At 38.1% G+C, this 288358-nt stretch overlaps 1 protein-coding gene across 1 annotated transcript; it reads right to left on the bottom strand.

Moving 5' to 3' along the window:
* Nucleotides 1-89371: 89371 nt before the first annotated feature.
* On the bottom strand, nucleotides 89372-267729 carry LOC145981070 (neuroglobin-like). Its single transcript, XM_083114187.1, has 3 exons — nucleotides 266923-267729; nucleotides 136673-136904; nucleotides 89372-92438 (listed from the first exon to the last, which is right to left on the bottom strand). The coding sequence occupies exons 1-3, from the start codon at nucleotides 267135-267137 to the stop codon at nucleotides 92265-92267; spliced, it is 621 nt and encodes a 206-aa protein (XP_082970313.1). The 5' UTR covers nucleotides 267138-267729; the 3' UTR covers nucleotides 89372-92264.
* Between the last annotated feature and the right edge of the window lie 20629 nt (nucleotides 267730-288358).

The raw sequence follows: 288358 nt of genomic DNA, 5'->3' as shown, positions 1-288358 counted from the left end.
GCGTCAATGTGGTTCCTCCTTGGCCTGATAACGATTGGTCATCACCATTTCCATGTTGCGCGCTGCAGTGGCCTTGTACCGGGGGTGTTAAGTGACTTTTTGAGCCACCCTGTATAATCATTGCAGCCCCAATAGTTCCCAAGAAAATGTAGCAAAAACCCGCGAGGGAAAACACAAACTTCAACAAAATGTATTCGGCAGAACCACAGTTCTCTATGCGGTCCGCGCTCATTATATACAGAAGTCGCAGAAAAAGAGAGCATTGATTAAAGCCATTTTATCAGCACCTTTTTTTTCTTTTGCACCATTTTGAAAACATTTTTAGAACTTTTCTTTCCCCTTTCCCAGCCATAATTTTTCACTTAAAATCCTTTCCCTAGAAAAAAAATCATTCTTGACCAGGGTATGTTCAAGTGAGTTAACCATTGGCGGATTCCGCGGGAAGGGCACTAGGGCACATGCCCCTCCCAAAAGAGATAACTAGGTATTTATAGCCTAAAAAGTGTTGTTACAGTAGTATTACATCACAACGAACAAAAACGTTCAAGCATTTTTTTCCAGGTATTAAAAAATAAATAAAACAAAACTTAGAACAAACACAATAATTGGGACTATAGGTCATCTCTACTCTTACGGCGGGCACTCTATACGCCGCCAAGGGAAGTGGGGAGCGGGGAAGCGACCGATCCAGAATGATAAGAAACGTTGCAGCCTGTAGAGCGAGGTGCACCTAGTACATCCTACTGCCGCGTCGTAACTCTCGGCGCCACCGCTGTTGTCTGATTGGTACCCACTTCCCTTGCCAGCATGAGGACCGGCTGCCGTAACAGTAGAAAAGACCTATAGATAAATAAGTCGACGCTGGAAATCGAATCCGTGTCTTGTTTGTTACAAGGCAACAGTGTCAACTAATGGACACAAAAGTGAGAGAATTCTAGGTAAATATTTCCCATGTTACAATTTCGACTGAGGAAAGCTTATCCATTTACGTAATCTCTAATTACGTAGAGGTACTTATATTTCACACAAAACTCTTATCACATTTAAATCAAAGGGTCCTGGGTTCGTGTTCAGGTGGAGGTACATTCCACAGTGGTTCGGTTCTTACTTTGAAGGTTCAGTTTCAATGACTTTATCTGACCACAAACTGGACCTAAACCGAATCCTTATAATTGTCTTGATGTGAATAATATAGATAGACCCTATATGGGTGTCTGTGCTATTTCTAACGTGTCGAAAATTCTGCACATTATATTTCCTGCGTTTCATCGTATCATATCTTGGAACAGTATATTGTGTGTCATTTCCAGAAAATTTGAACTTAACCAGTTCAAAAATAATGAATTTCACAAAAGGCAACATTAGAGGTATAATGGTACAAATCATTATCCATATTTACCAGAAAATAGTATAGTAGACTCAAAAGCCTTAGCATATGCTATGATACTTTTAAAATCAGCTTGCTTCGAGTCACTGTTTCTTTTGAAATAATTAATTTGAAATGAAGGGTGTAACGAGAGGGCCGTCGACCTGGTTGGAAATTTGCATCGTCCTTTTCAAGTCAGAAAGCTTGATATTCTTATTGTTAATAACATAAATATATTAGTACAATTGGTAGTCAAACAGAACAACGAATAAACAGTGCCTTAAGTTGACAAATTGAGTGTAAAATACTAAAAAGAGTTTGTATTGTCATATTCTACCATTCAAACCAAAGAATCAACGGTTTCACAGTTTTCAAAATTGCAAATATTAGTTTTATTCGAGGGGTCGCACAACATAAATTCCATGACTCAAGTTTTCCCCAAACCTTTAAAGCTTTTTGAACAACGAGGTGTGTAAACGTTAATAACAAAATTGAATAGCTATGTATTTCAGTACACTTACTGCACGAAATGTAAAAAAAATGAAGAACAGTTGTGTTGTATATTCATTCATCTAGTGGATGGAGTAGAAACGTCTCCCCAAGGGTAGAATAATAATACTAATAATTATCTGAATATAATTATTTATAATAATTTGGAATATGATTGGTTCATTTGCATGAGTTTATAATAGTTATTCTTTTGTAATAATAACCATAAGCAGGATAATAATTACAGTAAAGTAGGGGAAATGAATGATTGATTTGCTTTATTTTACTTCGCTTTTGTGCCACTTTTGGCTAATTTGCGAAGATGAGGATGAGTAATGATATGATGAAATTGATGAATGGACACTCACAAACATCCATTCCCAAGCCAGGATTCGAACCCGGGACCCCTGGCGTCGTACCGCGATGTGCTAACCACTCTGCCACGGTGGGCCAGCTGGTAACGAATGGAAGTGGAACGCTAACTGAAAAAAAGGTTCTGTGAAAATCAACCCCTGATACTAAAACTTTGAAGTTTCAAGATTAATAACGTTACCGTTGTCAAAAGGAAGTGATAATTAATAAAAGAACGGAATGAATTCAAAATAAATACTGATTTGAAATATCCATCGTTATTTCGCGCATATTTCCACCTACTTCCCCTCTCTCATTTGGATTCATCCACTGAAGCTAGGCATTTCTTCAGCGTTCGAACAAAATATTTATATGTGTATGTTGGCCGATACAGATAGGGTACCGATAGATCTATCTTATTTCCCCCTCTCTCTTACTATTTTTCTATCCCTTTCAATTTATCTGGTTTTCTCATTCTAACTCCTAAGTTTTCCTCTTATAATTTCCCCTCTAAGAATAAAGATAATAATATGAATCGTCAGTGCCATCTATTTGGAGTTTATATAACTAACAAATTCAACAGTGTTTTCCTGATCCCTTAGAAGGTTCCAGCATCGTAAACACTTCATTAATATTACTTACGAAGGAATTTCCTGAGTGACCATGATCTGGAACCTTGCCACCAGTTTTTGAAAAGCACAGCCCTTCTTCATCTTTTCAATTTTCATTAGTGACAGGCTTAAGGAGGCCATATTTCTTCCTGGGGTAAAAAGTTTGGTCACAACCGTCCCTTATGATAGATGTTCCTTATGCTCCAGCGAATTTCTTATTCAGGGGCTGTAACGACCAGCTTTTCTCTCGTTGTATCGCGTATTCAAGTCAGCAACTGCCTGCGACAACCGAATTGGAAAGGAAGAGAATTTATATATCGATTTCCCCGCAGGCCACAAAATCATAAACGAAATTTCTGCTTCGACTCTCAGCATATTTACACCGCATCGACTTGTGAGGTGTAACTATAAATTGGGAATGATTTGCAGTCGTGTTCATTATATTTCATCGCCTGGAGTACACTTCTCGAACAATTAAAGTTTTATCCTTCGATATAGGCAATCATACGGTATGCTTCAATCGGTAGGGTTGCATAAACTCTCAGGATACGGAAATAAACTTGCAACCGTGGGTTGCAATTAAATCTTTAGATCACATCTTCGTTCACGGCAGTGTAATTAGGTTCGTTTAAACGCTGTTAAGTTAGGAATGAATACTGTAAAAGCTTATTTCAAGAGCATGACATTAGGTTGTACATCAATCAATCAATTAATAAAAATGTGCCTATGCTCGAAAGTCAGAGGTATATATTCAAGATGTGAGCATGTACAATCACGGACACTTCTGGGGTTATAACAGTCCCATTGGCAGCTAATGGTAGTGTTAAAACCCAGAAGTTTAGTGTCTGTGACTGTATCCCATTTCCCTATGATAAAGTTATTTGTTGCTCTTCTTGGCGATTCTACATAGATATGTGAACATTTTATTAACTGCCTCGCGCTTTTAAGTGTGTGTGTGTGTGTGTGTGTGTTTTGGATGAGTGGGTGTTAGTGTGTGCGCGCATGTGGCCCATAGTAACACTTTGTCACAAAATTCTGGAGTAGTGACTCAGGTACAAGGAAAATAGCATTTTTAGATGGGGGGACAGTAACCTTTTATTATTTCTTCCAAACTGTAGCACTTGCGCTATTCAAGAAAATTCAGTAACGCAAGAATCTGGCGTCGAAGGAATAACATTTTAAAGTTTTTGCCGTAAAATAGATATAAAGCTTGGTTTTAAGGGAAGAGGTACAATTTTGAACAAGGTGTGCGAAATTTCAGTTCCTTCAAAATGTTCGGCAGGAAGAGAGGAAAAGGAACAGTAAGTTTTAATTTATCGATTCCACCCTCACGTTACAGTTGTAACAATACTAACTTCAAATATTTTTTCGGGAAGGTGTGGGGCGAGGGGGAGTGGCATAGCCCGTATTTTACATGACTAAACGCACCGCCATGAAAGTAGGAGACTCGGCAGAATTGCGCTGGTGCCACATATGGAAAAAGCAAAGCGAGAGCCGGACAAAAGTCGCTGGTTCCCTCGCACTGTGTGGCAACGTCGACCGGGCTGCGTTGCCTACTTCGAGCGTCAGACCGACCTCTCTCCGCGCACTTTTGTGTCATACCTGACCTTTCGAGCAAATACTGTCACTTTGTATCATATGAATTACAAAGACCAACTCCACAAAGAGAATTTTCTTTCTCTTAAACCTTGGAACACGGGGTTGTACTCTAACGTGGCAACAGCGCAAATTCCTGCCACCCGTCTAATTTCATGGCTGTGCGTTTACATCTTTGTGTGAGTGTGTATTAACTACTTGAGCCTCTTTAAGCTTTCCCATAGAACAATTTTTTTGGAATTTTGAAAACTGTGGAATCATTTATCTTTTTAATTAAATGATACAACATTTAAGAAAGAAAACTATTTTACACTGAAATTTTTCGATCTAACATAATTCTTGCTTTCGTTATTCTCTTCCAATACTAACGAATTGAACTTTACTTCTGGTTATTAACAATAAACATGCCTTCTTTTTTAATTAACTTGCAATAAACTGTGTCATTTTACAGCGCGGGGATCGAGAGAGGTGGGGCTCGGGACCTTTATTACAAGAGGCTACATATCATTATTGCAATACATGATACTCCACTCGTCTATTAACAGGACAACTTCCCAGGTGGAAAAACAACTTGGATCGTGTTCCAGTATAGCAAGTAGGCTACTAAAAAATAAAAAGTGATGTCATACATTTTGTGAAGGAAGGAATAGGGAATCTTGTTGACTACAGTCAATATCATATTATTATTCAATATTAATGATATGAATGGTATGACATTCTTCCATCCCTCTCCACTTAACGGATATTAATTAGATAGATAGAAGTTGTTTAAAAAGTGATGGCCTTATGTAATACAAGGTATTTAAGGCATTCTGATACACTCTGTCGCAAAATTGCTCAATATGTATGTGTACCAAAACATAATCATACCTGTAATGAATAAATAAAAGATTCCTGGAAAATGAATATAGCCCCAGGCCTGCCCAATGGGGTAGTAAAAACGGTGTAGCCTTGTCATGAAGAAGATACCGGGTTCGATGTCTGGTGGAGGCAAATAGTAGTTCGGCATCCATTTTAAACTATAATTACGATATCAGTACATAAAATGAACGTGCAAAACTTTGACTATATTATTATATTCAAATAACTAAATAGGCTATATTTACATATCAAACATTTTTTGGTACATGTAAATCCATCCGCTGGTGATTATTCTCATGCTTGGAGAAGTACTTCCCCGATGGCGTAGTAGTAAGGGGTCCTGTGTTCGATACCCGGCGAAGGCACATTGTGGTTCGGATCCCACTTTAAACTGTAGCCTATGTATAATCTCGATTAACCTATCTGTGCGTAACTGAACTTTTAAAAAACTCATACTTCGATCGAAAGTATAGATATATTCTTATGCGGGATTCGTTTTTAAAAAAAGGTAATTCTAAAGTATTGAGCAATGATGTTTTCTAAATTATCGGGTGGTGTAAATCTACAGTCTTTTGTTTATTTTTGCACACAATACCCGCTTTATCTACACAATTTTCCCACCATTCTTGAAGTTTTCATGTACACCTGCGGAATATCTCTATTGCAGCCTGCCGACGCCACTGGCGCAATGCTTTCTGAATTTACTCCATTTTCTCATATCGTTGCCCTCATATCTGGCCATTTGCAGAGATAAACAGATGGTAACCTGAAGGTGCCAGATCAGGGGTGTAGGACGGGTGTGGAAGAATTTTCTTCACGTGTAAATCGTGAAAATCACGATCGTTTGAAGTACTTGGAGAGGCACAGTATTGAATATACGTGTGTGTGTGTGTGTGTGAGTGAGCACGCTCACGTGTGTACTTATATATAATATATACGAGAGTACATACTCGTACATATAAAAGTTCAAATAGTACTGGAAAGTTGCTTTATTGCAAGCAAAACCAAAGGGAAAGTTAAACCAAAATCGGATAACATTTTCAGTTTGGGGATGAACGGTGTGTAAGGGGTGACTCTTTCACGTAGTACACACAAATGTCAGCCTCACTTCCACGAAATATAGCTACACCTGGGACTGTATTTTTCAGACTAACGAGGCTCTGGTGTATGGGGTCACTGGCAGTATAATACTCCGTGGAGCACGTGTTGTGTCGTCCCTATGTGTTCGTGATTGTCCCTTCATTATCTTATCTCATCACTATTTATCCTCATCTTCTCGATTAGCCAAATGTGTCAGAAAAGGGAAGTTATATAAACAACAACAAAATCAAACCAAATGAAGGTCATGAAGGTTACAATTTTAAGAAAATTGTCACAAATATTCAAGTTTTCAATTTCCCATGTGCATAATTACTTAATTGAATTAACTTTTTCTATCTCAAATAATTTATTTGACTTTATAATATACAAATATTAACAAAACTGCAAATGAAATAAGTACTTATCATATTTAATTCTTAAATTACAAAAATTGGGTAACAATAAATGAGCATTTTCAAGGCCGTTACGCGATGGTAAAACGTTTTGCAGACAAAGAAACTTCTTTCATTGATTTTACGAGAGGTGACTGAAAGGTTTTGAAGCTCAAGAAACCTAAGAACATCTAGATTTGAAAATACTTTTATTTTTCAACGTAATACCCCTCAAGGGCTACACACTTGCTATAGTGGTGTTGAAGACTGAGCCTCTCTATGCCATTGGAGAAGAACTCCTCATGCTGTGACCAGGAGAACACCTTCACTGTTCAAATGACGGCACCGTAGTTAGCCAACTAAACTTGAACCTGCAGTCATGGGTTGTTGCCATGGCAATCGCTGGGTATGCGCGGAAGCATTGTCCTGGTGGAAGAAGACTCTTCTGGACCTCTTTCCTTTGCTTTGCACTCTGAGACGTTTCAATGAGTCAGATCATTCTCCAGTGACGTTGTGACTCCTTCCAAGGTAGTCAATCAGCGCAACACCTCGGGAATCCCAAGAAACTGAAAGTGATGCACCATCCCTGCTGACGGCCTGACCTTGGGTTTGTGAGATGATGCATGCTTCCATCGCATTGTTCTTTTCGTTCCAGCTGATAGTGGTGGATCCAGCAGTCATCCATAGTAATGAATCTAGCAAGAAAATTGTCCACATCTGCTTCAGACAGTTCCAAATTGTCCCTTGACATCTTGTGCCGAGGGCGCTTCTGCTCAGGAGTCAGAAGACGTGCGACCCATTGAGCAGAAACTTCTGAGAAGCCAAGCTTTTCTTCAAAATGAAAACTACTCTCTTCTGTGAGATACCCAATCTGTCTGCTACCTGACATGCTGACAATTGGTGATCTTTATGATCATGTCCAGAACAAGGTCAATGTTTTCTTTGATGGCGGAGGTTGCTGGTCTCCTGGACCTCCACCCTTCTTCAACTTCTTCCTTGTAACTCTTGAGTATAGTTGTACCAGCGTTTGACTGTGGCATATGAAGGGCCTACGTCGTGTAAAGTATTGAGCATATCTTGGTGGATTTCTGATGGTGACATTCCTTTGAGATGAAGGTATTTGATCACGATACTCCAAATTTATATATTTTCAACAAATCACTGAACGTAATCAAGACCCTGAAACGGAAGAATGAGAAACGTTAGAGACATGAACATGGGACATGATACTAATGAAGAGTGGGTACATTATGATAAATATAATTTGGTTTGACTAGATACCCATATTCTGTGTTAGGCTCAAAACTTTTCAGTCCGCCCTCGTATTGTGTATTTTTTTTTATGTACATGCTAAGAAATACCCTTCCGAACCATTCAACATTTGAGAGCGTATCTTCATTTGCTTCTTTTCCGTTGAAGGCATACATTTGAAATCATTTTTCTTAATAAATGTTGGCATTACAAAAGGGGACAATAGTATTGTGTAATAATTTTCACATTATCTTTCTACTGACTGTGTTACATGGAAAGCTTATATAGGCAAATTCAGGAAAAGCTGTACTATCTAAGAATGACAAGATACTTTCCGTTATCACATGATCCATCACTGGGTTGAAGAGAGTTTGTAAGTTGATCAAACAATTAATTAGCTATGTAAAGCCAGAAGCTTCCAATTTAAGATCAAGGAGTGGAAAGTTCCACACAGTTCTAGCTTTTTAAGGTTGGTTCCTGCATTGTAACACACTTCTGGTATGCGAAGAAAGGATTACTCTGAATAACAGGATCATGTATTTCTAACATATTGTGTTGTTTGAAACAAATGTTTTACAACGTTCTTTACAGAATGCTTTTTTAATATAGGAAATGAAGGAAGGTTTACCAAACAAACTGAAGAATTTGGGTTCATAAATTTCCCAGATGTCCTCAGTCAGTTTTAAATATGAGTTATTAAACAACACATGTTACATGAGGAAAATAGGACCGTGATATCTACGTGTCAATCTGACAGATGTAGCTTTATGTTCCATCTTATAGTACATAAATAACAGAACGTTAAATATCGAAAGTAGAAGTTATTCTTAATATTTTCAATGCATGTACAAATATCGGCTTATCAGTTGTTAGGTCCAAAATAAAAGAATAATGAGCCCAAGTTCCTTTTGTTTTATTGCGATTTCATCATGTCACGTGTGCATTTTTACAAGGTTCGATTTCGGTCTATTTCTGTTAAGACATACTCTAGAGCTTTAGCGATTACTTACTGCGTAATTCCTTGACACTGGATTTTCACTTCTATATAATTCTTGCCTCCAAAATATTCGAAGACTTTATTCAATGCATGCTTTCGTAGTTAAGTTAGGGGGTAGTGGGTGTAATGCGTCAAGTGTGTAAAGTGGGGAGTTTTTGCGCAAGGTACCTCTAACATCTTATTTTACCCAAATTGGACTTTTTAGAAACGAAAACCGTGCTGAATAGTTTCAAGAAGGTTCCAAATTACTTCTACATTTATTCCCACCAGTCTACGATACTTGCTGTCCCTTCTATCAGTGGAGAATGCTTTGTCCATGGAGAGCACGCATGCTTGCGTAAGGTAACTTTTAAGTTCTTTTCTCAATACAAATAACTTTTTTCTAAATGCAAACCGTGCTCATTACTTTACGAAAGGTTCAAATTTCGTGTGAAAATGATTGCCAAAAATCTACGATAATTGCTAGGATAATTTGAAAAGATCACAAAACAATCTGAACTGTTACCAAATAATGACTTGTATACAACTGTACCTGCGGTTTGATGATTCGAATGACTTTGGCATATATATATTAAGCCGAAACTTTAGTGGGAAATATAAGTAGAAATTAATACACTTAATAATTTAGGTACATAGTTTTGTAGGGTACGATGCCTTCATCTAACTTGCATTTGTAATCAAAACCTTTGGTATTCCTAGCCAATGACATCGAACTCTGTGCCCATTATACAGAACCACATACTACTTAGATAATACCCATATACGGAGACTGTGACAAACAGATTTGGATTTGGTGACTATAATATTGTAAAATGGAATTTTCTTATCGGTGATTCAATTGCACAAACTACAAAATATATTGTTAAACTAAATACTATTGTTACTCTATAAAATAACTGAAACCTGTCTGTGTGGAATTCTCAACCAACATTAATATCAATAAAACTACTTCTGTTTATACATTCGAACTACATACATATTTTATAGTCTTCTACAAAATGTAACGAAACTCACTTTTACTTGCTGCATTCCTTCATCTGGGAGCCTTCATGGTTGCATAATTTGACGCAGATTCCTGCCCTTTAGCTTCTGTTAATAAATTGTTTTCCCTTTGCCATGTCGCCGCGGACTGGAGTTCCACTCTCGGATATGTTCCTCAGCCTTAGATGTTTTGGTGAGTCAATCGCTCACCCATCCCCACTCCCTCCCTAAAACCCTTGAGGACCCCCTGGCCCCCTTTTAGAAACCCTCAGTTCCCTCTGGGGGGAAAACCAACACCGAGGAGGAGGTCCTGGCCAATGAGAGACTTCCAGGTCAGAGGGGACGTGGGGAAACTCCGTCTTCCACCCTGCTTCCCTCCAGATCCCTCCCGCCACTTGGGGATGGATCTCCCGGGTTCCCAGAAGCTGTATCGGATGCTGCAGTGGAGGTGCGCCCAGAGGAGGACCCGCCGTAGCGAGCGCCGTAAGGGGCGAGAGAGGCCCACACCAAACAAAGATATGGAAGGCTACAGTACTAATAGATCAAAGGAAGGAAAGTAGCTACTAATAGAATAAAGGACGGAAAGTACTAATAGAATGAAGGACGAAAAGTACCAATAGAATATAAGAAGGAAAATAGCTACTAATAGTACTAATAGATAATAGGAAGGAAAGTTCTAGAGCAGAGAACTAAGTGAAGAATTGAGGGATCTACTGTGACTCCAGCCACCTCCTAGCAGCCGAAGAACACCCTAATGACAAAACATTCCGCTTCACAGGAATGTTACATCAGAAATAATGGTAACGCCGAAACTCCCTCGCAAACTCCAACAGCAAATGTAGACCTAACTCTCCGTAATCCTTCCTCGCCTCTAGTTACCATTGACCATCCCTAACCAGGAATAGTACTGGAAAGTATCAAGGCAGAAAGTCATAGAAGCCTACAGGAGGACAATAACTAGGTTAACATCGAACTGACAATAGCATTTTAATGTGTCCTGTACACATGGTATTTGACTGTGACCCAGAGTGTTTTGGCAAATGTAGCTGACGATGTAGGGTATTTATGTAATAATCGTGGAAATTTATTATCTCGTCACAATTAAACATGGGTTCGTGCGAGGATAAGAAATGTTTGATGGAAAATATGGGCAGATGAGACGACTGTTCACAGGGAAAAAAGAGGCAAGGATGAGGACCACAAAAGTAAAAACTGATGCGGCAATATCTGTTGGTTTCCATATACGTTTACAAGGGATATCGACTAGGAAGAAGTGGACGACCATCGAAGTTAAAATTGAAACAATAGAAAAGATCAGAAAAGACCATGCGTCGTCTAATGAGTGACTGGTGACATGTCCTTCCCGGACGTATGAACAGTCTGCTGAAGTACATCATCCCGCCTGATAGATATGAATCTTGGAATAGAAGTTACGAGATTAATGGAAGTTCATGTGATAATTTTTGTGCTGCTGTTACTATGATTTTTAGTGCATTTCGTTATGATGTAAAAAAAGTGTTCTTAAATTGCATAATCAAGATAAATATATTCTGAACCTAGATGTTAACACGTAAGTCCTGAGTTTGTTAATTTACTGCAAATCTTAATGTTTTCCCGTGCCCTGGGAGGTATCACGTGTATACCGATATACAGTCTCATGTTACTCATTCTCAATTGGTATTGAGATAAATCTATTCTTATGGATATTAATATGCTATAGTTGAACCTGGCACGACCGTGTCAATAATTTGGCGGACAGAACGTGGGGCCACGAACACATTGTGCATTAGCTACGTTAATCTTTGGTAACCTGTTTTAGATTTGCAGTTGACTCAGAACTTTTGATGCGCAACAATGGAAAAGAAAATATTAAGAAGTGGAACCAAAGCTTCATGTGTTGATGAAAGCACAGTTCATGTGTTTTGCTGTGAAACTACATCAAGGCTTGATGATACGTTTGTTTGCACTGAGTGTCACAATACTTTTCATTTGAATTGTGCAAAGTTAAAGTCACCAAAGGAAAATTATTCTCCTGGTGAATTAGCATGTCTCGCATGCAAAGAAAAACTTGCAGTTCCTGTTGTTCCTGTTACTGCTGATTTGCTTGCGTCATTGCAGCGAATGCTGGAGGCAAATTCCAGCAACCTGGAAACTAGAATCGAGAAAAAAATGGTCGAAAATTCTAGTAATCTAGAACTTAGAATCCAGGAAAGGATTACCGAAAATTCTAGTAATCTAGAACTTAGAATCCAGGAAAGGATTACCGAAAATTCTAGTAATCTAGAACTTAGAATCCAGGAAAGGATTACGGAAAATGCTAATAATCTAGAATCTAGAATGCGGGAACATTCTGATAGCTTGGAGGCTAAGTTACACGAGAACTCTAGGAGGTTAGAGGATAAACTCCAGGAAAATATGAATATATTGGAGCACAGTTTACAACTAAAACTAGAAGAAAGTAGTAGAACTCTTGAGTGCCGGCTAGAAGCAAGGATGGAGGAGAAACTGTCCCATAGTTGTTCACAACTCGCTGCGTCCAATTCAGAGATGGGACGGAGGATCGAACAACTGACTCTGCAAATGTCTGAGGGACAGCAGAAATTGAACGAAAACATTGAAATTGAGATGATGAGCTTACGTCAAGCGTGTCAGTCAAATTCTCAGCAGCTGGAATCTAAACTCCATGAAACAGTTGTTCTGTTGAGGGAAGAAGCTGAGCAGACCAAGGAGGACTTCCGAAAGGAAATCACTGAAACACAGAGCGGTTTCAGGGAAGAAATGTCCAGAGAGTTGGATAACCAGGTGACCAGTATGGCATATCAGCTGAGAGAGAACTTGAATTTGCGAGTTGTAGAGACGGTGGCAGAAAACCTTAAAAGCAGCACGGAGGGTCCTAGAGAGAATGCTGAAGAGTGGAAAAATGATATGGAATCCAAACAAGGGAAGCTTTCTTTAGACATGCGTAATCTTTGTGACGAAGTGGCTCAAATTTCAACCACTTTAAGCAAGTTGCCACTCTCCGGTGAACCAGAGTTACCGCGGATGGACCAGCTGGGCCCGCCTTTTCGAAGGTTGCTGTCTCCTAGTCGTTCTGAGGTCTCTTCGGGGCAACGAAACCGTACACATGTAAAGAAAAGACGCCACAGAGAGATCGTTTCCAGTTCTTCAGGCAGCGAGTCGATTTTATCGGAAAAGAGAAAAGAAAGAAAATCTCGAATCAATGCTACGAGTGGTGGGATGACTCCCCGGATGGCTGACCTGAATTCCATGCGGAAATTCGACGGAAATATTATAGCCACTTCGGCTGAGATTTATCTCAAAGAATTAGATACCAACCTTGAGATCCTTCAGATCCCGCATAGATACAGGCTGGAGATTATTCCTCGTTTGCTAACGGGCATGGCTTATCATTGGTTCTACTCTCATAAGAATGATTTCCACACATATTCAGATTTCCGTAGTGCGTTTAAGAGGCGTTTTGCGTCTTCAGAGGCAAAAGAAAGGGAGTTGGCATCTGTTAGGGTCAAACGGTACAATAAAAACAATGACAATAGTTTGGAAGAATATGTTTGGTCTGTATACTCTGCTTACAGAAACCTGAGTAGCCACTACACAGAGCAGGAGGTGGTAAACCTCATAATCGGCCAATTGCCTTATAGAGTGAAGCAATTGTGTATGGCCCACGCTCCCGTAACTGTTGATTTGCTTGCAGATTTTGTTAAGAGATACGAGCAAGCGGAAGAGCAGGATGCTTGGCGAACTGCGTGGAGGAAGGAGAATCCTACTCACCAGAACAACAGAGATATTCCAGGCATCTCGGCAAACAGAAACCCGAGGGTTCGTATGGTCCAGAGGCAGAATAATTACCGTGAAAATCGCCCTGCAGGTCCATATAGAAACGGCAATCGTTATCGTCAACAAAGCAAAAATAGGCAGAGACGTGAGTATGCTGCTCCCAGATACGAACCTTGTGAGAGACCACGAAATGAGAACCGTGTATCTTCACCGGAGCACAGTGAACCTTTGAGGGAAGGTCGTAGCTCTCCACGATTCCAAGCGGCGAGCAGTGGCTTACAAACAGATGCTGCAGTGTCGTACCCTAGTAACGAGCAGCAACAGAGCGTTGAGCTGACCAGAAATTTTTGCTGGGAGAATGGAGCAAATCTCGACCAGGTGCGGGATTTTACCCCACGCCTGGCATAGAAACGTCCCCTTCTGATGTCGGGCGGTCTCGGATAGAACTGGGGCTGCAGAAAATAATTCCCAGTCTGTAAGTAATGATCTGAAGCTGGTGTTTGTTATTAATCATGAAGAGAGTGAGTTTCTTTACAATTTGTGTCAGGCTAGTCAGTCTAAAAACTTTGGAAGAGCGCCTGAGTTCAAGGCACGTGTAGCAAATGTTGATATCACTTGTATAGTGGACACTGCAGCTGAAATATCTGTTCTGAGTCTCGAGATTTGGAAGAAAATAAAGCAAAATTTGCCAGGGGCCATGTTACAAGCTACTCCAGAGGTACGACTTATTGATTTCGCTGGAAAAAGTCGAAGTCGAGTTGTGGGAAAGCGCAGAATCGTGCTGGAAATTGCTGAGAGCACCATACCTTTAGAAATTTTTGTTGTGAAGGATTTGGCTTCAGACTTATTATTGGGTTATTCGTTCCTGCAAAAATATGAAGCAGAGATCAATCTCAAGCATAAGAAGTTGTATCTAATGGTGGATGGAGAGCCAATTGAGCAAAAGCTAGATGATGATGATTCCGTTGATAAGCAAATGAGCGTCCGGAGGATTGAAGCTAGCTACGATAAATGGGCTACACCGCTAGAGGATATAAGGGAGAAGATTGACTCCAGTGAATTATTGGCTAAGGAACAAAGAGCCGAATTGTTCGAGATATTTATTGCACATAGTAAGGTGTTTTCAGAGAGGTCTGGCACTGCCAAGAACTTAGTTTGTGACATTCATCTGTCCAGTGACTTTCCAGTGAGTCAAGGACTTTATCTAGTTGAGTTGCAGAAATTCTTACGTTTTCTTCACGTGTATTGCCAGTGTGTCTACCTGATATTGTTCAAAATGCTTTTCAACATTGCCTCATTGGTTGATAACAATTACAAATTGTTTTTGTACGTGGAGTTCTATCCAAGATTGTACTAAATTTCTAGCCCGAATCCGAAGAAGGTGAGAAAGACTGGCAGAGTAAGGTTGTTCAAGTGCAGTTAAGGGAACGATATTCTGTGCAGAGGCGGAAACTGAAGCAGAAGTGCCATGCTTTGCAGTTGAAGGAGGATGACCTGGTGCTGCTAAGAAGTCATCGTCCAAGTTCAGCTGTTAACCGAACCATTTCCAAGTTGTTTTATTTGTGGACAGGACCGTTCATAGCTACCCAAGTGAAATTCAACACGGCAGTGTTATTGGACACAAAAACTCGTAAGGAAGTGTGCAAGGTAAATTTCGACAATCTGAAGATTTTTAATTGTTCTCCAGACATGAGGAAAATACTTTTAGAAGGTTGAATCCAAAATCTCCTAGACTGTGAGTGCTTCCACGAGTCGTCGTCGATTTTGTTTCTCAATGGAGGGGGCGATTGACATGTCCTTCCCGGACGTATGAACAGTCTGCTGAAGTACATCATCCCGCCTGATAGATATGAATCTTGGAATAGAAGTTACGAGATTAATGGAAGTTCATGTGATAATTTTTGTGCTGCTGTTACTATGATTTTTAGTGCATTTCGTTATGATGTAAAAAAGTGTTCTTAAATTGCATAATCAAGATAAATATATTCTGAACCTAGATGTTAACACGTAAGTCCTGAGTTTGTTAATTTACTGCAAATCTTAATGTTTTCCCGTGCCCTGGGAGGTATCACGTGTATACCGATATACAGTCTCATGTTACTCATTCTCAATTGGTATTGAGATAAATCTATTCTTATGGATATTAATATGCTATAGTTGAACCTGGCACGACCGTGTCACTGGTGTGCTGTAGTAGGAAGCCAAAGCGAGAATAAATGTTGGAAATACACGTGGTCATGAGACTAAAAGCTTTAGAAAGTGGTTATGAAGAAGAATGGAGCACTCGAAACCGAGAAATAGTTTGTGAAAAAAACGATACTGGAAGTGATCAGGAGAAGAAAATTTAGCTTAAGGGAATAGTTAAGGGGAAAAGTCTACGGAAGAAGGAGAGATGGTAGGAGATGGTAATATATGGTTTACCTCTAAGATGGAGATATTTTATACTAGAAGGACTATTAATAGAGTTTTACTTTAGAAGGTTAGACAAGTGTTGATAGAAATAGTGTTTGTTTCGAAGTAATCACAGAAGAATGCTTTACTATAAAATCTATTGTGTCAACGATAAAAGCTACATCTCTCTGTAGCCTCTACAGAATTTTACAGACTTAAGAGGCCACTGATTGAATTACCGCATTCAATTGTCTGTGTATCAGTGACTCCGGCGGTCGAGTGGTTAGCGTAACGATCTACGAAGCCAAAGATACTAGTTCGAATCTTGGTAAGGACAGTATACCTGATTCTGTTAACATTATCACCTGTCTTGTTATTGAAAGTATAAGAATCGAGAAAAGTTGCCCGAGAATGTTACGTACTTTCAATTGACAGTTAGGATAGTGGCACCGTGAGTCACTGGGGGAATAGCTGGAACTGCTACGAAAATGCAAAGGAGATGGAACTGCCGGGATGCAACAGAACACAGTTTACTTGCAACCCTTCCCCTACGGCGCAGAAGCGGAACGTTTCCTACCACAACTAAGAAGAGAAGAGGGTGGAGAACGATTAAAGCAGCGGCTGGTGGGTCCGAATTAGGTGAAGAGTTGGTAGGAAAATAATGGAGAGAAAATTGTACCAATAGTTACACATACTTATTGGAAATCCCATTTTCTAATAAGTACCTATAACTTTGGTTTAATTTTCTCTCAGGGGTAATAGAGAAAACTAGATCAATGGTTACACATATTTATGAGAAAGCCCATTTTCTAATAAATATGTATAACTTTGATCTAATTTAAAATTTATATTACCCCATTTTTCCTACTAGCTCCTCACCTATAAGGATCAGTCAGTGGAAAACAGGCCACCTCGTAGACGTGTAGACGCCGAGGCTCCACGAAACTCTTACTGCCACTGGAAGAGGGTTCCGTTGTCACCCGATAGATGGCAGTCGCATTGCTCGCTCGTGTGAAGCAGTGCGAGTGTGAGCCTTGTGAAGTGCAGGCGTGCAGGGTCTTGCCGTCCGGCATATCGTGGAGGCCGGTAAGAAAGAGCAGCGAGCAGTCGTGCGTTTCCTGGTGGCGGAAGGCGCTAGTACGCTAGGCATTCGTTGTCGCATGACAGCAGTGTATGGAAAACACTGTTCATCTCTGTCGCGGATGAAGGAGTGAAGTCTGAGGTTCCTTCACGAAGGAAGAACGTCACTGCAGCAAGATCAATTACCTGGGCCACACGGCCAATGTCGTCCGGAACCTGCTACATGGATTTAGTTGGGAGACACTCCAGCAGCCACCTTACATCCCGGACAAGTCCACGTGCGATCATGCCATCTTTAGTGAGCTGAAACGGGCAATGCGTGGTCGCCGGTTCAACTTGGACGCTGAGGTGAATAATGCAGTGACTGATTGGTTGTTGCAACCACGCAACCACCGCCCACCTTCTACAGGGCTGCCAATGACCTACTGGCATGACGGTAGGACAAATAACCTCAACGTCTACGGGGATTACTTTCTAGATGAGCACATAGTGCCATAGTTATACATGGTGTCCTGTTTTCCACTAACCCTCATACATTATAAATACATGTTCCTTAAATTGAGAATTTCATAATGTACATTTATTTATTTATTTATTTTATTACGTTCTGTTTATCATGACGAAGTTAAGGTCTTGTAGCCTGTTCTATAACTTAACCATGTTTACTTCGAAATTGTAGTGTATGAAAATTAGAAAACAATATTTAGACCATTACATAAAAAGGGAAATATTGAAAACACAAAGAGAAAAATATAATATTACAGAAAAAGAAAATGAAGAGAATATATACGGGAATGAAAGATTAGCCCATACACAGGGCAAACAACAAACACACACACACACACACACACACACATGCGTACATTCACTCACCTATTCATGAAAGTACTTAGGAATTTGAAATATTAAGAGGTTTCAGTGTTTTTTGGTACTTAACTGTATTCAATTTGTCACTAACGTAACCATTTGTGCCCAAAAAGAAATGTTATAATTGTGTCTTAAAGACATATGCGGGGGTGTAAAGGGTGCTCCTTCCACGTAGTGCACCCAATAGTCAACCTCACTTCCAAGTACTACACCCTGGAATGCAGACTAACGAGGTTCTTGCGACTGGTCCCTTGGCCAGTATAATTTTGTTTGTGTTGTCCTGTGTTTTGTCCTTATTTGTGCTGAGTGCTCCTTTACAGCCTCAGCTTTTAACGAAAGTCTGAATATTTTATGATTTTAGTTATGCAACGTTAGAGTTGTTCTTGGTAACGGTAAGGGGCTGGACCCCGTATAATGTGACGGGTGCAAAATAGCCTTATTGCTGATGCACCCAAAATTTTAAATTCAAATTCAAAGACATATGCTCAAGATGAGCTACGGATTTCAAGGGGCAGTGAGTTCCTAAGACGAGAAGTGGAGACGCTGAAAGATTTTGAATGAAAATTTGAGTTAGCTAAGTTCTCCCGTGCGATCTTGTGTCAAGGCTGTGTGATTCAGGAAGCACCGAGAATCTACTCGATAGATATGCCGGTTCTTTTGAACTGAATACCCGAAAGAGATGGGTGAGTGAGGTTGTCTCCCTTTCGCCGATCAATTAATTTAGGCAATTTACTTTTGTATAGAAAACGGACAAATGATCCCTATATTTCAGATCGAAAATAAAGGGGGACACATGTGCTTTGAACTCGTTGAAGACGTACGTAAACTTCAAAGACTAGGAACTGTGATGCAAAGATTGAAATGATGCTGATGCTTTCATATTTAACACTACCACTACACTAGTACGATTACTTCTATACCTAATTCAGAATATGTAAAGATTTTCTAGTGTAAAAGCTGAAATCTTCAGTTTTCATTTCAATCTTTACATCACGTTTTCTAGTATTTGCAGTTTACGTATGAACAAATAAAAACAATGAGGTCATAACTAATAATACACAACATTGTTACATTGGTGACTAATGTTGTGTGTTCTCTCCTTTACAGAGCTTCAGCATGTGTATGATGGAAGAAGCTGGAGTCGTATGTATCTTTCATTCTAAATCTTGCCATTCTAGCACTGAGTTTCATGTTTAACTTTTAAAGTATCAACAGATAATTTTACCGTAGTAAACGTACATTATGATTGGTCTCTAAGCCTCTAAAATTTTCAGTTTAAGGAACATGTGCACTTAAGTGTTTATTAATAATTAGGGACGTGAAGTTTTCATTTTAATGGTAGCACCGAAAAGTTAAGGAAAGCAAAATGTTCTGCCAGTAGGTCATTAGCAGCCCTGTAGTAGGTGGGCATTTGCTACAACAACCAATCACTTATTGCATTTTCACCTTAGCTTCCGAGTTGAACCCGCAACCTCGCAGTGCCCGTTTTAGTTCACCAAAGATGGCATGATCGAACGGGAACATGTCTGGGTTGTAAGGTGAGTGCTGGAGTGTTCACTACGGAAATCTGTGTAACAGGTCCCGGACGACGTTGGCCATGTGGTCCAGGTCGTGGATCGTCCTGCAGTGACGTTCTTTCTTCGCGAAGGAACCTCCGACACTACTCCTTCACTCGCGAGAGACATACAATGTTCCGCATACACTGCCGTCATTCGACACTGAATGTCGCGCATACTAGCGTTTTCCGCCACCAGGAAACGCCGACCGCTTGCTGCTCTTCCTTAAAGATCTCCACGATATGCCGGACGGCAAGTCCCTGCACGTCTGCACTTCACACGGCTCACACTCGCACTGCTTCACACGAGCCTGCGACGTGACTACCATCTACCAGGCGACGACGGAACCCCCTTCCAGTGGCAGCAGGAGTTTCGTGGAGCCGCGGCATCTACATGTCGAGATACGAGGTGGCCTGCTTCCCAATGACTGACCCTTATAATTCGGACCACCAGCCGCCGCTGCCTCCCCCGCCCCTCACGGCACCCACAGCGACGAGTTCTCCCCCGGGGACACCATCACTACACCACCCGACACGGCGTCTAGGTTCCCAGAGGACCACCCCCCGTGGCACATGAGGGTGGAAGTGTGGAGTTTTCACCAACGAGTGCTTTTCAGCAGCCGCTGGCGCCTACGTCCCCACCGACTTGGGTTACGTATCCCACTGGCCATTCACCCCTCCGCAGTGCTGGTTCTCCCCCATGTAGGCCTGGATTCCATGAAGCCCGTTTTGGCCTGTGGGCCGTGTCCGAATCCGCAGATGCAACCCTCGCTCGAAGTGGGAATTCCTATACTCTGTCCCGGGAATCTGTGGATAATGATAAATAACTCACTTCGCAAGAAGTATCTCGAGAGGATTCGACGAATGTACACATAAGTGAAGCTACCAGGAGTTTGCAAGAGCGTGGAGTGCTTGGCTCCGCCCTCTCGCTTTCTCCCCTTCTCTACTGTTATGCGCAGCTTAGTGTTGGGACAGAGTATAGTTGGGGATGCTTGACTGAGTTTAGAGATGTTCGAATGGATCAACTTGGAGACAATGAAGCAGGTAGGGGAATGTTTGAACAAATTATCTTAGCTGAGTGGATGCTTCACCAAGTTTTTCTTAACTGCGGGAAGAGCATCCCCCGTGTTCCTCTCACTTCGAGCACTGGGTGCAACCCTCCAAAGCACCTTACTACCCGTCGAATCCCCATACCGTTCTTCTCTGAATCTGCGTCAAGGTTTAAGAGCAGAGGAAGAAGGTGCGACAAGTGAACCCTTAATAAACCTTTTTCTGCTCCAACAGAAACACAGGCGATATTTAGCCTGGATAGTCCAAAGAACTAACCAATTCTGTAACTGTGCCTACGATAGCGAATTGCTATCGACAAGTACACCCTGAGTGCGCGCTGACAATTAAACTGCCACCTGACGGGAGAAAGACGTAACAGGACGCATTGAACGGTAGGGGAGATCGACGGGGAACAAAACAGATTCGAACACTGCCTAAAGCCCAAGCAATCAAAACCAACTTCAACAAACCCAGTCTTTTCGTCTCCAAATGTGGGAGTTTCTTGGTGCAAAGGCGGTGTTGCCAAACGCATGATTTTTGCTCAGTCGCAAATGACACCTTCTGTTGTCAAGATGCATCCTTCGCTCGCTGTTCAGGGGGAGAGAGAGAATCGGAGACTCATTTATTGGCGACCGTTAGGTTTAGCCGCCCCTTAGCATTGTTGGGGATGCCTCTGCCCCTGTCTTGCTGTCAGGTATAATTTTGGCAAAGCAGAATACCACAATGAATTCCCCTCACCATGGCGACTGGACCCAGGGATCATATCACCCTCCCTGCCTTTAGACGAAAAGACCAAAATAGAATTTCAAGTTGGTTCTTCGATCACTCAGGCTCGGCCAAGGGTCTAGCCAAGCCTTAAGCCAAAATAAGCTCCATGGAACCCAGGGCCTTTTGGAAACTGAGGGCCTCACCCTCCCCTGCCCTTCCCCTTCCCCCTAAGGCTGAGGTGACCTTTAGAAAATGGAACTCCAATTTTTTTCCCGTGGCCAAACAGGCCATTGGTCGAGGGAGGGTTTTTGTTTTTACTTAGGAGCAGGGATTTGATTTTTTTTTCTTCATCAAATCAATTCAACCTGAAAGAGAAGGTGTTAACTTTAGCCTCGTCTAGATTTCGCATGAAACTTGCACTACTGACAAAATAGTTTTAGCACATTTTGGAGGCTACTAATGTCTCACTATTTGCCCCGAGAATTTACCACTGGAATTATGTTCGAGTAGCGACACAATTCTTTATGCCCTACGCAAAGTCCTGGCATCATATTCATAATGCGAGGATACGAGAGGAATTCAATAAAGATTTTTTTTAAAAAATCCATTCCAGTGGCCTGTGGGAATTAAAGTGCACATGGGTAAACATGCATCTTTACACGTGATATATTACAATTTGTAGATATGAAGTAATAACTGTTGTTGTTTGAAGGTTGTAAAGTGTGAGGATGTAGTTAGTGGAGTACAGAGCAGATATCAGGTTGTTCTTCCAGAAAGGCAACACATCTCACAAAGGGAGATGACGATGTTCACCCAGTTGCCTCATCATGGCATAGGCAATTGTAACGTGGTGGAGTATCGGTGGAAACGGTTCCTATTCACGATCGAACTCATTCGGCTATTGTCAACAAAGTTGAGGCTGCAATCACAGAAGATCGCCGCATAAGCATTCGGGAAGTAGCTATCAGAGTCAAGATCAGTTTTGCCATCTGTTGATTAACTCACCAAGGAGAATCTTCAAATGCAGAAGGGTTCAGCTCGTGGTGTTCCCGGCTTCTCCCACCTTTCCAGAATAACTAAACAGTCAGGTGCTCCCTCGAATTTTCAGCCATGTACCAAGGAACCAAAGACGACGTTTTGGCCAGGATGTGACGTGGATTTATCTCTATGGCTTAGAGATGCTAAAGCACTACGACTCACTACCACCCAAAAAAGGCACGTGTCCAACCCTCCACTGGCAAGTTGACGCTCACAGTGTTTTGGAACCAGAAGGGAGCAGTGCTGCCAGATTTCCTGCCGAAAGGGACCACAACAACAGCTCCTATTATGCCTCTTTGGTGGGTAAATTAAGGAACACCGTAATAAAAAAAAGACAGTCGAGGTATGCTCTCTAAAGGCGTCCGTCTCTTGCTACACAATGCGAATGTCGCCAAAGAGAAGTACTCTCCGGTGACTACGAAATACCACCCTATCCCCCGTATTCACCTGACCTTGCAGCTTATGATCTCCACCTATTTCCGTCCAGAAAGTTGTTTTAGGAAGGCAAGCATTTCTAAGATAATGGAACACTGTTTAACAAGATTCTGTCCTGGCTTCAGTCCCAACCTGCTAAGTTCTATATGAAGGGTCTGCGCAGCTGCATACAATGACGTAGGAAGTGTGTGTCCCTGGGTGTCAGCTATGTATAGGAGGACTAATAAGTGTGCTCACTTGAGTGTGTCAGTGGTAAGTGGTAAGAGGGTCAGGGGAAATCTTTATTAAACGGCCCTCGTACTATACAGTTTTCCTCTCTCATTGGGGGTGTAATACAGCCAATTGTTAACCTCACTTACACGTAGTGCATACCAAGATCCGTCGACCGCGGACATGGTTAATTTTTCAGCCCCCCATGTTTAGAACCCCGGCAGGATTTCTGTGACGCCATCAGGATGAAACTTCTCCGAGTGTAGAGCACGCAACGCTCTTGCTTTTAAAGGGAAAACGCATATTGAGCATGGCAACACAACTTACATAGAATACATGAATGTAATTATGCATAGAAAAAATATAAGTAAGCAAGACCATGTTTTTCGACGGTTAATGCCTGTAAAACAGCAAAGAGAGCAGCTCTGGAGCCAATGTGTTTGCTTCATGGTATTTCTTCTTTTCATTTTTTGTATCCTGCCGTTCATTTATCGAATTCGGAAAAAAAAAATATTCTTGCTCTACTAAAAGTAGCGGCGATTTGGAGATGTGGGGAGGAGCTCCCCCAATTTTTACTATACTCTTGCGCCTGCAGAACGTCATCGCTTTGTAATCAAGGTGTCCCGGGTTCGATACCCGGTGGCGACACAAGTTGTTCGAATTACACTTTAAACTGTAGGTCCACACCCGATTAGCCATCCTGTGCATAAAGTGGGCTTAAAACCAAAACAAACTCGATGCCATCTTAATGCATTGTCTAACAAGAAACAATTGTCTAACAATTGCCTTTGGCTCCCAGTTTTGGCACCCAATTGCCGATAGTTTTAGTTTACAAAACAGGAAGTACTTCCTGTTGTTTTGTGTTTACGATTGTTTCATTTTCTGAACAAACAAATGATAAGAATGATCAAGATTTTTGTTCTCGAGGTTACAGACACACTTGCTCAGGGCAGACAGAATCTTCTTCCTAACACATCTTGCTTTCACACTACGGATAGCCAAAAATAGGATCCAAGAAAATTTAAAATTTCAATTCGGAAATTTTACTACCGGATTTCTGAGGCAATCCGAATTTTGGAGAGTTTTGTCTTCCTCATTTCACGATCATATACTCCGTAGTAAGAAATCTGTATTTGGCCATCCCTACTTCACACGTCTTGCAAGAACGCTGTTATCATCACTGACCTGTTCATGTGTACGTGCAATTATCAATGTAAGAACGGCGCCTCTCTTCAGCCTCCTTGGTGGAAGTCCTAGTAATTCGGACGTTCCTAACATTCCAGTAAGAAAAATATTAGCAACCTGAAATGTCTTTTCGATACCCTTTGCTCTGTCAATTTTTCGGAAATTTTCATCGGAAGGAAATATACGGTAAAAAATATGATGTTTTTCGTTTCCTTGAGATACTGCGGACATGCGCTTACAGCAAAATGAGACATTATCATCATTAGGACACTAGAATATGAATCGTATAAAAATATAACTGGGAATAGAAGAGCAAGGAAAGAACACAGAGACACGTTTCCCTTGCTAAAACTAGCTAAGACTAAACTTCCCCCAGCGATCTTACATCCCTATGACGTCACAGCTTTACAACAGCCTCGACATGCCAAAAAGGTACCTTCTGAGCCAGGCGACAAACATCGTTGACGGACCTTGGTACATACTGAGCTGCATATTGCAGACAAACGAGGCTCTGGCGTCTGAACCTGCGACCAGGATAATCCTCGTAAGACTGTGCGTGTGTCGTCATTTGTCTTGTCTTTGCGTGTGCCGAGAGCCCCTTCACAGCCTCAGCTTTTAACTGAAGCCAGAATATTTTAGTCCGGCATCACAGTTATGTTAAATTAGTCATATTTTGGTTATGGTAAGGGGCTGAACCCCGCATAATGTGATGGGTGTAAACTAGCCTAAGTGCTGATGCACCCAAACTTACAAATTCACTCAATCAATCAACCCCTGTCTCATTGGCAGCAACAGAATAGAAAGGCGACAAAACAAGAATATTGAAATGTAGAAAAATGTACTTACCAACCCATTTGACATTGTTCCGTTTAACAGCATTTGGTTCAGTTGCTGAGTCACTTTGTCACCTCTGAAAGGTACAAGGAAAGACCCAAATTAACCCAATGCTTGAATCTTAGTTATTTACAAGTAGAGCGAAATGCAACTGGGAGCTTAATATCGGTGGCGTATTCTCCATATTATCGTATTTACTGCCGGAAAAGCAACTTTTTGTTTAGTATTGTGTACACTGAGCTTTAATATATAGGTAACTGCTCATTATATATTATGGAAAGTAATAAGCTTGCAAACCAGTGTTTAAGTAAATTATTTCAAAAATTTAAAGACTATTTTGCGTACGCCACTGAACGCCTTGTAATCAAGGGGACCCGAGTTCGATTCTCGGTGGAGGCACAAGTTGTTCGGATCACACTTTAAAACTCTAGGTCCAGTCCCGTTTAGCCTTCCTGTGCATAAAGTGGACTTAATATCAAAACTCAAACTCAAAAACGTACGCCACTGATCGCTTTCCATCGCACCCTTCTGACGATCTGAAAACTGCTTGTTCTTTTCTATTTGTGTGCTGCGCTTGGCAGAGGCAGTGTTGCTACATGAAAGAACATTTTCCTTGGTGAAGGTAATTCATACTCGAATTTTCGATGAAAGGGAAATTCCATGAAAACTATAGAGATTGCCGGAAAATTTGAAGCTGACTAACTCATTTTGTTTTATTTGCATGCCTTCAATGGCGTTTTATTAATATTATATCCAATTCATGGATAATAGATATATTATAAATGTATACAATACATAAGAATTCTTGCGGTAAACGAGTCAATTTTTCAGTATAATTACGCCAGTACAATATCAAACAAAACGAGAATACAGACACACCCAGTTTATTTTTTAAACTGCTACGAACGAAGCATACGGTTATAAATTGAATAACATGGGCAAACCTACTATTTGGAAACATCTACGGTGTAAGCGTATTTACCATAGTTTTGTTAGATCAGGTCGGACATCCAGAAACTTACAATCCATTTAGAGATAGCTCATTGCTGAAATTTGAAATGGAAATCTGGAAATATAGCAGAAACTTTAGTCACTCAATTTAAACAATTTTGATCGTGCACAACAAGTTATTTTCTTCACTTGTTCTCGATTTTCTGTTACGAGGCGCATCCAGAAAGTAAGTTTCCCTATTTTTTTAAAAGAAACAACAACACAGTTTCAGGAAACCATTTATTGGCAACAGGTACAGCAAAGGTTCAGCTATTTTCAACATAGCAACCACCAGAATTGAGACACTTGTCGTATCGTGGTATCAACTTTTGGATCCCACTGTCGTAGAACTCTGCCGCCTGTGAATGGAACCAGCGTGTGACAGACGTCTTCAGCTCTTCGTCGTTGCCAAAGCGCTCACCGGAGGACAGGAATTTCTTGAGGTGCATGAAAACGTGAAAATCGCTGGGAGCCAGATCAGGACTGTAAGGTGGATGATCAAACAACTCCCAGCCAAATTCCGTCAAAACAGCTGCTGTGCGCCGAGCCGTATGTGGATGAGCATTGTCATGGAGGAGCACAACACCTGCAGTAAGCATGCCACGCCTCTTGTTTTGAATGGTACGTCGCAATTTCCTTCGTGTTTCACAGTAATGGTCAGCGTTCACCGTTTCACCTCTGAGGAGGAAGTCAATGAGCAAAATGCCCTTCCTGTCCCAAAACACGGTGCACATCACTTTCTGTACCGACAGCGTCTGTTTGAATTTCTTCTTGACCGGAGATCCACTATGCCGCCAATCCATTGACTGCTGCTTGGTTTCCGGGGTGAAGTGCGAAATCCACGTCTCATCGCCCGTGACGATCCTGTCGAGGAAATCATCGCCGTCATCATGGTACCGTTGCAGGAATGTCAGTGCTGCTCCTGAACGTTTCATTTTGTGTTCGGGTGTCAGGTTTTTCGGCACCCACCTGGCACACAATTTTTTGAACAGCAGGCGCTACGTGACAATGTCATGCAACACGGATCGCGATATCTGCGGAAAAAGGCTACTCAACTCCGTAATCGTGAAGCGACGGTTCTCTACGATGCGCTGCCGCACCAGCTCAACCAGATCATCAGTGATGAGGGACGGACGCCCACTGCACTCTTCATCATCGACACTTTGACGACCTTCCGAAAACTGCCGACACCAGCGACGCACCATCTGCTTACTCATAATGTTCGGCCCATAGACCTCACAGAGCTGACGATGAATGTCAATTGGCGCAATGCTTTGTGCATTCAGGAACTTTTATCACCGACTGAACCTCGCATGCGGCGAGAGAAGGAATACGAGCTTCCATTTTGGACCACTGCTGCCTCGCTACTGCCATGCGGCGGGAGAAGGAAGACGAGCTTCCACTTCGGACCACTGCTGCCTCGCTACTGGCGCCGGGCGGGATCTGTCCGCCTGGCATATGATTGATACGTCTTAGCTCTGCTGCGCATGCGCAATTTACACGGCTCATTATGTTTACTTTCACGGGAAAAAAATAGGGAAACTTACTTTCTGGATGCGCCTCGTATTTCTCTTCCTCGTCTCTCTTTCCACGATATTTATTTTCTCACTTCTTCCCCATTTTGTTATTTCTCTTCCTCCTCTCTCTTTCCATGTTACTTATTTCCTCAGTTCTTCTCATTTTTCTGTTATTTCTCTTCCTCCTCTCTGTTTCCACGTTATTTATTTTCTCACTTCTTCCCCATTTTCTTTTTTTCTCTTCCTCCTTTCTCTTTCCAGGTTATTTATTTTCTCAGTTCTTCTCATTTTTCTGTTATTTCTCTTCCTCCTCTCTCTTTTCATGTTACTTATTTGCTCAGTTCTTCTCATTTTTCTGTTATTTCTCTTCCTCCTCTCTTTTTCCACGTTATTTATTTCCTCACTTCTTCTCCATTTTCTGTTATTGTTCTTCCTCCTCTCTCTTTCTCTGTCGCTTCTCTAATTTCTTTGTCTCCTACATTTCTTCATTTATCTTTCTTTTTATCCGTTTATCTCCACCATTCTCCTGTCCCTTATTTATTCCTGTTCGCTTTCTATATGTCTATGTACTACAGTTTAATTTCTCTAATTTTTCTGCCTTTCAGTTTATTTCTTTCGCTCCCTGTCTATCGCTTCTTTGTTTCCATTCCTCTCTCTCTCTCTATCTATCTCTATCTCAATCTTTCTCTCTCTCTCTATCTCTCTCTATATCTCTATCTCTCTCTATCTATCTATCTCTCTATCTCTCTCTATCTCTCTCTCTCTCTATCTCTCTATATATCTCTATCTCTATCTCTCTCTCTCTCTCTCTCTCTCTCTATCTATCTCGCTATTCTTGCGTACATCGTCTACACTCTGTCCCGGGCATCTCTGGAGCAAACTAATGAAAACAAGTATCTGCGCAAGTAGTGAATGAACACGTGAGAGGGAACGTGAACGCGTGGAGGAGGTGAAGCGACTTCAGTTACCAGCGTTCGCAGCAGCGTGTACTGCTTCGCTCTGCGATTTCCCCCTCCCCTTCTCTACCGCTATGCGCGGCCTTGCTCCAGATGCCCGGGACCGAGTACAGCTGATGGAACGTAATATCCTGACACCACCTGCGGTACACCTGGTGTCAAAGAGTGTAGCGAACGATACGGGCCTTTTATTTCTCGCACTCCTCCAACCACAAGTGACCCCTTCTCCATACCTTTCAGTTGGGTGTTGGCTACACGCTGTCAAGGCCACCAGATCTCGCCTTCGTTTCTTCAAATCTCATTGAATTCTATTTTCGGCGAGCTGTCTGACAGACGTACCATAATACGTGTGTCTTTTTATTACGTTGTGTTTCATAACTCATTTTCAATTTCAGCAAAATATTAAATATTACTTTGAACTACCTCTGCCCTGTCAACGAAATGTAGAAATTTTGAGACCATTTGTTGCAATTTTTGTCTGATTTTCTTCCTCTTCCTGGTACGTTACGTTTCTTAACTTGAAAACTGCTTTACATTATTCGTCTTAACAATGCCAACTAATGCGAATCACGTCAGGAATTGAAGATAGTGTGACAGCTACTTCACAGTTCAATATTAAAACATCCGTCTGGCAGACATCTCCATAGTACTAGTGTGATTTATCAACGTCCATAGAAGTTAAGGATTAAGAGCATAACGTTTTAATTTTAAGCCTCACCACCTCTAAAGAGGTTTCGTTCTCGTCCCAACTTTAAAACTACCCCTACGTTATTTTGCAACATTGACGAGGAATTGTATCTTTCTCTTTATAGCCACTTTTGTTTAAAAACACTAAGTTGCTGACGAAGGCAGTTTATTAAGATAAAAAACACTTAAGAGGTAACGTTTCAACCCTGTATCAGAGTCCTCCTCAGACGAAGAACTAAACTAAAATGATTAAATGTAATACACACAGAAAGATACATACACATAGCAGGGTCACTAGCCACACAACAACAAATCAAGTTGACAGTCCTTATCTAGGAAGATTTCTACAAAGGAATTAAACATATCACCTCTTGACAGTTGACTAATGGGTCTACTACACTGAGAGGTGATTGACAGGTCAAGATTAGCAAGAGTGTGGAACAACCTGCTTACCACTCCCCCACCCCTCCTGCCTTTTTGGTTATGGATGAATACCTCCTCCTCTGGTCTTCTTCTTTTCTCTTCTTTCTTCCTTGTTCATACTTCTTTTTCCCTCATTCCTTTTCTTCATCCTTTCAACTTTCTCTAACACACTCTTCCATTCCCTGTTTATCTTGAGTCCCCCATTCCAATTCATGATGTCTTTCTTTTCTATTTCTTTGGCCTCCTTCCATTTTCTCACTAGTTCTCTCCTCTCTTTTCCTATTCGCCTAGCCGAATCCCATTCAACTTCATGTCCTGTTTCTCTAGTGTGTTTGAATATGGCATTCCTGTCTCTCTTCAATCTCACATCATCCATGTGTTGCTTTAACCTGTCTTTAAGTCTCTTCTTCGTTTCCCCTATATATACACTTTCACATCCTCTGCACTTCACCTCGTAGATAACCCCATCCTCTTCTTCCTATCTCTTTTCTTCCTTCTTCTTGCTGGCTATACTTAAAACAGTGCGTCCTCCCTTCCTGTAAGTTCTTATACCCACTTTCCTCAGCACTTTGCATATCTTCTCTGTGGCATCTCCCATACTTCTTATACCAAACCATCTCTCTTTTTCTTTTTCTTCCTTCTCTTCCAGTCCTGTCCCTTTTATCTCTTTCCTTCTTCTGTTGATGTTGGGTCTGTCTTTCTTTTCATAGAAATTCTCTTCCAGTTGTTCCCACAGGCTATTAATCTTGGTTTCTTCTTCCCCTTTCTCTGTGCATATCTTCTTTATTCGGTCTTCCATGTTCCTTATAAAATTACGTTTAGTTGTATCACTCACATTACTTCTTTTGTGGCAGAACACTCCTGCCGAACACTTATTTTGATACCATGTAGCCACAATCCGCATTCCTCTCTTCTTTTTCATCTCAATATCCAAGAAATGTAATGTTGCTTCTTCTTCCGTTTCGAGCTCAAGGAGTATTCCTGCTTTCTTCTATATCTTTAACAAGCTTCATTCATCCATATCCAAAAAGGCAGGAGGGCTGGGTGAGTGGTAAACAGGTTGTTCCAGACTCTTGCTAATTTTGACCTGTCAAACACCTGTCAGTGTAGTAGACCCATTAGTCAACTGTCAAGAGGTGATATGTTTAATTCCTTTGTAGAAATCTTCCTAGATAAGGACTGTCAACTTGATTTGTTGTTGTGTGGCTAGTGACCCTGCTATGTGTATGTATCTTTCTGTGTGTATTAGATTTAATCATTTTAGTTTAGTTCTTCTTCTGAGGAAGACGCTGAAACAAGGTTGAAACGTTACCTGTTAAGTGTTTTTTATCTTAATAAACTGCCTTGGTCAGCAACTTAGTGTTTTTAATATGGAAACAAGGCTTAATTATATTACCACTTTTGTTTTCTCGACAGTGCTACATCTTCTGTGCGTCTAAAAGGGTACGTGTATACTCATGTTGGATTTCAAAATACACGTTATCTTTTGACTTGCACATTAAATAATTAATGAAATTATATAAATTAAAGAATCTCTCACCTACTGCTCGTACAGTCCTCCTCTAGCTAGCTCGTGCTTCTGTTATCCTATTTGGTTGGCTTCTGAGGAGGCATCGAAGTGATGAAGTTCAACTTCGATCTGTCATCCATCAGGAAGTGTTGGGTTTGTGGCTTATTTTTTCCACTTGCCGTAGCATTCAACGTGTTCAGGCATTATCTGAAAAAGAAAGAAAATATTAGTTTTACTATTTCATTCGTACCGCAAGTTTCCATGTAATAACATACGAAATTATGCAAATTAATGGATGATTATATCAATAATTAATGATTTAATACTAATCTTTTGTAATCTAATACAAATTTGTTTGAATTTTATTTCCGTACTAAAATTTGATATTGTCATAAAAATGAAAATCTGGAGAGATAGAATTATTTACTGATGAATTCAGTCAATTGTTGTGTAGGGTCACGTCACAAAATTAAAATTAAGTATGAAGGGCTATTTATAAATATTGTTTCGGAAAAAAGCGCTTCAGAATAACACCAGATTCTTATTATCTAATACTACCTTATTATTTTCTGTAATTTAAGATTGGACAATGTCCTCTACATCGATGCATAAACGACAGAGATGTAATTTGAAATGCATGTGACTAGGAATTATAAGAAAAAAAATTTAAAATGCCATTAATATTGGTATTAAAATAAAACTACAAGAAATTTGAAAACGAGTGTTTCAAATTGAAGTTTTGTTCAACCATATTAATAAGAACGAGCATTTATAACGAAATCTATCTTGTGCAGACCTTGAAGATTAAATTAGGAAGTAAATTCTAATTGGTATTACATATTTGAACACGCCTAAATCGTTTTTGTGCGTTGCAAAAAAAAAGAGAAACGCTAGTGTGTTTCTTGTAGCAATATTCAAATCTGACTTCATTAAAACAGTGAAATGCCAGTTAGGCAAATATTACCTTTATGAGTGAGCTTTGTTACTACAGTCCCTACCAAAAGTTTAAGACCACCAACTATTTTCATATAAATGAATCCTGACCGAAAGTTTTTGGTACAAATATGGAGTGAAATTGTGTGGAAGTAATATAGTGTGAGGCATATATTGCTGAAAAACTATTGGTATACGTCTTGTAGTTCTTGAGATACGAAAGTGGAAAATCAAATTTCTGAAGTACAGATGAATGTGTATACACGTAACCGACGTCGTTATGACAGTACTGAATTTTTTCCAATATTGTGGAACTTGAACGAAGGTTTTGGCGCAAAAAAGAGAAATCCAAAACAAATTCCTGGTGTTTTATTTTTTTTCTCTAAAATTCGCAAAATAAAAAAATACAGCGAAAACTGAGAGGTCTTCAGATAACAATATCTTCCTTAGCGACTGCGCTGGAGTGAACAAATTTTATCAGTCATTAGTTGAAATGTGTGTCAATAGATGTCGCAGAAAGACATATCTCGAGTAGAAGCATTGTGCAAGTCTAAACCTGTTTTCGTTACACTTGATAATAAATAGGCTGTTTGAATCGCAAGCTACGTGATAATGGGGAAAAAATCTGTGCCCGTGGCCGTGAAATGGCAAATAATTGGTATGTACAGATGAAATAGGTCTCATAGAGAAATTACAGTCGCATTGAATGTGAGTAAAACCTGCGTGGCGAACACAATAAACAAATTCAAGCAGCAAGATACAGTGGTTGTTAAACCAATCTGCGGCCGCCCCAGGGTAACGTCTGTACGCGAGGACCGGAATATCGCGATAATGAGGGAATTTGAAGATTCCACTAATAAAAGGGTCTCAAAGATGACCATTTCGCGTCGTCTGGGGAATGTGGACTTGGGTCTTACGCTCCTCTCAAAAAGCCATTGCTCAACAATGTACATAAGAGAAATCGTGTGAAGTGGTGCAAAAATGAAAGAAACTGGTCCATGGAACATTGGGGTAAGGTCCTTTTCAATGATGATTCGTGCTGTACAGCTCCCGAAAAGTGAGAGTTCGGAGGACAGCAACCGATAAATTTTTCCCCGAATGTCTCGTGCAAGCTGTTCAGGGTGGGGGTCAATCAGTCATGATCTGGGGATGCATGTCTGCTGCAGGGACCAGGATTTTGAGATTCATTCCTGGCTTCACGTGTTCACGAGAATACATCGAAACAATGAAAGATAACATGCTTCCGTCCACCCAGAAGCTCCACAATTGGTACTTCTTCTTCCAGCGGGACAACGCGACTTGTCACAGGTCAGCAGAAACAATGGCTTGGATTCAAGCGAGGGAAATCCCATTGTTGCCTTGGCCAGCACGAAGTCCGGGCCTGAATCCTATAGAAAGCCTATGGAATACCATTGGTCTTCGTGTAGCCAGACGCCAGCCAAGGAATATCCAGGAACTTCGTGAATAGATCTCCAAAGTATGGCATGAGATTACGCCCCAAGAATGCCATAAATTGGTCCGCAGCCTGAGAAAACGTGTGCAAATGTGCTTCAAACTTAAAGGTGGACCTATTGACTATTAAAATTTCACACTTCATTCATCTAATTTCAGGAGAAATGTTTGTTTCCAAGTATATTTTCAAAGTTCAGATTTAATGATTTTACAAATTGTACCTTTAGTTGCATGTATTAGTTAAAAGTGCATTAATATGCCCTTACACTTTCTTGATCTTGATGTCTTTCAATAACATTACATAATAATTCCAATTTTGTATTAAAGTGTTTATTTCATGGAAAGCACTCGCATATGTACTTTTTCTGTTTCTTTGAAAAACACATGACAAGGTGCTCTTAAACTTTTGGTAGGGACTGTATAATATTTTCAAACCAAAATGAAGTTATCGGACTGCAAAAACACAGGGAGTGATAATTTAGACGAATGCACTGTCTTTTTTTCTACACAAACACACACTCATACTTGTAATGATAACCCTATTATGTATAATTTGAAACAGCGAAATTTTGGTCCTTGTGTGATTTTCGTTCGTTATTTTGTGGACAAATTTATAACGCACCTTCTTATTAAAAAAAAGTATCGATCGCTAATAACCTGTTTCCAGTGGAATTGCTATTTGTAAAAGTTTGGATGAGAGTACTGTAATCATTTAGTTATTATTATAGCTAAACATACTTACTTTGCTTTCCTTGTTGATTGAATTTGGCTTCAACTTCTGTCTGACTGTGAAAAGTCAATAATTTGGTCTTCAGTCACAGATAATTTTTATTTTTCATTCATGGCTATTATGGCAAGATAAACTCTAGGGAAACGCTTCACAAGTCGTCATTGTTGTACTGGCATTTTGTTGCAAGACAACACTGTAACTGCCAAGGCTTCGTGAATAATGGATGACGATGAAGTTCAAAATTGTTTGAAATCAAAGAATCGACAAAAAATATCGTTCGTTTGAGGTTCGTAGCGAGAGTTAGGCTAGAGCAGCTGGAGCCTAGGGCGCCACGCCAGGGGCAGTGGCGTATACGCGGTTAAGAACCTGGGCTATTGCACGTTTTAATAGTGTTCGAATAGACAAAAATTTGCTGGTGGGGGTGTTTTAGTTTTTTTTAACTCATTTGGGGTGGCGGGTTGAAGTGATGTGACTCTGTGATTAAAAATATATACCTCATAAATAAAACATGGAAATGTAAGGAAAGGATTTCAAGAATTTCATTCTTATTTGCATAAATAAGAAGCCCGTATTGTGAAATATTATGTAGGCCTATATACGAGAATAAAAATAAAATTTCAACCTACCTATTTTCACGATTTTAAGTTCGGGTACTCCTTGTTTAGGGTGACCAGACATACTCTTTTTAAGAGTATTATACTCTTTTAGAGGTTCATATACTCTATACTCTTTTCAATTTGCAAATATCCCCAAATATACTCTTTTCCTTGCTATTTAATTTCATTCATTATTTTACGCGTGAAAATGCCTTAAAATCCACAGAACGGAAAACGTCAAGATGTCAACAAACTGAAGTATTTACTCCTTGACTCAAAAATTTCCTATGAACAATTTCAAGAGTCATTTTCATATTCCATCAAGAAGCAAAACATATTTCAAATTCATTGGAATTTAATGATAATGATTGGGCCTGAGCCGATACTACTTTGAACCGATGCCGATACTCTTACCGATTCCCACCGATACGGATACTTGAAAATTGCAATAATTAAAATTTGTTCAAAATATTGATCAATATTGGTGTGTAAATATTCTCCTCTAATTATATGCATCAACATACCAAGAAATTTGCTTTAGAATATTCAAGAATTGCATCAGAATATTAAAATAGATATTATGTAGTCACAAAATATAGTTTTCCGTTCAAAATTAGTGTAAAATAAAAAGGAAGTTTTAATTTTGCATAATTTCTAGGATAATCAGACTGTCAAGAAGTTGCGCGGGATTTTTGCGGACCCCGTGAAAGACCGAAAAGAATCAATGATGGGTAAGTGGAGGACAGTGTGCAAAGATTTAGTACAGGCTGCGTCACATTTAAAAGTGATTGTGCCACTTGTAAAATTCTTGTTTACTCTGCCTGGTACAAATGTTGGCTCTTCAGTGTTATTAAAACTTATTGGCGAGAGGAAAAAAGTACACTCATGGTGTCAACACTCGAACAAGTAATGAAAGTGAAATTCAATGTGGACATGACCTGTGAATAGTTTGGACTGGCAATAAAGTACGATTTAAACATACTCAAGAAAGCAAAATCATCCCAGAAGTAAGAACGATGGTGCCATTGGTGAGTAAGTATTTGTAATTATGTAATTACATTAGACCCATAAGTAATTTGAATCTGTAGAGTGTAGGCCTAATTTATAGGGGCTATAATAGAAGCAATAACAAATAGCCACCCTTATTTTCGTTTTCTTTTTATATTTTTTGCGCATGCGCACCTTCAACCTATAGACTATACTCTTTTTGGTCAACAAATATCTGGTCACCCTATCCTTGTTGGCGCAGTGGTAACGTCGTTGCCTTGAAACTAAAGGGTCCCGGGTTCGATACATGATGGTTTAGATACCACTTTAACTGTAGGTCCGATCCCCATTAGCTTATCTGTTCATAAAGTGGACATACAAGAAAAATCCACAACGATTTGGAGCTTATCGTCATTCGTAAGCCGAATAGACAGCTTGTTAATTATGTCCCAAATTTCAGTTCACTACACAACACAGCACATATCATTCACAACAATACAATCCACTCACTACTGTATTCACGCTGATTCTAAATAAATTCCACACACCAAGACCACTCGGCGCGATATAGACTAGAACTGTTCCTTGTCATTTCGGTAATTTTTAGATGCACTCTTGTCCCTGCCATATGACACACTTTCCCCTTGCCTGCGATAATTTTGCTTCAAAATTTCCCATTCCTGGGAAAATTACATGTTGGGAAAAATTGGTTTGCAACATTGACCCAGACTGTTGAGGAAGTTCAGAGGGTTTTCCCCCCGCCATATGCAACCCTATTCTCTCTCCTGTAACAGTTTGGCTCCACAATTCGCCGATCCTGTGGAAATTACATGCTGGGGAAAAACTATTAAATTAGGCACACACAGGAGATGTACTACGTAGAACCTTAAGCGAAAAATGCAGGCTCGACCAGGACTCGAACCCGGGTTTCTGGCATTCAGTGGCATTCCGTGCCATTACTCTAACACTGAGCCTGATTTTTCGCTGGCGCTGTTTTACCTGTGTGGAATTGTCTCTGGCAGTGCTACCGCAACGGGATCTGTTGCCTTTGAAACACAGTAGACGTTGACGTTGCCTCTTTCCTCCCAGCGTAGAGATATTACTTCATTAAAAAATCAGGCGAAGCCAGGCCGGCTCGGTAGCTCAGTGGTAGAGCAATGGCACGGAATGCCAGAAACCCGGGTTCGAGTTCTGGTCGAGCCTGTATTTTTCGCTTAAGGTTCTACGGGAAAAAATAGGTTTGCAACATTGATCGGGTGATTCTTAAGGTAGTCCTGTCAAGCTTGCCCGTGACCCCCGTGAGTTGCCCGCCGGCGCTGGGCCAGCCGTCTCGCGAATTCAAAGAAAGCGCGCAATGTTTCCAACTCCTAAGAAATCAGGTTCATCTTCTCATTGAATTTTATTCACATTTTCTGATAGGTATTTCTTTCTGTATTTTATTCACTGAGTCTGGGCTTCACAGATAGCCTTCATAGCCCCGAATATACGCCTCTGGTAAGGGGAAAAGGAAAACACGCACACACATATATATATTTGTGTGTGTGTGTGTGTGTAGCATTTAAGAAATTTTCAGGTAGGGGAAAATTCTATTTACTGTCTATACCCTGTCCCAGCTAACTGTGGAGCAAGCCCGTTCATAACGTCAGAGAAGCTAGGGAAATCGAGTGGCCATCACTACTTGCGCAGAAACATATTTTCGTTCGCCTGCTCAAGAGTTAGCTCGGACAGAGTATAGAGACAGTATAAGATAATGACTATGTTACATATCCGTTTCTTTCTCTCTCTTTCACACACGCACACACATACATACATATGTGCACATAATTACATGTGCTGATGCGCCAACTAGAGGAATTGCAAGCTGTTCCCTCGACATTTTTAAATGCGAAATGAGGTCAGACCATACCATCTGAACAGCTAATATGGACTAGGTCTGCAGTTTATCAAGTGTGTTGATTGAATTATTGATTGATTGAATTGTTGTTTTAAGTCCATTTTTTGCACAGATAGGTTAATCGGGACTGGATCTACAGTTTCAAGTGGAATCCGAACCAATGTGCGTCGGCTACTAATGAGGCTCATACCAGTGCACACCCTGAATGGTGCATGCTACGTTGAAAATTCAAGCACTTTAGATTGAAACTCACATACTTCCAACAACTTTCCCTTCTTTCCATTGTGCTCTAATAACGGATTTGCCTATGGGACCAAACTTTTGAATCACCCTGTATTTCTAATTGCGAATTTAAACATCAGATTCATGTACATTAATTCAAACAATATTGTATTTCATTTCTGCTATACTTTTACTTTGAATTGTAGGAATGTGTTTATCAAAATATGTTATCATGCATCACCTACCTACCCTACACAACGTTTACTTCACCTAAATCTAACATAACTCCGGATTCCATTGGCGTACTATTTTAAAACTTTGTGCAGTTGTTGAGTAATAGTGTATGCATGTCACATATTTTTTTGAAAAATATTAAGAGACCCATTTTTTAGAAAATGGCTACCGAAGTTTTCTTTACAACTCCTTCAATTGTTTTGCTACATCTTATGTGAAAGAGCCCTTGAATACCTTTCCAAAACCGTCTAAATCACTTCCACAGGTGCACTGATTGCCGAAATATAGAATTTGAAAGTTAAGAAGATGTTGAAAAAAATGGTCGAAATCGCATAGTTTGCACCACTGTAATTTCGAAAATTGGATGATATGGATCTATAACTTTGCATATTTTCCTACCTCAGGTGGCTCTTCCAGTATGGCAAACTTCAAATGAATCAAAATATGTAAGGTTGAAAAGTGCCTCATCATTTGTTGATTTCACATGTGAATTTGAGTCACCCTGTAAACATCAGCTTCAAGTAAGTTAACTCATACAATATTGTACTTCATTTCTTTTAGACTTTTACTTTGAATTGTAAACCCTATAGGTTAGTGAATTTTTCGATGGTGAGCGTCCTTCTCTGTAAGTGGTAACATTAAAGACAACGATGAGAAGAACGAAAAGAAGAGGAGAAGAGTGCAGTGGAGTCGGAAATTAAGACAGGAGAGGAGATAAGAGGAGTGGAGAAGAATGGGTTTGAGACAAGAGGCGAGAACAGGAGGGAAGACGATATGACATAAGCAGAGGAGAAGAAGGGGAGAGAAGAAGGAGAAGGAGAGAAGAGAAAGGAGACGAGAGGAGAGAAGAGGTATTTGCAGAAAATATCGTCCCGGAGTCAAGAATTGATGCATTGATCAAATTATCGATATTCAATAATATTTTAAAATGTAAATTCCAGATGGAGAAAAATGTAGCCACTTTACACTGCTATTACAATTTACTAAATCTAAAATTACTAAAAATAAATTAAACAAATAAATGAATTGACACATGTTCAAAGCGATATTTTCACGTATAAGATCGTGAATTATGATACTCTAACGATAATTGTGTACTGCTTCAAAGACATTGACAAATATTAATGAATAAACTATTTATATTTGTGGCAGTTCAGGACTACTTATTTTACCCCATTTCCCACTCCAGTTCAAAGCAAGGATATCTCCGCAAATATCGAATAAAAAGTTTTCATCATGTGCAATTCTCCATTAAATGTTTTCGCCGATTCGTACTACCTTCGTTTTCTTTGCACATTACATCTGGGAGGAGAGTTGCATCTACATTTCACACTGGTCAGCTCCTCCTAGCGTTTCTTAAGAACGAAAGTTTGTAGGGTAGTGGTTACCGTTGTAGATTGTCAATCTGATGGTCGTGGTTCAAACCCCTCCGGTAGCAGAACATTTTCGTAAGTTTTAGACATATTCCATTGCGTTCATTGCCCACGCAATGTGAAACGCAATGATTCTGTTTGGAGTTAACGATGGGGGAGAAGGAATGTTAAATAACAAAAACCTTCATTTCAACGAACTGAGAAGTGGAGAAAAATTGTATAATTCTTATAAATATGAAAATTACATTCATGTTTTTAGTGGTATTATCGCAGGTAAAATCAAAGATCTTACGTGGAAGATTTTATCTCGCTCTGAACTCAGCTAAAAGGCATTTTGCACCGAACTAATACATTCTCCAATACATTTTAAAATATTATTGAATATCGATAATTTGATCAATGCATCAATTCTTGACTCCGAGACGATATTTTCTGCAAATACCTCTTCTCTCCTCTCGTCTCCATTCTCTTCTCTCCTTCTCCTTCTTCTCTCCCCTTCTTCTCCTCTGTTTATGTCATATCGCCTTCCCTCCTGTTCTCGCCTCTTTTCTCAAACCCATTCCTCTCTACTCCTCTTATCTCCTCTCCTGTCTTATTTCCGACTCCACTGCACTCTTCTCCCCTTCTTTTCGTTCTTCTCTTTTTCTCTCATTTACTCTACTCTCAACTCCCCTCTTCTCGTCTCCTCCTCTTCTCTCACACCTCCTCTTCTTCTATCCTCTCATCTCGTTTCCCTCATATCTTCTCCTCTTTACTCCATTTTCCTCATCTCCCCTCGCAACTTTTCGCTCTCATTACTTCTCCTATCCAAATCTGTCCTATCTTTTCTTCCCTGCTTTACTTTCATCTTCTCCTTACGCTCGCTCTTTTCTCCTCTCCTCTCCTCTCCTCATTTGTTGTCCCCTTTCGTTTCCTATCTCCCCTTTTCTTTTGTGTAGACTCATTAGCGATGAAATACTAGAAAATCGATTTTCTTTCTTTCAGAAAGTATTTCTTATTTGCGACAAACGTAATACTGATATTTATTTAGAGTTTTATACAATAATACTTCATTTTCTTCCTTTGGCGTATTTCATAAATATCTATTGTGCATGTGGCAACCCTGAAATTGAGCCTAACTCTACACGCAACCCAGCAGCACCTTGCGTAATTTGGTTTGCCTAGTTTCAAATGTCGTTGTCCTAAAACGTTTGAGAGACGCTGTACTTACCCATAGTTCGCATGTGCAAGAGTTGGGCCATCCACACTTTAATGTTATTTTGAATGTTCGGCACATTCTTACGAAAAGCGCTGTTTTCAATGTCCACAATCATTTTTTTCTTGTTTCCTACATCTTATCGTCCATGTTGGGAGTACATGTCAATATTTAACCAATTATATTAGGTTTCTGAGAAGAACGGATCTTTTACACTGTCTCTAGGTAATATTTTAGTGTCTCCTTATCTTTTGTATCACAATATTTTCATGCTCTCTTTGTAACTTTCATAGACATAGGTGTAGCTTGGGACCTAACTTTGGGGAGCAGAATCTAACTTGGAGCTTAATTTGGTGGGGGGAGAGGGTTGTCAGAATTTTTTAAAAAAATGAAATTGCAAGGCAACCCCTATCTGTGAACTATTTCGATTATTATTTACTCATTCTGTCATTAGTTCCCAGGGTCAACTGACTTATGTATCACCCTGTACTTCTACAATTCGGACTTTACACTCTATTATACCTTCATACATTGAAATGTAACACATTCCAGCTACTGATATAATCCATGAATGAGAAACAACCTTTTGATAAAGCTTTGTGTTCTTCATAGAGTAAGACGGGGCAAGAATGCGCAGTTTTTCTTCATCATGTTTTATTGAAGTTATGAATCTATAGTAACATACGGAAAAAGTAACACAGAATGCACTATCCTTTGCCAACATACATTAAATTTCCGAAAGCTCAGTAAACAATATTTCAGCAGAAAACAAACGAAAAGGATGACTATGCAAACGCGCAGTCTTACCCGCAACGCGGGGTAAGACTGCGATCACGTTTGGGTAAGAATGCACATCGTACTATCACTTTCTAAACAGAGTCACATTCGTATGAAGGTTGTATAAAATAGAACACAAATTACTAAGCGTTACGTGTTACCTTTGTAGCAAGAAGTAAGTCGTTACATTAGTACTAAAGTATTCGTGTAGTCGAAAAAATAAAGGTAAAAACATAGTAACAGCTGTGAGTCTACATTAAATTTAGGTTTGTAAATTAATATTGTGGGAAAATATACAATTATTTACATTAGTATCGTTTCTTTTCCAAGCGTGTGTAACTTATATAGTCATTGTTCATTTCATACATTAGTGTCTTTATTATTTCAATGACATGAAATATATATTACATGTAGGTGAAATGGATATGAACTTCTTTGCCTTTCAAACTATAGTGGCGTGCTAAGGAGGATTTGGCTGGACTGAAACCTTCCCCAACTAGAAAGAATTTCATACATGCAAAGATGGTGAGACACAGTACAGATTTGTTAAATATAGAGAGTAAACACATTACCGCTACATTACGAATACCCTTGGCAACTTCGAAAGGATGTGAGCTCATAGGCGCCGATTTCTTCTGATATTTGTAGGGGGGGGCAAAGCTAAGAAAGGCATAAATGCCGACGTTTTCCGTTTTCGGAGGGTGGGGGGGGTAAGTTTGTTTTCAGTAGTAGGGACACGCTTGAGAAAACCTTTCAAAAATTGAGGCGCTCAGATCCCAACCGACCTCGAATTTTGAGATACAAGTATGGCGGTATACTGCTGCCACCTACCTTTCATATGCTGAAGTATCAAATGAAATGGTATATGCCAAAACTCTCATATTTCACCTTTAAAATTCGTCCGTAAGGAAAATGAAAATATTGTCAGTGCAAAAATGACACATCCCAACTGTGTGTGCTCTTGTTTATGTCCGCTACGAGTTCGGTGGCGTTGTAGACAATATGGCAGCGTCCATGACTGACTATATTGTTATGCCAGAATCTTCGAAAATAGGTAAAAAAACGAGTGAAAAACTCAACTGCATGGGTAATAAACAAACGGAAGTTATGCAGAAACAGTGGCAAGTCATATGTAACAAGAACTTCAACTGTGGTTCCAGAAAAAAGACGTCAACCATTAGAGAAGTGCTGTAACTTTCCTGATTCAACTTGCGTGTTTCAACGTTTGCCTGGCGATGTGAAGGACACATTGTTTTTAGAGTTTCATGGCCTTGGCGATTAGTAAAGATGAAGGTTTTCGATTCAATAACACATAGATTTTTCGTACCAGGACACTCATACATGGCTTTGGATAGGGATTTTGCACCTATTGAGAAGAAGAAAAGGAAGAAGATGCAGTGTGTGTATTGCCCCAACCAATGGTGTGATGTCATTGAAGCAGCAAGAGTAAAAACCATTTCACTATTAATAAAATGAACAGGGAAGATCTTGTTGATATTCAAAATGGTATTAGTTCAAACTTTGTCATCAGAAAACAAGATGTTGATGGTGCTCCTCTGCTTTTACGTAAGGTTACTTCCATTATTGTGGAACATGATAATCCTGATATTGTAAAATTTACCTAGTTTATCTTATTCTGACATTGACGTGGAATTTTAGGAAGAGAGGTATAACTTTAGATGTTTCATTGTTTAAGTTACAGCAGAAATACAGTGAACAGAGAAAAATTAAGAAAGCTAAATACAATGACCTGATGCAACTATTGAAATATATATATATATATATATAAATCTTGTTCATGATGGTGTTGATGTTGAAGAAGAATGTGAAAATCTGGGAATGGAGCTGGATTAATACATGTTAAATAAACGTAAACTCAATCAATAAGTTTTACCCCATTTTTTCACTTGTGTATATTTTTTCTAGTAAACAGCACAAAATCTGTGAAACTATTAAGCACAATGGTTCAAGAATTTGCAGATAAACTTGAAAAATCATATTTAAAAGAACCTAAAAGAATACGTCATAATGTTAAAAAATCTCCTGTGTTTTGAAATTAAACAGATAATGTTATTTTTCTCAAAATGAACTTTGGTTTGGACCTGCCGTTATTATTCTGAGCGCCTCAATTGTAATTGTAATTAACTAGCTCCGAAAACACAAACATATACCAGGGTACATCAAACTTTATTATCTGAAAGAAATGAAGTATATTTTGATTTCATATATATCATACGTTTGTTTCTAAATACAATGTGTGCTCGAAAGAAGAAGTGGGGTGTTCGCACAGGCATGCTGAATTGTTTAGCCTGAACAGACTCCCCATTTTTTATGTGCCCATTTCAGAAGAGAATCATGCGTTATCTCGTGCTTCTTTGCATGGAAAAGTTTTATAATCATAAATAGAATAAATAATTCGAATAACGAAATAACGAGCTAAAATGTTGTCACGCAGAATCCTCACTTAATTTATGGAATTTTCATCACATAAATAATATTGTGACTGTCATCTTTTTATAACATTCACAATTAAGTTGAATTAATGATAGAAATCTTTGATAAGAAGAAAGATATTTCATTGTCACTGTTACCGTTCTAATTATGTATTATGGGATATAGTGTAATATACCAATTCGTAAGTAGATTTCTGTATTTTCTTTCTTAAAACAAGTAATATATTTGTACTAGTTGCTAATTTAAAAATAACAGCAACAATATGTTGTTCCAAAATGTTAAAATTTATACATTGGGCCCCAAAGGGAACCCAAGTGAAGTTTGGGGGCTGCTGCCCCCTCGTTTCGGCGCCCCTGTGTGAGTTCCTTCTTTCAGGGGTGCCCATTTCCCAAAGCCAATGGCGCAATGCCCCCCAAAATCATGTCATGCGTCCCTCCCAAATATATTATTCGCGCACTCAAAACATATAGTAATCCCCACAAAGTAAAGCTCAGGGCGATAATATAATACGTTTCCTCTTTCAATGAACTCACCCCCCCCCCCCTCCGTTTTCTTTGGGTAAATATAATTATTTTAGTAACCCATGACAATAATTACGTGGATTATATCTTCCGTGCAAATTTAACTTTTTAAAGTAAAATTCTTCTGTGACGTGAAGATAGAAATGCGGATTCGATATATTTTTGTTCCAAATGATGGACCTGCTTTAAATTAAGCAGTATACCAACACTAAGCATCAAACTAAGCTTTATCAAAAGCTTCCTATCTCCCCTTTAAATTAATACTCAATCCTACCACCATAATTTCCAATTTTAGACTTACTGTTGATACTGAATAGTGTATATTGTTTCCTCAAAGAAATTAATTCTGGGTCTCCACACAAGAATTTCGCAACGGTCTAAAACAATAGTAATACCCAAGAATTGGATACCCCCTCAATTTAATGCTCAATCCCCTCTAACTAAAATACCCGCCATAATGTAGGACCTAGAGTTGGGTACTGCCCCCCCACCCCAACGTTTTGTTCAGTATCCCCCAGAACCCACGTGTAAAATAAGGCCTAATATTTTGGAGGTGGATATTTCTCCCACCCCCCTCCCTTCGATAACACCCTTAGACACTTTCTTTTCTTCATCTAATGGATTAAATATGGTGCATATAAGGTGTAAAATTATTGCATATATTTTGGAAAAATATATTTAAATGTTGAATTTTATATTATTTGGAGGGAAAAAATCCCTCCCAAAAAATTTCGATGGCACAACCTGCGCCATAATCCCCCCTGTGAGCACCCCTGCCTTCTATGCTAGTTGATCTGTCCATCACGGACTACACCTATATTGGTAGAGATTCATAGTGAGACGTGTGTTGTTGATATTTGTGTCTGGGTTCAAACAAAAGAGAAAGCAATAGTCGAATCTTGACGTAAAATATTGTGAAATCAGGAGAAATTTACATCCGTTAACTCTCAATTTATTTCACCAACAAAAACAGCTTTAGTGCAAGAAAGAATAGGGAATTGACACAAATATCAATTGACAAACAAAAGCCTAGTGTTTTACCTTAGAAGTCACTCCCATGTACGTCGATATCAAAGAAACTTTAGTGGTTTGAATTAAAAATAAATTAATATGAATACCTTGTATGAAAGTAGAACCGAAATACTGCATGGTGTTCATTCAATCGAAATTTCTGTGTAGTTGAGTATCTACAGTTTTTGATTGTTGAACGTTCAACGCAAGCATTGTTATGCTCTAACAGTACTTTCATTATTGGTATCTGCAGTTGTTATCAATTGTTAAATTACCAATATTTTTTTATCTCAAGTTAGGCCTGAATCGGGGAGTAAATTTAAAAAATCGAATTGAATATGAGACTACATTCACTTGTTACAGATGTTCTCATCGTTGTTCTAAGGATACGTAGTATGCTCAAGTAAAATTGGCCATTCATTAAATAACAATGAACGTTGTGAATTTGTTGTCTATCAAGAAAAGTTGATCATGTTTCAGAGTTTTTGAACCTATTGTCAGGAACAGAAGCTTTTCGATCAAAGCATTGTTTTGTCTAAGTAAAGTGAATTCATTAAATTAAATGTACCACATGCCTCATAGCTCTTACATAAATTAAAAATTTGAGACCCATATTCTCGTGACTGGTTGAAAGGTACACTACCCAATTGGAAGTTTCATATAAGTGGGAAACAGGAATTTTGTAATAAAAAAAAATGTTACAAATTTAATCTCCTTAAAAGTACTATCCATTTGATGCAATGCGCCGGTCAAAATGTGTTTTCAACTTTTCGAAGCACTGAAACTCTTGTAAAGTGACTCGTCCGCAAGACGTTTTCCTTTGAGGACTTCTTTCATTCGGAGGAATAAAAAGAAGTCGAACGAAGCCAGATTGGGCGGATAAGCTGGGTCATGCTGTTTTTGGTTATAATTGTTTCACACTCAACGCTTTGTGTGCTGGAGCGTTGCAGTGATCAAGCCACACCTCCCCACTTTGCTACAACTCAGGGCGTTTTCATCTCATTGCGTCATGCAAACGTTTCAATACTTGTAGGTGAAACGCCTGGTTTGCAGTTTGACCGTTAGGAACAAGTTCTGCGTGAAAAATGTCGTTTGCATTTGAAAAAGGAATCAGCATTGACTTGACATGTCGCCCTGAGCGAGGTTGGTTTGCAAGTGACAATTCACCATTCCTGAAGCGAAAACACCACTCGTAAAGTTGTCTTCCTCAGAGCAGCAAGCTGTTTCAAGCATTACAATACAACTGTTTCCCCTGCCGTTTTCCCAAACAGATACAGAATTTTACAGGCGCGCGCTGTTCCAACTTTTCAGACGTCACAAAAATCGACAAGCGAGAGGTTCTTAAGAAGAAAATTTACTATATGCAACTACGACTTCACTCGACGACGCCGGTCGCCAGACTCGGGCAGACCATAGACATACTACTACAAGATGTTACAGCTGCGGGTTAAAAATGGTTGACAGTATGGCGGCACTGGAAGGTCGTTTCCTCGCGACCACCGACGGCAGCACCGTCGGGAAAAAAAAACAGAAGACGAACGCTATGCGCAAGGACTCGCGGATTGCTCGAAACGACAAAACACTATCGTGTTCCGTACCATTCGCGTTCCGATACTTTCTAACCGCGTTCAGCCGATTTGCGCGTATAATAAATTATACGCGCAAATTGACTAAACGTAGTTAGAAGTGGCGGAAATTAATTATATGCAATGCTTTCGTTTAAGTACAAACTTTTCGCATTAAAATTGATTTCTATCACAAAAATAAAAGTATACGAAAATTATATGGAAAACGTTCTATTATCAAAACTTCCTGAAATTGCACTCTTACTTTAAGCGGAAATATATAATTTCCTCTAAAGGCATTTTTAAAAACATTCTTCATCATACGAAAATGACAGTCTTAAAATAGGTGACTTTTTTTTCTTGTGTGGAGAAATGGAATGAAATAAGGATACAATAATTCAGAACGATTTATGTCATGCTAATCCATATTTGCAAAAAAAAAAAAAAAAAAAAAAAAAGGCTGATCCTTCCGCTATACAGGATTGTATTGCAAGATATTACACCGATCAATAAAACATTTTGTTTACCACATATTAAAACGAAAAATAATAACTGCCTACAGCAACTACGCTCCATTCGATAATAAAAATTTCAATACTGTCAGGGATCAGTTCACATACCTTATGGCCATGGACGTCCAAAAGGGGGGAGGGGCACGCCCTTCCCCTGGATAATGAATGTCTGACAAAAGGTATATATTTCACACATAATTTCATTTCAGTCAGTAATTTATGTTAATTATTATAAGGGCGTTGAAGAACATGATAATTTCAGACTGAAGCAGTGTTTTTTGAAGGGACATCACTATTATGAGGGAAAATATGACTCCTTTGCCCCCTGGAAAAAAAAATTGCCTTACTTGCCCCTCCCTGGAAAAAATCCTGTGGACGCCCATGCTTATGGCACTGATTAGAAATAGGTTAGTCTGCACAGAAACAATATAATAATTACCAAGAGAATGCTCGGAAGTTTTCTCAAAAATCAAATAAATAAAAAGTACTAGGTTGAATGCTACGAAAAGGTTCAGCCTTTTAACACATGTCATGACACTGACCATTAAGTTGAAGTGAAATTTCATACCTTATTGTAGCAAGTGCAGCAGCACCTACTATACATATATGCTTTTTACACTGAAAGAAAAGTATGAAAATATACTTTGGAAAATTAATAGTTGTTCCTTGAAGACTTCTTTCAGCATTTAACGCAATTGAAAGAATGAAAACCCCTAATATTGAAAATTAATATTTCTACTTTAAAAAAACAGAAAATATTAACAAAAATAATATCTACACACACACATATATATATATAAAATGATATCTACAATATCTCTCACATAAAACAGCTTATTTAAAAACCAAATACTCATCATTTACTAAATAGCTGAACATGAATGAAGAAATGTTGATTTATTTCCCTCCACGATGAACTTTGTGCTAGCTGATACGAGACTTAAACAGAGAAGTGCCATATTTATTACACTTCCCACGTCCAAGTCCCATACCGGACTTTGCATTTGTATCTCTTCTATCTTGATGTGTGCATAAAACACGCACACAGGTGGATAATTCCTAGAAATTAAATAAATGCTCTACAGTGCCATACAGTAGGATTCATTTTCTTGCATTTTCATCTTCAAAGACTATGTACTGGGAATTGCCCAATGGGTAACATAGTTTCCCTGGTGACACTAACATTTCAGTAGCCAACATGCTAGAATGCTCACCACATAAATGAGAGTACACTTTGAAAAAATAAAGTTGACCGACGCTATGGCAAACAAACAAAAATAATGTACTTAATGTACTCACTTTAAGAAATGCATGACTTAATTATCAACTTTGGCTGCTTTTTCCTAAGGACATACGAGCACCATTACAAGAATGAAAAATTCATATTGGACCTTGCTACTCCATACCTCCTTTCTGTAGTTATTACGAATAGTTTTATAACATGAGCAACTAGTATTTAATGAAGTACAGCATAAACAGTGTGCAGCAGAGACTACTTACTTTCATACATCTCACTGGACTTGATTATCTGTTATATCAGTAACTACTGTACTGCGTGTATCATGATACATGCATGTTACTGAACACAAAAATGTTCATCAAAATAGATAAATTGTGGAAATGATCACACTCTGAAGTGTTGTTTTTTTCCCACAGAAAGGTTTCTCCGAACTGCAAAGTTATTCACACAGTTGTTTGCAGTACTGAAAGCACCTTTTCATTCTCTTGTATAGCTTCTAAAAAATAAAAAAAATGGGAACCATGATTTTCAGTAATTATTCTCAAAATAAAAAAAAAAAATGTGCAACTACATTCATGAGGTGTTGAGACTAGCAGAACAAGTTATTTTCACCATTTTTTTTTTATTATGGTAACAGTTTCATACATCGGAGACACATTTCTTCATTTTTACAGAAGAAACTACTTATTGAAATGAGTTTCTCTAAGGTTTCCAACGTTAGTAGAGGTATTTTCTTTCATCGTGGTATCTATTTGACCGGGAAATCATGTCAGTGTTTCCAACCCACCCTTTTTTTAACTATTCTTGCCTAACCTAACCAAACCTAACCTTATCGGAATGGTTCGTGGGTCTGTCCGTCAGCTACCAGTGCATAATGTACAATTTGCACACGTGACGAACACAATAGTAGGTATTTTTCGGTGAAGGTTGGAAAACACTGATATTCGAAAACAAAAGAAGCGATATCATTCAGAAAGTAAGCGATATAGCACCGTTACGTGCGTTCAGTAGCACTTAGATAAATTAGTAGAAAAAGTGTTTGTTTTCGTGTAAAAAGCATATTGGCACCTTGAACTATGTTCCACAATACACAATTGGTAAGTACGAACCATGCAAAACACAAAATATCTGATTTTAATGTGTCTCGGATCTATGAAACTGGTACCTTTATTATTAAGTACAGATGCTATTATATTTCACACATTGTCAATTTTTGCAAGTTAAATCACTCAACTAACCACAGAGCTTAACACAAATTAAAAATGATGATTATTGATTATTATTACCACTTTTTAGAGAGAGCAGTGATATCACATGGTATAGATGATTATTTTTTGAGACATAGAACCTAACAAGCAATGCAAAACAAAATCTTACAAGAGAACGTGACTGTTTTATAAAATAATTCCCACATTGTGAGGAATCATGAGTTTAGGTGAAAATTGCACAAAAACGAGGTTGACCACTTGGTGAAAATAGTAACTGAAAATATGTTGCTTTCAATACAAAGTTGCATTTACCTCAAATGATCCTTAAGCATTAGCTACATACAAATAGAAAAGGCTGCGACTATTTTCAAATAATTACCAGAATCATAACATAAGTAGGATAGGATCATTAGGTTTAATTATCTGATTATTTCCGCGCGTGTGTATAATTATAAAAGTAAGAGAACCAAACCTGGTCCACCTAAACCATTCAAGCAAGAAAATACGAGAGGAATTAAAAAATAAGTTATTGTAGAAGCATAACATCACAGAATAAGTTATACACGTGGAACTTGGCCCTTACAGAACAGTATATAATATTATTACCATTTCATTAAAATTCCTGAGTTTTTATTTTAAACAACAAATTATACACAATTACAATCAGAAAGTTCGATTTCGATACTGAATGCAAGCCTGTACCACAGAGATGAAATGAACGGAATTTGATTCGCGTTTGGCGATACTTCTTTATCACTTTTTGAAAAAAGCTTTGATACGTATTACGCAGTGATTTCATACAATGTTAAATTACGATTTCATTAACTACATTAGGCAACACTTATCGCATCCCCAAAATAATATTCTAATGACAAGAATCAGACGACACAATTTCAAAATGTAAACAAACTGGTCGGCCGGATGAAGCTACTTATCCAAATTAGAAACTAAATATTGTGTAAATGAAAGAGTTGTAGAATACGTACATTCCTGGTACTATTTGTAAATATTACATGTATTCTACTCTCATTCTCGCAATAAAATTTAGTAGAAGAAAAGATTCGTGAATATGGACACGAATTTGACTTCAGCCGGTTCGCGAGGAACAGTAGAAACACAGAATACTAACTACGGTCAACCAATCTCCCATAAGACTGAAACAGCCCTGGGGCAGACTGATGCAGAAGGGTTCCCGCAAAAGGCATCTAGCGGCGGAAGCATGTACTACAACGGCCCTGCCCAGGGGGTGCTCGTCCGGCGGCGCAGATCGTATGCGCAGTTGTAGGTGGATGCATGACGTCATCGTCGAAACGGAAAAGGCTGGTTCCTTATGCAAATATTGAGATATTTGACAACGAACATCTTCTAAAATATAGTAGCAGGGAAAAAGTTACAACTTTTACAGTTAAGATTCATCCTTTCTAATCAATTTATCGCAAAGTTGATGCAAATGTGTAAAATGGTTTTCAAGAAATCGTGTTACGAAGGAACCCCTGTTTTGTTCTCTCCAGGCTTCCAATGTAAGGGAGTTTTAACTTAAGAGCCCGTATCAGCGTCACTCGAAAAAAGCACCGGACAGATGTCAAATTTTCTTCCTAGTCTTACCAATATTGATTCCATTTCCCCCTTCGAACGCAAATCCATTGCATGGTAGACCGTTTGAGACTTTACTGGTGGGAGGGTTGCTCTGTCGAAAGAAACAGAAGACAAGGTTCCCTGTCCGCTACTCACCCCGCCCCCCACCCCTCCTGGAAGGTCAGGCTCTGACCATTAACAGACCTTTCTTTTCAGCCCGCACGTTTATAACTTCGAGCCGAGAGGGTTTCTGTGACAGGACAACACTTTTTCCGAGTGTCTGAAAGAAGAAAAAAACACATTGACGAACATCGCAATACAACTTACATGTAATAGAGCCAAGGACTATTTAGGGGAAGCGGGGTGTCCAGGGAGTCCGAATCTTACATGAGAGACTTACGAAGTACTAAAATTAAATTATGTAAATATGCTTGTTTTGTTTAGCATCTGTCGTATAATCGAGAGAGGTGTATTTCCGTCAAACTTATTGTAAGGGAAGGATTACATTGGGGTCATACAACTTTGGATGACTGTATCAAAGAAGATTTATACACATCACTACCTAAGTAATATGCTTAAATATTAAATTAAGAGCTTTACTTTTCGTCAAATGGATCTAACATCCTTTTTCGTTATTCAATAAATATTCAATTCCTTATCTGTTTCACAATCACCTTGCCAGGTCAATTGTTTTTATACAAATTGAAGCGATCTTAACTATTCATGAGCTAGATAATGAATACGTGCTGTTATATTCCTATTCTTATGCCATCTTTTCCCATTCATGTGATAACAATATTAATTAATATTTTAATATTATTAATTTAATATTACTGTTATTTTAACTTGTTTTTATTATTAGAAGAAGGTACCAACATCATAGGCGTGCGCAGACCCTCTGTAAAAGGGGGGGGGGGCAAAAACCTTGAAAATTAAGTCAGATCGGCAAAGAAAAACCTCATTTTATCTCACTGTTTTAGTTTTTTGCATTGATGTGTGTGTGTTCGCGCGCGCGAGTGTGTATATTATATATATATATATATATATATATATATATATATATACACCTAGGTATTAACATATTATTTAAATACATTACGTAATCTATTCATCGTTTTCCTCCAAACCAAACTGTTATAGCAGAAACTGTCTGAATTACTTATTCGTTCTTACTTTCTTTCTGGTAATTTACAATGTATTGGAGAAAAGAAACTGCGAGCAAGAAAATTTTTCGATCCAAATTTTTGAAAGTTGAAAACAGGATTGATTTAATAGGGCGCAAAAAATTTCATGGGACGGCATGGCATTCTCTTTTACAATTTTTCTCAATCAGATTGTTCGGCGCCCAGGGCCAACTCCCGCTACTTCCTAGCTACGGCTCGGAAGTTGACAAGACTGCAAGAAAAGCAGGTACCCCGAGCGAAGCGAGAAAGAAAATTTTACGAAATGTATTTTTATTTGTATAAAATTTAAAGTCGAGGGGACAATTGTCCCTCTGTAACCCCCTGCGAGTGATCCTGACCGTCTAGAAGAAATAATGCAAGATGGACGTGAAAACTAATTCCGTCTTGAGTATCCTTTTGTCCTGCTACTAGTAGATTCTGCTAGTCTTGCTTTCTTTTACTTCAATGATTTCCGTCCAAGGTTGGAAAAAGGCATAAGCAATGCCCCCCTGTCCCATTGTGGTTGCGCCATTTCCTTTTAGAGTATAATATTGTTTAATAACAGCGACAATATTGCTCTCCACTAAATTTCTAGGTGAAAGTATAATAATATAGGGGCATGGAACGTCTGGAAGGGGGGCAAGGATGACCACACCTTGAAAACGAAGGTCAACCTAAAAGTATATATTTCACAAGTATAATTAGATTTCAGTCATAGTAATTTACATTAATTATTATGTAATGGGGACGCAGGAATGCAATAATTTCAAATTCAAGTGGTGTTTTTTGAGGGGACAGCACTAGTATCGGGGTAATATGCCCCATGAAAAAAATACCTTTCTTGTCCCTTTGTGGAAAAATCTGCGAACGTCCGTGATTAGGGGGCAATCCCCCCCGCCCGTGCGCACGCCTCTGACCAACATATATGGAATAGTTTATAACATCGAGTAGCAGGATATCTCTCCTGTATGGTGCTGTAAACTAGGGAAATAATGACGATGTTTTGTAGTAGTGCATAGCTATTCACCCTGTTGCGACACATGTGCAGAACAGGTGGAAGACATTCTTTTGTGTTTTCTGCAGTTGGTGGATTATCCTAAGTGAGATGATTTTGATGTTCTTTCTTTTCTTAACGTAATAAAAACGTGTCTTACAACCTAAGGCGTCATGCTTTGTGCTCCGCCTGAGGATGAATTGTATGATGAAACTGATGAACGGACACTCACAAAGAGCATCATTAGAACTCCCGGATGTGCTAACCACTTCATCACGGAGGCCAGTGCTAATGCACATGAATATCAATCCATGTTAGCCATTTGGAATCATTGGGAAAGTCGTGTAGTTAGTAAAATGTGTACTTTTAGCAATTTTGATACAATTAAAACTATTTACAGACAATTCATATTACTCATATTGAACCGGAACGACGAATTTGTGAATTTACTACAGGACTTTTCAAACATCCCCAGATAAGGCTAATACAGTTTCTTGTTCATATCTATCATAGTTATCCTGAAATACACGTATGTCAGTTTTCACGCAGCTTACTAGTTTCCAGATATGCTTGATTCTGTTAACTGTACACTCCTCTTATTCATAGTTGCGAACTATCTCTCCGGATCCGAGCATGCATGTGAAAAAGAACTGAATCACTCCGCCACGGGGGGCAACTTTTCTGATTGTAGTTTGTCATTCGAGTATTTGCAATGAACATAATTGTCAGCGATGTTTTCTCAATCCTTTCATCGTTACATCGTTATTGAAAACATCCGAGAGGCAAAAATACGACATTAAGGAATTAAAAGACTAAAGAAACTAACTAACTCTTAAATGTTAATAATTAGAAAGATTATAAGTGAACCTTCCAGCCTCGGTTAGCGGTAATAATTATGCTTTGTAATCGACGGGTCACGAGTTCGATCCACGGTTAGGGACATTTAATTAAGTGGCTCGGATTCCACTATAGGCTGTAGGTTTTGTCCCGATTTGCCTTTGTGCAACTAAACATTGCAATTTAGTGCAAAAATCAGCAAGCTTGGGCAGTTTTATTCCTTGTAAGCCTAGGTCTTCATGTTAATAAATTATTATTTATGACGTTGGAAAATAATTTATGCCGAGTGGCCAATTTCTATTCCATGGAGAAGAATCAGATGTGAAACATATATAAAACTATTGGTAGTTATTTTCACTACTAATCACATCTGCCCATTGCGAGAGCTGCAACTGTATCCATTGATTTATGTCAATGATATTGATAGTCAATGCTTTTGTCTCCTAGTGTAGGTGAATTTGCACTGAAAATATGTTTGTTCTCTCAGTGTTACCTTCACAATACAATTGGTAACATCCTCCAACTTATAAAAATTAATTTTTAACACTCGTTCCAAAAATAGTGACATGATTTACATAGGATAATAATTGTTATCATTTAACTTCGTAGGCATCGTATTATCATCGTTTGACCCTCCAACAACCAAACAGCAATCCCACAGCCACTGAACACATCCACCTACCAGATAGGCAGCAGAGAATCTGTAAATTTTTTTTTGGCAAGTTTGGAGACTTGTGATTTAACAATTACTTAGTACGTATTAAATAATCAATGTCCGTTGTTGATCCATGCAGATCTGCAGCTGCCACCTCCAACCACGATTTTACGTACAACACGTTGTAATAATCTTGCGATCTTATAAAAGCAGGAAATGTACTTGAACATTGCAATGGCTTTGCCCTAAGGGAAGTTTTATAATGGAAAATATTACGTAAGATAGCTTCTACTTCTTTAATTTTCGATCGAAAGGCGTCTACCGTACTATAAAAATCTGGGGGCTACAGGGAGCTTAGATATGTTGTTGGGGTTTCATCCCCCCTAACCTCCTTGTAGCTCCGTCCCTGGCTGTATGTATTTCGTCCAATGAGTACAAGCTAGCAAAACTGTGAATTTCAACAAGTTTGTAGATAATTCTGAAGCTGTTCATAAAAACAGACGTATTTTATTAGTTTCTTGCTGTGGTTCATTTTCCCATTTCAGCAAAAAAGTATTCACACTCTTTGCATACGGTGAGTAAATGGGAGGGAAGGGAGAAGTTGCCCCTTAATAGCCTCACTTAGAAATTTAGTGCAGAAGAATCTAATAACAGTTCTTAAACAACATTATGCTTTTATAGAAATAAAAGTAAATACTATTTTCAAACCTACGAAAGTTCCAAGTAACTAAGTAAGGAAAGGGTAGTGTATTACTTCCTATGTAATTGGACTCTCCCACTAGCAAATTTCTTATTAACACCTCCACATATTTTATTCTTTAGTTGTATTATCTGTATGTGTCTGCAGAATAAATTGCCCATATATTGCACATGAATAAATTATGTGTAGTTCTTTTGAATTTGCGGTACTAAACCACGTTTATACGTACAATAGTCTTTGAACGGCAGAGATGGAAAATAAAGCGCCAGCAGAGAACAATGGTGCCACTGAAGTTGAAATTCATCTAATAAAGTGATTTTAGGTGCGTCGGGACACACACGACCCTGTTTTGTTCCCATCAATGTAATGAAAACAGTGAGATGGAATGAAGGCTTTATTTCGTCAGCTGAACTCTTATCAAGGCCCTTGCTCCCCATAATCGGAGAATCTGAGCACGCCTAAAATTCCTTATACAGAAATAGTGTTATTTGTCGTATATCCAGAAAGTTGATTGATTTGCTTTATTTTACTTCGCTTTTTGTGCCACTTTTGGCCAATTTGCGAAGAAGGGAATAAGTGATGATATGATGAAATTGATGAATGGACACTCACAAACATCCGCGGCCAAGCCGGAATTCGAACCCGGGACCCCTGGCGTCGTAGCGCGATGTGCTAACCACTCCCCCACGGTGGCCGGCCCCAGAAAGTTGAAAGTGAATGAAATTTTTATGGTGTGTTTTGTATGGTCATTATCAATAGTAAGTCTGTCATATTATTCAACTAAATAATGTCTTTGGAAAAGAAAAAACAACATATAATTAATGTATTTTATTTTACATAAGACCTATGCCTAAAAGTATTTTTGTATATGATGACACAGAACTATCTTATGTTGTGACTTGTTTGGGTCTGACTGTAATATATATAACTAACTAACTAACTAACTCCCTAGCCTTCTTAAACCCGAAGGTTCATGGCTGCAGCAACACAGGTCTTCCATCTTTCCCTATCTTGAGCAAGTTCTATATACTCTTTTCCATCCGTACCGATTTCCCTTAGGTCCATCTCAACGTTGTCCCTCCATCTTCGCCTTGGCCTTCCTACAGGTCTCTTACCATCAGGTTTCCCAACAAGAATCCTGTAAACTCCTCTTTCCTCTCCCATTCGTGCCACATGGCCTGCCCATCTCAGTCTTCTTGATTTAATTATTCTAATAATATCTGGACATGAATACAAATTATGTACTTCTAAATTATGTAACCTTCTCCACTCACCTGTCTCCTCATCCCTTTTAGGTCCAAAGATTTTCCTAAGGATCTTATTTTCAAATACTCTCAATTTATGTTCCTCTTTCAATGTAAGGGACCAAGTTTCACATCCATATAATACTACAGGCAAAATTACGGTTTTGTAAATTTTAACTCTTAGTTTCTTAGATATTAAACGAGAAGACAAACGTTTATGAAGAGAGAAGTAACATGCATTTCCTGAATTAAGCCTACTTTTTATTTCCTCTTTAATATAATTTTCATTTGTTAATATTACTCCTAATTATTTGAATTTGGAAACTGGTTCAAACGAGTTGTTATCAATAATTAGATTTTGATTATTACCTAACACTTGGTTTCGGCCTGTAAGCATATATTTAGTTTTCTCTTTGTTAACTTCCAAACCTATCTCTTTAGCAGTTTTGAAAAATATTTTAGCATTATTCTTCATTGTATTCACATCATCCCCAGTAAGTCTACATCATCTGCATATGCTAACAACTGAGTCACACCATTTAATTTTAGCCCTTCGTTAGTTTCTTTTACCTTCCTAACAGCATATTCTAAGGCAAAATTAAAGAGCAATGGAGATAATGCATCTCCTTGTTTTAACCCATCATGAATTGTAAATTTGTCAGACATATTAATACCCACACGAATTTTACTTTCTGTTTCACTGGTGCATATTTTTATCATTCTAACAAGCTTCTTAGGTATTTCAAACTCTACTAATATATTATATAATTTATCTCTTTTGACCGAATCATATGCTTTTTTGAAATCAATGAATAGCTGATGGACTTTTTGATTATATTCCCACTTTTTTTCAAGTGTCTGTCGGATGTGAAAAATTTGATCTGTAGTTGATCTGTTACGTTTAAATCCACGTTGATAATCACCTATAATTTCATTAGCATATGGGGTTAGTCTTGTTAAAAGAATGTTAGATAATGTTTTATATGTTGTTGAGAGTAGAGAAATTCCACGGTAATTATTGCAGTTCATTTTATCACCTTTTTTAAACACAGGAACATTGATGGATTCTTTCCACTGTTGAGGGATTTCTTCTTTATTCCATATTAAACAAATTAATTTATGAATTTGACATATTAATGAATTTCCACCATATTTAATTAACTCAGCTGGTATTAAATCAATGCCAGGTGCTTTGTTATTCTTTAGCCTTTTAATAGCATCTTTAACTTCAGTCAAGTTAGGTTCTGGAACTAAAGGATCTGCTGTGTGGACTTCATTTACTTCTGATTTATCTCCTACATGGACATTTAAAAGGTCATTAAAGTAGTTCTTCCATCTATTTAGAATATCGCTTGGGTCAGCTAGAAAATCACCGTCCTTATCTTTTATCAAGTTTACTTTAGGTTGCCACCCCTTTCTAAACTCATTTACACCTTTATATAAATCTCTGATATTTTTATTTTTGCTGTTTGTTTCAATTTCGTTAATTTTGCTTTTCAAGTAATCTCTTTTTTTACTTCTACACGTGCGGTTAACTTCTCGCTGTATTCTATTATAATTGTTTAGATGTGTATCATCAGAGTTATTTAACCACCTAAGTCTAGCCTGATTTCTTATTTCTATTAGATTGTGACATTCATTATCAAACCATGGCTTACTTTTTCTCGGTTTATGGTATCCTATACTTTCTTTAGCTGCTGATTCAATTGCATTACGTATGTGCTCCCAATTCTTATTTACGTCTGTTTCATTTATATTTTCATCATCATTTAAATCCTGCAAAACATCAAATCTATTTGACAGTTTAATTTGGTAATCTTTCTTAATTCTTTCATCAGTAAACTTTCCTGTATCAAATTTTATAACTTTTAGATTTTGTTGCTTATGATTTATCACTGAGAGTCTTTCTCTTAATTTAGCAATTACTAAATAATGGTCACTGGCACAGTCAGCACCTCTATGTGTACGAACGTGAATTATACTAGTATGCCTTCTCTTATCAATGAGAATATGATCTATCTGATTATGAGTTTTACCATCTGGAGAAGACCAGGTATATTTATGGATATCTTTATGTTTAAAAGTGGTACTTTTCACAATTAAATTCTTTGAGGTTGCAAAAGTAATCAATCTTATACCATTATCATTACTTAATTCATGAAGACTTTCTTTACCAATCGTGGGTTTAAATGTCTCTTCTTTGCCAATCTGTGCATTACAGTCACCTAACAGAATTTTCATATCATACTGAGAAAATTTATCAAAGACCTGTTCTAACTCTGTATAAAAATCATCCTTAGTATTATCATCTTTATCTTTCGTTGGTGCATGTATGTTTATTAAAATAATTTTACACCACCTACCCTGTAAAACTGCATGATATCCTATCATTAATAAATTCTACCGTTTTAAGAGCCGAGATAATTCTATTATTTATGAAAAAGCCTGTTCCAAAATTATGATTTTCAGTACCACCATAGAAAAAAGTATAATTTTTAGTTTTACAATTCCCTTCTCCTGGCCACCTAACTTCCTGGACAGCTACTACATCTAATTTATACTTCACTATCTCATTAACTGTGCACTGAAATGCCCCAGGCCGGTAAAGGCTCAGAACATTCCAGGTGCCTAATTTAATATCCTTATTCCTAACGTAGATCTTATCTTTAGTCCAGGGACCTCCCAAAGTAGTCCCCACCCGGAGATCCGAACGGGGGACTATTTTACCTCCGAAATATTTTACCTTGGGAACATCCATGGCCTTATATTGCTGTTTCTTGACATTTTTTTTTTACAGTGCAGAGTTGTCAGCTCTACGCCTAACCCCCTATATGGAGGAACTACTACACAAGACAAACACAAACACATTAGACAGCACAATTACTACACAAGACGAACACAAACACATTAGACGGCACAACTACTACACAAGACACACCCAAACACATCACAACTATAACACAATATAAATACAAACACACCACAACTACTACACAATATAAACATAAACAAACTACACACCACAACTACTACACAAGACAAACACAAACAAATTAGACAGCACAACTACTACGCAAGACAAAACAAACATACTAGACAGCACAACTACTACACAAACATACTAGACAGCACAACTACAACACAAGACACATACATACACATCACCAATACTACACATGTCCTACAAGCAGATCATATTGTGAAGATAAGTGTCAAAAAAAGTTAAGTAAAATAAATTAAATCAACCAATCAGTCATTATGATAGCAAAAATTCTTGACCACAAGAATAATTTATTGCCTTTGTATTGACTTCTTGACCTATTTGTTGATTTCCTTACTTTTTCTTGACTTCCATGACTTTCTTGACTGGTAGACATCCTGAATAACTTTGTTCTCTATACCCCTGCTTTACAATCAAATTATATTGAATATTGAATAAGAATGGGCAACACCTTGTTCCATCAGTATACCCTAAGGCAAGAAATTCTGCTCAGGCATTGAACAGTGACGTTATCAGAAAGTGGTAATATATATATATATATATATATATATATATATATATATATATATATATACGTTTATGTAATTGGTGATAAAATAACGCAGTAAAGTATTAAGTAAATATATTTTATCCCCCTACTTACAAATCATGAAAGGAGTCAAATTCGAAATTAAGTTGAACGGACGTTCAAAATGTTTAAAAATAGCACTATTTCCATAACAGATCATCAAGTATTTTTTACCATTGACCCTCAGAAATATCTCAAACTGACAATGAACGTTCATTGAACTTATTTATGATCGACAGCTAAAAAGTATTCATTTGCGTGGCTGGTTGATAATCCACCACCAGATAGAATTTGCACAATATTTACATAAAAACTTTGAGTAAAGTCATCTTCCCCCTAAAAAAATCCCTTGGTAATGGACTTTCGTGTTCTCACAAAAAAAAAGTTATAATTTGGTACAATTTTTCTTTTGCAGGCAAACCTTTTGTAAAGGTGTACTTGAGTCTGTGCAACCAGCCCTTCCCATTTGTGAACAATATACTGGGGAAATCCCCCGTTCTTCACTGTTGTCATTGCACTACAACCCAATCGTGATTTAGTATTAGGATATAGCGTAGTGAAGAACTGTTTACAAGCATCGCCCAAACCATTGATTCTCCCCCAAAACCTTTCCCTGCATTCTTTTTCTTTTCCTAGCTCTCAGCATGCGGTTTTCTTGGAAGACTGGCCGATTGTGAAAGAAAAAAGGGACGGCGGAGGATTGTGGAGGGGGGGGGGGGTTGAGCGCGAGCGGTACAGAGGGGGAAACGGCTAGCGCGACCAGCTAAGAAAAGTCGAAGTTAAAATTTACATACATTGCTCTGTACGTCGACAAACTACAGACATTCTAAAGAAAATTATGTAAAATCAGTTTCATTTCTTTGCTGTGGAAGAACAGTTGAAGCTTTCTTGCGCTTTAAAATGTTGATTTAAGTTATTACATACAATTGGCGAGCAAGTGAATTTTACGAAATTGAGATCAGGAAAACTACGTAATAAATAATATATTTAAAAAAAGGCTGCGCGACATAACTAACTTCATATTTGATCTTTAACTCAGTAAAATTTAAATGCCACACACTTGACTGTTCGAGCACAGAAGGTCGACGCAAGAACCTATTTTTTAGGTATCATCACCGCCGGTGATACGGGCTCTTAAGCGCGTTGTATTTCTTTTTGCTCTATGTTTTGAAATAAGATTATTTTGTTCTTGTCAACTGAAATCATGCCTAAATGCTATGGAAAGCTGTAAAAACTATTATCAGAAAACTAACGGAAGAAATCTAAAATATCACAGCTTGATTGATATAAAAAACGCGGGACTGCCCATTTTTGTGAAAAAGGCATTGTGCGAGATCTAAAAGCAGAACTTTTTAATATTGTATGGAAATATAAGGGTGTAATAAACGTCACTGCTTCCCGTAAAATATCACTGCACTCTCCACGTTTCTCTTCTGTCTTTTCTTTGGCGTCGTCAGTAGCTTCAACACGTCGTTTTTTATATATATTTTTCACATATTTGTTTTAATTAGTATTCTGCTCATTTCGCCACCTGAACGCAGCAGCTAGGGCTCAAAGAGCAGTGCAGTTAGACCGGAAGAATGCTTGGAAGTGGCAGGCTTCAGAAGTTAACTCATCCAAATTAAATTAAACAGGTATGTGCTCTCTCTAAATTTAAATCATAGTTCACAAATAATTTGATTAAAAGTTTTAAAAGGATATGTCTTATTTAATAGCGTATTAATTTGTGCATTCTTCTTCAGCATAGCTATAGGCAGTGACCACACTACAGGGGGAAGGGGCCAGGAACGCCCCTTATTCTCGTTCGACAATTTCCTCTCTCTCTCTCTCTCTCTCAATCTCTCTCTCTCTCTCTCTCAATCTCTCTCTCTCTCAATCTCTCTCTCTCTCTCTCTCTTATCTGCCCCCACTAAAACGACAGAAATAAATAAATGAATGAATGCTCTCTTAGCCAAAATATGCATTTTTGTGTCGTATGTAACGGAATAATAAACATGATTGCCCAGGGAAAATATGATTTACCCCGCCATCTTTACTATTGCGCCGTCACTAGCTACAACATATTTTGATTTCTATTGTTCCCACATATTTATTTTAATTTTAGTATTGTGAATCATATTCCACTGTGTTACCTCACGTAGCCATCCCCTCCTTCCCCCCCCCCACACACACACTTACGATTTCAGTTGTAAGTTTTAGACTAAGCTTGTCAAATGTCCACTTATATCTTTGTATTCTTGAGCCATTAAAAAAAAGAAATCATTTCGCCCCTTCTTCTGGACTACTTCATAGCAATATTTTCCCACTGGAAGCCCCTTTGCAGATCGAGATCCGGGGCTATAGCCTTCCCAAGCCACCGTCCCCTCCAAATACTCTCTTGGCCTCATGAAAGAAAAATATATGTATTTATACCAAATATTAATTTGACTTGGCAGTTTCTTCTTTCGAACAGGAATAAGTTTTAAATTTTAATAGCTTATAAATTTACACTAGCAATTTTGAGTAAAGGTTTTGCGTAACCCTAAAAGTACATTTAGAGACTGGAAGGTCAACTCTCGATATTTTAGATATATTAATAATTTTCATCAAAACGTCTTGTAATAATTATTTGTTACTTCAATAACCTCCTCGCAAATGTTTCTCGGATATTAAAACATAGATGCCATTTTCTGTTTATTTCTTTGTAATGCTGACCTCCGGGGCGAAGTGGTTAGCACAACGCTTTACGATGCCAAGGGCCCCCAGGTTCGAATCCCAGCCCGGACATGGGTCTACTTTCCTTTCTTCAATTTCATCATATCATCACGCATCCTCATCTTTGCGATTATCGATAAGGGAAGTAAAATAAACTAAGTCTATTAATCAACTATTTTTTTAAACTCTTTAATTCTTCTTTCGCATGTCACGTTTTTGTAAAATTTATATTACGATTTGTAAAATGAAGAAATTCTAAAGGAGAACACGCAACTTTCTTTGTAGCGCATCGGTCAGAAAGTTTCAGGAATATGGATTTTCAAAATACATTTTTTCACATGTACTTTGCCCCCTTTTAAAAGTAGCGCGTTTTCAATTATGTTACTAATCATTAAAAGGATGCCTCAATACCATCTTGGAGGATGACAATTATTATTTCCCCCTCCTAAAAGTAATAATATACTTTCGCTCTCTGAAGCTCCCATATAAATGCTAGGGGCCGTCTGCTTCAGCCGAGCTAACTGCTTCTCCGGTGACGTCACGCGTTCCTGCAAGATCGGCAATCTTCGGATGGCTTTACCTAATCTCTATGTACCTTGGGCCCTGCCCACCAGAGAACGATTCCGGTTTACTTTTGGTCCCCTCTCCCCCACGTATGTAACTGAATCGGTCATTTGAGAAACCCTTATCTCCACATGTTGAGAATACAAAAAAAAAACATTGTTCCTCACCCAAAATTGTTAAATAAAAAAATAACATTAAGGAAAATACTGTGGTGGTACTATAGATCACAGATTTTTTAATTTCGCCGACGTCAAGGGGGCGAATTTGTTATCAAAAATTTCATCTTGACAGAAAGGTGGCAGAATGCGTTAGATTTCATCAGGGGTGACTAGAAGGAGGGTCTATAACACATGCTGCATCATGGAGGTACAAAAGTGACATAATTTTCATAAGTAATAAACAATGTGAAAATATATTCCTTTATAATTTATATACCACTTCTGCTATCTTCACATAAAGAGTTTGGTGAATAGATTTATTTATTCATTTCTTTAGATAGTAAACGGCATGGCCAAATTAGTGTTATTGTCAGTTTGGGAAAATATAGATCGACAATTTTATTAGTCCCTTGCTGGAAAACAAGTGTTTCGAAACAAATTTTAATTCGTTCAATTTAGTGCTTAAATTTATCATTCAACTATTCGTGACAAAAATATTTGAGCCCTCGGTTTACGCGCTTGTAAAATTGTACTCCGTGAGAGGAAAAAATTCAAATATACCTCATTGGAAAGCTTCAAGTATCTACTTTTTAATAAGCATTATCAGAAATTAATCTTAACTTTGTTATCTTACTATAATAAAAAAAATCACTGAAAAGTCTTGTTTTTTCATCCAATTTTCACGAACGGGGAACTTAAAACCATACAGTTCAAAATCGACTGTACATGTAATTTTAAGATTTTGTGTACTTGAAGTTTGATTATTTCTGCACCTCTGTAGAAAAAATCAAATGCATATTTTTACTAGACGCTTCAGAAATTGGCGTTTTAGGGAAACGTGCAAACTTCAAATGCATAATTACAAATTCAATGAAATTGCAAGAAACTGTTAATATAACGCATATGATCAAATTCCAGAAGTTTGGCGTGTGTACATCAAATATGGTTCCAGATATAATTATTCTTTCGCACTCCTAATATGGTAAACGGGTGCATGACGTATGCCCGAGTGCGGCCAATCTCAGACTCCGCGGGCTGCAGGCAACTTCCACAGCGTTGCCGTTTCGCTGCACTTCGCTGCGTGAATCGCACAAGTAGCCAGCCGATCCAAAGTATTGTCGCAGCATAAAATAATGAATGAAATATTTCTCATATTGCAAATGGAGTACTGCTGTACTGCAGTTTTTTTTTGGGGGGGGGAGGTTGTTCTAGCTGTTAACTTCATATGAGCGTCTTCTCCTTCGATACCCGGTGGAGGTACATAGTGGTTCGGATTCCACTTTAAACTGCAAGTCCAGTCCCGATTAGCCTACCTGTGCATAAAGTGAACTTAAAGAAAGAGAATACAACTCCTCTCAGCTTTATATGAACGTCATTTTCCCAGTATTATTTTATGTTGCACATTTAAACAGATATATTGAGTGCAACGATGTTCGATGGGAGATCCAGTCTTCTGTGTATACAATAATAACGCACCTGCTGTGTACAGCGATTTCATAAGCAAGGGAAACAGAGCGAGGTGCGTAGTAGCGATAGCAACGCATAAAAATTATATTAACAGAATGGCGCATTTGAAGCCTTCACTCCAACTAACATTTTAAAATATATATCGAGCAAAAACTCATGTAAATTGTGTTTATCTCGCAAAACTCACTTAAGCATTGTATCGAGTAGTGGTGGTGGTTTCAGCATTTAACGTGTTGTTATACATTCCACCTTAAATATTGTTTTTATATTTTGGTCTCTTACACAGCTGCAACTGTTGTAATAAGCAAGGAGTTGTGGTTTCATTTAGAGAGAAGAAGGACAAAAAACTAATAAATTTTCAATAAATATAATGAGTGAAAGGTAAAAGTATAAAATGATGTTCATAATGGACTGTGTTGAACTGGATAATTAAAATAAAAGTCGTGTATCTTTCTCCTCACCACATCTTGCAAAATCATCCAATAAAATATTGGGTCGATGCAAATTTTTGTTCCCATTTTCTTTACATACCTTTTTCACTGTGCTGACGTAACCCCCAAACACTCCGCCGTGCACTTGACACCTTGGTTTATGTCGTGAGATGCGCCTATTCGTTTCTCCTGGTCGAAATATCTCTTGGCACTGACTATAATTTCTTTTGCACCACTATGATATTACCGTCTTGCCATTATCATACAACAAAAATCACTTCAAAGAACCTCACTCAATACTGTACGTACGAACAAACACGCGAACTTGTGGGAGACTGATTGCCTGGACAGAATGCACGTAAGAATTCTTATGGCTATGTGGGTGTTCAGGCAATATTCATGGCAGGAATGTAAACACAGAAGTGACAAAAGAAACTTTCGGCATCTCTACAATGCTTTCCTTTGCGCAATATATTGTTTCGGCTCATTTGCCGTGTCAAAGCTGCTTGGACGCGAAGTTTAAAGGGCAAGTGGAAACGCTTGGCAACAATGCTCACTTGCTCTCAGCAACGATGTGAATCGCGCGCGAGCCGGTTGCTAAAGAAAACAATTCGCTCTGTTGTTTTCAATTCGCTCAGTGTGAAAGAATGAGATATGGAAATTTGATTTTTATTCCACGGCCATCATTTTGATATGCATTTCATGACCATTGCACTGCCCATTTCCGAGATTGCAATATCATAATTAATCATTAATTGTGGCTGTTCCACAGCTGATAGTACCATTATATTTGGCTGAGATATTTCCACATAACCAAGCTTCAATCACAAAAAACATCATATGTTTACGACGGTTTTACACGAAGCTACTCACAATTGAATTCCACTAATGTAAAAATTACACGAAAAAACAACACTTTTACAAACATTTTTGTCTGAATAGAAAACAGAGAGAGTTAAAATCACATTGTCTTGCTTTTGTCTAAAAGCAGACACTTGTAGCTTTCCAATGAGCTATATTTGACTTTTTCCTCCCAAGAAGTACAGTTTTACAAGCACGGAAACCGAGGGCTTTTGTCACGGATAGTTTTGTTTATTAGTAGTTTTGTGTTGAGAGGCGAAAAAAAAACTTGCTTTGGATTCAATGTAACATTGTGCATCCAGTCCCAAGTAGCAGCGTGCGTATAGAAGAGACTTAGGCCTCAATTTTTATTTGGGCTCCTCAAAACAACCTGTTTCAAGAATTTAAGCTCGAGAAGATGTGCTTTCTTCCTTAGGGAAGGGGGTGTGTAACGTTCGAAAATATGACGTCGCAATTTCGTTGTTGGTTTCCACTTTTTCTTCTGGATTGGGGCATCGGATCCAAACCAATCCGTGAATGAGACCTGATACTCCCTACTGACTAACCGACAGAAGGAACAGTGTTGCCATTTCGTAGTACTGCATCTTGGGGGTTACGAGAGTGTGGCATTTCAAGTCCTCATTTGTTCAGACTGATTGTATCTCAGAAATACAGTGTGTAAAGTGCCTCAGCGTTGTTTATTATCATACTCTGGACACAGGTATAGAAATTTCTCTTTCGAATTTGTGTCCACATGTTTTCCTCCAGTCACTACTTCCGGAAACAATTTCTCAAATCCGGAATCCTGAAATGTACATACAGCGTGTCCATAAATATACTGTCATACTTTAAAGTGGTATTTCGTCGCATTGGATAATCGTATTTAAATGAAATTGGTGACATTTGAAAGAAAAACTCAAATATTTTATTTTACAATTCATAGACATTGAATGCGGCCCCCACGAGTGCCCCTGCAGACATCAAGGCGATATTCCCATTCATGCCACACACGCTCCAACATATCCACAGGGATGGACTGGATTGCAGAATATAACCGATGTACCAATTACCTACCATCGGTCTTCCTACGCATTTGTCCCCAAGATTTCATTTTTCTGCTCTCTGAGAAAAGACAGCTGTCTCAAGAAACCAGCATTCTTTCCCATGAAGCCCCGCATATATCACCGCACCTACTTCGAGATAAAGAAACCAGAATGTTCCCGTAATAAACTCTGATATCCATCCAGTCCACATTCGGCTCACGTCAACATAAATTCAAGCTCAGCCTGATGGCTGAAATTTAGAGATGGAGCTAATCACGGAACTTCAGGCATTTTAAAATTTAAAACCCCCAAGGAGACTCTCGCCCTCGTCCCAAACAAGGACTCTCTGTTCTCAAGGGAGTTCACAGCTGGTCAGGCTCAAAACCGAGACAATTGCTCTACACATAGCAGGCTGGAAGAGACGTCATAACTTCTACGATCGCGCCGACCAGTCTGGCTCAGTGACAGTGAAGTGACAAGGGTAAATAATATGGAATCTTGAACTACAACCCTACCCGAAAATATCTCTTCGTATCTCTTCGCCTCAGTGAAGTTTCGACAGCCACAGAAGGCATAACTTTAACGAAGTGTCCGAGTTGTGAGCAATAAAAATTAATTAGAATGGTGTACTTTTCGTTCTTGAGATCAGCTCTCAAACAAGGTGTTATTGTGTTTTTGTGCTACACGATTATCACCCTTCAGGCCCTTCAGAGTATGCGATTCTCACCCCTTCAGTGTAAACATGACCACGTGTGGGAGGAGTTAAAAGTTCGACGACCAATAGAGAAAAAGAACACTTCTTCCGGGAACGAAGGAACTCGAAGGAAAAAGAAGAGGTAGGGACTTGAAAGACACAGTTTAGAACATTCACAGTTTAGAAACACACAGTGCAAGATTCACAGTTAAGACTTTCAGATCGAGACTCTCGTTTCAGCACCTTTGTAGGTCGAAGAGGAATTTATTTTCTCCAATCTTGACGAAGTCTAGATTCTTAGCTTTGAGATTTCAACCATAACTTTTAACTTGATAGAAAATGGTTCTCACGTAAAGGACTAGTGTTTGTACGCAACGTCGACCATCAGCGGTCTGTGCTGCTAACTTGTTCCGACCCAGAGACTTATGGGTCGGCGATAGTGTTTTGTCTATAATGGTGCTTGTGTAGGCGAGCGACGAGGTGTTGTAAGTATGTCAACAGCAGTGCATTAAATACTATGTCATAACATGTTTCAGTGTTCAGTGTCTTGATTTCTGATTTCTGATTCCTTCTTGTAGTAATAATTTTGGCTCGTAAATGAAGACCAATGTATAAGGAACCTGTGCGTCCTTCTCCATCGGCCGAACTCTTGGACCGTCGACACGACGTACAATACCGTGTCTAATTCTAATCATTGTGGTACATTTATTTATTTTACATGAATGAACATCCATGCCTACTAATTAACGTAAGACCGGATTCGAACCGAAATTAATTACCCCTTTTTTTTCAAATATAAGAAGTGATGCGAATTTGCAGTTCTTGCAGGTTTTGAGGCAATGGGGGTACATAGACACAATCTTTTATGTAACCCCATAAAAAAAAGTCACAGACCTACAAGTCAGGTGACCTCGGCGGCCAATTGTAGAAGACATTATCATCATTTCCGGCATGTCCAATCCATCTTCCTGGAAGCCGATCATTCAGATGTGTCCGAACATGTAAATGCCAGTGAGGAGGTGCTTCATCTTGTTGAAAAATAAATTCATTGTCTTCATTTTCTTCCAATTGTGGAAATAACCATTCAGTGAGCATGTCAAGATAAGCTGGACCTTTCACAGTGGCTTCTCCAAATAAAAATGAGCCATAGACTTGACGTTTCGATACGGCACAAAAGACATTCACTTTAGGGGAGTCTCTTTCAACTTCCAAAATTGCATGTGGATTCTCACTCCCCCAAATCCTTACATTATGTCTGTTAACTTTTCCACCAACGTGGAATGTTGCCTCATCGCTGAAAATTATTTTTCCTGACAGCTTTACGTTATCCTCCATTAGTAACATAAAATGTTCAGAGAAATGTAACCGTTTTACAGGGCCATCAGGTTTCAACTTGTGCACTAATTGCAGTTTGTAGGGGTGAAACTTCGGTCGCGTACGCAGGATATTAGATACGGTGGATTTAGGGATGTTCAACTGCTGACTAGCTCTACGTTCAGACTTCTTAGGACTACTATCAAATGCCTCCCGCACTTGTTCCACAATTCCCGCATTGACAGATGGTCTCCCTGAATGGCCTTTCCTTTGATGACATATAGGCTACAGCCACGATCCACAAAATCCCGGTACCACTTCAAAATTGACGTGTGTGAAGGAGCCTGATTTTGAAACCTTCGCCCATAAGCACGCTGAACCTTCACCAAACTCTGCGTGGAATGATATTCTAAAACACACCAACTACGTTCTTGTGGGGTTGTCATAACCAATTCAATCCGCACGCTGAACCTTCACCAAACTCTGCGTGGAATGATAAAACACACCAACACGTTCACCAAACTCTGCGTGTAATGATATTCTAAAACACACCAACTACGTTCTTAAATCTTCTGTAATAGCAACACAATTTTAAAGGAAATCATTCACATGTAACCTGCCTGCCTGCTAAATATCCAACAATGAACCCGCATCGTCCATTGTTGTCAGGAGTGAATTTATTTCAGTTTCTATGTTTGATCTCGTTCATTGTTCTCCATTGCTGATATTCGTGTCCATTGTTGACATGCACAAAAATATTTGAGTTTTTCTTTCAAATGTCACCAATTTCATTTAAATACGATTATCCAAAGCGACGTAATACCACTTTAAAGTATGACAGTATATTTATGGACACGGTGTATAATCAACTTGGCTAACATAGCCTTTTACTTGTCCCGTAATTAGTTATATGGGATTTAGACCACACGGTTGGGAGCTTAGCAACTGTATGGCCTGTTCGAACCCAAACTTAAAGTTCTTCCATGCCTAGGGTGACCATACGTCCGGGACAATCGCGTTTCGGAAGCATGCCCTGGTTGTCCCGTCGATATTATTTAAAAAACAGTATTTGTCCCGTTTTATAAAAGTATAGCAGTTAGCTTTAAAACCAAATCTAAATATTAGAGACATCGTCAGATGTATTGCTTTATGTGTGGTCTGTTATTTGTAGAGCAGTGAATAAGCATGTCCAAGAAACGAATATGTAGTTTCAATTCAAGACTGCACCTTGAATTTAAATTCCTGCATCTTGAAACAAACTCAAAAGACAAATCTTGCGTTGTGTCAGATACGTGGGAAGTTTTATGAATGGTTGGCGAAGAATAAAGTTGTTCTCGAGAAGATTAGTTCTTCTGATAAATATTTCTGGCATTCCTCAACTTCAGCTCATAACACTAAAATCAAAGTCTGCTCAGGAGGGATCAGAAACACAATCTAAGTCATACCGAGATTATAATAATTAATACTTTTTGACAACGGGAGATAGTATTTAATTTATTGTTTGTGATGTATCATTTATGCGGTCCATACTTTAATAAATAATAATCATACTACATTAATAATAACAATAATTTTATAATCAGGCCTAACCGATTTTTCGGAGGGAGGGGGGGAACCTGATCTCCTTGGGATGAAAATATTATGGTCATCCTGTGATGAATACACTACCAACACGAACACCACAACAAACCCCAGCTACAAACAAACTTCCCATGTTCATGTTGAACTTGTTTGCACTTGCTGACTTATTTTGAGCCACAATGAAAGATATTTCCTCACTAAATTGCAGCTTTCTTGTCACAATGAAGAAATAGGTGGAAATAGAAAATAAAATGATAAAATATATATGGGGGAATTTCGGCAATAGGTATTGTGCAATAACCCTTAATTGCTTGGAAGGAAGTAGCTATTACTAAAGAAGTCACTGGGAAAGTTTAATCCTGTTTCACGAAGGCAAGAGACCAGTAGCGGCTTCTGCTATTCGCACATTCGCACGTGCACACCCAAATAAATCTGTAATGCAAATCATTACTATTATACTTATTTATTGAACTCTATCTCCTTCGAAACATCAATTGATCCCACGCCGCTCTACCAAGAGAGATGGTGGAGAATCCTGCGATCACTGATATCAACCCGTGTAGACCAGCCCGGGATCGGGGCTGGAACACAATGGTAGTTTCGCTCCCTATGACGCTGTTGCAGCAGTCGCGTAGAGGACGCTGATTGGGTGTTTTAGCTTGAGCGCCGTGTGAGAGCAGGTTGCATCATTTAGGAAGGCTGTGAACGCAGCGATCTGTGTGCGAGCGAATGTAGTGTTGCAAACCCATTCCATTGGAGATCGTGTGACGCAGTCGATGCAACCCATACATCATCGCAAATTGAGGGATTTTTTTTTATGAAATTGAAATTTCGATGGTACAGGGTGTCCCACTCGAAAGGGAACCCTGAATTTGTTTTGTAAAAAATGGAAATGAAGAGTAAAGGAAACGAAATTTGAACATGACCTACCTGTATTTGTGGAGAAGAAATTACATCATAAAAGGTGTTGGAAATGACCTCCACCAACTTGTAAACACACTTGAACACGACGTTGCAAGTTTGTGAATGTAGCTGTCAGAACCTCGGGTGTGACTGCATGGATTTCACGGCAGATGTTTTCCCGTAGCTCATCGAGGGTGCGTGGTTTGTTCTTGAATACCTTTCCTTTAAGGTTACCCCATAGGAAAAAGTCAGGTGGGTCAAATCCGGTGACCTTGGGGGCCACAATTCTTCGGAAATGACTCTGTTAGGGAAAAACGATTCCACCTCAGCCATGCTCACTCCCGAGGTGTGTGATGTTGCACCGTCTTGTTGGTACCATCCGAGTGTCAGTTTGTCAATAAACACGCGCTCTTCAAGAGAATACCGATACATTGTTAAAAACACAATGACAAAGTCACATCAAGCCAATTCCTCCTCTTACGCTTCACTGAAACACGGCGACTCGCTGAACCTGCCTGTTGACCCACTTCTTCAGTCTTTACGACGTACAGTGTTGCTACGTCAACTTTCTCATGAACTGCAATCTGTCCAAATTTGATACCATTCGGTGAATTACTTACCCAATGACGTGACAATTTATGGATTCCCTTTCGAGTGGGACACCCTTAATATTGTCCCGAGCATAACAGGGGAAGAAAAGTAGTAGAGAGGGGGGAGGGCAACTGAAACCAAAACGGGTGTTTTAAGCATGCCTTTGCTTCATGCATCTTGGTCAAAATAAACGGCCTCTGTGGCGCAGTAGCCGAATTATCAACCCGCGGGGAGGGAGCGTGCATCAAATAGTCAGCTGTTTTGTATTGTGTGGCTGTTACTGCGTTACAAAATTATTTAACGCTGTCAAAACGTCGTTCCTGTTACAGTGCAAAGTGTTTGATTTCATGATGAATAGGGAAACTGTACATAGCGAAAGCAGACTTAACGTTATTGAATTTTTGGAGGGAAGTTAGGCACAAAGCCTGTAACAACTGCAGCAATATATGGATACAGCGGAAGAGAAGGAAAATTCTGAAGTACGATTACGAAGCAGGGCAGTGTGAACTTAGTGAGTACTGTTATTTGCTTTAACATTTATTATTCTCTTGATTTCGCTTGATTTGATCAGCATGTCATTAGAAATAAACAACAGCTAGATAGATTACAACTGATATCCTCCGTGTGGTAGTTGGATCGGCTTCTTTGGTGTACGCCAATGTTATTATTCTCCTTGTTCATTAATATCAGCAGAGCGGGGGAGAAAGTTTTAACAAAATATTTTGCAAATCGACAATAGTATTGATATTGTAGATCGGTATTTCTATGTTTTGAGTGATTTTGTCAGGTTATCGAATGCTGAATTACATACTGCACAGTAATATAGCTCTTCTCGTGATTGGCTGGATAATTTCCGAAATATTTAAAATTTGCAAAAAAATTCGTGTTAAAAAAATTATGAAATACGTATAACTCTGTCATAGCCCCATTTTCAGTGAAAGGTGATCAAAACTTGGGTTGCCAATATATTAAGCTTCATTATGTACGCAAAAACGGGTGTGAGCATTTCACAGGGGTGGTATAACACTTCTGGACGATAGACTGAAGTGCACACCCATAGAGCCAAACCACGAGCCACCACTGCATGAGACAGTAATTGAAAATAATTGCACATGCACGAAACACAATCTCTAAAAGGCGGTTATATCCTGAATCAAATATTAGCTTCATTGTTATTGTTAACAATCCTTGTTTCATATTTCCAAAAGCATACCAAAAGCTCGAAACCCAAATCCCAAGGGGTCAAAATATATATAGGCATCACCAGAAATAATAATTTTAGCATACAATTATTATTATTATTATTATTATGATAGTACCAATTTATTATTGGAGAAACACTTGAACTCTGTCCAGCAGATAAGTGATTACCCAGGACAGCATTACTTTTCTTTTTGTTGACGTATCGTACAGTCAACAAACCTGAAATGCATAATAATAACCAGGAAACGGATTTATTTGTAGTAAAAATAAATATGTAAATACATATTTAGTTATTTTCACCACAATATGGAGTTAAATATGGACTTAAAATTGTAAAAATTTAAAGCACTAGACGAGCTACAAAAAGTACTGTACGCTTACATGAAATTAATTGTAAAGCAACACAATGGGTTTTAATTTCGTTTCCAAAACAGTGAATAACAAAATTTTGTTGTAAGTGTTCGAACGTGAATTGACTTCTGTTGTCTCTTAAGATGGATTCACATTGACTAAAACTGCGTTCAATATCGCAAGAAGTAATGGGAGTGTATTTCACATTTGTCAGTTTTTCACCCAACTCTTTCGGTCACACGGCGACATGTAGTTATTGCCCGAATATGGAGTATATGTTGACAAATATTCTGAAATATGGAAATAATATGTAAGGAAACCTAATATATGTACAAATATGGAAAATAAAAAATGAATTTTTCGATTCTATATGCCATGATGCGCAAAGATAATACAAAATATATCTGATTTCAGCTTCATACGTAAATATGAATTTAGCTACACATAAATCCGTTCCCTGATAATAACAATAACCTAAGTCGCCATAGCGCAACGAGGGCCAGGTCCTTCCTACAGACTGCCGACCTCACTTCCACAGTAGAGGTGAGCGACATTAAAATAGTGGTTGTTGGCGGTTTCTATGACCGGGTCACGCTACTCATTCGCAAGGAATATAGAAGTACTTTAGGAAGAGCATTCCGAGACACGGCACTCTCCCATTGGCCAGGAGCCGCAACGAGCTCTGACGTGACCAAGGGGATCTGTCAAGTGGCGAGTCTCGCGTATCAATGGAAGCTTACGGGAAATATTTTCATTTTTAATTGTCCATATCTTGGTTCTATTAACCATTTGTAGTAGAATAATAGGCAAAAAGCAAGGAATAAGACCTAGGCAATAATATGAAGATATTTACAGCACGCAATTACAATAAATGGCGTTATACAAATCAAGCAAAAAGTAATCACTACTATAGTCTTATATCACCGCTACATTGAAATCTGAAGTTGCGTATGGGTAAATAAATACAATTTTACATATCATATATTTTGCTACCACACCAATACTTATTATCCTATATACCTTCAAATTTTCACATATATTTGTTATTTATAATGTGTTCATAATCATTTATATATCTAGTATTCATAGGATGTCGCTGTCGCTGTTGTTATATGATGTCGCTTTTCTACGTTTTTAGGGTAACCGCAACAATAAAAATGAATGATGAAATGATAAATTTGATGGGAGCGTAGGCTAGATGAGTGTGGCAAGCACTGGTGTACGCAAGGGGGGGGCTTAAGGGGCTGCAGCCCGCCGAAATTCTTAGAAAATGAAAAAATCAAATGAAGACAGTAACAAAGTAAAAAAAAAAGACCTTAAAATGACCCCCGATAACTATTTTTGTGTTTGAATAACTTTTAAAACGAAGGATTAAAATGGTAATTGGAGCTAGTATCTAATGAAAATAGAACAGCGACAACGGGATATCAGCGAAATTGATTTTCGGCGATACATTCTATGAACCAATCTCATTCTGTTCAGTAAAGGTTAGATTCATTACACTGAACCCGCGTTCAGATTCAGCTGTAAATATTGGTACAATTTGAATTGAATTAATATAATCCTTGAGTGAGGTGGAAATGGGTTTTGGTTTGTTTTTTTTGTAGATGTGAGAATCTTTAACTAGTGATGCACACATGCTTTCACTTACATTAAAGTTTACACTATCGTAAAATTGCATAAATATTCTACCTAAACTGATTTGTGTTTAAAAACCGTAACATCAAAATATGTTTTTTTAGAAATTAATAAATAAATAATAAATGGATAAAATATAATGTCGTGGAAAGCGTAATCCCTTAATAAATGCAACGAAACTCGTGCCAGCTCGATGGCGAATCTGGTCAACCGCGTGTTCGACTTTGAATCCCGTCACTGAACTTCCCGACTTCGAGTCACGTCGTGGGCATTGATGTTCTTTGTGCCTGCCCTTTCATCAATTTCATGTGATCATCACTCATCGCTGCGATTAACCAAAAGTAGTAAAAAAGCGAAGTCAAATAACAAATAACAAATACATGAACAACAGGCCTGGCCTCTGTCTTGGTTTAACAATGTGATTTGTTAATCACTATACGGTGGAGGCCGAGGCGGAAATAAATATCAGTAACAATAAAAATTCATTACAACTTACCCTTCGATATCTGTTCAGACACGAACTTGTATCAGTGCTTTGACTTCTTTAATTTTCATATAAACTTACATATGATCACTGATTTAATTTATCGCGTATATACATTAATTTATTTCTTTTATATGTATTCTTTATCTTCTTATAGTAGATTCTATTGTTTTTCATCTTTCCAATTTGCTTTGTTCTTATTTATAAGGTTATTCACATATATTATGCTAATTCTTAGTGTTGCACGCCTGGTGTTGCCATCTCTATTCCTCTTTGGCAAACTATTTACATTACTTGGCCCTATTTGGTACGTAACACGGGACACCTGAAATGTCATTTGCATTTTTCTATTTTTGCTATGAACATTAACACCTTTATTTCGAAATAATTTTAAACGGTAGTCACATCACATGAACATATGAACTGAAAGCCAAAATAAACTCGTATATGAGATAGCCACTGTGGATGTTGGCATGCTGACATGAAAATGGGAAGATATCGTGGTAACACTTTACTATACCTGAGACAGATTTCTTCAAATTTACAGGAGAAAGTACCAACGCAGATCATTTTCTGTAGCGTTGTTGATGTTCGGGAATGTAATTTTGATTCATTTTAATGCGAATGCATGTGGTTTTGTACGAAAATCTATTTCCGACGCGCTATTGCTGCTGCCGCCATTTGCTTCCTGCATGAGAGCACAATACGCTCTCGTATTGTCCGTGTATGCTAAATTGAACGAAAGGAGTGCTAATGGAACCTAACCTAACAGGCCTAACCTAACCTAGTAGGCATACCTCGTCCCCGTGATGGTTTGTGGGGCTATCGTGAATTTTTGGGCTAACGTCAATGGTTTTTCTGGCTCAAGGAACGATCAACGGTAAGCTATCGCCATGTTGTGTGTGGAAATAAACAAGAACAGTAAGTACTCGTAAATGTAAGAAATATACATTACTTTCCTAACAAATTCAATTATTTCACCTAAATAAGTGTTCCGGAATGCAGAATAGTACGTTAGCAATGTAAAAAAGTGCGAAAGAAATGATTCCCAGGTGTCTCAGGTATAGTAAAGTAGTACCGATATCGTTTATCGTATGACTAAAGAAGCACATGTGGAAGTGCCTATCATTGCCACCAGTTTATTTTTATCTTCATCAGTCTTTCATTTATTAATAATGCAAATGTGTCAGAAGCTTTGTGTACATCCGTTATATTAAATTGGCAAGCGCGTGTGCAGTGAATGTTTTATTTTAAGATGAAAAGTTCATTTTGTTTAGATTCGGCTTTCCGTTACTTGGAGTAAATATTAGTTTCATTTTCGCATCAGAGTTATTACATGTATATAATCACGCCTGAAATTACACAAAGTATAAACAGCAATGGTATTTCCGGGGGTCCTGGCTCACCTTAAATAACGCTCCTGCTCTCTGAGCATGAATAGAGAGTGTGTAAAACAATGAAATGGGATGTAGTACGTTTCCTTCTCCGACTGATCTCTCATGAAGGTTTTTACTCTTGGGTATCGAACAAATCACTTCTGGAATTGTTAGATCCGGCAATGTGTAAACTCGAAATTACTGCCCATATAATTCTGCAAATTTGCTACACCGTGTTTTGGAAAAGTTTTTTTGACTTTGTAATGTAATTTTCGAGTGTGATTAGTCAAACAGCACTGAATGAAAAGCTTTCATTTCTGTTTTGAAAATGTTATAAAATAGCAAAAATGTGAATTTGTGTTTCCTTGATAACATTTTGATCAACACATAGACCTATATTTGTGTTCTTCATCACGATATGCATTTCACATGATTCCAGAACAGACTGCAACATGAATATCTCCGTAGTGCAGTGGCGTACGCAAGGGGAGGTTACGGGGTTTAAACCCCCCCTTGAGCTTGTGAAATATTATGAAAAATGTTGAAAAAAAATTAAATGGCCAATTTTTCACAGTCAAAGATCTGGGACAATAATATTACTATTTCTAGTACTACTACTACTACTACTACTACTACTAATAATAATAATAATATAATAATAATAATTTGAATTATTATTTCCATGCAGCATGGAGAAAAACACAGCATTCCAAACACACGCGTCTTTCAGAGTGATGTCTTGAAAATAACCACGAGTTTATGAGGTTAGGTTAGGGTAACTATGATTTAAAAGATAAAAAAAGTTGTTTTGTATCTCAGTTGCAACAATGTTCAACACACTGGCGTACGCAGGATTATTTTTTCGGGAGGGCTGGAATAGTAAATGTGGATAGCAAATGGCTTCGATTTGGAGGGCAGGATGCATAATAAAATATTTCGTATTTTTGGAGCTTTTCAGTCTATTAAAATTGTATTCAAAGACAAAAATGGTAATCGGGATTCACTTTAAAACAGGTTTCGCATTTACACATTTTGATTTTCTTAAAGTTCTTAACGGATTTTTATTTGAAAATTCTGATTTTATCAAAATTTCGGTAGGGGCTGGAACACCATCGGCCATCCCTCTACGTACGCCAGTGTTCAACGAACATGTATTTCTTTTGTGTGTGAACAATGAGAATTAACTAAATAAAGTTATTGGTACGTTGTAAGAGGCTAATGTATAGACAAAGGCTAGGCGGACAAGAATACAGTCACCAGTTCGCCTTCCCATTGTATTGTTTACGGCAGCACGTTTGAATATCTATCTTTAAAATGTCTCACCTTGTTGACTAGACAATTATTAAAACGACAATAAGCTTAACTATTGTAACATGTTTTGTTGGTAAGAACAGCGAGATAATCCAGATGTGAATTATCGAGGACATTCATGCGGGGAAAAAGCCGGAAAAATTTCAACCAATTTCGGGAATCGAATCCGGATCTCCCGCGTGATTGTCACTTGTCAGACACTCTACCGACCAGACCACCGCATCTCCTTGGATGAGTTCCATACTTTGATTATTTCAATTTATTTTAATATATTTTCTTGTATTTATGGATCTTCTTCATCATTGAAATGTCTCACCTCGTTGACCAGACAATTATTTCGTAACAAAAAAAAAAAACAATGCTCCCAGGATTTGATAAAAATCGAATGACTAGAAAGTAATTTTGTTCTATTGTTTTCATAAATACTATATTTATGTATATCTCTACTACTTAATAGTAGTAGTAGTGGTATTTGTAGTATTATTAGTATTAATTCAGCTAATTAATTAATTATAAGTATTATTAATTAATTGTGATTATTATTATTTAATTAAAGTATAATAAAACAATGGTAATGTGAATTTGGAAAAAAGTTTTAGAAATAACACCCCCCTTGATGAAATCCTGCGTACGCTACTGCCGTAGTGGATGATATTCAGCAAACAACTTCCCCCACAATTCAATGTGCGAAACCCCGCCCACTGCCATGATTCCGTCAAGCGTTTCGAACCTTTTTGTAAGCACACTTGATCATGGCCGTAGACAGGAAAAAATTTCGGGGGACCGTTCACTTTCGCATGGACGTCGCCAGAGATTTGAATAATAGAAATAATAACAATAATTATTATTATGTACTAACAATAATTAAAATTTCATGATAATAAACAAAACGATTTACTCCAAAATTGATTATAATTTTTGCTGTCACATTCTTGAGGAGACTTTTCTACTCAATTCATCAGATGAGTGAATTTGCAGCACAACTTTCTTTTCTTTTTTTTCTTTTTTACGTTTCATGCAGTGTGTACTGAAATGCATAGTTATTACATGTTGTCACTAAATTTTAGATACCTTCAAGAAAAAGTTAGAGGAGAAATTTAGGCATAAAGTTTATGTTCTTTGACCTTTGACATAAAACTTATTTTTTTGAAATTTGAAAACTGTAGAAGCAGTTATTCTCTTGATTAAATGGTAGAATATTAAAAAAATGAAAAACATAACCTATTGCTTGTGCTGCAACCTCAATTTTTCGATCTTGACGCAGTTTTTATTTAATTATTCTCTTTAATACTAACTAGATGAACTTTACTTCTGTTATTAACAATAAAAATAACAAACGTTCTGCTACAATAAACGATTGCATTTCCAGGGAGGGGTGTCTGTGTGCTGGTTCTCGCTAAGTTTCACGAATTACAAATGTCGAAAAATTCTATCTCGGTCGTCCTAGCATTGTCTCCCTGTTGTATTTTTGTGAAGCTTCGAAGAAAGTTTTGAAAATGAGTTACAAATTTTGGTTTCTGAACTTCCAATAATCCAACATGCCAGAAATTTCGGGGGGAGAGGTTAAAGCCTAAAAAATAAACCCTCTAAATATGGCCATGCACTTAATTAGCATTGAGCTTACACTGTTTGTGGCAGTGATTCAAGGTACAAATATAAAGATAATATTCTAAACCTAGTCCTTTGCACTATGTTTAGTGTCGCAAAAATTACCAGAGCATCTAAAAAGATGTGTTGTCATGAAACCAACCTTGTGTAAAGGTAGGTAATGTTCTAGGGTATAGAACTAGGGTGATTGTTTCTCCGATATTGCTGTCAGTTGATCGAGGGGTTCAGAATTGGATTTTCGGTGGAGGTATATTTTAAACTATAGGCCAAGTACCAATTAGTCCATCTGAGCATAAAATGAATTACAAATGCCGACTCTTGAGAACGAACGGTCAGATGTTGCGAAGTGCAATATTGTGTAATTGTTTAATGCAGTAACATGTCATGCCACTTTTTTTGCATGTGTATTGAGTTAGACATAGAAGATTTATTGAAAACTGTATACGAATATATGCATACTGCAAACGCAAACGCTGATAAAAAAACTTAAACTTTTATTTGTGAACATTACTTGAGGTCGTACAGCAACCACGTGCTTTACAAAAGTATGTGGGTATAAATCAGTGGACGAATTAAGCTTTTTGCTTTGGGGGGATGACCAGTCAATGGCGCATTTGTCATTTCATTTCTCGAGGTAGTGTTTGGGTGGAGGGGTATGCAAATTTGTATATGTTACCTGTCGGGAGATTCTAACCTATTAAATTTTATGATAATATTTAAACGTAATTGGAAACATGTAACGAACCTGAACGTTTAAGGTTTTATATTTGTAAGAAGTTAAGATTTTTTAAATGTTTGTTACTTCAAATAATGTGCAAGTTGTCACAGACAACTATAGTTAGATTGTCACAGTTGTGGTTGGAACTTGTATATATGTTTATAAATACGTCATAATCTGTTCGTGTTGACGTCACTTTCTCATCTCAGCAGAGGAAGTGAACCCACCTGAATGTTTCTCACCTGAGGAAAGACTGAGTTTGGAAAACAGGCGAAGGTGAAGAATCAATGAGAACTTGGAAACTGGGAGAATTCAAGAATAGATTTTCGGTTTTCGAGTTTTCTTCTTGCCGATAAGTTGAAAGTAAGCAATCAATTATGTAATTTGACTTTCGCTATATGTGAGTGAATTGCCCAACGATAGTATTGAATGTTTTAGTGTTTTATTGGTAAGTGATTAGGAAATATAAGTGATTATACAACTGCGTTTAACTTTGAAAGCAGTGTTGTGTTTCTTTTCTACCCAGCAAGCCCTGATGATTTGCAAAGATTCTCATGTTCCCGACTAAAGGAGTAGTGGACTAACTTTCTGACGACTGGTGTACAACCGGTGGACGTTGCAAACACTTAGTACATAGCCTATATTTACAATATAGAAAACACAAAACTCATTCACATAAACTGGTAACACAGAAAACAAGACCAAATTTCTACTGCCTGCCTACCTACAAGTTTATTGTGAACTTTAATACATGTAAAATAACATTACGATGCCATGAAAATTTTAGTTTAGTCTGTTGTTGACTCGGTGAATTGTTCAGTTGTAAAATGGTGGGTTTTTTATTCACAAGGCTACATACGGTACTCTTCAACAAGGAAATCTTTCATAACTGGGCCATTAATGGACACAAGCGATTTTTCAATCGCATTTGTTACATAGTTAAAAATGGTATACGATATCTTTTCAATTCCATTATCTTTGAGGTGGATAAAGACATCCCTGGCAGGGATTAAAAAAAATTGTCTTTTGCCAGGGATAAAATTATTTGTGGGGGCAGGGGAAGCGCCAGGGGGCGCAAGGGAGTGATTGCACACCCCCTAAATTTCTTCCCCACCCCCTTCAGCAGCCCCTATTCAAAATCTGTTTGAAACATTAATTCTTGCAGTGTCATATGTCGTAGTTACATTGAGCTCGTGAATGTTAGGTATTGTAGTGAGACCAATGTTATTGTATACAACAGCCAAGCATTGAAAGAGAAGCCGCGTATATTTTCCTGTACTCTCGGCAAACTATAAAGATCAGAGGCCGTTGTCTTTTCTCGTCAGTATTGTTGTTAAGAATTGTTTCTTCTTTTGTTTTAAGCGGTCTTTGTGTATTTCGATATATGCCAACAGCTCAGTGACTTCTTTTTTGGCATTGTTGTTAAACGGTTTTATTGTCCGCCTACTTGCTGTTCCTCTTTTCTCCAATTCGCACTGGAATAAAAATTTCAGATGCTTTCAAGATATCATCACTCATCAGTAGAGCCCGGAAGTTTGGCAAAATGCCTCTTTTTATCTACTGCATATATTGATAAAATTTTTCCGGATATACGTTTTTTTATGTTGTTTCGAATGTTTTAGAAGCCTTTTCATTTTGCCTATTTTGCCTATTTGGGACCCCACTGCCTATTTTTAATTATAATGCCTTTTTTTGCCTTTTTCGATGAAATTTGAACATTTTTTTAAAAAAATGTGTAAATAAATTATTTTTCTCCCAAAAAACGTTGTTGTCATTTATTTTTCTTCCGTTTATTATGTGAATAATTTTCGCCTTATTTAAGTAATATTGAACTCACATGTTTCAACATTGCTCAAGGAGAAAAGTGTGTTTAAAAAAAATAGTATTTCATGCTGAGTTAAGATATTGCCTTTCCGTTAACATGTCCTTGTGAATGATTGACTGCTGAAAACCTGTTGCAGAACACCTGCACAATTAAGTCATCACGTCCAGCGTCCGTGTCAGGAGGTTATTGACAAAAAACAGCACTAATGCCCAAGGGCCTTTGCATGGATTCCAAAATCAAGTTCTCTATCTTTAGTTTAGTTCTGCACTTTGGAAGGAAAGGATCGTGTAGTTGTCATCATGCCGAAATTTAGTGTGCTATTAAGTGGTAAGTTACATGGTTACGTGCATGAATTTGGTGAAAGCACATTTTTTGACAGATGGTACTATTCTTCTCTGTAAGATATGTGAAAAAACATTCAACCATGAGAAAAAATACTTTATATCTCAGCATGTGTCAACAGCAAAACATAAATCTGCAGTTGCCAAAAAGGTTGGACAGAAGAAGATATCCCTAATTTCAACAGTGGACACTTCATCCAACAGGCAATCTCAGTTTTCTCTTGAACTGTGCAAAGCTTTCATGGAAGCAGGGATACCTTTCTGGAAAGTGGAAAACAAGTCAGTGAGGAAATTCCTGGAGAAATACACTAAAGAAACGGTGCCGTCGGAATCTACGCTGCGCAAAACATATTTAAGCATCTGCTACGAAGAAGCTCTGCAAAGAATTCGTGCTGAAGTTGGTGGAAAGAAGGTTTGGATTTAAACAGATGAAAGTACTGACGCTATGGGACGCTGAATAGCCAACGTCATCATATGAACTATGGAACCAACATGCGGAGAATCCTCGTCATTTCTTCTCACGTCAGAACAACTAGAGAGAGCCAATGGTTCGTCAATAGCTCAGTTATTCTCAAATTCCCTACATCTGCTCTGGCCAGATGGTGTACATCATGATGACATGTTACTTTTTATCAGTGATGCAGCTCCTTATATAAAGAAGGCTGCCATAGCATTGAAAATTCTCTTCCCGAACATGCTTTATATCACATGTGTAGCCCACACAATGCACAGAATCGCCGAAAAAGTTAGAGTGTTGCACCCAGAAGTGGACAGGTTGATTTCGAACACAAAGAAGATATTTCTGAAATCTCCCTCTCGAACCCGAACATTTCAGGAAGTTGCACCTGAGCTTAGTTTACCGCCGCAACCAGTCTTGACGAGATGGGGAACCTGGATAACAGCAGCTATATATTATGCTAACCACCTTGAAAAAATCAGTGAGGTGATCGATGCTCTTCCAGAAAATGAAGCGGCTTCAATTCGTGAAGTGAAAAAACTCCTGTGCTATTCAGAACTGAAGAATGAACTGTCGTTTATTTTTGCACATTATGGTGCATTGCCAGAGACAATTACAAAGCTAGAAAAAAGAGGTGAGACTCTTGTAGCATCCATGAAAATCTTCGAGGAATCTATGCAGCAGATGATGGAAGTGTCAGGAGAAAAGGGGTCAGCTGTTGTGGAAAAGTGCAAATGGGTAGTGAGTGCAAATTATGACTTGAAACAATTGAAAACAATTTGTGATATTCTAAAAGGTGAAAATGCTCTTGTCGAAATGAGTCCAGCTACATTTGCTTGTTTTATGTATGCTTCATTAACATTTTGCCAGAAATTATAGATAAAAGTAAGTGACTTTCAAATGTGCCTTTTTCAGTTTATTTTGCCTTTTTTCCCATTTTAGTGCCTATTTTCCACATTATAAATGCCTTTTTGCCTGCCTATTTTAACGAAAATAAATGCCTGAACTTCCGGGCTCTATTCATCAGGTTAGTTTAGCTGTTAGTACGTTCTCTATGTTACACTCAACATGTTTAGTAAAGTACCATTTCAGACTTTGCCGAGGAGCCCGAAGTTACAGTTCGTTGATGGGGATAGATACCGCGGCAGAAGGAGATTTTAACAAAGTTGAAGCTTGGTCCCAAACTTTCTCCGAAATTAAAATTCTATGGGGGACAAGGGGGCAAAAATTGAAGTAAAAAAAAAGCAAGGCTAGCAGAATTTAAGAGCGCATGACAAAATTATACTCAAGATGGGATTATAGTTCAACTGTTCATGTATTATTTTTTCGTCTGGAAGACGACACCTCAAGGCAAGGGGGTGGGGTGAGGGAACAGAGAGGCAATTGCCATCCTCGATTTCAACTTTTATGCAAATAAAGAATACATTCAGTAATTTATTTTTCGTAATTTCGTGAAAGTTAGCTAGGGGCGGCGAACAATCTAAATTAAAGCGTTATAAAAGAGAGAATACGCGAACATTAAATTAATATTGTTTTCAGTTTGCAATAATATGGATCTAAAAATTTTCTTGCTAGCGAAACGGACAATATCATCATTCTATTCTGTAATGGATTGTTAATTACCAGAGAGAGAAGTGAGACTAACTGTGTACTTCACACTGTTATTGCTAAGCAGTTTGGTCTTAAATGCATGCACATTGGATGAAAAGAAGCGCGCGAATTTGAGAGATTTATATCATTTTTGCTGTTTGTTTTTTACGAGGCGGATGAATTGCTTATGTAATGCACTTAAATAATATGTTATATATGTGTATTAAAGAAACTTGGAATACAGTGTTAACATGTTGCATAGGCTATGCATGCTCTTGTTTTGTACGTCGCTCCATGTTGCATATGTGTAAAACATATGTTGTACATGAAAGTTATACATGTCATATGTACAAAAAGAATTATATTCGTCATGCATTTTCTGTCTTTCAAAAATACAGTTTGTGTGCTTGTTTTCAATTATTAGCTAATGTGAAATTGAACGTGCGAAAAAGTATTTAAAATCGTTTGTCCAACACAAATGCTTTAGCACCGACGTCTCCCCTTTTTGCGTGATTTACGAGGATAATAACGTCTTTAATACTACTACTACTACTAATTATGTCATTTTTATTATTGGCACGTTTATCTTGGTACTTGCCCCCCCCCCCTCTCAGACAAAAATTCGTCGTTGCGCCTCTGCTAAAACATGCATGCATATTTTATGTTTTCTTTATTTTCAACCGCAACCCCTCAGCAGCCCTGGCCCAGATGATTAATCCTGGCGCCGCCACTGGTGGTGGGGGGAAGGGGACCCCGGCATTCCCCCGGTTAATTCGCACACTGGTATAGAGAGCAGCATAAACTTCATGTGACGACAGACGCAGTACTTTCCTTTCAAATACGATTTATATTTTCACCCGATTTGGAAAATCACGCTATGTGCTATCCTAACCACCGTACCTTCTTTCACAATTAAAACACAAACAATAGCACTTACACACAACACATTAATCTACCAAAAGGAAATTAATTTTAAAATTCCAATTTAATAAGACCACAAAAGTGTTAAGCAACAGGTCTATTTTCAAGCACACAGCGTTTGTTTCGCTATACTCTTGCTTTCGCTTGGGGGAACACCAAGTTAGCTTGCCGGAACACGTGCTCATTCGGCGAGATTTCCCATCATCCCCTGCGCAGGTGATGTCAAAATGAATATCATCTATTGGCCATTTTCCTTTCTACAACATATTAATAAACAGAAATTCGTACATTCAATACTCACCTTACTTCCTATCAGTAGTGTTTGTTGTCTTGTAGTAGGCTTACCATATTTTTTTGGGTCCAATCCAGGACATATTCGCTTTCAAATCGTTACTCCTGAATTTCAGTTTTTTTTACAAAAAAAATTGAAATTACTTAAAAGGCTTAACATTTTATTGGAACATTAAACTATAAATTGTACAAGAAAAAAATATTAACATTACTTTCTAAAATCAATCAATTAATTTTCAAATGTTTAATTGAATAATACATTTTCTGATGTTTAGAAAACCTCTCTGTTCTAGGTAGATGACTCAGTTGTACTTTTCACTAGACATGACTTTCTTTTTCAGAAATGGCTTGTTTGTTTTAATAACATCATAAAATTCACAACATGAAAGTTCTGAATTAATTTTAACATTCAGCAGATGTTTAACAGTGGATACTAGAAGTCTGCCTCTTTCTGCAGACCAAATATTCCCCAAAATTGAAAGTACTCTCTCAACTGGAGCAGGTGTTCCAGGCAAAGACATAGCACACTCAACGACTTTAGAAATGTTGGTACGTACATGAAATATCAGAATAGGGATCAAATATACTCGTAAATGTGGACAACATGTCTACATTTTTTTTTAGAAATATCAAATAATTTACCCTGAATTACAAACGTTGGTTAATATTACGTCTACCAAAGCAATTCGTTAGTGTAAATTTTATGCAAGCATTCGATAAATTATTCATATTATTTACACAAATTTTCAGTTTCAAAATGTGCTTAATGAAAGAAACCTATACAACGGGACAAAGTTGATACATGTGTACATTTATTCTTATTTTATCCCGCTTTATGCTTCTTTATGCTAATCGGAGGCTAATGGAATATATGTTGTACATTCAAATACAAAGGTGCGATGTGTAACAAGAACTTTTCGTGTGTAAAACTATCCAAGAATATATTACTTATGTTTCAAATACAAATGTTTTCACACAGAAAGCATTTTGTTACTTAGCTATGTTAATATGAACTACAAATGTATTAAATTTTTAAAACTGTTTCATATGAACTGCTTTTTATTTTTTGTCTTTGTGAAGGTTCAATGTTCGTAACTTTGATTTTTAAATCAGTGATAATGTTTATTGTGTCATAATTTATTAACATTCTTCACGATTTCTTTAACAGAATATAAAACACAGTGTAAGGAAATATTCCAAATGTTTATTTCCCAAGTGTACGTTAAAATGGAAATATGAATCTGCTTTTTTATTTTTCAATGAAACTCTTAAGTTATTGTCACAGATCTTACTAACGACAATGACAAAGATTCAATTTGTTTGTTATCTTACGTTCAATAAAGTCAATTGGATCGAAATTACAATGTGACAAATGATTTAGGTTTAGTCTTTATCACAGAAATGTAACATTGCCCTTGTACCAATTTCTTTCGTTTTTGCTGCAAGAATATAGAAATTAAGGTTTTGTATTGAGATTGTATAGCTACACAGAATATCTGCAATATCTGGTTGATTAATTTTGGGTAAACTTAAAGACAATTTAATTGATTAGGTAACTTGGAAAGTTTACGGTCAACTTAACATGATTTTTGTTTTATTTAATCAATTGATTTTACATACAAAAGTTCATGCAAAAGCGGTTACGAGTTTTACTGTAGCTGACCAATATTCCCGATAATATTTTTCAAAGATATACAATGTTTAAATTTTTCCGTCAGGAAGTTTCTAACGGTTTTCAACTCTTTGTTTGTGCTATGGTAGGAATTTTTGTGGTGGCCATAGTGACTTCCTGAATGAAAGTTTTGGTGCAAATATTCAATATTATAAATTTTTCTTCTAACTATATTCGTCGGGAGGGTAAATGTCGAAATTTAACTTCATAAGAGAAATAAATATACCTTAATTATCTACGGTAAAATGACGACAAGGAGTTTAGAGCGTTAAGACGATCGCCTCCAGATGATGACGTCTTGACTGAGCGCTGTGGCCTGAACCTCAAGGTGGTCTTGGCTAATCCCGGACGTATGGTAAGCCTATCTTGTAGCAACTTCTGCAGTGTTAATTTGGACAATGAACTGAAGGCAAGAAAACTTCCAATCTTTTCTTATTAACGTTTATTTATCTTGACATTCTGTACCAAACACTTACACTATGCCATAGCACATATCATGGTTCGTCAAAACGATATCATTTGCAAAGAAACTACATAAAATAACTGGACAAAAGCAATGATAAAATTTCATGATAATACTTATAATGTTACAACAACTGTGACAATCCGGTGACAAAATAATGTTTTTGACTAACATAACATTCTTATAACTCTTCAATCTCCTATACAACGAGTAAAACTCTCTCTTCATTTCAATAACTATAAATATCCAACAAATTAGCACTTTACAAGTTAATCATCTAATTTCTCTTTCTATATCCTAAATACCTTTAGGATACTTATCAACACTAACAATACAATCGGTATCTTTGAGAATATATGTAACGTATCTCTATTAGCAGAGAACGATATTTTGCTTTCTGCGTTACAAAACATCACACCGTGAGGAACACCATAACAATATGAGTTGCTTTCATCTAAACGTTTCATAATCCTTATTCCGCACCAATGCAAATATAATTCAACACCTATAATTCCATGTAATCACAATTTTTTCCCCAAAAGCATTCGAAAACATTCAAGCTCAAACAAATAGTTTTACGATAACAAAAGTTTCTTCCCGTAATATTTTTTTAATTGCACATTTGCATTTGTCCCTTAGCGATTACGAAGTTCATTATAAATATTTTGATTTGAATTGTGTCCACTGAAGGTTGTAGCTACAGAGAAGTCAAGATTTGGAAAGTTAAGTTGGTTCTTCACTGTTTGTAAGCATTAAGTGTCATTTTGGAACGTGTTCACAAACACACACACACGCACACTCACGTAACACTGACACGCACGAAAGTATGTCGTCCACAAAGTCACAAAGGCATTACAAACATATATAAGTAGTCACATTCAGAAATCATTGTCTTTGGCCTTGTAAGGTATGTTTTTGTTTTAAATATTTTTATTACTAAGAAATTGCGCTTGCTCTCATAATGTATAAAAATATGTTTTTCTAAGTGAATAAACGATTGATTTATCAAATATCTTTCTTAATGTTTTGCATTCTTTTCCGCGCTTAGAAATCGAAACAAAAGCATTATTTTTATTTGCTGTAGTTTCAAGAGTGATTGTATTTAAAATTTAATAATTGGTGATCTTTGGATCACAATGTACAATATTTCGCATTTCCAACTTGGCTCAATTGAATCAGCTTGAAAATCAGTTTGCAACATCTAGTTTATAAAGTTCAAAAGAAGTAAAAAAAGGCTTTTATTTGATATTGTAGTTTTGTGCGTAATATATAAGTAACTTCCAAGTGAAAATTAAGAGAAGCATACAACAGTTTTTTAGTACCAGTTCACATGTCGAAAAACTTCCAGAACAATTTTCACAAGTAGTCTTGTCACAATACTTCAAGTAAAAGTCTTTTGAATAAAATTCCAATACTTACTCCTAACACCAACACAACTGTGTTGTAAGAGAATGAAACAATGGAATGTCGCTAACAATACAGCCATACCAGAATTTTCATTAGCAAGGAATATATTTGAATGTTTCAGCAAGTGTCTTATGTTTGTTAGTCCTGCAAAGGTACGCAATGCTGCAAGCATTAATTTGTAGGAACAAGATGAATCAAGCATTAATTTTCTCCCTGACTGCTCAGTCTTCTAATGGGAACAATTCATTCTATTTCTAGATCAAAAAATCTGAATAATTTTCTTCAGTGAATCCTATAATGTGTCATTTTACCTGTAAGTGATCTTCAGTCTTTATTATTGCAAGTGAATTTCACTAAGTATAAGTTTTCGCTTTTATTATGATGTTAAATTAGTAACAAAATACTGTTTATTCAACTTTTCCGGTTTCAGCATAGAAAATTCTATTATTATATAAAATTACATCTTTCAGCATAGAGTGCAGTTAGATCAACCACAGTGTGAATGATATGCTGCGACAAATGTGTATTACATGTAAACAGAATTTAAATTGTTTTTAGAAGACACATATCAGGTTGTTGTGCATTTCTAAATTGAGAACACGGGTTTGAAATTGTTTTTAGAAGTTCGAATATTTCTTTATTCCGCTTATTAAATGATTTAGAGGCTCAAGACAGGTGAAGGCACGCTCCTCACGTGATTTGCTCGTGTCACACGCAAAATATTCCCGCCACATTTCATCCAGCCCTCGAAAGCAATAAAACCGCCTCTTTGTATTTCGCAGCGGACGGAATACGAAATGCATTATTTTTTTTACATCTTTCAAACTGTCTTGTAAGTCACATGTTTGCTCCCATAAAGGTACAAGAAATGGTTCGAATGCGTAGCTGAACATTTAGTCGAGTTATTTCAAGTTCTAACTTTGTAACAGACAAGTAATCTCATCTACAAGTAAGCATCTAGACGCTTTTCAAAGATGAAAATATACAGCGTGTTCTTTTATTACTTTTGTTTCAGAATGTATTGACTACTTCATGCATAGGATGATTATTCAATACAATGCAAGAAAATATACATTTTTAACATTAGTCTATTCTTTAGATGAAAATAGTGCTCGTAACAAACTTGCACTAGTAAAAACTACTATCCGAGATTGATTTTAAGTTGAAAATACTATGTTATGATTTTAAGAAATCTGAACAAAAAGGTAGAGTGAGAAAGTACTCTTAAATCTATAGTAATTTAGTTCTTCGTGATTTTAATCCAAGTACTCCAAATAAAGCTCATATACATACCACAAAGAGTCGAAATATATTGCTGTATCACAGGTTATATCATTTGCTTAGACATATCAGTGAAATTGAACAGCGTAATTTCTTAGTAAAGTAAAAATAGTTGGATTCAGGATCCAGCCCCGAGAATCATTTATTTTCTGGAAATGGAATATGGAAGAGTGAAGACGCATTCCGCTTGCGAAGAAGTTTCACGACTCCGAATTCTTCTTGTCATTTTTGTCCGCTTGTTCCGCCTTCTCGTAGCCTTGCACTAACGTTTCGATGATGAACTTGATGGTGATCTTGTAAATGGATTCTACGTTGTCCGTGTATCGGTCACCCAAAGTTGTTTTCACTGCTTCCAGGAACGGATTTTCTATCCTCTGCAAGTAGAAAAGAGTAAGATACAGTTAGAGAAAAATTCTTGAAATATTTATTTATTTATTTACTTTTATTTAGGATTGCCGCTTTTTGCAGTTTTCCCCATATATGTGTACTGTTCATAAACTTATATATTTGCTTTTACTTTGTATACATTATTATTATTATTATTTAAAAAACACTATTGATAGAAATTACTCTTACAAAACTGTTATGCCATATTTTCTAAGAAATTATAACAATATATACAAGATCTTTCATAAATAATTGAAGGGTTACAACAATTTATTGCAAGTAAACTATTGAACTTCCATTAATGAAACCAGTCCAGAACAAAGGAGGAACACAAACAGTTTTTTTAACACCTACAAATGTTCAATATATGCAACACGGGTGACACGGCACGCATCAACACGATAGGAACTCGATCAGTTTGTGCGTGCATATTTCGTTAAGCTGAGAGTTAATAATCCTGCCGCTAGGCGACACTCAAACCCACATCACTCACAGTATTTTGTGCAATGTTTTGGTCCCCTAGATCATCTAATGCGAACCCATCATCAATTTTAATTCAATGAATCAATCAGTATTTTACTTAATTCTCTACCTGCAAGGGTTCAGGATTGTTCAGTGAGATTTTGAGCTCTACTGCGCATGGCTAGTTGGAAGTTCCCCAACAACAATAAACACAACCATTCTACTATGTTTAATTAGCGACTATTCGTCTTTAAGTCAAATTTTCTTCATTGAATCAATTACATGGAAATGTAAAAATCGAAATTAATTTCAATAATTGTCCGGTAATAGTGTCGGTATTGAAACATTTGTAAGAACCGTAATCACACAAAAGGTAGTAATCACCGTCGCTCTAATGTTCATTTTGCGTGTTCTCTGCAAGGGTCAATGAAGAGTTTTTTCCTTGAAGAAACCCTCTTGGAACATCAACAAAGTAAAAACTGTGTGTGAGGGCCTACAATCGGAACACGTGACCTGTCGATATCTGAGAAACTTCTTTAACTAAAGAGATTAACTTCGGTAATAATAGAAAAGGTGTGCCAAATACTAGTTTAAAGTGACAAAACATGGTACATGGCGCATGCATAACATGCATTTGATAAGTTTCACGAAAGTCCAATAACGTGTGAATCTAATAAAATGTAAGAAGGTATTATAATCAACATTATTTAACTTGCTTTAAATTATATTGCATATGGCTAGATGCACAATATTCGATACCTAACAGTAAATACCTAATTGATGTTGTCATGCTTAATTATAATGAAGGTTGATTACATTTCACAATTCATTGCTCAACTTTATTTATCATTTCTTGCATTCGACTGTGCTTATGATTTCAATATTCAATTTTACACGTATCTTTCGATGCTGCATATGTATTCAGACTTTGACATCTGTATGTTGCAACACTGTTATTTTACTATTCGTTGATAAAACCACACATGTATTTGACGATCACGATACGTCATGCGCAGTAGGAAGAAAGCATTCACTTCTGCTATGCTTAGTAACCGGCCAAAATATGTGAAAATGTTGTTCCTTGTATTTTGGATTTAAGGAGGTCAAAATAAGGGGCAATTAATTGACAATTATCGATAATTATCAGTTGAATATAAAGTATCCCTTGTGTTTTAATGTAAACGTTAATATTTCTAGATTTTTGGAAGAATATTGATAATTGAAACCTGTAAATTCAGTAAAAGAAAGGTTAAATGCCACTTCAAAAATATCATAATTTGATCCATATTCCAAGGTCCGTACCATACTCCTCCTCCTGTGCGGTATACTTCTATCGTACAGTGAGATACATGCAAATTGTCCGTCGCCATGTTCGTGCATTTTATTTGACCCAATAAGAGCTTCAAGAATTAAAATAAAACTCAAAACAAGCTGTTGACAACTTCTGCACCAGAATACATAAAAATGCATCGCTTAAAAACACATATGATGTAAGAAAAAATTAATAAAAATAGTCATGGACAATTTGCACGGTAATACTCATGGATCCCACTGTACCAACAGAGGGAGCACCGTATTGGCTGTATGTTAGCCTTGGTACATAGATCACATGCACAGTGTGTTGGTTAAATGGCACATCTGAATTTGCAGTCTTCAATCATTATTTATAAGTTTCATTATATAATGATGATAGTAAAGACGATAGTGATGATAATAGTTGACATTTATAGTACTATGCATAGACAGACTCAATTTATTTATATATCGGACTAAAAGTAGAAATGGCGAGGTGCAATAATCGCAATGATAATAATTGATATCATGATAATTTTGCCTGTATTTAACTAACAGCTCTCAGAGCACGGAATGTATTATGATTTGAAATCACACAAAACTCACACTCAGAACTTATTTTAAAATATTCAGAAATATATTTCTTTATCTCGATAACATACTTGAAACTGAAAACATTACAAGGGCAAAATTCTTCCACTTTTTTTTAAACACAGTTCCAACATGGTGACGGAAAAGGGAACTTGCTTTCGATATTATGCAGAACCACAGTGTGTATCAAGAGAGGAGATGTCACACATAATTCACATTTTGAATTTTGTATTAAAACGTAAATTAGAGTCTATAATTAAATTATGCTGTGGAATTAAAATTTATATATTAAATTTAAAATGCATATTTGATTAAAATACCTTAATATGCTCGGTATACAATAAAGTAACTTATATAAGTTATCCACATCTTATTGAACACTTTCAATAAATTATAAATTAGGTCTTCCGATGGCGTACTGGTAACATAGTCGCATTTTAATGTAGGTGGCCAGGGTTTGATACGCGCTGGAGGGTTTGGATTTCCTTTAAGCAGTGCGACAGACCCAATTTGTCTATCCGTGCATAAAAGTGGACTGAAAACCAACTTTGACAATGCAGATTTCCCTTACATGCCTTGGGTTCACATTGTTTGTTCTAATTACGTGTGTGGGCAGAACTGTAGATATATATTTCTGCGCGGGGGGAGGGAATAATCCCCTCCCGATGTTTAGTACCAGTTCTATTTTCCTGACTTCAAGTCAATTATTATTCGTACCCAAACAATATGTCAATGATCACTGCAGGGCATCCTTAGAAAAATTATATGAATCAAGTAGGTGCTCTTCTCAACCAAAAAAAAAAAAAAAATGTTTCTTAACTGTAGCAAAGTTCACTAAGACAAAACTACGACAAAAGGTTCATTATATTATTTTTTTCTCTCTTTTCTACTGGGTAATTTACAATGTGTTACTCCGTCATATGATTATTGTAGCATAGACTACAGTGAAACATTAGTACAATAGTGTTTCTAACATAACGACTACAGTATGGGACCACCTTCGCTCGCTCCTACCAGTTCGAGTCCCTCACCCTCGAGCGTACTACGCTCGAGCGTATACAATGGAATATCATTTTAATGTGACAATATTCGTAGATATAGGCCTATGTAAAATATCCACCTTGGTACAGTAGTTTGAGCCCACAATCATCTTTTTATTATTATCATGTATCATTCTGTATTGGTAAGATAAACTAAACTACACTTTAACATGGAGATGATGACTATGTTCACTACAGTTTCAATTTTACAGCGTCCTTCAAATCACGGTCTGTATTTGAGAGTCCACTGCCACAGGCAAGTTACGGTTATACGTGTACTACTGGGCTTCGAGTGTATACCGCTCGTTTTGCCTGTTCACTCGAGAGAAGCAGCTCCAAATTCCGTACGCTATCTAGCGTCGTCCGTGCGAACTACTTGGCGCTCGAGCGAAATCCTCTTCCTGCAGCATTCTAATAACGACATTGTGAAAATGATGCATCGCGTCGAAGTGTTATTTTGTAACTGCAATTAATCGATACTGAGAACATATTTCTTCCTTACTGCAGTATACAACAGCATTAACGCTTCAACAAAACGCTACCTCTAAGTTCTTTCATTTTCCAAATTCACATGTCATTGCTCCATGCATCGTAGCAGAAGTATAAACTTTCTATTACTCTAACATAAATGGTGGTAAAGTGAGCAAGAAATATTTTATAACTATTTCTTTGCAAAATAAATAAATTGATAGGGTGACAATGCAGGACACTTCGACATTTTCTATTTCCATTTCTTCCCCTTTTTGCTCGTTCGGCGCTCTCTTTAGCTCAGCGTCCGGGGCGACTGCCCTGTGCAAAGGTAAACAGATGTTATTCAAATAGAGTTTATTGATTTGCTTTATTTTACTTCGCTTTTTTACCACCTTTGGCTTATCGCGAAGATGAGGATGAGTAATTATATAATGGTATTGATGAAAATACCGGGATTCGAACCCGGAACCCCTGGCTTCGTTGTGCGCTGTGCTAACCATACTTCCACTGAGGTCAGCAATTGATGTTATCAAAAAATGTGCACTGTCAATGTGAAAGTTAACTTTAAATTTGGATATTATTGTTTAGATTACCTTCAAGAGATATCGGTAATTTATGTGACAGTTTTCTTTAGTCAGAATTGATGGATTAATTTGCTATATTTTACTTCGCTTTTTGTGCCACTTTTGGCTAATTTGTGAAGATGGGGAAACTCACAAACATCATGCCCAGACCGGGATTCGAACACAGGACTCCTGGCGTCGTAGCGCGATGTGCTAACCACTCCGCCACGGTGGGCGGCTTCTTTAGTTAGAATAAGGTGAATAAATATTGAAAAGTTGCAATCATATTGATGCTGTAGGATCATCTTCCCTTTAAGATTATGTAGGCAAGATAATGTAACCTTAATTTGGTTTCTCCGTAACCAAGCAGTCTCATCTCATAAGCTCCTAGCATTTCATTTGTTTTGCCTGCTGGAACGATGGGAGACGTGACGAGCAAGATAATTGAAAGAGAGAAACAGAAAATGATGTGATGTCTGGTCTGAGGCTTTCGTTGGTGAAACATTTCATCGACTATGTCTACCCTAATCACTTGAGGGAAACGCATCTGTGGAAAAATCAGAGATTATAATTAGAGCTTGGAAGTTGAAGACCTATAAATTGCCAAAAAAGGACTTATAAAAAAAACTAAAATTATAAAAAAAGGACCTAAAAACGGAAAAAATGACGTACAAATGTGATCCAAATTAATTAATAACTTCAGTTTAAATTACATATTTAATGAATAAAAAATACAAAATTCTGATGGTATGGAACACACTGCGACAAAACTATATGAATGAAATGCATCTTCTTCCAGACATTATATATTTCTTAGATTTACAAAATTTGAAAAATCATATGAAGAATGATATTTGGCCTAACCACACTAGGGTTAGAAATAGGTCTTCGGATCCTATTTCAGTCGTCCAAAAAAAATTCTCTCGTTTCAGGGATGGTTCAAATATATTTATTTCTTTACTACAGAAAGGGCGTTTTAGAGGTGATGAACTGATGATGATTCGAATTGAGAATGGGCAGTAAAAACGTAGTCGAAAGAAGGTGAAGTTGCGAAAAAAGCCGTTAAGACCAAAAAACAAACTAAAAAAGGACCAATAAGCCGAAAAAGGCAAAAAAGGACAAATAAAACCCACCTTTTTCTGGCCTACAATGACCCAAAATGAACATATATTATGTTGGGCCTCGTCTTCGGACACTAGGAAAAGAAAGGATTTTTCCTCAACTTCCGAGCCATAATTATAATACAATTGTACATTCTGCTTTGGAGGTCATGCCTTTCTCGTTTGGAGATCAAAATATTTTTCTTCTTTGGAGGTCAAAATATTTTTCTGCTTTGAAGATCAAAATAAATTTCTCTTGGAGGTCATGATACTCGTTTCTTTTGGAGATCAAAGTATTTGTTGCGTTTGGAGATCACAATAAAAACTCCTTTGGAGATTATAATATCATTTGGAGGCCACCAACATATTATCTCGATTTTGGAGCAGAGTAGGATCCTGCTTGGAAATCAAACAGCAAAACGCTACAGTGACAGACCCCGTTAAGTGATCGACTCAAGAGCTCACCACCGAAGGCTGAAAGTTTGAATGGTTGCCTGCGTGTGCGTTATTGCTAGTGATTGTTAGTTTCTATTCATCATTCAGCATCATCATGGCGAATAGAAAAAGCTGGCATCAGAGAATCGACATAAAATAACGAATATCTAAATTACAACACGCCAGTCTTGTGTCGACATATTGGCGATGAAAATACTTTTCTCATTTTGAGATAAAAAAAATACTGGTTGTGTGTGAAAGATATTAAATCTATCGAGGGGAGCAGATAATTCATGCAATGCATGGCTACATATATACATACTATATACACGCATATACATGTGAGGGCGAGTGTACCTTCATTTCCTTGTCCTTTTCTTTCCTGCCTGGTTAACCAATATTGTAAAGTCCACAAAATCTTGTAATAAAAAAACCGTATAGGGTGGACCAAACAAAAAATCGCAATACATAGGAAAATAAAATTTTGTTTTTAAGTTTCCTATATTTATTTTTTAACGTGTTCTTTTCTAATGCGTGTCTATCAAGAGTGGAAGAGACGTATTGCAAACCAATGGTAACCACGTCGAGCATATATTTGAATACATTGCTTCTTATCACAACATATTTATTTTTCCTATGTATTGCGACTTTTGGTCCATCCCGTGTAGCGGTCTATATGTGTACGCGCAATCAATGTTGTTAAAGAAACATTTCCAATAATTTTAAAGAAATGAAGACAAGGAGTGATATCAAGTTAAAAGAAATTTTACGGTGACAAATTGATATAAAATATTACATGTACTCTTTCGTACAGACACATGTATCTGTTTATGTACGTGTGTATATTTTCTGCATCCTTTTCCCGATCACCATTCATTCCAATGAATCTTTTAGAAGACAGTTCCTTCTTAGCCCGTGTTCCAGGAAATTCCATTCTATTTCCTTCAAATGTATATGTGTATGTATGTGTGTACCGAAAAAGTAGACATTAAATTAAAGCTCTTTTCAGATCTTACGGCGGGCGCTCTAGAAGCTGGCAGGGGAAGTGGGGAGCGGGGAAGCGACCAATCAAGCACGATAAGAAACTTAGCGGCCAGTAGAACGAGTTTCACGTAGTACTTTTTCCGGCCGCGTCGTGTCTCTCGGCGCCACTGCTGTTGTCTGGTTGGTCTGTTGCGTGATCCCCGCTCCCCACTTTCCCTGCCAGCTTCTAGAGCGCCCGCCGTAAGAACTGAAAAGAGCTATAGTAATTGTTATCGTATTACAATAGCTCTTCTTTAATTCCATTGTGTTTAGGTATTGCTCCTTTGCTTGTTGTTTGAATGAAGGGTATTTTGTATCTCATTCTCTACCGGATAGATGACGCTGACATCACTTCTACAAAAATATTCACTAGTTTGATAATAGTTCCTATTTCGTACCACATATTGAACAAAAATGTAGAAAAATTAAATTGTGTAAAAAAAAAAAATGAAGGTATGGATTTGTCTCAATTATGTTTTCGCAATGCTACTGGAATAAATTTTATAGTTATTATTTGTATACGGTTTCATGTATAAGCGTGGACAATTGTTATGATTAGTATTTTAAATGCACCATCCTCAAATTGATTTATTGATTTAGTTTATTTTACTTCGCGTTTTGTGCCTCTTGGCTAATTTGCGAAGATGGGAATGAGTGATGAAATGATTAAATTGATGAATGGACATTCACAAACAACCAAGCCCGAGCGGGATTCGAACCAGGGACCCTTGGCGTCGCAGCGCGATGTTCTAACCACTCGGCAACAGGGTTCGGCGCACCATTGTCAGAGACTAGGCTATTGAACATAAACGGATTGGCGTTTCGTCTCGCCATATTATTTCTATTATGTTAGATCTCGTAAAAACTACGTTACTAATTAACTAATTAGTGTTCACGTTTGTTTTTGAAACCTTGCTGAACAAATCTGCTTACGGAAGATTAGTGCATGCTCAAAACGACTTCCGACAAACAAGTTAAATTTAAATTGCAAGACAGATCACTGGCGCAACGAGAAAAAAGACTTAAATTTACTGGCTTAGAGGAGAGACGGTGGGGAAGGGTGTGAAGCAACATCGAATTCGAAACTGCGTCTGCAGGGAATCGCTTTCTGAATGAATAAATTTACCACCCATGCCTTGACGGTTCCACCAAAGAACACGTGAGGGAATAGGATTTCGCGCAGGGGGGGACTCCGGTTACCAGCCTTCGCAGCACCGTCTACTGCTTTGCTCTGCCCTCTCGATTCCCCCTACCTCCACCCCTTCTCTGCAGCTATGCGCGACTTTGCTCCAGAGGTAGCTGAGACAGAGTATAGACCTATTTTAAATATAGTTGTGTATACATTTTGAGATTAGAATTTAGGGGTCTCAGTCAAAGCTTGTTTAAGTCTACTACATGCTCAGATAGAATAGAATAGAATAGAATAATCTTTTCATTTTCTGCTGAGCGAAGTTCAACCTAGGGCTGCTCTACCACCTAACTCAAATAGGATAATAGAGACTGGATCCATAGTTTAAAGTAGGATCCGAACGACTTTGCAATGTGCCTTCGCGAGAAATCGAACCCTCGACCATATGATTACAAGGCGTCAGCGTGACCACTACGCCATCAGGAGTTTAAACAATAGGACACGGATTTTTATGTAATTACATATTGTACTTGTAATATGTGTAGGTTGTCTGTTGGATGGCTGAAAACGTGTGTAAAAAGTGCTCCAGAAATGTGTGAAAAATAGTGGTAAATTGTTATATACAAAGTGAACAAAAAGTAGGTGGCCAGTAGGTCGAATAGGGTGTGTGTTAGTGTTATACTATAACAATGGTGTTTGTGTTATTTAATTAGAGGAGGTAGAATGTCCTCCCCCCCCCTCGTATCACATGAACGCACCATCGAATCTTTCCGAGAACCCATATTGGCAAATAATTTAAATACTGATGCAGGAAAATGTGTGTTATATTTTTTGGTGTCTGGTACTCAAGCCCCAAAGAGACAAACCATCGTGACAAATGTGATACCACTGGTTCAATTCTTAATGCAACAAGATGGGGCCCATCCACATTATGAAAGAGCAGTTTATCACATTTGTCACGAATGTGGTAAATGGTTTGTCTCTTTGGGTCTTGAGTACCAGACACCAAAAAAAATTAACACACATTTTCTTGCATCAGTATTTAAATTATTTGCCAATATGGATTCTCGGAAAGATTCTATGGTGCGTCCATGAGATACGAAGGGAGGGGGGTAGAGGACATTCTACCTCACAGGATATTTCATACATCCTCTAATTAAATAACACAAACACCATTGTTATAGTATAACACCATTGTTATAGTATAACCCCATCGCAAACCCTATTCCACCTACTGTCTTACTTTTGGTTCACTCTGTAAAAGTGACGTACAAGTAGGACGCCCACGAACCCAAACCTTACAAATAGAGCCCACCAGCCCCACCTTAGCCAATAAATACATACAAGTCCATAGTCATAGACTAAGAAAACCTCGAACAATGTCATGAACAGGTGATCGTTTAAATCAAATAAAGTATTTTAAATATTGTCTGTCTCTGGCAGTGTTTCGTGGTTTGGTGAAACCAAGTTTCATTTGAGTACTCCTGGAAAGTTGCTGTACTGCCTGCATGAATATTTAAAGTCTCTGTCTATATTTACTAGCAACATAACCTCGTTTAGCAACATGATAGCGAGAGCTCCATTTATTATCCACCTTCTGGTGTCATCAGAAATTGTACCAGTATCATATTTCACCCAATTTACGTCATCGGGATTAATTTATATGATTGATTCCTGTTCCTCATTATTATTATTAATTTTTGAAACGTCAGGTTCAGATAAATCACATGCAAATGCATCACCATATTTTCTCCCTCAATATGACCTTCTGATATATCTACATTCGGACTAGAACAAGCTCACTTTTTTTCTGTTTTTAATAAACAGCACATCAATTTCTGCGCTCCTTCACACTACCTCGGCTGTTTTCATTGCCTTGTCTTTCGTAATTAACTATTATTTTTAGAATGATGATATCAGAATAAATTATTAATATTATAATTAACGTATGCAATAATTTACATTTACAGCAAACTAACTAAGAAAATATACAAAACCGTAATTTTGCCTGTAATATTATATGGATGCGAAACTTGGTCCCTTACATTGAAAGAGGAACATAAATTGAGAGTATTTGAAAATAAGATCCTTAGGAAAATATTTAGGCCTAAAAGGGATGAGGAGACAGGTGAGTGGAGAAGCTTACATAATTTAGATTGATTGATTGATTGAATGATTGGTGTTTTTAAGTCCACTTTATGCACAGTAAGGCTAATCGGGACTGGACCTACACTTTAAAGTGGGATCCGAACCACTGTGTGCCTCCTCCGGGTATCGAACCCGAGACTCCTCGATTACAAGGCGACGACGCTACCACTGCACCATCGGGGAAGCCCACACATAATTTAGAAGTAGAATTTGTATTCATGTCAAGATATTATTAGAATGATTAAATCAAGAATACTTAGTTGGGCAGACCACGTGGTACGAATGGGAGAGGAAAGAAGAGTTTACAGGATTCTTGTTGGAAAACCTGATGGTAAAAGACCAGTAGGAAGACCAAGACGAAGATGGAGGGATAATGTTGAGATGGACCTAAAGGAAATCGGTAGGGACGGAAAAAGAGTATATAGATCTTGCTCAGGATAGGGACAGATGGAAGGCCTGTCTTGCTGCAGCCATGAACCTTCGGATTTAAGAAGGCTAGAGAGTTAGTTAGTTAGTTAGTTAGCAAACTAACTAAGACGTCTAGGCTTTTTACAGCAAGTTTGTTCATGACATCATCAAGTACATTTTCTGTGGGGCACTCGCTCCCCTCAGTTGACACCATTTCACAAGCTTGAAGCATATCCTGATCCATTCCATTTCCTAAATAAGCTGTTAACAAAACGCACGATAATTTAAATCATTCATTATTTTGACTTTTTAATTATGAAGGGGGCTGAAGTAGTGCTTATTACTACGAAAAAACAAACAGAAAAAGTACATTCCAAGTTAAACTAAATTGACTGAACCAAGGCCAAAGCGAACATGACTGCAAAATGTCTTAGCTATTGTCCGAATTCTTTGCCGGAGGGACTTTTTAATTTCCAGGGGGGGATCTCTCCCGGACCACCCCCTAAATTCATCACTGCTTTAACCTAATTGTCGTTGCCTTGCCGCTAAATATAGCATTTTTAATTTATCAGGTCTTTATTACTGCCGGCAGAAAAGTTGATCAGATTCATATTTCTACTGTTGCCTAGCAATCGATGTGTTGCAATTCCCGTGCACGTACGATATGATTTGTTGCGGTTTGCAGCAAGAGCTACACACGTAACGAAAAGGAGTGCTGTTTTAAATATAGTGCATCCGATTTGATAAATATTTATCTTGCAACATAAGTTCACCCTCTTTTGTTCTTAAACCATAATTTAAAGAAGGAGATGTTAAAAATTATATAGTAGTGAAACGTACTAGCGAGCAGCAGCCGTCTGAAAACCACCTCCCTCGGCAGGTGCCTAGTCTACCTAAGCCTAAATACGCTCCTGAACAGGGTCCTGATTAGTCGAAAGGTACATCAAAATGCTTTTAGAATTTAGGGATTTTTTATTATATTTACACCAAGATTTTATCTAGTACAAGGTTTAAAGTTTCTTGTCACGATGATGTTACATTACAGAGAGTAAAATACACTATAAATATAGTTCTAGGTGAATGGTATTATGACAATGTCCATGTATTTTTTTTTTATTTCCACAGTGCAGAGTGATTTAGAGTTAAAAGCATTTTGATACAAATTTCGAATACCAATGATATATACATAACGTACCAACATTAGTTCAGAAAAGTTCTCCAACTTTTTGAAATATATCTACGAATAGATGCCCTCGCTGAATTAGAAAAGTATATATATATATATATATATATATATATATATATATATATATATATATATATATATATATATATATATATATATATATATATATATTATATATATATATGGTTTGGTTTGATTTGAGTTGGTGTTTTAAGTCCATTAAGTCCACTTTATGCACAGTAAGGCTAATCGGGACTGGACCTACGGTTTGAAGTGGGATCCGAACCACTGTGCCATGTATATATATATATATATATATATATATATATATATATATACAGTGCTCGAAAAATTTTCTTCAAAGTTAGGCGCCAGCTCTGAAAATCAGGCGCCAGGAAACTACCTACTAGCAATTTTGCATACTACAGAGTGTTTCAAAAGTCGCACAACCCAAACCTTGAAAATGTATATCATGAAAACCGTAAGAGGTATTTACACCAGGTTTTCTGCACTAAACTAATCATATACGCTATCACTGGGTTAATAAATTTATGTTAGCATGAATCCAAATAAAAGCAATTACATTATTTTAAAAATTATTGTTAATTTGCTGAAAACATCTGAGATTTGAATTTTAACAATATGTATCAACGTAGAAATTTTCAGCGAAAAATGCAGGTTCGACCAGGACTCGAATACGGTTCTCTGGTATACCGTGCCATTGCTATAACCACTAAGCTACTGAGCCGGCCAGGCCTCGCCTGATTTTTCGCTGTCGCTGTTTAACCTTTGTAAAGTTGCCTTTGAAACACTATAGACTTCGACGTTGCCTGGTTCCTCCCAGCGTAGAGATGTTAATTATTGAAGATCAGGCACACACAGGAAATGTACTACGTAGAAATTTTCAGCGAAAAATGCTTTAACACCTCTATGCTGGGATGAACCAGGCAATGTCGAAGTCTACTGTGTTTCAAAGGCAACAGATCCCGCTGCGGTAGCACTGGCAGAGACGATTCCACACAGGTAAAACAGCGACAGCGAGAAATCAGGCGAGGTCAGGCCGGCTCAGTAGCTCAGTGGTTAGAGAAATCGTACGATATGCCAGAGACTCAGGTTCTCGAGTCCTGGTAGAGTCTGCATTTTTCGCTGAAAATGTCTACGCAGTACATCTTCTGTGTGTTCTTAATCTTCAATAATTGTAGCAACTCTTAACAATTTGTGGGATCATTTGTTGGTGTTTGACTAGTCGTAAAACAGTTGCTTTGTGAGGTACAACAGAAGCAGGGGATTTTTCTTGGAAAACCTCTTGCACATGAGTGTAAGAATGAGTAGTAAAATACTCTTCAGCAATGCACACGCGCTGCTCCAAAGAATACGCCATGCTGAATCAATTAAAAGAACATACATAGTAGCGTCGAAAGTGAGCGAAGAGAATTCAGTGTAACCAGAGGCAGACTAGGATTCTCTCAACAGTCCAATTTTGGCACAAAATCTTGGTTTATCATTTTTCACGTAAATGTATAGCCAATACTTAGGCACATGTGGCGTGCGTCTGTTGACAATATTTCGACCTGCTAGCATTGCCATATATGTCCCAAAAATGGCACTTTTTCACTCAACCAATAAAATCGCCAATAAAGAATCCCATCAAATGTTGCACATGACCAATATTGGTCGCAAATGACAGATTGACATAGTATCAGATATCTAATTATGACCCTTCGATAATTTCTTACGTATTTTTCTCATTCAAAAGTGCATTTCTGGAAAAAATTTAACGCTGCCTTCCGCCAGTTATTAATTTATCTAAATTTTCTGTATGGAGAAAACTGATAATTTTAAGCATTGAAAAATATCTCAATGGATGAGACTTTATAATGGAGAAAACCCGGTGTAAATATCTCTTACGGTTTTCATGATATACATTTTCAAAGTTTGGGTTGTGCAACATTTGAAACACTCTGTACAAGAAGCTGAGCATCACGGCATTCAAAACATCGCTAAATAATTCGAGAAAACAGGGAATAGGGTGTTTGGGGAGAAAGAGTAAGAAATTATTACTGACTCTCTGGAATGTTCACAACGTTGATTTAAAAAAAAAAATCATTTGCTAACTTACGCTGTACTGTAATTTGAACTTAGAATCATCAAAATTTCGTACATATTACAGCATAAGATCACAGTCGCCAGGCTGAAATTTTTAGTCGCCATGGCGACCTGGCGACCAGGATTTTTCGAGCCCTGTGTATATATATATGGAAATTATTTAGAAGCACCTGTTTAGATTATAAATACAGAAAAATGTGAAAATTAATGAATACATTGCAACAAATCACGTTTGTTCATTGAATCCTCATATAGTTAAAAAAAATCGTTAACTCTATTGGTAAACCCATGTACTATTGTTTCGGATCGGTTACTTTTCGACTATTTACTCGTAATTTTGTTTTTTATGAAGTTGTACACCTGCAGAAATCCCCAATATCAATATTTACAATGGCTGTATTCGATGTTCACATGTTTTGTCATCCTTGCGTGTTATGCAATGTCCTAGCTTGCTGCGTGATTCAGGTTGCCTAATTGCCAGTGGGCGGGTGTATGATTCCAAGCCATTTCTCCCTACGAACTTCAACCCACTTCTACTTTTGACTGTACTATATTTTAAATGTACATGGTAAAACGAATATAGCAACATCTCTTTACCTAACGAAGAAAGTTCGTTTTAATGAGAACGTGATTTTTTTATCCCCAGTAGAAACAAATCACTGGTAGTGATCATTTTTCAAACCGATTACAAGCCCTGAGGCGAAACAGCTTCATTGTAGCAAAACTCTTTGTCTGCACAGTTAACCAAACATCGCCATTGAATGAGCAGGCTGATAACGTAACCATGCGTACCAAGAGCAAGCTTTGTTTTGTTTAAAAAAAATGTCCCACGAGTATCAGTTAATGAAGCAAAATGTCAGAATTCTGAAAATAAGCTCGTTATGGAAATAACTTTTCCATGGCTAAAACTAGAAATGTACTGGGTAAGGGACAGCTTATGTTATTATCTATAATATAGCATTCAGTTACATAATCATGAAAATCGATTTTGAATTTTCCGATCAGAATTGTCGGTTGTTGGATTACTGTCGCTATTAATTGCGAACAGATATAACCGTTTTCCACTATCAGTCTTTTCGCAGAATGAAAACGTAATAGTATTGAATATTTTCGGGAAATATTATCTACATAAATCTGCGTTTACACTGAAACTTTAGCCCATCTCTGTGGCGGAGTGGTTAGCACAGTCCACTACGATGCTTCGCATCTCTGCCTTTGCATGGGTGTTCTTTGTCAATGTGCCTTTAATTCAACTTTTAAACTTTCCCACGGAGCTTTAAACATTCCCTTTTAAGCTTTAAGGTAAGTTTTTTTTTAGATAAGAGGACTTTTTCCTCGTATACTTTGAAGGCTGCAAAATGCCCATATGTGTGAACGCATCAACAATTTTTAACTCACTCAGAATTTTAATACAAGAACACTGAAACAAAGTAGACAAAAGAAGAAGATAGGAAGAAAGAGATAGAGAAACAGTGAAAGAAAGGCGAAAGAAACAGCAGAAGGAAAATGTAACGAGAATCAACACCAGAGGAAGATAGGAAGACAGGAGACAGAAACAGCAGAAGGAAAAGGGAACAAGAAACAAAAGCAGAGGAAGATAGGAAGACAGGAAGAAATAGAATGAGAATACTAAGAACTACAGTTTTATTGACAATGGATTTTGTTATGGAAGTGACTCTCTTACTAACGCTGGATCATCGTCAACTTCACTATCAGTTGTCTCGATGTCAATGCCTTCTGTTTGAAGGAGAGATTTGTTATTGGAAAAGCAGTGGCGCCGCCAGAAAATTTTCTTGGAATGGGCTCAAGGGTGGATAAAATATATTTATAGCTTGTTTCTTGTTAAGGAAGCGATCTTCAATTTTCTTATTTTTGGACTCTTTGTCTTCACACTAAAAACAATTGTTAATTCATGTAACGTTTTGATTAATTTTCACTATGTTTTGTGCAGTTCTGGCACTTCATCAATAAGACATTTTCTCATATCGTCATGCTTAACTTTTGGACACTACTGTAGTTACAAAAATTGATTGATTGATTTGTTGTTTTAAGTCCACTTTATGCACAGTAAGTATAATCGGGACTGGGCATACAGTTTAAAGTGGGATCCGAACCACTATGTGCCTCCTCCGGGTATCGAACCCGGGACCCCTTGATTACAAGGCGACGACGCTATCCCTGCGCCATCGGGGAGACCCATGTAGTTACAAAAATTATAATAATATATTTTCACTTGCTATTTATTAACAGATAATAGCTACCTCTGAAAAAATCTGATAAACGAACTCTAAATCAGGATATGGACAGTATTTTATGCCCGGAACCTCGGTGGCGGCCATCTTGGATTCCCGACGCCATGCACCTTCTCTCGACACATTGTACAGCTAAAAAACACCTAGTATTATACTTATGATTGTATGCCTCAAATTGAAGGCATCCTCCATACACATGTCTTCCCTTCATTCAAAAACCCAACGAACCTATAAATAGTCAAAATTACTTCTGAAGGAGATAAGGAGACATGGTCGATTTTCTTTGTTAATGTTTTCAGAGGAAGCTATCTTTGATGTATAACGTCACACAGGCCATGCGCCACAATAGTAGGCATCAACAAATTATCACAGGCAGTATTTTGTTGCCCTTTATATGCCGGAATGTCAAGTAAAGTGTAAAATATTGCTTAGAATCCTTACAGAAGATTGTACGGAATTCTTTCACTCGATATATCTTCATAACAGTGCAAGATATGAAAAACTGTAAGAATATATTTCGTTCCGTTTTCAATTCTGAACAAAATATGTCTGTATGCAAAATTGTCAAAGACCAATTTTAAAGGAGTTATAATCGATTTTATTTGTTGGTGTGTGAAGCGGCGGCCATCTTGAATTTACGGGCTCCTAGAAAACTTGGGGCCGGTATGTCCACCCAAGATTTTTTCCCTTTCTTTAGGCATGCCCTAACAGAATCAAAAGAGAAAACTCGTCCACCTCAAAATGTCTGCGTGTCTTATGGCCAGGGACTGGATTAACATGCTCTTTCCTAAATCACCTATAATTCCGCATAAATCAGCTTTATGTTCCTACTATTCTACTTGCATGCTAGGTATGGCAAAGCCAACATTCGCTCTTTTTTTTCTATCTTTATTTTTTGTCGACAGGTATGTGAACACCAGCGCTTTTAATACTACTGATCTTCAAGACTAAGGTTTAATGGAGCGTGAGTTTTATATTATATACATTATAACAGGCCATACAGCAAAAGTAATATTCACAATATTATTTTGAATTTTAAAAAATATTGCTATTTTCAAGATAGTTTTTAAATACAGAATGTACAATCAGTACAGGATCTACAAATTTTGCCCCCCCCCCCTGCAAAATGTTACCAAAGCCCCTCTCCTCTTTTTATCTACTTATATATGTGAGCGTGAGGGAGAAGGAAATGAGGTATTTTCAGGCGTCTAACCTTAGGTAAGATAGCTAACATGCTTCAGTGACGGGTAGAGTAGGGTGACGAACTTTCAGCTACTAATTTAAGGGAGATTTCCAACTTCCGGCAATGAATTTACAGGAGTTTTAGTTTTCGACAAATTTTAGCTTCGCGGCATCATCATTATGGAATGGATAACATTAAACAAAATAATTCATTTACATTTCACTATAATATATAGATTACAATAAAAGAAATCCAAGTTTGCATGTGTCGTAGTCTTAACCCACACATGTATTTGTCTATGCTGCTGTTGTCACTGCTGCTAACCTAAGCATCAACCAACTACTGGAAGATATGACGTCACATATAAGATTTTGTAGTCCACTTAAAGTTTAGTATGGCTCGCTGAACTCGGAATGAGTTGAAATTTCGCGGTCTTGGTTGTTAATGAAATGTACGGGAGAAATAGAAGGATAATAATAAAAAAATAAAATAATTTAAAAAAGTTCTAATACGGGAGATCCAGGGAAATACGGGAGAGTTTGTCAGCCTAGGGTAGAGTAAATTTACAGCAGTAGATACCTCTGAAGGTAGATTTGCATTTTACATCTGATACAGAAGCTTTGCAAAATCGTATTCAGATGAAACCTTTTATAAGTCACTTTTGAGAGGTGTTTGAAGAGAGAACAATTCAGGTGGAAATGAGAGAACAATATGTTTCATGATATTTCTACAAATGCTCTTCTGCTGCTATCAGTTCAGTTCAGTTGAGTATGCAGGGGTGGTTAGGTAAGCAAATTTGGTTTGAGACCCCCCAAAGTAAATAATAATTGCGTTACATCCAGGACTTTTTCGTCTACTGTTCCGCGTCTTGGACTTCTAGAAAAACCCGTTTCATCCTTTAACTCATATCTACCTGGAGTACAATCTCAATTAGTAGCACCACGACACAGATCTAGGGAAGAAAGCTCGTGGTTAGAAAGAAATTAATGTTTAGTTTGTGGCATGGACTATTAAGCAGGAGTAATTAATTTTTGCGTGTTAGCCAATCTAAAATGAATAGCAAATCTTCTCACAGTACAATATTTAGGCGATGTTTCTTTTTTTACTTTTCGGTGCTAGACGTATTAACTAACTAGCTACTCTCTAGCCTTCTTAAAACCGAAGGATTATGGCTGCAACAACGCAAGTCTTCCATCTGCCCCTATACTGAGCAAGATAAATCCAATCTTTTCCACAGATTTCCTTTAGGTCCATCTCAACGTTATCTTTCATATTACTACAGTTATTATTTTACATATACATACTTTGAAACGAACTCTATATTGTGTGCATGGCAAGGGTCCCCTAAAAGATTGATCATCCAGGCCCCCCGCAGTTGCGGCTTATGGAACCGGCACTGTGTAAAATTCCAGAAGAGATAAAACTCTGCGCGTCATTCCATTCTTTTGCACGCATTTTAAACTAAATTATATTTATCTATTTATTGATTGATTGATCGATTTTATTTTACTTCGCTTTTTGTGCCACTTTTGGCTGATGGGGATGAGTGATGACATGATGAATGGACACTCACAAACATCCATGTCCAGGCTGGGATTCGAACCAGGGACCTCTGGCGTTGCGTCGTAGCGCGATCTGCTAACCACTCCGCCAAGGGGGTCGGCTAAATTATATTTAGTTTCAATTAATAAAAATAAATAAAGCAGTGAATTAAATTTATTACTTACTCATAAAATTTTAGGAGACCACAGACCAAGTAAGATAGCTAGTACCAAAATACTAGATTCATTGTGGTTTGAATTCGTTCAAATAGGGAGGTAATGTAAGCGAAAGAAAGTTTTTGCGTTTAACCACTAAAAATATGATTCTCTGGACAATAGTATCTAGCGTCTGTTGAAGCATTTGAGGTGGTTATCAGGATGATTTCGCCTTATTGCGTTTTCACCTCCCCCAATACAATTTCAAATGATTTATGTGACAAAAACTTTCTAAGGCGAAACGGGACATCCCATTTCGCCTTACACACAAAACATTTCCCACCAAGGAATATTATCGACATGAAGGGTCATTATTAATACCTAACCTAACCTAAAATTTGTTCGTAAAAATTGAGGAACAATGAAATTTGCCGCGACCGGAAATTTCTATGTTTTTTGACTTGCTGAACACGAAAATTATGTTCCTTTTTCTCCACCACGTCTAGTTTTTGAAAAAAACACGAAATTGAAGTAAATGTGACAAAGCTTTATTTCGCCATATGATATACAAGGATTCTTCAAGAGAACACGTGTGGCTGTTTTTCCTGCGTAATATGAAGAAAGCATTGTAACGACAACTAAAGGGCAAACATTGTTGTTTATTTTGTTACCCGATAAGAGAAGAGTAGAGAAAAGTCTTTGTTAAAGAGGCAAGGTGACTATTGTACTGTGTCTTTATCAGTTGCGTTGTGTTCGCTGGAAGTGTAGGTTGTGTGTTAGGTTGTGTGCTTCATCGCGATTGTTTTGTGTGGTCTTTGAAAATAGTGCAGTGATGCCTCGTAACTGCGTAAATTCACTCAATCTGTTTTGCTATGTGAGCAGTGAGTTCACGACAAAATCCCAACGAAACTCAATTACACCAATAGTGAAGAAAGCTTACGAGCTATATTCCGGATGCAAAATCGGAGACCAAGATAAAGGGTGGACTCCTCATGTCTGTTGCAGTAGATGCTCGCGATATTTACGAGGGTGGTTACATGGTACCCATCTATCCATGCCCTTCGCTGTTCCCATGGTATGGCGCGAACCTCGTAACTGATTGTTACTTTTGTTTAACTAATGTAACGGGATTCTCAGGAAAATCCAAAAATATCCTACAGTATCTAAATGTACCTTCTGCGATAAGACCAGTGCAACATAATGAGACATTACCTGTTCCAAAGCGACCATTGAAATGGTCTTTGGAAGAGGAAACAGAAACTTCCTCAGATTAACCGATATCTTCTCTCGGACATGATCCTGACTTTCAAGTCTTATCACCCAGCCAGAATTAAATGATTTAGTACGTGATTTGAACCATACAAAGAAAGAAGCGGAACTGCTGGGTTCAAGACTGCAAGGGTGGAGCCTGCTGGAACCAGGGACAAGTATTACATTCAAAAAACGTCAACTAAAATTTTCTTCCTTTTTTTCTATGAATGGGTCCCTGGTATATTGCAACAATGTCACTGGATTAATGCAGGAGTTGGGAGAAAACTATAAATCAGACGAATGGATGCGATGCGTCAAAAACTAGCTTGAAGGCGGTCCTTCTGCATAATGGAAATGAGAAACCTTCAGTGCCAGTTGCTCATGCGAGTGAAATGAAGGAAACATATGAAAAAATTGCTTTGATTCTCACAAGTGTTAGCTACGACAAACACCAGCGGAAAATCTGTGCTGATCTGAAGGTACTGGGAATTCTTTTGGGGCTGCAATCAGGTTTCACGAAATTCTGTTGTTTCCTCTGTCTATGGGACAGCAGACCAAAGGACATGCATTACAAAACTAAACACTGGCCTCCCAGAGAGTGTTACACACCTTGAGAAAAAAGTGTCTCTCACAAACCTCTTGTCGACGCCAACAATGTGTTACTCCCCCCACTGCACATCAAGTTGGGGTTAATGAAGAACTTTGTGAAGGCCATGAACAAAGAAGGAATAGGGTTTGAGTACTTACGAAGCAAATTTCCTGATGTAAGCGATGCTAAAATTAAAGAAGGGATATTTGTTGGCCCTGAAATCCGGGGTTTAATGAACGATTCCAATTTTGAAGAACTGTTAAGTGAATGTGAGAAAGCAGCATGGGGTGCGTTCAAGGGTGTGTGTCGCAATTTCCTTGGCAACCACAGGGCTCACAATTACTCTGAACTTGTAAAACGTATGCTGGCAACATACAAAAAAATGGGATGCAATATGTCTCTCAAGATACACTTTCTGTGTTCCAATTTAGACTTTTCCCCCTCTAATCTGGGTGCAGTGAGTGACGAGCAAGGCGAGCTCTTTCACCAACAAATCGCAGAAATGGAAAAACCTTATAAAGACAGATGGTCTCCCAGTTTACTAGCGGATTACTGCTGGAACAGTCTCAGATGTTAAACACGCCTGCTACAAGCGGAAATCATACAGAAATACGTTTTGAAGGTGTGTTACTTTTACTGTTTACTTTAATGTTTACTATTTTACTGCAACTGCAAATTTTAGTGCATGTCATAATTACATCATTTACAATCATTTTTGGTATTCTATGAACCCAATGTATTACTAAAATGAACACTATCACATTAAGGTTTGGAGCAATACGCTATATTTTACCCTTCTTTTAATGTGCGATGAAAAATTTTCAAAATGGTTTCCGCCAAAAATGGTACGTGATATGTTATGATTTTGAAATCAGCGCACCCAATTTATTAAAGATCACCTATTTTCATCCAGCGGCAAAACAAAAAGTTTTAATTTGTTCCTCAGTGATAATCGCTCGTACACATATCTGTACACCTTTGGAACAGGTGTCAGTGGTTGCTCTAGCACATGTTTCTTCATCTTATCCAAAAGCGATCTACCTGCGATCGTTCCTGGAGTAGAATCGCGTTCATGCGTTCCAGATGTAGATAGTAGGCCTTCTTCTTCCCCCAACAGGACAATGGGAGCCAAGGTAGGCAACATCACAAGCTCTGCGCTCCCATTATGAATCCCATTATGAATTAACCGGGTACCATTTGATTTGAGTCTGGGTGAACCCTAGAGCCGCTTTGTGCATTGACAAAGCCGGAAAAATTTCGAACTTAGATCACCCAACTCGGGTTTCCGCTTGGAAGTCAGACTAGATTCAAATCAGGCTAGAATTTCATGAGAAATGCAGTGGTGTAGGTTTCTTCAACCAATCTTTAATAAGGAAAATTTACAACTGCATGATTGTAACAAATGTATCATTTTGCAGGTGTGAGAAAACAGTGGCATACATATATTACATCACCCCCTTTCCATTTAAAAATTTTGAGTTGAATTCAATATGGCGGACGTCCGTTTGGAACACACAAATGTGCTTCCCCCTAAGCCTAACCTGTTTCTATCATGACCAATTGTACCCATCCTAATTCCTTTACTTTTATAGGGGTGTTAAGGGACTTTTGAATCACCCTCTACGCCCTTATATGTGACTTTGTCAACATGAGATCAAGAGAATTACACACACACACATATACATAATACATGGTGTGTGTGTGTGTGTGTGTGTGTGTGTGTGTGTGTGTGAGTAGGTATGTGTTTAAAGGTTGGTAGGTAGGGGGGGGGCCTTTGGTAATTTTTCGCAATGGGTGCACGATTTGTAGATCCGGCACTGCTGGATTGGAATGGATGAATTATTTCTTGATGGCGTATGTATTTTTATATTATTACTTTTTAAACCAATCCAAAAATTGAAAAACAGAACAATGTTTAAAAAAAATATTGCCTATGTTATGTAAAGCAGCAATATTGAATGCAAGAATTCGTTATTAGTTGATATTGCATTTGTTAGTTGTTTGCTCTAGAAAATTAAGCCAGGAACTGGGAACTGTGTACCTTGAAAGCATAGTTAAATATAATTATTACTTAAATTGCTGAACTGTTATTTAAGTACAAGGACTTTTAAAATTATGTAAATAGTTTGGACATAAATCATTGCAGAAATTTCAAAAGAATCCATTGTGTGACTTTAAATTTTTTCTCTTTCGTCACGCCATCTTCATTTCGTCATATGAGTTGAATGTTCGAGAATTTCGTAAGAAAGTGACTTTTCCTTAGAGAGTGCTTTATTTTTTGCATGTTTAACGACACACACACACACATATACAGTGTTTTTTTTTATATTGTAGACGGAAGGGTGCAAGCGACGCACGAACCTTGCGTAATGTCCACGTAAGCTCGACGCCAAACGTCCAGCGCGATAGAGAGGTCACGCACCTCTCTGCTATATAAGCACGAGAGCAATTACGTGGAGCTCTGTTTTGTCATGGAAGTTTACACCTAAGCTATTGGGCTGGTGATCTTGGGATCGCCGGATTAGGCAAAGTGAGTGAGCGAGTGTGCCTTCCGTGTACAATCCTTACCTCCAAAGACACATCATTATACCTAATGTGGAGAGAGTATCGGTATTGTAATTTAGCATTTGCCTTATCCCGGTATAGATGACGCGTTTATTTGGTTAACGTCCAAGACCTGAAGAGAGCTGCCGCCACAAACGTGGGTGGGGATAAACAACGGGCGAGTTGTTTTCGTCCAATCACACTCAACCTTCAGCCAATGGGCGCAGCTGTCATTCTGCTCGTCTACTCCACGTGGAGTCTCAGTCACATGACTGCGGATACGCTGTTGCCGTACTTTGCAACTTGAATCTGGAGACCGTGAGAAGGCGGAGGGACAAGGTGGCGTAGAGTAGATGTGTGACAACACTGTAGGTTGAATGTGATTGTTACAGCTGGTGGGAGCGCTCCGTGGACTTCAAAGCCAGCCGGTCGTTAACGTAGCTAACGCGTCGAGTGAAACTGAGATTTCGGAGAGAGAGAGAGAGTTTGAAGACTCATCCTACGGACTTTTCCGCCTTCTATCATTTCACAATGCATCATGCTATTTCGCCCGTGCTGGCTGACAACCCACATAACGGTTTAAAAAAAATGAGGTAATAAGGAAGGTCTGGTCTATTTGAGAGCCACAAACGCAAGTACGGAAATTACTGTACTATATCCCCCCCTTCAAGTGCCGCCTATGTCATTCCTGTCTACAACAAAATCAAATTTCTTTTAAAAGTTAGTGTGACGTTGTCATGGACGTTTCTTCGTTTCCGAATAGTATTTTTTATATTATCCTTACTTTATTTTACTGTCCCTTTTAGGCTATTGTTTCAGCTCTTCTATTTATAACATTCCTCTACACTAAACGTCTGAGTACAAATATAAGGGAAGGCTACCGGCCCCCCTCCCCCCCGTACACGCATATGCACCGATGACCCCTTAGTGTTTTGTTCCTGTTGGCTAACATGCTACAGTGACATCTAATTTATCAATTATTCGTATCGTCGCGATTGCTAGAAGTGGCAATGAAGAGAGACTAAAGAAGAAACGCTCCTTTCCAGGACGGGACTCGAACCCTGAACCTACGGTGTAAATATCGTGTCTTGACCACTCGACCATACGCCGAAGCTGTAGGGTAATGCTTTGCAAATTTCATCAATTTTTCCTCATGGTCAAAATTTGCCTGAAAGGGCTAGAAAAGCTACATAGAAATTATTGTACGGTCTCTATTCTTAGCCCCAAATAAATTTTCCTTATCTTGCTTGGATAAAATAGACCTCACGTGGTAGATACGAACCCGATTCACTGCTAAAATATAGTACCATTCCCGCGATCAATTTACATTGCTCCTGAAGTTCAAGGCGTTGTTTACAATGATGAAAACAATTCAGCAGCGCCTCACTTCCTTACCAATGCCTCTGTCACGTGACCGAAAGCTTTTTTACCCCCTGAAAGCCCTCCCCCACCTGGATCTTAGCCGATGACATGATTATGCTGTTCTTTCTCTTCCCCCCATGCCAAGTAGGTTAGCAAAGCAATCGATTCTAGACGCGCGTGGCTCCGACTCCCCCGCCGCCTGCCGGCATTGTGTTGAACTATTTCGGGTGGTTATAACAACCAGAATGAAGCTACAATAGATAAGACTGAAGGGTTGGTGTGTGCACGTAGCAGCTGCGTGCTAAACGAGCTTATCTACTGCCTTGAAACCAACAGAACCAAGGAACGGTATTTTAGTGTTATCGTTGCTGTTTATCAGAGTTGGGCGAGAGGAAGCAAAGTGATAGGTATCTTTATTGGCATATTTATCTGCCCGCCATATATGTGTGCCCTTAATTTTCCGCTTGTAAACATCAAGTTACTGGGTAAAGCAAGTTTTAATTTTGTTTCCAATATTTGTTCTCAATTTTCCGCTTGTAAATATCAAGGCAGTAGATAAAACAAGTTTCAATTCTGTTCACAATATTTGTTCTTAATTTTTCGCTTTTAAACATCAACTCACTGGGTAAAGCAAGTGTGGAGTTTTGAACAATATATCTTCTTGATTTTCCGCTTGTAAATATCGTTAGGAATTTTTAAATAATATTTTGTTCCTAATTTTCCGCTTGTAAACATCAAGTCACTGCTCAAAACAACTTTAGATTTTGTTCACAATATTTGTTCGAAATTTTCCGCTTGTAAACATCAAGTCACTGCGCAAAACATCTTTACATTTTGTTCACAATATTTGTTCGTAATTTTCCGCTTGTAAACATCAAGTCACTGGGCAAAACAACTTTAGATTTTGTTCACAATATTTGTTCGTAATTTTCCGCATGTAAACATGAAGTCACTGGGCAAAACAACTTTAGATTTTGTTCACAATATTTGTTCGTAATTTTCCGCTTGTAAACATGAAGTCACTGGGCCAAACAACTTTAGATTTTGTTCACAATATATGTTCGTAATTTCCCGCTTGTAAACATGAAGTCACTGGGCAAAACAACTTTAGATTTTGTTCACAATATTTGTTCGTAAGTTTCCGCTTGTAAACATGAAGTCACTGGGCAAAACAACTTTAGATTTTGTTCACAATATTGGGTAAAACAAGTTAGGAATTTTTGTACTAGCTATATTTGTTATTGGTTTTCTGATTGTAAATATTAAGGCAGACATATAATATAATATTGCTTCAAGCACAATTGCTCACGATAAACGTGAGACTTGTATGTTTGTTAAATGTTTTCTGTCTATATACTACATTGATCTGTGCAATTAATCGATAATGTTATCACAAAATTATTGCATAATGAACGCCATAAATGGATAATATACCTGTTGCGTTCAATTTCTGAAATAAATAAATAAACACTTAGATACTCTTTTCCTTGTTGCCTAATTCTACACCGATAAGCAAACTTCACTAGCAACTTTTCAATAGCAAGTTCGGCTTTCACGTATTGTTAGGCAACACACATATACACCTAGGGTAGATGTCCCATTTTTATTGTGACTGACTGTACGTCCAGGCAAAGAAAAAAATATTTCTTTAAGTACTGAGGGTGGGAGCAAACTTGAACTTGCTATTTTAACTGTTAACTGTATTTTGTGAAGTGTAATTTAAATCTTTTTTCGAACTTATATAATCGAACACTCCAATTTTTTCATCATGAAGAGGTGTTTCGTGCACAGTGTAAGGATTCTCAGTGGCCTAAAGCCAGGTGCGTCACAACAACAGGACCAAGAACTTAGACTGAAAGCACACGTCCGTACGACTTAGACTGAAAGCACACGTCCGCACGACTTAGACTGAAAGCACACGTCCGTACGATCGGCATTTAATGGCAGAATCGCCCAGACGCACGCGCATGCCCACGTAAGGACTAGTGACGCCATCTCCAATCACGTCACCATGCTTCTCACACACCAAGACATGCCAATGAAATTTCGTACGTGCTCGATTAAGTATGTAAGGTTGGCAACGCTTGCATATTATGTGCATAAATTGTTAACACAGCTCTCGGATTTTTCTTTATGCCCGTGCTCATTTCATTCCCGGTTTTTCCCCCTTTGTCTGACCTTGAAAGAGATTCGCGATTTGCTTTTGTAAAATTAAACATAAAGCAACTCGCCGTGACGGAGCGGCGAGAGAGAACAGAAAAAAAGTGAATGAAACATTAACGCAAAGAACAGAACGACGGGCAAATAAATTGCTTTGCCAATTTCAAGACAATTGTCTGTGATGGCGTATGAATCTTTCATCTTTCTCGCCGCTGCTTGAAACAATCGTTGCCATGGCTACCCCCTTTCTCTCTTCGGCGAGCGAGCAAATGGACGCTATAAGCATCTTGAAGAGCTTTCTTCCTCTTTTCATTCGAGGATAACAAAGCTCTTGCACTCAAAGACAGGTTAAGCTTAGTATTAGAAACCGTCTACCTTTTTAAGCATCAGTATTTCCTACATTGCAGTTACAAGGTTTGAGTAGGGGTCCAATATCTTCACCCATCTTGCCGACCTCCGTGGCGGAGTGGTTAGCACGACGCGCTACGATGCCAGGGATCTCGGATTCGAATCGCATCCTGGGCATGGTTGTTCTTAGTGAGTGGTCCTTCATTAATTTCATCATATCATCACTCATCCTCATAGTCGAGATTTCCCAAGAGTGGCAGAAAGGTGAAGGTAAAGCTCCCCGTCCATGTAGCACCGTGTCGTTCAGGCACGTTTAGGGGATTTGGGGTGTAGGGCCTCACACATTCTCGATCTCGGCCATTTTGGAGGTGATTTGTTCAGCACCACGCTCCGGCCGCCTTTACTCCCCATGGCTACCAACAAGTACCCATTGCTTTGAGGATGGGTGAGCCTCAGAGCCTCTTTATGCTTTTTCCGACCTTAGATCACCCACCTCGGAAATCGAACCCGAGCCTCCCGCTTGACAGTCAGACTCCCTACCGACTAGATCACCGCGGCTCACCAACAGTGGCAGAAAGCGACGCTAAATAACAAAGATCAAATCAAAATATATCCCTCCAAGGCAACGCCAACCTCTTCTGACAAAAGTTTTCTTGTTTTTAAGTGCACTTATGCTCAGATAAGCTACAGTTTAAAGTAGAATACGAAGCACTGTACAACGTGCCTTCACAGGGATTGAACACGGGACCCTTTGATTACAAGGCGTGCGTTAGCGATACACCAGCTGGAATTACCAATCTCTAATGGCGAAGTGATTAGTAGTTACAATACCAGTGGTCTTCAATTCGAATCCTGAGTTGAGCACACGTACATTTCATTGTGTAGATTCCTTCCACCAATTCATCCTCATCGTCGTGAATATCATAGGTAGAAAAGAGACGTAAAACAGCCCAAATAAAATTACCCTTCATTGTTATGAGAAAATGATAGAATTATATAGCAAAACCTCTATATTTGAAGAGAATCGTAAGGATCTAAAGCCATTGGAGCTGCCAACCGAACAATATGAACATTTTTAAAATCCACATGACTTTCCTATGTATTACTTCTAGTATTATCTAGGAGTAATATTGGTACTTTTCATTTATACAACGAGTCTTGCACCAAACGAAATAGGGCCTCCCCGATGGCGTAGTGGTAGCGCCGCCCCCTTGTACCCGGTAGAGGCACATAGTGGTTCGGAACCCACTTTAAACTGTAGGTCCAATCCCGATTAGCCTTACTGTGCACAAAGTGGACTTAAAACACCAAACTCAAACGAAACGAAATATTTATAATAAGTATAATTCCAGTATTGTTAATGATACTATATATGGGTTTGTGAACGCTGTAATTTATTTACCTATTTTGTGAATTTTTGAAGAAATGCATCCCTTAGATGATTTGCACAAACCTCTAAGGCACCATTGGAATTATCAGGGTGGACCACTTGATTGTGGGAAAACTGCTGACTCAAAGACGTCCAACCCGGCCCCTTATAGCTACCGCCATGTTTAGTATGATAAGCAGTGTGCGAATTAACAGCGGGGAGGGGATTATCCCTGTCATCCCCCCACAGAAAATTTTATCCAAAATATAATTATTTTTATTTTCTAGGGATGTTATATCCCCTTCAAAGAAAATTGGATTGAAAGCATTTAGAATACAATTTCTTAACTATATAAGAAACAAATAAAATCATGCGCGTCCATTAATGGTTCAGTCACCAAAAATGTCCCTGCCAAAACGTATGCAGCCTTATTGATGAAAGAAGTACACCATTCTGAAACTGGCCAACCTTACCGAGTTGAGACAACTGCAAGCTGTTTCCAACTTAAGTTTTCATGGCATAGTGTTGATATTTTACAAGTAAAGCTCTCACAAGATTCATTGATTGATTTGCTTTATTTTACTTCGCTTTTTGTTCCATTGTTGACTAATTTGCGAGAATGGTGGTAATGAAATTGATAAATGGGCACTCACAAACATCCATGCCCAGGCCCTGACTCTCACAAGAAACGTGTAGGTAGATTAGATGGACATTAAGTTTGAACAAAATAAATTTTAAAATAACCCGTTGTTGAACAGCCCGTAAAGTCGGTGTTACTAGTTTGAAAGCTCCTTTTGTGGATGAGTTGGGGGTTTTATTAGAATGTAAATATAATTAAGTGTTTCTAAATCACGTGTAAATGTTATCATGAGGTTTTAACAACCTAGTTTAGAACTAATTTTCTAAGATACTTAGAATCGCAAGGCAATAGTTTAGTTAACAGATACAAACTTGCATAGAAAGAAAAGCCCCCCGAAATGAAATCAGAAGTACGCCACTGAGTGAGCATCGCCCACCTCAAGCAAAAATCTTAATTCGCACAGTGATCATGAGCAAATAGGCAGAAGCCTGAACTTCTACAGAATATTATATTTCAGATATTGTTAGTTCCTTCATCAACGAAACACCTGCAAGAATCCATCCTTCTGAGATGAATGTTAAATTCGCTCCCCACGAGAGATATAAACTGGCAGATCCCATATTCCTTTATAGCCAATTGAAACATCAGAAGCGAACGACTACTCCAGAAAATTCACTTTCAAGAGCCACCTATCATTACCTGAGGACTCAACTTGTAGAAGTCAAGTTTCTTGTTCCACAGACAACCCAGGCAATACAATAATCCACCTAACCAAACTGACATTTCTGGAAATCAGGCACGTTTTAGAAGATTGTATAAGTTACTTTACCGCTTGTTATTTTCTTTTGATAGTACATTCCAATGCAAAATGGCTAATGCTGTGTTTGGAATTCCTTGTTAAATAAAAAAGTCCAGACCATACATTCTTGGTTTAACCGATAGCAAAATCACAAGTCCAACTTGAAACTGGTTCCCCGAGAAGATGACAAGTAGATGGCAGTGCGATCGACCCAGGTGCTAATTTTGTTATGAAAGTATTGCGGCTTAGTTAGTTTTTGGAATATATTGTGTAGATTTGTTTCTCTAGAAAGGCGGTAAGTGAATTGATGGAAACAGTTATATATGTGGAGTGATTTGCAGTCACGAAATGGCATTAATTTACACCGAAAAGTAACATAAATACGTTTTATGTGCAACGCAACACGAGCATCAACATATCGCATGTGAGGCTAGACGTCAAACGTTGGATTGTGTACACAAGTTAATTTTTGTATACTAATAAAATGGAAATAGTGTCATGAAGGAGAAAAAATGTTTCGTGGCGTACATATTATGAAGTCATTTTCCCGAAATGCAGATATTCGAAAGAATTTAATTTCATATTCCATGGAGTTCAAATAGCCGATTAGGATGTACCTTGTCATCTCTATCAACAAATTGCTTTACATTCGTGTCGATTGGTAAGTAGAACATTGGTGTTAAGGACTGTGCATTTTGACTCGTGACTTGGCTGTAAAATGTCTACCTTGTACTTGATGAAAATAAACCGCAAATTAACATAAGTCCACCGTTGTATTTATTCATTTTTTATTTATTTCATTGGATTATTTTTTATTTTTTTATGGGAAAGCATTTATGGACGATTTACAGGCAGTGCAATTGCTGGCTGGTTTAACATCGTATGATCATATAATAATAGCACAAATTTCTAAAACTACGTTCTCGGATATATAATGAAGTCAATTACAGTTTGCAAAAGCAAACTATTTGTATAACTATGTTCTTATTGTTGTTATTGTTCTGAATTCTGTATTGCACTTTTTGAATCCCCCCAAAAATAATATCCTCCCCCTTGGCAACCTTACCTCCTTACCATTTATTACGTGAACATAATCTCTGATAATGTATTGTTCATCGAAATGCAATTCACAAACACCAGCTGTGTCATAGAGTTCCTTGTCAGCTCTGGGAATTGCACGATTCCACTCGGCTAATTTATCTTTTTGTTTGGGAACACTAAATATACAAATACCCTTTTCTTTACTTGAACGATATCCACTAGAACAACCAGGCACAAAACAGTGGCGACAGTTTCCAGACATGGTGAAAATATAACTCAACCAACGCGTTGTTTACATTTTTCCAGTAAGCAGGAAACGAAAAGGGTCATATTTTACGCTTGTGAGTTTTTGGGCGGTAAGTTGGACAACACGCGAGTGGATGTAAAACAATCTTTGAAAAATAAACGAGTATTGTCTGTCCGAATTTCCATAAAAATAATATTTGTGACAATGACAATATTAATGAACCTTTCAGGATAATGCATACACAATACTAATTCTCGCAGCAATTGTCATGTTACGTGTTACAATCCATACCTATGTTTTCTTCCGTATTGTTAATAAAAAACTCAAGGACAGGTCATGATCGACGGTTCATAATATTCTTTAATATTTTCGCGACTACTGTACCAAATATCATAACAATTTTCTGATACAAAGAAATGTTACAAGGAAAAGAATCAGACGTTGCAGCAAAAAACCCATTTACTTCCATTATAAGCAGTCGAACACCAAGCACCGGGGTCAACACCAGCGCCTCTAGCGGATCATTTTCGAGTGGAACCAGCCAGAGAGCGGAGAACCATGCCGTTTTCTACACTACGTTATTCTAGGCGCTGTACTTAACAGCAAGTGATATTGTTTATTTCAAGTCAAGTTAATTGGAAATCGAGAGAAGTTTTTCCATGTACAAGGCTCTCTTGTCCGACAACCGACAATCATTCATTTTTTAAAATTCGCATATGAATTTCATTGTGTACTGCAACTCAGTACTTAAAGTGTAAAAGATGACAAAAAGTGAACTTTCTTACTTGTACTACCATACACAATGAACATGTGATAGATACTGTAACGTTAATTTGTAATTTGAATTTCTCTTGGTAGTTTATAAATTTGTTCTACAAATCTTTCAGAATTTTTAGATCATTTTTCTAAGTTTATGGGACATTTTCTTGCATGCATTAGGTCATAAATGCATTTTTAAAGGTCATTTTTTGGCAATTTTAAGGTCATCAAAATCCTAGCTCTAATTATTACAAATTAATAAAAAAGTCAAATAGGCCAGAATCCGCTCCAAGTTATACAGGGTGATTTATAAGCCTGTGGAACATTTTATAAATTCACTACAGATAAACGATACAATGACAGTAGTAATTCTAATGCCGAAAGAACTACAAACTCCATATTTTTATACACGTTAGACATTATCTATATATCTTTGCTTATGCCTCAGATATCTAACCTGTGCTTCATTTCGTACCATTAGCATGTCACGGATGTTCAGTGACATAGCCGCCGTGATACAGTTGAGAAGTTCCTGGAGTATTGCGGGGAGTGGAGGCTCATGAAACTGCTCGAAAGCCTCGTTGCACAGTCACAGCGATCAAAGTTCTTGCGTATTCCAAAACAAAAAACACCTTCTTACGTTTACTGAACGTCATATTTTCTGCCACTGGTACTACTGCCTCCTAGCGGCGAACTGTGGTAATTAGACCTACAAAAACTTGAAGAGTTTCTCGTTCTACCGGCATCAAAATTATCACTATCCGTTGCATCGTTTATCTGAGGTGAATTTCTAACGTGTTTCTCAGTAATATAATTAAGCCTTGTTTCCATATTAAAAAAACACTAAGTTGCTGACCAAGGCAGTTTATTAAGATGTAAAAACACTTAACATGTAACGTTTCAGATTTTTTTTAAGTTTAGTTCTTCGTCTGAGGAAGACCCTGATACAGAGTTGAAACGTTACATGTTAAGTGTTTTTACATCTTAATAAACTGCATTGGTCAGCAACTTAATGTTTCTCAGACATATCAATCACGGTGTACCGTATCACGCCAAAGGCGTGATTCGAACCCGGAACCCCTGGCATCAGAGATCGATAGACTAATCACTTCGGCAAAGGGTCCGGCGGAAGCGCTGGAAGTAGCTTCTTACAAGCATATTACACCAGCGACCTTCAGTGGATCTGAAAACTCCGCTGACACGGAAATTCACAGGAAATCGTTGAAATAACGCAACGTCAGCCTTATGGAAGAAAACACAGTTAACGACAAAACGGAACTCCTCCAACGGCTTTAACGATCTGAAATTTGAATCCCCTTTAAATAGATCGCGATAACAGATCTCAGCCCCAGTTATAGAGTAAACAGTTGCTATCTCCAAGTTATAGATTGAATATCGGTGCTACGCTAGACTTATAAGCGGGAACTTGCGCTCCCTAAAGGCGTCTCAATTCAGGACCGTGCCTTATCTACCAAATCAGCGGAGACGATCATCTCTACAGGAATCTACAGGTAAACGAACATCCTTTCTATTGCTATCATGACCTCGCCATGTCTAGTCCATAGAAGTGTTAAATATTGAATGTGTTAATGTTCTCCTTATTTCACAGGGGCGAGTTCCCTTACATGTAAAAGGTACCTCTCGCAGAGGCGAGTTGCTCTAGGCTGGGACAGCCTAGATTCGATCCCGAAAATCCAGGTGGGGTTTTATACGGTATTAACAATCACTAATTTATGTTTACAGTGATATTTGAACAACCAAGTAAAATATATATTTTCTCTAGAATTTAATTTAAAATTTATTTTTCGTAAGATAGGTCTCATTCTTTTTTATTTGTTCAACAATTAAGAACTTTCTCAGCTGTTTTTCGCATCCATCTATACTCCCTTGGAGTGCTCCTACAAGTAATTAATAATCTAAACACACAGAAACGATATACATTTCAACGTTTCAAATGGTAATTTGATTCCTATCGGACTTCAATCTAGAAACGAGTCCAGAATACATCAACATTTTGTTTCAGTTTTACGTCATGGAAAGTCACCCTTCCACAAAAAAGTATTACTCTTTCAGACTAATCAATCTACCCAACAGTGTGTCGCCATTTTGATGAACGATCAGATAAATGCCCACCTCTCTAATTCAAGTTGACAGTCACTCAGCGGTCATCTATTATCTACCTGACATCCCCACTGGTTAAACTGATGACGCTAGCCGTGAGATTCCGAACGTGGCCGGCGAAAAAAGATGAGCGCTGCTATGAATTTTTGAACTCGCAGTGTTTATCGTGACAGTGAGCTAGAACTGATGACAGCAAAGGTAAGCGTGGTGTATTTTCTCATCACATGTAAAGATTTTTCTTTCCCTATTTTTCAACGCAGTGTCTTTCCGAACTGATAAATGTTTAATCGAGTTCATTGTAAAGTATTTATGTGGAAGTTGTATTTTTGGGGAAAGTTTCTGGCTTGGAATCAGCCGTTAAACTTTCATGGTGCAAATGGATGTGGTGTCAGATCGGGGCCTCCGAGATACTTATACTTATGTACGGGCCTCACACCAGCTTCCGTGACGTCACAGGATTAGTCAAGTATAGTCCATTTACAACAGTTAACGAAGTGCATTGTAAGAGTATAATATTTAGTTTCCTGAGTGAATAGTCAGTCCTCTCTTATTCGTTCTGAACGATGCTTTCACCTGAAGAACGTTTCAAATGTTATATGACATTGGAAAATACGTAAATAATATTGATAAAAGTAAAATCCAATCTTTACCGTTCTGCACCTTTATTTTTCAAATTACCAATGGAAAGAAATGAGATATAGATAAAATTTCATCCTACATTTGGAACTTACTGTAAGTTCATAAAGAATTATCATCGTTAGTATATAATTCCTGTGAAATAAAATCTTACGGTCCAAGTTAAAAATATAATTTTGTAAACGTTTACGTAGAGAAGGTTGAGGAAAGAGCTTGTGAGATTGGAATTTCGTATTAAATAAGCTTTACAACTTTGGAAACTTAATTCACGTGTCTAATTTGAATAAATGTTTAATTTTTTAGAAATCTGGTAAATATTTGGATGCATAAGTTCCCGTGGTTTGGTTGTAGGTTACATTTTTATTTTAAACCATTTTTCGCATCAAAATCTTACATGCATCAAAGAGAGAAAGTGTACAAATACTAATACAAGAAACATACTAGCTCACCTATTCGCAATACCTATATGCTAAGAACACCAATCTTAAATGACCTAACTAACAGTAATTGAAAAGGGATTTACGATCACACTGAAAATTAAACTTGTTGAGAATATTAATGCAACATGCAAGCAACTTACTTTAATTAAGTAGTCCAAAGCAAAAAGAAAGAAGACACAATAAACCTCATACTCTATCAGGAGATTATTGTTAAAAGAATATCGTATTCTAAAGTCCTTATAATTATATCCCTTTTCGGTAAACAAGTTAGATACTGGTAAAAACCAAGAGACAAGTTATTTTTCAGGATAAGGCGTAACTTTTAATACATATCAGCGTGTGTTTCATTCATCCCTAACAACGACAATTTACTTCTAACTGTACCTGGACATGTACTGAAATCGTGTCATGCAATATTCGCTGACATGTAAGTTGATAATTATATTTTCCCCTGTACTTGTGATATTTAGAACAGGTTGAGATAATATCTCGCTCCCCTACTTTTCCACAGAGCATAAATGTAAATCAATCAAATGTGTTACATGAAATCACAATGACTGACTATGCAAATGTACTAATCGTTATTCTTTAGGATAGTAAATTTTTACTTTAGCAACTTCTCTACAACTTGTCTACATTTCCAAGAACCTTAAACGTTGGTGACACAAGTGCACGTTTATATATAGTTCGCTAACTACATCGCAATAATCAAAAAGATCTTCCTGTTATTAACAGAAATAATCGACAAAGGCAAAATATAACATCGATTACTGAGTAAAAAGGTACAAAATTATCCACGTTGTATTTGTGGAATAGGTTAATAAAATTGAACAAATTCGTAAAATTCTATTGATGTATATTATGCCTATATTTCTTTCACCTCATGTATATCATGAAGCACATAATTGTTGTAAATTGGAACATAGCACGAAGATGTAAGTGGATATCCTCCACTGTGAATAGAAAGTAAAACGTGTTAAAGACGTGACTCTTGCACTTTGAACTGCACAATTTCAGACAACTTATGAGCAATAATGCGGACATATAAATAACAATCAACATTTTTTCGTGTTAAATAAAGGAATATTATAGTTACAAGGCTGCATAGGCGTAGCTAGAACTTTATACTTGGGTGTGCACAAAGAAAGAAAATGAGGTCTTGTACCTTTTTAATAGCATATTTTGCAACTAACTGCACTGATGTTTGTAAAGGAATATAAATTCACTAAATGACAGTGTTGAAAATTTCTGTATATATGTAGTAGAAAATAATCAAATTACATAGAAATTACACACACACAAAATGTTCATAAATGTTACAAACAAATACATCAAAATACTCGTCATCTATAACAAGAGACGTCTCTCAAAAGGTACAATGTTCTTAAACTCATCAATAACTTCATTTACATCAATAGACTAAGCTTTTCCCTGTTCCACAAATAGCAAGAGCAGGGCTTCCAATCTATCCTGCTTCTGAGTTGCTCTTAATTTAGTTTTAACTTGGGTAAGCTTGGAGAAAGCTCTCTCACACGTGCAGCTTGTGACAGGTATAGACTAGGGATGGCCAGATCCGGATCCTGGCGGATCCGAAATCCGGATCCGGATCCTAAATTTTTTCGGATCCGGATCCGCGGATCCGGAATTTTCAGATCCGGATCCGGAACTTTCGGATCCGGATCCAGAACTTTCGGATCCGGATCCAGAATATTCGGATCCGGATCCGGTACTTTTGGATCCGGATCCGGAATTTTCGGATCCGGATCCGTTTTGCCATCCCACATGCGCTTCTTTTGGAAAGTAAGAATGTGCTTATAACATATTGTTACCTGCTAATATACATATATATATATAATATATATATATAATATATATATATATATATATATATATATATATATATATATATATATATATATATATATGTGTGTGTGTGTGTGTGTGTGTACCCGCGTGCGCGATTTGTAATTAATTAATACACTTACAAGGGAGGTCTAAGTCTCCCCCTCCGATCTCCATGAAATTTGACAGTTGTATAGAGGCCCCCCCCTTCAAATGTCAAGACGAGAAGAAATTGAAGTGGAGGATCTGACCCTGAAACCAGGTAAATATGGCATAGGAAGAAACAGGGGGCATAGGGCCTCTCTATACACCTGTCAAATTCCATGGAAATCGGAGGGGGACACAGGGGTCAGATGATCCCCACGTCAATTTGTACTCATCTTGATATTTGAGGCGAGTTTTGCCCCCTAGAACAGTTTTTTAGCCGAAACAATAAAAACACGTATTTCTTCCTTTGGGCCCCTCTATATACCTGCAAAGTTTCATGAAAATCGGAGGGGGACACAGGGGTCAGATCCTTACTTCAATTTGTCCTCATCTTTTCATTTGAGGGGATTTTGCCCCCTAAAACAGTTTTTAGCTGAAACAAAAAAACACGTATTTCTTCCTTTGGGCCCCTCTATACACCTACCACGTTTCATGGAAATCGGAAGAGAACACAGGGGTCAGATCCCCACTTCAATTTGTCCTCATCTTGACATTTGAGGGGAGGTTTCCCCCTATAACAAATTTTTAGCCCAAACAAAAAAAAAACGTATTTCTTCATTTGGGTCCGTTTATACACACACCTGCCAAGTTTCATGGAAATCGGAGGGGGACACAGGGGTCAGATCCCCACTTCAATTTGTCCTCATCTTGACAATTGAGTGGGTTTTGCCCTGTAAAACAGTTTTTTAGCTGAAACAAAAAAACACGTATTTCTTCGATTGGGCCCCACTATACACCTGCCAAGTTTCATGGAAATCGGAAGGGGGGCACATAGGTCAAATGCACTCTTAAATTTGTCCTCGTATTGACATTTGAGGGGGGGTTGCCCCCTAAAACAGTTTTTTAGCCGAAACAAAAAAAAACACGTATTTCTTCATTTGGGCCCGTTTATACACACACCTGCCAAGTATCATGGAAATCAGACGGGGACACATAGGTCTTATGCACACTTAAATTTATTTGTCCTCATATTGACATTTGAGGGGGTTTTGCCCCCTAAAACCGTTTTTTAGCTGAAACAAAAAAAACACGTATTTCTTCGATTGGGCCCCACTATACGCCTGCCAAGTTTCATGGAAATCGGAGGGGGACACTTAGATAACCTCCCTTGTTAGTCTTACACTTTGTAACTATATAACACTGCATATATTATAATGTTTTATTTTAATTTGTAAAACTGTAACTGTAGAACAATTGTATAATTTTTGTATAACATTTCTATCTTGTTATATGTGTTAAAGGTTTCATCCTGGAATTGAATGTCTCACATTTATGTATGTTTTCATTTCCAATACATTCGAATGAATACATATTCGTTTCAATGGCATTTACAAAATCACCTCTGACATTTTATGTTAAACAAGTAAGATTATTTTTTGTGCACGAGTGTGTTAGCCGATGCGTAGCAAAGTATTTTAGGAACAACACTTGAAAAAATTCTTGTAGGACTAACTAATGAAAAATTTCTTTGTAATCGAAGATCATAATACCTAAGGTGTGGTAATATTATAATGGGATTGAGATACGAAACTCTCGGATCCGGATCCAAAAAATCCGGTATTTTCGGACCCGGATCCGGATCTAGATCCGGAACTTTCGGATCCGGAACTCTCGGATCCGAATCCAGATCCGGAATTTTCGGATCCGGATCCAGATCCGTAACTTTTGGATCCGGATCCGGATCCTCGGATCCGGATTTTTCGGATCCGGATCCGTTTGGCCATCCCTAGTATAGACGAAAAGCGCTGCAGTACAGAGTAGAATGCAGTAAATATCTTCTTTCTCCAATGACATCAAAAAATCGAAAAACTACAGACACTCGTTTCATCAGCGATAATGCACACGTTTGTACCAAGTAATGACATTTTCAACTTCTTACAAACTGCTGTTTATTTTCTCTCTTATTGAAATATCTGTCTTTAATTCTCTTTGATAAAGCAGCCCATTACGGTGTGCCTAGGCACACCCGGCACACCCCGTAGCTATGCATGGCCGGCATCCTTGTAATTAATATTACCATTCAGCTCTGTTCACAAATTCTTAAATGTCGTATACTTCGTACAGATTGAACACAGATTTTTTTACTAACATATAATTAATTGTTGTACTACATACAAACGCATAAATTTACTTGTAACTGAACAGGAGACAACTATGTTTAATTTGCGATGACAATTATTATTCTTACTCTGAAATGAATAGATTTACAGGAACTCTTTATCGTGCAAATCGCTCATTCAAATACATGTATTTCCCCAAAACGCACGACAAATCTTTTGACGTCATCAGTCCTTTTAGACTCGCAGGTTGTGGCCCGTTACACGAAATATACTCATCTCTGAGGCCCCGGTCAGATCTAGACTTACGTTTGGCTAGGAAAGTGTGGCACCACATCTAAACGGCCGTAGGGAGGGAGAACTCGGACACAGGTGCTTCCAATTAAGCAACTAATTAAATTTTTACTGACTTTCTGGATTGTTTTGATATACTTAAAAATATCCAAAATGTATAAATAAAGTGACACATAATAACGGTAAGGATGTCGAATCGACCCTTCCTAATAGAAATATGTATCATACATGGTTGGAAAGGTTTTTAATCAAGGTTTACAGAAATGTTTGATTTAAGGTGCGGAAGCAATGGAAAGTGTAGAAAAACGTATTATTAAGTTTCGGAAACCTCCATTTATAAATTAAACATAATGAGTGTAATTTATGTGATGAAGTAAGTTAAATGCTTAATTTGTGATGTTAGGCTTATTGGTTTTAGTTATTTTAGCGTATAATACATTTGCAGTGTAATTATGCTAAGGGTAACCTAACAGACCTAAGCTAACAACGTAGGCATTCCTCGAGTAATGTGCCATAAGGGAGTCAGCGGAAGTAAGGGTCTCCCTTATCGCACAACGCTAGGACAACCTTGAACAGCAAAGTAACCAAGAGCACATGGGTCCCTCGATTTCGGGAGGGATTTTTTTTGTTTTTAGGAAGATTGTGTGTTTCAAATTGTGAAAAACAATATTCTGGAGCGCGGAATCAAATATTTACTAGTGTACATCCGTTTAAAGTGGAGATACAGCCCTTTAAAGTTGCGAGGTGGAAGTACTACTTGTGGCCATGTCAGTTTCGTAGCACTCGTACCGATGGATTGTCCCCCGATTCCGGGCTCCGCCCCTGGGGTAATTGACCTACCGCGGCCCCGCCTTTTTCTATAAAGTTCCCTTAAAGGCATGTTAGAACCTGCCCAACACTATTTTTACGAATGAAAACTTTTAAAAAAAAGTTGAATCCTAGTGTAAATTTGCATATATATCCACGTTGAAAACCACGACCTGGCAATACTGTGTGTTTACAACATGGATTAGGTTAAAGGAAATTGAGAAATGCACAGTGGCAATTCGAAGTGTTAATACGTACTATTAGCGAACAATATTATTTTTAACTTTCAAACGGTAAAACACAAAGGTCGATTGTGGAGTCTAGCCAATTAATCGTTTTCAAATACTTTAACCAAAAATAGGTAATATTAATTGATTGATTTGATGTTTTTAAGTCCACTTTATGCACAGTATGACTAATCGGGATTGGACCTACAGTTTAAAGTGGGATCCAAGCCACTATGTTCCTCCACCGGCTATTGAACCCGGAACCCCTTGGCTACAAGGCGACGACGCTACCACTGCGCCATCGGAGTGGGCCAAATATGAATATAAATATTCGTTTAATTACAGAATGATATGAAGTGAAAATATCATTTCAAGAAACATATATTCACTACAGTTTCAAAATTCAATGAAAATTAAAGAAAAGAGAATTATAATGGAGAACGTGATTGGATATGATTAAAATTGCAGTTTATATGTAAAGCAATCGTTTGTTATTGAACATACGCAGATTTTTAATTAAATACAATGAGCGTATCAGCAGAGGCATATCGGAAATGTTAAGAGACTTTAATTAGACTTCTATAATTCTTGTTTTTAACCTTCAACATATTCTGCCCATTGCTCTTAGATAATAATAATTGTAAAAAGTTTTATAGTGTGGTGACATAGGTCATATGTAATTCAGACTTGTGAAAAATTTGGGTTGTGGGCCCCGCGTCACTGTATGTTCTCTGTAACTACGCTGTTCACGTCATATTTTCCTTATTGTTTTTCTTCATCTCTCTCTATCTCTCTCTCATAACAATAATTCCCAGTACGTCAATTGTCCCTATTTGAACATTGCATTGCATTCATATTTCTGAACACCTAGATCAGCTACTTATCGTTCACCAGTCACAGTGCATTATTGTGGTTTTAGCGGTCATAGCGGTTTTTCGAAATTAGAGAAATTCTCAAAAACGGCTTGGGTGGAATTGGCCAAAGGTTCAAAAGAGTCTTAAGAAAGTATGTTTATTTACACAAAGTCTCCTTCATTCGCAAATTTCAAATTTCTCCACATAAGATACTAAGTAGGAGCTTCAGTTGTACCGAAATGTGATCCCAAGTCCAAACTCGTATGTTATGCAGATAAAAGCAAACCTCCCACATTTCAATTCATCACTGCTAAAAGGTTATGAAACATAATGGTTTGCGAGTGGTACTAGACGAAAGAGAAACTCAAAGAATTTTATTGCATGACCTCGAAGTTCACCGTTCTCTCACTATGCAGCGCCACAATCGCATAAAGCACAATGGCGACTTCGCAGCAGCGCGCACAATCTGTATTCTGGTATGAAGAGAACAAATCAATCATTACAGTGCAAATAAATTACCAGAGAGAATATTGAGGTGAAGCACTTGATGGGAAAACCATTAAGGCGTGGTGTGCGAATTTTTTGGCGACTGGAAGTGTTAATAAACAATCCGGAGGTTCCCATTGACGTGTTTCAGAGGAGAAGGTGGAAGTTCTCTGAAATCCCGCTCGAAATTTTCTGTATTCTCATTGGAACAAACACAAACATCCATGTCCGAAACGAACTAGAATCCGGGACTCCTGACATATAGTGCGTTATGCTAACCACTCCGCCACGGAGGTTGACCTGAGCTACTGCGACTTAAACATTTGTATTTATTTTCATTGTTGTTCTTAATGTCCATTGGAGTGGGGGGATTCTAGAAACTGTATAGAAAGAGAGAGAGATATCACTCACGTAGAATATATTCTAAGAAGTAAGGTCTGATTCGCATAAAGGGCGTGTCAGAGAGAAATAAATTTGTTGTACAATTTCAAGTGTTTATGAACCAGAAAATGATAAAAAATATAATGTAGTATCCTATAATTGTGCGTTATCAATGAAGGTAAAAATGGCATTTTAAATTTACCCCTTCAGTTCTCTCTGAGAGGATTACATAAACAAGCAAGAATGATGGCTAGGGTCTTCCTGATTCGTTACTTTGCCACTTGAGTGTTGTAATTCACTGTTGTATCAATAATAATGGTGAGATCTGTCGTATCTGTTATTTCAAGAAAATGGGTTCTCATTTAAATCTTAAAAGAATAGCACTTACCAAAATATATTTCTTTTTCAAAATGTCCAGAAATGCTGAATAATCATAAATAAGCTAATTCTAACCGGAAATATTTTTACTTCCATTTTTAAATTATCAGGAACTGAGATAAATGAAATCACGTGGAAACAATTACATTGTTTTCCATTCATATGCGCATTTGCTAGCTCTCGTATTGTTCAGTTTCGTTCATACTACCAGTACCGTTGAATTCTTTCTTAAAAACACTGAAATATTGCAGTACGTCCCTTTTCAGCTTAATCCGATATTATAGCAAAGAACAAAAACTATCGGTTGCTGCTTACAGAAGGGGGAAGTTATAAGGTCACAGAGGAACACCACAGAGGAACAAACTACAGAAACAAGAGACACTTCACAGCACACAACTGGTAATTGCAGTAGGAAGGAATTTTTCTCCTAGAGGCTTATCTTCCTGCTTCTGGGAAATCCACCCCTCTTGCGAGGCGTGTACATCGCTTTGGAATTCAGGTCTACCAAACGAAAGATGAAACGTACGATAAACCTTGAAATTCCTGGCACCTGGCTGGAGTCTACCGACTGACCACCGCCAGGAGACAAATTTAGTACAACAACTTTCTCTTTGCCTCTTCATCTATTGTTTGCAAGAATTAATGTATCAAAGAATGGGCTTTTATATAAGCCGGCTCACTTTGAGTCCAAAATCGCCATTGATTTATTACACAACAATTTAATGGTCGCAAAGTAACTGTCAAGGTCACTGTAAAAGTAACTGTTAAAACGTTACTTCTATCGTAAAAAAGTAACTCAGTTAAAGTTACAGTTATTCACTTTTAAAAGTAACTAGTTAGTCACAGTTAAATTTTCTCAAAAAAGTAACTGTTACTTGTAACTAAGTTACTTGTAACTAAGTTACTTGTAACTAGTTACTTCCAAACACTGATTTGAACTAATAGAAAAAATAATTGCACATGATCGCCTGTGGGACATTTTCTAAAGAGGTTTCCGGAAGTGAGAGATGTGACGTCATACTTACTTAATCATTAAATGAAACATTTTAAAGAAGAGAAAGTAAGAGTATTGATGAAGTGAAAGAAGTGGTAGTAGAAAGAAAGAGAATTACAGAAACCGGACACAGATTAATGGAGAGATTCGTGGAAGAAAGGAAAACAGATAAAAAGAAATGAGAGACGACCAAGATAAAGAAACCAGACAGACAGTCGAAGAGAAAGAGAGGGGGAGGGAGGAAAATGGGACAAAACGGAAGGGAAAACATAGTAAAATAATGGTTTAAATCCTTGTGTGGTACCATGAAAAAACTGCCATCAATGATCCAATGATCACAGATTACAACAAAAGCACTCACCCAGAAATATTCCTTCTTGAATCCTGGAATTCGCCTGTGGGACCCGCCCACCTGGAAGAGGTAGTCGAAGAAGAAATCGAGGTTGTCCAGTCCCTTGATGCCCTCGTCCAGCGTGGACATCACCTTGTTCGCGTGTTCCTGCAGCTCCATGCTGTTCACTTGTTCCTCTCGAGTCTTCAGCTCTTTGAACTTTTCGAACAGACCCAGAAGTTCCTGGTGCTCCTCGAACAGTCTGAAACAAATGAATGCACACATTAATGTCTTCAACTGGTACAAAATGCTTGCGTCTCTTTTATTTGATTTTTTATATCAAGGAAGATACCTGAACCCAATATGGCCTACCTAAGTTTTGTATGTTTCTAAGAATGTACAAAGTCAGAAAGGTAAAACTATATTCCTTTCCCGGATTCTCTGGAGTAAGAGAACGCGAACGCGTTCTTTGCGCATGTGAAAGGGTGTGCGCCTCGTCCAATGAACGCGCGGAGGGGAAGGGGCTCATTCGCGGTCCAGTAGTTCCGTAGTACACATGTCAGCTCGCAAGTCTAGGGGAACTCTGCATTCAGGAGAGCGCCTCATAGTGTTGAATGTGTTCGAGAACAACTTGTTTGAAAAGTTTAAAACACGTGGCTTTGTTTTTTTTTACAAATGTTTAAAACAAAGGGTTTGAAACATGTTTTTCATACTTGTTTAAAACTCATTTTGATACACGATGTCTCATAGTTCGTGGTTATTTGCATGTTTTTTGAAAATGTATGTTTAAATTTGTTTTAATTTTTTTCTGTTCTTCGTAGCATCAAAAGACAAATAAACGTGCAATATTATTTGTTATTTGTGTATAACAATACACTGGCCATTGTTAAGAATAAAAGAAGAAATTGGCAGCAGAAAGCGTTTTGCTTTACGGCCGTTACACCGCGCAGCACTTCGTTGCTTTCATCCCGCACCCTTCTCCACCTAGTCTGACCCCGCCCACAAGCTTTCCCCTCTGCGCGTCGCTACTCCAGAGAATCCGGAAAAGCAGTATAGTGGCACGATTCAAAAGAGGGAACATTTCTGGACGTTTACTGAAAATTGGAACATATTGCAAATAATAACATGGGTGCAGTGAAGATATTGTTAAAATATACTTTTAGGCCATATATTCGGTTCTTTCACATCAAAATACGCAACAGAAATTGTAAAGAAAGAACCAGAATGTCGTTTCTATAGGTATATAAGTATATTTATCTTACACTTTATTTACATAACGATACATGAGCTTTCCACTAAGAAATAACATTGTTTACAGACCAATAAACAGGGAGCGACATGCCACAATTTCTTACGAGAAAACCATGAATTACACATTAGAGTCTGGGCAATTGAAAGGTCCTTTTTCATCCTTAGTTAGTTCCACACACTCTGCATGAATATAAGAGTAAAAACGTCACATCTGTGTCCATCACGATATATTCCTTGTAGGCCATATTTAGGCTTACCATATTTATTTGGGTCCAACCCAGGACATATTCGCGATCAACTCGTTACTGCTGAATTTCAGGTTTCTTTACAAAAAAAATGAAATTACTTAAAAGCCTTAACATTTTATTTGAGCATTAAACGATATATTGTACAAGAAAAAAAATATTAACATTATTTTCTAAAATCAATCAATTAATTTTCAAATGTTTAATTGAATAATACATTTTCTGATGTTTAGGAAACCTCTCTGTTCTAGGTAGAATTATCTGTTAGTTGATTCAGTTGTACTTTTCACTAGACATGACTTTTTTTTCCAGTAATGGCTTGTTAGTTTTAATAACATCATAAAATTCACAACATGAAAGTTCTGAATTAATTTTAACATTCAGCAGATGTTCAACAGTGGATACTAGAAGTCTACCTCTTTCTGCAGACCAAACATTCCCCATAATTGAAAGTACTCTCTCAACTGGAGCAGACGTTCCAGGCAAAGACATAGCACACTCAACCATTTTAGAAATGTTGGTAAGTACATGACAAATCAGTCTTTTGAAACATCTTAAAAATTGGTCGTGAATATTCAATACCGGTATACGTCATGTTCAGATTCTCAAAACCCCGAACATTTTGCAATCCCGGACATCACCCCGGACAGCACTAAAAAACCAGGACTGTCCGGGTTAATCCCGGATGTATGGTAAGCCTAGCCATATTGAGTCTACCTTGCATAGTGTTCTTTTATACTTCGTTATAAACAGTACTTTAGATTAAAATCTAAACTAATCTACATTGTTGTAAAGTACAAATTATGAGCTATCATAACATGTGCTAGAGATATAAACACCTCTTACTTGGAAGATGTAGTAAGTAATAACTTATGCAATATTAGATCACGTAGAACAAAATCAAGAGATCCAGCTATTTAGCTTCTTTGTCTTCAAGTTACAGCACTACAGGTACAGCCAGCAGGTTCAATCACGTCATTCGGACAGTCTAAATGACATACTAACGCCATCTGTTGAATTAACTTGGTAACAGCAAATAGGCTATATTTGGTTCAGGTACCTTATTATGATCGTCCCCCTCCACTTTCTACACAAAATTATGTTGGCTCAACTTAATGGATGAGCGAAATGTAAGCAAGCTCACCTAGCTACATGAAAATAACCACCTTATCTCTCAAGCAGATTCTCTGTGTAAATTTCATAGTCTCGACACCAGGTCGCGCAAGAGTTCTGAAGTACTTTTTCTGCTTCTTAACTCCAATTCCTATGCAAGATCTTTCAGTTTTCACGTCCAATCTTTGGAACTTATTGCCTTTCGTATATTGAAAAACATCTTCAATATCTAGACGCTTCACAATAACTTGCTTTTATGTTTTGTAAAAGTTTATTATATATTATTTCAACGTATTAAATATATAAAATACGACACTGTTGTGCTTTAGTTATACGAGGGCGGATTGAAAAGTTCGTGGCCTGAGTAGGAAGGAAGCTTTTAATTTTAAGTTTCATACATTAGTTGCATACCTATATCCTTTGGTAGTCACCGTGTAAAATTTCATTTCATTTCATTGCTCTATTGTTTCAGGCGAGGACTTTTAGTGGGCAGAAGTGACGGAAATTTGTGACATGGAGAAAATAGAGCATCGCGCTGTCATTAAGTACCTGCATAAAAAGGGTTAAACACCACAGCAAATTCATACGGACATGGTAGAGACGCTTGGAGACTCCGCGCCCTCGTATTCCATGGTGAAAAAGTGGGTGGCTGAATTTAAGCGTGGAAGAAACAGCATTGAAGATGACCCCCGCAGTGGCAGGCCTGCAACGTCGACCACAACAGAAAATGTCAATAAAATTTGTGACCTGATTTTGAGTGACCGCAGAATCAAAATCCGCGAGATAGCTGAGACTGTGGGCATTTCCTATGAGCGAGCACAAAACATTATCGTGAACGATTTAGGGTTTTCTAAGGTGTCTGCGAGATGGGTACCCAAGTTGCTTTCAGTTGAACACAAACGCACTCGACTCACCCTTTCCCGTGATTGTTTGGAACTGTTTGAAAGTGATCCGGAAGAGTTTATTGGCAGATTTGTGACTATGGACGAGACATGGGTGCACCATCATACACCGGAATCAAAACAACAATCAAAGCAATGGAAACGACAAGGATCTCCTACCCCAAAGAAAGCCAAACAGGTTTTGTCGGCAAACAAGGTTATGGCATCAATATTCTGGGATGTTAGGGGCGTTATCTTAATCAATTTCTTGGAAAAAGGAAAGACTATCAATTCTGAATACTACTGCACCCTGCTGCGACGTTTACGCGAGGAAATTAAAATTAAGAGGCCAGGAATGCTGCGAAGAAAGGTGTTGTTTCACCAGGATAATGCGCGCGTTCACACGTCCCTTGCATCCATGGCAGAAATTCATTCCTGTGGGTTCGAACTGTTGCCGCACCCATCCTATTCGCCTGATCTGCCCCCCTCGGACTTTCACCTGTTTGGAAACCTGAAAAAGTTTTTGGGGGGTCAGCGATTTTCTTCGGATGAAGAGGTGAAAAGTGATGGACTGGGGTATTTTGCAGACCTTGAGGAATCAATTTTTAAAAGTGGTATAGCAGCGTTACCGGAGAGGTGGCGTAAATGTATCTCCCTCGAGGAGGATTACGTGGAAAAATAAAACATAACTTATCCAAATATCTTCTCATTTTCTAGGTCAGGCCACGAACTTTTCAATCCACCCTCGTATAAAACTATTTTCATGGGGTTCTTTTCATTCCCGTTCAGTGTGTATTCTGTATTGGCAAATAAGAATTATTTCAACCCTATACAATAAGGCCTTTTCTACTCTTATGGCGGGCGCTCCATATGCTGGCAAGAAAAGTGGGGAGCGGGGAATGCGCAGCAGACCAACCAGACAACAGCGGTGATGCAAAGAGTTACGACGTCGAGGGGAGGCTGTGCTGCCTCCACCTCTCATCGCCCTGGATTGGTCGCTTCCCCGTTCCCCAATTCCCTTGCCAGCTTATAGAGCGCCCGCCGTAAGACTGGAAATGTGCTTCAATAGTTAGTACATTAGTGCAATCTCACTCTGGGTACAAATTTCATACGCTTAATTCTAGAAAATCACTGATATCTATTAAGCAACAACATATGCCAACCTGCAAATGGTTATCTGTAGTATTTGTGCGTGTGTAAGAGGCTTGGCCAGATTGTTTTTTGGAGAATCCAAAATTTGACAAAATGTATTTTAAAAATTTTTAGAGAAAATTATTACAGCAACAAGAATCTGTAAGGCTTCTATTACTGTATGTATCAGTGGTGATTATAGTGTTCATACAATACCACTTTTACCACAATATTATCACACTCCCACATAGCACTAAATTTACTATTTTCACGGCGTTCTTCACGGAATTTGTACAAAATCTGGTGAAATTCGTGAGAAAAGGTAACAATTGTGCAGATTGCTAAATGTATAATCATTTCTGACTTGTTATTAATTAAAAAATAAGTTTAGCATATCGGTTTTTTCACTTATAACACAATTCGGGCAACAATTGACGTTATTCGGAGTTACCGCGATTTCAACGAAGATTCCTACATGTAATCCATACAACACGATATGTTGTCTGTAGCGAATGGAATCACTCCGCTTATTGGTTGTACATATCGTCTCATTTCAAGCGTATTTGGTAGCTTTCTAAGCAGATGTTTCGTTTCACTTCGGATTAATACACTGGGGAGAACTGCAACAACACTATGCAGAACAGATCTTGAACGTAGTAAAGTGACAGTACTCTGTTTCCTTTCTGCCGTGAACGTCAGTATTTACTTTCATACGGATTGAAGTGTCGCATTGAAGAAAAGTTTGTATTCGGTTCTGTGTAGTTTGCTACCGATAAGTGTTCAGTGTTGATACGTGTTGTTTTAATGCCGCAACGTAAGCATACTTTTAAACAAAGACTTTTTATGTGCGATTCTTACGTGAAAAGAAACTCGTGCACAAGTGCGACAGTGGAAGGACGTTTACAACATCTTTTACACTCGTTTTCTTTAGACTTTGGTAATTATAAAGTAAACGAAAATTATTTTACTATTTTACTTCTTCAACCACACCAAGAGTCTATCTGCCGTGTTATTTATAGATATGTTATACAGGATAAGTAAAAAAAATGAAACAACTTTACACAGCTATTATGGCGTAACTATTTATGATAGAAAATCAGACATAGCATCAATATAAAAAAAACTGTGGAATTTTTATTGCCACTTGGCACGCTTGTGCAGCTTTGCCGCTGCTCCGCCAGGATCGCTAGTGTGGCAAAATGGCAAGTGACTAGCAGAATGCGTATTGTGTGTTGGAGTTAGCGAAGACTGATTCAATCACATTGGTGCAAATACATTTCCGCATGAGTTACTGCAGTAATGTGTATATTACACCCCTTCCAAGAGATCTGCCAGAGATACAGTGGTGAATTGTTAGTATCTTCGAAACCATAGTCGACAACATGCTGTCTCTTGTATGGCAAGAGCTTGATTATCATTTGGACGTTTGCCCCACGTCATGTGGTTCCCTTATTGGATCATTGAAATGTAAATCATGTGAGAAAAACTTCCAGAGTTTTTCTTTATATTGGTGCCTTGTTTTATTTTCTATCTTAAACAGTTACGTCATAATAACTGTGTAAAGTTGTTTAATTCTTTTTGGCTTACCCTGTATATTTTTTACCGTATATGAAGCAACCCATTAGATACATTTGTAAGCCTATGCTACGTGGTTGCATATAGAGGGTGAATCATATTGATGGGATATATTTTATTTTGTAATTTCGGAGAGTAGAAATATTTTAACATTTTTCAAATAGCCTACAGTATATTTTGAAGTCAAAGCTTGGGAGTTAAAATTGATTCATTTTCATTACAATTGTTCCCATGAATTATTATGCTGTGGACTCCTGTTAAAATTGTTGTGGAAGCGTTCCTAACTAGTGGAACCGCCATCGTTACAGAACAAACACTGAACACTACAACGACATGTTGATAACACATTCCAAAAATGAGGCGGCTCCGGTTTACACAAATGTGGCTGCAACATGATACAGTTGAACCTGAGACATACCTATGTCAAGCTGAAGAGAAAATAACACGCATTTACTGAGAATTACTTACAAATCAGATTTACGTGTAGATACCATGCCATTTGATTACTAAAGTACTGTAATTGTATCTATTTTCAAGAACAAGATATACGTAATACAGGCTATGTCTGTCATAAAGTGGTCAATTAATGAATCTAGAAGTTAAATTCCTAAGTTTTATGTGATTAGCGTCCACTTCTCGTATAAATTTCACTTTCTGGTCAAGCGTGTAACTTTTCCTCTTTCCGTTCTCTTCAGTAGCAACTGAAAATGTTAGGAACCGTTGTTCTGTTTTTATTATGGAAGGACCCCGCCCCCCACACTCGTCTTTCTCGCAACTCGAGGCCGGCCCTCCTATCTTGTTTCGTATTTTAGGATCGCCTTGGTCTTTGTAACCACAAGAAATGTATACCTTTGTAGCTTGGTTAAGTACAAATTGACACGCACCTTCTGTCTTTAGGGCTTTATGTTAGTCTGGTTACAACCCTTTCATCGGACTTCTCAAAGGCTTCCAAGGGTTAGTAGGACCAAGCCCTTGCGAGGTCTGTGGTGCAGGATTTATTAATAATTATCACCTATGTAGGTTTGAAATGAAAGATCCTTAAGATCTTTTACTCCAAGATTTATTTAAACTTCCGATGATATACAACCACTTTTCAAACAGACAATTCACCCGATGCAACTTGTAGGCCTAAACCTATTAGTTGTACCGCAGTTTATAACCCTGGTCTTTTTGATGATGCAGGAGAACGCCTTATTCAGAGTTGGGTTTGTGGAATATCTGCCAAAATGGAGTACAAGTACACCAGCCAATCCGTAGATTGAAGCAAGATATTACCCAACGTCCCCTGAACCATCAGCCTTTCGGCAACCAGGATAATGTCCCGTAGGCTTACAAAAGTCTAGCTCTTTTATATCATAATTTTGTTTACAATTTACCATGGTTACTACATAGTTGTTTTATATTTCCATACTTTCAGCATTTTTTTATATTTAAGTTAAACAATTCATTACCCTATTGTAACATTAACAATAACATTTTTATGGCAAAAAATCTAACAATCGTTAGAGAAAAGATTCAACACTAATTCTTAACAACATAGATTTTTATAACACAGACTGAATAGTTTAGTGCTTAAAAGGCATGTGTTGAGAGGGGCGACACAAAATCAATTGTATTTTATGAAAATTAGTACGAATAACGAATTACGTATAAACGCATTACGTACAAATAAGGTTTAATTAATACGTTTTCAAATTATATTTTGCCGGGACCTACAGTAATTTTCGTATAAAACAGAATTACGTTGAAAGCAATCTTGACTGTAGTCCCACTAATCATACAGGATTAGTGCCAATGGGAACACCTTCGACAGCATTTCCCTGGGTGCCCCATGTCCGGATTCGGCGATATCAATTGGCCATCCACATCACCGGATTTACGGTAGTTCCGGCCAAAAAACGGACTTGGAAATTCTATTGTGTTTTATGTCGAAAACCATGGAGGGTCACATGAACCGCTGAACCAATCGGCTTTGTCCAGTTGCCGTGGTGAGGGGGAATTCTCGTGGTATTCTGTGTTGCCAAATTTTTCGTTTGGGTCGTTTAGGAAACAGGTGGCATCCTCGTCAAATCCAAAGCACGGCGAAGCCTAATGGTTGCCGCCGCGTAGCAAACAATTGGGTCTCCGACTCCATTCCTCTCCCTGAAATGCGAGTGAAGGGGGGTTGTTGATAGGAAGAGGTGTCGTGTACGACTGGACAAAAATCAGGCGTGTAGCAACCGGTAGGATCACCGCTCTTCCCTCCTTGAACTGGAGGCGGAAAGTCTGGCACATTTGGACATACAAGACTCCATATGATTGCTGAACTCAAGGAAAATATCCGGAGTAAGATAGAAGCCATTCCGGCTGATTTGCTGCACCACGGTGTGGAGAGTTTGGCTACGAGACACCAAGAATGTTCTCTTCTAGGTGGCGCCTATCTAAGGAATGTTATAATGAAATTATGAACAGTTCTGCAAACTACTGCATCTTGGTTATGTATTACACACGGTGCTTAATAAATGAACTTGTTCCATTTGTAGAAATGTCCATTTGAAACGTGTCCCATCATTTGGGTCTATTCTGTATATTCAGCATGTAATTCAGTCTTCGAGGGCTCGTAGCGTCGGAATTAGGCGTCAAACAAAAAATACGAAAGTCCCCTCAAAATACTTCGTATTTCTTATTTGTATCCCAATCGCAATTGATTGATTGTGTTTTAAGTCCACTCTTTACACAAAAAGGCTAATCGGGACTGGGCCTACAATTTAAAGTGGAATCCGAACCACTGTGCCATGTGCCTCCACCGGGTATCGAACCCGGGACCCCTTGATTACAAGGCGAACCGAATCGAAATAGTTGGCAAAAGTAAAAGGTCTAATTCGCAGACGCAGGAAACCACAATATCAATGCAGCATCTTTAACAAGTGAATAAGAGTCTGACACTAAATATTCATAGAGCTAGACATCTGAATGATGTGCAAATAGACCTTCAAAAGTCTAGGGTGGATAATAGGAGACGTAATAATCAGGACTCCTCTGTGCACACACCGGTGTCTTCACGGTCCTGTAATTGAACATGCTCTTTCTCAAGGAACTCTGTATCAAAACCAACCACCCTGTCATCTCGTGCTTCGGTGTCTTTGTTTACATTAGTGCTCTCTAAGCTTTCCCTTGTGCAGATGGATTTGCGCCCAGCTTCCCATGTAATCCTCGATTGGAGTTTTGGAGGGGAGTAGAGGCTTGGTGTAGGAAGTCGATTGTATCTAATCTATGGAAGGTCGCTTCCAAACCGAATAAGGTAGAATTCAATTGTGGACGGTCGGCACAGCACAGACGAGCATTGACAAACTGTTGTAAAGGAAATCAAACGGGAAAAACCAATGAACGGCCGGGTAAAATCTGTTTACCTCTTCAGCGGAATGGTAGGAATGCCTACCCGAGAACTAAAACCGATCCTGAACGTCTACACGAGAATTAAAACCCGTCCTAAATGTCTATGCGAGAATTAAGACCGGTCCGGAATGTCTACTCCAGAATTAAACCCAGTCCGGAATTAGGAATTGTAGCTTTCCTGGCGACGTGATTCGAACAAGTGTTCTCGGGTTACCAGGCATGTTAGTATTGGCTCGCTCTGAATCCTGGTGTTCTCATTGGTTGGTATCTTGTTTTTACGTAGGAGTGGGTTCCAGGCGTGACTGAGCTGGAGTCCCACGTCCCAGTTGAGATTGGTGATTTCCCGTGAAATGGCTATGGCTTCCTTCACCCGTCCGCCCCAGTAACCGGTACATTTGGCTATTATTTTGGTGTCGGCAAATAATCATTACCGAGGGACACAGGATTTTATTTGCCGACACCAAAATAATAGCCAAACGTACCGGTTACTGGGGCCGACGGGTGAGGGAAGCCATAGCCATTTCACGGTAAAGAACCAATCTCAACTTGAACGTGGGACTCCAGCTCACTCACGTCTGGAATCCACTCCTCCGTAAAAACAAGACACCTGCCAATGAGAACTCCAGGATCCAGAGCGAGCCAATAGGAAGACAGAATCCAAACTCCGCCACATCATAGTCATATATATAAAACCCTACACTGGCCTCCCTTTTTACACTCCCTGAAGATGAGAACAATGTATGCCCTTGAAACGTTTCTAATCTAACCTAGCTGGTAACCAAAGTATACATGTTCGAACTCAGTCCGGAATGTTTACCCGAGAATTAAAACCTGTCGGAATGCCTACCCGAAAATTAAAACCGGTCCAGAAAGCCTACCCGAGAATTCAAACCGGTCCTGGGCCTTCGTCTCGAACCACCTAGACCACGATGGCGCATATTTTGTGTTTACTGTACACGTTCGTATGTTATCTGAGAAGATGAACAGTAAATATGACGAGGAATTCTTAATGAAAGCAACCAGTCCTCTATGACGCCTACAATCGAAGCTCATGATATAAATGCTAAGGAGAATCCTTTCGTGTAAAGCGGGCCTTAGACGAGTCCAAGACGAACGCTTAAATGGAGTCAGACAGAGATACTGCCAAGTCTAGTCTCACCTTGACACCACTCTGAACAGTATGGTATAAGTCCCGATTCGAACGCCAGTTCGATATCTTTGACATAGCTCGAGAGGAAGCCGATTGGACGCGTATCTGGTTTCGAGCCACCACCTGTTTTTGTGAGAAGCGGTGTTGCCACTTCTACCTGCAGTGTTTAGACACTAAACACGAACTGCGATGACGTTATACTCCCAAGGGCTCCACATTGTAAAGGTAAAGTTCGCCGTGCATAGCACCGTGCCATCAAGGCCTATTTAGCGGATGTGGTGATAGGGCTCATTCTCGATCTAGGACATTTTGGAGATGGTGATCAGCACCACGCTCCGTCCGCTATTATCCCTAGGGTTTTCTCCAGGTACCCATTGATTTGAGGCTGGATGAGCCTCAGAGCCGCTTTATGCGAAACATTCCTACCTTAGATCACTCACCCCGGGAATCTAACCCGTGTCTCCCGTGTGGCAGTCAGAAACCCTATCCACTAGACCACCGCGGCTCCACACATTGTATAAAAAAATTAGCACAACCTAGCAAATATATCCGTAACCTCACGTTATGAAATCTCTAAAGAAACTGAATTGGCAACATTTCATTTACTCCACGTGAACTTGACAATTCCTAAAACAGACGCTATTGGTGGGAAAGGTTTGTTGACATATACTCCCTCTGTCCCATAATTATAATCCGGTATGCCAAAATGGTGACTTTTTATTTATGTTCTTTTGGATACTTGATCGGCAAATTTGTACTCATCCTTGAGTAATAACGTTGTATGGTTCATTCCCATGTTTAATTTTCTTCTTCTGTATACACCAATGTCCCAGTTTGCCTATCAGACAATTATTATGGGACAACAAACAAAAGTGTACCGGACAATAATTATGGGACAGAGGGAGTAGTTGTCAGTGGGAAACTCATCTTTCGGAACTATCTTTGAACTAAGTGACATTCGAAACAGGACTTGAACTTTACTAAATGAGGAAGAAAGAAGATATCAAATAACGATTGCTTTATTGGTGCCACGAACAAAGCTCCAACATCTACCGATTCTCGTCAAAGCGACCGGTTTTCCGACTGACTTGAATGCTCCGGAGAATCGGAAGGGAAGTGGAAAATCTTCTGCTTTGTTAGCGTCCGTAGCGTACGTGGCTCCGATCACACGCTCTAATAACCATACGCAGACGAACCGATAGAAAATTACCCCGGCTCCGGCTAATGTTTCGCAGCGGAACGAGGCGAAAGACAAACGAACCCGCTACGCTGCGGTGCCTGCATAAAGCGCTAATTACAAGTAGGGGAGGTGGGGGAGCCAGCACCAAAAATATCGCTAATTATAAGTCTGCAACCACCCCTCGCTTTGCGCCGAGTGCGTGTGGAGATTATCTTCCAGATTATCACCTATGTGTACGCAATGCTCGTACGCTTCTGCTGATCGCATTAACAGCGCAACTGGAACGACATATGCACGCGTTCCTCTTCTTTGTTTGACACAAGTGACAAAGGGTTTACAATGAAGATAAACATTTCTTCACCCCTGTTAAGTTTCAATGCGTAAAACCCTTTCGATTGGTTCACGCAGTGCTCTTTTCCTAAAATAAGTTTTGGACATCTACTCTTAGACTCGACTTAATTTGGTAAGCAATAAATACTAAAAGACTCATTTATCCCAAAATTTAGTTGATCCGAAAGGATTTTTAGTAAATTTTGAAAACACACAAGAGATTTTTCTGACCCAATAATCAGTATTGAATAACATATAGAATCGGGTCGACGTATTGTACATTTTGTACATTCTAAAAAATGTCTTTAAAAGAACTATTTCTTTGCTTGAAACTTTCCAAAATTCAGAAGAAAATATGTACATGTAAAGTTGTTTATTCGAATTTTATCATATCATCCATTTAGGATAAACGAAATTTCGTATAATCCGGAATATATATTATTAAGCATATATGCTTAACATTAAGACCAGAAAATTAAATGGGTATCTGAGCAACCCTGGGGGAAGGGGTCAGTAAAGGCGGCCGGAGCGTGGTGCTGATCACATCACCTCCAAAGTGACACAGAAAGTAGTTCCAGAAGATAAAAACCGTATTTTTCATTGTAATATGGACGCAAGAAAATTAATGCAGGGTGTTCCGCTTAGGACTATAATAAATATTTTTAAAAACTCGTAACATTGAAACAACTAGTTCGAATGATTGAATGTTGGTATTACCGTGAAGAGTAACTGAAAAAGTTTTAAAGGAAACGCACTGTGGCACGTTGCGCATGTGTATGAGCTATAAAATCGTTTAACCTGCGGAGAAAGTGCCAGTCAACATTTGGACGCCACAACAGAAGGTGTTTTGTGTTTGAACATTTGCAGAATTGAAATCTGTACATGGACAGGTTACAGTAAGTTGTTACGTTCAGAGCCTCTATCTAACACAACTTACGAATCAACTAATTTATTCTGTGACATCATCGTTACGAAATTCACCACAGCCACGGTCATGCAATTTTGCAATTTTTTGTGTCTTACACACTGTGGCTAGTGTGTAGCAAGCTAAATTAAGCAGGTTGGATATATATATGCTAACAGCACCAAACATAGTCTGCCTAACCTACTCACGTGTGCATACAACGACAGAATAAATTAGGCTTGCTAAGTTTTGTTTAGTTCTGCTATTAGATGAATAGGTCACTAGGTTAGGTAGATAAGGTTCACTCTTAGCATTTATCTCCAAGTTGCTAAGCTGTCGGTAGCCGGTTATGTGGCTAGATTCACAACGCCAGCCCAATATTGGGGATCACAGCATAATGTTGTATGGTGTTTTCATAATTCAAATTCTAATTTTGGGATACAGAATGGATTGTTGCTTCATTAGAATATCGAGATCTTGAAGTGTATGAAAAAAATAAGTTACTGTTTGGCACAAATATTTTGTTTATAGTTGGTTTGCTAACTTAATTTTGTTGTTAATAATTGTCAGAATTTGGTTTAAATATGGAATCTACATGTTACATGTTACATGTTATGTTAGATTCGCGGACATTTTTACATTGCTGAAATATACCTGAAACATCACAGTAATGTTTCGCAATGTTGCTGCAATGTTACAATGTTTCACGAGTTACGTATCCATAACATATCTGAAACCATGTTGTGCTGTATGGGCCACTACGGGAGCCGGCTTTTGGACGGTAATAGAATGGATCCGCAAAAACCTATAAAAAATATTAACATGGATTTAGATCAAGACAACGCGGTGGCAATCAGATGTTTGAATAAATCAGTGAGTTTCTGAACGTTCATGGAATATTGTGTTCGGTATTAAACATATGACTCATGAATAGCTTGAATATGCGACAAGACGTACCATCGACAAAACGTACCTACCACCTGGGCGGATACCTGCGAAGAGTCTTCTAAAGAGTCTTAAAATATTTGCGATGCGACAAAACGTACCACTTGATGGGACGGCATCGAAAATCATTTACCGAAATTACGATTTTACGATTTTCTTTAGTTTTCCTGATTTCCATCACACTTTATCCAGGCTTTGGACAGTTCCACACTGTTATTGGAATTTCTGCGTTTTGCAACCAACTATTCACAAAGTAATCACAGAAAAGAGTTAGCTTCGCTGATTCTGGGGCTTGAGAGTGTATTTCCAGCCATCCATCGTAAACTTCCTCCGTTTTTAAGAAGGCCAGAGCGGAACACATGCGTATATGCAAACGGATTTCCTCATTCTTTCGATACTCGACCAAACCTAACCTAACCTAACTTAAGAGATGAAAGTCGTAATGACTAATGAGGTAAAACGAATAACCTAGGTGTTGTAATGTCTGACATGTCAAGGGCAAGTTCAAGCGTTTTCCTTGAAGTGGTACGTTTTGTCGCGGAGTAAATATATTGAAGTTATTGGTGGATCCTTCACAGGTAGCTGTTTATCTGAGTGGTACGTACGTTTCGTCGCGAAAACCCAAGTGGTACGTTTTGTCGGAACAAGGAATAGCTTGGCTCTTAACAGTCATGCATGAGGAATCATCAGATATTCTGAAATTCTAGACACGCTACTAATTTATGTTGACATTTGGAACCATTTCATTTTCTGCGTTAGCTTAGGGAATTACACATGCACATGTCTTTACATATTAAGCATACGTTTGGAGGCGATCAATATTTCCAGACAGTCCGCCTCGTGTGTCTTGCAGGAAGAACACCTTCACGCAACCTTCCGGGTTGTCTTCGTTGTGTGTTTCCGGGAGGGAAAAGAAAACAAGCCCATTCTTCCCCGGACTAAAGCATTCGACCGACGATTTCGCAACAGAGAGAAAGAAGACTACGTCATTCAACGACTTTGGAGGGTATTTGCAGCAAGGTAAGGAGAGGGGGTCGGGAAGAGGTAAAGAAGGTGAAAAAGTTGCCCTTGTGAGGTAAAATTGAGGGGAGACGTAGCTTCAACGTCGCAACTTGACAAAACGAAGGCGGGAATTGAAAGACTGCGCGCGTGTGCGTGACAGAATTGTAAACATCTCTCTGCTCTCCTCTGATTGCAACTCGCGAAGATCGGATTAGAAGGTGAATGGAATAAAGTAAGGAAAAATGTGGGGGAAAAAAGTGAAAGTATTGTAAGGAAGGGTTGCTTTGTCCCATCGGAAATCGATGTCCCAGGTTTGTAAACCGAGACAAATGCGGCAACTAGGAAGGGACAAAGGTCTTTTCTTGCACTGTTCCTCTTTCATTAAAACGTTTTACGTCAGCCTTTGTCCTTCGTTCTTTAAGGTACACCGTTTTTCATTGCCCAAAAACTATGGATAATTAGCTATAATGTTGCCGGTGAGTTTGTTATGACTAGGGAACGGATTTTAAGTTGCAGCACCTTTCAAAAATATAATACCGATAGTTTGAGATATGTATTACTCGTATAGGACATGAAATCAAGTAAAATGAACACACTTTGTTGCACTTTTTTGCACCTTTTACCCACTCTTTTATGCTTCAGGAACATTTTCCTTTCTTTTCTTTCATGCTTTCTTAAAAAATTGAACAGAAAAAAATGATTTTCACTCTTCTTGAGAAGCTACATAAAATCCTATAGTTTCATTTTGTATAGCAGTTCGAAAACTATAAAATTGGGTAATATAATCATTGCAGCTCCAATACTTCCCAAGATAATGTAGCAAAGCCCGCGAGAGAAAATACAAACTTCAACATAACGTATTCGGCAGAACCACAGTTCTCTCTGCGGTCCGCGCGAATTATATACAGAAGGCGCAGAGAAAACGAGCAATGTTGATTGACAGTAACTAATTACTAATTATGTTATTTGCTACAGTGTTGAATAAATAAGGATAATGTAACTGGTTTAAACCTGAATAAAGACATTTCACCAGCACCTTTTTGAAGACACTTTCAGAACCTTTTTTCACCATTCCCGACCATAATTTTGCACCTTAATATCCGTTTCTTAGTTATGACTGTTTTGCAGTGTGAGGTCTGGCGCTGTCGTGCAGCAAGAAAGCGACTTCAGGAAGGAGCCTTGTGTCTTTACGACAACGTACACCAGTGCAGTGTGCAGCGAGCTGAGACAGCTATTTTTGCCCATAAAATTATTGAATTTTAAATCAAGAGAAATCATTTGTTTACATTTCCTTTCGTATGAGCTTCACACCATCAGTATATATATTTTATTTCCTTTATTTTCCTATCTTTGAACCTAATAATCACCCTTAAATGATTACGAGATTAATGTACTTTCACCAGAAGTGTTTCTGATATCTACAAAATCCTTATGTACATTATGCTATAAATTATTTATTTAGAGTGATTTAAATCAGTGATTTCTTTTTTAAAAATTACCTGATTTAAATCGCGTTTTAATTTGTGATTTAAATGAACCTGTCCATGGGTAGTAAGATTTATAATTTTGCTACTTCAACGATATGGACGCCTCGAGGTCGGGGGTGGGATTTAAAATATTTAGTCGCCTAAAATATCCTTTGTTTTCGGTAATGCCGACACCATCATTATTATTAACAGGTTTTTTTCATGATACGTCACTTCCACTTGCATGCTCTGTCTTATTAACAAATGTAAACATTAAAATATAGACAGATCTGTTAACCAATTATTCATTAAACATCGTTTATTTTATAAGCGCCACTTACACTATGCATTTCGCCACACAGCGCTAATACCGCACACCACCAAACGAAAAGAAACCGACACTTCATAACGGTAGCCGTACTGGCCAACAAGGATGTTGATTTCAACCGTCAATATCCCTCCAATTGACTTTCACTTGTTGGCATTCAAAATATTTTCATTAATTTGTTCGGGGAGCGATTGTTTACATTGGAGCAATGTTACGTGACCTCTGAAAATAGGGTTATGGTGCAAGAAGTTATTTAAAACGCTAAAAAAGCCTTCCTTCTACATTATTTCATGAAATAAACAAGTAAAAAGAACTTAGCATGTTGCTTCGTTTAATCCGGCAAAAAGTAAAAAAAATAATAAGAAGAAAAAACAGAATGCAAGGTTTTAAATGTGGCAAGAAGTCAAGAAGAGAACTTCCCAAAGAAAAGCCAGTCAACCACTGATGAAATTCTGTTTCCCGCAGACTTTGTACTGTACTGTATAGTGTATTTAGGCCTATGCCCTTTAGATACACCATAATAAACGTGTTTTGTTGCTATAAACAGAGTTTTAATGCACTTTCTACTGTTCTTTTAAGTTATTTCAGTTAATCCGGACTTTCGTTAAACCGGTCAACTTATCCCCCCATTAGTCCGGATTAACGAGGTTTTACTGTAGTTTTTTTTTACAACTGCCCCTTCAGCGTCTCATTTTTGTGCGGCCCCTACAGTATAGACTAGGATAGTCTAGTGGTAAATCCCCCCTGCTCAAGGTACGGATTATTTCCTTTCCGTAGACCTTTGTCATCGATTTCTCCATCCACCTGCCTCCCACCGCCAGTCGATTGATGCCACAAAGCTTTTGATGCTTGCCTGCACTAGCGAGGGGGCATAATGTGTGTGCTTGTCTTTTATCGATTTCTTGTCTTCTCTTTCAAAGCAAAGAGCGTGCTTTTTCAGCCACGGCGACTTTCTAGTGCAAACTGCGCCGTTGGAGAATGATTGAACAAGGATGTCATCAAACCATGCATTACTGGACACTGTGAATGCGTTTTGAATTTTTTAAGTTTTCGTTTTCTGGTTATTTCTTCCAGTAACAGCGAAGGTTTCCTTTTCGAGATAAATTTCGATCTTGTTTCCAAATACTGTACGAGACCGAGACGAGATTGTAAAAATTGAGGATCGCACTGTTAAAACTTTGCAAGACAGACCTCTGTAAAATTGAGACGAGTCTCAAGACTTCGGTATGACATTCGGAAGAAAGAACTGTACCAAATTTACTTTACTCTGTGACTTCTTCGGTCATAAAAATCGGGTATCTACCTAATTATTTACGATTTGACTTATTTTTTTTGCTATTTAGCATCCCTTTTCTGCCACTTTGGGTAATTGCGACGATGAGGATGAGCAGTGGAGGCGATTAGGGGGAGCGAGGGGAGCTGTGGCCCCCCACTCTTTTCCACTTTTGCTCTCGCACTATGCTAAACCTTATGTACCAAGGGAAAGTAAACTTTCCTTGCCCCCCTTTTATTCACCTTGCCCCCTCCCCAATCGCCGCCACTGAGGATGAGTCATGATAAGATTAAATTGATGTCCATGTCGGGATTCGAACCCGGGACTATTTTCGTTGTAGCGCGCTCACCCCACGGAGGTCGGCTTTACATATTTATTCATAAGTCATATATTTGTTTATTTACTTGAAGTTTCAGATATAGCAATGAACGACCATTTCATACAGAAACTGTTAACAAGAGGAAATAGAACAAGGAAGCAGAAACAACACTGACACATGAAAAAAAATGCAAATTCTTTATTAATGATTGTCGGAAACTGTGCTCTGCCACAAAAACAATTTCAGAACTTGGAGGTAGCTTATCGGTTACAACGGATTGCGCACACTTTTCCGTTTTTGTCAGTGGTATCTGATAAGTAGTGCTCGGAAGTTGAGGAAAATTCCTTTTTTTTCCCTAGTGTCCAAAGACGAGGCCCAACATAATACATGTTCATTTTGGGACATTGTAGGCCAGAAAGAGGTGGGTTTTATTTGTCCTTTTTTGCCTTTTTCGGCGTTTTTTGGCTTAATTGTCCTTTTTAGCCTATTTTTAGGTCTTAACGGCTTTTTTTTGCGACTTCACCTTCTTTCGACTAGGTGTTTACTGACCATTCTCAATTCGAATCATCATCAGTTCATCAGCTCTTAAACATCCTTTCTGTAGTAAAGAAATAAAAAAAAAGAAATAAAGAAATATATTTGAACCATCCCTGAAACGAGACAAAAACATTTTTGGACGACTGAAGCAGGTACGGTGCAAGGTCCTTTAACCTTAACTTGTCTGGAAGGTGTAAGTGGCAACTTTATCTTGTTTTGAAGCTTTCAGCACGGTGTATACGACCAGACAGCACGCGTCTGAAAAGATCTCAAGTCAGATAAGGAGGTGCTGCGCATATTCATTAAATATGTAATTAGAACTGAAGTTATTAATTAATTTGGATCACATTTACACGTCCTTTTTTCCGTTTTTAGGTCTTTTTATAGGTCTTTTTTGGCAATTTATAGGTCTTCAACTTCCGACCCCTACTGATAAGCCTTTGACAAGCTGTTACAATGTACAGGATTGTGCACAAAAAAATGAGCTGATGTTGTCAGATGTAAAATGTTCTCAAACCCTTCTCACTTCTGTTCTGTTTGTTTGTGTGTGTGTGTGTGTGTGTGTGTGTGGACTTACACGTGTTTTTGCTGGAAGGGTAGCATTAGATAGGCATAGAGGATGAACCTGATTGGTGGACTAGAATGTAATGGTCGGTGTATCTCCGTATTTATACCGAAGGTCACGAGCTTCGATTGACAAAAGCGTTTGCTGTGCATTCATTAACCTAACCTAACCTAACTTTTGAGTTTGAGTGAATTGGTATGAAAATTGTATCTTGGAAATATCAATAGTGACTTACTGTATTATGAAAATTGTATATTGACTTGCTACATTTACTGGTCAAATTTTATTTCTTATTTAATCCTTAAGAGATTTACTATTTTATTTCTAATTTCTCTCTCTCTTCTTGTCTAAAGAAAAAAAACAGTTTTGCGCACAGACTTTAAAGCTATCAAAGTGGCATCGTTCGATCAAAATCTGTGCGCAATTCTGGATCTAAAGTGTGCGGCGAGGTTATGTAAGTGGGGAAGCCTATAGATAAGAGACCATTAAACAGGCGAGCCCTTGTAGTGATGTTGTGATAGAATATTACATTGCGAGTTGGTCGTGTTTGTATTGAGGGGCAGTATTCAACAATAGAGGTGATAATAAATTTGCAAAATATTAAAATAAATTGTACTAAACATGTATTTATGGTGATTATAGTTAATAAAATTAAATCCATAGTGATAAATCCTGTGCTGCGTCGCTGATACAGATTCAGAATTAAATTTCGCTTTTGGAAGGTTCGTAGCGTCGAAACGAGGCGTCAAACAGGAAATCTTGACTAATAAAAGTTGTTTGCCTTAATGACCTCTACGTGCTGTGAGAGTTTATGACCTGATGCCAGATTTTAGACAAGATTGAGACTTAACCCATTGAGATCCAAACGAGAACGAGACGAGACCGAGGAAAAACGTTACAACTCGAGACGAGATTGACTACCAGTGTACTTAAGCAATATTTTCAAGATTAATACACTTTTATCCCGAACAAGAATTTTATTTGTGAATGCAGTTGTATGAAATTACGATCAGAAGAACTTTTATGGAATCCTGACCTGACTGTGTAAGATTAAGATATATTTTTTTTAAAAAAAACCTTAAGTGCTTCCCACGTCTGTAGGCTGGAACGTCTTGTCTTCTCCGAAAAGGAGTAATAGTAAGTATAGTTGGTGATAAAGACTGGGAAAATGACAAGGAAAATAGGAAATTAATGCATCAACTACAAAATTGCCCCTAAGTCAGTTGACAATACCAGTAAGAAACGAAGCACTTTTGTCAACTGACTTATAGGCAGTGATGTGCGTCTACGTGTAAACAACGATAGTCTACATTCTACACGTAGACTATTTTATACACGTAGATTACGTAATCTATGTAAACAACATGGCGAAAGGTGATAACTTAACAAAAGGCGCCGTGGAATTAATATAAAATTATACTGCATATCAGTTGCTAATGTGTGAAGAGAACTTGTCATACTCTTTCTTCCAAATTCGAACAATTTCTCACCTAGGAAGAAACCTATTATAGAAAATATTCTACTGTTTTATGGCAAAAGACTACTCTTGCCTCACGACTGCCATCTGTTGTTGTTTTTTGCATACTATTTATCTTCTTCCATAGTTGATGATAGAAGAGAAGAGAAATTTTGTTGTAAATAGGATTCTTTTCGTTTCGTTAGGGACCAATATAGTTGAAAATGTCACTTTCCTTTCATGAAAACCCTGAAAATTAATTTTAATGCACTTTAGATTGTCTACGTAGTCTATGTAAACTACAACCCAATGTAATCTACGCGTAGATTACGTGTAGACAACGCATGTAGACGTAAACTTATAGTCTACGGCACATCACTGCTTATAGGTCACCTTGTATATAGTTACACACAGTGGCGCACCCTATATGTTTCAGTGTTAGAATGTGGTTGATCAACTGGTATTGAACATTTCTGCCACCATAGTGGTCGTGAAAAGAGATAAAGTGTTATATACAGGGTGGTCCAAATGTCTTGTTATCCCAGGTCTTTATCACCGTGGAACGAAATAAACTTGTTCTCTGCCTTCAGATGGCTGACACAAGTGACTATATTGTGGATGAATGGTGAGCAGTGTGTGTGGATACATGGACTTCCACAAAGGGTAAAACAATAAGGAAGTGCAATATGATTTCACTGCAAGATAGAACAAAGAGGTCCGACCGAGACACAGGGGGGGGGGGGGGCTCACGGGTTATCAGGGGGGCTTTGTAAACCAAGTCAATTTTTTAAAAAATATTAAATGAAGGTAAATTATGTGTGTGTGTGCGGGGGGGCTCATTCATTCATAAATATCATATACTACATAAATATCATTTTCTACATCTTTTAAAACATCTCTTGAAGTCTTCTGAAATTATCCTTTACACACCCCATGCTATTTTAGATGATACCGATATGTATCACACACAAAAAACGCACAATATTTAATCACAGTGCCTGCAGTATATTCCACCCCCGGCCGAAGCAATTAAACTCCCCTTCCTTCCCAAAACTTGGGAGATGTTGTTGACCTTTGACGCAGATGTGGAGGGAACTTGCATGATGACATCAAAGTCACAGATTTCTGTCTGAACGGGAGGTTGCAACAGGGACAGTGAAGGTACAGATATAGAAGCTCCCCTATGAAATAACTTTCTGAAGACTAGAGAATATTCTAAATACTTGCAGCTACTTCTGCTCATAAATAAAATGAGCGAATGTAATAGATGCTGTTCATATTCTGTGGATTTATCCTTAAAGTTGTGAGTTGTCTACATTTTCACTCTTCACAACAAACAAATTATGCCAAATAGTTTACCTAATGTAAAGGGGGCTGATGGCAGTGTCAGGGGGGCTTACGGCAGTTCCAGGGGGGGCTGAGCCCCCCCTGGCCCCTGTCTGGCTACGGGCCTGAATAATCTCACACGGGACATGTAGACAAAACTATTTGTGTCAAGTAAATGGTGAAAGTCATACTGACCTTCTGGATCGCTAACTTTGTAAATTGTTCTACAGAGGTTAACAAGGCATTCGGACCACCCTGTACAGTCACGGACACTTCTGGGTTGTAACAATTCCATTGAGAGTCAATGGTATTGTTACAAGCCAGAAGTGTCCGTGACTGTACATATTTGCACATGCACACTTGAAATACGACAGGGTGGATTTTGTAACTCCCGCAACCCTCTTTCCAAGGGAGACTTCACCACTTGTTATCGTGACGGCGATTGGGGGAGCGAGGGGGGCAATTGCCCCCACACGTTTTGCAATTTTTGCCCCCCCCCCCAATATGCTAAATCTTATCTACAAAGGGAAATAAATTGCTCCCCCGGTTTTAGAACCCAATCACCGCCACTGCTTGTTATACATCATTTCCTTGAGCGCGTTGAATGATCTAGACATCTCACCCACAAATATTTTGAGTTGGAGACAACAGAGCATGTTTTATTTTTCATACAGCGGCGACGGAAAATTTAAAACACTCGCACGTAGGCTGCAAATGAGCACGCATAGACCTGCCTTTGAAGCCCCATTAAAAAATTAAAATGGTCGTTGGTTTTATTCCTACGCCTTTTCTAATGTCAAGGTTTAGTTGACCTAGAGGGAGAAAGAATAGTTCTAGTGTATTGCAGAATTATCTTTTCTATTGTTACTCAAGGGCGTAACGAAGAGGGGGCTGCAGGTTCTCAAAAATGCATGAACAAATAAAACGGAACATACCATTATAGGAATGCAAAATGTAGATACGTCAATCAACTAACGTCATTAGACCTCTTATATATAAGGGTTGGGGCAACATTTTTTTCTTTTTCTTTTTTGAGAATACGGGACTAGCACAAAAATATACAAATGGAAGGGGCAGTTTATGGTAGAGTATGAACAATGCACATCATATGTACCAGGTATAGGGTAGGGAAGCGAGCAAACATAGCATCGTGCCACATGTTTTCACAAGTCTGAAAGCATAAGAGCATTACAGAAACAAAAGAGGCTTATACTAAGGTACGACACAATTCCCCACAGTTTCCGCCAGCTCTCTGTGGCATTCCCTGGCATTTCTCCCCCGAAGAACGTATAGAACGCTGTTCACGCTGGTTGATTCAAAAATGAATTACCACGGCCCTCTATACGATAATAGCTCGTCACACTGCCATCTAGTGACGTCCGCACGTACTACGGGTGCCATGTTCTCTGGGACATACCATCATATTCTGGTACCACTGTTTAACTTTGAGAAAAAATATAGTTTTCATAACTTATGGCTAGACCTCGGATTTAACCTATTTTTTCCTTTACAGGTATGTAAGAAATATAATAAGTTATGTCAACGTTTCGTTAAAAACGCAACAACTGATGAAGTTCTATAGTGCCTAGAAACCTATTTTGCTTGTTAGAACCTATTTTAGATTTGTGCGCCTAAATCAAGCCTATTTTTAGGTTTTTAAATATTTTAAAAGGTTGTACAGGATTTTGACGTCACACAGAGGCATTTGCTTTGTTTGATCACGAAAAAATTCAATGACGAACGTGTTTGAAACGTACTCTCTGTCGATTTCCCTTCCTCCAAGTCCATGGTGATTTCTCAAAGCTCTAAACAAAGCAAAATGTCTGGTGCCACTGTTACTTGTTGTACAATCCAAAGTGATATGTTCTGTGTGGTCTTGCTCACTTTCGCGTCACTTCGGTGCTTTGTGCCAATCACGCCTTCCAAACTAGCATTTCAGCATTGAAGTTTGCACCTCTGACTATGTTTTTTGTCGAAAGTTTATTTTCAGCATATAAGATGCTCCCCACAGACAAAATTTGGGAGTTTGACTGTGGATAACACGAAAAAGATTGTTGCCTAACTATACGGCGAAGAGTGGATTTTTGTAGCAAATTTCCAATAGTAAGTTATGCCAACGCCGTAGGGTTAGGCAACACACATAACGTTATGCAAGATAGTGTGTATTTCAGGATATACGTGTCCCATTCTCATTGCCGGTGACTATACCTAATAAGCATTTTTCAGGAATTTTGAACTATTTTAAGCTTTTTGAGCCTACTTCAGGATTTTTCGAGCCTAACTTATGATTTTAGGATTTTTAGAACCTATTTTAGGGTTCTTCGAACCTATTTTAGAATTTTAGAGCTTAGGAATCTAAAAGCATACTTTTTGGAACCTAAAAATCTGAGGTATACTTATGGCCCAGGCCTCTTATATGATAAATTAATTGACACTTCTTTCTTAACTAACAATTTTTTAGACCAACATTATTTCTCGCATTTCATATCAACAACCAAGTCACAGAATATCAACCTATTTGTTCAAATATGGTTTCGCATTTTAAGATATTTAGATATCTTTAATCCTGGCAAGGATGTAACTGATATGAATATGGATGCATTGAAAAGAATCGACATTGTTAACTACAGAAGCAAAATGTTGTTTCGTATCATCCGTGTGATAGCTTGCTAATGAAAAGAAACTACTTGAAATTAATTATATTGTATCTGGCCACCTGGTATGTGCTAACCTAATATGTAGATTACTTCTGTGCTTTCTTATAATTAGGACTCGGGACTTTACGTTTTAACATATTTTTCATTTGGCTTCGGATCTATTATTGGGGTGAGATCTTTACATATCTGATGAAAATCAGCCGAAACAGACAAACTTGACAAATCATATTTTGACATATTTCACCAATTTCGCGTTTTTACAACATATTTTCTTCAATTTTGTTGTAATAAGATATATTTCTGTATAATTTCGTAATTCTCTCGCACATAATCGGTTATTTCATATTGTTTTCTTCGTAGCTGTAGCACAACGGATAGTTCATATTGTTGATGGCAGGATATAGAAGTTATGGAGGAAGAAAGGTGCCCTTTTTTTAGTACAGAAAAAATAATACCCCACTTTTTTATCCCGCCGACAATTGATAGCCATGCAAACATTATTGAGGCAAAATGTTCTCTCTCATTGTTGCACGGGAAGTAAAGAAGTTTCGTTCTCATTTCTTTGTCTTTTTCGCTTTTCACAAAAATCAGTCAAAAGTAAAAATAACATTCGGTACATTACAGCCCCTACTCTACTCTATTGGATATGGGAGAAATTCGAGAGTACTGTTGTGCATATTTTTGGCTTTATTGGGAATATTTCTGCATTTTTCTGACATATTTGTAATTTTTCATGACATATTTTTGAATTTATATGACATAATTACATACATATTTTACAGTTTTATAGGACATAAAGTTCCGGCCCTACTTATAATCGTACATTTTCGTAGCGCATATACGAACATGAGTTAACCAAAGTTTTACGAAGGATATTACTGTTTGTGAACGTTAGTATACACAGATGATGTGTCAAAAGCGAGCAGAGGGTGGTACCGAGATTTACAAAAAAGTCAGCTTTTGGGAATGGCCTTTTACCACTTGGGGCCAATGTATTTCAGTTTGTGCCTCAGATTTAGGATTACCGTGCACAAGGCGCTCCGGTCCCACGGCCAAAATACATCATGACTTGCTCTGCGACCAGATTTAGTACACTAAGTCAAACTGTACATGACACACTTGTAAACCAGAATACAAATATTTCTTGAAAATGCATGTGAAATCGAGTCAAGGAGACTTTAATATATAATTTTCAATGTTAGAAATAGTTGAAGATGTAGCACTATTTTTCTAATTTGTCTTGCTTTATGTATATGCTTCTATGTCAAATTAGAACGTTCAAAATTATATCATACTATAAAATTCTATTTACAAAAAATATCTACCTAATGTTTTAAAAAATATGACACTCGTTTTGCCCGTTCGAGCATTATTCGCTCGAGAGAAGAAGCGCTAAATTTCGTGCGCTATCTAGCGTCGTCCGTGCGAACTATTTGGCGTTCGAGCGAAATCCTCTTCCCGCAGCACTCTAGTGTCTATGATTATTGTCACATTAAAATGATATTCCATTATAAACGCTCGAGCATGGGAGATTCGAATGAGTATGAGCAAACGAAAGTGGTCCCATGCAGTAATCTAGTGCCAAGTGTTTGTAACATCATGAAGGGGCAAAGCAAAACTGTGCACAATAAAAAGAGGTATGTAATAAGTAGAGTCCGGATTTGTATGTAATTACATATTCTATTCCTTTCTAGACACATACCTTGAACAGGAAAATGTCAACGAGTTATATAACTGGCACGATTTTGCATAAGTTTCATGTTACATATTTTTACATATTTGCCAGGATATTACATATTTTACACATAGGCGTAGCTAAGGGGTGTACCGGGTGTGCCTAAGCACACCATAATGGGCTGTTTTATCAAAGATAATTAAAGACAGATACTTCAATAAGAGAGAAAATAAGCGGCAGTTTGTAAGAAGTTGAAAATGTCATTACTTGGTACCAACGTGTGCATTATCGCTGATGAAACGGGTGTCTGTAGTTTTTCGATTTTTTGATGTCATTGGAGAAAGAAGATATTTACTGCATTCTTCTCTGTACTACAGCACTTTTCTTCTATACCTGTCACAATCTGAGAGAGAGCTTTCTCCAAGCTTACCCAAGTTAAAACTAAATTAAGAGCAACTCAGAAGCAGGATAGATTGGAAGCCCTCCTCTTGCTATTTGAAGAACAGGAAAAAGCTTCGTCTATTGATGTAAATGAAGTTATTGATGAGTTTAAGAACATTGTACCTTTTGACAGACGTCTCTTGTTATAGATGACGTGTATTTTGATGTATTTGTTTGTAACATGTATGAACATTTGTGTGTGTGTGTGTAATTTCTATGCAATTTGATATTTTTCTACTACATATATTCAGAAATTTTCAACACTGTCATTTAGTGAATTTATATTCCTTTACAAACATCAGTGCAGTTAAAGAGCCAAGTGATTGTGTTGCAAAATATGCTATTAAAAAGGTACAAAACCTCTTTTTTTTCCTTTGTGCAGTACCAAATATAAAGTTCTAGCTACGCCTATGATTTTACATATTTGCTAATTTACTTTACATAAAGCAACATTTCGATCTCTGAAACATGATGAAAACATATGTAGGTCATGTGATGTCATATTTTCTAATCAATGAGATGCTTAGTGCTTACGGTCATCTAAAATTGACTGCCAAGACAGGTTGAGGAGAAAAAAATAAACGGGAACTGTTATTTATCAAAACATACTGGAGCCCCCCCCCCACCTTTCTGGTTATATATTTTCGTTTCGCTTTTAGGTTTAGGCAAACCACCTATAAACTGGCATCGGTGGACAAGAGCTAGGCCTACTTTCCTGTACGTAGCGAGTTACACAATATGCTCCCTTGTTCAAAAAGTACGAAAGTAGGTATGTATTTTCATTCTATTGTTCTTTCTGTAGACGCCTTTTTTTTTTCAATTTGTTTCGAAAGTTACAAAGAGCTCTATTACATATTTTCGTATTCTACAATAATTTGGGATGTGGAAAGTAATTAATAGTTGACAAAATTGGTTTCTTAAATATGGAGATACACGTTGCTGCGCTTTTTTGAGTTTATAAATTTGATAGATTGGTTCATTTCGTATTTTAAGTTCACTTTATGCTCAGTAAGGATAATCGGGACTGGACCTACAGTTTAAAGTTGGATCCGAACCACTTGTGCCTCCACCAGGTATCGAACCCGGGATCCCTTGTTTACAAGGCGACGACGCTACCACTGCGCTATCGGGCAGGCCCCAAATTTGATAGAAATTTTTTATTTGAACAACTTTTGTACGTAAACTTATGTGGAATATTTTCAAATAAAATAAATATCTAGCAGAATACTTGAAATTGTTTGGATTGTTATTAATATAGCATATTCGTTGATACTACATATTTAGGTACATATTTTATCAATTATTGATATGTATATATTTTGTACTTTGATATTACATAAATATCCGGGACTAGTAATAACTAATATAGGGAGGGACGTTTTAAATATAGCAACACGGGAACACTCCCTCACATGCGATGGGGAACGGAAGAAGACAAATGACTCTCCAAATTAGTTCGCGAGTTTGTCGAGGTTCATCTCGAACTTTCATATAAACGTACGACCATGAAATTTGGCGGGTGGCAGAAATTCGCGCTGTTGCCACGTCGGAGCACAACCCCGTGTGTTCGGAAGTTTAAGAGAATGAAATATCTCGTTGTAGATTTGGTATTTGTAATCCGTGTGATCCAAACTGACAGTATTTGCTCCAAAGGTCAGGGATGACACGAAAGTGCCCCGGAGAGAGGTCGGTCTGACGCTGGAACTAGGCAACGCAGGCCGGTTGACGTTGCCCCACAGTGCGCGGGAACCAGCAACTTGTGTCCCGTTCTCGCTTTGCTTTTCCCATACGTGGCACCAGCGCAATTCTGCCCAGCCGCATATTTTCATGGCCGTGCGTTTAGTGGGGAAATTGTCAAATGTAAAAGCAAGTCCCGGCCTGGGCATGGATGTTTGTGAATGTCGATTCATCCCATTATCGCATCCCCTATGTAACCTAGTACTGAAGCCATCCCAGTATTAAAAAAAGAGAAGTAAATAAATATTAAAAATACCAAAAAAATAATAAAAAGAAAAAATGCAATCTAAATGCTATCACCCACCAATGCACAGAAGTTATTTCAATCCTGTAATACCTACACTATCTATACCTAATACCTAATAACGTAGCATAAACTGTTGTAAATCAACCTGTTTCTGAAGCTCAAGAAATAGGTTGGTATCTTTGCTTTTTCCTTATATATGTGTGTGTGTGTGTAATTATTATAAACAATAAAGGGCAAAAAGAAAAGGGGGCAACCGTATAACCTTTCGCGGAGCTGACGTCCTGGATTTAAATATTTAGCCACCAGGGCATAAGCGCATACCCCTGAATGTATGCGGGTGGAGGCTGGTCATATTCGGGAGTTTCCCCCCCTTCTTTGTTTATTCATCAATTTCATCATATCATCACTCATCCCCATCTTCACAAATTAACCAAAAATGGCACAAAAGCTGAGTAAAATAAAGCAAATTAATCAATCAATGAATCAATCGTAAATATAAGTCAGTTTATATGTTTTTTTCCTGTACGCTTGAAACCAGCACAAAGTGCAAAACGGATCGAGTACTCTACAGGATATAATCACACAAAGAGACTTAAGCTTGACAGATTCCTTACAAAAAGTAGTTGGTCGTTCCTTTGACTTAAATTAACCAATTTTTCTTTTCATCTTTTGTCTATCATTTTGCACTGTTCTTTAAGCCCACTTTCACCATTTATCTGATGTCTTATTGTCTTCAACTTAAAATTATGGCGGTCGTTGAACCGTTGGCCCCGCACAAGGGATATTAATTGCCCAAAAGCGAAATCTCTTTGGGATTTAGTGCTAACTTCAACCAAGGTAATTTTGAAGAGAGTGTATATTAGTATTATTGGGCGTTAGTGTTAATTTGCACGGTAACGATATACACTAATGCACACTTACACACTGATACAACAAATAGGCTACAAAAATAATAGGAACCAAAATACCTATGGCCTACAGAGTTAGGCGTATTTAATACACCGCACCACTCATACGTTCTGCCTTAATAGCATTTGAATGTAGGTGTGTCTGCCGTATCACTTAAGGGTCCTGAGTTATTAGCGTTTAGTTTGGTTAAAATTTCGTTTTGAATCGGGACTAGACCTACAGTTTAAAGTGGGATCCGAACCACAATGTGCCTCCACCGGGTATCGAACCCAGACATCTTGATTACAAGACGACGGCGTTACCACCACGCACCAGGGAGGTACTGAGTTAATATCGTTTGAATGTAGGTTTGCTTACCGTGCCACTCATTCCTAAGTTATTATCGTTTGAATGTGGGTTTGCTTGCCGTGCCACTCATGGGTCCTGAGGTATTATCTTATAGTTTGAATGTAAGGTTTGCTTGCCGTGCCACTCATGGGTCTTGAGTTATTATCGTTTGAATGTAGGTTTGCTTGCCGTGCCACTCATGGGTCCTAAGTTATTGTCGTTTGAATGTGGGTTTGCTTACCGTGCCACTCATGGGTCCTGAGTTATTGTCGTTTGAATGTGGGTTTGCTTACCGTGCCACTCATGGGTCTTGAGTTATTATCGTTTGAATGTGGGTTTGCTTACCGTGCCACTCATATGTCCTGAGTTATTATCGTTTGAATGTAGGTTTGCTTGCCGTGCCACTCATGGGTCCTAAGTTATTGTCGTTTGAATGTGGGTTTGCTTACCGTGCCACTCATGGGTCTTGAGTTATTATCGTTTGAATGTGGGTTTGCTTACCGTGCCACTCATGGGTCTTGAGTTATTATCGTTTGAATGTGGGTTTGCTTACCGTGCCACTCATATGTCCTGAGTTATTATCGTTTGAATGTAGGTTTGCTTGCCGTGCCACTCATGGGTCCTGAGGTATTATCTTATAGTTTGAATGTAAGGTTTGCTTGCCGTGCCACTCATGGGTCTTGAGTTATTATCGTTTGAATGTAGGTTTGCTTCCCGTGCCACTCATGGGTCCTAAGTTATTGTCGTTTGAATGTGGGTTTGCTTACCGTGCCACTCATGAGTCTTGAGTTATTATCGTTTGAATGTGGGTTTGCTTACCGTGCCACTCATGGGTCTTGAGTTATTATCGTTTGAATGTGGGTTTGCTTACCGTGCCACTCATATGTCCTGAGTTATTATCGTTTGAATGTAGGTTTGCTTACCGTGCCAGTCATGGGTCCTGAGTTATTATATTATCGTTTGAATGTAAGGTTTGCTTGCCGTGCCACTGATGGGTCTTGAGTTATTATAGTTTGAATGTAGGTTTGCTTACCGTGACACGCATGGGTCTTGAGTTGTTATATTATCGTTTGAATGTACGTTTGCTTCCCGTGCCACTCATGGGTCCTAAGTTATTATCGTTTGAATATGGGTTTGCTTACCGTGTCACTCATGGGTCCTGAGTTATTATATTATCGTTTGAATGTAAGGTTTGCTTGCTGTGCCACTCATGGGTCCTGAGTTATTATCGTTTGAATGTACGTTTGCTTACCGTGCCAGTCATGGGTCTTGAGTTATTATAGTTTGAATGTAGGTTTGCTTACCGTGCCACCTATGGGTCCTGAGTTATTATCGTTTGAATGTACGTTTGCTTACCGTGCCACTTATGGGTCCTGAGTTATTTGAGTTATTATTGTTTGAATGTAAGGTTTGTTTACCGTGCCACTGATGGGTCCGAAGTTATTATCGTTTGAATGTAGGTTTGCTTACCGTGCAACTCATGGGTCTTGAGTTATTATGGTTTGAATGTAGGTTTGCTTACCGTGCCACTTATGGGGCCTGAGTTATTTGAGTTATTATCTTTTGAATGTAAGGTTTGCTAGCCGTGCCACTTATGGGTCCTGAGTTATTATCGTTTGAATGTAAGGTTTGCTTACCGTGCCACTTATGGGTTCTGAGTTATTATCGTTTGCATGTAGGTTTGCTTACAGTGCCACTTTTGGGTCCTCAGCTATTATCCTTTAAATGTAGGCTTGTACGTACATCGTGCCACTTATGGGTCCTGAGTTTTTAACCTTTGTAAATGTTATCACTTTTCGCGTGACACTTCTCTTCCAGAGGACTCTCACGAATAGAGTACTCACGACAGAAGTAACGATATTAAGAGCATCATTTTCTTGGTGAAGGAGAAAGTTCCTGAAGATTCAAATAAAAATCGACTCGTTTCATCTTTCCGTCTACACTTGTCAAACGTTGTAGAATGGAACATTCCGGGCTGTAAGTCATGAACAGCATAAATCGTCTGCACAAAAGACAACCTTGTACCTCCTGGATATCTCACTTCATCCGTCTCTTCTGAACCTTCTCTTCCTCCAGGCCGAAGCAAAGCCATCAGCAGATAAATGATTGACGACGTACGGTGCGTCGTAAGGGTTTTTGCCCGCGTCTATGTATTCTTTATAGCCGTTACCATAGCAACAGGTTTCTCTGCAAAAAAAATTCTCGGGCTTGTTTGCGATTTCGCTCTTGCAGAAATAATGTGGGAACTTGAACCGAAGTAATCCATTTTGTGCACTCGGGTAACTTATCTGGAAGTCACTGGAGACAATGAAGTTGTTTTCTGTCGCTGATCCTTAGGCCTTCATTACTATATCATTAAGGTATCTTTCAAACGAAGTAGGATAACGAAGTGGATCCTGTAGTCAAGGCTATGTGGTGGGCGATGTACGCCGTATGCCTTCTGTTACAAAGCTTATAACCAGTATGCGAATTAAGCGATTTGCTTGGGGGGGGGGGGGGATGCCCACTCAGTGCTGTATTTGTGATTTCCGGGGAGGAGGCTCAGTATTTGTAGGTATACAACTGTGTATATATTACCAGCTAGTAATCTCTACTATTGCCTTCCAGTTCTAAGTACCTACCTAATACATAAGGGCATGCATATTTCGTTTTGAAGAAAAACGAAATGTGAAATAACACATTGTAATGTTAATTTTTAATATTTCTGAAAGGTGTGAGGTGAATTTTCCTACCCTGTTTTGTCACGAAATGATGCGAAATGAACTGCAAAATGCCAAATAGGCTCTGAAACATGAAGTTTGAATTATCCTGTGAGTTATGCAATTCATGGTAAATTGATTAATTCTGCTATAAATATTTGAGAAGCAAGAATGGACCTCTTTATACAGGAATAAACTTAATATTTTGGTAAGTACATAAATGTTCCATTAGAAGAGTTATGTTTATTTTGTATAAAGTGCAGTTTTTAAATCGAACTTTGGATTATGTTCACAATTTTAAAACGAAAATGTCATTTTATATGGTGCTTTGATCAGTTTCTTTCACTGCTATAACGCCGAAATTTTATTTTATTTACCCCTTTTAACCCGAAATTGACTGTTTTTGTACCGAAATTTTATTTTTTTATTTACCAAATATATGTGCGTCTACTAATACATTAAATGAGGACTAAAACTGGTAAACGTTGTAAGTGCCAAAAGCGAAAGTGTTGGGAAATCGCATCGTTCCGCACATCAGCCCGTAAGAACATTCACACTAGTGCCTCTTTACACGCCCTTTGAACTACTTAGAGGGCTACCAGCCACATTTCACGTTTACCACATTATAAAGCATGGCACATTTCACAGTTTAACGTGGAAAACGGTGTTTGAATTATTGTGGCACTTACAGCGTTTACCAATTTTAGTCTTCAAATCTTAAGATAACATTTAGACGTAATTTACAAACAGTGCATTTACATTCTAAGAAAACCCGTTTACAAAAGGATGTATTGAACTATGAACACCGAGAAAACTTGACCAAATATCTATTGCGCGTTCAGCTCATGACGGTGTGCGACGAGAAATGTGAAATACATACTACCTCCAAGGAATAAAGCTTGCGAAACCAGCTCTTCTTGCCATGGCGATAGACTTTCGTAGTAGTTTATTGGACAATGTACAGAGAAACGGCGTTACTCTTGGAGATGTTTGTAAAACGTCTACACCCAACGACAATAAACAAATAAATAATGAGTTTAAAAATAGAATTTCAGATGATAAGTAGATGCAATTATTTTAAAGGTTAATATGTTTTCCCGAATGATTTATCCGTGGTGTTTGCTCCATAATTAAGAAATGGTATGAAATAAGCTTTCTATTCCATTCTCTTAGGCGGCGGTAAAAAACATCTCTGGCAGGGAATTAAAAAAGTAAAGAAAACATATTCTGCCGGGGACTAAAATTTTTATGGGGGGGGGGGATTTCCCGGCATCCCCCCCGTTAATGCGCACAATGCGTGTACATTCTACTTTAGTCTAGCTTATATTTACATATGTATGTATATGTCGCTTGGCAACGAGCTAATCAACAGCAACGTTTCACACCGTAGCGGCATGACAGGCCGCACAAGCCTGCGTTCGGTTGGTGAAATCCTCAAGCGACATGTGTCGCCTGTCGCTTTATGCGTTTTGTGTGTGCGCATGCTTGTGTATTATAATTATTTTTTCAGAATTCATTTTATGCAAAAATGTTTATCAAGTTGAAAATAATATTTTTTTTATCTCTATTTGCAACCAACATACCAATTATCTTTCACATTCAGAGTTTCAGAAGACCGATTCTTCAAGTTATCTGCAACAAATGTTGACGAATGAAGCAGAAGCAAAAAATGTGTTGTGAACTGTATGAATTGTTTAATTATTTGTAACCATTCGTCAGAAATAAGTAAATACATCAATTACATATCTGTTGTAGCATCACCAAGACTTCGACGTACTGGCGATGCTACTTTCTCGCACGTGAGGTTTGCTACACTGCCCCGCCTTGTTGTCACATCGTGCAGATTTGGACTTTGAAATTTTCGAGGGCGGACGGTTCTTTTCGCTCAATGGTGTACATTCACACTCACCAAAGGCGAAAACATTCATCTCCAGGAAAAGTCATAGCAACTGTGTTATGGTATGTTTCTTGGTGAATTTCATGGAGTGGCGGAAACAATCAGGCGTACTTTAAAAGGGTATCAAAACTCAGACGTGCCATACAAAACAGCCGAATGGAATGCTGCCCTGAGGAACTAGGAACTGTTCTTATCCACGACAACGCTAGTCCACACGTTGTTGTCCTTACTTTCCAGACGTTTTAGAGGTTGGAACTTTTTGACCACTCCCCGTATAATCCGGACCGTGCACCTAGTGACTATCGCGTCTTCCTGCACCTCAAAAAAGTGACTTGCATGTCAAATCTGCGGTGTTGGATTGGCTGAACAACGAGGCGGCGAACTTCTATGCAAAGCGTATAAAAAGGGTGTCCCGACAGAACGTACCAGCGACAAAACGTATCAGCTGGGTTTTCGCAACGAAACGTACCACTCAGATAAACACCTACCTTCAAGATACTTACTCCGCGACAAAACGTACCACAACAAGGAAAAAGCTTGAACTTAAAATCAAAAGAGAATAAAGTTGTTAGTGGCCCGTCGAGTGATCACGTTTTGTGGAGTCCCGAATGATGCTCAGTTAGATGTGAAGAAGCGTATACAAGAGGCGAAGAAAAGGGTACGAGAGGAAGACACGCCAATTACCAAGATTTACAACGGTACTCTAGGCAACCTACACGACAAAGGTTAGGTTAGGTTAGGTTAGGTTAGAACTGACATAACTAAAACGAAAATCGAAAAAAGACGAAAAGATAAAACAAAAGAAATGTGTGGACGACAGCTTAACCCCAGCTGATTTTAAACACGCCAAAATAGCTATATATGCATTATATAGTAATTTTGCCAATCCAAAGCGTGGATAAAGTGTGATGGAAATCAGCAAAGCCATCAAGTGGTACGTTTTGTCGCATCGCAAATATTTTTAGACTCATTAGAAGACCCTTCGCAGGTAGCCCGTCAGGTGGTAGGTACGTTTTGTCGGTGGTTCGTTCGGTCGTGTATTCATAAAAAAGCTTATTCAACGATACCAAAATTCCTTCGAAAATTATGGTGACTACGTTGAGAAATTAAGTATATGTGTACGTGTTTGAAACCACTTATAGAGTGTTGCTACGCTTCTTTACTCTTTTGATATAATCATTCGGCCTTTATTTTTTAAATGCGCCTCGTATAAAATTGTACCTGGCCGTTAATACTCTGTGCGATTTGTAAAGTGATAAACATCTTTTTAGGAGAATGATTATTGATTATAGTGAACAATTTCACATTGTTTTGAGGAAAGAGAGAATAGCTTACATTCTAATACCTGGATACTATTTGTATTAGACTCCGTACCAGCTAACTGTAGACCAGGCGAACGAGAACAAGTCTCTGCGCAAGTAATGACGCGAGACGGCTCCACCAATGAACAGTGAGAGAAACGGGATTGTGTAATGAGCGACGGGAATTACCCGATTTCCTCCTTCTCTCTGTAAGCGTTGCAAACTTTTGAAAAGGATAATACCGAACGCACATGGCAAACGGATGGCATTTTTGTCTCCAGGTCCGTACGATTGGTTTAAGAATTTCTTATGGAAATATTAGGGATAAAACTGCAGGAGCAAATTTTGACAAGCCGTCGTACGGATTAAGGCCTGTGCCGTACGGTTGGCAACGCTGCGCTTTTACCACTCGATTTTTCTCCTCCTCCTCTGCCGATATGCACGGCCCTGCTCTACACTTAGCTAGGACAGGGTATAGTTTAGTGTTAGTTTCTAGATTTTAATTTCTTGAGGACACATTAGAGGTGCCTATGATTTTTGACAACAATGGATTCAATAAGACGATGGGAGATAATCTCGTAAACCATTACGCAAATTTAATTTGTAAACTTCTATAATATCCAATAAGAAAAGTTATGGACATAAATATTCGCACACACACACACTCACTCAAAGAGGGAGAAGTTTACAAATTAAAACTTTATGCATAAGTTTGCAGAATAATAATAGCCTGTTGTTAAAGTTGGCAACTATCATGATTAGTGACGTTTCGTGATATGGACTGCATGCTTATATCAGTTATTCACGCAAATCTCTCGCATTACGTCATGGATTCGATCGAATTGGTGCAGGTGACAAGTTGTAAGGCAAAAAAAAGAAGGTCGGAGTAGCATGTACATGTAATATACATTATGTAAAGACAGTTTCGTGCTGTTTTGCAAACCTCTTTTATCAGTGGCGGCGATTGGGTTCCAAAACTTGGGGGCAAGATGCCAAAACTGGTGGGGTAAATATTGTTTACTTTCGCTTGGTAGATATGATTTAGCATAGTGCGGGAGCAAAAGTTGGGGGCAACTGAACCCCCCCCCGCCCCTTCCCCTCCACCCATCATCGCCGCCACTGTCTTTCATCGATTCCAACAACGTCTGCAAATTATTCACTTCCCCTTCAGGACATAGTTATCATTAGGAAACGGATTTATGTGTATTAAAAAAGTGTAAGATATGTAAATATATATTTAGTTATTTTAATCAAAATTTGGAATTAAATATTGACCATCAATTGTCAAAAATGGTAATTTTTATGAAACAAACTGCACACCTAGATGAATAAGATATATTAGACGTACATGACATTAACTGTAATGCAAAATACAAATACAAAAAATGTATTGCCAAACTTTCTTTTAAGTGTTGAATCGTGAATCTCCTATTGTCTCTGAAGACAGATTTATATTGAGTGAAACTGCGTTCAATATCACATGAAGCAATGGGAGTATATTTAAAATATGCAATGAATTTCACGCGAATGCTTGCATTCTTCGTGTTCCGTGTTGGGCACGTGGAGCTCTACGTCATAGCTTATCTGGGAAGGGCTCTGTTGTTGACAAGAATGTTACAATGACAGATGCATTGTCTATTGCCAAGATTTAAAATTAACAGAGTACAAAACGAACAAGACACATTGTAAACCTTTGGTATTGAACAGAAGAAAAGAATAGCTAATGTTTATACGTGTTGCGAACTTTGTGGAATGTAAATTCATTGAACGAACAGAGACTTCAGAAATGGAAAAAGTGAAACGTGTCGCTTGGAAACCAACCATCAGAAATGATTGAGACCTTCCAAACGGAAGCGATACGCCAAGCCTCATGTGTCGCTGGAACTGGGTCGTTTTCTTAATACTGTCTATCGTGTCTTCTCGGTCTGTTGGTGGGGTGTAAGGGGTGACCTTCCACGTAGTACACCCAAATGTCAACCTCACTTCCACGTTAGTACACCCTGGACTGAAGACTAACGAGGCTCTGGCGACTGGCCCCATGGCCAGTATAATTTTGTTTGTATTGTCCTGTTCTTTTGTCCTTATGTGTGCTGAGTGCCCCTTTACAGCCTCAGCTTTTAACGGAAGTCAGAACATTTTAAGCTTTTAAGATTTTATGCAACGTTAGAGTTGTTCTTCGTAAAGGTAAGGGGCTGGACCCCGTACAATGTGACGGGTGCAAAATAGCCTCCGTGCTGACGCACCCAAAATTTTAAAATCATAATCATAATCATAATCGGTCTGTTGGTGGCGCATGCACGGTTAATTCTTTTGCTTCAGACTGAAGGAGCCCGTGTAGCTTGTCGCTTCCAATAATGGAGTTTTCAAATCGAATGTACACGCAACTCATGTCGCGTCGGAACGAGCCAGCACACGTTTACACCTGCCTCAGCGGCACGTATCGTTTGTTATTTCGGTATGAAATCTCTTTATTCAGACCGAAGCGACAAGGAAAACGTGGAGGCGGAAAGCGACTGCAGCTTTCAGCTGCTTGTATCGGCTTGAACTTCTTCGCTCCACCTCCTTCCTATCCTTCTGCGCGACTTTGCTCCATAGATTGCCGAGACAGGGTATACAAAGTAATCGTAAAAACGTTTTAAATCTTGAAGTAACTCAACAATTATTTAAAAGTTTGCAAATAATTTTTCAACAGTTATTATCCCTTACCATTGACATCCGGAAAGGGGGTGGGGGGCTAGGGAGGCCACGGCTCACCCCTGGAAAATAAATGTCCACCTAAAAAGTTTATATTTCACACATAATTGCATTTCAGTCACAGTAATTTATGTTAATTATTATAAGAGTGTTGAAGGAGCATGATAATTTCCGACTGAAGCAGTGTTTATGATTTTTTTTTCCACCCCCCTGGAAAAAATTATCTTGCTTGTTCCCCATGGAAAGAATCCTGTGGACATCCATGTCGCTTACAGGCGAACTCTGTTGACACTCGGCAGTCCTTAAAGCTGCAGAGAGAGATAACAGTGTTGCCAGATAAGAGCATTCTAAAACACTTCTCCCATTCCATGCTTCAATTCCCCGGTGCACTTTTTTCGGCATTAGTTGTCCACCAGGGAGACGTTATGACATGGAGAACACACCGCCGCAATAAATTTGTCCGGAAAACAAAATAGCGGGAACGGAGGGGGAGGGGCGTTAATTTAAATGGCGGTCACACGAGGCGCGAAGCCGTCATGAATTATTCATGCCTTGTTTGCCAGTTCTCGGGCAGCCCGTTGGGGGGGGAGGGGTGGCTGTGAACTTGGCGTGGCTGCTGCTTAAAGCATGCTTATGGGATTCGACATGACCAGAACGCTTGGCTGTATTTCTCTGAATAACTGATCCTCCTACTTTTGCGCGGGAAACTCTAGAACATACAGAATGGTCAAAAAGCCGTTATGCTCTTTCTTTTGTTGCTGTATAACAAACTGCAAAATGGTTACTCCCCTTTGTTAGTACTTTTCGCATTTCATAAATCATGTCATGCTTTCGTCTCGTGCACTTAACATGCCGTAGAACTGTAAAGTTAGTTCTATTCCTTGGACATTTGTATGCACTTAGGATGCCGTAAAAGTGTAACTTTAGTTCTATTCATTGGGTTTTTGTATGCACTTAGGTTGCCGTAGAACTGTACCTTCAGTTCTGTTCATTGGATTTTTGTACGCACTTAGGTTGCCGCAGAACTGTAACTTCAGTTCTGTTCATTGGATTTTTGTATGCACTTAGGTTGCCGTAGAACTGTAACTTTAGTTCTGTTCATTGGATTTTTGTATGCACTTAGGTTGCCGTAGAACTGTAACTTCAGTTCTGTTCATTGGATTTTTGTATGCACTTAGGTTGCCGCAGAACTGTAACTTTAGTTCTGTTCATTGGATTTTTGTATGCACTTAGGTTGCCGTAGAACTGTTACTTTAGTTCTATTCATTGCGTTTTTGTATGCACTTATGTTGCCGTAGAACTGTAACTTCAGTTCTATTCATTGGGTTTTTGTATGCACTTAGGTTGCCGTAGAACTGTTACTTTAGTTCTATTCATTGGGTTTTTGAATGCACTTAGGTTGCCGTAGAACTGTTACTTTACTTCTATTCATTGGGTTTTTGTATGCACTTAGGTTGCCGTAGAAGTGTTACTTTAGTTCTATTCAATGAATTTTTTTATTCGATTAGGACGCCATTTTAAATTAGCTTGTTAAATTGTACTTGTGATTCATTTTAATTTAGTTTCATGTCCCCGCAATTTAATTTCCAATCACAGATATCTGAACAACAGCAAAAGCAAACCACACGAGGATTCACTTGAATGCCCTAGAAGGAATTCCGAACTGATGTATCTTTCAGAATTTGGAATATCATGAGGGTATTTTTCTAAAGGAGAGAAGTTTTCGAAAATGACTTCGCTGGTGCAAGCTTAAAGGACCAGGATGCCCTTAGGTAATCTCGTCTCAAGGATGTTACAAGTTGATTAAGATATGCTCTCTAAAGAGTACCCATAAGTCTGCTCGTTGTTGTTTACAAGGAGAGCTCTAGCAAGGACGGTTACCATGGAAACCACATCCAGCCTCGCCGCACGGCGGTGAATTCCTGGGGCAAAATTTCATTACGTTTCCCCCCGACTGGACTTTTTTATCTGTCGTTTCTCCGCGCGTGTATGGAACCCGTCTTCATCTCGTCCATCCCTATCCGCCGCGACAGACACTTACTTAATCATCCCGCCATTAGGCCTCGGTTTATCATCGAGATAAGTGATTTAGGGTTTCTCGGATAGGCAAAAGCGCCAGAGGATAGCTTATCCGAGGGAGGAAATATCTGTCAGCCATATGTCATTTGTCTTGCTCTAACGTTGTCTTAAACTAATAAGCGGCGAATCTTAGCCTGCTGGGAGATTTCTTCTCGTAGCTCGAACGAAAAAATTTAAAGATGAGTTCCCTAGTATCGTGATATTAGTATCTATGAAGGAACTAGAAAAATGTGTGTGTGTGTGTATACATACATACATACATACATACATACATACATACATACATACATACATACATACATACAGGAGGCGTTGCGGATACGAATGGCGAACTCAACAAACGTACATTGTGAGGGAAATTCGTTTCAAGTTGTCAGACACAGTGTGAACTCCACAAAAACTTTGGAAATCACGCGTGAAACATTCCGATCTAATGTTACCAAGTTTTTGTGGAGCTCGTACTGTGCCTGTCAACTGGAAACGCATTTCCCTCACAATGTAAGTTTGTTGAGTTCGCCCTTCGTATCCGCAACGCCTCACATACATACAAGCATACACACACACACACACACACAAACACAAACACACACCCACCCTAACTCACACACACACACACGCACACGCACGCACGCACCCCCCCCCACACACACACACACTGCGCCTATAGAAAGAAAACTACATGTTGTTCTAAATGTTTGTGTAACAGTCGAGCAAACATGTATACAATTATTTAGACCAAGGACGTATTTAATAGGTATTAAGGGGGTCCGGACCCGCCGGAAGACTACCAAATACTAAAATGAAATATTAAAAATAAACATGTTAGGATTTGTCGTATAATCGAAAGGTATATATTTCCGCCGAAGTTTCTGGAAGGTAAGGATTACATTGGTATCATACGGCTTTGAATGACAGTATCAAAGAAGATTTATGCACACTACTACTTATTACAATATGAATAATATTAAATATTAATATTTAATATTTAAATATTAATCGGAAACGTTACTTTAACTGGATCTAACGATCTTTTTCGTATTTAATAAATATTCAATTCTTTATTTTTTATATTAATTTCCTTGGAAGGGCAGTTGTCTTTATACAAATTTTGGCGGTCTTAACTACACGTATGTTAGATATTGAATACATGCTCTTATATTTCTATTTTCATACCGTCTTTCTACCTATTCATGTAATTGAACTACACATTATTATGAATAAACCTATAAATTATATTAATGTATTAAGCATTTATATTACAGTAAAACCTCGTTAATCCGGAACCCGATAAGCCGGACTTAGCTTAATCTGGACAGGCAAAAGGCCCAAAAAAGCAGAATGCAAGGTTTTAAATATGGCTAGATGTCAACAAGAGAACTTCCCATAGAAAAGGCAGTCAACCACTGATGAAATTCTGTTTCCCGCAGACTTTCTACTGTACTGTATAGTGTATTTAAGCCTATGCCCTTTAAATACACCATAATAAACGTGTTTTGTTGCTATAAACGGAGTTTCAATACAGTTTCTACTGTTCATTTATTCAAGTTAATCCGGACTTTCGTTAAACCGGTCAACTTATCCCCCCATTAGTCAGGATTAACGAGGTTTTACTGTATTATTGATTCTAAGACAGTTGGTGTGGAGGCACCCCAGAAATATATTTCTACATACGTGTCTGTTGTACATACGTGTTCCCCCCATCAAGGCCAATTCCGCTTCCCCCCAAATCATGTCATGTGTCCCCCAAATTTTGTCATTCGTCCCCTCAAACCATGTTCTAAAGTACATTTATTTCATTACGACAGCGTGTCTACTGAAAGCAACTTTTTTCTTAGCTTTACTGAACACTATACTTGATCTGTCCTCCTCCCTAAACAGGGGTGCCCATCTCCCCAAGTCCGTGGATGCATTATCCTTCAAAATCGTTCATCATAATCCCACCCCCCGCAAATACTTTGTATGAATACGTAATGATTGATGTTTATTTGAATACAAATAAACTGTCCATATTTTTTTAATTGTTCAATTTTCTAAATAACGGAAATTAGCATTTTGATTCGTTCAATGTAATAAATTGAATTATATAAATATGCATTTATACAGTGTTTGTCAGTGTAGGATAAGATTTATAAAACCAACAATTTGAATATTTAACACAAATTGTTACACAACGTAAGATAGAAAATTCAACCTGGGCAAACCAAATAACATGCTGCAGTCATGTGACCGATTGAATTCTTGTTTCACGAGATATTACAGAACCCTAGCTAGAAATTCCTAAGCTCGAGCTGAGAATATAATACGATTCTTCCTTAAAGGAACTTGCCCCTTCTGGTTGGGGCAAATATAATTATTTTAGAAAGCCATAGCAATAATTACGTTGATCTTATCTTCAGTGTAAATTTCACTTCTTAAAGTAAAACTGTCCTGTGACAAGAAATTATTGGGAAACGTGCAAGGTGTTACTACACGAAGTAAACTTAGTACAACTATTACAGCACACAATAACACTAACTTGCTGACCAAGGCAGTTTATTAAGATATAAAAACACTTAACATGTAACCCTGTATCAGGGTCTTCCTCAGACGAGGAACTAAATTAAAATGAAGAAGTACACGCACAGAAAGATATATACACATAGCAGGGTGACTAGCCCAAAGCAAATCATGTTGAAAGTCCTTATCTTGGACGATTTCTCCAAAGGAATTAAGTACATTTCGCCTCTTGACAGATGACTAATGGGTCTACCACACTGACAGGTGATTGACAGGTCAAGATTAGCAAGAGTCTGGAACGGTTGTGTCCTAATTGCGAACAGTGCCTAAATCGTCCTAATTGCGAACACATAAAAATGAGGAAATACTTCCATGTCCTAATTGCGAACACATAAAAATGAAATACTTCCATGTCCTAATTGCGAACACATGTAACAGAAAAACCTGTTTTCCAAAACAAATACAGGTAGTGACCCAGAGAGACAACTGGTTTGGCTGGCAACAATAGCCAATCTGATTGACTTATCATCGTCTTGTACTTTGTAAAGCCCCTCCATAGTCAATTCACCCTTTCAGTCTATGGAACTTCCGTGTTTTAATTTCTGGAAAACCCCTCAGTGCCAAAAGAGATGTGGAATTGCTTCAACAGGAGGCACCGGATTTATTATACAGTGGAGGGATGGAACCACAAAATCAACAGTGAGCTAGGTAGACCACATCCAAGAGAGTAGGGTCTCCCTGATGGCGCAGTGGTAGCGTCGTCCAGGGTTCGATACCCGATGGAGGCACATAGTCGTTCAGATTCCACTTTAAACTGTATGTCCAGTCCCGATTAGCCTTTCTGTGCATAAAGTGGACTTAAAGCAACAATTCAATCAATCAAATCCAATCCAAGCTTAAGGGCTGAGGCAGAAAAGTCAAATGACATGATCCGATTCTTAGGATGGAAATACATCTGGAAGGTGTAAAACGGAAGATTGATTTCTTTTTTCTTTTTTACGAAATCGTGTCGAGGAGCACTAACAGGTATGAGGGGATTCATGGTATACATAAATTTGTAAGTACAGTGTCATATGTTTTGAAATTTGAATTTTAAATTAATAATGATATTATTAAGTGACGAAGCTCATTTCAGTTAAGAAGTGTGCAGTATGTAGTCGTATATAGAAAATAGGCCACACTTTTATTATTAAATTATTTATACTTCGGCAACAACTTTAATCATGTCGAATTATCTCTGTTCCAACAAGGCACTGATCAGTCTCAGAGTCTCTTAAAAAAATCGTTAAAAACACACTGGAAGGGGAAGAGAAAGTTGTAGATCAAAAGGCAGAAATTGTGTTCGCAAGTAGGACACTGTCTTTCGAGGTTAATCCTGTTTAGGCAGCAAGTGTTCGCAATTAGGACTGTTCGCAATTAGGACGACACCAACCGTCTGGAACTACCTGTTTACCATTCCCCCACCCCTCCTGCCTTTTTGGATATCCTCCCCTGGTCTTCTCTTCTCTTTCTTCCTTGTTCCTTCTTCTTTCCTTCTTCATTTTTCTCATCCTTTCAACTTTCTATAACAAATTCTTCCATTCCTTGTTTACCTTGAATCCTCCATTCCAATTCATGATTTCTTCTCCTTTCTTCTCTATTTCTTTGGCCTCCTTCCACTTTCTCACTAGTTCTCTCTTCTCTTTTCCTATTCGCCTAGCCGAATCCCATTCAACTTCATGTCCTGTTTCTCTAGTGTGTTTGAATATGGCATTCCTGTCTCTCTTCAATCTCACATCATCCATGTCTTGCTTTAACCTGTCTTTCAATCTCTTCTTCGTTTCCCCTATATATACACTTTCACATCCTCTGCACTTCACCTCGTAGATAACCCCTTCCTCTCTCTTTTCTTCCTTCTTCTTGCTGGCTATACTTAAAACTTTGCGTCCTCCCTTCCTGTAAGTTCTTATACCCTCTTTCCTCAGCACTTCCTTCTCTTCCCGTTCTCTCTCTTTTATTTATTTCCTTCTTCTGTTGTTGTATTGTCTGTCTTTCTTTTCATAGCCATTCCCTTCCAGTTGTTCTCACAGGCTATTAATCTTGATTTCTTTTTAATAAGGAAACAAGGCTTAATTATATTACAAAGGGAATCAACAATACAATAATATTGATATAGAAGTATATAATCTAAATAATGAACCTGCTTTAAATTAAGCACTATACCAATACTAAACATTACATTTTAAGAATTTATGCTATTAATCAATATCGTTCATGTCTTGTAATGCAGCTAAAGTATAAAGCGTCAAAGATGCATTTCCGTAACGCATGAATGCGAGCGAAGCGAGCAAGAAAATTTATACATCCATTTCTTTCCAGACTTTCAAGAACATTAATTTAATTGTGGGTCAATACTCTCTTAGGATCCCGCGATATTTCCTCTTTTCCAGCTTCTCTTTCAGCGCCGAAAACGTGTGGATACCATATCACTAAATACAGTCCCCGAAATATAATATTCGAACTCTCCCCCCACTACAGAAATCCCTTGACAATCTAAGATTTAACACTTTATCAAGAGCTTCATATCTCCTCCCTAAAATTTAATACTCTATCCTCCCGCCAAAATTCCCATGCAAATTTTAGACTTACTGTTTATATTGAAGAGTGGATATTGCCTCCTCCAAAACAAATAATTCTCAGTCCTCATACCACAATTTCCGCAACAGTCTAAAACAATAGTAATACACAAGAACTGGATACTCCTCAATTTAATGCTCAATCCCCCCTAACTAATATACCCGCCATAATGTCAGACTTAATACTGATGTTGAGGAATTGGATATTGCCCTCCCCCAAAACGTTTAATTCTAAATCCCCCCAAAATCCACGTGTCAATTTAAGGCCTATGTAAGAGTTGGCTATTGCCCCCCCCCCCCCCATCCCAATAATACATATTACCCGTTACAATTCTCTTGAATGTCTACAAATTGCTATTTATATAGCAGCAATGGTTAATTGACAACGTAATTCAACTTTTCAACTTATGTAAAGTGTTATATTGTTCACGTCAAATTTCCATCATAAAAATTCCCTCCCCCCAAAGTTGGGTGGAGGCAACGTGCGTCCACAAACCCACCTGTGGGCACCCTTGCCCTTTAATGCTTTATTTTCTTCATCTAATGCATTAAGTATGGTGCATTTAAAGTGTATTTTTTTACATATATCTTAAAAAAATATATAAATGTTGAATTTTATATTATTTGAAGATAAAAATCTCCCCAAAAAATCTCGATGGCGCAGTCTGCTCCATAACCCCCCTCCCCCCTGTGGGCTCCCCTGCTGATGTAATCCACTAATATAGTATTCTATTAGACGTTGTCAACTGAACACATGTAGGCGGTATCTAACATGGATTTGAAACGGGAGCAAAGGACAGCTATCGAATATTACTTCAGCCTCAAGATGGCAGCTACGGAAACACACGATAGGATGCAAGAGTCTTATAGGGAACGATGCTCTATCGCGTGCACTGGGTTTTGGTTGGCACAAGAAATTTCTTGAGGGACAGCACAGTGTGGAAGACGTTCCAATATCAGGACGCCAATCCACTGTCTGAATACAGGTAAACGTCAACATCAAGGATATGCTGAGGACCAATGAATAAGCTTACAACAAATTACGGAAGACATGCAGTTTTCTGTGCGTTCAATGGATTATATTGTCGGAAACCAGTTGTGGTAAATGAACCTGCGCAGAACTGTGCACTGTACTCCCGCGCGGAGGGGCAGAGTAGAGCATGCTTCCTTATGGCCCGAGTTGAACCAATGGATAGGAAGGTGCGCGGACACTTTTGGCCGAAGGTTCTTTTACTTGCGGTCGCTCTGTACACAGGACAGTCGCAAAGTGGTTACCTCATGTGCTCAGAGATGATGATGTATCATCAGTGGAAAAGATGCCTGAAACGTGAACAAGATTTCCTAGATAAGCTTTCTATGCTAGTTTCACCCATTCCTGGATGCATATCTATTTCTGATGATGAACTGATCAATGCTGTGATGGGTATTCTGAACACACTCTCTAAAACTGGGAGGTTCAAAGCAGTATTTCACGCGTGCATATACAGATGGGACAAGCACAAACAGATGAAAAGAGAGTACATTGGTTTGATTTGATTTTATCTTTGTTATTTAGCGTCGCTTTTCTTCCAATTTTGGATAATGGCGATGATGATGATGGGTGACGATATGACGAAATTGATGAAGAGACACTCACAAAGAATACCCATACCAGGCCAAGATTCGAACCCCAAACCCCTTAATTACAAGGCAACTGTATTCCAACTGTGTTTAAAATATTACATGCATGTTTAAACTATTGTTATAGCACTTAATGTGCGTGTTGCAGGATAATTTAGTATTTGCATACACATTTTCGTGTTTTGACTACATATTTACATTGCTCATTCTGACATTATTTGTTTCCATACATGATGGAATTTAAATTACACAGTGTACATATTTGCTTGCATTTTTTTTTATTTTCTTTCTTTCTTTCACGTCGTCTTTATATCTGGTGGTTAAATCGCGACGATGAGGATGAATGATGAACTGATTGATGACGGATAAGCACAATGCCTTAATCAGGGCTCGAACTCGGGATGGCTGCCTTTACATAACGTTAACAACTCTGCCACGGAGCCCGACATATTTTGATTTTAATTGTACGTTTATTTGCATATTTCAAGAGCATATTTGCTTACATGTTTTAACATTTATAATTCTACACTTTTGTATTATAATTGCATATTGTATGCATATTTAGGTATTTTAATTGTTTGTATATTTTAGTTTTATTTGCATATTGCTTCTATATTCTGGTATTATAATTGCATGTTTGTGTGCATATTTTGCTACAGCACTTTAATTACGTATAGCTTGAATATTCTAGTATTTTAATTGCATATTTGCATGCATATTTTGGTATTTTATTTGTTTGCATATGTTAGTTGTATTTACATATTTGCTTCTATATTCTCGTATTATAATTGTATGTTTATGTGCATATTTTGCTACAATATTTTAACTGCGCATTAGCTTGCATATTCTAGTATTTAAATTGCATATTTGCATGCATATTTTGGAATTTTATTTGTTTGCATATGTTAGTTGTATTTACATATTTGCTTCTATATTCTCGTATTATAATTGTATGTTTATGTGCATATTTTGCTACAATATTTTAACTGCGCATTAGCTTGCATATTCTAGTATTTAAATTGCATATTTGCATGCATATTTTGGAATTTTATTTGTTTGCATATGTTAGTTGTATTTACATATTTGCTTCTATATTCTCGTATTATAATTGTATGTTTGTATACGTATTTTGCTACATTATTTTAACTGAGCATTAGCTTGCATATTCTAGTATGTAATTGCATATTTGGATGCATACTTTGGTATTTTAATTTTCTGCATATTTTGGTTTTATTTGCATATTTGCTTGTATATTCTTATTCTGGTATTATAATTGCATGTCTTTGTGCATATTTTGCTACAGCATTTTAATATGTATAGCTTGCATATTCTAGTATTGTAATTGAATATTTGCTTGCATATTTGAATGCATATTTTGGTATTTAGAAAGCAGAATTGCATGTGTGCTTTACCTTCTTGCGAGAATTTTATTATTTCAAGTACTTGCTTGCTTTGGAATCATAATGACATTTTTGCATGTAATATGCAAATTTTATCACATGCACTACTCCCAAAGATAAATAAGTCATAGATACTCTTGAGTTCCACACGTACTGAGCCTTTGCATCTGGACCCACAGAAGGATTCGATTAAACTCAATTTTCGTTTAGAAGCATCCCAGGTTGCCAAGTTACCGTTTCCAGGGCGACAGTACCCCTGGCCCACATTGATCCGGGCCCAAAGTGAGAACGCGTAGAACCCAAGACAGGGGAGCTAGACGCGCGTGGCGCTGGGTATGGTACGCACACCCACGCACTTGTGCAAACACACGGCCCCCTTTCTGCCCTCATTTTTTACTCCCCTCCCAACCTCCACCCACTCGATGAGGGAGGTAAAGAGCCTCGTGTGTTTGGCGAGGGAGCGGGTAATGTTCCCTCGGGGGCTGAAATCCCGGGCTCTTGGCTCTTAGACCGGGACTCGACGCGTTGAACAAACCTCTAATGCTATCAAGAAACAGAAGGGTAAGATCATATTTACCCCGCACCGATGTAATTAAATTCATTTTTATTGCGCCTGCGCAGAAGGAAATTTTCGTTGGTGTCGATAGCCAATATTTGTTTTGATTTGTTTTTGTTTTTTTAGCTTTTCTGCTACTTTTGGCTAATCGCGACGATGAAGATGAGTAATGATTGGTTGATTGATTGAATTTGTAATTTTGGGTGCGTCAGTACTTAGGCTATTTTGCACCCGTCACATTATACAGGGTACAGCACCTTACCGTAGGGTAACTTCGGTGAATAACGCCACCAATTGGTCATTTCGTTCTAGAACTCATACATTTTTATTGTTAGGAACATGAAACTTTCATGTATAGGAGAATGAACTTTCCTCTATTGTGTAATAATAAAATATTGATTGCACTGCTATAATGAAAGCAATAAAATACTAAATTCTGTGTTAATGCAAAAGGGCGTTATTTCTAGACAAGTCGGGTAATAACGTCATGTTCTTAATTACAAGTAAAACATTCATATTTTCTTTACTAAACTGTACTAGGAAAAATAATTACTGTAGTAAGTTATTAGAAAAAGCATGAATACTTGGCACGTGCGTTTGAGTATGGCAGCCACGCACACACACATTCGGCTACTCATCATTTGGAACAAACGTGCAGCACATGCTATCTTCATCTCTTGTTTGATGGCCGCCCTAGCTTGCCTCAAGTCATGTACTGACCATTTGGCCCGTATATTTCTACATTTCCTCGCCATCTGAAAGAGGAAATTAACCGAGAATAAATATCTGTACGCCTCGAAAGTAACTGAGCAAAGATAAACCTATTTTCGAAATCAACATTTCCTTAAATTTGAGTTTAAATTGAGTGGCGTTATTCGCCGACACGATGATGGCGTTATTTCCCGAAACAACAGATTGCAGTTTAACCAACTGTTCTAAACTTACGACACCGACCATGAAAACCGTACACACATCATTCACTTACGTAATAAACGTATTGTGTACGTACAGCATTGTTAACATTTAAAATCTAATCCTACAATAGAAAAACACTCACCTTCGTCGGCGCGATGAAAATGTGAACCCTTTTTCCTCGAAACGCAACTCAAACGTCTACACTGTTCAAACTGTTTCTCTTAAATGAAGGCTCGACAATGGCAACCGTTCTGATCAGCAATGTTACCAGACACCATTGTTTATCGCACAACGTTCAGTCACCCCTTAACTTTACATGCGTCCATGCTTTCAGAGTTTAAACTTTGAAATGGCGTTGTTTCCCGCCTGGCGTTATTTCACCGAAGTTACCCTAACTGAAGTATAACTGTAATGTTGGTCTAAAATAGTCTGACTTGGGTTAAAAGCTGAGGCTGTAAAGAGGCACTCAGCACACGTAAGGACAAAACAAAGGACAACACATACACAGCCCTACAAGGATTATACTGGCCGTAGGTCCACACGCCAGGGCCTCGTTAGTCTGCAAAATGCTGTCAAAGTTGTACTACGTGGAAATGAGGTTGACAATTGAGGCGCTCAGAATAATAACGGCAGATCCCAACCAAAGTTCATTTTGAGAAAAATGACATTATCTGTTTAATTTCAAAACTAAGGAGATTTTTAACATTATGACATAATTTTTTTAGGTTCTTTTAAATATGTTTTTTCAAGTTTCTCTGCAAATTCTTGAACCATTGTGGTTAATAGTTTCACAGATTTTGCGATGTTTATTAGGAAAAATATACCCATGTGAAAAAATGGGGTAAAATTTATTTATTGAGTTTACCTTTATTTAACATGTTGTATTAATCCAGCTCCATTCCCAGATTTTCACATTCTTCTTCAACGTCAGAAGTCAAAGTGAGAATAACAATGGCAAAACAAACCTTGATTAGAAGAAGTGTGATTTTGGACCTTGGGCGGACAAACAATTAAGAAAGCGACTATACTCTGTCCCAACTATCCCTGGAGCAAGCGAACGAAAACAAATCTCTCAGCAAGTAGTGACGCGATGAACAGGTGAGAGGGAACGGGACTGGGTGGAGGGGGAAGAGACTGCAGCTACCAAACTTCGCAGCTAATTTGCGAAGATGGGGATGAGTGATGATATGATGAATATGATGAATGGACACTCACAAACATCCATGCCAAGGCCGGGATTCGAACCCCTGGCGTCGTAGGGCGATGTGTTAACCATTCCGCCACGGGGGCCGGTTCATAAAATTTAAATTTTAGAAATTTGTAATATCTCTACATTTTTACTGAGGTGTACGGGGTGACCTGGTAAGACAGCGAAAATTCAACCTCACTTCTCATAGTACACATTAGTAACGACTTCTTGCATGCCATCAAGGCTATGGCGCATGGATGCATGACCAGGATAATGTTCTGTGTGTTCCTGTGTTTGTCCTATGCTAAATGCCCCTTTACAGTCTCAGCGTTTAATAGGTAAGGATATTTTAGTCCTCAGAGAAAGTACAGTTTTAGACCATTTTAAGGAATGAACGAATGGTTTTTAAGAACGGAATTCGGAAGTTTTTAACAGTTTCAACTTTGTTTTAGTTAAAGGACTTCTCCCTGTATTGTGTGACGGGTACAAATAGCACATGTGCTATGAGTAGGGTTCTCCGAAAGTCTTTCCTACATTTAAATTCACTATAACTTTGTAACGAACAGAGATATTTTAGTGAAATGAAGTTTGTACTGTACAGCAGTCTTAAATTTTTTACCTGGCAAAACTGCACGTTGAGAGGATCACCTGAGATGGCGACGATTCAGAAGTCAGTGCGTTCTGGTGTACGAATACCAAACCTACGGGAGGGATAGCCCAAAATTGTGGTGCTCTGTGTCGACGGATCACCTAATCAAGCCATTCTCCTCAGAGGAAGATATCGTGACGGGCGCTACCGACCTCAACATGCTGCAGACGTTCTTCATTTCCCAGCGGATTGCCCTTGGTATCAAGGATGACGCGCACTTCCAGTCGGAGGCAGGTGGATTGGCCGAAGAGGACCCACATCATGGCCAGCACGGTCGCCAGATCTGACGCCGTGTGAATTAGCCTGTGGGGATATGTCAAGATGGAAGTGTACGCGAAAAAGCCAAGACATCTGGATGACCTCAAAGCAATGATATATGCAGTCATCGAGGGGCATTTCGGATATGAAGCGCCGGAACGCCATTCTGGGTTTCAGGACGGGATTGCAGGAATGCAACGACATATTTGATGCCCTGTTGGAGGTGTGGCGAAGAGGACGACAGATATGCAGTGTTGCCAGGTAAAGTTTTAAAGACTACTGTGAAGTACAAACATTATTTCACTGAAATATCTCTGTTCGTTACAAAATTAAAGCGAATTTAAATGTGAGTAGGACTATTATTTAAAAAATCAACCAATCTACATTTCTACTGTTTTGAGTAAAATTCTACAATTTATATTTGTAATTTTGCTTACAGTTATTCAATTCAAATTTACTCTCTTCCCGAAGAGAAAATTCAACAATTCGTACATCCCACAGAGTAGTGTGGTAGTGGGCAATTCGTGGAAACCCCCGTTAATTTTACTTCAATTATCAAGCCACAGAGGACAGGCAATGGGCATTACGGTAATGATTGCTGATAGCCAAAGTGAATAGCAGGTCGAGTGCAACCACTGGAATCGATTATCGAATCACTCTGACAATACGAATCTCATTCTCACATTTGATTCTCGCGTTTAGTGAATTCCAGCACAGGAGTAGCTTACACAAGTTTGATTTAATTTTATTTAATTTGTAAACTAAATATGGATGATTATAACGTTTATGAAGAATGTACTGTCAGGGGGACAATATGCTGGATGGGCTATGACCTAAACAAAATTACTGCTAATGGAAAAATATGAAAAATACAATTAAGATATAAAAATATAGAAACAAATTCTCGTATTTTAATAATATTTAATGCAAGCTCAAAGACAGGTGCGGTTCCACGGATGGGGCAATAGGGGCTACTACCCTGTGCAAGTGACAGAAGTCAAATTGTGCTCAACATGTAAATACATATTTAGTTATTTTCACCCAAAATGGAGTTAAATATGGACATAAAATTGTAAAACTTTACCTTTTTTATAATATAAGACAGTACACGAGCTACACAAAATAGAATACGTTTAAAAATAACATTTTTAGTAAAACACAGAATGTGTTTTTCATTTTCTGTTTCCAATACAATGAATAACAAAATGCAAGTGTTCGAACGTGAATTTACTTCTGTTGTGTCTTGACATGGATTTATATTGACTAAATCTGCGCTCAATATCGCAAGAAGTAAGGGGAGTGTATTTTAAATTTGTCAAATATTCGTAAAAAAAAATCACCCAACTCTTTGGGTCATAAGGGGACAAGTAGTTATTGAGCGAATATGGAATATAAGTTGACAAATGTTATGAAATATGGAAATAAAATGTAGAAATATCTAAAATATGAGCCAATGTGAAAATATGGAAAATAAAAGCTGAATTTTTGCTGTGGAAAGATAATACAAAATGTAACTGATTTCAACTTCATACATAAATATGTATTTAGATATAAATCCGTTCCCTGATAATAATAGTACTGAAAACCGTTCGTTTTTGCATTTTCCAGTTGTAACAGGAACTTAATTCTTTGGTTCCGTAACAAAGCGTAAACCTGTAGAGTCCGAGTGCATTCGGAACATCTCCAGCTGACTGCGCGAGTCTAGCCAGCGAGTCTACGAGCAGTGTACAGCGTGAGTAATAGAGTTAGCTATAGGCGCAGAGTAGAGATGACGTCAGCGGTTCACTTCTTGATTGGAGGCGTCGGGAGTTATGACTCGCTCCCAAGGTGCAAGCGCAGAACGGCCAGAGCTGTTATGGAAATAATCTCACTCTACATTTTCTAGAAGCTTCAAAGCTTCGACCTGCCCAAGGGTCATTCACTTATTTCTACCAGTCAGTTGCTCTTAGGTATGTCAATAATGCAAAGTCAAGTGTAAACAGACTTCCTGGAGTATTGGTGTACTTACAGATAAACAGGAGTAATTATGCTAAGGTAATAGGAAGTGGCATTTTACGTCGTATTTTATACCGGTAGAAGTATCACGCAAGTTGAATGACCTAGGATAATGTGGTAAAAGAAAATAATTTATACTGTACACACATATTCACATCGAATTCAGTACAATATGCTAATCTTACACGAGAGATCGACAAACTTCTCGAGAGATGGCGTAACTTGTCATGTTTGATAATGCATAACGACCATCAAGGCACGCTTAAATATTTTATGTTTTTATAAAGCCTTAAAATGTAATCAAATTATGCCTTTAAACCGACAGATGAATATGGCAAGAAGAATATTAAGTTGCGTTAAACTTCTACTTAAAAAGCCCTTCACTTAGGAAAATTTTTATTTTCGCTTTTAGTAGTCAGTTACTGTTTAGTAAGTCCTATACTACCAAACTCGCTCTTGGGTTTTTTGTGTTGAAGGTTTATTATTACCATTGAGTATCGAATTATACTAAGTTAATAAATGTTGTGTACTATTTAGTGTAGAATTATTGTCCAGACCATTATGGTGGTGGAATCAGTATGAAAACGCTATGTTGCAAGAGTTTCCCTTGGCATCGCTACCAGAACGCGCAGTGTGTATGCAACCATTGGCGACGACGAGCCACCGAGGAGGCACGTATTTGGAAATATGTTTCGGGGGGGGTGTCCGAACCAAGTGTCTCAAAATAATAGTAATAATGTTTAAACTATAATAATTATGATTACATTAAATTAGTAAAAATAGTATTAATTAAAATATGCAAATTAATTAATATATTTTATTACATAATTAGGTAATAGGAAGGTATAAGAATATTAATATAACAACCAGTATTAATTATCTAGCTTACGTGCAGTTAAGGTTGGCAAAATTTGAAAAAAAAACTAAAAACTGCCTGTCAAGGAAATTAATGTCAAATTGATAAATAATTGAATATTTATAGAATATAAAATGGGATGCTGGATCCAGTTGACGAAAAGTAAAGTTCATGGTTAATATTTTATGCTATAAAAGTAGTAATAAATCTTGCATAATTCTTCTTTAGTACTGTCATTAAAAGTCGTATGATGACAATATAATCTTTTCCTTCCAATAAGTTTGACGGAAATAAATGACCCTCGATTAAGCAAACAAATATATTTTCATTATTTAATTTTAGTTTTTTATTATTATTTTTGTACTTAGTAAGTCTTCCTGACCCCCTGGACCCTCAACCCCCTAAATACGTCCTTGTTACCTACAATCTCCCATATCAACCCCTCGGTCGTGGCGTGGAAGGAAACAACAAGGGGTGTTATGCTTCGACCAAATCACCTCTCGATCAGGCAGTCCGGCGCATACGTCATGTATTAGACTCGTGATATTCTCCGTTGACCGTGAAGCCCGCAGTCTTCCGGTTCTGTGGCTACTAGGCTACCTAGGTACTGGCGACTGGACTTGTCATGTCGTCTCAGTATCCTCGGCTGTTAGATTCTATTTGTGCTCTTACTCTCGCAGATAGCTTTTGCGATCAACTGGCCCCTTTTCCAAAATTACTGGGCCTTTTGACGTCGATGCTCTGTTAGGCTTTTGCTGATGAATCGTTCCGGGTTTTGTGTGTTTTGATGAGTCTCTTACACCACGAAACCCGGTAGCACTTGTAGAAATGTTGCATGCCCTGACGTCATTGCTTACGCAGCGATGGAATGTGACGCTGACTTCCTGACCGAGTGTCGGTGAATGGTTTGAGATGGTTGAGTTTCTTTATGATGACTCACTTCTTTCATTCCACATAAATATATATAAAGCCTTGTTTCCATGATGTAAAAAAACTCAATATGCTGACCAAGGCAGAAATTTATTTTATTATAAAACATAAACTAAACGTAACGTTTCAACCTTCTAACAAGGTCTTCTTCAGACTCTGCACCAAGTATAAATGAAACAAGGTACAAAACAGGAAGATATATGTACACAAAAATCACTCCCCTCCAGACACAAGAATATTAGAAAGTTGTTTTTCCGCAACTTTCCAGCAGGTACCTTCCCTTGTCAACTGTAGGTACTTTCACCTGACAGGCGATATAGCTAAACATTTCCTTTCATCTGGAAAGTGGTTGGACTCATTATCTCACGCTCTTTTTCCTTATCCTTTCTTTCTTCATTACTCTTCCTTCTTCTCTCCTCTTTCTCTCATGTCCTTTCCACTCTTTCTAACACCTTCTTCCTTCTTTTTGTGTATAACTAAGTAACTGAGTTATAATTACAGTTACTTGGTTCATTAAAAGATTGTTTGTGTTTCGTGAATGATAGCAGACTGCATTATGGTGGTCCATCTTAAGCCAGGAAGTGAGCTATATAACCACATTCATTCCTCATACCGTTTCTCCCGTCGAAAGGATGTCATTTTAACTCGGCTTCGCATCGGACACAGTCGTCTCACACATCGACATTTGAACCTATCACACGAAAAACGTATCCGACAAGAACGAAATACCTCAGAAACTGTAAAATAATCGGTCATGTTGATTTCTCTTATATGTTTTTCCTCAGCTACGAAGATCTACGGTGCAGAAAAATCTTCCATCTGCTCATAAGACGTGTCAATACTTTGTTCCCAAAACAAAAAAGAAACTTATTTTTTCAATTTATTGTCTCCGTCGTCTCTGCCGGCAAAACTGTGACCGATTCATTTTCTGCAAGGGCTAGACCTTTCACCGTGCCGTGTATGTAACATTGTCTCAAGTATTCCGCACATCCTTATCCAATGAGTCAATTTTTATCTTCTCAAACAAACTTTCCAGACTCCTTGTCATCCATGTTGGGAGTAGGGATGGCCAAACGGGTCCGGATCCGAAAAATCCGGACCAAAAGGTTCCAGATCTGGATCCGGGTCCGAAAGTTAAGGATCTGGATCCGGATCCGAGAGTTTCGTATCTCAATCCCATTATAATATTACCACACCTTAAAAGGTATTATGATCTTCGATTACAAAGAAACCTTCAAGATTTTTTGAAAGTGTTGTTCCTAAAATACTTTGCTACGCATCGGCTAACACACTCGTGCACAAAATAATCTTACTTGTTTAACATAAAATGTCAGAGGTGATTTTGTAAATGCCATTGAAACGAATATGTATTCATTCGAATGTATTGGAAATGGAATCACACATAAATGTGAGACATTCCATTCCAGGATGAAACCTTTAACACATTTAACAACATAGAAATGTTATACAAAAATTATACAACTGTTCTACAGTTACAGTTTTACAAATTAAACTAAAACATTATAATATATGCAGTGTAATTACAAAGTGTAAGACTAACAAGGGAGGTTATCCCACATGAACGTTTCTTTGGAAAGTAAGAATGTGTTAATAACATATTGTTACCTGCTATGTGTGTGTGTGCGAGCTTGCGCGATTTGTAAATACACTTACGTAAGTGTATTAATTACAAATCACGCAAGCGCATACACACACATACACACTATATGTATATCAGCAGGTAACAAAATGTTATTAACACATTCTTACTTTCCAAAGAAACGCTCATGTGAGATGGCCAAACGGATCCGGATCTAGCTATCCCTAGTTGGGAGACGATGTCAAGTGTTTTTTCAGCTCTTTTGAGAAGCATGGGCTTCTTACACTGTTTCTCAGGAAGTTTTCAGTGTGTCCTTACTTTTCTAGCATGCTGTGTTTGTCCAACCTTTCTTAAGAAGATTCGTACAGCCCTTTGTGAAATTTTCAGGTAAGAATTTTAGCCAGTTTTGTTCTTATACTTTGAAGAGTGCAAAATTGCCATTTTGACTGACATTGATTTGGTGTTTTAAGTCCACTTTGTGCACAGAAAGGCTAATCGGGACTAGACGTATAGGGTAAAGTAGAATCCGAAACGCTACGTCCCTCCACAGGGTATCGAACCCGGCACCCCTTGATTACAAGGAGACGAGGTTACCACTACGCCATCGGGGAGGCCGAACAATTTATATATGTGCCGATACAACCAGAAATTTTAACTCCTTCGTTCATTCATATTTATAAATATTGTGTGTCAAGATCTTAATAAAACTGAATAGAGCGATTATGCCCAGAATTCTAGCACAGACTCCTCTCCCCTCTTCTCTTTCTCTCTCCCTTCCCCCTCCCCTTCTATCTCCGCCGTTTATGAATTTAAACGCGAATTTTATAGCGGGCAGTTTATGTCCGACGGAAGTGGAACCTGCTGAATATTCATAGAAGCTGCGAGTTCAACTTTCTGGAAGTCCAAGTGTGCGAGACTAAAAATGATGCAGAGAGAAGGAGGGGATGTCGCTATATTTGAATATTTGTAGACCGTGCACGCCCTTGATGTAAGCAAATTAACAATAAGAAATAAGCGTTTTGCCAATTAAACGATGATGAGATATCTATAATTATCCCCTTCACCATTAAAGCACTATGGCTGCCATTCCAATAAATAAGAGGTGAGGGGAATCTTTTAGAAGGGTAGTTATAAATGAAGCTACTCAGTTACACGTAAAGATTATAAAAAGGCGATTCGTTTATTGTAAAAATTGGAACCGCTAGAAAACCTTAAAAATTATATTTCAGACTGTATACAGGTCAAATTTACAGGTATCAACTGTTATTTACAAAACGACCACAAGGGTGCAGCACTGATCAAGTGAGCCTCACAACACCATTTTCGCCATTTTTAAACATGGCGCCTCCTTCACACACTTGCATCTGTGAAGAGCAGTGTTTTTGTTTTCCCCCGTCTGGTCTGGAAACCTAAAAGTTATGGAAATTCTGCAGCAAATGGAAATTCAATATTTCTATGCACGCTTGCAAGTTTACGAGTGCAGAGAGAAGCACGAAAGGCTTCAGTTCGCAGGCGGAAGGGTGGAAAGACCTTCTCCATGGGCCAGAAGTGACTGCGCGTGCATCCCAAAGATTATTCTTCCTGAGATATACAGGCAGTAACTCAGACTTGAAAATATATGTGGATCAGCAGTGGGTCTATGCTAAAATGCAGCAAACATTTGCAACTCTACACGTAGAAATCTACTAGGTAAAGAACGGAAACAAATTAAGGTTTTCATTTGACCGTCCCTCGTATATTATGTGATCCTCCCTCTCTCCTCTCTCCCTCTAGAGAGAGAGAGAAGGGGTGAACTATCTCTTTCTCGGGAGGGAGGGAGGGAGGGAGGGAGGGAAGAAGAAAGAAGGAAAGAAAGAATATTTATTGTATCCTCCTTCTTCTGCCAGAGGTATCAATTTTCCAACAATGGGCCGTTATTTATCAAGAAGCAATATGGTCCACCCCTGAATTTAAATGTTTAGTTTAAATTAATCGAATCGAAATAAATGTATCATATACCAGTTATTTCTACACTTATCTACTGACTTTACAAGGTATATTCAAGATGGGGTCATATATTCCTGCCAGCGTTCGAAAAGTTACTTTTTAAAAGCCACTGAGTCACGCAATAAAACTTAGCTTCCCTTCCTCGGGCTATTCCACGGAAATTGTTTAACATCCAGAGAAGACACGAAAATACTTTCACCTAAAAATTCAGAGAAAACACATGCCAAATTTAGCTCTTCACACACGTTACAAATTTTCAAGTTAACAATTTAAGTGTCGTAAAATAACTGATGATAATTTTACTTATATTTTATAAAAGTAACTCTGTTACAATTACAGATAGGTTACTTTTAGAAGTAACTACTTACAATTGCTAAAAAAGAAACTGTTACTTACAACTGTGTTACTAGTTACTTTCGAACACTGATTCCTACTATGATCATAGAGATATTGAAAGAAGTATTCTTAAAGATGTGGTGCTCTTCGCATCAAATCAATTCTGATTATTTCACTATACAGATGAATGAAATTCAAAATAAATTTTCCTAATTTTCTGTACATTTAGAGAACACAATGTATTATTTCTTATTCCCTTAAATTAGAATTCCTTACTATGAAATAGAAACGAATATGCACAAATCAAACGCAAAGCGCTTGAAAACGTTTCAATTTTGTCGTGTCAAACTCTCTTTCTCAAATTAAGAAACACTAGATAATAATGCTCTTATAATCCAGGTATGAATTTCTTTATTTTGGTATTTAGATACAGACTGCCCTCAGAAAATAATCCTTCTATCTGGTTGCAAAAGAGTCAAGTTGGCAACAGTGGAGGAAAACATTTTCCACTGTTCTAGTATCTCAAGTGACCCAACTGGTGATAAGAGAGAAGCCACAGATACGATGAGCCTACAGTACTTGAGATTAGTCAATTCATTCGTTTTTCCTGGACAGGGTGAGTAGACAATACTCGAAGCTAGAATACATGATCATTATCGTGCCTTTACCCTTGTTGAAACAAAAATACATATTATTACTTTGAATTATTCAATCCTAAAATTACAAAATATAGGATGGGAAAACCAATCCTTGTTCGAATTGCAAGGAAAAACCAACGAATTTCGCGCTCTTCACATATCCTTTCGCAATCTCTGAATCTTTAATTTAGTTCACAACGAGTGAAAAAATCCGCCTTCTACACTTTCTGCCATTTTCTTAAGTGAATAATTGGAAGTAATTATTTGTACATTTTTACAAGTTGATTTTGCACCAATAACAGTATGTTAGGCTAAACGGTCCGTTCTATACTGAATTTTACATTATTATAAATACATGGTTTGGTTAGTAAAGAAATTTAGTACAATTTTCTTGCTTGCTCGCTCGCAACAAAACATTTTGTGAAAAGTCTCATCAAATTTGTTCTTAAAAGTATTGGTGCTCTGAAGAGATTTTAAGTAATCAACAAAAATAGGATTCTTCTTGATTACTAATAAAATAGTGAGTTATATATAAATATAAAGTCAAGACAATAAATTCAAGTATTAATAAAGTTACTAATAAATGTTTACGTTGAAGAATAAAACACAAAAATCTAATAAATAAAATAATTAGGTAAAATAAGGTGCATATACCGTGCCATGAAGACACATTTAGGATATGTGAAAAGGTTTTACTGCCAAATTTGTTTTCCTCTAAAACATCTGATAGAAATAAAATATTCGCTGAGATGAACACAGAGGGCACTGAGTTCTGTATTCTATATAGGATGGAATGTTTAGTTGCTATGTAACTATTAGAATTAAAAGTAACACCTCTTTACAAAAATGAATAATAATAGTATATTTTAAGTTCTAAGCTCAGTATGAAACCTGATACTGCACTAAGTCAAACAAAAAAGAACAATATTGCACAGTTAAAATATGCAAGATGTAGAATAGTCCAATTCAGTTTCCACTTTAGGCCACATTTATTACTCATGTACCGTTTTGGTATTTTTTTAAGTTATATCACTCACAAAAGATTCACAAGATATTTCCCAAGACAATGCATAATGTACAAAACCCAATGTAGAATATTATATAATAGTAATAATGCACGTTAATTGAACAAGTTCTGCTTTTATGTATTAGCCGGCCCCCTGGGCGGAGTGGTTAGCACATCGCGCTACAACGCCAGGGGTCCAGGCCTGGGCATGGATGTTTGCGACTGTCCTTTGTGAGTGTCCATTCATCAATTTCATCATATCATCACTCATCCCCATCTTCGCAAATTAGCCAAAAGTGGCACAAGAAGCGAAGTAAAATAAAACAAATCAATCAATCTTTTTTATATTATTTTTTTTAAGTCCGATTGATTGATTTGGTGTTTTAATTCCACATTATGCACAGTAAGGCTAATCGGGACTGGACCTACAGTTTAAAGTTGGATCCAAACCGCCATGTGCCTCCACCCTTTGTTTACAAAGCAACGACGCTACCTCTGCGCCAGCGGGGAGGCACCTTTCTTGAGTCCGAGGTTTGAGATAATGGATTCTTGAGAACTTCAGCAATTTTTCTGCTACGCCATTGACTTCTGAAGTACATGCGAAATCTAAAATGTTGAGAAGAGTAACCTCTTCAATTCAAATACTGATTAAAACTTATTTTTAATTAAGTCAAACTATGCAATCCTTCAAATTTTATCTCGAATAATGAATGAGCGACTACTGTTACTAGATAGCAATGAAATAATCTCTGAGACAAAACATCTTATAAATGCAGACAACAGCTCATTGGATCTTTTCTCTTCGAATGTACTAATCTCTGTTCGTCGTAAGAACGATGAAATTTTAAAATAATACAATTGACCCTTGAGAAACGCATTGCTCTTTCGAATTGTATCTGTGAAGGAACCTTGTGCGTAGAAATTAAAATTCATGTGATACAACCACCCAACGGGTCGGCTATATTGAAGTTGTGGGACCTTACGTTACCATGACTGTCGGGAGAGGGCATCGAACCCCTACCAACCCTGGAAATTGGTGCATTTCAAGTTATAAACATTCTGATAACTTGTTATTGTACTTTGTGACAACGCGACTCCACAGATGGCTCACAATATACATCACGTCTTGGCAGGTTTTGGGTACCATGTGCTCCAGCATCCACCGTACATTCAGGACCGTGCTGCGAGCGACTACCATCTCTTCGCTCCTTTCAAGAAGCATCTCAGAGGACGCCGGTTTCACTCGGATGACATCGTATTACGCCGAAGGCGTGACTCGAACCCCGGATACCTGGCGTCATAACTCAATAAGTTAATCACGTCGCCAAAAGGATCCGGCCGAGATGCTGGAGGTAGTTTCTTAAATGCAAATTACACCAACGACCTCCAGTGGATGTGAAAAATCCTCTGATACGAATTCTACTGAAATTGTCACCGATTTATGCTAAAAACACCGTTAACGATAGGCGCGGTCTCGTCAACGGTGTTAACGATCGAAAGTTCGAATTCCATATAAATTGTTCGAGAGAAAATTTCTAGCCCCAGTTGTACTCAGAATATAAACACAATATAAACTTTGCATCAAAACGAGGCGTGTAAAAGTTAATTTTAAAACAGAATAACTATGCATTTCAGTGCCCTATCTGCACGAATGTAAAAAAAAATAATGGTTGTGCCGGATAGTAACACATCTGGTGGATCGAATAGAAAAGTCTCCCCAAAGATATAATGATGATGATGATAAATTTGGAATAAAATCGGTGTATTTTTATTATTTTATAATAGTCATTACTTCATAGCGTTGATTGCTTTTATTTATTTTGCTTCGCATTTCTGTCACTAATCGCAAGATAAGGATGAGTGATGATATGATGAAATTGATGAAGGGACACTAAAGGCCCAGACCGAGATTCGAACCCGGGACCTCTGGCGTCGAAGCGCGCTGTGTTAACAACTCTGCCACGGCGGCTAATAACAATAATCATAATTGTGATGGTAATAATAATAATAATTGTTATTATTGTTGCTATTTATGATTTACAAATCATTTGGCCACCCCTACAAAACTTCCTGGAGACGCTCATGGGTATGACTAAAAATAAATTCATGGGCAAAGCAACATCAGAACTACCACGTAAGAAAGTAAATGTTTATGAGAAGTGACGTGGGTATGTTGACATTAACTTCATTCTTACGGGGGATGGAGAATAGTAGACCACAGACCCATGGGCGTAGTTAAGTAGGGGCTAGGGGGGCTAAGCCCCATAACCAGACATTAGCCCCCCTAAACGCACGCACAAAATACTTAAGGAAAGAGAAACTGCCCAAAGAAAATCATAATGAAACTTTACATTTGAAAATTACCAATTCATGTGTTACTCTTGTGGTGTGACAGTGACACTTAAGGAGAGAAGTTCAAGTTATGTTTTGATGCAGAATACAACAGAAGATAGGTCCAGGGTGCGGTTTGTAGGGGAGACCCCCCCACAGTCCTGAATTAATCCACTTTCTGGTTATGTCTGGCATCCCGAACAGGGATATTTATTTCCAATTACTGAGTATGTAAACTGTTAAATGTTTTCAGCATTATAATTTGTTCATTACCAGGAATACAGGATTATTCCCCATTAAAATATATATAATTAATATCATATCTTCAAATTATACCTTCTTTATTCTAAAGAAGAGTTCTTTACTACATTTGATCCCATCTATAATAGTACATTTATTCCTCTCATGAAAGTGACACTAGAAAATCAACGCGCTACGATTCCAGTGGTCCCGGCCATGGGAATTGATGTTCTTTGTGAGTACCCGTTCATCAATTTCATCGTATCATTACTCATTCTCATCGTCGCGATTAGTCAAAAGTGACAGAAACGAGACGCTAAATAACAAAAAATAAATCAAAGGTTGAAGTCACTCTGCGCCAGGTCTGGGTTGTAGGGAGGGTGATCAAACACTTCCCAGCTGAATCGTCGAAGAAGGTCTTGGGTTGACGTTCATCATGAACGTCCGTTCGGCCATTTTGAAATTTCCCGCACCATTCGCGAACCACGCCGTCACTCAGTAAGTTTTCACCGTACACGCGGCTCATTCGACGGTGAATTTCCGCTGCATTGTGCCCCTCTCATGTAGAAATTGTATCACACTATGCACCTCGCACTTGGCGGGAAAGTCGATTGTAGCAGACATCGCTACGTGCCCGTCGCTCAGCTTCAAATGCATACCTTTCTTAAAATGAGCCCTCATTGCTATATTCTTATACTGGAAAGTTCTAAAAATATGAAATATAGCCTATTGTGTTTGCTGCTCCAGTAAAAAGTAGCTATTATTCACCTTTACTATTCCAGCCCCTCCGGAAACTAAATCTACGCCATTGGGATCACCTATTTCGCCAGGGGAATGATCGTGATGATTTTCGTAATGGATAAAAGCATGAATAATGTTAGCTCCCCAAGTGGAGGGACGAAACTCAGCCTATGCACAGACCAAATCCATGTTCGTAAAGGTTTTCCTTGTAGCCAGTGGTCTTGAGCGACACTAAATGCGGAAGAAAACCTTTTTCAGCTTTATTACCGGTGTGGACTGCTAATAACGTCAAACGCCGCAGATGCCTCGATCTTTCCTTCGTGGCTTCCACAAATTCTCCCAAAGCCTTCTCGCTTCTTCGGCCATAAAATTTGCAAATAGCTCCGAAACGTAAAACACGAGAGATTGTTTACAGTCTTCCTTCCTGCATGATGTCCCGGATCACGTGCAATGGTACACAAAGCAGACTTTCCGACGAACAAAATTGAGTTCTTACTCTTCTGCTGGCGCTGTTTCTGGCATTATGGTTGATTAAAAGCATTGAAGTTAATAATCATTAATAGTACACTCGGGATTTTTATGAAATTGCATATTTTCCCCTTTACATGGGTGCCGTGCTGTTAGCGAACGCGCTCGTATCGAACATGTACTCTTAGCGAACACAGTTACGGAAGGATTTGCTGTTAGCGAACACGCAAACATGCCCTGTCTTATTTGTCCTTGAATCTGGTCAGCATGCAAGTGTTGCCAGTGATAAGCCAACTTGCGTGGAGAAAAACCTGAATGGCTGGTGCCTCTTGACCTGGCACTGAATCTTTACATATAACCAGTCATGTTCGTCTACGCGTAAACAACGATAGTCTACATTCTACACGTAGACTATGTTATACACGTAGATTACGTAAGCTATGTAAACAACATGGCGAAAGGTTATAACTTAGCAAAGAGCGCCGTGGAATTAAAAGAAAATTATACTTCGTAGTTCGTATCAGTTGCTGTGTGCCTGGAGAACTTTTCATACTCTTTCTTTCAAATTCGAACCATTTTTCACCTAGGAAGAAACCTAAATATTCTAGTGCTTTATGTGGAAAAGACCACTCTTGCCTCACGACTGCCATCTGTTGTTGTTTCTTGCATACTATTTATCTTCTTCCATAGTTGATGAGAGAAGAGAAGAGAAATTTTGTTGTAAATAGGGTTCTTTTCATTTCGTTAGGAACCAATATATTTGAAAATGTCACTTTCATTTCATGAAATCCTTGAAAATTAATTTTAATGTACTTTAGATTGTCGACGTAGTCTATGTAAACTACAACCCAATGTAATCTACGCGTAGATTACGTGTAGACAACTCATGTAGACGTAAACTTATAGTCTACTGCACATCACTGCATATAACCAAGCAAAATTGCACATGCGTGATTTTCATGTTACATAATTATTTTTAGATATTTTGAAGTATTGTACAGAGCCTCTTGGGGCGGTCTATATAAAAGAGGATGCCCGCGATATTCGGGAACCATCCGCAAGTGACTCTGCGTCAAATTATACAATTATGGGAAGTAAAAGGTGAAAGATAGAAATTCGGACTATTGATGCTATTTAATAAGGAATCCGACCCTGTTTTTATAACATACCTGCCGATGATTGTGCAACGCTCCACACTAGCTCGAACTAATCAAAGCCTCTTCCCTGTCTCCACACAATCCACAAGCATACTAATCTCCCCAGACTCCTTGCTTATACCATTGTATGCGCAGGAAGCTACTGCAGGCGGCATGTACCGCAGTATATGTTGTGTTTATGGTACAACTTTATTTTACATGAAATAGTACTTTTCTTGTGCCATTTCTCTATATTTAATTGTAGATATACAGCATAGCCATAAAGTCTGTTTCTGGTAAAATATATATATACAGGGAATGGACAAAAATATGGAAACACCACGCCATCGGAACGGGTGATATCGACACAATTTTCCCACTTGAAATTGAACGCGGTGTGGCATTCTTTTGTTTTGCGCCATGAGATTGGATTCTGTCGGACTGGTAGGACTCGACGACAGTTGCACTGTAGATAGCGTGCAGTGCAGTTGATACTGAATCATGTCCGAGCTGACAGTGTTTCAAAGAGGTCAAATTGTTGATGCCCGCCTTGCAGGCGCCTCTGTTACCAAAGTAGCCATGTTATTTGGCGTATTGAGAGGAACTCTATCCAACATATGACATAATAGTGTGTTCGGAAAGACATCATCAGATAAATAGCAGCGTGTATGAAAATGTACACTGAGTGACAGAGACAGAAGGACGCTGAGGAGGATTGTGGCCATATTTTGCATGAAGAATGGTGCAAGATCCCATTATCCACCATCCAGGACCTGTATTTGTCCATTCCTTGGAGACTGTAGGCCGATTTGGAAACTAAAGGCAACAGCATTCCTGCTTTTCTTCGCAGGTGTTTCCATTTTTTGTCCATCCCCTGTATATATATACAGGGTGTACCCCTGGGTTTTCGTCCGAAAGTATGTTTAATTGTTGTGGATTTGAAATCGCTTGACCATCATGAAACACATGAAACTAGATTTAAAGTGCAAGCCGTGCCGTCCTTGCCACGTTAATGAACTCTCTGATGCCGATAAGACGTGACGCCGGAATATTTCCGCAAAACATCTGCCAGGACATGGCGGAGAATTCAGCTGTGCGACGATCATGACGGTCTCCATACCGATGTCCTGGACAAGTGAACTATCACGTGATCACATCGCTGTAACAACAACAACCACTGTAGTATCCGAACAAAAGGGGTCCGCCCACTTTGTGACCACCCTGTACAGATACAAGCAAATTTTTATTCCTGTACTGCGCTGTTAACAGATGGCAGCACTGTACAGGAATAAAAAATTTTATCATTACATTACGTACTGTCGCCAACATGTTTCTAACTATATTACAGTTTACACGCTATAGATTTTCTTTAAGAGGGAAAGACTTTGCAAACATGCTGTATCTTTTAGACCAAAATTCAAAATATGATTTCCCTAAAACTAGGGAATTTGTATATTTTTGTGGCAGACATGTCAACTTTTTATCGCATTTGAAAATAGATATATACGTAGCATGTACTCTTTTTTCTCTGCTGCCATTTTTCACACACAGATCTAATCTGTATACACATATATATCGAAAAGTTGCGATCTTGTGAGGCAATTTATTGCTCTTTATTTGAAACGGACCTCTCTAATGGCGTATTAGTAACGTCATCGCCTTGTAATCAACAGGTTCCGGATTCGATACCCGGTGGAGGAAGGTTCAGTCCCGATCAGCCTACCTGTGTAAAATATAAACTTATAACAAACAAACACACACACACACACACACACAGGTCTGCAGCCAGGTCTGCACGGTGTACCGAAGCTCCTCATTGGTGTGGAAGCGCCGTCCTCCCAACCACTTCTTCATTGCCGGGAAAAGGTGGAAGTCACTCGGCGCCATGTCCGGGTTGTAGGGAGGGTGATCAAACACTTCCCAGTAGAATCGTTGAAGAAGGTCTTGGGTTGACCTTCATCATGAACGTCCGTTTGGCCATTTTGAAATTGCCTGCACCATTCGCGAACCACGCCGTCACTCAGAATGTTTTCGCCGTACACACGGCTCATTCGACAGTGAATTTCCGCTGCATTGTGACCATCTGCCTGTAGAAATCGTATAACATTGCGCACCATGCATTTGGCGGGAGAGTTGTAGCAGACATCGCTACGTGCCCGTCGCTCAGCTTCAACTGAAACGTTGGCGTTGGCAGTGGTGGTGGTAGAGGCAGGGGAGGACGCCAATCACGCTGTGTGACGCCCCGCTTCCTAGCGCTTCACGGGCCACACGACGTCACGAAGACAAACGAAAAGCGGAGGTCACTTGAAGACTTTCTCTATTCAACAGTACTAAATGCTTTCTGATGTAACAAACAAATTTCAATTTATAAGCGTTTAAACGGTCTATTAACTATATATATCGGAATGTGTGTGTGTGTGTGTATGTGTGTGTGTGTAAATGTCAGCATTCTAAAGATGTACGTACCAGCGATGCAAATGTTAATGCATGAGTGATTTTGCACGAGTACCCTGCACAACCTTTTAAAACACACATGGACTTAATAGTGTATTTACTATAGTTAGCAGCTAGGAAAACTGAACTGCTAAGATGGACTTATCAGAACATTGAAGAAATTAGAAACCTAAAATTGTTAAAGGAAGATGATATTTGTTTTGAAGTGAGTAGTTTAGAATGATTCACTGTGCGGAGAGAAAACTTATTGATCACCCCTCGTACATTGAATTTACCCAAACACTGCATGTTTTCCTACCACTCTCGCCAGCAATGTCAACCTATTTAATCAACCCACACAGGCACTCGCTGAGAAAATCATAACATAGATTGGCAGAGGATGTAGGAAAATCGTTTATAGTTTCGACGGTTTGCAGCCCAGAGAACCGTCCAACCGCAGAAATTAATTTAACTGTCTCGGTCTCCGCTGCACATGCCTGGCGCTGCCTACGCTTTGCCACCCACGTAGAATCTAACGGTTTTTCTCTTCAACAAAACTTCTCGAACTGGCTCTAGGAAAACTTTTGTGTCTTTAAAGGGTCAATAAGAAAGGTAAGAGGCTTTATTCTCGCCGGAAGTTGTAGGCGGTACCGTCTTTTCATCCCATACATATCCAGCGAAACATCAATAATTTTACAACAAATCATTGGTTGCCATTTCTATTAAATTGAACACAGGGCGGCCAATGGTGGAAAATTGATTCGTCTATAGCAAGTAGCGAATAATAGCTATATTATTCGTTATATGTTGGATTCTCGCATTGTATTTTATCGATATTTTTTCCCTAATATACAGGGTTATTATAAATGATGGACCCATTTTGAAAACGTCATAGGTAGGGAAGTACAGATCCAAATTGAACAAGCTATATACCAATGGAAAGAGGAAGGTTCAAAGTTTCTGGCGGGCAGCGACCGGTGGGCTGTGGTGGTTGCGGAAGCGGCCGGTAGAGTTCGTGAGAGGACCGTCTCTGTCAGCAGATATGCTTACGCGTGTGTGGAACGAGTTTGGCTACCGCGTCGATGTTTGCCGTGCAGCCAATGGTGGCCACATTGAACATTTATAACAGTTACAAACATTGTAGTAACAAACTTTGAACCTTCCTCTTTCCATTTGTATATAGCTTGTTCACTTTGGATTTGTACCTCAATAAATATGATGTTTTGAAAATGGGTCCATCATTTATAATAACTCTGTATATTGTGACGGATTTTTATAATAATATATTATTTTTCGGCTATTTTAACATGTACGATGTTACTGATATTCCACAATACGTAATAATGACGATTTTTTTATATTTTACTGCATGTCTTATAGATAATACTTCGTGTAATTCGTCATCTTTCAAGATAATATTTATTGGGGATATGCAATCACACTGCTTGAAAGTTGTAACAATTAAAACTTGTTTGTTAACATTAGTGGATGAATATTCTACTCCAATTATAAGCATGGATTCATAATTCTTTTCTTCAAAATATTAGAAATTTACATCAGAATATAAAAATACCTGTTATGTAATCACAAAATACAGCACATAATAATCCGTGAACGACCAATGCGACGGATATGTATCGGCCAGTATCGACAAATAAAATCAAACCAAACGATACTTTAGTATGCTCGTGCTCACAGATATACACAGTATGGTAATATTTTGAGGTCGAACTAGCTCAGTGATGCTCATTGATTATGTTAATACATTATACATTAATAAAAAATATATGTTTTAATATTACGCAGTGGCGGTCATTAGGGAGGCATCTGCCACTTCCCCCCCCCCCACTATTTGACACTTTTGCCCCCGCATTATGCTAAACCTTAAGTACCAAAGGAAAGTAAAATGTCCTTGCCCCTCCCCAGTTTTGGCACTTTGTCCCTCCCCCAAGTATTGGAACACAATCTCCGCCACTGATAGGTTTTAAAAAAGAAATTTTCAGATCAAATCGACGTACACGTCCCGCGAACAAGAACCAATCATATGAAACCTCTCACACCAACATTGCAGTTGATTGGTTCGTTTTCAAGCGGCATGTGTCTTGCTATAAGTGTCTTGCTTCGCTCTGAAAGTTCACTTAAATTTCCTCAAGATGTCTGTATTTTTTTTATTTTAAAACCGGAATATATTTTTCCCTTGAAGTGAAGCGTTTTCTAGGCTCGCGCGCTGGAAAAGCACACACATTAGAGACATCTAGCGAGCTCAGCCGTAATCAAAAGTGGTGCCAGTGTCTCATGAAGCCCGCTGGGGGGGGGGGGGGTGGTATTCGCGGTGGTAGGATAATTCTATGCAAATTAGGAAGACGCTAATCGGAATGGTCTGGTTCCAACCACGTAGAATTTCAACATGAGGCCGAGATGATGTTTTTTTCTTCTGTAGCGAAGCAAGAAACAACTAATGGATTTTGCTTAATCCCGTGTCTGCAGAGGTTACACTCGAGATGGGAAATTGGGTTTGCTTGATTCGAAACCATCAGTGGTGCCATCTATATGGAATTCTTTCTAAATATGCAGGTGCGCTCCATACGCAGTAACATTAACAGTGGCACAAAGTTGTTTTCTTGGAACAGTATTAGTATTAATAGGCCTATGGCTAGAGTCAATATGGACATCCCCGATGACGTAGTGATATGGATGTCGGATTGTAATCAAAGCGCCCTGTGTTCGAAATGTGTGGAGCAACAAGGCACAGTGTGAGAATCTTGATTAGAATTTTTGAACATTCTGGAATTGAAACAAATTTTGCTGCCGTTTATATGCATATAGTTATTTATATACATAAGCATAATATAATATGGTTTTATTCGCCCATATTTTATAATCTTTTGTGTGTGTGTGTGCATGATTTACTTTTCGACATGCATTGAGCAACCAACCTTAAGCTCACATTATAGCTCATAGATGGCATACGAGAAACTTATTTTTATATTGTTCCTGAAATTGCGAAAAATTAAACATCACGTTAATATTTTGTGAATATTGCTGCATATTTATGTATCAGATATGCTATTGGCACCTAAGAGGTATTCTGGCAAATAGCAAAACTTGATACTTACAACAATACTACATATCCCGCAGCAGTTCTGTATCTTGATGAGATGTAAGTTACGGCGAAAATAATATCCATCTTATGAATGTTCGTGGTTCTTTATAGCAGATTCTGCAGAAGTAAGACAAATAAACCGTTATACACAAAAAGTTAATCTGCGTATCTCTGAACAGTTTGTTGTAACATAAGCAGAAAAGATGCAAGTTTCGAGTGTGTGGAGGCAGCCTCCTCCCTCCCAGCGAAATATCTGGAAAAGTTAATGTAATTCGAATAGTGAGATTGTAGCGATATTTTATTACAGATACAATGGCGGTGATTAGGGGGGCGTGAGGGACACTTCCCCTCTCTACTTTTTCCCACTTTCGCCTCCGCACTATGTTAAACCTTATGTACAAAGGTAAGTAAACTGTCCTTGTCCCCCCAGTTTCTGAACCTTACCCCACCAGTTTTGGAACTCTACCGCAGCCACTGTACAGATAACATTGTTCTCCGCCCTGACAAGAAATATTGCGGGCATTCTTTAGTGTAGGTTAAAGACTTCAGCCGCGTGGCGGCGCTAGTGTGCATGGTGGACAAATATCGTTGGATGTTCAAGGAAGGAGTTACATTTCATGGTTGAGTCAACACGCATAAATGTATTCTTTAGGGAAACTGAGAATCCACGTGTCTCCTACGAATTTGAACAACCCAGCCATAAAGTCAACGTGTGGTGCCAAGTGACCCAATGTATTTTTTGCAGTAAATTGATCGTGTTGTCAATTACCTGTATAATATGATCCGGGAGTTTGTATTCACTCAATTACAACCGTAATTACTGAGCACCATTATCTTTCAACAGGATGATGCTCCACTACATTGAGTTCTCATAATGCTGGACTTTTTAAACGAGACATTCAAAATCGCCCGTACAGCCGTGGCGGACGCATCCGATGGCCTGCGAATAGCCCCGACTTAAATCCTCCAGTTTTTTTGCATGCGGATACGTGAAGTCTTTTGTGTGAGGATAAAGACCAAAGAATGAAGCCGACCTGCGACAGAAGATTACAGGGGCCTTTGCACAGATCACTCCAGAAATGCTACTCGCACAGTATGATCTGTGCAGCGTGCGCAATGGCGGTAATGTTGAGTGCTAATGTGCTAACGTGCTGGGACACGAAACTTGTGACTCTCCTACACAAATACGTACCATTAACAACCAATAAATGTAAATATTTTTTCTTCTGTATAAGGTCTTACTTTACTGACATCTTAAGAGGGATCACCCCGTATTATGCTCTAATCTGATGAGAATAAGAGTGATGTATTTTGTGTCAGACTGTGGTTTGCAACATGCAAAAAGAAGAGGATGTATGAGTTGTGTTCTTTAAAGAAGAAAAAAACGCCCCTCGCAAAGGACATTTACACCATTTTATCAAAAAGTAAAAATTTACCAGATACGTTTTATCACGGTTCTATGTTTCCTTGCATTTATTTTACTTCATCTTTAAAATATATAGGGGTCTATATTACAGAAGTCAACACCCTATAAAGAAATCTTGAAGTTTTAGTGCACCAATAAAATCAAAACTAAAGACCCATGAGTGTTGCATACGTGGAATAAACCTACAAAGGACGCAGATAGACAGGTAAGGTTGAAATCCTACAGCCCTACTTGGCATCAAAACCTAAATGAAGATCATCCAAATAGGCGTAGAGAATTCTCTTGGTGGTACATAATACGAATGAATTATTTAAAAGAGTTTCTAATAGAAACTCTCTTATTTATAATATTTGCGTAGTTCTAAAAATAGAACAAGTGCTGATTTTTAGCTGGCATTAAATGAAATGTTGTCACATTAAAACTTGAAATAGAACCGCAGCAAAATTCCTATGAACCTCCGATGCATATACGTAGAATAGACCCGTTCATATTATGATCTCCGATACATTTACGTTCTGTGATGCCTCTTCCCTCCACTAATTATATTCTTGACTGAAGATGACATTACGCTTTAAAAATACCAACGTTGTACTTTATCGTTCACAGATGGCAGCAAAAGACTATTAATTTTTCTTTGTTAAAAAATTACACACGTAATGCTGGAAACTTTGTCATTACTTTATTAATATTTTCACGGATATTTATACTTAAAAGATCGCGGAAAACGATTAATAGGATAACAATGATAATTTACAGCTTTAATTAATTTACAACTTTTATCAATGAATATTATTTCCTTGAATTCATATAATAAGTTCTGGGGTAACGAGGGCAATAGCGTTCTGTCTTTTTTCAGTCCGTCAGATCTTGAATGAAGCTCGTTAATGAACACAAAATGTTCAACGTTATGTTATGATATGGTAAGGGAAAAAATCAAGATTTTGTTATGGAACATGGCAACCATTTAAAAAGATGAAGTTGACTTTAAGATGGACGCCATGGTGGTAAAGTATTCTAAAAATGGTAACACTGTTTAGCCTTGTTTCCATGCTAATAAAACATCAAAATGCTGATCAAGGTAAATTTTATTGTATGAAAATATACACTAAAAACGTAATGTTTCCACCCCTTTACAGGGTCCTCTTCAAACGAAGATTCAAAATTCTAGAATTTAAATTTAAATTTTTCCTTGGTCAGCATTTTAATGTTTTATTCTAAACATTTTCTATATTCGTGTATCAGGACGTTTACTTCCTGCACTGTTTGGAAATAACTAGAGTTGACGAGCTGTATCTCGACGGGTGACCTTGACTAATTCGCGCAGATACAAGTCCGTAAATGCTACCTACTCCACGTTGAGTGGTCGACAACTCTTACAAAGTTAAAGGAGAATGATACCCATTGGCTAAGGCAGCCGGTAGCTCCTCCCTTTGCAACTGCGCAGTCAGTCGTGGTCAAGGTACACCCGCAAAGATACAACTCGTCCACTCTAGTTATTTGTAACAGTTACTGTTTTTAGGAATACTAACTGAAACTCGCTTCTGAAGCAGAGTATGTTTTGTAATAGACGTAGCTTTATCAATAATTAATTTGCAGTTACTTTACGACACTTAAATTGTTAAGTTGAAAATGTTAACGTGTGAGAAGAGCTCAATTTGGCAACACTCCTTCCAATCATGTGTCTTCTCTGGATGCTAAGGTAACAGAAGTTTAGTGGAATCGCCTAAGGCAAGGAAGCTTAGCTTCGGTGCATGCTAGATTTAGAACATCCAAGCTATATTGCAATTCGTCATTCCCAACTTCGCGCGAAGACTTCAGTGTTTTGGGTAGATTGGGAACATTCATTTGGGACGTGGTGTTCGAGCTAGAATGAAGTCATTGTTGAGGGAGTGGACATTGTTGAGCTCACAATGGAATTATCTTTAAGCATTTAATATACTATTTATTTTTCTAATTAATTGTTGATTTATACGTGAAGGAAATTTCATGTTTAATAAGATAAAGTGATTAACTTATATGTATCCCGTATGTAGGGAGAGTAAATTTAAAATTAATAATCATTCAAACAAGGGTGACTCTTTGTTGCATGCTTTATTTTTGTAAAAATATAAATATAAGAAGACATATTATGTGCCAGAAACAGAAATAAAACACACAAGCCTTCAGATATATCATTACAATTAATGATCATTGTGTGTAATCTGCTTGTTATAAAATTTTCAACCGAAATAAACTGTAAAAGTAACTTAAGAGTTAGGTTTCAAATACCATTAAGTGTAATTGAGTTACTTTTGAACCAAGTAACTGTAACTGTAAGTCAATTACTTTTAAAAAATAACTTACCGCACATGGTATTCCTGTTTCTCCACCCATATCAGTTTTAAATATATGTTTCCGTACTTAAGGTCCACCATGCATTTTCTCCTTCGAAAGGTCATGAAAAATTATTATGTAAATCATATTAAATTCTCATTTACAAATGTTTATACTTAAATTGTTTTGTTACGAATTTGTAAATACTAGTGTATTTTTAATGGGAAATAAAGAGTAAAGTATATTGATTGTAAAGTTCATTTTCTCCAGAACAAATATACGAGTCAGGTATGTAAGTGTGTGTAAGAAGCTCACATTTAATGTGTTGGTGGTGATAGCTGAATTGTAAGTTTTCACTTTCAACATTAGCTGCAAATTTGGTGTATGGTTTCTAGAAGAGTGTAAGCGAGATACCGGGATATCAATGTAAATATCCGCCCACTACTACCGTTAGAGATAAACGCCTAGCACATAGGCTACCCAAAGAACCGGACTGATGAACGGGTGGCATAAGACGCAGGATTCGATCAAATTGAATGGAGCAAACGAAGAAAACCGAGTCTCTGCGCAAGTGACTCGAGAGGGCTCGACCAATGAAAGCGTGAGAGGGAAAAACGCGGCTGCAGCTACCAGCCGTCTGGAGCGGCGCGCACTGCTTTGCTCTGCTCACTCGCTTTCTCTACCGTTTCTGGAGATAGAGTGTAAGCTTGTAGGGAAAATGTCTTCAACTCCAGTTTATGCGCAGATAGGGGTTAATTATTATATTCTCATTGTTTTTTTTGCGAGTTTTGACTAATCGCGACGATGAGGATGAATGCGAGTAGACGAAATGACACACTGACAGGACCAAAAGAACAAACCCATTAGAAATTGTAGCCGCAGATGCCAGAGCCTCGTTTACTACTACGTGGAAGATATTTCATTACCAAGTGCCACAGCCCTTACACCCCCTAGACGGTAATCAAGACATGTTAGATGTGGATCGAAATATGAACTTTTATACAAAGTAACGGCATGAAGAACTATGTTATTAAAGAATACCAGTAACAGAAGAGTCATGGTTCCCTTGAAGCTAATTTTCACGTTGTGGTGTGTCATTTATTTTGTTAAATCAAAGCGAAAATTGAGGTAATTATGCTGGAGATGTGTCTTAAATATCTCCGAATATGGATACTATTCTGTCGCAATTGGTCAGCTAAATCCATTTTTTAAAAAAAAAAAATTGATAACATGTGTGCATGGAGAGCCGCGATTGTCTAGTCTGTCGTCAGGGATCTCTGATTCGTATCCCGTGTTAGACGTGAATGTTTCTGTAATAAAAATGTTTGATGTAAGAAAAAATTCGGTATGATGTCTAACTTATTCATGTCAAGATATTATTAGAATGATTAAATCAAGAATACCTAGAAGGGCAGGACGTGTGCCACGAATGGGAGAGGAAAGAAGACATCACAGGTTTCTTGTTGGGCTGATGACCTGTATGAAGGCCAAGATGGATGGATAGCGTTGAGGTGGGCCTAAAGTAAATCGGTAAAGATAAAGAAGATTGGATTGATCTTACCCAGGATAGGGACACATGGATGGCTTCCATTGAACGCGATTGACCCCCTATGCTACCATTCAGCACAGCCCATTTCCGTAGAAACCACTTTCCTTGCTGTTCCGGAGGGTACAACTCGATGATCCATGCAATATTGACATGAGAAAAGCTGTGCCTCAATCACGCTAGTATTAATGCATAATAAGCTTCCTGCATGTTTCAGTTCTCAATACCACGCTACAGTGGTCACTTCATGAGGAAACTGTTTTGGTGAGGGATCGAGTCAGGAAATACAGGGTGCCTAGAAAGTATTTCCAACATTACAAATGTTTATTACAAAAAAACTATTGACGTTACAGCTGCATGGTTTGTCGCAAAAGAACATGAAAACTCATAATGGTTTTCCCTTTGTTCTAGCTAGAGGGTGAGTTTGTATAGGAGGCGCTTCAATCGTTGGAACTGAAAATGCGTCTCTAATTGCCTCCTCTAATATGGAACATTTATATGTGACAATTATGTCACCCATTTCTTTTCCAGTAACACTCCATTTTATTGTGCTGAACGACATACTATTTATAATTTGCCTACTTTCCACACGATACCTAGATTCACAAGTTTCTTCACTTCCTCTTGCTAGAAATTGCAGCTATTTCCTACGAGTCTACTTCTTGCTGCGTCCCATTGATACAAGTTTCTCCATTTCTTTCCAGATTGTCGATATTGTTATAGTCCACGCGTTTACTTGCGTAACGTCGAAGAACTGAAGAAAGCCGCCGCCACGAACGTGGGTGGGGATAAACAGCGGGCGAGTTGTTTTCGTACAATCACACTAAACCTTCAGCCAATGGGCGCAGCTGTCATTATGCTCGTCTACTCCACGTGGAGTCTCAGTCACCTGACTGCGGATACGCTGTTGCCGTACTTTTCAACTTCAATGTGGAGACCGTGGGAAGGCGGAGGGACAAGGTGGCGTAGAGTAGATGTGCGGCAACACTGTGCGTTGAATGTGATTGTTGCAGCTGGTGGGCGCGCTCCGTGAACTCCAAAGCCAGCCGGTCGTTAACGTAGCTAGCGCGTCGACTATAGATGAAATTGATGAAGGGACCGGAACAAATAAACACCTAGACTCGAACTGGAGTCTTCGGTGACAAGATTGTGAGTCGATTACTTTGAGCCAGGTCTGTCCGCCCACCGTATTTGTAGAAGAGCGATCTCGTATATCCATGTTGACTGCAGAGGAGCGGCGGTACTGCAGTGTTGGCATTGTAATTATGGCAGAACAGGGGGTGGTTCCGTCAGAGAATGGCGCCTTCCTCCGCAGTAGTTTTACCTCTCAATGCAAGCAGCTCAGTCACTCTTACCCTGCTGCTTACTGGCCTTGAGGTACAGTGTGCAGGCGAGATGCTCACACAGCACGGAGCAGTCGCTGCCCTCTACAAGTGCAACATGCTCAAGCCTACTCTAAACTTTCGGCCGCCAATACGATGCTGAAACAAATATATTTATGTCTTCCCTAATTTCTGAAATGACATTCCGGGAACTTTTGGATCGCACCTTAATGTATATATATTTAATTATAGTCGAACAGCAACGGTGTGCGTCCATGAATGTTGTTTATATATTTGGATGTTCCCATAAACGCTAGACAAAACTTAAATTTAATTTAAGAGACAGAAGTTCGTTCCTTCTTCACCTTCTCGTTGGTTAGCAGACGACAGAGAGACGGCAAATATTTACTTAGTTTGTGAAACTGCAGATTCATTTCTTTTTCTCTCTCGCTTTTCCCTTTCATATCCAGCTCCCTGCTTTCCCTCGGAGTCCCACAGGAGCTTAAACTCTCTCAAATTGGGAGGAAAATGGCGATTTGCAGAGGAAGCCCCCTTGCCCCTCGAGATGCCCTCTCGGTTGGGAACTGAGTCGCGAAGGAAGCTCGATCATTTCCGACTCACAGGTTTCTCCCAATAATCTCGCTTGGAAGAAAACTAGCCTGAAGGAATTCTTGTTAACATTGCATTTTCCGAATGGCGCTCGCGATGTCACCCTGGGAAGCAGTCAAGAAGATGCTGTTGATATTGTTCAACTTTGTATTCGGATGTTAAAGTACATTTTATGGATTTCTTAAAAGGTTATCACTAGAACCAGGATTTTTATGTAATATCAAAGTACAAAATATGTACATAAATATGTAACAATAATTGATAAAATATGTACCTAAAAATGTATTATCAAATGGATATGCACTTATATGTACGTAGTATCATAGAATATGTAATATTAATAATAGTCGAGTATCCAAGCAATTTCAAGAATTCTGCTATATATTTATTTTATTTGAACATATTCAACGTAATTTAATTTTAAAGACATAAGTTGTTCAAATTAAAATTTGTATCAAAGTTATAAACAGCAACGTTCACATATATAAGAAACCAATTTTGTCAACTATTAATTACTTTTCACATTGCAAATTATTATAGAATATGTAAATATGTACGAGAACTCTTCGTAATTTTCGAAACAAATTGTAAAAAAAAACATCTACTGAAAGAGCAATCAAATTAGCTACTTTTGTACTTTTGTGTACAAGGGAACATATTGTGTAACTCGCTACATAGCTACAGGAAAGTAGCTTTCTTGTCCACCGATGCCAAGTTTCTAAATGCTTTGCCTAAACCTAAAAGCGAAACGAAAATATGTAACCAGAAAGGGGAGGGGGAGGGGGACTCCAGTATCTTTTGATAAATAACAATTCCAGTAATTTTTTTCCAGCCTGCTTTTCGACTTAGCAGTCAATTTTTGGTGTCAGTAAGCACTATACATCTCATTGATTAGAAAATGTGACATCACATTTCTTCAAATTTCATTCATCATGTTTCTGAGATCAAAAATATAGGAAAATGGATAGGAAATAATTGCCGAAATATGTTCTTTTACGTAAAGTAAATTAGTAAATATGTAAAATATATAATATCCTGGCAAATATGTACAAATACCGTATGTAACATAAAACTTATGCAAAATGATGTCAGTTACATAATTCGTTGACATTTTCGTGTTCAAGGTAAGTATCTAGAAAGGAATAGAATATGTAATTACATACAAATCCTAGCTCAAGTTATCACACTCCGCTACGATGCCAGGAGTCCTGGGTTCGAATCCCGTCCTGGGAATGGGTAATTTTTGTGTGCCCCTTTGTTAATTTCATCACATCGTCACTCTTTCTCATCTTCGCGAGTAGCCAAAAGTGGAAGAAATGTGAAGTAAAATAAACTAAATCAATCTTAATGGGTTTTAACAAGCCTATCACATTGCAATATGCCGTAAGTATGGGGATGATACGGAGGTATGGTCCCACACGTTCACAAACTCGGCCATTTGTGGATGTGATGTGATCATCACCACTCTCCAGCTGCCTTTAACTCCCATGGCTGCATCCAAGTACACACTTATTTCAGACTTGGTGAACCCCTGAGCCGCGTCATACAGGAACATTGCTGGAAAAATTCCCATCCTAAATCACCCATTCTTGGAATCGGATCAGGACTCTCCAGTGATAGTCAAACTACCTACTGTTCTAGCTACTGCGGTTACCATTGAGCTATAAGCATGAGATGTCATAAGTTGGAAAAACTGTGAAATGTAAACTTAACGTGATATATTTTTCTTTTAACATTTGTCTGCTAAATCTGTCAATCCATATAAATTGCTCAGAAAAAGCAATCTACTCAATACTAATCGAATGTGATATAAAGGGTATCGATCTGACTGTCATCGACAAATAATCAAAAATCGTAAATCGATATAACTTGAACTTCGATATCTCACATGTGACTAAATCTAGACATATGAAATTCGGGGTACAGAAAGTTATGAAATACAACTATCATTTCACAAAATATTCTCGATTGATCGACGTATTTGTGTGTTTTAGTCAACAATCGAACCATTCGAGACTTGACTGAGGGAAATATGTAGTTGTAACTGAGATGATAAATACTTTTATCAATCTGCCTCTATGTATAACAGTTGGAGTCAACAAAAACAGAGTAACAATCACTATTAGAGTGATCTATCCCTAATAAATAGAAATAGCATTATGATATCCTATTTTGTAAGTAAAATCACGATAAAGTTAAACTTTGTTGAAGAGTTGGTTATCACGATTTGGTTATTTAGGAGAGTTGCAGTTATACTATTTTGTGTAATAAACTTGAATTCATGTACTAAATAATTACATGTTACAACCTATTTCAAACTATGAAAAGTTCCTTCTATAGTTAATAAATACACGCTACATTGTTTTATTAAGAGATACTTTTAAATACCCTGTATTAAGCCCTTAAAATATGTACATTACATTGCTGTTAAATTCTCTACATTTTTAGTTTGTTAACTTATTAGAAGAAAGTACATTTACTAATCGTTAAAATAAAGGTATATCATTAACCTGGTACAAAAACTCAAACTCGCAACAATGGTTAGCAAAGCTTTCCTATAAATATATGACCAATAAACTGAAAATATAATAGTGTTCTCATCAAGGGACAGTAAACTCAGCTCCAACTTGTTAGAATTAAGTTTTGCCACTGATTGTACAATTTCTAGTCAAAACAGTTGCTTTCAGATAAGCGCACCAATCACCTTCCCATACATTGTTTGTTCTTTACACAGTTATATCCTGAAAGGGTATGCAATCTTGTGTACTTGCAGAAATGCAATGTTAGGTTGCATAACTACATTTGTTCATTGCTTAACTGCAACCATTTTTGATGCCGAGTGTTCAGTAGAGTAATGCAACAACCTTTGCCTGGGAGGGAGAAGAGGGGGTTCCTCGCTCCACTAGTGGCAATCGATCACCAAGCTTCGGAAATTGCAGCGAGCGACGCGAGGCGATGCGATGGGAGCCCACCGGAGCGTGCAGACGTTGCAGAATGCGTCCAACGGATGCTGTCCGTCTTGCTGCAACTGCGTGACGTGCATGTCCGCTGGTCGGTCGGTTCTTTATACGGACAACACCCCTCCCTTCTCTCTCCTCAGCCATGGATCAAAAAGGTAGCGCGTCTCTTTTCCCGACTCCTGCAAGGGCTGGAGGTTCGACGGACCACGTAGCGAAAGGAATCAATGCGATGTTGCCATCCTACCCCCGTTGCAACTCAATCGAAATTCCGCTACATTGCGCTCCCCGTTGTCGAACAGTGACATCGCATATTCCCCTGGATGCTGTATTTGAGTCAACGGGGTTGTGGCTATCCCTTTGTAACTGTTGTTTTGGCCTCTCTCACAATCTCCATATATTATATATATTACTGTTGCAATCCGCCCTTAACTCCACTAGAATATGCAAAGGTCAATTACCTTCTCTCTTTGTCTTAAATAATTTATTTTTCATCATTTGGCAGTTCACAGAAATTAAAATAAATTTCTTATTAAGAGACGTCTGTTCCACCCGTGACACAAAATTGTTCAAATCTGGAGAAGTATGTTAAGGGTAGTTATGTTTATTCAACAGTGTTTAGTTTCATAATTCATGGCACAGAAACTGTAAGAAAAATGTTGCTTAACTATCAGTAGAATAGTTACTTTAATATCAAAAATTTAGTCCGTGTGACAAAGGAATGCCCCATATATATATATATATATATATATATATATATATATATATATATATATATATATATATATAGTGTGTGCGTGTGTGTGTGTGTGTGTGTGTGTGTGTGTGTGTGTGTGTGTGTGTGTGTGTATTAGGCTAAATTTATGAAATTCACACGTATAATGTCACTTCATTTACAGAAATTTGCATTAATTAAAAATACAGTACTATATATCATTAACATGATAGAAATTACTAATTGACGGCAGTCTCCCAGGTTCGAACCCTGGGTAAGGCATGTATTCATCATAATGTTTGTCTTTTCATCCAATTCAACATTCATCCCACATGACTGGTGTAATGCTGGTACAGGTCATTTTGCATGAACATGATAGTGAAGTAGTGTTGTTGTTTTTTCTTGTTTTACAACGTCCATGGCGACAAACAAAATTTCCTGAAGTGGAAGACCTATAAAATGCTAGATCATAGCAATGTAAACAGTAGCACCAACTTCAAATAATTTTTTGTCCAAGATAAGTGTTATTTTGTATATGTAGAAATATAATGAGGAACGTGGAGGGTAAAATTCCTTGTCCCCCTCTCCAGGGGCATCTATAAATCTGTCCATCTGAGTCTGACAAATCAACAATCCAAGGAGCATCAGCATTGGATATCTAAAAATAAAAAATACTGTGGACTATATGCACAGATAGTATAAGCAGGTGTGTACCTACCGTTTAAATTGCAATCTAAACACCTCCCCTATCAGGAATTCAATTGATTGATTGATTTGATTTATTTTACTTCGCTTTTTGTGCCACTTTTGGCTAATTTGCGAAGATGGGAATCAGTTATGACATGATAAAATTGATGAATGGACACTAAAAAACATCCATGCCCAGGCCGGGATTCAAACCCGGTACCCCTAGCGCTGTATCGCGATGTGCTAACCCCTTCGCCACGGAGGCCGGCGTTAGGAATTCGAGCACATGCTTCTAGATTAAAATGTGATAACAACTACTCCACATCTATTGGTTCATTCGCTTGCATTTGCTTTGTGGAAAGATCATATACAATGTTCTTAGGAGTTGAGTGAGTTATTATTTTATGCACACTTGGGCTAATCGGGAGTGAACTTACTGTTGGATCCGAAGCACTGTGTGCCTCCAGTGGGTATCGAACCCTAGACCCCTTGATTACAAGGCGACGACGTTACTACTACACCATCAGGCAGACCAAGCTTCTTTAGGAATAAGGAAGCACGTGAAGTATTATATATACGAGGTCCAATCATTAAATAAAGTAACGAGGTAAGAATCTGTACTGAATGTACAGTCACAAGCCGAAGTACATCAGAAGGTATAAAATATAATTTTTACATTGCGTCATGTGAACTGTAAGAATGAATAGATGCAATGAAAATTACAGATACATCAGCTCTTAAGCCAGTTACCGCGTCATGTCACACAGGAGCAAGCTACATGTTTAACAAGTTTTACAAATTAGAAGAAATAGCGTCTACATAATAACTAAATTGCCAGCTGTAGACTTCCGTGTCAACATAAAATACAATATCTGAATGAAATTGAAATTCTGTATGCTTCGGTAATATATATTTTCACCTCAGATCTCAGTGTGTGTGTATGTATGTATGTGTGTGTAAGAGGGGCTGTGGTCCAATCGATAGGGTATCCAACTACCACGCTGAAGACTCGTCTTCGACTCCCAGAGTGGTGGGAAATATTCCAATTACGTTCTTGCATTGAGTGACTTTTGGAGGACCAGGTCTCTAATAATTGGGTACGTGGAAAGAGAGACGGGAAGGGGTAAAGGTGGCTGCAGGGTGGTGCTTATCACGCCACCTCTACAAATGGCCGAAATCAGAATGCGTTGGACCAAAGTAAATGCATGAGCTGAAAGAAAAATGCATGGAGTCTCTAGCCCAGACCAAATGTTTAAGTATATAATGGAGAAAGATGCAGGATGTTGCATCAAAATACGCATCAATAGAAATACTAGAAATCATAGAAAGAATAACTCACTTGTCTCTTATGCTGCAAATGGGTGTTACCTTTACAAATGACATACGACAACGCATCAGACTGTAAACCTGATTCTTGGCAAAAGCCAAAAAGCACTCTTTAGTGCATCAATCCTTGCGTTTCTCGTTCAAGTGAACTTTATGCACAGTAAGGCTAATTGGGACTGCACCTACAGTTTAAAGTGGGCTCCGAACCACTATGTTCCTCCTCCACCGGGTATCGAACCCGGGACCTCTTGATTAATGAGTTTCTGGTGCATCAAATACATTTGATATATTTAGTTTTCTGAGTATCTCTACATCCGTCCATCTGCCTTCACGCAATGTTGCAATATCCAGGGAAATATTTACACACAGAAAAAAGAAAGAGAGAGTGTGTATGTGTGTGTAAAGGTGTGGCGATAAGGCATAGAAAGCAAGTAACATTTTAATTTCAAAGGAATATATTCTTGCTTGTGTGTGTGTGAGAGGACATCCAAAGTATAATATTATTATCGTCATATCTTGTTTTCTCCAAAATTCATTTTCGCTGCTGATAATACCTATATTGAAAATTAAGTACTAGAATGAACAGGAAATATGCTTCGTTTTGTGCCACCACTATAGACGCAGAAAGCTTTTAATATTTTAGATAAACCTTATACGACAGCGCAACATGCAGCACGATTGTACCCGGTTGAAAAACTTTTTATATATAAGTGATTGTTAATATAATTACTTCAGGCGGTGGAACAAAATCGACCCACAGAAAACAAGCAATTCACTTTTCAACTAGTTGTAATTTACAGCGACATTTTTGAATGACGCAAAACTGTTGCAAGAGTGCTGTGGCGTTGTTTTCGTCAACTACGTGGAAGCAGTGCTTAAAAATAAAGTTTGATGCTGCTGCCATCTAGATTCGTCTCGGGGAATTAAACTAGGCCCAGATTTTTTATAAAAACGAAATTGATACAGTTACTATTACATTCGCCTCGAAAAGTACTCAATTTCTATTTTGTTATTTTACATATATTTCTATCTCTCTGGGTTAATCTCCAGAACGAATGATGAAATTGATGGGAAAATATTCGTAAATGAGATAGCAAACACAATGACACGTGGATTCGAACCCATGATCTCTGACTTCGTGACTTCTGCAGGTACGATATCCCTAAAGATGTGACGTAATATATGTGGCAAGCAGTGGCGGCTTTTAGGTTCCAACAGAGAGGGAGCTCGAGTTAAAGATTCTTTCCCTAAAACGGTTTGTTTCGTACCGCAGTGCATAGGCAATATTTGCTCTAACCATTGTTATTTAAAAACATGGACTTTTAAAATTGTCATATAAGAACCAGTTAAACTTATTTGAAGAAAATAGTCCAAAGTATCAATTTGTAGCGTATATTGTAGTTAGCGTACAAACAGCATTACACAAGAAAAAAGAACTAACAAGAAAAAACCAACGTCCTTGCAGTCGAGACTGCTCACACAGAATACTCCGTGGTTCACACATACTACTCACCAACAGTCATAAGTTCTACACTCAGCCACCAGGTGGCAGCACCAATCAAATACTCATCATACAATGCAGTGTTTCTGTAATTCTTAACAGAACCAAAGGAACTTAACTCCAAAAATGTTGATATCAGTCCTGTTTAAGTCAATTCCTCTGAAGCTCTATTAAGAGTTAGATCGACAGATCTCCACTTCTAATCCTTAGCAGTAAGGGGAGTCACGTGTCTTGAATTAATTGAATCTTTTTAAGTCAGACATATTCGTAAGAATACATTATTTTCTCTCTCCTGTAAATTTGATAAATTAGAGTTACGTGTCTCTGGTTCTCGTACGACGAAATTATGTTTTTGAAATTTGTGACGAAAGTGTTTGTAAAGTAAAGAGCAACAATTTCGTATTGAGTATCTAAATTCCCTTCATGAACTTGGATCTGTGTAGTCGTAATAATCCTCAAATATTCAAATTACATTAGATTAAAACAGCTCAAAATCCCAGACACAGGCCATAATTTTCCAGACAGGAACTCGACAATAAGGAATGCGGTGTCAGATTTTGCCTAAGCTTTATTGGGTCACCAACGGCGTAAACATGCAAACAAGTGAAATCCAGGAAGAGGATACAGGTGACTGACTCCGCATTGCTTAGTAAAATCTATGATAATAAATATCTGGGTCAAGAGAAGTCATTAGACAGTTTTAGAGCGAACGTTGAGAGAGGCAGAACGAGGATTGAGCGAGGAAACGTTGGAGCGAGTTTCAAGTCAAACTCTTGAAATTCTGTACAGTCACGGCCATCGGCGAACTTCCATCTCCAGGCAGAGACAGGTATATTATTCAATTTTACCATGCTGATCCTTTCCTTGAGGGAATAAAACTCAAGTGTTGTGTTTTGCCACGTATGTGTACATTTATCACCTCTCGCACGTTGCCATTAAGCTCACCACGAATAGCAAGTACGCCATTATTGAGGATGAATGATGAACGAGCTACACTACCCAGATTCGATCCCAGTTCCCTTGAGGAACGTTACGTGATGGAGGTGCGGTGCAGTTATGCAGTTATATAATAAAAATTATATGAAGCATCATTTGACGTTGTAACACAAACAATATTTTGCAAGATAATTGGTAGCCAAGCAGAAAATGCTATGTTTCGTTTCGCAAAGTCGAGACACCAACAGGCAATTTTTAGATATATACTTTACTCTTTCTGTAGTTAGTAATGTTTCCAGAATGAGAGAGGTGTAATACTAAGAGGAAGATATAAATAAAGTGATAAGACTTGCGGACAATGGCCTTGTTAGCAGAAGATGAAAGGACGGTGAACAGGGCTCAAGTGCCCCACTGTAAGAAGTCCGGGATGAAAATGGAATTTGAGCAAGACAATATAATGGCTATTGGAAAGAAACTAAGGAAAATTAATGTGAGAATACGAGGTCAAATATTCAACAAGCTGGCATCTGGAATGTACCATAAGCAGTGACATGAGGTGCAGTCAGAAGTCAACAAAGACGATTGAAACCTTCAAAAGAAGAAGTGTGTTTTGTGGAACTTTGGATAATCAACTAAGAAAACAAGCAGTGGCGGCGATTAGGGGGGGCATGGAGGGCGCAGTCCCCCCCCCCCAACTTTTGCCCCTACACTATGCTAAAACTTATGTATCAAGGGAAAGTAAACTCCCCCCAGTTTTGGAACCCAATCGCCGCCACTGAAAACAAAAAGTGTATTGTGTGGAGTGTAGTACTGTATGAAGCAGAAACCTGGACGCTTCAAAGAAGTGAGGAAAAGCGACTAGAAGCTTTAGAAATGTGTCTATGGCGATGAATGGGAAATTTGCCCTAGGTTATAACCTAGGGGCCTCAAGTCCAAGCGAGCCACACAAAAATGAGATGCTGATCGAACACAAGTTACAATATCCAGCGACTATTAAAATTCCTTAATATTGTACTAATAGAAAAATAAAACAACATGTCCTTTACTTACTTATTTCATAGATGAAGGTAAAAATGAGGACTTTCTAGCGCTTAAATGTCTTCTTACATCATAACCTAATTATCAGGACTTTATTTTAACCGGAGTGTAAGTTGAATAATTTTTAATCAGATGTTGACTGATTGAGTTGGTGTTTTAAGTCCACTTTATGCACAGAAAGGCTAATCGGGACTCCGCCTACAGTTTAAAGTGGGATCCGAACCACTACAAGTCGTTGTAATTAAGGGGTCCCGGGTTGGATACCCTGTGGAGGCACATAGTGCTTCGGATCCCACTTGAATCTGTAGGTCCAGTCCCGATTAACCTTTCTGTGCATAAAATGGACTTAAAACAACATTTCAAGTTAGTGGAAATTGCTACCGTGATAACAAAACTGATAATAATAATAATAATAATAATAATGTCGGCAGGGCCCAAAACAAATTATAGCCTAGAGGCTAAAATTGTATAAATCCCCCCCCCTGAACATGTGAAATGGACAAAGTAAGAAATAAAACTGTGTTAAAATAATTTGCACAACAAGAACAATGTTAAAAGTGATCAAGAAAAGAAAAATAAATTGATTGGCTAAGAAGGAACTGCTTGCTAAGGAATGAATGATTTATCGGGGAAAGGATGAAGATATCAGATGATAGATGATATTAAATTAATTAGATCTTACGACAACATGAAGCGTATATAAGTGCCCCTTATTCAGTTCTCCAGGGGAGGGGAGAGGGAGCAAATGTTGGTAAAGCAGCCACTGCTGGCAAGTAGCCATATTTCCCATCGTGTTTTAGACACAAGTTTCTGAATTAGTTCGTTTATGAATAGAGCGCCTATTTAATATGAATTTTTACTTACCGAGCGAACCAAAATTGTGCGGTTTTTGCTTTGTTGCAGGACTGATGAAACTCTGGGCTTAATTTTATCACCGCCAGTAACGTGAAACAATTTTCCAGCAGATTCTCAATTCAGCTGGCACTTGGCAAAGCTACTCAAACAAAAACAAAATCAGTTAAAAGAGTGATAAGCAAGATGAACGAACATCGCAGGGAAGTACCGAAATTTGCCGATAGAGGCCTCTCGTGCGCTATGCATGAACACTCGCCCTACACAAATAGACCTACGAGAGCGGACGACATCATTCGTCGCTGATACCTGCAATAAACACGCCTGTGAATTATTTTCGTGGTATTCAAAGTTTCCAGTGACGTCAAACCCTTTGATAACCATGCCCAAGTTATTTACTACACTCACTAGGAGTGTCCATTCCTGCTGCCAATGAATTGCCCTTTTTTTAATGCTGAATGTACACGTTAGATGGCAGAAGTGAGCTTACATATCATCATTGCATTTGATTCTTCGTTATCTTTTAAGTGTTGATATCAGAAAAACAAAAATAAATTAACAAACCTTGTACATACAAAACTTTACGAATTAGTACTGCCAACTTAAAGTAAATGTTTACAATAGAAGTTCTTCTAAAAGTACTCATGTATTCTTTATGCATTGTTATCTTCTTGTACAGTCACAAATGCAGTTCCTTGTCTTGAGGTACATGCAATTAACAAATTTTCCAAGCGCTAGAATAGGATTAAACGACGAATCGAATCAAAATACATCAAAAACACGACCCAGTTTTAGTATTCGATAGAAAAGTACTTGGAAAACATCAGATATCTGAGAAAATACCGACGTCCTGGCATCTAAAAGAGACTAAAATTAGATATGGTACACAACCAGGGGCACCAACTTTTCAAAACCACTGAGTGGGCTCAGACACTATAATTCACAAAAAAATCATAAATCAACCCTTCCATTTATTATTATTTTAATGTCCACCAACAATGCATCCTAACTAAAAGTCCCAGACAGGACAGTCATACAATGTGTAAATTAATTCTCTTCCATTTCGTTCCAAATTTCGTATCTTAGTCATAAATGGGAAATTTTTAAAAAAAATAGTTTTTGTGTTTTCCGAACAGGTACAAAAATTTGAAATTAAACTTTTATGAAGTATTCTTTTAGTACGTTTCAACTTAAATCGCACGGCCATGAATCTCTTAATTGCTTAATCAATTTGTCCTTCATTTCGTGTAATTTTATGCTTCTTAGTCATAAACTTATACAGTAAAACCTTGTTAATCCGGACTAATGGGGGGATAAGTTGACCGGTTTAACGAAAGTCCGGATTAATGAAATAAGCTGAAAGAATAGTAGAAAGTGCATTAAAATTCCGTTTATAGCAACAAAACACGTTTATTATGGTGCATTTAAAGGGCATAGGCCTAAATACACTATACAGTACAGTCCAAAGTCTGCGGGAAATAGAATTTCATCAGTGGTTGACTGCCTTTTCTATGGGATGTTCTCTTGTTGACTTCCAGCCACATTTAAATCCTTGCATCCTGCCTTTATTTTGGCCTAAGCCTGTCCGGATTAAGCGAAGTCCGGTTTATCGGGGTCCGAATTAACGAGGTGTTACTGTACTTTGAAGGATTAAAAATCAAAAGTAATTAAGCAAACTTCTTGTAAGTATGAAGGAATATTTAACACTTATTGATGTATTCTTCTGTCTGTCAACGAGTATCAAAAATTGTCAGTAATCAGTATTATATGACTTATTAGTAACAAATAAAAGTTGGAAAATAATAGCGATATAATAATTTTATGGAACTTTAGTTATCTCGATTTTGTTGTACAGAAAATTACGAAAGTTATAAAGAAAAAATGTGTGTAATGAAATTGCATTCAAATGCGAATGTACTGTATTAGTGTACGAATTAGGCTCATTACTAATTACTTAAAACATCTAAAACCATTAGTCAATTCGCTTATTATGAACCTCTACGGAATAGGGATAATTGGTTCACTATAACCGAAGTTTTAACCTTCACCTGAATTTAGGTTAAAGGCCTTTTCTGCTGTTACGGCGGCCGATCCTAATGCTGCCAAGGGAAGTGGGGAGTGGGGAAGCGACCAATTCTGCCCGATAAGAAACGCAGCAGCCAGTAGAACGAGGTTCACGTAGTACTTCTTCCTGCCGCGTCGTGTTTCTTGGCGCCACTGCTGTTGTCAGGTTGGTCTGCGGCGTAATCCCCGCTCTCCACTTCCCTTGCCAACTAGACCGGCCGCCGTAAGAGTGGAAAAGACCTCTAGTAGTGACAGGGGAGACAAAATACCTAAGGCAGAAGTAACAGGTGGCGCAGGAGTCATCATCCTATTTGAACTGACCTTTATTTTGACATCTTGTTGTATATAGCATTATCCAACTCTAGGTCTTAGATTATGGCGAGTACTTTAGTTAGAGGGGGATTGAGCATTAAATTGAGGGGGGTATCCAATTCTTGTGTATTATTATTGTCTTACACTGTTGCGGAAATTCAGGTGTGGAGACTGAGAATTAATTTTTTGGAGGAGGCAATATCCACTCTTCAATATTAACAGTAAGTCTAAAATTGGCATGGAAATTTTGGTGGTAGGATTGAGTATTAAATTTAAAGGGGGAGATAGGAAGCTTTTGATAAAGTTTAAAATCTTAGATTGTCAAGGGATTTCTGTAGTGGAGAGAGAGTTCGAACATTACATTTTGGAGACTGTATTTAGCGATAAGGTATCCACACGTTTTCGACCCCGAATGTTCCAAAGGAAAAGCTGGAAAAGGAAAAGACAAAATATCTCGGGATCTTAAGAAAGTATTGACACCCCATGAAATTAATATTCTTCAAAGCCTGCAAAGAAATGGATGTAAAAATTTTCTTGCTCGCTTCGCTCGTAATAATTTGTTGCTACGATGTGTGTTTGGCGCTTTAATGAGATGAATACGAAGTTTTTATACTAAAGCTGCATTACAAGACAAGCGATATTCTCGATTGATTGATTGATTTGGTGTTTTAAGTAAACTTTATGCACTCTAAGGCTAATCGGGACTGAACCTACAGTTTAAAGTGGGATCCACGCGATATTCTCGATTATGAGGAACGATTTTAGGGGTGGTCTTGAGTGATGGCACCCTTGTTTATGGAGGAGGGGCAGATCAATTATAATGTTCAGTAAAGCTAAGAAAAAAGTTACTTTCGGTAGACACGCTGTCGTAATTAAATATTTTGTGGGGATTACGATATGGTTTAAGGGCGCGAATGATATGACTTGGGGGGGGGGCGTATGACATGATTTTTGGGGGGATGCGCCATTGGCCTTGGAGCGGATGGGCCATTGCAGAACTCTAGTAGACACTAAAAACTCAAAATATGGAGGTGTCGTCGTGTAATCAAGGTGTCCCGGGTTCGGCACCCTCTGGAGGCGCACAGTGGTTCGGATTTCACTTTAAACTATAGGTCCAGTCCCTATTAGCCTTTCTGTGCATAAAGTTGACTAAAAACGTAACTCAAGCTGAAAATAGGCAACGAAGCACCGAAAAATACAAACAAGGCACTACAATTTATGAACATCAATTCACCATTTTCCAGAATTAGGCACTCACAAGCAGTTATCTACGAAATATGCACTTAATATGACAAAAATAGGTCAAAAACAGTAGCTAAAAATCCATTTATTTTCCTTTCAGGCGTGGCCTGAAACATTTAAACGTAAAAGCTTACATTATCTGGCCAAAAGAACGATAAAGGCATTTCATGCCAATTCATCAGCCTACTTATGACATATATTATTGCGTAAAATTATAAAACGAATCTCTGAATTCAGCTCATTCAATGTTTCTCAAAAGTTGGCACCACTGACTATGACTGAATATTCACTGCAACCGCGTTCACTATGTCCGGAGTTGACTGTACTTTGAATATGCTAATGTCCTGATGGATCCAGTGGCGGCGGTTGGGTTCCAAAACCGGGGGGAGCAAGTACAGTATATTTCCCTTTGTAGATAAGTTATAGCATACTGCGGGGGTTGAATGTGGTGAAAAGTTGGGGGAGGGCAACTGCCCACCTAGTCACCCCTAATCTCCGCCACTGGGTGGAACATATATCAGTCACACAGTAAATGCAACTCCAGATTATTATAATTTGAGTAGCACTGCATAGAAACACCGTGCAGTGTTGCATGCAGTGTTGCAGCTTTTCCTTGCTCTTGCATTTTTGACACCGGTCCTCTTTCCGTCAATACATTGCCTTCTATATCTTGCCAGGAAGAGACATTGCGGCGAAAGGGCATATAAAGAAAAGCCTCAGAGGACGGAAACAGGAGAAGAATCGTAAAAACCAAGAACTTTTGTGAAACCATACACAGGTAAGGTTCCTATTTATTTCCTCCCTTCCCCCGGCGACATCCCTTGATGTATCTCTGCGTTAGAAGTTTTCAACCTGAATGGATACTCCTGGTGGTATCCATAGGAACTGCCCGTTGCCACGGGCAACCAATTTTAACCCTTGCTTCCCCCCTTCCCTTGAGCTTTTGGAACGAGTCGCCAACCAGGTGCGAAGCAGTGTTGCAGCATGGTGTGATTTTTCCCTCAACTGAGAAATATTGTGATTTTTCTCGCTAGGGTGACGGGCGTCTTACATTTCAATCTTTGTGGTTCTGATTCTCTAAAGGGATCGAATGGTCAAGTAGAGTCACAGACACTTCAGGGTTGTAACGATTCCATTGAAAGTCAATGGGATTGTTACAACCCAGACGTGTCCGTGACTGTACAAGCCCTGTCAGGGAGCTTAAGTAGGACACGGAACTTATTGGTGTAATAATTCTAAATAAATATCTTAAAATCGGGTCTGTAGTCTAGGGTATACGGCGGTATATACCGTATACCCTGTGGTTAACCGTTTACATGATATATATATATATATATATATATATATATATATATATATATATATATATATCGTTTATATTAATTTATGTAATTAAATCAAGAAGACTTAGGTGGGTAGGTCATATGGCATGAATGGGAGAGGAAAGAAGAGTTTACATGATTCTTGTTGGGAAACCTGATGGTAAGAGACCTGTAGGAAAGCCAAGATGAAGATGAAGGGATAACGTTGAGATGGACCTAAAGGAAATCGGGAAGGATGGAAAAGATTGGATGGATCCTGCCCAGGATTGGGGATAGATGGAAGGCTTGTGTTGCAGCAGCCATGAACCTTCGGGTATAAGAAGGCTAGAGAGTTAGTTAATTTGGTCATAACTCCAATGACCTTATTGAGATCTACCTTTTGTTATTAAAACCAATGTTAACGTTTGACTTTACATGGCTTGAGATTTCGGAGTATCAAGTTAGTTCCAAGAGAATGTCCCAACAATGTTCTGGCTTCCCTTTTCCGCAACAATTGACGTCAAAACGCAACAATTGAGGTTGTATACAGTTTTAAACACGGAGAGAGCGAGAAAGAGAGAACTATAGTATTTTAAAAGTTCTTCATTTCAGTGTAATTAGCAGTATTATTAAAGTTATTGAAAGTATACAAACTGACAATTTACAAACAGTGGCGGCGATTAGAGGGGGCGAGAGGGGCAGTTGCCCCCACTTTTTGCCACTTTTGCTCCCGCGATATGCTAAACCTTATGTAAATTGTTCTTTCCCCCCAATTTTGGAACCCAAAGGCCGCCACTGATCACAAAAGCAATAGTAACAAGAAAATATAATAACATGGTTTCATATATCTCTATTGCAATATGCGTCTTTCATGTCAATTGTCATCATTAGTATGAACGAATGACATTTTTTGTATAACTTAAATGCTTTCATTCATACCACACAGCACTGCTTAAAATTTCAAGAAAATGGCTATTTTTTTTAAAAAAAAATGACCAAACTTAACTTTTTTCGTAAGTGACGAAAGAGTCGCGTACTTGTACCAGAATAATTCTACACAACTTTGATGATCAACGCTTGTTTTAAGCCCCATTTTTTTTAGCACAGATAGGCAAATCGGGATTGGATCTAGAGAGTATACTGTGATTCGAATGACTGTGTTTCTACACCGGGCATGGAACCTGGAGATATTTGATGGTTTAGTAGACGCTCTAAAATAGTTCCTTTACCACGGACCCCATTAGATATAGTTTATTATTGGGGACTTCCAATACTTTGTAATGTCCTTAAGTATTACAATTTAATGTTTAATATTCTTGAATCTTAGTCGCTTCACAGGCGACTTATTTAAAAAGAACGTCCTGTAGTTACAGAGATTGGACTTCATTCTTCAAAATGAGTCGTAATTATGGAACCAATTTTTACGTGAAACTTTTTTTTCTTTTTGGTTTGGAAGTTGGTCATACTGGGGTGCAGTGCTGACCATACGCCTGTAATGTAACCTGCGAGGTCTTATTTCACATAAAAATGCATAATTTTATCTTTACCACTACGCGCTCTCTCTCTCTCTCTCTCTTTCTTTCTTATTTCTCTCTATTTTTCTGTCTGTGTCTCTTTCTCTCCCACTCTCTTTTCCTTTCTCTTTTCTCATATTCTGTCTCTATTACTCTTTCCCCTCTTCTCTTTCTCTCTCTCCTTGTCTTATTCATAACACAGCTATGTTATCTTTCTGTCTCCCTTTCTATCTTTCTTTCTCTCAACTGCGTCATATTCTCTCTTTCATTTTTCTCTCTCACTCCCTTCTCACACTCAAGTTATATTCTGTCTCTCTCTTTCACTTTCCCCCTTCATCTCTCTCACTCTTTTCTCACACTGAAGTCATATTCTGTCTCTCTCTTTCACTTTCCCTTTCTTCTCTATATTTCTCTCTGCCCTACCCTCACATTCTTTATCTCTTTTCTGTCCCTTTTCTATAGCTGTTTCTCTTTTCCTCATTCTCAATACCGTCATATATTCCTTTTCTTTCGGCCTCTTTCCCTCTGTACATTATTTTCACATATTTGTATCTATTATTTAGAGACTCGACATGAAAATTTCAGGTACTGAGGCAAGAACAACACAAGCCAAGTCTCATCTCGTTGTTTTAGAAGATCTCGTTGTCGACTTCGTCTCGAGTCATAAATGCCCCTCTCGTTTTCATCCTCGCCTTGAACACTCGTCTCGGTCTCGAAGAGTAATCATTGTCTAGTCTAAGCAACTTAAACAGCGTGACACCTCTTAAACTTTAACATCCGTTCATATTTTATTTTTCAAAATATAGCAACCGCACGTCCTGGATATAGTGTGCTCTAAACGACAGGCTGCTGATGGATTTACCTCGTTCATCCTACCATCAGAATAGAATCCGTGCATAGCATGCAAAACGCCAATTTGTTGTGTGATGTGAGTTGCGTGATCGTAAGAATAGATGAATCAAATTTCAAGCTCGTCTGTTTTAACTACTTTATTGTGTGCTGCAACACGTTTTTTATCGTGAGTGTACATGCCAATATGTAAGCCTATATAATATACTGCAGTTCTGCATAGAAAGTAAGTTTGCAGTCTCGTTGGCCGTTGTGAGTTCAGAACCGAGGCATCGCTGGTAGAATTAATTCATTGGATGTTTAGAATTACGTGTAATACTCATTATCAATTCGCGAGTGAGATTAAAATGATTTCCTAACCTAAGATATGGAACACTTAGATATTTTTAGTGTTTCAGAAGAGAGTTTACATAACGACGTCACTTTAAAAACTTAGGACTAATTTAAACGATGGAACACAATAAATGAACGTAACCAAAGGTTTTGAAATGTTTCATTATGTTTCCTTGAGAATTCTTCGTGTATTATATTGAAAATACTATCCTATAAATGTTAATTTATTGTTAATAATATCTTCAGAAGCAACTTATATAGCTCGTGAGACTAGAGTCTACGGTTTAAATTTTACTTTTAATTATATTATTATTACACTGGTTATCGTAGAGGTAAGAGGTCATAATATGTATTATATTTTGTACAAAATTACTCAACAAGTAATTGAGTGAGTTGAATGGACATACTGGTTTCAAACTTTGGTGCTATTGTTGACAATAATATCTACCTTCAGCTTACTTGAAAGTGTTAATATTGTGTTTGACAAAATGAAGAAGTTAGCTATACATAATTGTCGTACCTTTGGTACACACTGGCCAGTGATTTGATCTTGCAACTCAAGGCACATTGAAAGGAAAGTGTAATCATATATAGGGTGTTCAGCACAGTAGCGTACGCAGGATTTCATCAAGGGAAGTGTTATTTCGAAAACTTTCTACAAATTCACATTACCATTGTTTTATTATACTTTAATTAATTATTAATAATAAATTAATTAATAATTCTTATAATTAATTAATTAATTCGTTTAATTACTACTAATGCAGCTGCTATTTATGAAAGAAATAGAACAAAATTACATTTCTTTTGTTTCAAAATAATTGTCTAGTCAACGGTTATTTGTATATGATAAGTGAGACATTTTAAGTGTGAAGAAAATCCATAAAAACAAGCAAATATATTAAATTTATTGAAATAATCGAAATATGAAACTCATTCAAGGAGCCGCGCTGGTCTAGTCTGACAACTTCGTGGGATATCCGGGTTCGATTCCCGGAATTGGTTGGAATTTATCCAGCCTTGTCTCCGCACCCAGCCTCATAGCAATGAGTACCTTAGAGCAACCTTGGGGGATCAAGGCTGCCGGAGCATGGTGCTGATCACATCATCTGCAAAATAGTTCGAGATCGAGAATCTTTGGGGCCCACCACACCACTATGTGTGCCTTCATGGCACGGTGCTATATGCACGGGGGGATTTACATTACCTTTACCTATGGAACTCACCCAGGATGATGATGAAGCGCGAGAATACATGTTGGTAAATTTCACTGAGTCTATTTTTTCGTTGAAAAGTAAGTTTATAGACATTCCAACACATTTATCACTTCTAGGTGATTCACAAAGGACTTCTTCAACATTATTTAATGATGTGGATGTAGACTCAGCATCACTTGAGAGTTCACAAGGGGATGTGAAATCAGTACCGGGAAGAACATTTGCAATAAGCACGAAGCAAGGAATTTTCACAATTCTCGCGAGAGTCACTGCGCGATTTTTTGCAAAAAAAATTGCAAAATTGAACTTTGCGGCCGCTTAGATTGTGTTTGGAATGTTGTGTTTTCCTTCATGCTGCATGGGAATAATAATTCAAATTATTATTATTATTATTACTGTCGCAGATCTTTCACTGTGATAAATTAGCCATTTTTAATTTTTTCTACAGCATTTTCCATAATATTTCAAAAGCTCAAGGGGGGGTTTAAACCCGGTAACCCCCCTTGCGTACGCCACTGGTTCAGCATGAATGTGTTCCTTTTGAAGTACTCATGGAAAGAGATAATTTGCGAAAGAATGCGTGCAACAACTAATACAATCCATATTAGTTCCATTGTACAGCTCTGAACGAGCTTCTATTGTTGTATGAAGAAATATACAACACATGGTCAAAACCTTTCCATGTATTACCTACAATCATTTGTTTTACGAAGAAAATGCAACAGGTGGTCAAAATCTTGTCATGTATTACCTAGAATCGTTTCTTGTACGAAGAAGATACAAGAGATAGTCAACACTTTGCCATGCATTACCTAGAATCATTTCTTGTAGGAAGAATATACAACAGATGTTCAAAACCTTGACATGTATTACCTAGAATCATTGGTTGTAGGAAGAATATTCAACAGATGGTGAAAACCTTGCCATGTATTACCAACAATCATTTGTTGTACCAAGAATATACAACAGATAGTGAAAGTCTTACCATGTATTAGTTAGAATCATTTGTTGTACGAAGAATATACAACAGATGGTCAAAACGTTGCATGTATTACCTACCTACTTTAGATAAGGCTTGAGTTGAATGAACATAATGGTTGCACATGTGGAGACCAATGTTAGCTTCCCGCCTGTGCATTGCAACTCAAGGCCAGGAAGCAGCAGTGCAGGGGCGGTAGAACCACTTGCGTTAAAGAGAAACAAAGTACCGTGAGGAAAGCGCTTCCTTTCACAAAACCATCTCCTGTATCTTCTGCCATGATTACAATGCTCCACTGCACAGTTAATCACGGTGCAAGACGAGGAGAGGTTCCCAACTACACGAACGCTACCGACGATGCCTCCTGACTCACTGCGATCTTCTTACAACCTTACATTATTTCTGTTCGCTCTGTAGCACACATGTGTTTACAAGAACGCTTTTTCATATATACAGCGGGTTAAAGACAGGGTCCCATAGATACAATGAACTCTCACTGGTAAACGATTCTACCTTGTTGTACTTTCAAAGTTAAAAATTCAGTGGTAATATTCACAGATCATGAAGGTTATGTGTGTGACTTGCACTTGAGAGACTGAATTCTTTTCAGCATGTCACCACCCACAGACTTAAAGAAGTTTTAGTGAGAGTTCCAGACGGTCAATGATTTACATAAACCGATTTTTAAAATTAAATATGTCTAACGGGTTTCAAAGGTTAATTAATTTTGGTATGTTTATGCAAAATATATTAGTACACACTTCGAGATCGTCAAGAAAGAGTATGTGAAATATGTACATAAATATGTAAAAAAATATATAAGTTTGATAAAGAATGTAAAAATATTTTTTGTAGACTTCCAAAGATACATAATGTTCCCCTTCCACACGCCGATGGCGTAGTGGTAGCGTTGTCGCCTTGTAATCAAAGGATCCCCGGTTCGATTCCCGATGGAGGCACATACTGGTTCCGATCCCACTTTAAACTGTAGGTCCAGTCTCGAATAGCCTTACTGTGCATGAAGCGGACTTACAATACCAAATCAATCAATTAATCAATCAGTTGATCACCCACACACCCCTTTCCACACACACGTATATAGGATGTAAAGAAGAAGGTCTACAAATTTTCTTAATGACGTTTTGTTCTTTCTGACCCTGGTACACCTCTCACTCTACTACTCATAGTACTAGCTCCATCGTATGTTTATGCTACGCAATTACAGACATCTATGGAGTCCTTAGAGATAAGATTTTTCATACGCTGCACTGGAAACTGGTATTGTCACAGAGATTACAGCTAGTTTGTGAATCTCGTGAAATGCTAATTTATACTCTGCTAGGAAATCGGCGAAGTCAATTCAGTGTACTACTTCTTCGTAAACCTGAAGAATTTTGATTGATTGGTGGATTTCGTTTATGCTAAACCATGAGAGCATACTACTCCAACTAACCCCAAGTCCTAAGCAACTCAATCCTCCTTTCCCTCAATTCAAGCGCTGGTTTAAGCTAAGTCTCTCGTCTACATTATAAACCCTCAAAAACTGCATTATTATCCCGAATGTATGCAACCTCTCGTCACATATTTGATTTTACCATTGACATTTATATTCTCTGTTGGATATCATACCAAAAGTATTGTAACATGATGTGCACCAAGGCTACATAGGCGTACAGGGTGTTCAAGAATGATTGGTGGAGTTTCAGGAGGTCTCTGTGAATATGTATTATATGTAATGGATTGATTTTTTTTTTAATTCAGTCACTCAAAAATATTGCGTTCATGTGTTTTTTTTCTGTCATTGTTGTCGTCGTAATAATAATGTCATTGTTGATCAATTTATCATTTTTCTTTCAGATGTTTAACCTTTAAAACAATTGCAGATCAATTGAAGCAGAGTCAACTTAAATTTAAAAATTATGCAATGGAAATATTTCGATCATGAAGAAACTCAAACTAATCCCCCCCCCCCCTTTTGATCGCTTCGTGGCACGCACTTGGAGCACCGCCTCACTTTGCTAATCATGTGAAACAAGAGTGGAACCGTCGATTTTCAGAACGCTGAATTGGCAGAAGTGGACCCATCCCATGGCCTGCAAGAGATCCTGATCTTGCTCAAAATGAGGTTTACAGTGAAAGGACTGATAATGTTGACCACCTGAAGGTAAGCATCAGACAAGCAAATTGCAAGCGTTACTCCAGATGTTATTGCCAGAGTATGGACATAAATTCTATATCGCTGTGACGTGTGTCGTGCTGTTAATGGTGCACATACTGAAACTTACTAATGTTATTCGTAATATTTTTTGAGTGACTAAATAAAATAAAAACCCTTCCAATCCATTACACATAATAAATACAAACTTCACAGAGACCTCATGAAACACCACCATTCATTCTCGGAGACCCTGTATAACAGGGGATGGATAGTGTCTTAAAAGGGAAATAGAAGTATCTCGGAAGTGATTTTTTTTGCTCTTAGGAGTTTGCAACACTGGTGAGAAGTGTCGTGGACCCGGCCAGCTACCAGCGCATCGACGTCCTCCCCTGTCGGAGGGGTACATGCGCACGTGTTCCATCGACAAGACCGAACTTCCTTTCGAAGTCATCGATTTATTCCACACATCAATCTGCTGCGAAATTTATGTACTGTTTGGAGAGATGGGAGGTAATCCTGTTGGAATTATACGAGGGTCGATCAAAAAGATTGATGGAAGATCTTTTCTTTGACCTCTCAGCTCGAGACAAAGGCTTTTCTCGTTTTTATAGCTTGCACGGAAAATACCTCTGAGCACCCTTATTTCCTGTTTTATGTTCAGTTAAGACATTAGCATAGGCTAGTTCAGGACATAAATTAAATTTATTTAGTTGCTTGGAGAAGAAACACAGAAATCTGTTAATTAATCTAATATTATAAATTCTAAATATATTTGTAAGTTTTAGAAATGAACATATTTGTATATGTATGTGTGTGTGTGTGTGTGTGTGTGTTTGTGTGTCCGTGTAGAGAACATTAAAGCAATATTTTTTGTTGCTAACTTATTTGCTAGTTAATGGCTTGTTTCGTTGCTAAAAGCATTCTGAAAACATACTTTTTTATCCTGTTTGTGTTCAACCAATATATATATATATATATTTATCTTTCTCTTTCTTTCTTGTGAAAAATAAGTGCATAGTGAACTAAATATATTTTGCAAAAAACTCAGAGAGATGACCAAAATCGACTAACAGTTGATAGGGTCAGAAAAAAGAAGAAGAAGAAGAATTGTGTTCAACCATGCACTGCAGATTTATTTTTGCCACTGACACTTTTTCTGTCAGACAACACGGCGTTAGTACTCTATAGAAACGGGATCACACTAGTAGGTTGAAAACCCTGAGATTATCTCCTTCACATAAACCATGCATGATTGAACGATTTAAAAAGTAGTAAAAGTATTTCGAAAACACCTTTCTGATATTTAAAAAATAAAAACTTTTGTTGTTATTTTTTATTTTAAGATGGCTGCTTCTTCTGGCCAGTTGATGAAGATAGATTCCGTTAATTATGCACACCAGAACTGAAAATATTGAACATTTTCGAGAATTACAGTTTTCAATTTTTGGAAAGTTTACACAGTCACTCGGGGGAATACGTCCAACTTTTTTTTGGCGGTTTATAGCTTCGCTAAATGAAGGAGTGTCGCAATGAAAAGGATGTCAAATGAAAGCTACATGTTTTGTTATTGTTACCTATAAGTTTTATTACTGTAAGTCATATAGCAAAAGAACCAGAGAGAAATAAACAAATGAACGTCAATTTGGGCAAATCACCCCGTGTTCCGGGTAAAATACCCACCCATTAGGGGTAAAATGCCCAATACAAGAAACAATTGTTGTAATACTTGACATGGCATATTTAAAGGAAAATAATACACAGCATTAACTGGAAGATTATTAACGTTTGTTTCGTCAACAGAACATCATTTGTACAGACAAGCATAGCGTTCCTAACAACATTTATTTTGAATTTACCCTCTTTTACTGTTTACATTTGTGAGAAATTGCATTGCACTTTGGACACATGGACGTGAATTTGGCACATATTTCATGCATCCACATACTACAACGAATACACTGGATCCAGACACATTGTGGTCTTTTCTTCTCATAATAATGCCAATGGGCATATTGTACTTAATTTCTGTGGGCATAGCACCCCACAGCTACAAGCAGAAAATTGAATCACTGGGTTGGCAACTCTGAGCACCATGCGGCACTTTCACTCTGCAGATATGTTTCCCTGACTCTTGATCTTTACACCAAATATAATTCAGTTTCTTTCTCTCTTGGGAATATTATTGCACACTGTTAATACAACAACGTCCAAAAAATTATTACCTCATGAAATTAACCCTGGATGGCTTCAGATTCTTTTCACAACCTGCAAATCTGCTGCCTCGTCTCACCACGGAGGGCGCTTTCAAACAAGAGTCGCAGAGTTGCCATAACATTAACGTTGCGCGAGATACGAGGGTGTCGTCATTTAAACCTAATGGTCATATTCCTACGAGTGACTAACATAAAATTTTACAACAAAATATCTTGCATTTTAGAATTTCTAGCAGAAGTCACACTGACAAGGTACGAAGAATTTCTTCACTTATCTTAATATTTTGGCCAAAGACAACGAAATGCAGCTATCAGATATAATTTCAGATATATTAACAAATGAAAATTATATTAAAGAGGAAATAAAAAGTAGGCTTAATTCAGGAAATGCATGTTACTTCTCTCTTCATAAACTTTTGTCTTCTCGTTTAATATCTAAGAAACTAAAAGTTAAAATATACAAAACAGTAATTTTGCCTGTAGTATTATATGGATGTGAAACTTGGTCCCTTACATTGAAAGAGGAACATAAATTGAGAGTATTTGAAAATAAGATCCTTAGGAAAATCTTTGGACCTAAAAGGGATGAGGAGACAGGTGAGTGGAGAAGGTTACATAATTTAGAACTACACAATTTGTATTCATGTCCAGATATTATTAGAATAATTAAATCAAGAAGACTTAGGTGGGCAGACCATGTGGCACGAATGGGAGAGGAAAGAGGAGTTTACAGGATTATTGTTGGGAAACCTGATGGTAAGAGACCTGTAGGAAGGCCAAGACGAAGATGGAGGGACAACGTTGAGATGGACCTAAGGGAAATCGGTAGGGATGGAAAAGAGTATATAGAACTTGCTCAAGATAGGGAAAGATGGAAGACCTGTGTTGCTGCAGCCATGAACCTTCGGGTTTAAGAAGGCTAGGGAGTTAGTTAGTTAGTTAGTTATCCAAATAGACCTAAAGTGAATAAAGTGAACTTGTGAGTTAAGGCTGTATTACAGGAAATTTTTTGGTAACATTTCGATAACAGATGGCAGCACCATTGTCATGTCATGTTGCCAAATCTCCGCGTAAATATAACCAAATTTTCTTCCTTACGAAATCTGTCTTAGTGATACGGTTGTCTAGATGAATTTGGGCCTATACGTTAGTATGGCTTTAGAACACCCTTAATACACGTTTACTCAACACTGAATCCATAAGGTAATACGATAACGTTAAAGTTTTCCCTGGACATGCACCGTGCCATGAAGGGGTAGGTGTGGATTCATGATATCGCCATACTACGGTGATGTGATAAGAGGCTGCGTGAGCCACAGAACCACCTTATCCAGGGACAACAAATACTACGAACCTAGATCATTCATTCAATGAATTGGATATTATATCGGCTGGAACATAGCGGCTTGAATGATAAGGAAAATAGATAACGTTAAGAAAAATTGTCCTAGTCACAAAACCTAAATGTATGGTGAAAAATTTCCATTATCTACAATTTGAGGCGATATTAATAAGTGGCCATGGTAACAGAATCTACTTTTGGGGTGAGGAGAAAATTGCATTTTCTAGCTTGTTAGCAACCACTTTGTGTCTTCAACTAATTATCTTAAGATTACTGAGAAGAACGGAAGGAAATTTCGAGATCAGATTTGGATTTGGTTTGAGTGAGTCAACATCGTGGAAGATAGAGCGCAGGTATGTACCTGGAGGACGGAGGCGTCAATCCGAACTTATAAAGGTCTGAGCCTATTTACACAACCTCTCGACAGCCCCTTTTCTTGACCCTATAATTAGATCCCGGTAATAAAATAACAAATAAGGGAAGGAGGAAACAATATTAGTTCACTTAAGAGATAGCAACTTAATCTGTTTTTCGAGATATCTCTTGATGGAGGGATTTGTAATCGTGATGCTAGAAACGAGATGGCATCTGTTAACAAAAACTAAACTATAATAAGAAGGATTTTTTCCACATTTAATATTTTATATGGTTTAAGTAGTGTTTAAATTCTTTTAAAAACGCAGAAAAGGTACAAAATTTACTTTCTAATTTTCATATCTTTAAATGGTATGATTAAGGCTTGGAAGTTAATGAAAATCATCTTTTTTCTGGGTCTTTAAGGCAATGCAAATCTGATAGCAGTTTGTTTACCTTCAGTGAGAACAAGAAAATTTGGTACTATTATAGTATAAGGGAAACACCTATAAATCATATTTTTTACATTGCCAACGTACTATTTTGGAACGCGGAACATTTCCTAAGGTGAAATAATGCATTTCTAACTAAGATAATGTCTATTTCTTACATTTACGAGTACTTACTGTTACTTGTTATTTCGATTCTGTAACACATTATGGCGGGCGATAGCGTACTGGTTCAGGGCGCGTTGTGTGAGTCTTTTGTCGGTTTATGCAGTGTTGCAATCTCGTTCACCGGAAAATAGCTACTTTCGTGCCCGGATTTGAAATTATGCTAATACGTCGCAAACCATTGACGTTAGCCTCACAAACCATTAACGTTAGCCCCAAAAACCATTCACGTTAGCCCCAAAAACCATTCACGTTAGCCCCAAAAACCATTTTCCGTAAGGTTAGGTTAGGTTAAATTAGGTTAGGCAAGCATAGTTAAAAAAAAAGTACTCGACACGTCATGTTCTAGTGAAAACACGGCGAGTTTGAAACACTGACAACGGGGTTTACGTCATCTAACACACGGAACATTGTGCTCTCGTGCAGAAAGCAAATGGCGGCAGCAGAAACAGCGTGTCGGACAGAGATTTTCGCAGAAAACAACATGTATTCGCATTAAAATGGATCAAAACTAGATTCACGAACTTCTACAACGCTACAGAAAATGATTTCTGTAAGTACTTTCTCCTGTAAATTTGAAGAAATCCGTTTCCCTTATACTATAATGTTACCGAATTTTTTTTGTTATTTTGCATTTTCCCACCCCTTTTAGCCTTTAGATCATTTTTCAGTATTTTTGCCGTTTTTGTTTCATTTATTATTATCTTCAATGTTTTTTGCTCATTTCCCGTTGTTTCTTGAATTTTTAATGCATTACTAGCACAACGTGCAGTTACCAGCAATAAAAATGAGACACATACTCTCGGGTTAAAAATTATAGATACTCGAGTTTGAACTCCAATTAAAAATTAATCTGTAGACCTACATAAAAACGAGTTACATCAAAATTTAGCTTATTCAATTCTGCGTTAATCAATATTAGCCATTTTGTTTTCGAGTAGGCCTTCTATTTTTAATCGTCTAGAGAACAAAAAAAGCCGTTTTTTTAGTTTTGCAAATGATCGCTAGTTTTGAAATTCTATAAATCAAAAACTGTTTGTCCGATCGTTATGATATTTTAGTAGGATGCGGGCAGAAAGGTTATAAACGCAATTATTAATTTTCAGGTTTACAAAAGTTCTCAAAAAACAGTCATTTTTAAATTTGCTAAACACTTTCTCTTAGTATTGGGTAGTCCTACAAACACAATATTAGTCTTGTTTTGAAGCTCGTTGCATCTGCTTTTAAAATGCATTAGCATTGTCAATTCACATTGCCAAACCGATTTTATACAGATTTTTATTCAGCAGAGTAAAGCTGTAGTACGTCGAACGTGGCAATACCACAAGCATTGAATCACAGCGCCCGCCGGCAGTTTCCGCTATTCAACGGACATCGCTGTGTGCCGTGTTCCCACGTTCCGCGAACAGCTTTACTCCGCTGAATAAAAATCTGTATAAAATCCGTTTCGCAATGTCAATTGACAATGATAATGCATTTTAAAAGCAGATGCAAAGAGCTTCAAAACAAGAGTAATATTGTATTTGTAGGACTACCCAATACCAAGATAAAGTTGTTTGGCAAAATTGAAAATGACTGTTTTTTGAGAAATTTTGAAAACCTGAAAATTAACAATTGCGTTTAAAACCTTTCTGCCCGCATCCTACTAAAATTTCATAATGATCGGACAACCCGGTTTTGATTTACAGAATTTCAAAACTAGCGATCGTTTGCAAAACTAAAAAAAAAAAACGAGCCTTTTTTGTTCTCACGACTATAAAAAATAAAAAGGCATACTCGAAAACAAAATGGCTAGCATTGATTGAATAAGCTAAACTTTGAAGTGACTTGTTTTTAAGTAATAATTGGAGTTCAAACTGGAGTATCTATAATTTTTTATCCGATAGTAGATCCTGAAACGCTCGCTTCCCCGCTACGCGCTATGTGTGTTGCGTAACTCTGCGGCGATAGTAGAGCTTCCTATTGAAATGTTGCTCATTGCCGTAAAGTTAGGCAATACACACAACGTAGGAAAGCTAGTACTTCAGGATCTAGGTGTCCCATCTTTATTGGCGCCAACTGTACATATTTAAATTTCCTAACATGACTTTTCTAGCAAATACGCCAATAATCCAAAATATATAAGGTCAATTCAAAAGCACAATATTATTTTAAACTAAAACCTTTGACAATGGATTAAATTATTAATTGTGGCAAATTTTTTCTTCCTCCAGCAGACTTAAAATACTTTTGGTGAAGCCTACCTACAAGTTCACTTGCTAACTAATATTATCGCTTTAATCTGTTGTTCTAAAGTCAAATTAGTCACAACATAAACAATTATAATCTAATGCACACTGTGGCGCAACCACAAGGGGAGGGGGGGGGACATTGACGGCCAAGGGCACCTTGCTCAACAGTAGGCGTAAGATACACAAATCTGCAACCTCCCCCCAAAAAACCTTCCCGAAATGAAATTACAAATACGTCACTGAGCAGGAATCGGCCCCAAAGGAAAAGCTTGATTCGCACGCTGGACAGTATCACCAAACGGTTCGCAATTTCTGAACGTGCTTTGAACTGCACTCGATATCTGGCCATTTCGAGTATTGATCGTCACAAGAATAGACACGGATACTCCATTTTTCTGCTCGCACTCACATTCTACTTGAAAGGTACCATTAGGCTCTCTCTCCAAACACGGGAAACGACTCTCTGCCACGGATATTTCATCTTTCAATTGTGAGAACGCTCCAACCGGTACGCTCAATAGCAATTTGTGCCAGTGTTATTCCTTCCGTACAAAAATTTCCCCTCGTGGCAACCAAAAAATCCACTTTTGGCCTCACAATTCCCTCCTCTGCATTGTACTGCTATTGTGTGTCGTGTCCTTAATCTTGCAAAACCAGTGCCAAAGAAAACAGAAAGATTAAGACAATCCAAATTTTCTACTAGTTTAGCGGCAAGCAACAGATGTCTCTCTCAACGGTCGCGTCGTAGCTGTTCTTGTCGTAGAACTGCCGTGAATGGGACCGAACGGCTAGCGACAGCTATAGCACAGATAAACGTATTATAACCTGTAATACGTTTATCTGTGGCTATAGCAACTTTGAAGTATATGTTAACAGCAACAAATCTAACCTGCCTAACAGGGGTTCCATCCACCCAAGGTAAATGACTCGTCGTCCCCCCAAAGTCATATCATTTTCCCTTTTAAACCACGTTAAAATCCCCATAAATTATTTAATTACGACAGCGTATCTACTGAAAGTAACTTTTTCCTTAGCTTTAATTAACACTATACTTCATCTGCCCCTCCTCCCTAAACAGGGGTGCTCATAACCCCAAGATCGTGGATACATTACCCCCCTTCCCGCAAACGTTCATCATAATCCCACCCCCCGCAAATAGTTTGTATGAATACGTAATGATTGATGCTTATTTGAATACAATACCATGTTAAACTGTCCATATTTTTTTAACTGTTCAATTTTCGAAATAATGGAAAGCATTTTGATTCGTTCAATGTAATAAATTTAATTGTATAAATATGCATTTAAAGAGTGTTTGTGAGTGGAGAATAAGGTTTATAAAACCCATAATTTGAGTATTTAACACAAATTGTAACACAACGTAAGATAGAAAATTCAATCTGGGCAAACCAAATAACATGCTACAGCCGTGTGACCGATTGAATTCTTGTTTCACGAGACATTACAGAACCCTAGCTAGAAATTCCTAAGCTCAGAGCGAGAATATAATACGGTTCCTCCTTCAAAAAACCCGTCCCCTCTGCTTGGGGTAAATATAATTATTTTAGTAATCCAAATAAATAATGACGTGGATTTTACCTTCAGTGCAAATTTCACTTTTTAAAGTAAAATTGTCCTGCGAAAAGAAGTTAGAAATGTGAATTTGATATTATTTATTTTTCTGTTTTATCAGGTAACGTGCAAGGTGTTACTATGAAGTACACTTAGTACAACTATTACAGCATACAGGGAATCAATAATATAATAATATTGCTGATAGAAGTACGTCATCCAAATGATGTACCTGCTATAAATTAAGAGTGTACCAACAGTTAAGCATTACATTTTAAGAAGTGATGTTATTAATCAATTTTTTACATCCACTTCTTTGCAGTCTTTCAAGAATATTAATTTAATTGGGTGTTAGTATTTTCTTAGGGTCCAGCGATATTTACTCTCTTCCAAATTCTCCTTTCTGACGTTCGGCGCCGAAAACATGTGGATACCATATCGCTAAATATGGTCCCCAAAATATAATATTCGAACTCTCCCCCCTGTACAAAAATCTCTTGACAATCTAAGTATTAACACTTTATCAAGAGCTTCATATCTCCCCCTTAATACTTAATCCTCCCACAAAAATTACTGTTTATATTGAAGACTGGATATTGCCTCCTCCAAAACAAAATATTCTGTTCCCACACCTGAATTTCCAGAACAGTCTAAGACAACAGTAACACACAAGAATTGAATATCCCCCCCAATTTAATGCTCAATCCCCGCTAATTAAACTACTCGCCATAATCTAAAACTTAACACTGCTATTCAAGAATTGGATATTGCCCCCCCTCCACATCGTTTAATTCTCAATCCCCCCAGAATCCACGTGTCGATTTAAGGCCCCCCCCCCTCAATAATACATATTACACGTTACAATTCCCTTGGAAGTCTGGATACTGCTATTTATATGGCAGCAATGGTTAATTTATAACGAATTCGACTTGTATCCAATGTATTGTTCTTGTCAAATTTCCATCATAAAAATCTCCCCTCCCAAAGTTGGGTGGCCGAAACCTGCGTCCACAAACCCACCTGTGCTCCCCCCTGCCCCTAAATACTTTCTTTTCTTCATCTAATGCATTAAATATGGTGCATTTAATGTGTATTTGTTTTACATATATTTTGCAAAAATACATAAATGTTGATTTTTTATATTACTTGAAGGGGAAACATTCCCCAAAAAATCTCGATGGCGCAGTCTGTTCCATAATCCCCTCCCTGTGGACATTCCTGCTGCCTAACCTACTCACGGATGCATGTAATAGCAGAAGTATACTAAACTTAACCTGCACAACCTATTCCCGTGTTTATTTCTGCTATTAGATGCATACACGAGTAGGTTAAGCAGTTTAGGTTTGGTGCAGTTAGCACATATGAGCTCCAAGTTGCTAAAGCTGTTGCTATTCGCTTGTTGAATGGGGCTGTTCATTGTCAAACTTCTAAACAGCTATTGTTTATGCACAAAGAACACAAAACAATGCCATTTAGGTCATAATCCCATCAAGATTATAATCCTAGGGTCATGAGAAATCCTTTAGTTCTCCTCTGGGTCCAACTCATCCAACATATATCCCAAATTAGATTTTTTTTATAGTTTTCTTTGCCCCTGACAGAGCTGGATCATCTCTAAAAACAGTTTTCGAATTTAATATTAGCAATATTTCAAAATTCAATACTCACCTATTTTTCCCAATGATAACATATCAGAAATCTGGTTGCATAATTTTGAAATTAATTAGAAATTTTGTAGCTTTGAATCCGCTGTGAGGGGTAAATAACCCATCTGTTATTTTAAGGAATCGTGTTTCAATTTGACGAGGAAAATGCTTTCTTTAACCTTCGAAATATAATAACTAGCTTTAAATCGTGAACATATTGACGATTCTCAATTTTCAAGACTAGTCATAATCGTTTTCTCCCGTCAATTCATCTTCTTATCTTTTCTGTTCTGAAATTAAGTCTGCAAAGTCTTAAAGGGCGGTTGGATACATTTTAGAGGAAATTGAGCAACTAACACCGCTTCGGGTTTTGCAAGATTAAATCTTTGTTAGCAATGCGCTATTGCTTTATTTTTCTCCGCCTGTGCTGCCCTCCAGCGGCGCTCAAGGTAAACGGAGTCTTCTTTCTTAGTTCGGAAGTAGAACGGGCTCAATTTGGATAACGACCGTGGTTGATTGCGAAATAATAAACGGAACCTTCATATTACATCACAGGCGCTTTGAATGCCGGGAAGTTATCCACCAACGAGAAGGATCCCTGGGCATGATTAATTCTGTAAAAGCAAAGGGGAATGTTGAGGTCTTTATAAGGTAATCACCTGGAAAGTTGGAGCTCTGTTAAGGGCAGATTTTTGCACGAATATGTTTTTTTGTGAATGAAAACTTCGTGCACATTAGTTTTTGGTGTCATTTTATTTCGCAGTATTAATTACTTATATGAATTCATGCAATGAAGATTGATTGATTGATTGAGTTTATTTTACTTCGCGTTTTGTGCCTTTTGGCTAATTTGCGAAGATGAGGATGAGTGATGAAAGGATGAAATTGATGAATGGACATTCACAAACAACCAAGCCCGACCGGGATTCGAACCCGGGACCCTTGGCGTCGCAGCGCGATGTGCTAACCGTTCGGCCACAGGGTCGGGCATGCAATGAAGATAAATTATGATCACAATTAAATGTGTTCACCATTGTGAAATATCGCTGTCACCTTGTAATAAAGGGGTTCCGGGTTCGATCCACTATGGAGACACTATGTGGTTCGGATCTCACTTTAAACCAGTCCCGATTAACCTATATGAACACAAGTCTTCTTTGTTGCTAATTTTTGGTAATCGCTATGATTAAGATGAGTGATGATTTGATGAAATTGATGAAGAGTCACTCACAAACAGCACGTAAGAATTTATGTGTTAATAAGTTTCCAAGCGAATTACAAAAAGTTCGTAAATATAGGACACGTAAGGATCCATTTGTTGACCAGTGGGTACAGGACTCGAACCAGGACACAAAGAAACACTTATGCTCACGCCGAACTCGAACAGTAGAAGTAGTTTTCGCTTTTTCAGTTTACAATATAGCAACTCTCGCAAACACATCACATTTACGATTCCGCCATTTTTAATACATGAATTGATTGATTGAGTTGGCGTTTTAAGTTCACTTTATGCACATTAAGGCTAATCGGGACTGGACCTACAGTTTAAAGTGGGATCCAAACCACTATGTGCCTCCACTGGGTATCGAACTCGGGACCCCTTGATTACAAGGCGACGACGGGGAGGCACTTAATACATGAAAAAACGATACCCTGGTGCATCATTGCAATTATAGAAACGTTCCCTTAAAATATTTTTTGAAATTATCGCTTTCGCAAATAATTAAGCGGATTACGACAATGCATCTGGTGCCGTCACCACAGCTCCAATGTTTTCACATGATTAATATTCTTATAAAGCCAGACTATGCGGCGAAATTGATTGATTGATTGAATTAAAAGTTTAGGTTACGTAGGTACTTTATGCCGTTTTGCACCCTTCAAAGTATAACTAACTAACTCTCTAGCCTTCTTAAACCCGAAGGTTCATGGCTGCAGCAACATAGGCCTTCCATCTGTCACTATCTTGAGCAAGATCTATATACTCTTTTCCATCCCTACCGATTTCCTTTAGGTCCATCTCAACGTTGTCCCTCCATCTTCGTCTTGGTCTTCCTATAGGCTAGGTCTCTTACCATCAGGTTTCCCAACAAGAATCCTGTAAACTCCTCTTTCCTCTCCCATTCGTGCCACATGGCCTACCCATTTAAGCCTTCTGGATTTAATTATTCTAATAATATCTGGACATGAATACAAATTATGTACTTCTAAATTATGTAACCTTCTCCACTCGCCTGTTTCCTCATCCCTTTTAGGTCCAAAGATTTTCCTAAGGATCTTATTTTCAAATACTCTCAATTTGTGTTCCCCTTTCAATGTAAGGGACCAAGTTTCACACCCACATAATACTACAGGTATATTTTAACTTTTAGTTTCTTAGATATCAAACGAGAAGACAAAAGTTTATGAAGAGAGAAGTAACATGCATTTCCTGAATTAAGCCTACTTTTTATTTCCTCTTCAATATAATTTTCATTTGTTAATATTTCTCCTAAGTATTTGAATTTGGAAACTGGTTCAATCGAGTTGTTATCAATAATTAGATTTTGATTATTACCTAACACTTGGTTTCGGCCTGTAAGCATATATTTAGTTTTCTCTTTGTTAACTTCCAAACCTATCTCTTTAGCAGTTTTGAAAAATATTTTAGCATTATTCTTAATTGTATTTATATCATCCCCTAATAAGTCTACATCATCTGCATATTGTAACAACTGAGTCATACCATTTAATTTTAGTCCTTCGTTAGTTTCTTTTACCTTCCTAACAGCATATTCTAAGGCAAAATTAAAAAGCAATGGAGATAATGCATCTCCTTGTTTTAACCCATCATGAATTGTAAATTTGTCAAACACATTAATACCCACACGAATTTTACTTTCTGTTTCACTGGTGCATATTTTTATCATACTAACAAGCTTCTTAGGTATTCCAAACTCGACTAATATATTATATAATTTATCTCTTTTGACCGAATCATATGCTTTTTTGAAATCAATGAATAGCTGATGGACATTTTGATTATACCCTTCAAAGTATGCGGGGAAATATCCCCTTTCCTAAAATTCAGGCTCCAAAAAGTAAAAAGAAGGGGTGTAAAAAAAGGTGCAAGGTTGTAAAAAAACATGCACAAGACAAAAATAACACATTAAAAAGTCAGAACAAACTAAAAGCTTCCTCACAGACGGTAGAAGAGACCTGCTCTTCGCAAAAAATCTAAAAACATGTGATAAAACACTTGTCGTCGCCAAACAGGGAAGACAAACATTTGAGAAGATTTAAAAGCCTGTCTGTGGAATGCAAAATCGGCACTTCAACAAGAAAATGCCGAATATTTTAAACGAATTTACAAACACGATACACCGGAGGGTCCAGAATTTGCAGCAAGTGACCTTGAGGCGAGACAGTATGCGGACCAAAAAATTGTCTCTAATCTCTGACTACATTTACATACATTGCAAGCTCTGTTATCATAAGTGGCAATATTGCTTCACCATTAACATAATTACACGCTTGATAGGTCAGTGGGGGTGAGGGCACAGTCTGTGCAATATGATTCCATAATATCAGTTACGTATTCTCTTATCATGGACAGCAACAGCATGCAATCAGCCTTGTGATTTGATTGGCTATAAGTGCTGCATGAACTGTATAATTGGCTAATTTTCAATCACGGCATACCTCAAACCGATAATCAGTCATGTAGCACACATCCTGCTTTTGCAATATCATACATTGCTTCTATGGTTACGCTAGATTGCTACGAGATACATCGAGAATTGGCAAAAGCGAGTCAAACCTAGGCTTGTTGACATAAGAGATAGATGTACTTAATTTGTCACACTTGGTTTCCTAAATGTATATTTTGTTCCCCGAAACATACTCGTAGGTTTTCAGTACAGAAGTTCGTTTGTGGCTTCATCGGCCTCTGTAGGTAAACTCTATTTCACTTAAAATTTCCTGTTAGTTAGTGCCTATTTCTACTATTAGTGACTAAAATGCTTGAAACGAGTGACAGAGGAAATATAATGAAGCATGAAGATTACGCTCTGGCGCCATCGTGCGGCTTTTCCATTAAACGTGTAATGGAAAAGTGAATTCTTAAAGAATAAATAGGATTATTTATCTTTTTACGTTCACTTTGTGTCAAATAAACTAATCAGGACTAAACCTACAGTTTAAGATGAGATCTCAGCTACTGTGCAACGTACTTCCACTTGGAACAGCAGACCCTGTGATTAAAGGGGGGGGGGGGGGGCAAAGCCTTGATGAAAGTTCAGTCGGGAAAGAAAAACCTCATTTTTTCTCACTGTATAGGCTATACATTATATATGTGGTTTAATGCATCAACATAGAGGCACAATAACGAATAAATAAATTGTCTCGGAAATGTGCTGCGCTCCATTTCCTCCAAACAATTGTGTTCATGCATTTAAGACAAAACAGTTTAGCAGCAAGAGCCTGAAGTGCTTGGTAGTTACAACTTCCCTCTCGTTCTGGTAATTTACAATACATTACAGAAAAGAACAAAAATTGCGGGAGAATCGAGCAAGAAAATTTTTATATCCAAATTTTTGCAAACTGAAAACAATATTGATTTAATATAGCACAAAAAATTGAATGGGCTGCCATTTTATTCTTTTACGTAGAGCCTTGCACTTGAAAAAATCTGCTGATGTCTATGATTAGGGGGGCAATTGCCCCCCTTGCCCCGCTTGCGCACGCCTATGAGGCCCACTTGATCTCAAGGCAATTGAGAGTAACTTAGATTTTCAAAGCAAGTAAATTAACGTCACAGCTCTTTGTCACAGCTATGTACGAGGGTAATTCGGAAAGTAACCGCCGTTTGGCGTGGCGCTAGTAGTAGTGGGCAGAGAGAAACCGTTGTTACATCACGCAATCTGTGATTCAGTAAGCTTCCAGCTGTTCTAGTGAGAGCATCGTAGTGTCGCGCGTGTGCTGCTTATAACGTAGAAATTAATAAACTGAAATATGACCATGACTACAAAGTAATTTGGAGACAACATCATGACTAGAGAACGGATTTTTTAAATTCAAAATTATGGTCGGAAAAGGGAGAAAAGGTTCTGAAAATGTTTTCAAAAAGTGCAGAAAAAGGTACTGAAAAAATCAATTTATTCATGTCTAAACCAGTTACATTACATTCTCTATTCAATATTGTAGCAAATAATATAATTTATGGTAAACATGATATAATTTATATTATACCATTTTATAGCTCTCGTTCTGCTCTACTTTTCTGTCCAATTTTTTTAGCAAAACAGGGAAGAAAAGGAAGGGAAAAGGTGCTGAAGCATCAAAGAGGGAGTAAAAAGGGGATAAATGTGCTAATGTCACCAAAATATGCAACAAAGTTTGTTCATTTTCCTTGATTTCATGTCCTAAAATAAGTCTCAAACGATCGGTGTGAAAACGGATATATTTTTGGTAAGGTGCTGCACCTTAAAATCCCTTCCCTAATCATGACTACAAAGAAATTTGGAGAAATTACTCATAAACATTATAACACAATTATTTCAGAAGGTCATATACAAAACAGAATTATTTAGCATTTTACTGTTGTGAAAATCAGAAATGGTTTGTTTCTTTTCTCCCGATGTTACGAAATTACGGTTGTTAATGTTATAAAAGTATTAACTTTATGATTAGAAGTTTTGAATTTTCGGCTTCTCGTTGGTCACATGATAAAGAACTTCACTTGCACTTAGCTATTTTGCAAGTGGCTTAAAATGCCTCCCCGATGGCGTAGTGGTAATGTCGTCGCCTTGTAATCAAGATGTCCCAGGTTCGATACCCTGTGAAGGCTCAGTGGTTCGGATCCAACTTTAAACTGTAGGTCCAGTCCCGATTACCCTTCATGTTCAAAAAGTGGACTTAAAACAAAACAAATCAATCAATCGAAAGAAAGTGGGTTAATTTTTTTCTTCTTGTGTGCGTCAAAATGGGAAAATGCTCTTCTAGGTGTACAAGGTTTGTTGGCTGACAATATCTGATAGCGTGATAGTAGTGCAGTCAAAATAGGAAAAATAAAGGAACTAATTCATAACAAGCTGAAATTTGGTATGTGTTTAGTGAAAACTTGAATGTGTCCGCCATTTTTTTATATGGCGGACTTAGTGGCAGGGTGATCGCCGGCGACTTTTGATATGTTATTTTTAATGTTATAAGGAAGCTATGCACCAAATTTTAGCTTCTTATGAATTATACGCGTAGTTCCCTTATTTCATGTAAATTTTCATTGTCCGCCGTTTTTCAATATGGCCGCCTTAGCGTACGGGTGATCGCCGGGGAATTTTGGTATGTCGTTATCAATGCTATAAAGACGCTACATATCAAATTTCAGCTTGTTATCGAAAAAAATTTATATAGTGACTGCTGTAATAGCTAATTTTGAAATTATGCAGAACGCATTCCTTGGAAATTGAAGAACGTGAGTAAGCACAAAGTATGTGGAAATATCCCAGCAGATGGCATTAATATTCAAAAAACACTAAATAATCCAACATAGTTTCAAATTTCATTCTTTGTATTTGTTTTCCTTCTGTGTTTTAAAGTGTAATATAAGTCGTTTAATCTAATGAAAAGAACACAGTTTAATAAGTGAAAATATATTAATATTGAGATAAATTTTAGTTAGGAATATAAATGCATACTTTATTCAGCATATTATGTTGGTTTTAAGTCGTATATCCGTTCTGCGATTTTCTACGAGGAGAAGGAGATATATTTATACACGTGTACATAGCTATATTCTACCCATGACAGTGTTGCCCCCTCAAAAAACAATATTTCAGTTTCAGGTTATCATGTTCCTGCAACACCATTCCAATAATTTACATAAATTACTGAAAACCGATGCCAAGGAACGTTTAACTCTCAAGAAGTTCTTTGTCACACAAGTTGAGAGTTCCTCGGCAGGGGTTTTCATTGTGAGCATCATAGTATGGTTACATGCTGCCATTTTCCTCGCTCTAGTTCAGCAACCCCTGGTGATAGAAGTTTGAAACTTGGAATGGAGAAGGGGGAAAGTCTGAAGCGTACAATGCATGCTTGCTCAAAATGGATTTACACCGTCACAAAAAAAATAGGAGGCATTAATTTTCAGCACGCCCTCGTACATGTAAAATATCACACCTAATGTGATATTTTATTTTTCAAGTTTGTTTGTTTCACAGTAAAGAAATTGTATCAATTCCATTTTCTTTGAGAGGAATAAAAGCATCCCTAGCAGGGATAGAATTAATTTCATTTTGCCGGGGATAAATTATTTTCTGTGGGGAAAATCCCCGACATCCCCCCGTTAATTCGCACACTGACTGAAAGTACTATCATTGTACATGCAAAACCAAAATCCTTCAGTTCTTAGAGAAAAGCTACTCTTGAAACATTGAAAACGATTGATTCACCTTGTAGTAGAACGGAACGGTAGTACAGGAGTTCGAAGAAGACCATACGCTCGAAAGCAATTTCTTCAATCTTTGGTGGACAATATGAACAGTCGATTTAAAGACTTGGGTTTCTTTTCATATGTACACATATGGCATTTAGATGATTAAGAACGTGTGTTTTATGGAGGCATGTCAGGTGAACTTTAATGTCACTAGGTAAAGCTTTTCACACCTACAAAGAAAATCCAAAACACATGTCCACCTCACTCAAGGATTAGGTGAATTGAATTGAAATTGTACCAATATCTACAGCTGAATGTTAACGCAGGTTCAGTGCCTTGAATATAATATTTACTGGACAGAGTGAGATGAAATATTTCGAATGCATCGCCGTAAATCAATTTTGGTGATACACTATTGTTGGTGTTATATTTTGATGATATTGCTCCAATTGCCATTTTAAACCTTCGTTTTAATTGTTTTTCAAACACAAAAATGGTTATCGACTTCATTACTCCCTTCCTTTTATTTTTTTTATATTCTAAATATGTCGGTAGGGTCTGTAGCCCCTTCAGCGCCCCCTCTGCGTACGCCAGTGTGTGTAATACGTAGAGTTTTAGAGTGGCATTCATTTTCTAAAGGACCATGCCACCCTTGCCCCCTTCAGGATGTTTATGTTCTAGCAAGAAGGTTTGCAGCAGACAGACTACCCCAGTCTTGAGTTCACATCGTGTGGAAGAGAAAAGATCAAAGCTAGAATTTCTGGTCTCATTTGTGCGAAATTGAGCGTTTTGTGCTTGGCAATATCTCCCTCGTCACGTCTCTCTCTCTCTCTCTCTCTCTCTCTCTCTCTCTCTCTCTCTCTCTCTCTCTCTCTCTCTCTCTCTCTCTCTCTCTCTCTTTGATGAACATTTATCGTCCCAGGTCTATGACGATACAATGGAGGCGAAGGGCTGGAATAATAGAAGTCCCGCTTTCACTTAAGACCATCCATCAGAGACGTTAAAAGTTCATGATAAAATTACATTATAACCAAGGGATGCAGCTACATACATTGAATCAAAAATTGCACTTAAGAAGCGCAAATATGCAGTTAACATGCTCCTGAAGAATTTCAGAAAGAAAGTTAAAATGTGTTATATACAAAGTGTAATGAGACAATTTACCAAATAATCTGTTTAAAAATATCATCACTTGCCAAAACAATACGGCACTTAATAATTTTTAACTTCTTTATAAAAGTAGGTGATTTTCATTTAATTTTTCACATTTTCAAACTATTGCCAACTTACATGGTTTAACTAAATAATGAAAATAAGTGTTGTCTCTTGGATTTAAATCATAATCGACTTGAGAAAAATATCACCTGATAAAACTTGAAAAGTAGGAATGGAGTCATTACTATAGGTCTATTTTCTTTCCTTGAAATTCCTGCCCCCGTGTGGTTAGCACATCGTGCTACGGCGCAAGGGGTCCCGGGCTCGAATCCCGGCCTGGGCGAGGATGTTTATGAGTGTACTTTCATCAATTTCATCATGTCATCACTCATCCCCATCCTCATCTTTGCAAATTAACCAAAAGTGGCACAAAAAGTGAAGTAAAATCAATCTTTCCTTGAAATGCTTTTTCTTATGTGTGAACAAGCAGAAACATACGATAAAAATTGTTTACGAAACAATTCAACGGTACTGGTACTATGAACGAAACTGAAGAAGACGAGAGCTAGCAAATGCGCATAGGAATGGAAAACAATGTAATTGTTTCCACGTGATTTCATTTATCTCAGTTCCTGATAATTTAAAAATGGAAGTAAAAATATTTCCGGATAGAATTCGGTTATTTACGATTATTCAGCATTTCTGGAAATTTTGAAAAAAAAAATTTTGGTAAGTGCTAGTCGATTAAGATGTAAATGAGAACCCATCTTCTTGAAATGACAGATACGACAGATCTCACCATTATTATTGATACAACAGTGAATTACAACACTCAAGTGGCAAACGAATCAGGAAGATCGTAGACCCAAGAATGTTCTTATTCAATTTAATGATATATTTATAATTGATGATGTTGGGTCGAATGATGAGAATAATCTTGTTATCATTTTCAGTATTTAATTTTTGGTTTATTTTCTATTTTAAAATTGTTATTATTTAATAATTTATTATGATTATAGTAGTTAATAATTATAAATAGAAAATAAATTAATATAAATGTTGTAAATAGAATAATTCAGTTTAATGGATATATGTATGTAATCGTCTCGGAGAGAACTGAAGAGGTAAGTTTAACATGCTATTTTCACCTTCCTTGATAAAGCACAATTATAGGCTTCTACATTATCATTTTTATCATTTTCTTGTTCATAAACACTTAAAATTGTACAACAAATGTATTTCTCTCTGACACACCCTTTATGCGAAACAGACCTCCCTTGTTAGAATATATTCTACGTGAGTGATATCTCTCTCTTTCTCTCTCTAAACACACAAACACAGCCTATACAGTGGAATCTGTAACTTTGTAAGTGGATAATGTTTTGAAGCTCATACATAATCTTTCAACACCCCTGAATTAAAACACGAGGACAGTTGAAAGGTGGCATTTTTTGCTAGAAATAATTTTCGGTTTCAGCATACGTTCTCAAGTAGCATTTGGGAACAAATATCATTACTAAAATACAGAAGAATCTATATTGAATTCATTCTCCTGATCAGTTCCAAAACAAAAATGAATTATGAAATTATGTACACAGAGATATTGTTGTTTATTGCTATGGTACTGTATTCAATAGGTTTTCTGGTGGGAGTGTGAAATCTCTCTTTAACCTGCAGGCCTAGTCAGAGCAGCTGTTCTGATCGTAAAGTGACGTTGAACTTTTTTGTTGTCAGGATACAAACTTAAATCAGCAATTTTTCGTCAACTATTAAAGAAATTATGTCCCACATTTTAATAAAATGTTTTGTACAAAGCTTATTTTGAAGTTGAATGACTAGTAAAATGGAAATGCGGTTCGACCCCCGTAAATTGTCGAGATAGCACCCTGCATCCCTTTAGCGGACACAAATTTACATATAAGTGAGCAGCGAATGAGAGGAATCGGTATGTAAGATGGTATAAGATCATGCTATTTCTATACAGTTTCTAGAACCCCCCCCCCAATGGACATTCCTTAAGTACAACAACGATAATAAATATAAATAAAATATAATAACTCAGCCAAAAGGCATTTCGCACCGATCTAATACATTCCGCAATTCATTTTAAAATATTATTGAATGTTTCATATCGATATTTTGATCAATGCATCAATTCTTGACGCTGAGACGATATTTTCTACAAATACCTCATCTGTCCTCTCGTCTCCTTTCTCTTCTCTCCTTCTCTCCCCTTCTTCTCCTCTACTTATATGTCATATCGCCTTCCCTCCTGTTCTCGCCTCTATTCTCCATCTCATTCTTCTCCACTCCTCTTATCTCCTCTCCTGTCTTAGATTTCCGACCCCACTGCACTCTTCTCCTCTTCTTTTCGTTATCTCTTTTCTCCCTTTTACTCTACTCTCAACTCCCCTATTCTCGTCCCCTCCTCTCCTCTCAAACCTCCTCTTCTCCTCTCCTCTCATCTCTTTCCCTCCTTTCTTCTCCTCTTTGCTCCATTTTCTCAACTCTCCTCGCATCTTTTCCCTTTCTCCTCATTTCTTCTCCTATCCACATCTGTCCTATCTTTTCTTCCCTCCTTTACTTTTCCTATTCCCCTTTCGCTCTCTCTTTTCTCCTCTCATTTTTGTCCCTTTTCGTTTCCTCTCTCCTCTTTTCCTTTGTGTAGACTCATCAGCGATGAAATACTAGAAAATCTATTTTCTTTCTTTCAGAAAGTATTTCTTTTTTGCGACAAATGTAATACTGATATTCTTTTATAGAGTTTTATACAATAATACTTGGTTGTATTCCTTTCGCATATTTCATAAATATCTATTGTGCATGTGGCAACCCTGAAATTAAGCCTAACTCTACACGCAACCCACCAGCGCCTTACGTAATTTGGGTTGCCTAGTTTAAAATGTCGTTGTCCTAAAACTTTTGAGAGACACTGTACACAATAATACAACCTAGCAAAGATGACGCAACCGCAAATCTCTAAAGAAACTGAACCGGCAACATCTCATTTACTCCACGTGGACTTGACAAGTTCTGTCAGTTCCTAAAACGGACGCTATTGGCGGGAAAGGTTTGAGGGAAGGATATACTGGACTCCACATGGACTTGACTGCGTTGTCAGAAGGAAACGTATTTTTCGGAACTTTCTTTGAAATAAAGAGGCGTTCGAATCAGGACCTCAACTATACATTCCAGAGAGCCTTATATGAGAGGGTAGGTTGTATGTGTTCGTTCGCGCGCGTGTTTGTAGAATTTAGAATGAAGTTTAAACACACGTTTTACGTCTTGACGTCTTCTTTTCAGCATCATGAATGGACAACTCTTCACTAGCGAAATCTTTGCTACTTTTACACATCCGGGTCCCACGTACAAACACCAAACGTCAAACACAAAAGCTCCAAGGCTATTCTTAGAACAAAGGCCACTCTCTATACATTACAGACCCTCTACAATTCATTAAACGATGCCCCAGGCTTCCATCTCGAAACGGAGTGCATGAAGCAACTCGAGAGTTAAAAGTATTGGTCTTTTACTGTCGTAGTTATTGTTATTTTTCATCTTGATTTTTTTCAATTTTCACTGTTGATATAAAATGGATTTATTTTGTATTCAAGTATTTTAAAATAAATAAGAAAAAGTGTTAGGAAAGGTGATAAAATAATCAAGTAACTTAAGTACAATCGCTATACGTCATTACGTTGTTATGTTTTATGAATTTTAAAGGATCCATCGTATTAAATGTATTTTTAGAATGAATAACATGTTCTATTCTTGGTTGGAATGAATTTTGAAATTTAGAGATTTGTAGAAAGAAAATACAGAGGGTTTCTGCCCATCGCCCCTTCGAAATGAGTAACGTTATTTAAAAATTGATTGATTTGCTTTATTTTACTTCGCGCTTCTTGTGCCACTTTTGACGAATTTGCAAAGATGGGGATGAGTGATGACATGTTGAAATTGATGAATAGACACCCACAAACATCCATACCCAGGCCGGGAGTCGAACCCAGGAAGACCTGGCTGTTCTTTGAAAACATTGATGCCAAGTTTCGTTCTAGGTTCATCAAGAAGCGGATCACTTGTACACTTATCATACGTGTAATCTAATATTTCAATATTTCAATAATTATTTCATTAAATATAACCATCATAGGGGCTATTTCAAATTGCAACACAAGATGGAATCAACAGACAAATTCTTTTAAAAAATGTATTTACAACTATATTTTTTCACTTAACCGACATAGATGTAAGGATTTTTCCTTGTCACTATGAGCTACACCTTCATTAAATAAATATGGCCCAATTGGGTTTGTGTGTGCGTGTGTGTAATATGCAAATCTTCGGGTTTCATCGGGGTGTAAGAAGTGACCTTTTAAGAAAGCACTCAAGTTTTGCGTTTTGCAAACTTACAAGGCTCTGGCGTCTGGAGTTTGTTTTCTGTTCTACTTATTTGTATTTGTGATTGTCACTCATCTATCTTATCTTCTATCGTCCTATCACCCTACATATTTAACTTCGCAGTTAGTCTAAAGTGGAAGAATAGTGAAGTAAAATAATGCAAATCAATTAATTCACGCTTCCTATGTTGTTTCCTCAACTCCGAATGAACTACAATTCTCTCCTCTTTTTCACTACCGGGCTACACTACATATTGCAGATCAGGGACACTCCAAAAACATTCAATCACCATGACTTCATTGCTGTAGCTGCGATTGGCTGCCAAAATTTTGAGGGGAAGGGGGACAAGGATATTTTACTTTCTCTTTGTAGAAAAGACTTGGCAATAAGGCCATTGTTTAGGGACAAAAAGCGGAAACTATCCCCAAAAGCGCCCCCCCCCCCCCACCTCACATTGCCTCCACTGATTATTTTTGGTCCTTCATGTTTGGGTCTGGATTTGGTCAAGTTTCGTCAAGTCCTACTATGATCTGTATTTTGAGCTCTATGAATGTGAATGTTAGGATGTGCCTATTCTTTATTGTTAAGATACCATACAAATATAAGTTCATGTCAGGATTAGGGTTTCGTATACAAAAGTTTAGTTTGTATGTGTACAGTGTCTATAATGCCAATTTACCTGATTTTCGAAATTAACTTTGCATTCCATTAAAACAATTCAAATGTACAGTAGCCAATATTTTCTGAATGTGATATACTTTCACCCCGTATCGTAAAAAATCCACTTCATATTTTATTTACGTTTCCCGCAATCCAAACCTTATTTCTGTAAGGATGTTGTTTTGTTTCCAAATTCGTGCCTTCTATTGTTACACCACAGATAAAGGGCAATGGTTCCGGTAACGTCAGGCTTGACAGCTGTTGAAATTTAGCAGTGCCATCTCTTGTTCTGTTTGTTAGAATGAGTGGAAGCAAGATTCCGAGAAGTGCCTATCAGCGGCTCTTAGCGGATTATTACAAAACTTCTTGCGAATGGGAATTCTCAGCAGGTGGTCAGTGCGCAGGTTTCCTGCCTTCGTTCCAGATCTGCTTATATACATCTTTATCTGTGGTTACACGTTAAGCCGCCTACTTAAGGTAAAGGAAACGGCATCATCACAATCCCTTCCATAAGCTGACAATCACTTTCTTTCAAAATTTGAAGAAGTATCTTGTCATGTGCGATAAATGACTATTTCTTAATGACTGCCAAGAGGGTTCCCAGACGTCCCGTAAAATACGGGAACGTCCCGTTTTTGTTAAGGCGTCCCGTTGAAACGACAAAATTCCCCGGGACAGCTTTTTGTCCCGTATTTCAACGATAGGACTCATTGAGTCAATCTGCCTTCACTATTCTCTTTTCTTACCCGTAGTGGAGGGTGTATATAATAAGAAGCTCTTAGAAGTGTTGTAGAGTGTTCTACTCGAATGTGTTGTCCTAGTTAGAGCATGATTTAATTATGTATTTCATTTGATAACATATTTTAGTGCCTGTTTTCTAGATTTGATTGAGTTCGTACTTAAGTGTCTGTTTTCTAGATTTTAGTCCTATGTAAGTGCCTATTTTCTAGATTTTACTTCCTATTTAAGTGCCTATTTTCTAGATTTTAGTTCCTATTTAAGTGCCTATTTTCTAGATTTTAGTTCCTATTTAAGTGCCTATTTTCTAGATTTTAGTTCCTATTTTAGTGCCTATTTTCTAGATTTTTGTTCCTATTTGTCTTTTTAGATCTTAGTTCCTATTTAAGTGCCTATTTTCTAGATTTTAGATCCTATTTAAGTGCCTATTTTCTAGATTTGAGTTCCTATTTAAGTGCCTATTTTTAGATTTTAGTTCCAATTTAAATTATTATTATCTATATTTTAGTGGCTTTTGGCCTGCGTATTTTGGATTTTTAGCGCCTAAATCCAGTTTGCAATGATAAACATTTGTTCCAGGAAATGTTTGTACAAAACTGAAGCTTCTATCATGACTAGGGAGCGGAAGTTAATGAAATGTCATCTTTTTTCTGACATCTCGGACACGATGCGCATTAGATACACACAATATTACACTTCGTCTAGAACCCAGAAAAGGTAATTTAAAGTGCATTTTTTGCATTTTTGGCCAATTTTCAGGTTTTAGGTCATTTTCCCCGAATTTCGGCATTTTTCAGTCATTTTTCGCTATATTCGGTGTATTGTTTTGTCATATTTGGTCACTTCTTTCATTTAGGTAATATTCTTGATTCAGTGTATATGACTTTTTCATTAAACTGTTTTAAAATTATTCGGTTGTTTCCATTGGAAATCCTCGTTGCATATTTTAATTGAATGTGTGCTTTTTTTCATTTTGAAAGCAAGATTGCATTTTGTTCAATTTCCTTTTCATTTCAATTTTTAACATAAAACTCACAAATTTAATGGTCATTTTTTGCATTTTTACGTCATTTTCTCCCCATTTTTTAGGACATTCTATAGGTCATATACCTCTATTTTTTAGGTCATCAACTTCCGCTCCCTAATCATGACTACAAATTTCTAAATCAGTTCTTTGTCGTCACAAGACAGGAAAATACATATTATGTTTCAATAACCTTCTTGAGATACATCAGTGTGAGAAAGAATTGTAGACTCACAGGAGAATACGTTTGTTGAGATAATGGGAAAATAATAGATACAAAATTCACCACCAGAAAAGGAAGGTACGATCACATCAGACATTTTTGTAAGGGGGGTATATTAGAAAGTCCTAGAAGTGAAGGTGCCTCCCTCTGGTGACATGCCTTGTTTACTATTTAAAGTAATTTACGGAACGAGTTTACAATACCTGACCACTCTCCAATTGCTATGAAATTTCGCCTACTCACTAATTGTGAACTCCAAATCACGAATCTGCATGTAATAATTGGCGGTCAAGTATGGAAATCGAGAAAAAAACGAAATAAAATGCTTTCTTAACGTAACCCTACCATAAGAACAATAGCTCCACGGAAGACGCAATTTTCCCAACATAAAGAAATCAAGAGGCAAGAAAAGAAGGTATAGTTCTCTTAGCTAAAATACTAATTTTTCTTTGTATTATTGCTAATGGAACCTAACCTAACAGGCCTAACCTAACCTCGTAGGCATTCCTCGTCTGACGTCAGCAAGATTGTTGTGCGTAAAGGAAGACCATTAACGAATTGCGAAAGAAAGATGGTTCCGAATTGCTGTGTATGGGCAATCACCGTGGTAAATCGCAAGGTTATTTTACAAGTTCTACACGTAAATGTACAATTTTAACAACTGACCGCCAAATATGAACTACAGATACGTCATCAGGACACCGAAATTAGTAAGTAGGTGAAATTTTATATGTCCGGTATTGTAAACTCATGCCTAATTTACTTATGCCAGTCGGTTAACTGCTAAAATCAGGGCCTGCTCTAGGTGGGTGTGGGGCCTGGGGCAGCGGGCCAAAAGCCAAATTTTTTCGAAGGTTTCAAAAATCAGGGATTTTTGTTCCTTCATCTGTCCTGTATGATCACAATGTAAATATTACACTTTTATATGTATTTTATATATGTTGAAGGTTGAAAGCAAGAATTATGAGACACTAATAAAACTTTCAAAATAATTGTTCCTTCTCATTTCCAATGAGCCACTGGTGCTGCTTCATTATATTTAATTACAAAACTAGATGTGTTCAATATCAAGTTATTATTTTAGGCATCGAAGTGGCAATGTTTAATCATATGCAATAACATTCTCTTTTTTTTTACATTTCATTGAATTTTGACGTTGTAGTGCATTCACAGTGTTTCATAAAATTATATTTTCTCTTTATGATTTCATTTAATTAAACGAATAGTGCATATTAACTTTTTTTTTGGAATATTTAAACTCTATTTTATGTAGACCCTAGCACTTTGATTACAATATGATTTCAATAATTTGGATATTTTTAAATATGTCAAAACAAGTCAGACAAAAATAGATTATTTATATCTGGCGCAGGGCCTTCTGAAACGCGGGGCCTCGGGCGCCAGTTGCCCCTCCATAGGGCGGGCTCTAGCTAGAAGTCAATATGAGGATGGTAGAAAGAAAGGGCTATGGAGATAGGAGCGTTGTGGCCTTCCATTAAATTTCCATTCCAGCATTTGTCTGGAATCACTGGGGAGATATAGTGAAACGTAAGAACTCATCAAACGTGTTCGGTAATAAATAATTTTTAGAGGACTATTTTTTTCTTTTTTGTCTACAGTGACATGTCCACAAATTTCATGAAGGGGCACGCTTTTTTATTTTTTCCAACCAGTTCTATATTCTCCTGTATTTATCGTCCGATTTTTAAGGAATATCCGATCAAAGGGGATATATCTGTACCAACCCGCCAGAGCACGCTACTATTTGTCTATTTAAAGAGTTAGGTTTATGGAGTTTGCTAGCAAATTCTAGGCTCGACACCTTGGTGGAAGCCAGTGTTTATGACCTCATGTAAAAATAAATCACTTTATGTCCTGTATATTACGTGTAGTGTAAGTTTCGAATAATTCGCCTTTAGAATCCTCTTTAGAAACCCTTGATTCCTTCATGAAATAAGATAATTGCGTCATTTTATATCTGAAGACACTTTCTACGAAGCATTAATAAAATGACATTGCAGTTTATTAAAAAAAAATCGCCAACCGCTCGGGCAATTCACAAATTTAAAATCTTTTCCATAAATTCGCGAACCATGGTTTCGTAACCCTTTCAATATGATGTATTACGTTACTATTCCAGATATCGGCGTCGCGAAAGAGAAGGAAGTCGAACCGGTCCGTCGGACCCCTTTATCGTTAATTTATTTTTAATAAACTTGTTTCATAGTCGATAAGAAAAGTAAAATTAATTTAATCAGTATTCCATCAGGAGAGCAAAAAGATAAAAATACGTTACCTCGAAAAGTGTATTGTAAGATGCGGATACCCAGTATCTTTCGTATGCTACCACTTAATTAAAAAAGGAAATGGTTCATTAAGTTTTCAAGACTCCAAAAATTAGATTTATATGTGAGCAGTCACCTACCGGGAACCTCTGACTAAATTTTTCCCCTTCCAATTTTTTAAAACAATTTGGTGGGGGCAAGGGATCACTCGCCCCCCTAAATTTCAACGTTTATTAAAATTTACATAGGGCTGTATTTCAAACTTCTCGAACCTGAGGTTCATGTTTTGTCCCCCCACAGTTAGGTCCCAAGTTACGCTGTTGACAATGTGTGTAAAGGTTAATAACAAAATAGAATAACCAGATATTCGGCCATTTGGTGCACATGATTGCATTTACACCTTTCGTTTATTTCTAGTTCTTTACTGATATTCTCAAAATTTCGCGAGGGGCTGCAGCCCTATCAGTCCCCCCTGTATACGCTGGTGCATCGAGTAGAAATCTAAGGCTATCGTAAAATAATTGACTGTAAAGTAACGGTTGTTATCATTAAGTTATAATAATAATTGTGATTTCATTATTTATTATTTAACATCAACGGCCTGAACCCCCCTTTCCCCTCCTTAGAGAAAATTCTGGCGACACTTACGCTTTCAATACCACTAAAATGGTTGAAACATTGAACATAAAAATCTTCACTTACTTGACAAACATCAGAACACCTGTCGGTTCCATTGCTCGGCTGATTCCTTTCCATGACGCCATTATGGTGTACTTCTGTTTGGCTGTGAGGGGCAGCCTGGGGTCAGGGGGGGCGGGCGCTGCAGGTTCTGGAAGATGCCCCTCTCCTTCCTTGTCCGATTTGGATCTTTGATTCCCCCGTTGCACAAAGCCTAGTTTTCCCAGTTCACATCCCATGTTTGGAAGTTGGATAAGTCCTTAGAACCGTGCAAACTGAACTAAGCCCTCATCATAAGCTAGCTATATTGTCCACTGTTGAGGATTCAGATTTCAGAAACAGTGTCCTTTAGACACAATAACTTTGGATCCACATCGTAACTTGTCACCGTTGGCTGAAAACACAAATAACTGGGGTTGAAGCACATTAAATAGAGCTCACAAACACTGAATGTGTCATGAAACAGCAAGGTGGTCGCTTTTTACGAAAATACACTCAACAGAGGGCGCTGCATTAAGCTACATATTAAAAAATGAAACCGAAGACACTTTCGATATTCTCTGATTCCTTACTTGGCGAAATGTATAGCACAGAAATCAAACACAACGAAACTATTGCACACTTTTCTTGTTTCAACAAGTCTCAAAATCGTTTTCTATTCCCACGTACGAAACTTCACTGATAAGGTTTGCCTTGGTCTGTATGTCTTTCTTCTTTTGCTACGAACTATCGAAGCACTGGGATGGTCTTACAACATCGAGGAAGGCACAATGTCAGAAAATTAAATCAGACGAGCGAACAAATTTCACTTTTGAACGATTCCACAGACGAGGCTGATCCCATCGCCGCGATAACTGAACAAGCTTCTTCAAGTCCGCTTCTTATGCATTGAACCATGCCCGAATCGAGGGAGAACGGACACTTTACTTTAACCACAGGCAGAGTGGAACTCGCACTGACACAAGGTACAACCGGTGACAAAAAAACCTTGTGCGCATGTGCAGGCGGTTGCCCGGGGCAACGAAAGACGTGAATCGGAATGATGGGTCGGTGAGACTATTTTCTTTTCACTTTGCGTAGGTTTCAGTGATAAAAAGAAATGAGGGAGGGGGTGAGAAGGAAATCTGCTGTATTAGTTGCGTGTCCCTAATGCGTGGTTGAATATATTTACGATGGGGGGAGAGGGGAGTCTATTTTTTGCTACTGGGACGATGACGTTTCGTTCGTGATCATTTCTGAATTAAGCCCGAATCACACGGAACTGGATTCTTCAGTAGGAATGTCCTAGTTGGCGCTGGACTGGCTACCCATTTGCTAGTTTCCGCCTCACACACCGTAGTTGTCGTTATACTTTTGTTCCCATAAGGCATTGCGCAAAGCAGACAAGCTAAAAAAAATGGACGAGCAATTTGAAGAACGTTGTAGGAGAATAATTACTGCTATTAAAAATTAGAAAAGAAAAGTATGGACTAGAAATTGTCTCGAAAAAATTATGCTAATCAATGTGTACTAAACAAGCTTTTTAATGAACTCGGGTATGCACATTCATACACAAGATTCGCAGGATGTATTAATTAGAACAATATTTTTTTCAACTAAATATATCAAACATTCAATGCACTTGTAATAATAAGGATTTTTCATTATCGACTAATCATATTTGTCACGTATAAATCTCATCGTTTTGCATAAATACCTAACGAACTGAACACGAACGCGAATCATTTCAGTTACTTTTTCTTGTATCGAGAAGCAAAGAAAACAAACCAACAGTCGGAAACCACAGCCAAAAAATTTCCTTGTGCAAAGTCACAGATTATCTTCACATGGCCATACTTTGCTCTGATTGGCTGTTCCACAGAATCCAGTTGAGGAAAGCCAGTAGCGATTAGAACGGCCTATTCCTCCAAACCAGTCAAGCAGCCAGCCAGGCAGCCATCACTTCCGGTCAGGTAGCCAGTTCAGCGCCAACTAACTGGAAATTCCAGTTCCGTGTGATTCGGCCTTTAACTAGTTTAGAGGTGCTCATTTAGTAAGTCATGACTTCCCTTCTAAATAGGTATTGAAATCAAATTGAGGAGTGTTTAGAAGAAAAAGATATGAAAACCATGAAAGAAGAAAGGAAATAATCTTCAGAACACAATTTAAAGTTCGAAAGCCAAGAAAATTAATTTTATACCCCCGCTCGCCTATGCAGTAAGCCAGTAAGCTGGAAGATCTGCAGAAAAGAATACCGAATCGCAAAGAACGCTCATGACGCATGTTGAGGCTGCCAGGGGCGGACCAAGATAAATTTTGCACACGGGCGAGTTGGATTTTCCCCCCCTTAACTTTCCACTCCCAATAAAAAACTTGTACATATTTAGTTTTGAATGAGAAAAATAATAGCCTTAGTTTTAAATACTTTTAAGTATTACTGTTTAAAAGTACGTTTATTGTAGGTATGCATTTGTTTAATGATTGCAAAATGAAATCAAAATACAGTTATCTCTTAGCCAGTGGCGGCGACTTGGAGGGCGAGGGGGGGGGTAGTTGCCCCCCACTTTTTTCACTTTTGGCAAGCACTATTTTAAATCTTATCTACAAAGGGAAATAAACTGTCCTTGCCCCCCCCCCCTAGTTTTGGCACCGTGCCCTCACCCAGGTTTTGGAACCCAATCGCCGCCACTGATCAAGACTATAGTACTTTTCATTGCCGAATTATTATATACAGGAAATGAATTACTCCAGTCCTTTGGGGAAGGGTCGTAATTTGAGGTTTTGTGATTGGCTCCATGATCATTTGTGTTTCCAACTAGCCTAATATTGGTCACGTGCATTACTTAATAGATTTGAGACAAGCGATTTTATTAGTGAAATGTGACATTTTGGAGGCATATTATCCTGAGTGGCAACACTAACAGTCCAGAATTTATCATTCTTAGTCGCACCTGGCTACTCTTGTTTGACTTTGGCACGCTTAGGCAACGGGTCTCACTTATCGGACACCTTTTTGGTCAAGTCCCGCCCTTCGACTTGTGACGTCACAAAAATTGCAGTGTATCAATATGTTAAGAACCAAACGCCCCTTTTGAGCAAGCTGAGGTGGAAATAAAACTGTGACGTCATAGGGATGAAAGATCGCTGGGGTAAGTTTGGTATCCGCTAGTTATAGCAATGTTCTATCCTTGCTCTTGTATTCGTGTATTTCCAGTTATTTTTTTTATGCGATTCATATTGTGGTGTCCGAGTGACAATAAATAATGTCTCACTGTGCTGCAAGCGCATTAATATCTCAAGAAAAACGAAAAATTCCGATACTGTTGACCGTAATTTATATTGTTTCCGACCGATGAGAAGTTCCGAAAGAGCAAATGCTATTGAAAAGACAAATTTCAGGTTCCTATTTTTCTTTTTATACCAGAATGTTACGAATGTGAATTAAAATCCGAATTAGTAGGAATTACACTACAATGATAATCGCAGTTTCACGAGCTTAGTGATGATAACAGTGTTCTTGCAAGGCGTGAGAAGTTGGGATTGCCAAATGTGGATGGAGGGGAATTCTGGAGGCGGGGTTCAAGGTGGCCAGGGGCGTGCTGCTGATCACATCACCCCCACCTTTGGCCGTGATCAAGATAGTGTGGAGCCCTAACTCCACACCCCTATAAGCTTTCATGGCGTTGTGCAAAGCACAGGGGATCACTTTACTTTTACTTACGGAGCATATTATCGTGATATGAGGAAGACGATGGTCACTACTATGCACAGGATTATGCATCTGGCTATTAAACTGTCTCATTTTGTAACATTTTTATGTTTCTTCTTCTGTTTTCATTGCAAGTGTACCAACAGAAATGTGTCATAATAGTAGCTTGTTTACACTAAAATGTATGTTTTTCATTGTTACGAGGGTCACTATTTATATTTTGAGCCTTGGCAACACTGACTGAAGTTAGGCGCGATTTGACGTTTGCACGGAATCGTCTGGCATTATTGACCATAACGTACTTCAAATGTTTTGTCAATAGCTTCATTTGTGTTGTTTATGTTGCCTTGGAGATTGCGCGACAACAATAAAATGGAATTAACTCGTGAACATTTTCGTGCGATGATTTTTTACGATTTTCGACGTGGATTATCAAGACAAGAGTGCATCGATCAACTTACTTCCACATTTGGCGATGAAGCCCCATCCTTTGCCACTGTGAAACGCTGGTATAACGAATTTAATCGTGGCCGCCATTCGCTCACCACCAGATTCGCGAAGGTCGTCCAAAATCAGTTGTTGTTCAAGAAAACATTGATGCTGTGCAAAACCTAATACTGCAAGATCGTCATGTGACATACTGTGAGATTGAGGCAACCATAGGCATTAGTTCCACCAGCATATATAAAATATTACATGATCATTTAGCTGTGAGAAAGGTATGTTCTCGTTGGATCCCACACAATTTGACAAAAACTCAAAAAGACGCTCGCGTCAATTGGTGCAAACAAATGCTCAATAAATACAATCGTGGTGCTTCAAAAGACGTATATAAGATTGTAACAGGTGACGAATCATGGATATATGCATATGAGCCGGAACGTAAACAGCAGTCGACTGTATGGGTGTTTCAAGATGAACCCAATCCAACAAAAGTTGTTGGCGCTCGAAGCACATCGAAACAAATGGTCGCCTGTTTTTTCGGGAAAACTGGTCATGTGGCAACTGTGCCTTTAGAGGAACGTAGAACGGTCAACTCTGAATGGTACACAACAATTTGTTTGCCAGAGGTCTTCGGTCAAATACGGAAAACAAACAAACGGATCATTCTTCATCAAGAGAATGCCAGCTGTCACACATCTCGTCTAACAACCGACTTTATGAACAGTCAAAAAATCGAATTGATGGGACATCCGTTGTACAGTCCTGATTTGGCACCCAATGACTTCTTCTTGTTCCCGAATGTCAAAAATAAATTGCGTGGACAACGATTTTCGTCGGCGGAAGACGCCTTTGATGCGTTCAAAAACCATATTATGGAGGTGTCTCAAGAAGATTGGAAAAACTGCTTTGACAAATGGTTCGACCGAATGCAAAAGTGTATTGACCATAAAGGAGAATACTTCGAAAAACAATAACGCAGTTTTCAATGCCAAATTCCTGTTTTTTTCATTGTTAGGCTCAAAATATAAATAGTGACCCTCGTAATAATGAACAAGCATGTATTATAACTACATGTAGGGAGAATACCTAATGTACTAAGGCTTATTATTATAATTTTCGCTTTCTTTTCCTTCTCACAATTCATCTGTACGAACAACGTTGTGAATAACTGTATGTATTGCCTACATTGACAAGTGTGGATAATGCTTAATTTTAAAATATGATTTTTTCACTAGTTGTTAATAATATCAAGTTGTACACTTTACATACAAAGTTACGTATGGATTGTTCTCAAGCCAAATTTGAGGGCTTATAAATAAGAAGAAATAAATAAATTACTTTCGGGATGAAGGGAGTTGAAAATGTTCAGCTTTCAAGCTTCAAAAGAGACCCAGTCTAATTAATATATGAGTCCGTTTTCTTCAAATTTTATTATTTTCATTAACAAAAATCATTTCACTTTTCGACTAAAATTCCACTTAGACTTGCCCTCGGGAATATTCCCTTCTCATTAAAGTCTGTCTGAGCATAAAACAACAAAAATTTTCATAAAGACTTGAAGACTTGATTTTACATTTCAACAATGAGTCCCTGTCGCTTGCGCCGAGGCTTCTTATCGGTTCATTTCCGCTGCGACGACCTTCCTTGGTGAGTTTTCCCACAATCCGGAGTGTCATTACCGCCGCGCGCACGTGTGTTTATGACGTTGCCCAGCTGCAGCTGTGTTTATCTTCGATTGAAAAGGAAGGTGATTTGGTAAATGTATGTAAGATGAAAGTAAATATATGAGGGAACTACATTGCAGTGTTTGGAAGTAACTCAGTTACAAGGAACAGTTACTTTTTTGAGCATTACATTTCTATTACATGAATAGGTAAATAGAAGGCATACAGATAGTGATATAACAGCATGCATTCATTATCTAACTTGCCTATAGTCAAGTTCGGCAAGATTTGTAAAAAGAAAGGAAATTAATGTCAAATTGATATAGAATTGAATATTTATTGAATATCAAAAAAGGATGTTAGATCCAGTTGACGAAAAGTAAAGTTCCTGGTAATATTTTATGCATATTATTTTAAGAAGTAATAAATCTTGCACAAATCTTTGGTACTGTCATTCAAAGTCGTATGATTCTTGCCTTCCAATAAGTTCAGCAGATATAAATAATCCTTGATTAAAAAAAAGTACATTTTCATTATTTAATTTTAGTTATTTTATTATTTAATAATTTTCTTTATTTAATTTTTGAACCTAGTAAGTCTTTCGGGGGGTTAGGACCTCTGGACCCCCTAAATACATCCTTGGCTACTACATTATCATTTTGTTAATTTTCTGGTTCCTAAGCACTTGAAATTGTACATTTTTTTCTCTCTGTCACACTCTTTATGTGCAACAAATCATCCTTGTTGGAATATAATTTCAGAAAGTGTAAGTTCTTGAAAACTTTAACATATTTACAAAGCATTAAATATGCAGCTTCATTTGTTGCAGAAGTATGGCTTTGCTCATTTTTCTTTCTGGACTGACAAGGGTAAAGCAATGGATGAACTAAATGGAAATACTAAACCAGATATTTTTTTCTCATGATACATATAGGACATAGAAAACTGATAAATTCGTACTTAAATCGTAATTGTCATAGTCTTTGTGGGGGAAGGGAGGGGAGTGAGTCTCCTTAATCCCAATGTATTCTATGGCAACAATCTCTCTCTCTCTCTCTCTCTCTCTCTCTCTCTCTCTCTCTCTCTCTCTCTCTCTCTCTCTCTCTCTCTCTCTCTCTCTCTCTCTCTCTCTCTCTCTCTCTCTCTCAACACACAAACATACCCTATACAGTGGAACTCTGTAACTTTGTAAGTGGATAATGTTTTGAAGCTCATACATAATCTTTCAACATCACTGAATTCCCGACCCTGTGGCCGAGTGGTTAGCACATCACGCTGCGACGCCAAGGGTCCCGGGTTCGAATCCTGGTCGAGCTTGGTTGTTTGTGAATGTCCATTCATCAATTTCATCACTCATCCCCATCTTAGCAAATTAGCCAAGAGGCACAAAACGCGAAGTAAAATAAACTAAATCAATCAATCAATCAAACATCACTGAATTAAAACACAGGGGCCAGTTGGAAGGTGGTATTTCTTGATAGATATATTTTTCAGTTTTAGCATGCGTTGTCAAGTTGATAGCATTACCGAACAAAAATCATTACTAAAATACAGAGGAATCTGTATTGAATTCATTCTCTTGATCACTTCCTGACCAAAAATGAATTATGAAATCATGTACACAGTAACAGGCCTCAAAGATATTGTAGTGTCTATCGCTATTGCCTTGTATTCAATAGGTCCCGGACTAGATTTCTAGTGGGAGTGTGAAATCTCACTTTAACCTGTAGGCCGCCACTGTAGTTGTTCTCATTGTAAAGTGACCTTGAACTTGAACTTATATCCAATATATATATAGCCCCAATCCCACCACTGACTCACTGACTCACTGACATAAATGTTCTCCATGAAGGAAGCCCCGGAGGCGAAAAACGCCCGATTACGACCCCCCATGAAATCGTCCCAAAAGACCGAGAAAATTAAAAAATCTCTCAATCGGCCCTTCCTTAAGGGTGAAAATGCCCTTTTCTCACGTCCTTAGCAACCGTTGCCACGGGCATTTCTTTTGCACACATTGTTTCCTTCAATTCTTAATTGTCCAGCTACATTATATTTCTCACAGATAAGTAACACACAGATGAATCAACTCCTGGTTTTGAAAAGGTGCCTGAAACAAGGGTGACATCTACATAATAAGGAGTTTCAGCCCAGATACAATTACGTATATATTGTTATACTCAATGCGAAAATATTATCTGCATCGTGCTTGTTTCAACTAAATGTTTAGGGGGTATAATGACATGCAATTCCTTAGAGCTTGCCGTGCTTGTTGTTCACCATGGAAACGGACGTTGCTAGGGAACTTAAAGAAAGTTTATTTTCACCCCGAATGCTACTGTAAGGGAATTATGCTAGACTTTTCGTACTTTAAAATACAAGCGTCAGAGGCAAGGTAGGAATTTTAGAGAAATGACGAAAAATAAATATTTTCTAATTACGTTTAAAAATTTGAAAATGACAAAATACGTAAATATTGCATTTCCAATTTAGTGTCGCTATTGAATTCGTTTATGCAAGATATCAAACTAATTATCTGGAAACGGTTATTACTTACTCAGTTTATTATTAAGAAAATATACAATAATATTCTGAATATTTGTACCTTATTAGAGACCATACACACATAAAGTTACTTTTTAAACTTTTCAAATTAGCGAACTTATTCACTTGTCCCCCCATCATCCAATACAACATGCAGATATTTTACCCCATCTATAATATGATTGCGCCCACAACGTGGCTGAAGGTCACGCATGTGAGCGTACAAGACGTGGCCAAAGGCCACGTCGAAAGTACGCGAGTCTAATATATAAAAATGTATGTAGTATGTGTGTTTGTTCCGGCATAACTCTCGAACGCCTGGAGCGATTCCAACCAAACTTGGTACACGTATCACTTGCAATCTGGAAAGAAATACTGTGGGGGTAAGACACCCCTGGTACCCCTAGGGGTGGGTGTGGGAGGGTGTGACATGTAAAAATAATAAGAAACGACCGATATTAGTGTGGAATCCATAGTTTTCGAGGTCGCTAAGATGAATAGTGACACTCCCAATGCAGTTCAACTCAAAGTTCATCACCTTTCGGGATGGGGGGTGAGAGGGAGTGAAAAATAAAATGTCAAAAATGACCTAGATTAGTGTCGAATCCATAGTTTTCGGAGTCTCTAAGCTAATTGGTGACATCGGAGTAATAATAATATAATAACATAATTTAAAATACCGATAATACAATAATTTTAAAAATGAACTCCCCGTTGACAAATTCTGCATATGGCACCATCTTCGATTCGACCTCCCCTAGAAAAAAAATCTGGGGACGCCCATGAATATACACATGTATGTCTTCACAAATTAATTATTTCATTACAATTAATGATAGATTTGTGTAATTTGTTTGCAAGAAAATTTTCAGCAGGAAGTAACTGTAAAAGTACTTTTTTAAAGCAAGTAACTGTAACTGCAACTAGTTACCTTGTAAAAAGTAACTTTCCGAACACTGTTACATTGGGAAATGAGTAGGTTATGTAAAACTGAAATGTAAATATGGGAATGATAGAAACAACACCTGGTAGAGTCAAATTACTTTCGGAACATCTCCAGCGGACTGCGCGAGTCTGTGTAGTGAGCCTAGTGGGCGTGTAGAGCCTGACCAGAGGCTTAGCGATAGGTTCTGGGTTGAGATGACGTCAGTGGCTCGCTTCGTCCATTGGCTGCTTCGAGAGTTGAGACTCGTTCCGAAGCTTCAAATGCATAACAGCCAAAGATGTTATGGAAATAATCTCCCTCTAAACCATCGCTTATTTACGAAGGACAGCAGTATAGGAAGAAGAGAGAGAACAAGGATGGTTCGATAGTTTGGGTAAGCAAAGTTTGGGTATGTACGAATACTGCTACTAACGTAGCACCAGTAGTTTAAGCTGTACTTCCGGACAAAACCGTAAGAACTTATCAAAGATTATTTTCATTCATTGAGAACTACTGCCCTGAGATTAGTCCGAAAGTGATCAAGCTAGACTTTGAAAGTGCAGTACTTAAGGTGTTAAGAAACGTGTTCCCACTGTCACACATTTCTGGATGCAATTTCCACTTTAAACAAGCAATTTGGAGGAACGTTCAACGCCTAGGGCTCGTTGACATGTACAAGAAGAACGAAGCTGTTAGAATGCACATCAAAATGTGTGCCGCTCTGTCTCTGATCCCTGAATCAGAAGTAGAAGACGGATTCCTACTCATCATGGACAGTTCTCCACTCGATCAAAAGGTCCAGTTGTTTCATGACTACTTCGTGGAATAGTGGTTGGAGACAGTGTTTCTTTCTACCTCCCCCTTCCCCCCGGACAAAATTGTACAACAAAACCAAAGTATAAAGATAAAAAGGTTTCATCATGTTTTGAAAGACATTCACAAGCTGTTGAGCAAGTCGCCTAAATATTTTGCACGATATTCAGGCAATAATCAATGACCCATTTATCAAGATTCCAGAATGTATTGAAGTCAGATGGTTGTCGCACTACAGAATAGTCAAGGCTGTGTCCAGAAGCTCTAAGTCAATTTTAATGGCTTGTGAGCATATCCACAATGAAGGTGCAGATCTTGCATCACTGGCAGGAGGCATCTTGCTGGGTATCAGAAATGAAAGTTTCATTATTACCTGCAATGTGATGAATGAAATCCTCAGTGCACTTTCTATCCTCAGCAAGGTTTTGCAAAAGAAGGATTTTAGTCTGGCCAAAGTCATACCTCTAATTATTTCAACCAAATTGCATTTACAGGATATTGCAAATCAGTGTGAAAATATCAACAGTGATCTGCAAAAAAAGTATTCGGACAGAACTGAAGAATATCGGATCTCCTAGGAAAACTTTCTGTTGGATGAAGGAATACGCGGAAAGTGTAATTGAAGAAATGGAAAGCAGGTTCAGCGATCAATCTGTTGTTACCATGAGATTTGCAAGTCAATTTGAAACCTTTCAGTAGTAGACTTGCAACACACCGAAGTCAAAAGGTTTTGTGCTAATTTTCCCATGCTTAAGGTGCAAGACGTTCTTGCTGACCTCAAGTCCTAGAATGTTTTTGTCAAGTCGATGCTTGATAATGGAATATATACAGAAGCTGACAATCCATTGTTGAAAATCTTAGAAGCTGACGTGGGATATTGCGAGTTGAAAAACCTCTGTGAAGTCCTTCTAACCATTCCCGTAACGACAGCCGGCGTAGAAAGGTCTTTCAGTGCTATGAATACGATACTAACTAGAACAAGAAGTAGAATGCTACCAGGAACTTTAATGCATTGCATGATAATAAGCATTAAGGGACCTAAGATTCCAACTAATGATTTTCTGGAGAAAACAGTAGATTTATCTGCCACGAAGAAAGCTTGCAGGATAAGATTGCTGTAAATTATTCATACCATCTTAAGCTTTGCATGATGTGTTCTATTGAGTTTAATAATTGTAATATTTTTTCTGGTTCACCATTGTGGAATTTGTTCTGGATGATAAAATGTAAAAGTAGGTGATGTTTTGTAATTTACTATTGTAATGCTAATTGCAGAAGATAGTATTTGTATATGTTAGACAACAGACTAATAAAAAGAAACAGACAAATAAAAATAAAAATATATGTCTTTCCACATTCAATTACTAAGTATACTTAGGTCACCGCATCCTACTTTATTTTTGTTACTGTACGTCATTTCTCACTGTAAAGGTCAGCGTCAAGTTCATTGACGAACCACGAACGAACACTGGTAATTCTCAATGTTAAACGCACATATGTCGTATTTCGCAGATGAGATTCACAACGCTCTCCTGGTTTTCTGAAAGAAGCACTGGTTGGAGAACGAACATGTTCCAATATCTGTGTTGAACTGTTGCAACAAAAGACACAGGACAAATAATGTCATTGAGTCATGGCATTCAAAGCTTAACAAAGTCATCGGGAAAAGGCAACCCAATGTATACGTGCTGCTTGAAGCCTTAAAGGCGGAAACAAAGAGAAACTCGTCTGCAATTGAGATGGCAGAATTGGGTCTATTGGCTGGGAAGAGAAGAAAATATCAATACATCGAAATGGACAAACGTGTCGGGTGTATTCTTTCGAAGTACAGAAGCTCGGGCGATCTTCGAGGATGCCTTCGAGCATTTGCATACCTACAAGAATTCAAATAACGTTTGTATTGTTGTTGTGCAAGTGTATCGAAATATTGTGCTTATATATACGTAGCTATTACTTGTATAATGTTTGCAAAACTAACACTGTTTTTATAATGTTTTTGATAATAGACTGGCCCATTTATGTTGCTTCCAAAGTGTACATATACGTAGTACTTGTAGAACGCTTGCAATATTTTAACAATACTGTATTTACAATGTTTTTGACGATTTTATGTAGTGTATAATAATTATGTGTAATAGACTGGCACATTTATGTTGCTTCCAAAGTGTACATATACGTAGTACTTGTAGAACGCTTGCAATATTTTAACAATACTGTATTTACAATATTTTTTAACGATTTTATGTAGTGTACAAATGATTAATAGTTAATTGTCTGATGCTGATTTATGTATTTTGTGTTGTGGAATAAAATTGATACAAGTAATCCTGTATAACGTCTTTTGAAATAAGTAAAGAAAAGTCTTATTTGACTCTCTGGATAGGTTTAATATTTCAGTGTAAACACAGCTGTGCAACGTCATGTTTAAGTCCACTTTATGCAGTATGCACCGTGTGTCCATACACACACGTGCGCGAGGCGGTGAAGACACTCTGGGTTCTGGGAAAACGAGCCAAGGAAGGTCTTGACATATGTCATGGCGGAAATGAACCGATAAGAAGCCTCGGCGCAAACGACACAACACCTCCAACAATTACATTTGCAACAATGCTCATTGAGGAAAGACTAACATGGAAACAATGTATAATATGAATTAAAGGAAAACGGCTTCACATAATGAAATGTTAGGTGTTGCAGAAAATCTTTACCTGTAATGGTATGAGTATAATAACTTTATTATTAAGTTATTTAGGATTATTATTGTACGTATTATTATCTGTTTAGGAGTGGCAGAGAGTTGGTTAGTTAGTTTATAGATTATAATTAGGTTCACTTTTGAGAGCGTCCGTGTAAGATAATTTACTATTCGCTCCCTCAAAAAAATGCTCTACAATATGAAATGAGGAAATTGATATGAATATTAGATAAAAATGAAAATGTTATTAGTTAATGCTTGTCGATATGATATAAACATAAGACTTGCCTGCAAATGTAAAATATGAAACAAACAATTTCAAGGCAATGAAAATATATAAATAGAATAGAAAATACATTTTCTGCAAGTAAATTTCTCCTATTCAAATATATAAATCGAAAAAAAATTGTTTAACTTGAGTCAAATTTATGTAAAACATTCATTCTGCCATCTGTTGACTGAAACTGAAACTAACAATGTGCCAAATTCGCATAAAATGTGGTAACTAGAAAAAGTGGTAATCTTTTCTGTTCTGAAGTGTCAGGGGTCGATATGTTTTTGGCCCTGAACGAAAGAAAATTGGGAAGGATTTTGACAACAGAGAAGGTATCGAGATATAAGATACAAACAGCAACATATGGCACACCCACAAATTTCCTCCAGCTTAAGATGTCATTAAGGCAAGCTTTGTGTTTTTTTTAAGTCCACTTTTTATGCACGGACAGTCTAATCGGGACTAAGCCTACAGTTTAAAGTGAGATCCAAACCCTACGTAGCTACATCCATCGGGTATCGACAATGAGACCCCTTGATTGCATGGCCAGAACGTTATCCCTCCACCATCAGGGAGGCCCCGACGTGCTTTTTGATTGTTTGTTTGACGCCTCGTTTCAAGACCTCGAAAATCGCGATTTTTTGCTGAATATACGAGTATACGTATGCAACAGCACGGCACAGGTTCAGAATTACCACCAGTGGATTTGCCATTGTTATAAACAAAGTATAGAGAAAAATCTTTCGGTAGAAGACAACGCTAAATGCTGCAAAACAGTGGTTGACGGGCTCCACTACAGGGAATATTATCACTGTGCAATATGGTTTGTGTACAGGACCGTACCCAGGGGGGGGGGGGGCAAGGGAGCCATGCCCCCCCTCGAGCCATGAAATATTTTGATGCAAATCTACAAAAATAACATGCATAATTTTTAAGATTTTGCAAGCATTTAGATTTTCTTCTTGTATAAATAAATGGGTTGTCTCTTCAGAGAGGCAGACTCCAGAAGTCGCAGTCTACTATATTTAGTAATTTTAGTTTTATAACCATTTATGCGAAGCTACTAAATGTTCCAATTTGGTCGGGACAGTTCACCATATTTACTCCCTGTTTTGACTTTTTTCGAACTGCAGTCTTGATGAGAAAATGTCCTTTTCTTGTGATTAATTCACATTCAGAAATGTCCATAGCGTTCGTCGTCACATCTAGGGAATGAATTCCCGTTATGCAAGGGGGATCTTCCACATTCCCACCAACAATCTTGTTCTATTAAAATTTTTCCCCCATTAAAATTTTCCGAGTGTAAGAGTTTGTGTTATAACAACAAAGATAAGAAATTAGTTTGGAATTCAAACATACTTTACTAATAATAACATCATAAACACATACAAAGAAGGAATAACAAAGAGTCTGCCTGTATGTGAATGTTGCATACATCTCTTTTCTCTCTCTCTCACTCTCTCTCTCTCTCTTTCTCTCTCTCTCTCTCCCTCTCTCTCTCTCTCTCTCTATCTCTATCTCTTTAGAGCTGGTAACAGCATGGGGTAAAAATGTACTTCACAGTCATAGATAAGATTTTAAAATTACATCAAATTGGACTAGTAAGGAATAGAGCCGTAGCTGCGAAGATGGTTGTCATTGTCACCCTAGGCCCCTGGGACATAGAAATTAGACCGACCTGTCATTTATCCTCCATTTCTCACCTTCTTTCGTCGGGAAGAAAACATAGCAATTACAAGTTAATTTAATAGGAAACTAAGGTCTTCTTAAAGTTCCTCATTTTTTGCCCCTCCACCTAGTTATCTTTAATTTCCAATAGATTTTGCAGATGTGAACAATAACACACACACTTAATAAAAAGCAATTATTAAATAATATCTAACATTTATTAAAAACATTTCACCCATCTTCAAATTTCTTGACATTTTGGGCCAGTCGTTAAAGGAATTAATTTGTTAGTTTATAAATGTAGCAAATTAATTTGTTTATACATGTTTATAAATATATATAAATAAATGAATGAATTATTTAATAATTGACACATATTCATGACAATTATATGTGTACATATATACAGGGTGACAGAAAAACGGGAACTTTTGTAAAGCGTAACTGGCAACACCGTGTAGTTGGCAGCACTGCATAACGGTATCTTGAGCAACAGACAACCTTGCCATTTAGTAATCATGGATCAGTGGAACGGTCAACATCGTGCTTTCGCCATAAAAATGTTTTACAAAAACAATGATAGTTTGCAAGTTGCTCACAGGGGGTTCAGACTTTTTTTCAGTGTACGGCGTCATGGTAGTATTCTCTCGAAACACGCGATAAAAACTTGGATAAAAACTTTGAAGAGAGTGAATCGGCTATGAAAAAGAAACCAACAGGACGACAGCGAAATGCTCGTACTCCACAGAATATCGAGACACACAGCTCACGGCGTTCAGTTCGGAAGCAAGCAGCTGCGGTCGGTTTGTGTAGAGAGAGTGTTCCCACAACTTCACGAAGCCTGGTTTCAACAGGATGGTGCGACAGCGCACACTGCAAGGCAGTCCATAACGACTGTGCGAGAATTGTTTGTTAATCGTGTAATCTCTCGATTTGGGGAAATTCCCTGGCCAGCAAGATCCCCGGATTTGTCCGTATGTGATTTATTCTTGTGGGGTCACCTTAAGAGTCAGGTGTAGACGTCTCGGCCAAAAACAAGGGATCAATTGAAGCAACGAATTAAAGACGAAATTCGTGCCATCCCACCTGAAATGTTGAAGCGATCAATGACGGACCTCAATGGCGTATTGCAAGAATGCAGAGCTAGCAAAGGACTCCATCTCAAGGACGTAGTTTTCAAAAAGTGATACTGTGGATTACTGTATCTTAAATGGCAAGTTGTAACAGTTCAATTTCTGTCAATATATGTTTTCTTATCTGATTGCTCTGGTGTCTGGTGGGTTTTTCAAAAGTTCCCGTTTTTCTGTGTCACCCTGTACATATATATGACCAATGTCTCGGGCTTGGCCCCCTCTCAAAAAAATCCTGGGTACGTGCCTGTTTGTTTACACCAAGTGTCGTAGTTTAGCGTTGGAGTAATTGTGAATTTGATATTTCCTCTGTGGACTATATGTTTTCGTTTGGTTCATAATAGCTAATGAAAGACTGACGATTGTGTTTGTTATAAATACACTACATATAATCCTCCATTGTAGTTGAGGGCCTCCCAGATGGCGCAGTGGTACCGTTGTAGCCTTGTAATCAAGGGGTCCCGGGTTCGATTCCCGGTGGAGGTACATAGTGGTTCGGATCCTACTTTAAACTGTAGGTCCAGTTCGGATTAACCTTTCAGTGCATAAAATGGACTTAAAACACTAACTTAATCAATCAAAATCCATGGCAGTTGATATTTGAGTCTATTTATTCTGTTCAAAACTGAACTTTTCCCCCACCAAATATTGAAACGTAACTTTAAGAGTTTGCTAATGCTACGTCTCTTGCTTTCAAAATGTTTTCCTGAACAGTTTTCTATAGAGTTAAGTTCACTCCTGTTCACATAAAGTGGCACATTTTGTAAGGTTGGACAGTTGTAGTATGTGCCACTTTATCTGAACAGGAGTGTACAACCAATGAAAGTCGACAACTTAAAATTACTTGTGGGAGCAATATTGGCATAAACAATATTTTATATACGTAAATATACAATACTTTCCCCGACATGAACTTTAGGAGTGCAGAAAGTGCCTTGCCCCCCCCCCCCCAAAGTCGGTGCCAATGCTACCAACTCTCTCAACCATTAAGGAAACAGAACTATCCTGATAGGGTAGTGATGAAGTGAGAACTCTGAGGTGAGTTCTTCCTAGGAAGATCATGGCTGCTATACTGATCGCAACTCCAACTGGAGGTTGACCTTGATGGCTATTTCTGGCGCGTCCTGTCTCCGAATCATTTTCGGGACCGTGTGGTCCGATGGACGTCAACAAACTCAGTTGTGAAGTAAAAGCTGAAGGGGTCACATCGCTCTCCCGAAGCAACGTTGCCAAGCGTACTTCTGTTTTTGCCAGTTGTCTTTATATGACTGTGTGTCCGCCTTCATTCCGACCTGTGGGTGATCCTTCCGGAAACTTCATCGTTCAGGACAGCGTGTGCAGTTGTACCATCAACCCCCGCTGATTTCTGGGGCTGGCAATATCGTTGCGCGAGAAGACTCTTTCTCGCCTTACGGTACGTTTGGCAAAGTGTGGTGGACCCAATGCTCATTTGTTTCTTCCCGCGAACAACGTTCGGTAGCTTGTGACTGGAAAATGCTAGATCTCAGTCGAAGAAAATTCAACTGGTCGCTGATTCGCTGTTTCCCAGCCGCCAGTTGTAGTTGCGTGCAGTATAAGTTAAACTTCATACTTTCAATTTTACTATAAACACTACCTCTCGATTATTAAATGGTAAAACGATTAAGACTTGTTTCCATTACAGGAACAACACTGCATAAACTGACCAAGGCAGTTTCAGTAAAGAGACACCTCACAATCCTATATCAAGGTCTTTCTCAGACGTAAAACCAAAGAAAATTTGTAGTTTGGTTCTGGTTTGGTTTGGTTTATTTTGGTGGGTTTGTGATTTTTAGCTTTTTTTCAAGCCTGAGGAAGACCCTGATGGAAGGTTGCAACGTAACGTTGTGAAGGTTTTTCTATTTTTTTTTTACTGAAATATCGGCTGCCTTTGTCAGCCTATGTAGCGGTTTTCTTCTATTATTAATTAGAATAACGTTTAATATCAAACACTTGCAAACATACTCGTTTCCAATGTCCTTATTTCTAAGTATTCAATTCTTCCTCTTGGGTCTGCGTTGTAGGTTATGTTAGTTCATATTCAATATGTTTTTTTTTTTTTATATTGTGAACTTAGATTTATATATTAGGCAGACTAAGCATGAAGAATCAATTCATGTTGTATGACAAGATCCGTCGCTGTAAAAAGAAAGCTTGGATCTTGTAATAGACTGATGCAATCGACTCGAGTGAGTCGATTGCAGTTGGTTCTCCGGCGCAAGGCTGTAAGGTACAAATGGCCCTGCGTCCCTCTTCCAACTGAAAAAAAGAGGCCCTCGCAGATGGTAGAGACGTTGACGCAGTTGTGAGGCTTTCCACCAACATCTGCCTGTACCAACTCAAAACCAAATCAGCCTTAAGGCTTCTTGAAGACGAAGAAGAAACAAAATCTTCTTTTGTCTGTTACTCGACGAAAACTTTGTTTTCGGCCGTATAGTTACATACACCGAGTAGCCATTAGATTATGACTACCGTCGTGTGCAAAGAAAGTCATTTGTTGACAACATGTTTGGCGAGAGGGTGCTACTAGCCAATGTGTGGTGCAGAGATGAGGTGTTGCGAACGTAGTGTGGTAGGAAATGGGGAACCGGAAGGACCTGACAGAGTTTGCCAAAAGTCAGATCTTTGGGGTCAGAAGAACCGGTGCATCCATTTCACAAACTGTGCAAGATTTGCGGTAGCGAAAGTGTTGCAAGAGTGGTGCGAATGCGGTCAAATGGTGTTCCAGCAGCAGAACTGTACGGGGCAGCGAAAGGTTGATGCCAGAGGGGAGCGGAGGATGCAACGACTCATCCAAGCTCACAGACGCACCACAGTGCAACAACCGACATCCGAATACAACACAAATCAACCAGAACCATTCGTCTCACACTGTCACGTATAGGGTAAAGCAGCAGTCGACCCCATCGCCACCCACTCCTGACACGAGAGCAGAAGTGCAAACGATGCATGTAGTGCAAAGAACATGCACATTGGAGTGTGGACGTCCAGAAGAAGGTGCGTGGGTCCGAAGAGTCTTCTTGGTTATTGGTGCATTCCGTGGATGGTCGTATGAGGGTTTGGCGTAAGCAACTCAAAAGCGTTCTTCCATCTTGCACAATGTCAATGGTGCAGGTTAGTGGCGATGGCTGTATGTTGTGGGGAATGTTCACATGGTAAGAATTTGGACCCATGGAACATATAGAGCACCGCTGCACTGGTCAGGCGTATCGTCGTCTCCTAGCAGACACAGTACATCCCACAATCTTGCTTTCCTTCTTATGCTTCTGGTATCTTCCAGGATGGTAATGCAACATGTAATCTGGCTCTTGTGGTAAAGAATTGGTTCCAGAAACACTCACCTGTCTTCCAACATATGGTATGTCCTTCGAATTTGCCCGATTTAAATCCGATAGAGCATATTTGGTATTATATGGAGCGACACATTAGGCGCCAAGAGATATCAATCACGTCAATCCCAGCAGTGAAGGCTGCATTGGACTCAGCATGGTTATCAGTACCTTTAGACTACTCCAGACAGTTTATGGAATCCACGCAACATAGGATATCTGCAGTCATAAAAGCAACAGGTGGTCCAACACACTACTAGGTGGGCGGTCATAATTCAATGGCCACACAGTGTATGTACGTGTGGGGAGGAGAGTGAGTACGCCTGCAATTATGACAAAATTTAATCTACACAGTTGGCGAATTAACGGGGGGGTGCCAGGGATTCCCCCTCCCACAGAATATTTTATCCCCGGCAAAAGAAAATTGTTTTTTATCCCTACCAGGAATGCTTTTATCCCCCTCAAAGAAAATAGAATTGAAGCATATAGTATACCATTTCTTAGCTATGTAATAAACACAACCGAAAACTCATTCGTGAACATTAATGGTTCAATCAACCAAGATTTTCATGCCGAAAAGTATACAGCCTGGTGAATTAAAGGAATACACCATTCTCCAACTGGCCAACCTCGCCGTTGGTCAGTTGAAAGGGGGGCAGTCACATGAAAACGCACGAAAACACTACATAGATATACATATATATAAATATAAAATAAGAATTATTATTATTATATTCATGTATGGTGTTTTGTATTTGTCCTTTATTCAGAGTGGACGTTTACTGCCTAATTCAGTAGATCCATATGATTCATTTTAATAAAGGCATTAATATAATACTTTTTTATTCGTAAGTTGCGTTGTCTCTAGTGACCTATTTTAGTGTTGGAAGACAGGTAGAAAATGGTCTAATATAGATTCCCCATTAATAATGTTATAATTCATCGTCTTTCTTGAGATGAAACTACTGACATAAATATTAAAATTATAAGATAATAATATAAAGGACGAAAAAATGTTTCTAGGGGTTTGATTTCCTTGCAAAATAAACATGACGTTGGAAGAAATTAATTTTCTTAAGTATTAGAAACAACGAAAGTCACTTGCTAGAGTGCAATTCTTCTGTAGGAGAATTCTGCTACATGTGCCTTTGGTGCGTCCAAGACTTGACAACTTCTTCTCAATAGCAAAGACAGCCGAATGAGGCAGCAGACATCCAGCATCCTGTTTCGAGCAAAGCATTTCAAAGGTTTCAAACAAGAAGAGGTTCTTTCACACACTGCATTGGAGACTGGAAATGTTACACAGAATACAAATAGAGTGCACGCTAATTTATGCTTTCCTAGGATATCAAAGAAATCCATTAGGACTACTTTCGTTCAATCTTCGTAACGCTGAAGAGTTTTGGGCAAAATCTGCGTTTTGCCTTTCAGAGAAATCATATCACAGAAATAAAAATCTGAAATAGGTTACAGTTATCCCATAATTCAAAGAATATTCTGATCCTGGTGCACCTCTCACTCTATCACTCCAAAGTATGTTTGTTCCAGGGGTTCCCAAACTTTTTCATTTCACGGCACCCTTAAAGTTTCAACACATTTCCGCGGCGCCCAAGTCAGAATGTAGGCCTATGTAATACTTGCAACACTGAGTTAGTGATGTTAGGTTGCTTGCCTGAAGTTAATAAAGAAACATTCTGTGTGTAACAAAAAAAGAGTACAAAATAAGCACATATTTGGAACAATCATATAATTTCAGTGAAAATATTGGCGCCCGTGTAAGCCAGCCACGGCACCCCAGGGCACCGCGGTGCACACTTTGGGAACCACTGTGCTACATAATTACAAGCATCTTAAATTATCACCCACAGATGGCAGTACGTTCAAAAATCATATAAAGATAACATTTAAAGGCTGCTATTAAGCTTCTACAAAAAATTGTTCATGCTTTAAGAGTTTCTAAATGTACTACATAAAAATTTATGATTTTTATTAACATTTATTGCAGTTGTTTTAGTTACTTATACATAATTTGCTAACAAATGTAATGTGATTATCTGTAATCTATGTGGAGTGTTCGAAAATTAACACCATTGAAATCACTACTTCTGTTTCTTCTTTTTGTAAGTGTACGGTTGCTATTTGACCGTCCTCTGTTTAAATATATAATAGAAAGAATGGACCTGCTTCAAAATAACAACATATAATGTAAAACAAATATAGTCCAGTTGACTTATACATAGAAACTTACATCATTATAAACCTTGCTATTCA

This window comes from Lepisma saccharinum, chromosome 28 (assembly GCF_977018435.1).
Source record: "Lepisma saccharinum chromosome 28, izLepSacc3.1, whole genome shotgun sequence".
Classification (NCBI taxonomy): domain Eukaryota; kingdom Metazoa; phylum Arthropoda; class Insecta; order Zygentoma; family Lepismatidae; genus Lepisma; species Lepisma saccharinum.
The sequence above is the reverse complement of the archived record's forward strand: the minus strand, read 5'-3'. Positions and strand labels throughout refer to the sequence as shown.

Bases quoted from the DNA above. Each gene is read 5' to 3' on its own strand.
- LOC145981070 (XM_083114187.1), bottom strand. From the start codon at position 267,137: ATGGGATGTGAACTGGGAAAACTAGGCTTTGTGCAACGGGGGAATCAA. The intron at 136,905-266,922 runs GTAAGTGAAGAT...CATTTGTTTCAG, and splicing joins GGTGTTCTGATGTTTGTCAA to ACTGTTCGAGGAGCACCAGG. The intron at 92,439-136,672 runs GTGAGTGCTTTT...TTCTACTTGCAG, and splicing joins TCAAGAAGGAATATTTCTGG to AGGATAGAAAATCCGTTCCT.